Source organism: Euleptes europaea, chromosome 1 (assembly GCF_029931775.1).
Source record: "Euleptes europaea isolate rEulEur1 chromosome 1, rEulEur1.hap1, whole genome shotgun sequence".
Taxonomy (NCBI): domain Eukaryota; kingdom Metazoa; phylum Chordata; class Lepidosauria; order Squamata; family Sphaerodactylidae; genus Euleptes; species Euleptes europaea.
This window is the reverse complement of record NC_079312.1, coordinates 96,408,047-96,680,965: the sequence shown is the minus strand read 5'-3', so window position 1 is coordinate 96,680,965 and position 272,919 is coordinate 96,408,047. Positions and strand designations below refer to the sequence as shown.

General features: G+C 43.0%; 4 protein-coding genes across 9 annotated transcripts; 2 read left to right on the top strand and 2 right to left on the bottom strand.

Annotated features, from left to right (window-relative positions):
- The first annotated feature begins 37,224 nt into the window (after window positions 1-37,224).
- SEPTIN8 (septin 8) lies at window positions 37,225-205,111 on the top strand. 5 transcript variants are annotated; one of them, XM_056857168.1, is made up of 9 exons: window positions 37,225-37,339; window positions 44,375-44,570; window positions 46,733-46,919; window positions 54,031-54,192; window positions 62,912-63,008; window positions 64,387-64,555; window positions 64,837-64,969; window positions 66,588-66,778; window positions 84,712-84,985. In XM_056857168.1, exons 2-9 carry the CDS (start codon window positions 44,404-44,406, stop codon window positions 84,875-84,877), a joined length of 1,272 nt encoding a protein of 423 aa, XP_056713146.1. In that variant the 5' UTR covers window positions 37,225-37,339; window positions 44,375-44,403; the 3' UTR covers window positions 84,878-84,985. The 5 variants fall into 5 exon arrangements, with proteins under 5 accessions (XP_056713146.1, XP_056713116.1, XP_056713124.1 ...); XM_056857138.1 differs by lacking the exons at window positions 37,225-37,339; window positions 44,375-44,570 and having other exon boundaries at window positions 46,751-46,919; window positions 84,715-84,984; XM_056857146.1 differs by lacking the exons at window positions 37,225-37,339; window positions 44,375-44,570; window positions 84,712-84,985 and adding an exon at window positions 77,757-77,875 and having other exon boundaries at window positions 46,752-46,919.
- CCNI2 (cyclin I family member 2) lies at window positions 86,194-94,366 on the bottom strand. The gene is made up of 5 exons (XM_056865884.1): window positions 93,986-94,366; window positions 90,041-90,193; window positions 88,590-88,724; window positions 87,787-87,861; window positions 86,194-86,370 (listed from the first exon to the last, which is right to left on the bottom strand). Exons 1-5 carry the CDS (start codon window positions 94,364-94,366, stop codon window positions 86,194-86,196), a joined length of 921 nt encoding a protein of 306 aa, XP_056721862.1.
- KIF3A (kinesin family member 3A) lies at window positions 103,379-128,295 on the top strand. The gene is given in 16 exon segments (XM_056857127.1): window positions 103,379-103,667; window positions 108,510-108,654; window positions 109,034-109,118; window positions 110,159-110,264; window positions 111,265-111,404; window positions 112,429-112,626; window positions 112,930-113,104; window positions 113,910-114,011; window positions 120,222-120,378; window positions 122,879-123,059; window positions 123,429-123,539; window positions 124,690-124,815; window positions 125,571-125,624; window positions 126,347-126,415; window positions 126,535-126,659; window positions 128,101-128,295. Coding segments are annotated over 16 exon segments (2,112 nt in total). The 3' UTR covers window positions 128,150-128,295.
- RAD50 (RAD50 double strand break repair protein) lies at window positions 186,713-217,340 on the bottom strand. 2 transcript variants are annotated; one of them, XM_056857114.1, is made up of 25 exons: window positions 217,187-217,340; window positions 214,220-214,303; window positions 212,582-212,733; window positions 211,429-211,614; window positions 211,089-211,293; window positions 209,700-209,828; window positions 208,176-208,341; window positions 206,309-206,502; window positions 204,834-205,040; window positions 204,367-204,549; window positions 204,017-204,174; window positions 203,409-203,584; window positions 202,393-202,627; window positions 200,872-201,061; window positions 200,655-200,781; window positions 199,468-199,661; window positions 199,201-199,311; window positions 198,163-198,255; window positions 197,332-197,445; window positions 196,545-196,672; window positions 194,368-194,592; window positions 190,792-190,877; window positions 189,903-190,045; window positions 188,701-188,834; window positions 186,713-186,952 (listed from the first exon to the last, which is right to left on the bottom strand). In XM_056857114.1, exons 1-25 carry the CDS (start codon window positions 217,313-217,315, stop codon window positions 186,766-186,768), a joined length of 3,936 nt encoding a protein of 1,311 aa, XP_056713092.1. In that variant the 5' UTR covers window positions 217,316-217,340; the 3' UTR covers window positions 186,713-186,765. The 2 variants fall into 2 exon arrangements, 1 of the variants encoding a protein (XP_056713092.1); XR_008933692.1 differs by lacking the exon at window positions 189,903-190,045 and having other exon boundaries at window positions 186,812-186,952.
- Window positions 217,341-272,919: the final 55,579 nt, after the last annotated feature.

Genomic DNA, 272,919 nt, shown 5'->3' with positions numbered 1-272,919 from the left:
TTTCAGTGCTCTCCATTTGGAACAATAAGCAGGGCCGGTTATTGATGCTCCCAGAGTCTGTTGTGTGTCCACTACAAGGCAGAGCTGAGGACAGATAGGTGAGTTCACTTCTTTCCACTCGGGGGATATGATGACTCAGGCCAGATAGAGCTTTGGTCTGAGTTTATAAAAGTCCACAAAGCTAGGGTTGGATTATGATAAAATGAAATACTAAACTTTGACATATGATAAAAATAAAGGACAGTAAAATATAAATACAAAAGTGATGGTGGCGTGGTTGGTTTGAGCCTGGGAGGAGCTCTAGGTTGAAAAACTCCTGGAGATTTGGAGGTGGAGCCTGGGGAGGACAGGGATCTCAGTGGGGTGCAGTGCCATAGATAGGGTTGCCAGGTCCCTCTTCACCACCGGTGGGAGATTTTTGGGGTGGAGTCTGAGGAGGATGGGGTTTGGGGAGGGATGGGACTTCAGTGCCATAGAGTCAAATTGCCAAAGCGGCCATTTTCTCGCCTGTAGATCAGTTATAATAGCAGGAGAACTCCAGCTACTACCTGGAGGTTGGCTACCCTAGCCACGGAGCCCGCCCTCCACAGCAGGCATTTTCTCCAGAGGAACTGATCTCGGTTGTCTGGAGATGAGCTGTAATTCCGGGAGATCCCCAGGCCCCACCTGGAGACTGGCATCCCTACCAAGCATGGCTGGGGAGCCAGATACATTTTACATGGCCCTGGAGTCAGGATAGGGTTGCCAGGTCCCTCTTTGCCACCAGCAGGAGGTTTTTGGGTGGAGCCTGGGGAGGGTGGGGTTTGGGGAGGGGAAGGATCAATGCCATAGAGTCCAATTGCCGAAGCAGCCATTTTCTCCAGGTGAACTGATCTTTATCGGCTGGAGATCAGTTGTAATAGCAGGAGATCGCCAGGTGGTACCTGGAGGTTGGCAACCCTTTGTCAGGAGGCACCCATTGCCCTCATATGAGGCACTGATGTCATCATTTCAGAAATAAAAATCGAAAGTGTTCTTTCACTTCTTAGCAAGTCACTATCCCGTCTCAGCCATAGCGTCGCATCTGCAAGTTGGGGGTTGACTAGTAGAAGTAGGGAGAAAAGACCACCCTACCTTCCAGGGCTGTTGCAAGGTCGCCTGTGTTAAGTCCGCGTGGGAGGGATTCACGAGATCAGAGCCGGCGTTCAACAACACAGCTTTGTTTGATTCCAGCACAGAACTAACTTACACACGGAACGTGCCCTGCTTATCTGCCCCCCTGATCCGCGATAGGGGGGAATACCCTCTCGGTGACCAATGGGACGTGCTGGCTTAGGGCCAATAGGATCCGTTTGCTTGACCAATAGGGCGAGCTGGGTTTAGGATCCTTCGTGCAGAACTCAAGCTCCTGAGTCCCCCTCGATGACTCCCCAACTGGGTACAGACACAACACCCTGCAATAATGCAGGTGGTCTGCTTTGAACACTCCAACGCCTGCAGACCGCTAAGCAGCAGGCATCTGGGATGCGGTTCCTTTGGCCTCCGTCGCTTTCGTCCCCCAGACGCCCCTCACCCGCGCAGTGGTCCTCCTGAGCGTGGGACTACAGCTCCCAGCATCCCTCTGACGGAGCACCGGGCAGCTGCCGGCCGGCCAGCCAGCCCACCTTGCCCTCGCCGCTCCCTGCGGGGGATTCTCAGCCTCGCGGGGCTCCGCGGGGGCTCCCTGGGGCGGAGGGGCCCGCGCTCGCCGCGCGCTCGCCGCGCCGCCAAGCTCCGGGCCAGGGCGGCGCCCCGCGCTCCTCGGCCGCCTCCGAGGGGGAGTTTCCAGGAAGTGGCCATATTGGATTCATTCAGTTGCATCAACCCCGGGAGGAGAGCAGGTTCCCTCAAGGCGCCTCGAGGGCCCCAGACCGAGAGGAGGACCCCCCGCCCCACCCACCCACCCCTCGTCCTTGGCTCCCCGCATCTCTCCAGCCATGGCCGCGACTGACGTCGAGCGCTTTTCCGTGAGTCCCAAAGAGCCGGGCTGCCCTCTTGCAGGAGGGCGAGAGGTGGGGGGGGGGGGGGAGACGGCGCGCCGCACGCCCTCCCCAAGCAAGCGGGAGAGGCTGGGGCTTCGAAGGGGTGGGGGGCAGGGGAGGCAGGAAAGGGATGGCTTTCCTGGGGAAAGTTTGGGGACAGATCTCCATTTGTGCCCAAGCTGGCGGTTACATTCCTCTCTCTTAGCTCCTACCCTGCCAGAAAATATTTGTGTGAGTCTTGAAGGTGCTCCTGGACTCGTGCCCTTTTCGACTACTGCAGACAGACTAACGCGGCGACCCGCTGGGAATTCCTCTCTCTTGGGAGGGACTCGGTTCAGCGTCGGGGATCTTCTGTGCAAGGGAGTCGCCTTCTCTTGCAAAAGAGCCTGCCTGCATCTAGGCATACTCCCCCCCCCCCCAAAAAAGAAAAAAAAACCCTCAGGAATGCGATTGCCACTTCTGTGTTCCCAGCCAGGGATGGTTTGGGGGGAGAGGACACATCTTCTTTAGTGGTTCTCTCTCTGTGTCTGTGAAATCGTGATAGTTTTGGATGAGTTATGCCAGAGTCAAAGGGTGAGATCTTGTGCATGTACGGGGGGTGGGGGGGGGAGAGACACCTACCAGTCTCTTTTCTTGTCCAGATGTAGGACGTCTACACGTCCCCTTGGATTCCCCTCCTGCTTCCATGTTGCTTTGGGCTCTGCAGCAGGCATAACCAGCTGCTGAACTTCTACAGCGGTAACTATGGCTGCAATCTTAAGCCTGCCTATAGTACCGTTCCATGCACGGCTTACTCTTTAATCAATCACATTGAGTAGAAGGGAGCTTGCGCCAAAGACTCTCTTATCTCATATAGAAAAGGTCTCATCGAAAAGAATGACACAGTGTGTTAGTGTTGTGGAAGTAAACTTTCAGATTTAAAGAAACATTTGTAGCAGGGTGATCTGAATTTAAAAGGGACTCTTCTTGGTAGGGAAACCATGTGTTTAATGCTTCCTTGGTGGGTAGTGGGGAAGCCTGATTATCAGAAGAAATACAACAAAAATCCACTGGCACCTTCAAGACTAACAACATTTATTCCCTCATAGGCTTTTATGAGTCAGAGCTCATTTCATCAGATACAAAGAGTCCATAGGAGATTTATTTGTACTTTAAAGATGCACTAAACAGAAAGGTGGGAATGGGGAGATCACAAAGAGAGGCCAGTTTGAAACAATAACCAGTCAAAGGCTAATATGTCCATACCAGTGAGTGAGGACCACTCCTGACTAGAAGAGTTGGATAAAATCTAATCAAGGGAGGTGCATGATGAAGATGATACACAGACTTGATTAACATCTGTGGGTGGGACATACTGAGCCATTAACACCTATAGTGAATGAGGAAACCCAAGGGCGTTCATGCCTTGGGGAGAACATGGTATCTCTTGATGAATCCTACTTCAGCATTTTCATGTTGTGTTCTCCCTTTGAATTTTTTTATAGGAGAAAAGAAACTTATTTCTGAACCGAATATAATTTTGTTAGTGGTTAAGGTGCCACTGGATCTTTCTTTCTTTCTTTCTTTCTTTCTTTCTTTCTTTCTTTCTTTCTTTCTTTCTTTCTTTCTTTCTTTCTTTCTTTCTTTCTTTCTTTCTTTCTTTCTTTCTTTCTTTCTTATTGCTACTCCTCTGGAATTATTATCAGGAGAAATTTTTCTCACTGCTGATTGCAGAGATGTTGCTCTGCTTGTCATTATATATGCAAAATGTTCTTGGAAACTTGGCGAGCTTACATAGAGAGAGACAAAACAACTAGTAAGCTTTTCTATTCGATTATGGCATTTACTCTAATAATAATGGTTAGTTGTGATCGTGACCTTGATTCTGTCATTATGCTAAGGTTAATTTGTTTCCCCTTTGACACAAGTTAACAAGATCGTAGGAATAGCTTATTTTTCAACCAGTGTGGTATTGTGGCTAGAGAGTCAGACTAGGATCTGGGAGACCCACATTCAAATCGCACTCTGCCATTAAAGTTTTCTGGGTGATCTTGAACCAGTCGCACAGACCTAGCCTAACCTACCTCACAGGTTTGTTGTGAGGAAAAAATGGAGGAGAGAGGAACAACGTAAGCCACTTTGGGTCCCCACTGGGGAAAGAGGCAGGGTGTAAATTAAGTAAACCCATAAAAATTCCATTGAGGATATTTGTGGTGCTGATATTGCTGAATCAATCTCTATATCATATTGAATTAGGGCTGAGATAATATAAACAGGAAATATAACAGTAGCCTAAAACCTGAGTCTGCTGAAGTCTGTGTGGTTTTGTGCAAGATAAGGAAGTTTCAAGATGGATGTATAAAATTTCATGTCCACTCTGTATTTTAATAACTGATTCATAGTCTCTTTATGTCACACTTCATTTACCCTTCTGAAAGAATTGAATGTTTTTCCTTGCACAGAGCCCTTGGGAGACATGAGTTCTATATATATACACATACCATGAACTCTGTGTGGTGTTTACTAAAGCAAGCAATTATTTTTTTCTCTTTCAGAATATTTTTTAAAGCTGTTTGTCAAACTTCTGTGTGCACCATTCTCTTATCTTGAGCACAGCCAATGTTTTGTTTGAATTGCCAGATGTCTTTGGCCAATGCAAATCCTTAATTGTGTAAATGTTGGCATCTAAACAAGACAGAAGCAAGGGATGGCTTTCTGAGCCAACACTGTGGGTGTCTCTGAATGGTAAAGCCAATTAAAGGTTGATTTGTACATTCAAAAAGCACACACTAAACTGTGCTTTGCTGTGTGCTTGAAATGTCAGATGGAACATTTGGGAGAGTACTCTGTATCTTGATAGGTTGAGTCTGGAAGAGAGTTGATTATAATCCTGTTGAGAAAAGATGGAATATTGTAAACGGCTGTTTGCATATATGTTGTGTATAGCTGTGAACATTGAATGGTCTCATTAAACGCGGTGAAAGAAAAGCTGTTTTTGTCTTGTTCATTCCTCAGTCATACACTGATTATGTTTTCAACCAGGCACAAACATGTTCTCTTCCACTATAATTTTGCAGCCACCCTATGGAAACAGCCACATGGTGCTCAGGTTATGAAAAGACCAAACATGTATTATATTTATGACTGTTGTCCAAATATCAATATGGATTTCAAAGGATGTATTTTCAGTTGGGCTTTAGTATTCTATTAAGGAATGGGGGTAAGAAGAAGAACGTGCCATTGAGTCGCAATCAACTCATGGCAACCCCCATCCATGGGGCATTCCAGGCAAAGAGATGAGCAGAGGTGGTTTGCCATTATATTCCTCTGCGTAGCACTCCAGTCTTCCTTGATGGTCTCCCATCCAAGCATTAACTGTGGCTGACCCTGCTTAGCTCCCAAACTCTACTGAGCCTGGGCTAAGCTGGAATATTTGGGCAATTTAATGGGGTAAAGGTGGGGTAAAAAGTTTGAATCTATTTTCTTGGTTTCCGGGGTTGGCAGATCTCAAAGATGTTTGGTTACATGTTAGAACAGTTGATGCTTCTAGGTAGCTAGTTACATTGCCAAGTTTTCCATATTAACTATGCAAATTAGCACGGCTGTGTTTGTTATTTTAACTTGTTCACTTCCCAGGGAAATTGCTTCCACACTAGAGTAGAAGTGTTTCCATGCCCCTGTAAAGATTTGTCACTGTGAACTGAAAGAGCTACAATGTTCTGGGATTCCTCATACGAACAATAGATGTCATATTTCTGGAATCCTTGGAATTTGTGTGGATTTGAGGGAAAGTGATGTTTAGCAGAAGGCTCTTGAAGCTACCAGCAAGGGTTTCGGAGAAACGTTGGTGGTGCTGGTTCTAGTAGACTTCTTCAGTGGCAAAAGAGCTTGTCATTCAAAGTATCCATTGTATGCAAGCAGTTAATGGCATAAGTGCGTGTGTGTGTGTGTGGGGGGGTCACAAGGAGAGCATTGCAGTGAGTGCCTGGTATAAAATTTACTACTTGTGCGTGAACACCATTTCCATTGTATCCAAGACAAACGCCCCCAGTGAACAAGATGTGTATGTTTTCAATGCTTATGGTGAGCTACGTGTACTTTCCACAGTTTTGCCTTCTTGGTAATGATTTCCATGAAAGTGATGCCTGAACTGATCCATAGTGGAAAACAGAACAAGGAGATAATTAAAGAATGCTTATGCATAGCATAGGGGAACTGCTGGAGTATGATATAGAAACTGCTGGAGTATGATATAGAGCTTGTAAATAGTACTTGCCCACTTGCTTGAGGTGTAGAAGAATTAACATACACAAAAGTATGATAAAAGTGGGGGTTCGTTTGTTTTTTGCATTCAGGCCACAAATGAATTATACAGGTATGTGTGGGCAGAGAGGCTAGTAATTTTGTGGACATTTTTTGGGGGTGAGGGTTGATGTCTGTTCTATGTCTTTGTCACACTCTAACATGACCAATGGAACAATTGTCTGGAAAACTAGGTAGAAAAGGGTCTTGGGGCTGTGGCTCCTAGTGTGTTTGTGGGAGTGGGGGGAAGGGTTAAACTTGCTGAAATTTGAGATAGATTAGGGTGGGGAGGAGAGTTTGCCCTTCCGTTCCATAAATTTGGGTTGCTGGGTTAGGAGGCAGGTGCAGTCTCCATCACAATGGTATTCCTTTACATACTCTAATATGGAGAACATTGGCTGTTCACTCCTATGAATGACGGTTATGAGAATCTTGGGGAAATGATTACATTAGCACCAAGTGGTGGTGGTGGAGGGGAGCCAGCGTGCTGTAGTGGTTAAGAGCGGAGGTTTGGAGCGGTGGACTCTGATCTGGAGAACCGGGTCTGATTCCCCACTCCTCTACATGAGCAGCAGAGGCTAATCTGGTGAACCGGGTTGGTTTCCTCACTCCTACGAAGCCAGCTGGGTGACCTTGGGCTAGTCACACTCTCTCAGCCTCGCCTGCCTCATAAGGGTGTCTGTTTTGGGGAGGGAAGGGAAGGTGATTGTAAGCCAGTCTTATTCTTCCTTAAGTGGTAGAGAAAGTCGGCATATAAAAACCAACTCTTCTTGTAGCAGTCGGGGCAAATTTTGCCATTGTGTGGTTTGAACCACACTACCAGAAACACCACCGGAATAAGAGAGTGCCATGTGTGTCTGGACACAGAGCTGTATTGCGCCCACATGGCATCTGCAGTATATGGCCCCTCTCTCCACTTCTTAATCGTCATTGTGGCCTCTTAGAGTTCAAAGCATGAATATGGAAATGATCACAATTAAGGGGCGGGAGCTGCTTTTTGACATTCCCCAATCCATTGTGGGCCCTGACCTGGATGGCCCAGGCTAGCCTGATCTCATCAGATCTCAGAAGCTAAGCAGGGTCAGCCCTGGTTAGTATTTGGATGGGAGACCACCAAGGAAGACCAGGGGTGCTGTGCAGAGGAAGGCACTGGCAAACCACCTCTGTTAGTCTCTTGCCGTGAAAACCCCAAAAGGGGTCGCCATAAGTCGGCTGCGACTTGAAGGCACTTTACACACACACACACACACATCCATTGTGAGTGTTAAAACAACACCACAGCAACGATATATATAGAGGACAAAAATAAAACTGTGTTTAGGGAGCAGCAAGCACCAATCATTTGTATTCCAGTCACATGTCGATGTTTTGAAACGTTGCCAGAAGCTTGAGCTCAGTGGTTACTGTATTTCTATCAGGAACAATTAGCTCAGAGGGGAAATTGTTCCAGTATTAATGTTTGATGCACTGTGTGAAAAACAAAAACTAAGCAGGGCTTACATTTTAGCTTGTGTGGTATCACGGTGGGGGGGGGGGGAAGAGAATCCAAAACCTAATTTACAAGTGGAGAATTGAAGATATGATATACGCTGTGTAATTGCTACCAGAAGTTGAGCTGGATGGAATCGATGTAGGCTTAAACCTGTGGTATACTGTTCAAAGGCTTATGTTTTGTTGTAAGGCTTTTCTGCAGGAATGACAATAAGGAAAGGCTTGTCACCGTTCTGCATTGGGGAATAATGTAACTTTGTAAACCAAAGAAGTGACAGCAGCAGTAGTGTAGAGTTAATGCAGTCCTTTTTATTCTCTGTTTGGTCTGCCCCCAGTGTATCAGAAATCTGCTGTATCAGAAATGCTCAGTAACTAGAGCCTGATGATGCCTCTATAATTTGGAGAGAACCAGCAACCCGGTATTAGTCTCAGGTACTTCTGGCCCTCATAACCGATTTCTTGACCACCAGTGTCTTCCTCGCCACTCAGACCACTATCCTGCCACAGAGGAACCAGCTTCAAATAAATGTGGTGTGGCCCAATTCTCAAATGGAGATATACTCTTGAGGCAGTGAATGCCAGTTGATAAAGAGGCTTTATGCTTCTGTGTGTCACCCTGGAAGGGCCCTTAGTTAATGTGAGGAGCCTCTTGGCAAGCTAATGAAGAATAAAGTATGTCAAACAGATACTCTCAAGAAATTCATGGGGCAGGGGGTTCTTGGTTGCAGTAGTGCTTTGCTGCTGTGCCATTTACTTGGTCACCCACTCCCTGCTGGAGCTGCTCTTCCTGCCCCTCTTTGGTCCTCCTATCTAGACTGCCAGCCTCCAGCACCCCTGCCTCAGTGGTGGAGGGGGGGCAGCAGCGGTCCCATTCCTCCCCATCTTCTCCTTCCCTTCACTCGCCCATGTGCAGCTTCACTGCTTCGGTGACAACTGGGGGGAGGTGGCAGCAGGGGCTCCCATTGCACCCACCTCCTCATCCCCAACCCACTTGCAGCATCATAGCCTCATCAAGGAGTGGGCTGGGATCCATAACTTTGGCTCCTTTTCTCCTGCTTGCATGCTCCAGTGTTCACACCACAGTTGGCTGCACTAGCGCAAGTGATTGTTGTCCATTTTGAGTTTTTGTAAAAAAAAAAAAAACCACACTTTTTTGGAAGGTTTGGGATTTTCTTGCAAACCTGGGTGTCCCCACAGGTTTGTAGAGATATATCTCTTCTCTCTACATGGCCCCAATCCACAGATTTAAGTGTCTACAAATGGCACTGTGTTGAATAGGATATACTCATTAACCTGAATTTAAACTTGAACTTCATAATATTAGGAATTAGAGGGGGGAGTGTGGCAGATAGTAATTTGAAAGGGGATATGGTCAGTTTGTTCCTCCAAATAGGTATTAAGTAAGAATTTCTAGAACGCAGTCATCTATCACACGTGACCTCTGGTATAATGGATCAATGAGAATTAGAGATTTGGTTAAACTGGAACATCTCTGCATAACCATGAAGACTTCTGGAGAGCCTTGGACAGGTCACACTCTCTTGTTTGACCCTACCTTGTAGGTTGGTTAAAAACAACAACTCTGTGTACGAAAATGAGACAGAATGGATGTCTTTATTTTGAGACATTCCCCTGGCCCCAGAATGGTAACTAATAAGCAGCATTCGCTAAACAGATCAGTGCCCATAAGATGGAGAGGTGTAAAATGGAAGCTATCGCTGTAGTCTTGTGCATCCTTATGAGTAAAGTCTATTGTTTTCTTGTGGGAGTTGCCAGCAAGCAAATGTACATTTGGGTTGCATATTATATTGGTAGACTTTGATCTTCTTTGTTCAAGTGCCAAGAGGAATATAAGAGTGGTTTTACTCTGGGTGGATTTGCTGTTTTGGAAATGGACTTCGCAGGCCTGTTTTAAAAAATGGACTTTGCAGGCCTGTAGGTCAGTGACCTCCTGTTAATAAGAAGAGCTTCATCACAGGTAGGGCTATAGTGCAAGCAGCCTTTTCACAACTGCAACCTTACTCTGACTTATTGCGAAAATGTAACTATTTTCTCCTATGTTAATGCCTTCATTTTCACTATAATAGCTGGTGAAGAAAAATGACCATTGCTCATGGGAGCTGGAATGAAGTGCATCCACTTTTCCTAACACACCAGTTTTTATCTACTATTGTTATCTCTTTGCTGATGAGAAGCACAGTGAAACCAATAATGCATGTTTGGATTCTTTACCATGGGTGTGGACTGGGAATGAGGGAACCTCCCTGCATTAAAAGCTAGTATGTCAAGCTAATTTTCTGTTTGTAGGAAGGTTTCTCCCCCACACCCCTGGAGTGTTTAAACGTGCAGTTCCACATAGTTTGAATTAGTACACTCCAGCTGCTGGTAGCTGATTGTCTTGGGATATTATCTTAAGGTACATGATACAGCATCCTTGCTGAGCTAAGCTATCTAGGTTTGATCAGTACCTAGATGGGCAACTTTCTGGGAAACAAATGAACACTGCCTCAAGCTCCAGGATGGAAGAAAGGTTGGACAGAAATGAAATGAATAATTGTGGAGGTTGGTTCTTACTTTTAGCCATGGATCACATAATGTAATAAAGTGCTTTGGTGCTTTGTTTACAGTTAGTTCGGAGTGCTCTTTCTCTCTTGAAATAGCACTTAAGTGATTAGGGTTGCCAACCTCCAGGTGGGGGCTGGAGATCTCCCAGAATTTCAACTGATCTCTAGACTACATAGCTCACTTATTATTTATTTAAAGCATTTATTCCACTTCTCCTAGACAAAAGGGCAGCTTTGGAAGGTGGACTATATGGTGTTATATCCTACCGAGGTCCCTCTCCTCTAGGATTGCCAGGTCCCCCTGACCACCGGCGAGAGCTCTGTTGGGATGGGGCGGGGTGGTGGAGCAATCCGCATGTGTGCTGAGATAACATCATTTCTGGGTTTACCCAGGAAGTGTGGCATTGTGTGGGATGCTCTAGCACATTTGGCCAAAAACTCTGTGGAAACCATGATGATACTGGCATTTCGGGGGTAAACCTAGAAGTGACATCATCATCATGCTGCATGCACGCAGGTCCCCCCTTTCAGCTGGCCTGCTTCTGCCAGCCAGACAGCTGAAAGACAGCAGACAGCCCAATTATTGCCCGCCGTAAATGGGCATTTGGCAACCCCTCCCAGCCTCCACTCTCAAATTTCCAGGTTTTCCAAACCCTGAGTTGGTAACCCTATAAGTGATACTATGCACATAGTTTAGTGTTCAAGATTGAAATGTGTAGGGACACATGTCTTAAAATAGTTCTTCACGTTACTACCTGCCTTATCAGTTTTTCAGATCTATTATATATAAAAAAGCCTTGCTTTCTCTCTAAGCTACATGCACTGAATTTTGCAGTTACATTTGTTATCAGAAGCGTACACTGTATCTTCTAAAAAGGGAGGGAAGTTGTAGTGTCTGTCACTTTAGCCACCATTGAAGAGACAAAATGTTTCTCATGTCATGGCCTAAAAACATCTTACCCCCTCTTCTCCCTTCTTGTCCTGGTGAAAAGTTCCGGAGAACTCTAAAACTTGTGCACTGTCTTTTGCTGTTTGGGTTGGTCAAGTTATTATGTGGCTTTTGTTATGGGATTTTCCCGTGGGCTACCATAGCTAGCTGGAATTTCCATCTGAATTTACTGATATAGTTGGAAGAACATAAAATTTTTTGAATACTAGGCCTGTTAGAATCCTATGTAACCTTGAAAGCAATAACAAATAGTGTTCTAAAGAACACTAAAGAACTGACTTAAACAACGTCCCCTGAGTGGACTATTCGTTTTTGATGGTTTGGAGTAGAATGTATAAATTTCATCCACTGAAAATGATTGTATTAAGATGATATCTATCCATGAAATCTTTGTCTCAGTTGCTGTGTAACCAATATTGGTGCCTTTTCCCGTTAATTTTCTCTCCTTGAAATAACAGGAAGCCCAAACAGCTTTTTTGTTGGTAGATTCTTAAGATAGTCAAAGGTTAATTGAAGTCAAAATCCAACAAAGTCTGGATTGACTGGTGCACTAGTGGGAACAGAAGGTGTTGCTGACCTTGAAAGGGGTAAGCTATGGTCTTTGTTTTATACCAATTTGTCCGATAGCTGAAGCATGTTGCATTGAATGCTGACATAGAAAGTCCTCCGACATTAAGGATCAGCTTTACTGAGTCAGTGGTGGGAAAGCATCATTCCATAACTGGAACTCTTCATGGTTCTTAGGATCAAAGTATTTCCAGTTAGGGTTAAAACATGGAAAATGTAGACTCTCTACACATACTCAGAAGCGTTAGAACAGAAGAAGAGCCCTGCTGGATCAGCCCAGTGGTCTGTCTAATCTAGGGGATCCCAACCTTATTGAGCCTGTCAGCAGCTTTGGAATTCTGACATGATGTGTTGGGCACAGCCACAAAGTGGCTGCCAAGGGAGGTGGAGCAAGTCCCAAAATAGCTGCCACAGCTTACCTTGTGAAGATCCTTGTGCTGTGGTGGCAGCTGCTGCCAAAGCAATGTTTTTAAAAATCTGCACAGCCAGTCAGAAGCCTTCCTGGACAAAAGCCCCACCTGGCCCTGCCCACTTTCTAAAAACACTCGGTAGGCACCAGGAAAGGTGTCAACAGGTGCCATGGTGCTCACAGGTACCACTTTGGGGGACCCCTAATCGAATCCAACATTCTGTATCACACAGTGCAGCCACGAGTCAGCACCAGTAGCCCCGGAGGGCCAACTGCAGGGCAAGGAGGCTGAAGCCTTTCCCTGACGTTGCCTCCTGCCGCATGTATTCAGAGGTTTGCTGTATCTGTATGTAGAGGTTCCCTTTAGTCACTATGGTTAGTAGCCAATGATGGACTTCTCCTCCACAAATCTGTCTAGTCCCCTTTTAATGCCATCTGTGCCTTCTCTCTTTCTACATTGCACACAGTGCAGCATGGTTTCCATATGCGGAAAGCAGAGCAGTGAGTCTGACTTGTTTCCCCCTTCCCTTCTTCCAGCAGGATCCCATGTTGGGTTGTTTTGCATTTACAGTTATTTTGTACCTATCTTGTGCACCCAGTATCTGAAGAAGTGCGCTGTGGCTCACAAAAGCTCTTCCCCTGCCAGAAATTTTGTTAGTCTTTAAGGTGCTACTGGACTCTTGCTCTTTTCTACACAGTGTCCTTATTATGCGTAGAATATGATTGGAGGCTGTTGTTTGACATTCTGGTTTGGTTTGTTAACCATTGCCTTGTTAACCATTGATGAAGTGTAGCTCCTTGCCTAGGTTTGGATTATTTTTTGGGGGGTGGAAAGCTGCCACCACTTCTAAGGCTACATTTAAAACAAGTCGCAATGTGTGTCTCCCTTCTTCCCAACACACACACATTGCTAAACTTAAAATATGGCTGAGAGAACTGTTTATACGAAGCTGACAAATGATTTTGGTCACGCTGGAGATTTGGGCTTTTTTTTTTTTTTTATAAGACACCCCCCAAAAGTGCTAATGGATTTATGCTTAGTCCCTAACGGGCCAGGGTTGCTCTAAGACTTTAGATGACAGGGTGTTCTTGGCAAATGAAGGAGCTAGGGAAAACATTTGAAAAATGTTACCAATAACTGAGGCAGCAGTGTGAGAACAGGTCATGTGCTGCTCTGTTTGCATTTCATAACAGACCACAACTGTTAAGTCTTCCATAGAGCATTGCTGTGGGAAAGCTGATTGCTGCGATTTCCCTCTGGAACTGGTTTGTGATGTTTCATACCTAACCAAAGAGATAGGGCAAAGAATCTCTTCCCAAAAGGAGAACCCACACTGGGTGTGTTGAAGAAGCTTCATCATTGGAATTTTCCCATGATAATTTATTCTCTCTTCACCCCACCTTTGTAGCGTTTCTGTTGGAATGTAAGGTGCCACAAGCAGATTAACACAGTACCCTCTGGATATTGTTAAATGGCCTGCAGTATGTGATGGGTAATTGCTAGAAATATTAGTCACAAGGAGAATCCTACAGTGGATTCTGCTAGTTATGGTGCACTGATGCCACGGAGTTGTGAAAGAAAAGGTAGAAGAGGGTGGGTTTTTTTGTTTTTTTAAAAAAATATTTTTTATTGGTTTTTAGGATACAAAATTAAAAAGGGAGTAGGAAGGGAAAGGGAAAACAAAAAGGGATAATTTTACATTTTATGCATACCTTGTAACCCATCTCCATAATCATTCTAAATAAAACTTATCATTTGGATTAGATGTTTTCTTTTTATAGAAGAGGTTTTTCTTGTGTTCTGAAAAAGGCTACAGGGCTGCATCAGAAATGCCACTGGAAGCAGATGTTAAATTGAAATGAGCAGTGATACACAAAGCAGATGGGAATCCCGATCCAGTTCTAGCTACAAGTAAAACCCCAACCAAATTTCCAGATGAATTTGGAGACACCATTTTTTAATTCTATAGAAGAGGAAATAAATAATGGGGGGGGGGTCAGCAGGGTTAAAAAGGCCAGCTCTTGCCATATTTGAGTTTAAAATGTGCAGCTATATTTTGTTTAAACCTTACAGTAGCCAAAGGTGGTTGTCAATAATAACCACTATTTATTGCCTGAAACTCTGAAGGAGAAGACTCTTCTGGACAACCTTGACAGGTTTCTGCAGCCAGCCAAAATGGGTGGTTTCCAGGACCCTGCTACTCGCCTAACATATAGGAAGGCAAGGGCTTGTTTTTGATGCTGTAGTGAGATTTTGGAGGTGCCTGGAGAGGAGCGGGAGATATTCCTTGCTGTTGCATAATACCTCAGGTGCATAGTGAGGCTGCAGGGATAAACTCCCTACCCCTCTCTCCAATATAGGAGGTGGCCGGAGCTTCTGCCACTTGATTGAGGTGTGTGCACGAGGTTAGGTGGGGAACTTGCCTTGGCGATTGAATGTGTGGATCTTTGCTCCCTTTTTTTCCCTAATGGCAACACTTACTTGAGATGTGCTTTATCTGCATCATACTTTCATTGTTGGTTTTCCAAGTAAAATATGATTTAAAGCCTCGCAATGGAAGACAGGGGGTGGGCTGGCTGTTAAGGCCAACGAGAACAGCCCCAGTGGGCTGATAGCCTGTGGAGGGGTTTTCACTCAGAGTGGGCTGGAGCCACGACTGTGACAAGCTGACAGCCCACAGGACTGGGGTGGGAGCTGCGGGCGGCCCTAGGGTTGCTAACCTCCGGGTACTAGCTGGAGATCTCCTGCTATTACAACTGACCTCCGGCCGATAGAGATCAGTTCGCCTGGAGAAAATGCTCTATGGCATTGCAGTCCCTCCCCTCCCCAAACCCCGCCCTCCTCAGGCTCCGCCCCAAAAATCTCCAGGTATTTCCCAACCCGGAGCTGGCAGCCCCTCCTCATGGAAGCCGGTGGCCTCCGCCCTACATAAAGCAGGCTGGTGGAAGCTGTGGCGAGCCTGCGCCTTCCTTCCCCCCCTCCATAGGAGGTTGGGGTGGTTTTTGCCTCCCCCTCTGCCCCTTGATTGGAGACCATGTTTGGTTTAATTACAGCTGGGAATGATCCAGAGTTCCCAGGGCTAAAAGCATAGCATTTTTTCTTCGGCTCAGAATGGAGCATCCTGAGGATGTCAGCTGTCTCTGGGAAACCAGCTGTACTCCCTGTTTCAGCTTTTATAGCTGCAAAGATAGAGCTTGGAAAGTGTTTAAACACTGACTGTGATGTAGAAGAACAGGATTTTCAGGGCTCATATAGGCCCTGCATGGCTCCCTTCTCTCCTAGTTGAGAGATACATGTCAAATAAACTTTATTCAGAGCTCAGGAATTGTCTTTCGTTTGGTCAGAATGAACACTTCCCCCCCCCCCAGTGCAGCATAGCTGATCTGCAAGTGTGCAGAAATTGGATGGACAGACAAGTGACTTAGAATGTAATGGAAGTAGCCCTGTTTGCTCCAGTGTAATGTAGTGGCCAGAGTTTTGGGACTGTGTCTAGCCAGACCTGTGTTCAAATCCTTGCTCATCTCTTAGCTCACTGTAGGGTCATGGGATAGGGTTGACAACTCTGGGTTGGAAGGTTCCTGGAGGTTTGGAGATGGAGCCTGGAGAGGGTGGGGTGGCATCTCAGCAGGGTAAAATGCCATAGAGTCCAACCTCCAAAGCAGCCATTTTCTCCAGGAAAATTGATCTCTGTTATCTGGGAAGAAGAAGAAGAGTTGGTTTTTGTATGCCGACTTTATCTACCTTTTAAGAAGAATCAAATCGGCTTACAAGCTCCTTTCCTTCCTCTCCCCACAACAGACACCTTGTGAGGTAGGAGGGTCTGAGAGAATTCGGAGAGAACTGTGACTAGCCCAAGGTCACCCAGCTGGCTTCATATGTAGGAGTGGGGAAACCAGCCCAGATCACCAGATTAGAGTCCACCTCTCTTAACCACTACACCACGCTGGCTCTCAGTTGTAATTCTGGGGGATCCCCAGGTCCCACCTGGAGGTTGGCAACTCTACCATGGGCCAGTCACTATCTGCATAATGCATAATGAAGAAGAGGCAGGATACAGATGTGTAGAAAAATAGTAAAGAAGTCTGATACTTAAGTATGGTGTATTTACAGTGTTAAAGAGCCCTGAAATCAGTGGTGATCCATGGCAACTCTTCCAAAAGTTTACATGGTCATCAGAGGAGGCCATGACTTGAAAACATTGCTGGTTTAGGCTTTCTTTTTAAAACCAGACACTGTTTTCCTTTCTCAGAACTGTATTCATGTGAGGAATGGAATTCTTGTGCTTCTGAAATTGTGAACTTTCTCATCCCTTAAGGTCATTCTAGAGGAAATGTCTTTCATTTTTCTGTTTCATGACTTCCTTCTGTTTTAACTAAGTTCTCGAAGGCACAATTTGTCTCTGCAGAAGTGTTTAGGCTTGGTCCAAACATGTAGCAGAGTGGACTGTACCACTTCAGATAGCAGGTGAGGGATTACATTTTTTTAGTTCCTCCTTGATACATTTAATTTTAGGAGCTTTTGTATGGGGAAGCATTAAACACATGACCCCATACTCCACTAGCCCTGTTTATGTGTACTAATGAACACATTTACATGTGCATGTAAGAAACAATCAACACATGTTCACTTTGCAAATGAAACCGTGGTCGGGTTGCCAGCCTCCAGGTGGGGGCTGGAGATCTCCTGGAATTACAACTGAACTCCGGACGACATAAATTGCTTATTTATTTTAAAAAATTATTCTACTTCTCCTGGAGAAAATGGTTGCTTTGGAAGGTGGACTCCATGGCATTATACCCTACTGGAAGTTCCTCACCTTCCTTAATCGCGCACTCTCTTGCTCCGCCCTCAAGTCTCCGAATCCAAGTCTCTGAATCCAGAGTTAGCAGTCCCACACTGAAGATCAGTTCCTGGATAAAAGTGGGGTTTCATTCACACATTCTGCCATTACACGTGTTGAATGTAACATGAAAATTAATGGATGCGTCAAGTGTACACTGTGCACAGATTGTATGTGCATTCACTGTATCCTGTGAACAGGGCTACGGTCTGGCGTGGTACAACCACTCCACCTTTCTATCACCTCAGAACTCTACAACCTTATTGTGCTGCCTTACATAGGTATTGACATAGGCCCAGTTTGCATGATAGACCTGACTGGACTGTACCATTTCAGACTTCAGGTGGTAACTTCTCTATACCTCTCCCCCACCAAATCCTTGTATATAGAAAGCTGGGATGTTAGAGAGAAAGTTAGGCTAGAATCCTGCTCCCTCGCAGCTAGTATTCCATGTGGATGAATTTATTTATGAAGTCACTGTATACCGAGTCAGACCAAAGGAATGTTTGTGATATAATTGCTGCTGGTTGTTTTTATCCTGCTTAATTTTGGGTTTTAGTTTTGAGGAAGCCACTTTGTGAATCTGACAGGTTAAAAAGCATCATTGAACAAATCCAGCTGTACTATTTGCCAACTTGTAGTCTGAAATGATGCTGTTCAGACACAGGTTTACCATACTGGTGAGCTCTGGGGAAAATCCCATTTTCATTCACTTGGGAGTCTTTAAATATTGGACTACTTAGTCTAAGACCAGTGCAAAGACGATTCAGAAAAACAGCCCAGAATTTTGTATTTTTTCAATTTAAGAAGGGTTGGGGAGGCATCAATCCTAAAGCTTTTCCATCTATATAGGCATTTGGGAGGCTGTTTGTTTCTATGCACTCAGATTGACCAAAGTTAAAGTTTTGACTTAGTTTGGCACGTTTGTCTAGTTCCACGAGTTTGTGTGTGTCAGAGACTATCACAATTTTGATCTATAGATCTGGCTTTAAAAAAAAACTTAAATGCTTCTAGAAAACTTGCTTTCTAAGGGTTTTTCATGGGTTGATTGTAAATACTGCACAGTGAGATGTTCTTTTAATTGGTATACTTAAAAAAATGTGCTTGTGGTGAAAAAAGATATATAAATTTCTGTGATGCTGCAGTTCTGAAAACCTGATTTTTCATCGCATAGTCTTTCATCCAGAGGAAAACTCTTCAACGTGGAGGTTAGGGGTGTGCACCCCCGGTATTTTTTGGGTTCAGGTTTAATAGACCTGGAAATTTTCACAAACCCGGAAAAGCAAAATACAATGGATTTGGCTTTTCAGAAGAATTTGAAAATTTTCAGTTGAATAAATCTGAACCCGAAAATACAGGATGCAGATCTGAAGGCTGGGCTCAGAATGAGCCCAGCCCTCAGTTCTGCATCTCTCCCTCCCCCCAGCCGAACTCCACATGGAGTTTGGCTGGGCTGGGAACGAAAAACTGAAGCTGCACTCACTCTGAGCACAGCCTTAAGTTTAGCATTGCTGCCTACGCTGAAGTCCAGGACTTTGGAACCTGCAGTGATGACAGCCGGCAGCCGATAAGTGAGAGAGGGAGGTAGGTTGTTTTTTTTAAAGGGTGTTGGGCCAAAATGGCCCCGAATAGTGCTGAATAAATTCGGCATTATTCGGGGATCCACTTTTTGGCTCCATTTAATTGCTGCCATTTTGTTCGGTTAAACGCGCCTCTCCCCCGAAAATTACCAAAAAGGTATTTTTCATGGTTTTTTCAGTTCAGCATATTGATATGCACACCCCTAATGGGGGTTGCAGATTTCCCCGTGCCCTGCCCCAGGTTGCTTTGTATGACCCTCTGGAATGTGCTCTGGCTTTTAGGAGCAGCTTTCTGAAGGGCTGCACGGGAGGAGGGCTAGAAAAGCCCCACTGCATGAGTACAATACTGTGCACAACCATTTTAACCCCAGCCATAGCCCCTCCCCCTGAATTCTGAGACTTCTTTGCATTCTATCTTGTTTAGTCAAATGAGAATTATAATGTAAAATTCCACAGAAAACTAAATGTGTATTGTGGGTGTGGTGCTGGGTGGATGCGCATACAGTAGTGTCCTCTATATTCAGAGGCTACAGTTGTTGCAGTCACATTTATTATAGGCATTAGAAGTTAACTAAATGCAGATATGTGTATGTAATCAACCCTTCCTTTTATGATTGGGATGGGCAAGTGAAAGAGAATGTTTTGTTTGTAAAGCAGCTGTTTCTCTTACAGGTTCAATGGTTATCTTAATCATCACAGTAACCCTGAGAGATTATAACTAACCAAGGATCACCCAGTGAGCTCCATAGCTGAGAGGGAATTTGAATCCGGGTCTTGCTGGTCTAAGGTCCAGTAAGCCATACTGCCTATTTATTTATTTATTCAAATTTATAACCCGCCCTCATCCCCAGCAAGCCAGGCTCAGGGCGGATAACAATAATTAAAAACAGATTACATCTAGACTACATCTAAAACATCCTTAAAACCATAATAATTAAAACCATTAAAAACCCTGCTGAGATGGCCGTAACCACCCTAGGTGCCACAGCGACAAATATTAGCTGATCAGCCCCCCTTGCACCTAGCGCAAGGGTTAGCATCAAGAATAAACATTACACACATTTATTTTCTAGGGAGGTGTGCTTTTAATTACCTGTTCAAAAATCATTCATCTGCATTTGAGGAATGTGTGTAATTCTGTGGCCAGCAAAATGCTCTGACTTTTGGACTGTCCTATTTTAGTTTTTGAATTTGTTGTATTGGTTCTTTGTTTAATTACTTCATGACATTCATGCCATGTCAGTTCGGTTGCTGTGTGTAAGAGATACTTTGAACAATAGCCAGAGAGGGCCAAACTGCATTTTTTCCCCTTTCAATTTAAAAAAATAAATAAAGCAGGGATGGTGAGGGCTGCTTAAGCCTTCCCCCTTTCCACTGTTTATCCACTTAGGACTACTCCCATCCCAGCTACTTTCTCGCATCTGGTGGAAAAGATCAAGGGATCATGTTGGGAGGAAGAAACATGGAATAATCTGTTGTCCAGGTTGCACAGGGTTTTCTGACAATTTTTGACAGTTCACAAAAGAGATTAAAAAGGGAGAGGAGGAAGGATTGTTTTTTAAACCTGTAAATGTTTAAGTAGGGTGGGAAAGACCTCTGGACAAACTCAGAATTTTATTTTATTTTTCTTATCTTGAGTAATATGGTTACCTATGGTTTCTCTGTGTAACCATAAAGGTGTAATATTTAAATTTGGAGTATCATTGTGAAATGAGTTTATAGACTGAAAAGCTGTAAAATGTTATTAAGCCCAAGGGCATTTTATGAGAATATAACAGCGGGATTATTTTTAAAGCTAAGCAAGATAATATCTGGTGTTTCTGAATACTCTTTACCATACACAGTTCATTCTTCTTTCATGCACATAAATTACCTAATACTTCAATCAATTATTTATTTGTTTCACTTCATTTATACCTTGCCTTTCCCCCCAATGGAAATCCAAAGCAGCTTATTTTGTTCTCCTCTCCTCCATTTCATTCTCCCAACAACCCTGGGGGTAGGGGAGGCTGAGCATGTGTGACTGGCCCAAGGTCACCCAGTAAGCTCCTATGGCAGAGTGGAGATTTGAACGTAGGTCTCTCAGGTCCTAGTCTGACACCAACCACTAGACCACACCGGTGTTACTACTAGCCATGAACACTATACCGCTGTATGTATTAGAGTATTCCTATTCATCAGACAAATTATCAACCAATCCTTGATCCATTCAAACTAATCTGCCTGTTCAGAGAAAACAGCCTTCCTGGGACTGTCGATCTGCAGCTGGCGGACCTCTTTTATAGAAAACTAGCACTTCAAGGAATATAGTCCTACATTCCTTTAAAGCAGCACCTGGCTGCTTATTGTGTCCCAAAGATATGAGAACAGATATGAGTATGAGGAAACTAAATGGACTTTCCAAAATCATTGCAGTTATCTTGAAGCACATGAAAGATCTTCAGCTAAATGCATAATTATTACTTGCTGCAGAGGGGTCAGGGAGGGGTGGTGAAAACATACTCTTCCCACAATTACACTGGAGCGCAGCCACAAGCTAATGTGAACAATTAAATGATTAAGAACATGTAATTTTTTAAAAACACCTAACATTGTGGTAAGGTGCCGATTAAGACACATGTTTATAGTAAACTGAGGGGTACGTTAGAGTTAAGTTCCACAAAATTTTGAAAGCCCCTTTTGACAGTAAGGGTGCTTGAACAACAGAGGCTTTCAACACTGCAGATGAAGTTAATGAGCGGAGGGAGAAGTGGAGTTTGAGATGAGGGAGAGGGTGGCTGCTAGAGAAATGAATCCCAGCCAGTGGGTCTGACCAGCAGGTCCTAGTATTGTGGAGCCCAAATGTTATGATTTTGACCACTGGACAATATGAAATAAGTTGTTCTTGTTTTGCTTCTGGTTTCCATGTATGTTTCTATGCTAACTTAAAATGTTCGATGCAATAAGAACAGCTGTGGAAGGTTCATTTTACCAGTTCGAAGAAGCTTCTTGCCATGGCTTCATTTGGATTTTGTGGGGAGCCACAGTACAGTAATCCTGAACTAAATGCTATATGTTGGTGTGCTGTCTCCAAACTCATTGTCTTGTTGGGCTATATACTGGTGGGGAGGATAAATGCACATGCTGGAGCTATCTGCTTGCTGGCCCTGGCCTTTTTTTTTCACAGCAAGTTTCCGTGACTGCATCAGAACTGCATACTTGCCATTTTACTTGTAGGCATCCATTGGAAATGCAAGCCACACAGTTGGGCCATATTTTTTTGAGTTTGGAGATTCAGGATGAAAGTGGACAAGCTTGGCAGAGGGGACAGGAATTGTAAGGAGGGTGGCTGTATATGAAAGGGAGTCCAAATCTGTTTTGTAAATGTCCTTAGGGATTATGCTCCAAGGCCTTGCTTGAATCTGTGCCTTTGGATTTCCTTTCCTCCCCAACTTCCTCCTTTTTCCCCCGGCAATCCTTGGATCATCATAACATGTTTTATGTGCTGACCCCATTGACATCTATGTTGCTCTAATGTTTGTTCCCACTTTTTTGGTACGAGCCATAATGCGGTAAATTTCCTTCCATGTATATTATTGGGGGGAATTTTAGCCTGCAAGAAAGACCAGTTTTGAATTTGCATCGCTGTATTGTCAGCACCATAGAAATTATTCTCAAAGGTCAGAGGGAGGCATTGCTAATAATGGTCCTGGCTCTGCCAGACAGAAGCAACACTTTCTCAGTAGGCATTTGCAGTTGTAACTGTTCCAGCAGAATATGAAGTTCAATCAGTTTATCAGTTTATAAGCATATTTCTTAGTGATAAAGTGAACAGTTAAAGGCTTAGGAAGTGGGGATGGGTTTATTATCTTTCAAGTTTATGCAACATAAATGGCTGAGGGTACAAGAAGAGCTGGATACGACATAGGTTTCTCTTTGGACAGAGGAAGAAGCAGACTTTGGGAAGTCAATTAAAATCTCCAACTCACTTTCCCCATTCAGAAAACAAGTGTGTGTGGGGGAGGGAGGGGCTTAGAGTAGTTCTTGAAGCTATAACTACACAGAGTTTGACAAAACATTTTACTGCTGCACAATCCAGTTCTACAAAAGCAGCATCACAAATGTCATGAAAGATTCATCTCTTTTTGCTGATTTGCATTCTGGGAATGTGTTGCACTTTGCAAGTGAACAAAATTGCAAGACTGTAACCCTCAGTGTTCTTACCAATCTTTCACAATCTGCTCAAGTTGGCTGCTTTGTTGGTCAACACAAATGTTCTATAGAGCATCTGGATTTTTAATCTCTGAAAGCTTTTATTTCTTAATCAGGGATCAGCTCAATGAACACAATTGATGGTAGCTTCCTTCTTTCCTTCTTTCCTTCCTTCCTAATCACAAAAGGGAATTTTCTGCATGTGTTGATTAAATTTTAGTTCTTCTCTTACTAAAATAATAAACCTTTGTTTGGGCTGTATGAATTTGGATTCCAGGTGGTGTTCCTTAGATTAATTGCACAGACAATTCACTCTACTTAGTAATGAATATGTCAGGGAGATGGCTAGGCAAGAACCCTGCTCCCTGACATTTATGGCCTTTTTTTGGCATGGAGGAATTTTGAATTATAGGAATCTGCACAGTCTGAGGTCGTACATCTTAGACATAGATTAACATCCTCTGTGGGGCTGGAGACGGCAGTTTATATCTGGCACAGATGGCCTGGATGCTCCTACACCATACACAGTTCAATCCCATACAGAGTTATTCCAGTCTAATCCTGAAGAGAGTTATACTAGAGTTCTGTAAAGGATTGCACTGGAAAACACCTAATTTACCTAGCAAAGTTAATCTTGTACCAATTCTTACATCAAATGATATGTTGTTTACTGTACCCAAAAACTTATGATTCTGTACCTAACAAGGGGCTGCTGCCATGGAGTGATCCGATCACCTTTGAAAGTCTTCAAACACTGGTGCCTTTGCTGAGAGCACAGAATGCCTGCAATATTTGTTCAACTGGTGTTTACACTAGGTGGATAGGGAAGGAAAAAGGTTGGAGGAAGTGCAAATATCATTTGTTCAGGTAAACAAGGCGTGAGACAATATGCAGTAACATACCATGATGATCTGCTGTAGCTTAGAACTCTAGCAGGCTATGGAATGAATGTTGTAATAACTTCGGAGTAGCAGCTGGCAGCTTGCCAGTATGAAGGGTCACTTTGGCAATTCATTGTGAGCCAGAGGGCCAGTGCTAATTAGCATTTTTAGTTGAATGCGGTTGATATAACCGGAGACTGCTAGCATACAAAAATACCTCAGGAACTGCATGCAGCATTCACTCTAAACGTTTTTTTGGCTCTGTTCCTTCCTGTGAAAGAGTTCTCAATCCACTCTTCTCCTTCTCCAAGTGCTCTGTTCTCAGCGTGGATGATGATGGTTTATTGCTTAGAGGCTACCTTTGCCCAGTTCCTGAGCAACACGGCCCCAGTTTATTCCTGTTCGTTCTTGTACCTTCTTGTGTCCTGCAGGATCTGAGCTGGAGGAAGGTGGCATAACTTTGTCAAGATTTTAATGCCTCACTTAGGAGGCAAATTAAAATGCTAATAATCAGTGCTGTTGGCTCAGATGGAGATGGAAACTGGCTGAAAGGGTTTCTCTGTTAGCTTGCAGAAGTTCCAGCCTGGATGAATTCCTTAGCTTCCTGTGGAAGTAGGGCCTCTCAGGGCCTTAGCCCTGGGTCTGGAGATATGGCTGGAATGCTGTTCCATTAACAGGTCCAGGTTTTGCAGTCTATGGCTGCTTTGGCAATTGGATTCTACGGCATTGTAGTCCCTCCCCTCCCCAATCCCCACCCTCCTTAGGCCCCACCCCCAAAACATCTCACCAGTGGAGAAGAGGGACCTGGCAACCCTAGGTGATGCCCACATCATGGGAGCTATCAAGTCCCTATGAATGACGTCTAAAGAACACATTTGAGAAAAGAGCACATTAGAGTCACCTAAAAGTAATCATCTGGACCCCCAGTCCTCTATGAATGGAGCTATCCCCACTACTATGCCCCACCTGACAGATCTTGCATATCTGTGATGGAAGGTGCTTCTGGTTAGAGAGCTTATCCAAAGAAACATGAGAAAAGGAGGAGGAACTGGAATGCATTGTGTGCAGCAGGAGGCCTCTCTGTGAGCTGGTCCAGCAGGCCTCTTCCCTCACAGCTCCTGGAATATGCAGGCCTTACAAGCCCATGATTCTGGGTCAAAACCAAAGGATTCTCTCTCCACTATGGGGTACCCCTCCCCCACCTTGGCTTTGCCAGCATATTGATTAGGGTACAGCTTAGGGTTGCCAGGTCCCTCTTTACCACTGGCGGGAGGTTTTTGGGGTGGAGCCTGAGGAGGGCGGGGTTTGGGAAGGGAAGGGACGGGACTTCAAAGCCAAAGAGTCCAATTGCCAAAGCGGCCCTTTGCTCCAGGAGATCTGATCTCTATCGGCTGGCGATCAGTTGTAATAGCAGATCTCCAGCTAGTACCTGGAAGTTACAACAAAGTAAAGACCAGCATGCAGCTCAGTTAAGCAAAATCTCAAACAGTGTAATCAATACATATCACAAAGAAAGAACAAACAACAAGCAGGTGTGATAACAATTCATGAGGCAGAGAGTAGACTAATAATGTCTGAAGAAATAAAGTTCCAACAGACTTTGAACGATGTCTGAAAAGACTTCCACTGGGTTGCACGCAGAGGGGGGAGGGAGTTCTTCAGAAATTCTTCCTTTCTTCAGAATTTCTTCATTTCTTCAGAAATTTTGTTATTTCCACTTATTGTTAGTCTACTCTCTGCCTCATGTATTGTTATCACACCTGCTTTTTGTTTGTTCTTTCTTTGTGATATGTGTTGAGATTTTGAGATTTGTTTGAGATTTTGCTTAACTGAGCTGCGTTCTGGTCTTTACTTTGTTGTAACTTCAGAGCGCAGGTACTTTGTTGTGCTAAGTACCTGGAGGTTGGCAACCCTAGTACAGCTGCATGCCTGTACTTCTGTATGTAAATATGTAAGTGAGAGATCATGCCTTACTTGGGGAGCCAGTGTGCCTATTTCATTGCAGAGGCTTCTTGTGACAGAAAATATGCTGCTATGGGTTTTTTCTCTCTCCCTTTTGAACAATCCAAAAACATTTGCCAAAGCTTCAAGACTGTGGGTGAGAGAAGTCTATAGAACTGTAGCCGAGCTCTGTGTGTTACTGTACTCACTTTGTCAAACTCTTTTGACGCTACAGTGAACGGGCTGTCCCCCTGCCGTTGATTCATGCTGACATGCCAATGCTCTTAAGTATTCCATCCTGTGACTGTTCTATAATTAAGGACCCCAGCCAGGTGACATTAACTGGGTCAGAGCCTTTCTCCTGGGGGCTTATATTTAAAAGTAATCAATGGAGACTGCGCAGTGCCCTAAATCCTGAAGGGGCTTCTGGGTGCATTATATAGCGCATGAATTTACAAGTAATTATTTTCATTTTAAAAACCAGTTCCTTTTGGAAAACTGATTGTGCTTGAACATGCTTTTCTTTCCACCAGGAGTAGGGGGAAGAAATCCTTTGCGACTCATCTTCAGTTTGCACATTTCTTTTCTGTGCCACGTTGGGTAGAATTAGGGTTACACGGTGTGAATAATGTTGTCAGATCACCAGTTTTCACTTAAAGAGCATGGTCCTGCCCGATGAATAGTGGTAACATCTACTTTTGTATATGGGTCCTACTGTCCTGTCGCCCTGGAGCTTTTAAACACATATATAATTAAGGCAGACATAGAACACTATCTCATTTGTTGATTATCGCTTTTAAACTGATACGTCATATGAGGCACTTCAAGCTACTGAGGATGTTGAATAAGCATGAATGTCTTTGGGTACAGCTTGGCCAAGCGCAGCTGCTTTGCTGCTTCCTTCATTGCAACAGGACGTGATCTTGGCTTCGAAGTTTGCACCTGATGTCTTGAATCCAAAGGGATGTAGGGATGGTTTACAGCAACGTTGTAAAAGGTCAGGAGTATTTATTGGCTGGTGGGAAGAGTGTGTTCTTGGAATGACAAGTTGATAACTCCATTCTGAGAGCCATCTAGAGTGGAGAGATAAAGGAGGCAATGACTGACAGGAAAATGTGATCATGTAACTAATGATGACGTAGTGTCAGATCACTGGTTCAACTAGCTGTGGTACTGACTACTCTTGACTGTCAGCAGCTGTCCAGGATCCCAGGCGAAGGAAGGCAGTTGTATCTCAATACTACTAAGCTATAGTCTTTCCTATACAAGCTGCTGTATAAAGTTGAACCACTAGTCCATCTGTCTTGGCATTGTCTGCTCTGGCCAGCAGCTGTTCTCCAGGCTCTCACCCAGAGGAAGGCCTTTTTAGACCTGCTAACTGAGAACTTTAATTGGAGTTTATGGGAATCATACCTTGGGCACATCCTGCATGCAAAGTGTGTGCCTTACTACCGAGCCATGAATAAAAATGTTTGCCTTGTCACAAGTTCTTTCCTTCCTTTAAGACACCATTTGCATGGTGAAGCTGTTTTTCCTCAGGTCTCACTGAATGAGGGATCTGGGACAGGAAACAACTTAGGCCTCACCCAACCAAACCCTACTGGCTTATGGGATGCTGACATAGAGATCCAGCGTAGTGTAGTGGTTAGGAGCGGTGGTTTGGAGCGGTGGACTCTGATCTGGAGAACCGGGTTTGATTCCCCACTCCTCCATATGAACGGCTGAGGCTAATTTGGTGAACTGGATTTGCTTCCCCACTCCTACACAAGAAACCAGCTGGGTGACCTTGGGCTAGTCACAGCTCTCTTGGAGCTCTATCAGCCCCACCTACCTCACTGGGTATCTGTTGTGGGGAGGGGAAGGGAAGGTGATTGTAAGCTGGTTTGATTCTCTCTTAAGTGGGAGAGAAAGTCGGCATATAAAAACCAACTCTTCTTCTCCCACAGCACATTTTGGGTGGGTAGGCTGTGAGGCATCCCCCATGGTATGGGAAACGGTCTAAGCTCTGAGCCAGGGTGGAGTTGCCCAAGTGTGGAAGCAGACTGATCTCCTCTTGACAAAATACCAGATTTTTCAAATAACAAAAGAATTAAGGTAATATAAAATTTGGGACATTGTATGGTACAGTACTCAGAAGTGAGATATACTTTATTCACTTTGTTTTACTTCCAGGTAAGTGTGCATAGGATAGAAAACTTTGAGTCCTTTGACTACCCAGACATTTGGTTTCGGCAAGCTAAAATTTTATTACTGAACATTTATTCTGCCCTTCCTCCAAGCAGAGCAGGGCAGCTTACATGGTTTTCTTTGCAGCAGCCCTATGAGGTAGGTTAGTCTGAGAGTTAGGGTTGCCAGGAAGTTTTTGGGGCAGAGCCTGAGGAGGGTGGGGGTTGGGAAGGGACTTCAATGCCATAGAGTCCAGTGGCCGAAGCGGCCATTTTCTCCAGGCAAATTGATCTCTGTCGGCTGGAGATCAGTTGTAATAGCAGGAGATCTCCATCTACTACCTGGAGGTTGTGCAAAATCCCCAAGGAAAATAATTCTCAGTACACAGCCACTATGAACCTGAGTGTATTCAATATGTTAGATTCTACCACATAAACATCAACGTGTACAAGTCTTTACATACGGTACCAACTCTAAAAATTAAGTTCTTTAAACCTGACTGTTGGGTTTAGAACACATAATACAAGGTGACCCTGTAATACAGAAAACACCTCTGGTAACTAATAAAACCCCCAGGGAAAAATGTCCATACCGGCAGCAAAATCCTTTGTGCTGTAATGAAAAGATGCACTCGATGTTGTGGTCAGCTGGTTGGTGCTGCTTGAATCTCGCGACTGCTGAATTGACTGGCGAGCTTAAATTTCGCGGCTGCTGGATCAGCTAGCGTTGTTTTTGCTGGCTGCTAATGCTATGCGTTATAAGTTGTAATATTTGCACATAGAAATTACAAGATCCCGGTTGTTTTTTGTTTCGCATTGAAGTTCAGCTTGCTTCCTCAGACTGTGCAATTTATTCTGACTGCAGATTTGCAGTTCATAAGAATGACTCCTAGTCTACCTGGAGGTTGGAAACCCTACTGAGAGTGCATGGCCAAAGATCACCCAGTGAGCTTTATCGCTGAGTATGGATTTGAACCCAGCTGCTCCCCGAGTCAGTATAACACTCTCACTGTTATACTACACCGACTTCCCTTATTGTGTGATAAAAATTGCTTTTTTCAAATATATAGGGGAATTTGGCCTCTGAATTATCTTTAAGTTCCATCACAGGTGACATTAGTGTTGGCAATGAGCCCAAAGCATGCACCCCCCTATTTATATCTTCGGCTAGTAATAAAGCTTTTAGATCACTTCCTTACTCATTCTCTGGCACACAGTTGATGTCATTAAAGACCCTGGCATCAAATCCTGGGGGAAGTAAATGGGGGCGATACGCTTCCTGCATCAGTACAATACTGGTGATGAGTAAAAGGGCTGCAGAACCAAAAGCCAAATAAAAAAGGTGCTGTATGGCACAATCTGCAAGCTAATTAAGTCAGTGTGATCCTTCCAAAGCCTATCCTCTAAAGCAGCTTTGGGTAAAGAGTTAGGTCAGCTGATTTGTTGATTTATAGTCCAAGTAGAGGTTCAAATATCTGTTTTTTTTCCCTTTTGCGCTTTCCAAGAGACTGCATTTTGCTTCTAAGCACTCTTTTATTTATTCAAGATCTGCAATGTTTTGGTATGCATATAAGATTTTTTTCCTAGCAAAATTGTAGAAATCTTTCTGCTGGGGATCCTTTGTCACAGAGTCATTTTCCCTGCTTTTATTTTCAAATTTTGAGATATAAATTTAGTCAAAAAAGAAAAAGAAAAAACCACTTGGGTACACAAATGGCAGCATTCACTGCTAACTGTATTGGTTGGGACCACACATTACATCATAAAATTCTAACTATATTGGTTGGGACCCAGCCAATGTTAAGTTCTCTAAAGTCCCACTAAAATGAGTGGGAAAGATTACTTATTTTCTCATGCTGAAATCAGTTGGTCTCAAGTGCTTCTTTGGCTGGGATTGCCCATCATATGGGTTTAGTACTGAACAGCTATTTATGCTACACAGAGACTGGTGGTAATTTGGCATTGATAACACTGACTGGGGCTAATGTGAATCCTATCCACTACTCATATTGAACTAAATGGCCCTAATTGATTGTGAACGTAAGTTTTTGTAGAAGCCCACAGCTAAGTCTATAACCTTCTTGGGCAGACGGTATTCTGCTTTGTCTGTAAAATACCTGCACTCTCTGGACCATTATTCATCGTTCAGTGATTATTTTTATTTCTAGGTGGTGCTTGATCTGACAGTATCGCATTTTGCCTTTTAACACCCATAAGGCTATTAACTTGTCAAGAAAATGTTTATGCGGCTGCTGTCATCTCAGAATGCATTAATCTCTTGAGTGATGTCAGAGGGAACACCTGCGTTGTATCCATTTTCACAAGCTGGGAAATAGTTTTGTTTGGCTGGTTCATTCTTGAAGCTTTTTTGGGCGGGGGAAAGATCTGGAGAAGCAGCAATGTGCAAGGGGTGTTAAAATGACTGCTGACCTAGGTTTTGGTGTGTGTGTGTGTGTGTGTGTAGAGGGTGTTTTCTGGTTATAGAAATTGGAATTTTGTGTTTTAAGTAGCAGGATGGGTCAGTTTCATCTGTGTGTCTGCAGCAGGTTTGGAAGATTCCCAAAGCATAACTATTCGAGACACATCACAGCCACTTAAGGCTGTTTCTCCAGATGCTTCCAACAGATTAGTGATCTTGAGCAGTGACAATTTTTGTGAGGACTCTTCTGCATGAACTGTGTCGACGCAATTTTTTGAGCTCTTTTAGGCATCTGCAAAGGCTTCTGGCTTTTTTATTGCTGTTCTCCTCAGTGTGGTGTAGTGGTTAAGGGCGGTGGTTTGGAGCGGTGGAATCTGATCTGGAGAACTGGGTTTGATTTCCCACTCCTCCGCATGAGCGGTGGAGGCTAATCTGGTGAACTGGATTTGTTTCCCCACTCCCACACATGAAGCCAGCTGGGTGACCTTGGGCTAGTCACAGCTCTCTCAGCCCCACCCACCTCACAGGGTGTCTGTTGTGGGGAGGGGAAGGTGATTGTAAGCCGGTTTGAGTCTCCCTTAAGTGGTAGAGAAAGTCGGCATATAAAAACCAACTCTTCTTCTTCTTGATGATCCTTTGGGTTTCCGAAGCAGCTTGCTATTTTGCTATTGGATATAAAGGGTTGGATCCTACAATTCCATTCCGCGAAGGGTGGCTTATTTTGTAGGAGGAGGAATCCCTTGTGCTTGGTAGATCATGTTACCTTTATCTGAGTGGAGTGGTAGATGGAGCCCAGTAAATCAAAAGTCCTGACAAGTCTTCAGAATTATGGGTTCATTTAACACAATCTGAGTAGCTTGTGGAGTGCTATTTGTTGGACTATAACATTTCAAAGTCCAAGTGAAGTTCTCCTGCACAAGCAAAACTGTTGTAGCAGAATGAGGTTTCCTGTCTCTGTGAGGTATATATACTTAAAGGATTTTTAAGGATTTTTTTTTAAATATGGGAAAGTTTCCAAATGTGATTTTCTTCCACCTAAAACGGCAGGGCAAAGTCCACCAAAAGTTGACTCATGTGACATCTCTGCTTTAGTTTGTATCTTTTAACTGTAGGTCTGTGGTACTTTGGGACCTATAGAGATCACAGAAACCTAAATCCATCTGAGTGCTACAGTTCAGCATGGTGAGCCATTACTTCAGCTGGTGTGCATTCAATTAATAATAATAATAATAATAACAATAGGAAGAGAAGCCTCTTTCTTGTGGGCTGCCATCTCTGAACATATCTGGACAGTAAAGATTCCCAGAGATGCACCGCTTAATGCCTGCCTTAGCGTGGAACCCTTTGGCCTGGGTACTTGCCAAAGGCTGAGCCTAAACATTTTGGAAGCTTTATTTTGCTTCCCTTTTCATGGCCAGAGTTAAACTGGCAGGGTTTATTCATCTTTGATGGCTTTATTTTTGAAGCCAGTTATTATGCTTGTCTCTTTACAAAGATATGAACCAGGTAAATACTTTAAAATCAGTTATCTGTCCTGATCAGATTGATCAGGGTATATACTAAAACAAACCTTTTTTGAGGTTATAGCCAGAGTTATTTCAGAAACCTGTACCAATAAAGGTGATGGAGAATAGATCCAGAATGGACAAAAGCGAGTAATTGAATGGTTTAATTTGCTGCCAAAGGACATAGTGATGGTCATTACTAGACATGGTTTTGATAGGGGGATAGAAATATTCAGGGAGTACAGGTCCATAAAAGACTGCTAGCCAAGATGATGAAAGAGAACCTCCATATCCAGAGACAGTAGATCTCTGAATACTGGTCTTAGGACGCAACAACAGGAGGGCCTTGGCCTCTGTGCCTGTTGTTTGGCCCTCCAGGGCAACTGCGTGGTCATTGTATTAAGCAGGATGCTGGACTATTTGGACCATTGGTCTGATCTAGCAGGCAGCTTCACATAACAAGAATACATTATTGTTTCTCCAGTCCCTTTAAAATCTCCCCTTTCTCTTTAATACTTCCTACCTAGTAATAGTAGAATGTTTGGAAAAACTCTTTCTTGCCAGTCAGTATCTCCCCCCTCCCCCAGCTGGTGACATAAATTTATACATGTTCATTTGGTTTGACTTCTGTTGCAGGTTTATAGTATGCAATCTGTGTTTTGAAACACACACACAAGTACCGCTTCTGGCACCCATGCTACTGTAGCAGCCGTTTGGAGTAGACAAGGCACACTGACATACAAGCACAGCAGAAGTGAGTGTGTGTGCTGCTTTGAGCCTCCATCATCAAATGTGGCTGGTGGACCCGAAATGAGGATCTGCTTCTCCTATGTGAACCTCTTTCCACATGCTGATTGTGGAATTGAGGAGTAAGAACAAAAGAAAAGCAATGCTGAGGCAGGGAGTTCCACAATTTAACTATGCATAGTGTGAAGAAATACTTCCTTTTATCAGTTTTGAATCTGTCACCCTCCAGCTTCAGCAGATGCCCCGGTGTTCTAGTACTATGAGAGAGGGAGAAAAGCTTCTTCCTGTCCACTCTCTCCATACCACGCATCATTTTATAGACCTCTATCATGTCTCCCCTTAACTGCCTTCTTTCCAAGCTAAACAGTTCTAAGCATTTTAACCGCTCCTCAAAGGGCAGCTGCTCTAGCCTCCTGATCATTTTGGTTGCTCTTTTCTGCACCTTCTCAAGCTCTGCAATATCCTTTCTTAGGTGTGGTGACCAGAACTGTACACCGTATTCCAAGTGTGGTCTCGCCATAAATTTGTACAAGGGCAGTTCGACAGCAGCAGTTTTATTCTCAATTCCTCGTCTAATTATGGCCAGCATGGAATTTGCCTTTTTCCCAGCAGTCATACGCTGGGTTGACGTGTTCATCGAGCTGTCCACTGTGAGGTCCAGACTGCTGGTCTAGTTTTTATGTGACAGTCACAACAGATGCGGGATATGAATCTGCTGGAAAAACAACAATTTGACATCCTACTTTAATGGCAATGGGAAATTGGTCATGCATTGGCCACCAATTCATTAGCTTTTTATATTAATGTTTAAGAAATGGACGGCACACAGCCTCTTGCTCATCCTCAAAAGCAGTTTGAATGCATCAAGCAAACAAGTCCCATTGAATGTATTCTCATCTACATCTTCTGAGATTGTCTTAGTTTGTCTTGGCAATGGCAGAGCTTTCTTTTAAATTCATAATACTGATGTTGACTGTTGCCTAGGAACATCTCTCTTGTCTTCTGGGTCATTCATATTCTAATCATAGCTCTCTAGCAAGCCTTGTTTACTTCCTTTCCTGGCAGTGGAAATGATAAAGCCCTCACAGTTTTTTAAAACTTGTGTTCACGTTTTATATTTTATTTATGCTTTAACCAAATCAGGGGCTGGGTCTAAAACATTTTGCAAAAGCCAATCCTTCCTTTAATTTGGTTTCCGACATTGTTAGCAAAATCAGGTGTGTGTTAAAAAAAGACATTCTATTAGTTTCCTGTGATTAGGTAAGAATCCCTTCCCAGTGACCAGAAAGAAAATGTTTCTTTAAACTGTAAAAGCATTGCTGCTTTTTCATTTTCTGAGCCATACATGACAGACGCTGGTAAATGTGCAAGCGGGTTAGCAAAAAGAAAATTAGGCCAGTAGTCTTTGTGGATGTCATAGCAAAACTAAGCAACACTGTGCTAAAGCACAACCTTCTTTGATAGGGTTGAGGACAGTAGTAAAGGTAAAGGTCCCCTGTGCAAGCACCAGGTCATTCCTGACCCATTGGGTGACTTCACATCCCTACGTTTACTAGGCAGACTTTGTTTACGGGGTAGTTTGCCAGTGCCTTCCCCAGTCATCTTCTGAGGACAGTAGAGGCAGTGGGAAAGTAAACAGTAAGCATGCAGGGATGGCAGCAAGATTGGAACCCAAAAGAGAAGACCGAGATAGCTGTAGTTATTCACAAGTCTGCCTCCACATTGCCTGCCTTTGTAAACTAGTGTATTTTTGGTCTGTATTGGTCTGTCCATTTTCCCCCTTCTAGTCTGAACCTTGAAACATCTGTAAGTCACTTGATCAGCGAGAGATGTGGAAGCGGGGCAAGCACAGGTTTGTGATCTCTGCCCCAGTGACGAACATTACATCAGCCCCTTCTAGGCCTGATACTTCAGCCCATCTGTCGAGTGAGACTATTTGCTGGGATGTTGCATATTTAATTGTTTAGCGTTGCAGGTAACCCCCCTGCTGACTCCTGTGCTGATTCCCCCCTCTTCCAGTGCTCTGTTTATTAAAATGCCTTTCTTGCCGTCAATGGCAATTCCAAAAAGAGACCCCACCTTATGTATTGGCGGGTGGTCCAGTGTAACAGCTCACCAGTAGTGCCTTATTAATGGCTCTATATCCATAGATGGAAAATTGCCTTTAATATGCCATCCTGTATTCAGTACGATTTCGCTCACATTCTATAGGTAATATATATTCATGGGTCCAGGGCAGCTTTTGATTTAACAATCGGTGGTCAGTATGGTACTTACAATGACTTCATTACTGTTGGAATGGAAAACTGGCCAGTCCCAGTGGGACACTTTGGATAATAGCTTCTTCCTCTGTTGGTGAAAACAATTGATATTGATGGGTCAAAACAGAATTGATGACAACAGAGCAAACTGTTCTGGTCAGATTCTCTTCCTGCTTTGGCCATCCCCCTTGGGAGAGTACTGTGCCGTTGTTTCAAAAGATGAAGGAAAAACAAACATCTTATCAATATGCATAGCAAGTATGATGAAGTATCCATTTCAAAAAGAATTTGGGCCGCAGAGTTCCATCATAGCCAAGAAAGCCGTTCTTGTGGTGAGAGTCTTTTCTTTCCTCACAAAATAAGGGATTTCTTGTTTGAACTTTTTTTGGGGGGGGGTAGAAATGTTTAAATTTCACTGAACAAGTTAATGTTTCATTTAATCATGAAGAAAGTGGAGAAAGATGTCGTGTTACTCATGGGAATAACATAAAACATTGGCAGTTCGTTGAAGGTTTCATAAGCATTTTAACTAGGGTCGCCAGGTCCCTCTTTGCCACCGGTGGGAGGCTTTTGAGGCGGAGCCTGAGGGGGTGTGGTTAGGGAGGGGAGGGACTTCAATGCCATAGAGTCCAATTGCCAAAGCAGCCATTTTCTCCAGGTGAACTGATCTCTATTGGCTGGAGATCACCTGTAATAGCAGGAGAGCTACGAGTACCTGGAGGTTGGCAACCCTAATTTTAACTCCTGTGGCCAGTCCTTCCGTACAGGAACATCTGTGCAGAATTTATGAGCACAGAGAACTGAGCTGCTTGGTCCACAAGCACAGACTAATTTTCTACTCATCCACCAGGATTTGCTGAATGAATTAAAATTAACATCAACTAGAGCAGATACCCGGTCCTCTTTTTTTTCCGTCACAGAGACTGAAGCTTTAGCAGTGGAACAAATTCAATAAATGTAAAGTTTTTTGCAGCACTGTTGTGAGAGGAAAGGCTTCCCTGTTGCACTCTGTCTGTGTGGTTTAGCAGTTAGAGCATTGAACTAGGATCTGGTGGATCCAGGTTTGAATCCCCACTCTGCCTTGGAACTTCACTAGGTAATCACTCTCCTGGTCTAATCTACCTCACAGGGTTGTTTATGAGGATAGGCCTGTTTGGGAGAGGAAAGTGAGGTATAAATATCTAAACAAATATAATTGACGTTTACAGCATATATCCCTTGACTCCTCACTCCTGAACCAAAATGAAGAAGTCCTGTAGTATCTTAAAGGCCAGCAGACTGATTGAAGCATTAGCTTCTGTGGCTGCATGACATGAACCTTATTGCAGCTCTAGCAATAAGTAGCTTGTACTACAATAAGACCGCTTATCTTTAAGATTCCTTTTTTTGGTTGTGCTGTAATCAACAATCACAGCGATCCATTGCAATATGCATGTGCCAAATGGAGTTACCTGGCATGGCTGCTACCCACTTGCTGCTGCCAAGTACAGCTTTGTAAACTAGTGTATTTTGTTAACCAGCAACACCCATTCCCCAAAGATGCTGCTTAACAAAGTATCTGCGGCATTAGTTCAAACTTTCCGCTAAATACTTAGTTGCTGATTCAGTCCCAGTGGCCTCTGGACTGAATGGATCATCCTGCCTTTAGCACTAGGTGACCCACATTCCTTCCATTTCTGTGACTGGTGCATAGCGTTAATTCTGAAATATTTGACTCATTTAATAAGCAAAGCTTCTTGTAAAGGTTGTCACTCTTGTGGCCTTTGCTGAGGGAAAAGGAACAGATGGAAGTGCCTGGAGATGGGAAAGGGTGTGGGGTACAACAAGACGCCTGGGTAACAAGAAAACTGGTGCAGTCGCAGATGGTGAGGTGACGTGGTTCCTTCGTCTTCTAGAGTAACGTGCACCACCACCTGCGATCCTCTCCATAGTGCGATTGACTCTGCCATAAGCACCTTTGTTCAAAGGAAACAGATCAAGGGCTCTGAAAAAAAACTCGACTTGGCTAACATGATCGAGAAGCAGGAGCCCTTAGAAAATGAAAGGATTAGGAGTGATAAATAAAATATGGGGATTGTTTCCCCCCCTCCCATGAAAGTCCTTGAATCCTATTGTGTTGACTGTCCTTTCAAAGGATCCTCACAGTTTAGTTTCCTGTTTCTTTAAGATAATTTCCTGTTTGGATCAGGGAGGGTTTCTTTTCCTTCTGATGCTTGACTATAATTACCAGTATGTCTGGAATGTGGCATATAAAACATAATAAACCTCTGCGTGGGCAGCAGTAGTTTTGCCTCGGTGACTGGGGAGCCGGTTCTGCTTCAAGGAAAATGGTAATGTTGCTTGGGAGGCCTGTATTTTCACCCCAGTCTCTGGCTTCTGTTAACTTCCTTTCAGTTAAACCCCGCTAAGTGGTCTCAATTGTCTTTTAACAGAACGAGGAGAAACGGAATCTCTCTCTGGGGGGCCATGTTGGATTTGACAGTCTTCCTGACCAGCTTGTCAGCAAATCTGTGACACAAGGCTTCAGCTTCAACATCCTCTGTGTGGGTGAGTGGAGTGTTTATTGCCTAGGAGAAATGCTTGAGGATAATGACACGCAGAAACCAGCACGAGAGCTGCTCGCTGCAGCTGTCAAACCGTGGCGGATGCGCTGGGAAAGAACTTAAAGTGCAACTGTTTGTTCTCTTTGCAACAGAGCTCTAAAAAACCCAGGTTTTTCTTTTTTACAGACCAATGCTTTAAAGTAAAGTATCTATATCTTTCGACCATTCCCAGTAGAAAACAAGCACCTGAATAACCAACCTTAAATTATTGTTAAATTTTTGGTAAAAAAATTCTTTGTTGAGGTTCACTTCCATATTTTAAAGCTACTTTTTTGGCCTTCATCTGATGATACCAAGTTAAGCTTTATCTAACCTTTTACTGGGGGGAAATGTTCTAAAACATTTGCCCAAGTGATGTACTTGTTGTATAATCAGGTTCAAGGTGCTGGTTTTAACCTTTAAAACCTTGGCCTGGGGCTATTGTATCTGTGGGACCATCTCTCCTGGTACAGCCCCCTGAGAGCATTACACCTGCTAACAACAATTTGCTAGTGGTCCCCAGCCCAAAGGGTGTCCGGCTGACCTCGGCTAGGGCCAGGGCTTTTTCAGCCTTGGCTGGTGGAATTCCTTTTCTAATGAGATGAGGACCCTGCGGGATCGTAAAGAATTCCGCAGGGCCTGTAAAATGGAGATACTCCGCCAGGCCTACGAGTTTGTTTATTCATCAGAGCTGGCCTCTCTATCCCCTTTCTTTTATGCTATTACCAACTAAATGTGGGGGCCCTGTTCTTTTAAGCCAATGGTGGTCTCGATGCTCCAATGTTGAGCGCCATCTGTGTAATTTACAATTGACAAACTTATGGGGCTGGTTTAAATTGTTTATTTTTTTGATCTATGTATATTGTGGTTTTATTGTTTTGTATTGAGTACTGATGATGTTAGCTGCCCTGAGCTTGGCCTTTGGCCAGAGATTGAGGGCGGGATAAAAATTGCAAAATAAAAAATAAAATAACATTGTCCTATTTGCTGCAGGATGTTTGCTTGCCTTGGATCCACTGGAAGAGTTTGTGAAAGAAGGTGCTAGAGGAGGATCTTTCCTTTTCTTGAACAGCTGCTTGTTAGTCCTAAAATTTCTTTTTGTGGCTCAGGAGATTCTCGCAAGCGAGCTGAGCCCCTGGATGGGGGAAGGTGTGTGCACTGCCCAGTGGGAATCAACTAAAATCTCCTCTTTTTCTGCTTGTGTCTGCAGAAGAGCAAAAAAGAGGTGATTTACTGAACGCCCATCATTGCTGAAGCACTCTTCCCCCGCCCATCTCATGTCTCATTTAACTTGTCAAGGCTCTGGCTGTTCCTCAGAGAAGAGTTTCAGGACAGACAACAGGCTGCTAGAGGGCGAGGAGGGAAAAGATCCACTCCACCATCACCTTCTGTGAAGTCTTTGGGTGGATCTTTGGTATTGCTCCACATGGTGACTTGGTATGACCAAATGCAACATCATAATCCAGCTATGCTAAACTGTTACCGGTGTGTGTGTGTGTGTAAGTTGAATATATACGGACTACAAATGCTTTTTCTCTCTCTGCTCAAATCAAGAGCTCAAATCGAGATTCAAAAATTGCTCACTGCTCCTTGGAAAGTTCAGGACAGCTCAGGCTCTCAAAAGCTCCAGTTCGAGCCCTGTGGATGAGCCGGGAGTTCTAAATTGTCTGCATATGTTTGTTTCTCAGCTTCTAACAATGTGTGTGTTAAATGCCATCAAGTCACTTTTATGGGTGTTATTGAGATTTTATGGTGCCTTCTGTTGATGTTTTCTAGGGTTTTTAAAATATACATCCCAGCAGCAGAATCTTTATACATTTGAATTATATAGGAGGTGCTCTGAATTTGTTTTTGTTTTTATTTGTTTTATTGAAAACATTTATTAGCTGTCTTTCTTCCTTAGGGAGCTCAAAGCAGCTTACTCTAATAGTAACTCTTAATCATTTCAGGCAGAAGCGCTCTTTTAATCTGCACAGGGAAGCAGAAGTACCCCTAGGTAAAAGCCTCACCTAGCCCCACACACTTTTTAAAAGCACTTGATGGGTGCCAGGAAAGGTATCTGCGGGTGACATGGCACCAACGGGCATCATGTTGGGGACCCCTGATATAGATATAAAACATAAAACCCAAAATGTAGAATCGCAATTTAGGATTGCTAGTAACTTAATCAAATGTGTTCTTAAATAAAACCATTTTCAACTGCCTTCTAAAGATTGAAAGTGAGAGGGCCGAGCACACCTTCTTTGGGGAGGTTGTTGCATAATTGTTGTGCCGCCACTGAAAAGGCCTTCTCTCATAAACAACTTTGTTTGATTGTTGGGACAGTCAGGAGGGCCTCTCCCTGTAATCTAAATTCCCAGGCAGGAACATATGTTGACAAACAGCTTTGAATCTTTCATTCATATTCTCTCTATCTCTTTCTCTCTCTTTCCCTTTCCCCTCCCCGGAAGCCTCCCAAGGTCAACTTTTTATATTGACCTGTGTAGATCTTGCCATTCTCTTTGCTCACTATCACATCTTACAAAACTGATACGTCTATTGTCTACATATAGTACAAATCTGATATGGATTTGTGGAAGTCTAACAGGCAATCTTGATCACTTTCCCATAGCAAGAAGGTATCATCTAAATAATGCCACCATTGGGCTATATGGTTTATAAAAGGATTGATATAAGAATTTCTAAATTGGTCCTCAAAGTGACTCATATTTTATTTATTTATGTTATTTATAATCCGACTTTCTCACAGGTACTCAAGGTAGATTACGCATAGTGGGTCAGTACAATCAACAAAATGGGACATTCAATAACCAATGCATTAGGATTTCAGAAGTCTGGAACCACCAGAAAGAACTGGAGCATAGCATAAGTATTAACATGACACATTAAGCGGCTCAGAAATTAAATAAATAGGATCCTACTTACAATAAACTATACACAGCAGTAAAGACCACAGTCCCAAATCATTTATTCAGGCCAGTTTGTGACATCCTTTTGTACAGTGAAACCCTATTACCTGCACAGAAAAGCCCTCTTGAATAGGCAGACTGGCAGTCACTGTGCCCATAGTTGACCCTACGGCCATGCCTTTAAGTTGCCAATGGGATTTGTTAAAAGCAAAATTATTCTTTCTGAGAGCAGTTTCTGCTAGTGCCCGCAAGAACGAAGAGAGGGTGGGTGTCTGACATGTCTTTTATTGACAGTATTCTGAATCGCTGTTAGTGCCTCCATCTTGGGGGATGTTAGTGTATATGGAGACAACATCCATTATAACCAGGCAAATAACCTCATTCACATGTGATATTCCTCCCAGTTCTCAGTGTCTTTAATATAAGATGGTGTCAAAGGAACAAAAGGTCTAAGAAAAAACCCCCACTGTATATCTTGGGACTGGTTCCAGGACTGGATCGCATCCAGAGACAATAGGTCTCCTAGGGGAAGGAAAAAGCTTGTGAATTTTGGGTCAAACAAAAAAAGGGAGGGAATCTTAACAAATTAGCCTTTAAGAAAAAAAAATGATGAAAGCAGACACTTCTGTGTATGAAACAAACATGCTAACAGAGACAAGAGATAAGCTTAGTTAATTATTTATTCACTTATTAAAATATTTATACCCAGCCTTTCCTCTTGGCTCAACGAGGCTTACAGTAATAATTATAACATTACAGATTAAAGCCACAATAAAAATAGAAAAACCCCAAATACACGCCCCCTCCCAAATATTTCTGCTTTCCATACCCCATCAAAGGCCATGGCAGACAGGCAAACCTTGCAGCCTGAAGACTGTATTTGGCACACAAGAACATATAGGAGGAGACCATCCTTCAGTTATGTTGGTTCCCAGGCTGTGATGTGCTTTAAAGAGCCAGCGTGGTGTAGTGGTTAGGAGTGGAGGACGTTAATCTAGAGAACAGGGTTTGATTCCCCACTCCTCCACATGAGCGGCGTACTCTAATCTGGTGAACAGAGTTGGTTTCCCCTCTCTTCCATATGAAGCCTATTGGGCAACCTTGGGCTAGTCACAGTTCTCTCCTAAATCTCTCAGCCCCACCTACTTCACAAGGTGTCTGTTGTGGGGAGGGGAAGGGAAGGTGATTGTAAGCCGGTTTGATTCTCCTTTCAGTAGAGGAAATCAGGGTATAAATACCAACTTTTCTTCTTCTGCTAGTCATAACTGGCACTTTGAATTGAACTTGGAAGCAAACTGGTAGCAATACTTGTTTCTGGAAAATCCACATCACTGATTTCTATCAATGTTAGTTAAGAAGAAGAAGAGGAGTTGGTTTTTATATGCTGACTTTCTCTACCACTTAAGGAAGAATCAAACTGGCTTACAATCACCTTCCCTTCCACTCCCCACAACAGACACCCTGTGAGGAAGGTGGGGCTGAGAAAACTCCAAGAGAGCTGTGACTAGCCCAAGGTCACCCAGCTGGCTTCATGTGGAGGAGTGGGGAAACAAATCCATTCACCAGATTAGCCTCCGTCGCTCATGTGGAAGAGTGGGGAATCAAGCCCGGCTCTCCAGATCAGACTCCATCAGTCCAAACCATGGCTCATAACAACTACACCACTGGCTGAAGTTGCTTTCTATGCTGCGGCCTGTTTTGTAAAATTAGGCCTTCTCTTCTAGCTGCCAAATGAGCTGTACGTGTATACACGTGGGCAATCACATGCTTGCTTACCTGCTCAGCCCTATTTTGATAGTGTTTCCTCTGTTTTTCGTTGCTTTCAGAGGGACACGTTAATTTCAGGGGGGTGTAATTCTAATCAGGTTGGAACAATTCCATAGTAGCAATGATTAATTAAAGCTTTTTTTGTGTGGATGCGTCAGTGCATATAACCTTCATTTTAACAGCAGTGGGAGCAGGCTGAGATCTCTAGTGAGTTAACAGATCTACAAGACCAAATTCCTGTGTTTGATTTCCTTTTTCAGATTTAGAGTAAACAAATGTTTCATAAATGGCTTCTATTCTCATAAGTTAGCAGAGTCCAGTCTGAGGGATTCAGAAAAGACTTCACTTTAAAAGCTTTGAATTAATATAATTTTCTTACAGCCCATTCCTGAGGGGAGGGTTGAGCCGATGGCTGGAGGCAGCACAGCCACGCCTCCTCCAAAGGAGGATTCCCCCCCCACTGAAGCCAAAACCTTGCCCTTACCTGTGAGCCCCATGGAACTGCTCCATAGGGTTCCATGGGGATAGCCACCTAAAAAGGTGGTGTAACTCCAAGTAAGGGCAAAGGGGGTGTTCCCGGCCTGAAGGGGGGTTAGGAAGCAGCCAAAAGGCGGCTCTGCCCTGGGAACACCCCGTGGAATGACAGCACACGAGATGTGCCATCAGGACACCGGAGGGAGACTGAGCTGGCATCCCAGGGCTGCGCTGCCACGCAGGGAGGCTGGCATGAGCACCCCAACACCGGCATCCGTGCCACTCTTGGTGGTGCAAGCATCCCAGATGCTGGCGCAGGCTTTTGCACGCCTCCTGTGGACTTTCGCCCTCCCAGCTCAGGAATGGGGCTGTAAGTGTTTTTGGTGCTTATTTAAGTATCTGCGGGGAGAGGGGAGAGAATGCATTCCAGGTGTGTGTTGATAAATACCAACATTTACTATTAGAATTTTTAAAAAACTGGCTTTGAGTCGCCTCTAGTTTTGCACATTGCTTCTTTCTGCTTATCTAATTTAAACAAAGTAAGAATATAAGAATTGTTTTTAGGTTTTCTTCCTGCACTAAACCATATGGTGAGCAAATATTGCTCACTGTGACGGCACCACTATAGAGAGGGAGAATTATAGGACTGGACTATTCAGTCCAAAGAAGAGTAAGGCTTTCAGATTTCACTTCTGATTCTTTTCCAGCACTTGTTCTCCACCTCGAAGATGATTCTCCAATATGTTACATGCAAAAAAAAACAAAAAACTTTGCTGTTGAATTTGAGGTTCCAAAAGAAATCCAACCCTTTGTTCCTATTCTGTCTTCAACACAGATTAACATCACAAATAAATACAATAATTTCTTACGTAAATTTGGACAAGAAGTCTAAGCATAAAGATTGCTGATGCAGCATTGTGGGTGGGGTGAAGGGATTAAGGATAAAGGCCCTAAATCAAAAAGAAAGCATTATAGTCTCTCTATGGCTTGGAATGTCTTGAAAGAATCTTTGTTATTAATGGGCCTGGGCCAGCTTTGAAAGGTTTTGTTAACTCATGTTTCAAAATGTACCCACACCTCATTGCCTCTCTGACAAAGCGGCTCTGCTATTTCGCAAGGCCGAGTTTCTGCCAGCTGTGGCCCAGAGTGAATATTCCCCAATTTGGTTCCCACTTGCTCTTCCAACGCTGCCAGAGCTCTGTTTGCAACACATTCTTGTATCACAAACTACCAAAGCAGGAGTTTCTGGTACTCAGCCATCTGTCAAACAGGTCTGTGTGGATTGGGAATACATTGAAATGATTATTGTTATTGGCAAGCAGTTCCTGACCCTCAGTGGGAGTTTATGATGATCTCTCAATAATTATATTATTGCACATTTCCTCGCTGTTTAACTTTGTATTGATAAATATATCTGATACCATAAAGAGGATGGATGGAGTACATTTCCTTGCGTGATAAGTAATTATTGTATCCATTGGAATTGTGCTGATGTTTATCTAATGTCGTCTTGTCGCTTTCCTTCCAGTTTGAGCATTAGAAGAGAAATACAAACGTGTGGTTTCTTACGAGTGGGAATTATTGTTTTAAATATTATTATACAGGTTACAGCTGAAAAAGGATACTGTGATACTGTCCTAATTTTTTTTAAAGGTGATGGGATGGAAAGTGATTTCCCATTTGCATTTTTACAGAGATTGAGAGATTGTGCTTACAGAAAGTTTGGTTTAGTTCATTCAAAAATCCAAGATTTAAAAACATTCTTTGAGGGATACAGTACAGTTTTCCTGGCTAATTTGTTTTGAAACCATGTGCTGAAAAACTTATGACGTTGCTTTTAAATTCTGCAGGTGAAACTGGAATTGGGAAATCTACACTGATGAACACTCTTTTTAATACGACGTTTGAGACCGAGGAAGCCAGTCACTATGAGAACATGGTCCGCCTACGGCCACGGACGTACGACCTGCAGGAAAGCAACGTCCAGCTGAAGCTGACAATTGTGGATGCTGTGGGGTTTGGGGATCAGATAAATAAAGACGAGAGGCAAGTCACATTCTGATTTGGCGCAGAAGGAAGCAGGGCCTTGGCATGCAATTCTGCTTTGGAATACATTGGAGTGGCCAAGTATATCCCGATCACCTGCTTAAGCCATCCAGATTCAATAAGTGTTTTCATGTTCATTGAGCCTCGTAAAAAAATAAATAAAAATAAAGCATTCGTGCTGGCCCTGAAATTCTGAACTCGGGGCACACAGAGTAATGTTAATTCTTGGTTTCTCAGTTGCATTATGTTCCAACTGCTGTGTTGCACATAGGCTAGAAAGAGAGAAAACCAGAATATAAGATTTAAGATGCTGCTCTTCGAGCTGGTTTCTGCCCATTCGTGTTCTCTCTCTTTCCCCCGTCCAACAGCAGTAAGCTGCTACATGCCAGTTTTGCCCCCATTTCATTTGTAAGGTGGGGGCTATTGTTGCCTCTTCTCTTAGCTGAGGGAGTAGAAACTTGGGTGGAGGGAATTGTCGAACAGGAAAAACTATCCAGGGGTCCTTTACTGGGTTTTTTTGGCAGTGCTGTACCAGGAGCAGCCTGCAGATGAAGTGTTGATTAAGGAGCACTTGTTGTTCCGTGGAAGCCAACATCATGTCAAACTCTATGATGTCTCTCTGTGCCCATTTTAGGAGGACTATGGCTGTAACCACCCACTAATTTGCATTGGTTTTCACTGTCAATGTGAGCGTTCTGTAAAGACAAATTGCAAGGAAGATTGTGCCTGCAATACAGTCAGGTGGCCCCTGGTGAATGAAAAGTACCTGTTCAGATGACAGATTACCATAAATTCACTTAGATATATTCATTCGATGCCGGTTTGACATTGGCCAAAATAGCTGTCCCAGTACTGGAATAACAAAAATAAAGTTCAAAATAGTCAGATTGTAACCCTCTGTAGATCCAAAGATTATACGTACTGCTAACTGTGTACAGAGAACAGTAGTTTGGGGAAACAGTGTGGGAACAGTATTAGAAGATGTATAAGGGAAGAAGAAGAAACAAGGAAGATAGTGAAAACAACTCACAACATGTGTTACAGAACCTCACTGAATCTCCTGTTTGTTTGGTCATCTGAATGCAAATTAACTAATCTAATGTCATTAGCCTCTAATGCTTCCTGGGGATGGTGATTACCTTTCTTAGCCTGAGGACAGATTCTTCCAGTCCCATTGTCATGTGCAATAAATGTTTTAAAGAGTGGTTATAATTTCTTGAGACACAACGCCACTGCTTAGGCAAAGGCTTGTCTCCTAAACAGCATAAGCGAAATTGTGTTAGAGGAAAGGAACTTTGCCCCCTCTTCATTCATGGTCACTGCAGCCTTCTGTGCCTCCCTCAGTTGTGCTCCTGCAGGTCAGCGGGACCCCCAAGAATAGTACGGGGAACCAACTGGGAGTCTGCAAGCAGGAGGTGCCCAAATCTCCCTCCCCTCCTTTTTAGATGGAGACTTCGTTCTATCGAAGGAGATGCTGCTGGACCAACAGGACAGTTCATTTGGAGCAAAGCCGTTGCCACTGTTGCTCATGATCCCACACAACGTGGATCAGATCTTTGGGTTCAGCCACAACCAAGTACAATGAGTGAAGGGAAAACCCTCCCAAACTTTAATGTTGGTTATAGTTTTTGTTAAAGCAATCTTTGGCAGTGAAAAAATAGAATTGGTTTCCATCCATGAAGCATTTCGGTCTTAACAACTAAGTTTTGCCAAAGAATCAACTAACTGCCAAAGACCACCCAATGAAGTTTGTAAATGAGCCAACATTGGTTGAACTGTTAGGTAATACTCAATTGTAACTCCTCATAGTGCAGTTCAAGTTCAGTTCAGTGTGCCACATCTGCCCTATAGTGTCTCCAAGATCAGTACATGGCTGCATATCACAGGCCTGAAACTCATTTCCACAGTGTCTCCCATTTCATTGCTCCTTACACACACCATCTTTTGCCTAATCTTCGCTTACTTTCTGGTGGAGTATATTGTTAGCAGTACTGAAGTTTTTTTTTTTAAGGTGGCGTTGAGTCCCCTGAGCTCTGACAAAGCTTGATGGATGGGAAAGACCTTGTCACTCTTAGTACAGATGCTTTTGTTTTCAAACCATGTACTCGAAGTCAGAAAGTGTAAACTGCACCATTCAGGTTCCTAATTGGATTTGTTTTTAGTTACAGGCCAATAGTTGATTACATTGACACACAGTTTGAAAACTACTTACAAGAAGAGCTAAAAATACGGCGTTCTCTCTTCAATTATCACGATACGAGAATCCATGTCTGCCTTTACTTCATCACTCCAACTGGGCACTCACTTAAGTCCTTGGATTTGGTAACCATGAAAAAATTGGATAGTAAGGTATGTACTTGAGCATGTACCTCCCATGAACATTGATTTTCAGCTACGTATGTGTATATTAATACCTACAGGTAGCATCTTTCCTTCAACTGTCTGGGAGCACTTGAGATGCCAGGTAACTTGTCAGAATCCTCATGCTACCATAATTGCATTTCCCCTCCCTACTTAAAGAAGATACAAGCTATTATATTGAACGGCATTGTTTTCCCCCCATCCAGCTTTGTGATCATTCTGGCTAGGTTCTGCCTTTTCGAAACTATTATAACATGGACACTTTTCGGTTTTTAGGATTATTCTAATCATAAAATTTTCTAAATAACATTTTTTTGGCAGTCCAAAGTAATTTATGGTGGGGGCATATGCACAAAGAAGAACTCTGGTGGGGAAGGGAAATAATTACTGTACGTACAGATTGGCGATCACAGGTTTGCTTAAAGTAGGCTAAGCCTGACAGTTATGTTGATTGGAACAACAGTTAACAGATTAAGTGATAAAATGATGGTTAACACTACAAATCACTGTCCGACCAGATTATAGTCATTCTGTTTGAGTTGTCGCTGTTCTGATGCGGTAGGCTTTGAGGTATGCTGCTGTATTGGAGCGCATCTAAAGTAGCAATTATGTATGTCAACATGTAGTCAAACGTGTTATTTTAGGAATGCTGAAACAGTTTTTTTGATTATGGGGGACAGTAACCCATTCTTGCTAGTTAATAACTGGCAGTTTCTTAAATGTTACTCAAGGAAGAGGGAGCAACTCTTCTGAAATCCAGGCTGTGAGTGGAGTTTGGCGGCAGGCTGCAAAGGTTGTTGGTATCAAAAGAATCACATTAAATTCTTATTTGTGGTTTTTTAATCTTTAAGATTATTCAGGTAAGCCAACCAGTGCTGCTTATTGATATAAAACTTAATTGGAACATCTAGTCTGCTGGAAATAAAATGACTCCTCCTCTGTTTGTTATTGCTTTTGCCCACAGGCTGAATTGAATTGATATTTTGAGCTTTTGTGTGGGGGAGGGGAGATTGTTCTGGGTACTTGCAGCCACTGTTGAGATGAATGCAAACCTCATTCAACATGCATGGAGCTCTGTATTACATGGCAAGGCAGGGATATATATTAAATCAACCCCCTTTCCTGTTTGGCAAGGCGCATGCTATGTGTGCAGAGCCACATAGAAAAATCAGGTGAGAGAACATGAGCAGCCAAGTTGATTACTGCGGCTTGGCCACACTTGGCAAATGCAGCACCTAGGTGTGAGGTTCAAAGCCAGGAATATGGGTACAAAAACAACCAATACAAGATGTTTCCAGTGCTGAACGGTGTTCATATTTTGCCCTCGTTGACTACAGGTCAGCAAAGGTTCTGAAGTAGTGGTATACGACTACTTGGTAGAGTGATGATAAATAGAACTCTTCTGAAGGTCAGAGACTGTTATTCTAATTATACAGAAGTGTGTGCTGAGATAGAAAGAATGCAAAGGTTTAACGGTAGCAGGGATTGGTTTGGAAATTATCTTCTGGAGGACACATTCGCAACTTGAAGGTCTGTGGGATAGGTAGGAGGAAATCATGCTCTCATTTCCATCTCATTCTGGCTTCTTGTCAGATGTGGTTTTGATATGATGTCTGGCTTGAGATCAAACATCTGCTTCACAAAGATGTATTTTGGTGGTAGGCATTTGGATTAGTTGCATGCTGAAGGGAGGGCAGCTGTTCAACAGCTTTGCGATATCAGCAGAATGATGTCAGATGTGAAGTAGACTGTCTGGGTTTCCTGTGATGATGTTGAATCTCGTCCACCAGAGTGGCTTCACCAGGGTGGAGGATCTTTCCGCACAGTTTGCTCTTCCATCATGCAAGTATGTTCAACTGAGCTCATAGCCAGCTGTTGCCTACTGTATCTCATTACTCACAGACAGCCAAAAAACATCTTCAAGGCTGAATTCTTAAGTTAAATAATAGCTGGCAGGGACTGCAGTTAAACCAAGAGGGGCAGACTGGAACTGATCTATGTCTGGCTTTTTAAAGTGGGACTTAAAAAAAACAAATTTATAAAAAGCCACCTTATTAAGATGTTTGGTTCTGATTTTAGAAAAAAGCACCTGCATCTGAAAGCGCTTTCGTGATCTGCACATGCTTTATTGTATTGCTTCTATAATCACTGTGACTTGGATCTACTGGACCATTTGGGCTGCAGAAGGAGGGGAGAGGTGAAAAAGACACATTCCATGGTGGGGGGGAATCCATCCACAGAAATGCTCCAGTGGATCCAAGCCTATATTTCACAGCAAAAGGCCAGGCCCATGTGAATAGCCAAATCCACACAACAGTGCCAGTTGTTGTTATGATGTGAACCTGGGTTTTCTGTGCAGCTCAAGGCTTGCAGAAAAATCCGATTTTGGTTAAAAAAACACACACCAACCCACTAGTTTGGGGGTGAATCCTTGCAAAAAGCAAACCAGATGGTGAGGCAACAGCAGCTAGGTTGAGGAGGAAGCAAGCCAGAGCAGGGTGAGGAAGACTTGATTTGCAGCATAGAAATGCTTTGGGGCTCCTTGCCTATTACAATGTGGAATTTGCTGGCAGAGGATGTGGTGCTGGCCACCGGCACAGACCGTTCAAAAGGGGATTACATGGAAGAACGGTGTTATCACTGGCTACTAGACATGGTGACTAAAGGGGGAGCCTCCACGTTCAGAGGCAGTCAACCTCTGAATACCAGTGCCACCATGCAACATCAGAGGAAAACCTTGGCTTCTATGTTCTGTTGTTGACTGTCCAGAGTAATTGGTTGGCCCCTTCTTATGCCCACAGAACTCCTGTTGGGAACCAGATTTTAGGTAGGTACAGATTTCAGAGGACATTGGTTGTTCGTCAGAATTTTTAAGATATGAATTCTGCACAAATCAAGAGATCGCATATGGGCCAAGTACTCTCAATGCACCCAAAGGGAAGTGTGGAAATCTAATGGCTGGGATCCAGATATGTGCTCAGGGTTACACCAGGGTGTTGCACTAGGGAAACAGAATTCTTGATTCCTGTGTTGTATCACAAATTGCCTTTCAAATCTCTCCCCTGCCCAGTCTCAAAATCAGTTTGCCATGCAGCACGGGAGAGAGGGGAGGTGGTTGTTTTGGAAAAAGAAGTCTCCTTGGGCTCTGAGAGTTAGTTTTATGGTTCTTTGGGCAGGATCTAGTTTTAATTACTTTACCTCCATTTTATGGCTCAAAGAGAGAGCTCAAATGCACACTTGTGTAGGCTTTCATACAATAAACCATATTGCACCTGCCTGTTAGTATAAGAATGGTTGATTCATATCATAAACACTCACCTTTCATCCTTTTGCATGTGTGGGCAGCTGAGTAAAAACCATTGTCAATAAGGAACCTGATTGGGGGAACAGGTGCTCAATAGCACTTCAAGCTCAATATCAGTGAAGCTGGATATTCTTACAGTGCTGCTCCTTGGTAGCCTGCTGGTACATTTTCCACTGGCACTTAAATAACATTATTTTAAAAGCCCACACTTCTCTGTTAAAGGTAACTGCTAGAGTCAAATTAATTAATGATCTAGATGTTAGCTTGAAGAAGTAATAATATTTTACCAGCTGCTGGCTGCTATAAATTGTATCAGTTCACAAATCTAATCCTGTAGGGTATTATAGGAGAAGGCTAGATCCAAAACAGTGTGTGTGTGTGTGTATAGGGGGGTACTTTTCAATTTCCCCTCCCAAGGTGAGGCACCCTTCCAGAATGGTACTTATTTACTTCATTTATACTCTGCTTTTCTCCTCCAGTGGTAGGGATGCCACTGTAATAGCTGGAGATCTCCTGCTATTACAACGGATCTCCAGCTGATAGAGATCAGTTCACCTGAAAAAAATGGCCGCTTTGGCAATTGGACTCTATGGCATTGAAGTCCCTCCCCTCCCCAAACCCTGCCTTCCTCAGGCTCTGTCCCCCAAACCTCCAGGTATTTCCCAACCTGGAGCTGGCATAGGGTTGCCAAGTGCCAGGTGGTGGCAGGCAAACCCCCACCAATCCACCTGGCTGCCCGCTGACCAGCTGAGGGTCGGCGGGCAATCTGTGCAGGCAGGGACAGGTCACTTCCAGTTCACACCTGGAAGTGCTGCATTGCAAAGGGCCGGTTTCCACTCCCAGTTTGAGTGGTAAAGGCCTGTTGCGATGCCGCACTTCCTGGTGTAAAACGCATCACAAAGGGCTATTTGAGTGAAAAACGGCCCCCTGTGGTGCATTTTACACCCGGAAGTGCCGCATCGCAACAGGCCAGAGGAAACTAGCCCTTTGCAATGCAGCACTTCCGGGAGTGTGCGACCCCCCCCCCACTCCAAAAACCTCCTGCCGAAGAAGAAGAGGGACCTGGTAAGCCTGAGCTGGCAAGCCTATCCAGTGGGGACCCAAGGCAGCTTACATCATGCGCCTCTTCTCCACTTTATCTTCACAGCAACCCTGTGAGGCTGAGGAGGAGTGACTGGACCAAGGTAAACCCAGTAAGCTTCCATGGCAGAGTGGGGATTCAAACCTGGGTCTCCCAGATCCTAGTCTGACACTGTAACCACTATGCACACTGGCTCTATGGAAGGAACTACCACTTTCCCATATGTATACACAAGCATGTTTTCTGCTTGCATGAGGCAGGAGTTGAGGATTGAATCGCAACCAAAATGTTCACTTTTTACAAATGACTGGCTTTTCACAACAAATCAAGGGATGGAAACAACAAATTCTGGTCTTTATCCATTTACTGCAAAGTCTTAATGAAAATAGTTGCAGTGGAAAGTAATTTTTGGCACTGGTTAATTTAATGGATTGTGCCATTATGATCAAGCCGTCGTCCTCATTCCTAGCAGTTCTAATTTTTTCTAGCTGTACACTGATACCTTTAAGTGTGTTACCTTAATAACGCAATTAAGAATATAATTTACCATCGTGCTAGAAAGATGGGAGGATATGGCTGCTCAAGATGATAACATGTACTCATTTAGTGTTGAGGTTGAGACTCTAGTGGTCAAAATGCTAAGAATATTTTCCACTTGGTGCCCTGTGCAGTACTCCCCTTAAAGGCCAACAAGTTTGATATGGCCAGGGATGGACTGGCCGTTACAGCAACCAGGGAATTTTCCAGTAAGTCAATGGCCTCCCCCCTGCCCCCACTTGGCCTAGTCCAGTCCACGGTAGAAAAGAAGCTCCTGGTCTGGGGAGGATGTAGGGTTGCCAGGTCCCTCTTCTCCACTGGTGAGATGTTTTGGGGGTGGAGCATGAGGAGGGCGGGGTTTGGGGAGGGGAAGAGACTTCAATGCCATAGAATCCAATTGCCAAAGTGGCCGTTTTCTCTAGGTGAAGAGATCTCTGTCGGCTGGAAATCAGTTGTAATAGCAGGAGATCTCCAACTAGTACCTGGAGGTTGGCAACCATAGGAGGATTGCACCCAGATGAACCCAGTCGAAAAAGGCACCAATGTGTCTGGGCTTGGCAAAGCTGCCTAACTGAGGAAGGTGTGTCTCTGGCTGGCTCTTTCTCCTTCCCTTCTTCCCTCTGCATTTTTGGGGGCAGTTGGTGGGGCTGGGCCCTTGTCCATTTTCTGTCCCCTGGTTTTAGTGTAAACTTTGAAATTATAAACTTTCACGGGTTAGAGTCCACTGGCGTCTGAAGAATTGAAACCCAATCCAGAAAAGCCTTTATGCCATAATATGCTTCCCCACACAATATATGCTTAGTGTCCTGTTTTACTAATTACTTGCAAAGTATTAAATAAATAATTTATTGTCAGATATGCATTAAAATAGCTCATGAAAATACTTATAGTGATTCAATATAAAAAAACAGCTTAACGTTTTACATCATTCTGGTCAAAAATATTTCCGATGGGAAATTCTTATTCCAGTAACTTACAAAGCTGTTCCAGTTATCATAAGTTAGTTTATTTGACATTTCTGTTTCTTCATGGAATCTTACCAAATGTATGATTTTATTTTTACATTCCAAGTCTTTTTAAATCAGCCTAGACCACCAACCTCTGCCTATTTTCTAGTAAAGTCAGTTCTGGTTTTAATCAATAGGGTTGCCTGCTCTGGATTGGGAAATACCTGGAGATTTTTGGGGCAAGGCCTGAGGAGAGTTGGGTTTGGGGAGGGGAGAAATTTCAATGCCATAGAGTCCAATTGCCAAAGAGGCCATTTTCTTCAGGGGAACTGATCTCTATCAGCTGGAGATCAGTTGTAATAGCAGGAGATCATCAGATAGTACCTGGAGGTTGGCAACCCTATTAATCAAGTTACTGCCTATGGGCGGTCAATTGGCCTTCATCCTCATGCACTGCATCTACTAGCAAACCCCTGTGCAGGTTTACACAAGAAGTAAAACTGGGCTCCCCACAGACAAACAAGGGGGTCTAACTTGGCGGATTCTTCACATAGACAGGAAAAAATACCTGGAAACTAGTGAAAAGGGAACTTTTTTTTTTTAATGGCCAGATAAAGTCTTAAATATGTCCCAGAGAGAATGGAACCTTAAATGTCATCAGGAGTCTGCTGAATGACAGAGCAGAGATCAACCTGCTCAAGTACCTGTGAGCTTAGGGGATCCTGGAAGAAAAGATCTTTGGGAATTGTTATGTGTCCCCTGTGATTTCCATTTGCTTAATAGTGAAAGTGTGTGAGTGTGTGTGTGTGTGTGTGTGTGTGTGTGTGTGTGTGTGTGAACAAAAAAGGTATAAATCAAGAAAGGTATAAAGCAACCAAACTTTGAAACTCTTTAACGGTGCCTACATGCTGTGTCTAATACCAATCAAGAAACAACAAAATCAGTCCAGCCACAGATGTTATAAAGGGGCCTTTGTGTACTCCAGGGGGACTCCTCAGAAATGCAAAAAATATATATTAGAATTAGCTAAAAGAAAAATTAGCCAGATGAGGACTGAAAATACTCCTGGAAGTACTGAATGTTGATAGCAGCCAGGTGTCAGTTAAAGCAAGAAAAGGTGGTGTGTTGTATGAAATCTTCTTGCCACGTGTGGCAGGGGAATATCCAAATCATTTTTACATCCCCACCAGCTTGGTTTTAATTATTTTTTTGCTTGTCTTTTCTGTCCAGGTGAACATTATCCCTATAATTGCCAAAGCCGACACCATTTCAAAGAGTGAGTTGCACAAGTTTAAGATTAAGATAATGAGTGAGCTGGTCAGCAATGGAGTCCAGATCTATCAGTTCCCCACGGATGACGACGCTGTAGCTGAGATTAATTCTGTCATGAACGTGAGTAATGTACTTTACATTTGTATAACTTTGGGTGAAAACGCATGGTTGCTTTAGCCTCCTTTATTCCCTGTTTCAGCCAGGATTCAGCCAGGACCGAACGCACGTTCAGCGAAACGCATGCGTTTGATCCTGGCTGAATCCTGGCTGAAACGGAATAAAGGAGGCTAAAGCGACCATGCGTTTTCGCCCATCATGTAGCGGTAGCATTTCCAAAGCGAAGGTAATGGCTGGGAACCTCTGAGCCATGAGTGCAACAGAGCTCTAGGATATGGATCTATCCAGCCTCCTCCTCCCCGCCTCCTCCCTGAAATACAGTACTGGTGGCCGAGAGAGCCTCATGGACAAGATGCCGTGTCAGGGCTGCAGTGTCAAGTGAAATTGCCTTCACCTTCCTCTTCCATTGGCAGATCATGGAATCATAAAGTTGGAAGGGACCACCCGGGTCATCTAGTCCAACCCCCTGCACAATTCAGGAAATTCACAACTACCTCCCCCCCACACCCCCAGTGACCCCTACTCCATGCCCAGAAGATGACCAAGATGTAGCAAGTTTTTCATTTGAACAAGGGGATGGAGGGGCAATACTCCCCTCCTTTTTGGCAGCTTTGGATAGCATTTGGTGCAAGAGGCTCCCCCAACCCCCCTTCCCCCAGCATCAGTTTTCCAGGGGTCACAGGAGGCAGCTGGGGGACCTGGAGGCAGGAAACAGATGTGGCAATAAGAGCCTTCTTCTCATGGCACTTAGGATACAAGCCAATTTAAACTCCATTCACAAGTGTTCTTGAGGTGCTACTGTTCTTCTTTCTCACTGGAATGCTCTGAGTACATTCAAAAAGGTGTGAAATCCTGGGCAGGCCATTCAGTAGACTATCATTGTGTCTGCAAAGGTATCAGAGCCTCTCTGAATAATATCCAGGGATGTGTCAACAATAATTGTTAACCGGGGTGGGGGGCTGTCCCTGGTCATTCTTCTTGTCCTCCTGCCAAAAATGTTGCAGCAATATATGATGAAGCAACAGCAAGAGCAATTAGCTTTTTGGTGAACTATAGGCAAAATTAGATTAAATTAAAATGTCATACCTCAGCATTCTCCCCCATGGGGACCCAAAATGGCTTACACCATTCTCCTCTTCTCCATTTTATCCTCACAACAACATTGTGAGGTAGGTCTGGCTGACAGTGCTTGACTGACCCAAGATCACCCAGTTGGTGCAGTGGGAGAATTAATTTCAATTACCTCTGAGACCCCTACACATTTCATACACACTTCATCTGGGGATGTGTAAAAGACTAGTCTGAACATTTTCCAAGGCATTCTTCTATGTTGGATTAGGGATTTGAACCTGGGTCTCCTAAGTCCTAGTCTGATACTAAAGCACACTGGCTCTGACAGCTCAGGGAAGTTCTCCCCCTCCCCCAGTTTTGTACAGTAAGATAGATCACTTTTATTGTTACTACTGTATTTCAGAAGAATGCTCAGGCTAAGAGCCAGTGGCTTGCAAGGCCACCTTACATTTTACAAATGTAAGATTTAAGTACTCAAAGGTCAAGAAAAAATCAACATCCAAGGCCAAAGGTTATACAATATAAAGGTTATGTCAATACAAAATATGTATATATTTATTACAAGCTAAAATCAATCACATATATAAGGCCCTACAATAGCCTACCAAACCAGCATGCTCATGTTAACATACAACACAAATAGACATAAAATCACAAAATTAGACTTTGACCAGACCAAATGCGTTTCAGCCAAATGGCCTTCTTCAGTGGCCAAAACAATCACCGTTCCAGACTACAAATGTACATAACTCTACAAATCTTTATGACTGTAGGTAAGTTGTGTTTGCAGGATAACATTTAATATATATAACTATCAATCAGTAAATTCAATCAATCAATAAGTTTAATACGGTCCAAGACCAGCAAATATATATAACTACAACACTTTCTCATCTGTTTCCCATTGGTTTGGAAGCCTATACAAGATGAGAAGGTCTTGAACTTCCGGGTGGAGACTGAGCTTGCCAGACGCGAATTTTTTCGCGGCTTCCCAACCGCTTCCGTGGAGACCCCCCCCAGGCCTGGGGGGAGTGGGCCATATAGGAGAGACCCTCCATAAAGCCCCCCCGGCTCAACTCCGGGGGTCCAACTGCCAGCAAAACGCTTGATGCAGCGTCTGGTGAAGAAGGAAGCAGCTGGGGGTGAGTCCACTGAGACCATGGCGGCCGTCCGCCCAAATCTTCCCTTCCCCCCTACTTCCGTTTTTTTTAAAGAACTTTTAAGAACAATACAACAACAAAATAAGAAGCATAATAATTCTAGAATTCATCCTAATATTCAATCAAGTTTAAATATCTGTTGGAGGGGGTTGCATTGGAGCGAAGACAATTCGTAAAGTGAAGAGAGGAGGGGGGGATTTTTTCTGCGGTTGTACACTTCAATCTGGAAGCGGCCGAGACCTCCCCTGTGTGTCAGTGCCTTGGAAATCATTCTGGTCTCTGTGCGGCTGCCCTGATCCTGTTAGCCCACCCGGAGCGGGCGGGCGGACGGAGCCAGGGCGGGCTGTAGGAGACCGGGCTAAGAGGCGGCGGCGTAGCGGCGGCTCCGGCCAGATACTTCGGCTTCCTCCCTGCCTTCTCTCCGACCCCCCCTCCAGAACCACAACTTTCCTATGGGATTTAGCTCCGCGCCCCCGGTATTATTTTTCTTTGTTTTTTCCTCGCCTTCTTTTATTTTTACTTTTTTGTTGCAAGGCTCTTGATCTGGAACGGACTGGGAACGGTGCAAGAGGGGGAAAAAATGGAGTCGCTTTCTTAGAGTTAACTTTCGTTTCCCCTTCTAAAAGAATCAACGAACGCTTTGCTGCCCTCCTGTGGCTTCTGGATTAATTGCAGTTAATTTCCTCATTTTTCTCCATCCTTATATCAGACTGAGACTCTGTTTTTTCACTACCCCACAAAGACAAATTGACTTTTAAAATAACAATCATATACTGAACTTTTAAGCGAGACAAAAAATGAATTATTATTGATTTTTCCCATAAGCAACTTACTCAACCTTTTTTTTAAATATACTGATTAATTTTACTGTTGATATATATTCCAATTAATTCCATTTCTGAAACCTACAAGCTAAATATGTGATTTAACCTAGTATATTGAGTGTATAGTCAAGTAATTAATTGCCAGATTTAAAAATATTTATTTCTTATGTTTTGTGGGAGGGAGAGGGAAAAGAATAATTTGTGTGAAATCTGAATTGACATCCTTTCAGGTTCCTTTTAATTACTATGAGGAAGAGATTTACAAGCTTTGCACACCAACAATCTCAGAAGTTAAAAGGCAAACAACAAAAAAAATTTTTAGAAGAATTTGTAGTCTCAGAAGAAGAAGAGCAAGAGGTTAATGTTGCAAAATTCAAGCCTACATCAGAGACTCCACAAGACAAAAAGAATAAAAGTTCGGTCATGGCCAAAGAAACTCAGGATTTTTTTCTGCGTACACAGGAGATGATATTGGATATGAAAACTTCTCTACAGAAATCAATACAAGATTCAGAGCAGAAGGTGCTTCAAAGTATTTCCAAGGTTGAAGAGAAACTTGAACTTAACTCTCAAGAAATTGTTAAAATTAAACAGAAGCAAGACGAGATAGAGACTTCAGTAACACAACACACTACAGAGCTTCTGGAACAATCGAAAATAATTGAAGATCTTTCAACCAGAGCTGATGCACACGAAGTGAAGCTCAGGGATAAAAATATCAAATTTCGTGGGATTCCTGAACGTTTCGGAAAAGATAGTTTGGAATCAGAGATTAAGTCACTACTTCATGATAATTACGAATTTGACGAGGACGACACTCTTCTTGAATTTTGTTACAGAATAAATTCGTCTTATGCTACTAAGTATAACAAACCAAGGGATATACTGGTGAGATTTGTCCACAAAAGAACCAGAGACTTGTTGCTTAGGACACAAAGAGACGACCCACTGATCTGGGAAGGGAATTCAATACAGATTCTATCTGATCTTCCTGGAGGCGTTCTAACCAAAAGAAAAGAGTACAACGATTTGAAACAAGAATTGGTTAAGCAACAAATTAGGTTCCGTTGGCTTATCCCATATTCGCTAGAGATTTCACTTCCACAAGGGAAAAGAACAATCCATAACCAATTTCAAGCAAAAGACTTACTTGAAGAATTAAAAATATCGGAAGACTCTATTCCAAAAGATTCTGAAGACATCCCGGAAGCAGGTCCCAGTAGATCTCAACCGATTCAGAAAGAAAAAAAACATCCGCTTGAAAAGAGAGAACTCAAAAAACATAAGAAGACTTCTGAAGGAGACAAATTAGATCAAGCAGCTGCATTGTAGATTTGAACTTTAATCTCACCATGAACCATTTACAGATTACATCATTGAATATAAACGGTCTCAACTCCCCAAATAAAAGAGAGTCTTTCACAGCCTAAAAAAGCAAAAGAAAGATATTGTTTGTCTTCAAGAAACTCATAAAAAAAATCATGAAAAAATCTTACACATTAATCATCTTGGAACTCCTTATCTTGCATCGGCACAAGTGAAGAAGAGAGGTCTAGCTATCTATATCAATGAGAAAGTTCTGACAGTAAAGTCTCATCTAGCAGATCCAGACGGATGTTATCAGATTTCGACTCTACACGGATCAGATGGAATTTGTTTTACAATAGCACATATTTATGCTCCAAACGCGGCTAAAGAAACCTTCTATGAAACACTATTCAAGAATCTTGCAGAATGTTATCAGGGAGAAATTATAATTATAGGAGATTTCAATGCAGTTGTGAATCCCATGATTGACAAGACTCATAACAGCACATCTGGAAAGCTGCCGAAAAATGTTTTAAAACTAATGAAAGAATTTAATTTAATTGATATATGGAGAATGAAGAACCCTAGAACAAAAGACTTTACATTTTATTCAAATCGTCATGGATCACATTCAAGAATTGACATGTGCTGGACTTCCAGATCAATGATAACAAGTGTGGAGAAGATACAGATTGCACCTAGAATACTGTCAGATCATAATCCAATTGAATTGACTTTGTCAAGAGGCAAAATAGGGATAAGAAGATGGCGATTGAACGACCAAATATTGCGGAAAAAGGAAACACTTGAACAATGCAAATGTGATCTGAAAGAGTTTTTTATTTTAAATAAGACTCAAGACATGTCTAATTTTGTCATATGGGACGCCAGTAAAGCTTTCATCAGAGGGAAAATGATAGCATTAAATTCCAAAAATAAAAAAGATAAACAGAAGAAACTTAAAGATTTACAAGATCAATTAAGAAGACTGGAAAAGAAAGTTCAAATCAAGTTGGATAAAACCACCTTAAACGAGATTAAGATGACCAAACACCAAATAGAGTTGATAGAAACAGAAGAAATAAAAACACAAACTAGATATGCCAAGCAAAGGTTTTTTGAAAGAGCAAATAAACCAGGTCGCTTTCTAGCCAACCAACTTCGACAACAAGAGAAGAAAAGGAAGATAATCGGTGCCAAAGCCAACGGGATAACTTATAACAAACAAGAGGAAATCAAAAGAATATTTGTGGAGTATTATAAGCAACTTTATTCGAAGGATGATCTACAAGAACATGGATTGTTAACTTATTTAGCGGATGCACAATTACCCAAGTTATCTTTGGAAGAACAAGAGAGCCTTAACCAGAAGATAACAACTCAAGAAATCGTAGATGCCATCAACAACTTGAAACCAGACAAGGCACCCAGTCCGGATGGTATACACCACAATTTTACAAGTTGTTAGAACAACAATTAACTCCGGTTCTACTCTCTCTTTACAATGAGGTAATTGAAAATGGTAAGATTCCTTCGTCTTGGCAGGAGGCACATATCTCATTGATCCCAAAAGAAGCTACTGATCAATATCTTCCTCAAGCGTATAGACCAATATCATTACTAAATATTGATTATAAAATTTTTGTTTCTATAATCACCAAGAGACTTCAAAAAAATATTGGTAAATTGGTACACCCAGACCAAACCGGTTTTATTCCGAAGAGACTAATGAGAGATAATGTACGATTGGTTCTTAGTGCAATCAAATATGCAAAGTCAAAATCACTAAAAACTGCAATGATTTTTTTAGATGCAGAAAAAGCTTTTGACAATGTTTCCTGGCATTTTATCTCCAAAACATTACAACAAATGAACTGTGGAGATACTCTTCTTACAGTTTTTAACACGATATACTCGGTTCAGAGAGCTCGTCTTTTGATTAACGGCTCACTGTCAACAGAATTTAATATCACAAAAGGTACAAGACAAGGCTGCCCACTTTCTCCACTTCTTTTTGATTTATCAATGGAGGTTCTCTCAAATTATATAAGAAATGATCCAAAAATTAAAGGTTTTATAACAGGAAACGAAGAACACAAAATTAAAAGCTATGCAGACGATGTTGTTCTAATCTGCCAGAATCCCGGACAAACACTTTCACATGTTTATAATCATATTACTGAATATGCAAAATACTCTGGTTACAAACTCAACAAAGCAAAGACGAAAATTATGACTTTTAATGTAACACCAGATGAAGAAAAATACATTGAAGAAGTCACCGGGTGTCGAATCGTCAAAGAACCAGTGAAATATCTGGGCGTCAACATATCCTCACAAAATAAGACACTCTTAAGATCAAACCACTTGAAAATCTGGGGAGAAATAGAAAGGGACCTGAGTTCATGGTCCAAAATAAACATCTCATGGTTGGGAAGGATATCAACAATCAAGATGAACGTACTTCCTAGATTAAATTTCTTATTTCAATTTTTGCCGATTGACATTCCTGACCGAGTACTAGAAAACTGGCAAAAACAAATTAATCGATTTGTTTGGAATGGAAAAAAACCGAGAATCAGATTTAAAGTGCTTCAAGACGAAAAGAAAAGAGGAGGGCTGGCATTACCCAATCTTAAATTATACTACCATGCAGCCTGTTTAACCTGGATTACAGAATGGATAAAATATCCCAAAAACCGACATCTTACTCTAGAACGGGCCGATCTTGGACAAGGTTTTCATAAGGTTTTATGGGATTTATCTACAAAAATTCAAAAGGACAAATCACCAGAAGACTGTGATGTTAAAATAGTGTTATTGAAAGTGTGGAAAAAATACAAAAAGAGAATAAGTCCATCTCCGCCATCCATAATGTCGCCAATCGAAGCTTACCATGACAATGTCAAATTGAAACCGGATGTCTATCTCACTTATAACGAAATGATAAAGCCCACAGGAGAAATCAAGAGCCTGAATGAACTTCAAAAAAAATTTCAAAAACTGAATTGGCTGACTTATCTGCAACTGAGGCTCAACTTGCAAAAAGATTGTCTATACCCCCAGCCATTTCGTGAATTAACTGAATTTGAGCAGTTAATATCTAAAAATGATTCCCATGTACTAGGGGAAATTTACAAGCTCCTTCTGAAATATGAAACAGAAGAAGAACAAGTAAAAATCAATATGATAAAATGGATGCAAAACTTCGGAGAAATGATTACTATGGATTTATGGGAAAAACTTTGTACTTCTGAAATGAAATATACTCTCTCTCAAGAAGTGAGAGAAAATTGGTATAAAACCTTTTATAGATGGTATTTGACTCCTAATATGCTCTCACAGATGACTACACCCGGTAAAAAAGGCGCATGTTGGAAATGTCAAATTACAGACGGTTCCTACTTTCACGTTTGGTGGACATGTCCAAAACTACAAATATATTGGAAAAGAATCCATCGGGAACTTCAGTTGATGTTAGACATAAAGTATACATTTGATCCTAAATTTTATCTACTCAGTATAGTGCCGCCAAATTTGTCTTCAAAACACCATGATGTTTTCAAGTATGCAACAACAGCAGCCAGAACGGTCTTGGCAAGAACCTGGAAACAAACTATTACACCCGAAATAGAAGACTGGAAAGAAAAACTCTTGGAATACGCTACTATGGCTAAAATGACTTTTGAGTTAAATTTAACATTTAGTGAATCTACTGAGCAATTTAATGAGAAGTGGGCGCTTTTTTATATCTACATGAATTCTAGTTAATTTGAACATATTATAACATATATAACTAGTCATATATCATTTTTTATATTTCAACAATTGTTAACCTAAATTTTGAATATAAGATAACAGAATATTAGTTTGACATAAGTAAAACGAATGAATGCTATTTTGTAACCATGTTTTACATAGATAATATTTTACAATAATGTATTGTTCTTATAAATACAACACATATCCCCCCCTTCTTTTTCCTGTACCCTTCTAACTATATAAATAAAAACCTATTAAAAAAAAAAAAGATAAGAAGGTCTTGAAGATTTTTCTTGACCTTTGGGTACTTCTGTTTTTTTAAGGTTAAGTTTCCCCCCCTTTGTTGTTGGTCCCTCATGTTCCTAGCCACTATACTGTCTACCAAAAGTGGCAGCAAGGAATGTATCTGTTGAATGGCGATTGTATTTACTGGTACTCCTATATGCATTGAATCATGCTAGAATTTGCTGTATTGCACAAGTGTTCATCTGTTTCCAAATGTTTAAGTGAATCTGTGTGCGCACGCACACATAGATAGTTGTAGTAGAGGCTGTGACAAACAGCCAAGTGAATTAAACTCACAACTCTCATTTTTAGGCTCACCTGCCATTTGCTGTTGTGGGAAGTACAGAAGAGGTAAAAGTTGGAAACAAACTGGTGAGAGCGCGGCAGTACCCATGGGGTGTGGTACAAGGTAAGTCAAATGCTGTGTCTGTTTTACAAGTGGCATGTGTAACCTACCCCTAGGCTAACCTTTTCTAGGTTATTAAAAATAGATGAAACAAGGTCATGAAATAGCAGAGGTTGACATTCAGTCATCTTATCTTGGATTAGCATGAATTTCATCCTTATGTTGCAATAATAATCTTACATAAAAGCACATTCTGTTTCCTTGTTGATCACGTTCGCACTATAACAGTTTGGTTCTGAGACTTTCATTGATAGTTGAGAGGAGAACCTGGATACTAATTGATATTAAGCACCAAACAATGAAGTGGACTACCAAAAAAAATCGGATCAACGCCTTCCCTGTATATCAGAATGAAAACTGAGGGCAAATAGGGAAAATAAGAGCAGGGCAAGAACATTGTAGGGAAAACCAAGGAGAACCATCTTTAGCAGATTTTGAAGAGACATGCGGAAGGAAGCCATCTGTACACTGGCAGACAAGTTCCATTGATACAGGACAGCTGAAGTAAAGAGGTTGAAGAAGAAATTCTGGGTTTGGAAAGATTGCACAGCCATCCTGTCCTCCAGATATAGTACAGCAAACTTAAATTATGGGAAAGGGTTGAAAAGAATTAAAAGATGTAACTGTAAGTTTTGTGGGAAAACTGATCTTCCTAAATGCTATGATAGAAGTGTGCAAAGATGAATTGGCAATGACTTTAGAAGAAGTAGAGTTGGTTTTTTTATGTCAACTTTTTCTACCACTTAAGGAAGAATCATACTGGCCTACAGTCAGCTTCCCTTCCCCTCCCACAACAAACATCCTGTGAGGTAGGTGGGAGCTCTAAGAGAGCTGTGACTAGCCCAAGGTCACTCAGCTGGCTTCGTTTGTAGGAGTGGGGAAACCAACCCAGTTCACCAGATTAGCGTCCACTGCTCTTGTAGAGGAGTGGGGAATCAAACCTGGTTCTCCAGATTAGAGTCCACTGCTCCAAACCACTATACCACATTGGGTTGCCATCTCTGGGTTGGGACATACCTGGAGATTTTGGAGGGGGAGCCTGAGGAGAGTAGGGTTTGAGGAGGTGAGGGACTTCAATGGGGTATAAGGCCAAAGAGTCCACCTTCCAAAGTGGCCATTTTCTTAGGTGAACTGATCTCTGTTGCCTGGAGAGAAGTTGTAAACCTAGGAGATCCCCTGCCTGGAAGTTGGCAACCCCAGGTTAATCCTACAAGACAAAAAAACTGTGATCCTATTGCTAAAGGAAATTCTGCTTTAATTCCAGTTAGATGTGTTCTCTGACAAAAGAGATGCCTGGGTTCTTAGTCCAATTAGAGTATGTGTATGTGTTTGTAAAACATAGTTTTCATGTTGTCTACATTGCTCTTTTTTGTTTAACAAGTTGAGAATGAAAGCCATTGTGACTTTGTGAAACTGCGAGAAATGCTGATCCGTGTCAACATGGAAGATCTTCGAGAACAAACTCATACCCGCCACTATGAGCTGTACAGGCGGTGCAAACTGGAAGAAATGGGATTCAAAGATACTGATCCTGACAACCAGCCTTTCAGGTGTGAGAGAGCTTTCTTTTCCACCTTTGTGCCTGCTGCAATGTGTGAAAGCTGAAAATTGTCTTGAAGTCATTGGGGAATTTTAGAGGCAGGGATATCACAGGTTTCACACTGAGATGGCTTCTCATTGCTAGTATAGGCATTTATTCTCTAATCTATCTTTCTCTTATACACAATGCAAGTTGAAGACAAGCGTTTTATGGTTGCTGTTAACTTGTAAATATTTTGTATTTTTTTAATGTCTAATGATTGGGGGGTTGTTTTACTTTTATATTTGCTAGCCTTCAAGAAACATATGAGACGAAAAGAAAAGAGTTCCTTTGTGAACTGCAGAGAAAAGAAGAAGAAATGAGGCAGATGTTTGTCAGCAAGGTCAAGGAGACAGAGTCTGAACTGAAAGAAAAGGAAAGGGAAGTAAGTATGCCAGAGAATGAGCCCGGGCCCACAGATTTGTGTGTACTGCGTATAAAAATCCCTTTGATGGATGTGATATTTAGAGGAGTGAATTATACCATTAAGGAACTAACTGCCTTTCTTCTTTGTTAGACAAAGATTCTGTCTATTCTATGACAGCAGCCAGGGTACCTCCAAGCAGAATGTGCGCGAGATGTTTTGTCCCCTTCTTGTCCATAGCATCTTGTACTTGGTGGTATATTGCCATTTAGGTATTACAGCTAATAACCGTTGCTAGAAGATCTTCCCTTCATTTGACTAAGCTTTAAAAAGCTATCTAATCTCATGAGTCAGCTTGTGGTAGTAGATTCTGTATATTCTGTGAAGAAATTACTGCCAGTCAACTTCATTGGGTGATCCAGAATTAAAAGGAGAAAAAAAGGTCATTTTTTAGATTAATATATTTTATAATAAGTATCTGAAAATTGAAAGTAGTGTTTCTGTCTCTACAGTGTTGTTTTTTGTTCACATGAAACTCTTATTTGAAACCAAACTGCAGTGCCTCATTTTACAGCCCTAGTGCTGAAGCACGTTCTGGCTCCAAATTAGTCAAAGAGGGAGACAGAGCTGAATCATGTAGCCCTGAAAAACAACAAATCAAAATTTGAGTTTTTGTTTATCTGAAGTCTTAAAAATCCTACTTTTTCAGTCTAGAGCAAGATGCTTCTGCCGAGTTCTTCTGGCAATGTATTGGCAATCTGGTAAATTGAAAACGATGAATAACCTTGTTCAAGTGATTAGCTTGGTAGGCTGGGCCATGCTGATCTAAAACCTGAGTGATCGTCTTTGAATTTTTAAAACCTACTTGGAAGCTTTTTTGGGGGGGTGGGGGTCTTTTTTGAGGCTCCAAAACCCAGGAGAAAGAAGTACAGATTTGGATTGTGTCCAGACTGCCTTTTCCTCATGGAGCTGCTCTAACCCTGAGATGTTTCTCGTAGCTTTTATATATTAAATATAAAAGTCGTACTGTCCTGTGCCATGGAAGAAAAAGCTTTTGTTACACTGAAATTAAGGGCCAGCTTAATTTTTTATTATGAAATGGAATCGCTGCTGCTTTCCCTGCATCTGGCTCCCACATTCTTCCAGTAATGACTGTAAAGAGGAGCCATATGAGTCAGGAAAATGTTGCCTCCTTCCTGTGCCCCGGAGGGAAAGCACTGGTGTGCGAAGAAGAAAAATCACATAAGTTGCCCATCCCACGTAGTTGTTTTTTTACAGATGTTACCAGTTCCATCCAGTGTTGCTCATTAACATTTGAATCAGCCCAGTTCCTACAGGACCTGTGGGTGGCAAAGCCCCTCACTGTAGGTCAGGGCCAAAGGCAGTGTAGCCTGGAGATCTCCTGCTATTACAAGTGATCTCCAGCCGACAGAGATCAGTTCACCTGGAGAAAACGGCCTCTTTGGCCTTTGGACTCCATGGCATTGAAGTCCCTCCCCAAACCCCACCCTCCTCAGGCTCCGCCCCAGAAACCTCCGACCAGTGGCGAAGAGGGACCTGGCAACCCTAGCCAAAGGCCTCTTAGTAGGTAGAAATGTGACAGCAGTGTTCACTAACTGTGTTTTGTTTTTCTTGCTAGCTGCACGAGAAGTTTGAACATCTAAAAAGGATACATCAGGAAGAAAAGAGGAAGGTGGAGGAGAAGAGAAGAGAGCTGGAGGAGGAGATGAATGCCTTCAACAGGCGAAAGGTAGCAGTGGAAACTCTGCAGTGTCAGTCTTTGCAGGCCGCTTCCCAGCAGCCGCTGAAGAAGGACAAAGACAAGAAAAAGTAAGCAGCTCGACATGAGTTTTTTTTTTTTTTTACCAGACGGTGCATTCCCACCTACGAATTTTAACACATAGCATTAGCTTGGCTGCGTTAAAAAACCTGGAAGAAGCAATTTAGGTAAGTGCCTGAGTTATTTTTTTAAAAGCGCCACCCAGTTCCCATTCAAAGCTGCATCAAAATGAGTAGAGTAAAGCAAAGATACAATATACATTTTAGCAAGGCTTCATAACTGTTCCAAAAATTAGAGAGGTAGAAAATAAAGACTCCCCCTTCTGCAGATGATGCTTGTAATGTGCCCCTCAGGACAACATTGCTGATTGCCCCCTGGCATCTTTGGTTTCAAAGGAGTGGAAGGTCTGCTCCTTCCCAAGGAAGGAAGGCATCACCATTAGCTTCTGGGTTTTGGTATCTAGTTGGTTAATGATAATATTTTTGTACCAAACATCCAAAAAGGGCTTTAAAAATGTAAAGAATAGAGTTAATTGGGATGATATTCAGCATAGTTTCTTGTTTTTGACTATTGTTAGAATATGTTGTACTATGTAGCTTTATTTTACTTGAAAGTTTTTATGTTTAGGCTGAATAATATGCCCCACTAATATATGGATGTCCCTCATTGCAACTCAGACTAGCAGTGACTGTCAAAAGGTCTCAAACAGCGGTCTTCCCTAGCTCTGTCACCAGAGAACTGGAGAACTACTGGAGATGGTGGCGATTTAACTGCAGACCTTCTGAACGCAAACCATGTCCTCTACCACTGAGTTATGACTCCCTCCCTTGAAGTTAACGGCTCCTTACCAGAATGAGAATTTTCTCTTTTGAATTATTAGACCAAAGGTCTACCTAGACAAATACTTGCTGACCAAATTTCCCTGGAAAGCTGCCAAAGAGAAAGAGAGGACACCTTCTGATGTCTGTCTCTGTATCTTTAACTAAAGCACTGATTCCCAACCGGGGGTCCACGGACCCCCAGGGGTCCGCGAGAACTAAATTAAGGTCCGCGAAACAAAGTTATAAACCCATAATAAATTAATATTTTCAATTAAAAGTTCTCTATTATAAAAAAACACATATTCAACTATTATTCTAAGTTTAATGTTTAACTAACAGTTATGATTAAAGTTTATTTTCAAATTCTCGGAATTTTTATTTTGAACCTTGGGGTCCCTGCACCGAACAAAAAAGTCCTAGTGGTCCCTGGTCAAAAAAAGGTTGGGAACCACTGAACTAAAGAAACTGCCTCTGCAGATGGAGATTCTGGTCTTTTATGCGTGGCTGTTTCACTTGCCCTCACCCCTCTGATGACTTTGGGTCTTTGTGTTGATTGTGCATGTCATTTCCGAACATCAGAGGTCGCCTTGCTATCCCCCTGCATTTCCCCACATTTTGCCTGCGTTTTCAGAGACCTGTTTTATCTCAAATTTGAAAACGTGGGCAAAATGCAGGGGGAGAGCAAGGCAACCTCTGACGGTCGGAAACAGCATGCACAATCAGCACAAAGACCCAAAGTCGTCGGGGTGACAGCGAGGGAAACAGCCATGCATAAAAAACCTCTTTCAGCTCTCACAGCCTAATAGCACCCCCCCCCCCGCATGTGTCTGATCCCCTTTTAAAAGCCATCTTAAATCAGTGGCCATCATCACATCTTGGGTCAGGGAACGCCTTAAATTTAATTTTGTGATACATGAATGAATAAATTATGCAGGATACATTTCAGAGAGGAAGCATTTCTCCAATGAGCCCTGTTTTTAGGCTACTGTAAATGAGAGCCACTAACTCCAGTCATGTCAGCCCTAATATGCTAAGCAGCAGAAGTAACTTTAAAATCAGATTATTCCTTTGATACATTTAATATTTTCTATTTCTTGAATAAGTGTGTGAATACTGAAAACCCGCCAAACCTTATTGTGAGTATTCTTGATAATGGCCATCAAGAACAAGGCCAAGAGTTAGCAGTCGTATTTCAAGTTTATACTGAAATGCACAGCTTCATGGTTTTCTGCTAAGTTCTAAAACTTATGGCCTGATTTGGATATAATGGCCAATCCATGGTTCGGTTTTTGGGCCTGAGCTTGTATGATCCCTCCTCCCCTCATGTATTCTGATTTGCTTCCTAGTTTGGGCAAACCATAGTTTCTCATTGTGTCTGAATTAGCAAACTGGCTTGTGCTTATCTCCAAACCAGAATTGGAAAACACAGTTTGAAAGGGGTTCATAGGTTTCTGTTGCAGTATAGCAGGTAGTTCTGTATGGTCCAGGACAATGCTATCATAGGGACATGTGAGAATAAGAATTTAGGTTGGGCAGGTGATACGCTTTTTTCTCACACCAGCTTGACGGGATAAGCAGTTATCCCACTCTGCAGTCTGCATGGTGCAGTCTGTAGAGTCTTTATTTGAAGACTTCATGAAGCATGTTGAGGTCTGCCTCTGAACTGATCATGGCTGATCTGTGTACATCTCTAGGCAGATATCAGCCATGGAGGTTGGGCATGGGGAGAAATACCCTGTTGAAGATGACTTACTATATTGGTTGATTGTTTGGGCTGTATGTAGGGTTGCCAGGACCCTCTTCACCACCGGCGGGAGGTTTTTGGGGCGGAGCCTAAGGAGGGTGGGGTTTGGGGAGGGGAAGGACTTCAGTGCCATAGAGTTCAATTGGCAAAGTGGCCATTTTCTCCAGATGAACTGATCTCTATTGGCTGGAGATCAGTTGTAATAGCAGGAGATATCCAGCTAGTACCTGGAGGTTGGCAACCCTTGCTATATGGTCTAAGTGGATTGATGCCTTTGCAGCTGCAGCACAGAATTGCTTTAACAATATATAACTACTAGTAGTCTTTATATAATACCCTGGTAGAGTTTAGCATCATATCAAATTGGTAGAGGCCAGGTTGCTACAGGGTAAAGTTAAGAAACAAAACATTGAGGGGTGATAAGAGCTTTCACAGTCAGTAAATTCTTAGATGATTATTTAGACTTGGACAGGCTTTGGGCCAGCACATTTAAATGTAGCTAGCATGTATTTTATGTGCTAGCTGTTTTTTAATCTTTTGGAACATATGGAGTGTGAACTAAATAGGTTTGTGTGCAATGCTAAGGTATACAGCTACAAGTGAATTCCATCATTTGGCAACCTAGTGGAAGATCTGATTACTGCTGGCACAACTTTTAATTTACAAAAAAAGATTAAAAGGCAACGGCAGTAAAAGCCCATTTTTAAATAAAATGCGGATTAAGGTTTAAAAATCTGTTTTGTCTGAGTCAAATTTAATTGAGCTAATATGCTGCAATAATCTGGGTAGCAGTTAACTATACAAATTCACTAGAAATCAAAATGATCTTATTAAAGTTTGGTAGTGACATCTTCTGGATAATACAGAGGAGAAGATTTTGGAGCTGTTTCGTCATGTTAATGAGCGCAATGTGTCTTAGATTTTTAGCAAAGCTCCCATTGTAAGAGGATAATTCTGTAATTAGTGGGGCTGAGGTTTCTAATCAAATAATACCCCTGGCATTTGATACTGGAATTGGGATTCTTGTGTTCTTAAGGATCAGCTTGCATGATCAGCTTTACCCATTGCAATCACATTTCCCTTCATGGCGAGCTGCCGGCAATGGGAATCTATGAAGTGTGCAAGCTCCATCAGACTGTTGGCTGGATGTTGTATCGACTGAATGTTGGCTGGATGTTGTATCGACTGAACCCTTGGATCTGTGACTTCTACACATACAGTTGATGAGACTGAGCTTCAGAGAACATTTAAATTACAAGCTTGAGCCCTTTAGCAACACGCAGTAGCATCTACTTGGTCTTATGAGATGTACTGATTCTCTCCATCCTTGCATGGGTTGCAGTATTAGTATGTAAATATGATTGCCTATCAGAATAGAAGTGTTTGTGTGTGGTTGTATGTGTGTCTATAGGCAGTCTACCTAATTCATAGAACTTGTTCTAGGTAGCATTATCAGCATGGGCAGCAGTAATATTGTCCATCTCTTATGAAAAGTCTACATATGTGTTAATACCAAGAGAAATCAGAAAACTGGGATGCAAGATAGCTGTGGGGGGTACTGTCTTTATACCTACATGTAGATTCCTTGCTCTTCAGTTAGAGGCTAAATTTCATTCTTTATTGTCTTACAGGAATTATTAGCAGTTGTGACTGAGTTTGTATTTTGGTTCAACATACTCAGTCTCCTGCTACAAAGGTCACCAGTGAACATTTCTTTAAACATAACTTGTAATGTTAGGAGTACCCATTGCTATTTTTGATTCCAGTAGTTTTGGTTGACGGCCTGCTTACAGGCAGCATTTCAGTTGAACTGGCTGATACAGAATTGATAATCAAGCAATTGTGTAGTTTTCATTTGTGTGATGGGTGAGCTGTTCTGAAGAGATAGGAATGGATCCTACATGCTTTCTACTCATGGAAGGGAGAGCTGTGCAATTTCACCAGATGTCCCATCCAGTTAATTTTTAGTTATCAGTGTTTCCTAGCCCTCAGCAGAGGATTTTTAGGGTTCTTGAGGGGATTGCTGTAGGGAAAGCAAGGAAAGATTGCCTTCCATAAGCAGAAAGCCAACAAGATCCAAACCATAATTAGCTTCCTACTGGATCAGCCAACAGACTGTCTCGAATGGCACTGTCAACTTCTGCTAATCCATGGAGATGGATCCAGCAGGAGGGGCACAATTTTCACCCACTTCACATCCTCAGTTCATTTTTTCATGGTGTTCTGAAGGTTCCCTTTACCTCAGGAGCAGTCTTTCAGGGAGCTCAGCAGTCTGTGTTGGGGTGGGAGGCAGGAACGTTTCACTCTGCTGGTGGAATTGCTTCTCTTTAGTGGAAAACAACGTTTGGATCTAACCCAGGCGAAGGCCAGACCTGCTATGGTGAGATGCCAAGGATTAAACTGGAGACTCACATTTTTAAACTTTAGAGCTTAGCTGTAGTACGGTTGCTGATGGAAATATCGTCTAGTCCAGGGGTGTCAATTTCATTTGTTACGTGGGCTGGATAGGACAAAAATGTCACTTGGTGGGGGCTGAGCCATGCCTTGAGAGTTGAAAGGGTGGTTGCCTCAGCTGGTTCGTGGGTCGGATAAGAGCTCTCAAGGGGCCGGATCTAGCCCGCGGGCCTTATGCTTGACATCCCTGGTCTAGTCTGTGGCTTTTTGGAACAGGTATAGTTTTGCTCATGTTGTGAGTTCCAAGGACCAAGTCTTCTCTTTTATCATTGTGTGTGTGTATATATATTTATACATATTTCTTTACTCTTATGTTTTGATTATGTTTGGTTTCTATAATTTAATTCATGCTTTTTATGTTTTTGTTTCAGTTAATCTCATACACAGACTTAAATGCCAGGAGCGGACTTTGTACATTCATGTGTTTAGTTGCTTGCGCTTCCACCCTGTGATCCATTCTGCCCATACCATTATGCAAGTGAGCCAGCATGAAAGAGAAAATGACCACCTTCTGTGTTTCTCAGAGAAAGGACTGGGTCTGTGCAGGATGTAACTTTTTAAAAGTAATTATTATTAACCGTGTATTTGCAAATTCCCTTATATGCATTGCAATGCCTAGCTCTGAAACAGCAGGGGTTTGATTTATTTTAAGCCCTGTACATCTATTTATATACTGACCCTACCTATACCTAATAAATTAACCATTGCAACTTAACTAAGGCATTAAACATAAAAAATTACCTTTGGGAATCTCATTTGTTTTATCTTTTAAAATCAATTTGGTGTTAAAATCACCAAAATGTCTTGAACAAATCACCATTTGAATGTGTGGTGACACTTTGAATCTCTTGCCCGAAGAAAAGTGATCCAGCTTCGCGACTTCACTCTAGTGGTGTTATTTAAACAAAACCCCTAAATATCTTTGACGTTTGTAGTAGTAATAAAAGTGAAATTATAGCATTCATCTTTTCTGTGCAGCTGAAGTGCAGCACTATTAAATAGGAATTTTAAGAGGGCTTGCACTCATTGTAATTATGGACCTATGAATGAGGCATAACTCCATTTATTGCTCCAGTGTGTGCTGCTGTCTGGGTAACTGTTTCATCCTGAAATTCCATAATCAAAATTAGGATGTAGAAAACTGGAGTTTATAATTTTTTTCAGTCCCTTTCAGCATCAATGCCCACTCCTTCTAGAATGGGGTGTCTGGGTTTCTCCCCCCACCCTTCTGTTGCTAAAAAACCACATTGTAAAAACTTGTGTGTTCATTTTTCTGCAATGGCTGAAAAAAAGTACACAGGACCGGTATATTTAAGCAACAGTTGCTATCCTCTGTGATGGAACTAAGAAAATGGATGGATATGACTTTCAGAGCAAGATTTCCCTTGAATTCCCTTTCGAGTGGCGTTGACAATCGTAGAAGCACTTAGGTTGTGAACATTTCCTTAAAATCGCATCTTCGTGTGGTGACATGTTCTCAGACAAAAAACTCAACAAAAGTTTCCATGGCTAGGGGACCATCTGTCCTAATTGTGGAAGGATTCCCTAGCTGTTAAATAACTGGCAGACATTTGGGCTGCTTCAGTTTGCTAAGGTTGGGAATCCTTATGCAGCATGGTGGACACATTCATGAGCTAGAATTTGAAATGAAAATCAGCAAAGTTAAGGTTGATACCAGAAGATTTCCAGGTGGTGATCAAATTAGCTGTGGGACCTGATTAATTACATGAAGAAGAATTCAGGGCAGTTAAAATAGTTTGATCGCATTATACTCTAGCTTGCATTTAATGCTTTTAGGGCTGCAATCTATTTGTTTCACAAGAAGCGGCAGCCAAAATCGAAGGCTTGTATCCTGCCTAGACTTTCCGTGGGCACAACGGGGTGGGTAGTTTTCTCTGATTTCTTCCGCCCCTGGGAGACCTCATGGGAGATATCCCTGGGAGTCTCCCGGGAGCGGTATTGGGGGGCATTTGGGGCTGCCCTGGGAGAAGGAAATCAGTGAAAATCACCCTTCCTTGCATGTGCAGCAATACTAGGTGGGATCCTAGTTCAGAGCCATATTCATGGTTGTTAGGTCTGATTTATTCATTGCATAGAAGAGGGGATGAAAACCTGACAGAAGCACAAGTATCTCTCATTCATCCTTTGTGTGCAAAGTGAGCCACTTGTCATGCCCTCAACCAGACCCATCACCTCCAGAGGTTGTAGAAGTTGTTCCTCTATGTTCTTCCCACCTTGCTTTTGTGTAACGTTAACTGTTCTCAGTTCCCCTTTTCTCTGGAGATGGTTTAGCCCTCCCACTTAAAATCCTTTTTAATGCTGTATGATAGCCTGTATTTTACTTTTGAAATGGGGAGAGGCATTTCCTTGCCTGCCCAGAAGTAGCATTTAACCGGGCAGAGATTTCTCATGTTGCACATTTTCTGGCAGAGATTTCTCATGTTGCACATTTTTTTGCAAATGCCCATTGTAATTGCTCAAAATTTGAAATGTTGTCTTGGGGTTTTTTCCTCCACCATGGAAAAGGCAATTGTCTGTCATAGATTAAAAATCGTGTTACAGTATTACTTTATATTTGTGTAGGGGGGAAGAACTCATGATGAAATTATACAGGTACTTTAAATGGCAAGCCATCTAAGAAATGGTGGTATAGATATTTACACTTTTTAGGAGTTTGCAATAATTGATTTTTTAAAAAAAGGCTGTGCCTCTGTTAAGCTATATATATAAATATATTATTTCCTGATGGGTAGTCTACAAAATACTAGGAGAAGGGGAGTAACTGTCTAAATGGACAAATATGACGCATCATGTACAAGATGACAATCCTGGCGAAGTGAAGTTGGCTAAAGTTGAAAAATGAATCATGTTTTCCTTTGTCAGATGAAAGGTTTTGTAAAAGCCTGAAGACTAATTACACAAAGGAGACTGCAGAGCAGGTGAAACGTTTGATCAGATATGCAAACTAGTGCATCTGTTCTAACAAATGCTGTAACGAATAAGATTCTCTTTGCAAATATTTTCTTTCTGATTGGCTTGTAAGAGCTCAGTTTCTTTCTTCCTGCCTTTTTTTGGAAAAGGTGTGTGAAAATCCAGTAGCAATAATGAAAAGATTAAAAAATGGTTACGATGGCAATATTTTCCACATATTTCTGATGGAGACATTCAGAATGTATGTAACAATGTATTAATTGTGTGTGTGTGAAATATGTGTGCATATATACACACTCATACATTGTGTTGGCCATTTTGTCCTTTTTTTTTTTTAAATTACTGACCTCAACTTTGCCTCAATTTTGGTATTCTTTTGTAAAAGTTGTCCCCATTAGAAATCACACACTTTTTTCCTTGGCTGGGATCCTGTTTAGAAGTACTTAATGTCATATTTTTGTACGAGACCAAACTCAGCTGTTCATGCATATTATACTTCTATACATTTGTTTCTTATTTAACGAGTTCCTGGTGGTTATAATGTGACATTAATCTTGAATTAAAGTCACCTCTTGTTAGGTGAGGAAAACAGGAAAACGAAAACTAATTTTTTCCTGTCCTATAAATAATTGGACTAATGGAAAGATGCAGCTTTTCATGGAATCTTCACCACTAGATGTTTTCCTGTTTTTCAAAGCGTGTGCATTCGAGACAGCTGTTTATTTGTAAATGAGAGCCATGCAGAAGATTCCACCTGGAAGACCGACCACACAATGTTACAGAGACAGTGGGGGGGGGGGGGAAATAGTGGAACTATTTTCATGAAATGTTAACATGTCATTCTCATTTTTGTTTTACAAGTTTTTTAAAAACCTTTCAGTTTTTCTTTTCAGTTTCCTTTGTACTATTATTAAATGTTACATTTTACTTTGAGTTTTGTGGTGTTTTACTTTTGACGCATATTTCCTTCAGTGTTGAATATCTGTTCTCCATTATGTGAAAAAAGCTTTCACTTCCAATATTTATATCTACAGGTGTGCGCTGAATCCATTATCTCACTGATGTAAGCAAAATGGCTTAGATTAATTTATAAGAATACATGGAACTAGATTTGGCTGAGCTTAAAAATAGTTGGCTAGGTTTGTCACAGGCATAAAGCATTGAGGTTCCAAGGCTTTGTTGCAATGCTCAAGATTATGTAAGATGCAAAGACATGGAATAAGTTTCCTGAATCAAGTTAAAATATAATGTAGGCATGCAGTATCATAGAATCATAGAGTTTGAAGGGTCCTCCAGGGTCATCTAGTCCAACCCCCTGCACAATGCAGGAAATTCACAACTACCTCGCCCACACACCCCCAGAGACCCCTACTCCATGCCCAGAAAATGGCCAAGGTGCCCTCCCTCTCATCATCTGCCTAAGGTCATAGAATCAGCATTGCTGACCGATGGCCATCTAGCCTCTGCTTAAAAAGCTCCAGGGAAGAAGAGCTCACCACCTCTCAAGGAAGCCTGTTCCACTGAGGAACCACTCTGTTAGAAAATTCTTCCTAATGTCTAGATGGAAACTCTTCTGATTTAATTTTAATGCCCGTTGGTTCTGGTCCGACCTTCTGGGGCAACAGAAAACAACTCAGCACCCTCCTCTATATGACAGCCCTTCAAGTACTTGAAGATGTTATCGGTTTGCATGTTATTTGCATGTTATCGGTTGCTGTGACATAAATCACCCTTCTGATATACGATCTTTTGGATGCAGGGAGTTCGACAGTTCAGTGTCTGGGTTCAGTTCAAGTTCACTGCTTCTGAAATGTTGTACTCACAAGTCTACGGGTACTGATCAAGCTGTATAGAGATGTTGGGGTATGGGAGTGACTTGTACATAATCTGAACCCCCTTAAGAGGCAGGCAATTGATATGATGAAAGGGAAAAAAAATGCCAACCTGCAAATGGGCAAAACCAACAACTGCCCGTACAGGTGCCTTCCCTGTTGTGGTTCCCTACCTTGTGGAAGGTAGGTCAGGAAGGCTCCCGCTCTCCTGGCTTCCTGCAAACTGTACGAAACTGAATTATCCAAGAGGGCTTTTCTTCGCATGCAATAGGATAGCCGTATACAAAAGGCTTCACAAAGTTACTTGGATAAATCATTGGTACTGTGGTCTGTACGGCTGTGTATAGTTTTCTGTGGGTTGGGGCCCATTGTGTAATTTTGCATCATTTAATGTGTCATGTTAATGCCAATGCTTTGCTTCAATTTTTTTTCCCGATTTCTGTTTGTTCTACAACCCAAATCCTATTTCATTATGTATCGAATGTCCCATCCTGTTGATTGTATTGTCTGACTCTGTGTAATCCGCCTTGAATCCCAACAAAGGTGGAGTATAAAAAACACAAATAAATAAAAATACCAAAATGGATTAAAGAGCCCATCTGAAAACAGTCTTAGTTACAAAGTCTGAAAAGAGACTGCCCCTAAGGCCATAAACAATGTACATTTTCCTTCAATCTGTAAACATTTAAAAGCAAGCTTTGTGCAAAGTCTTTATATGCAGGCTTGCTTATTTCATAAAATTAGGCTTTAGAAATCATGTATGAACACATGAAGCGGCCTTATACTGAATCAGACCCTTGGTCCATCAAAGTCAGTAAGGGGTCTTTCACATCACCTACTTTCCTAGTCCCTTTAACTGGAGATGCTGGGGATTGAACCTGGGACCTTCTGCATGCCAAGAAGATGCTCTACCACTGAGCCACAGCCCCTCCCCATGATTATTAACAGTTGAGTGTGATGAAATGGAACTTCCTTGGTTTCCTTCTAGGTCCTGTTACACCATATTAATTTGTCTTCTGTAATAAAATAGTGGTGATCACATAGACCCCCACCCCAAAAAAGTTTTCAACTGCAAGTTTAAATAGAAAAAATAGAAGATGGGCTTTCACATTTCCATAAACTGAAATAAGTGGAAACTTTTGTGCGCTGTCCGTTTTTATAGAATGTGCTTTCATGCATTTTCGCTTGGCTGTCATTTGAGTTAAATTGCAAGCTAAATGTTGGTTCTCTCTTGTTCTTTCTGTAGCTTCTTTAGTCTTCCCAGCTCCATAACATCAGGAAGATATGTAAATTAGAAGATTTATTAAGGCCAAAACACTTCATGCAGAAGAAATTTAATTGGTGCTTCCACTTTTTTATGTTTTGCGTTGTATTGCACAGAAGAGATGATAAAGCAGCATCTGATTTTGGACACCTTTGCCTGACGAGGTTTCTGAATTAATTAAAACTCTGGTAGTTCAACTACCAAGCATTTTAATTCAGGCTAAATGCATGGCATGCACTAAAAGCAAAGTACTAATCTTAATTGATGGGGAAAGAACCCTAATAAAAGCTTCCCAATGGCAGATTGAATGCATTTGTGTTCAGTACAAAACTGATATTTCCAAACTTACTGCTTGACTCTGCCATTGTAAATGGAGGCTTGATTTGTCTTTTTTCCTGTACATTTTGACTTCAGATCTATTAACTCTTTATAACCTAAATGCCCTACCTAAACGAGTCCCACAATTTTTAATTATTATTATCTTGCTTTTGTGGGACTAATAACCATATAAAGGATTTGGGATTGGGGGTTTCAAGGAGCTTTAAATGTCCCTACCATCTCTGCAGAATTCTTACATCCTTTAGCACTAACTCCTATGTGAGGTTTTTCCAGTGTAAATTTTATAGCGGGAAATGTATGTAGAAGGAAAGTCACTCACTCAAGTTTCCTCATAATAAAATGGTGCCTAATTTGAACTGGGTTCTTATTTTGTTTTTGACACATTTTCTTTCTCTTATTTCTGTATCTCCATTTGTTTCTTGTTGCAAGTAATACCTGTATCGCCCCAAATGCTTTCCTCTTTGAAAACAATACACTGGACCTGATCATGAGACCATTTTTAAAGGACAACTAAATGCAGGGGGTGGGGAGAGGGAAGGCAGGAGGCATTTTTAGAGGGAGCCTCTTACATGTTGTTTCCTAAATCTAGGGAAATTGAATGAGAAATGTATTGCCTTCTCTCTTCAAAGAAACATATGCTGGGTTTGTGTAACCCAGATCCATAGATATTGCCCTTTTAAACTTCAGAAATAACATCTGAGAGAATGAAAACCAGAAATAGACACATTTAAGTAGCAGAGTAATTGTCCGCATTCAATTTGTTCACTTTAGCTTCTCATTGAAATCTGGAGGGGAGAAAGTGTTGATGTAGGAACGAAACTTGCAATGGAAGGGGAGCTTCTCTCTGTAGGGATGGTTATAAGGGTTTAAGCACTTTTTGTAATTAGGGTTCTTTTTGCAGACTAGTAAACTGTAAATAAAAACAATTATTAGCAGGACAAAATACGGGGAGACTTTGGGATCTCCAGTGTTCTAGACTAGGGGGATTTACTCTGTTCTAAGGATCCTTCTTCCAACTTGTCTCCTCCCCCTCCAAGCGAAGAAAGTCTCCTGAAGCTGGAGGGATGCTTTAGCCTTTGCTTAATGGAGTGCCAAGGATGCCGGCCAGTAACTGGCTGGAGGTTTGCCAAATCAGCAAGAGCGTAACAATGCTTTTTGATAAAACCGAAAGTCCACCTATTCCAGAAACTCATTTTCTAAAGAGGCCAACCAGATGCTTCTGTGAAGTCCACAAGCAGGATGTGAAAGGAGTACCCCCTCCCCTGCTGTTGCCCCCAAAAGAACTCAAGAGGTACCTTGTTGCATCAGACCAGTGGTCCATCTGGTTCAGCCTGAGAGCTCACACAGCCAACCAGCCTCTCTACGGAATCAACAAACATGGCCCTGTGGCCAAGCCTTTCCCCCGCATGCGGCCTCTCAACACTGGTATTCTGATGTTTGCTGCCTCTGAATGTGGAGGCTCTCTTTAGGCACCAGGGCTGGTAGCTATGGATGGCCCTGTCCGCCATGACTCTATCTAATCCTATTGTAAAGCTGCCTTTGTTAGTGGCCATCATTATGACTGTGAATTTCACAACTAAATCTATTTACCATCAATTTCATTGGGTGCCCTGAGTTCCACTTTTATGGGAGGAGGAAAAAGTCCTTTCTCTCCGCTTTTTCCATACCATGTCCCTTTTTACTTGTCTTTTCTCTAAACTGGAAAACCCCAGTCTCTAGCCTTTCCTTACAGGAAATGTGCTCCACCCTCTGATCTTGGATGGCCCCTTTTGCACTTGTTCCAGTTCTGCGATTTTTATTTTTATTTTTGAGACAGGGTGACTAGAACTGTATGCAATATTCCAAATGGGGCTACACCACAGGGGCATTACAATATTGGCGGTTCTGTTTTCCTAACAACTCCCATCAGAGTTTACCCTTTTCACAGAGTTTACCGAGTCGACATTTTCATCAAGCTGTCAACTACAACTCCTTCCCAGTCACCATCAGTTCAGACCCCATCAAGAAATACTGAAAGTGTATTTGCTTCTTTTATACCCTGCCTTTTTCCCCAGTGGGGAGCCAGAGTGGCTTACATTATTCTCTCCTCCATATTACCCTCACAACAACACTGTGAGGTAAGTTAGGCAGAGTGTGTGTGTCTGGCCCAAGGTCACCCAGCAAGCTTCCATGGCAGAGTGGGATAGAACCTGGGTCACCGAGCCTGACACACAAACCGTAACTATACCACACTGGTGGTGAAGTTTGGAGTTTTTGCTCCAGTGTGAATCACACTTACTTTGAACCCACTTGTCCGATTCGAAAAGATCCCCGTGGAGCTCTTCACTATTCCATCCCTTTCTAGAAACGATTAGGCCATAGCACATTACCTCTGAAAATGTTACATCCTTTTCACAAATATGGCAAATGGACCAGTGACAGACCTGTGCTCCATAGGTTTGTATAACCCACTTCTAAAAGCGGTTTAAGCCAGTGTGAATTTGATAAATCAGCCTGTTGAGAGAAATGCTTTTTCTCTGTCCCAAACGTGTGGTGATTGCCTTAAGGCATACCTTTAAAGAAGAAAGTCAGAAACATTTCAATGCAATTTTTATTTAACAATAATTAGAAAAACATAACAAAATACCCCCCTTTAGTAAAGAAAAAAACCCTCACCTGTATAAAAAGTACAGCCAACTCACATTTTGACAAGAAATTGTTGATGCTTTTGATCCTATAAACGAAAAGCTTCCTTTTGCTACATCAACAGCCAATATTGTTCCCTGTGTTCTCTTAAAAATTAGACTTTTAGGCTGCAAACCTGGGGGCGGAGGGGGGGGGCAAAGCTCCTTAGGAGCTGGCATGACCCCACGCTGGCGTAAGTGCCCATTTAACTAGGGGTAAGGAGCACTTACACTGTCACGGGTGGCATCCATGTGCACGCCGGGACATGACGCAGCAGCATGGGGCTTGGGTGCCTGTGCTGCCTCCTGCGCTGGTGTCCTGGGATGTGTTCCTGGGGCAAAACTACCATCATGCAGCTTCCTAATCCTTTTTGCCCCGGGAATGCCCCGTCACGCTGCGTCGTTGGTACACCACCATTTTAGGTGGCGCAGCCTCACTGTAATCAATGAGGGCATTTCCCCTTTTTTATCTTTCAGAGGGTTTAAATTTGTTTTCAATAGCTGGGAAGCCTCTGGGGAGGCGGCGTGGCTGTGCTGCTCCTGGCTGCCGCGGATCTACCCCCCTCCCACCAGGATAGTGCTGTTAGACATGTGGAAAGCATTACAAAAAGATTCTGTAGTCTAATATGTGGTGATTTTAAATTGCTGGCATTGTAGCTTATTTAGTATGTCAGCTGTTTCCCAACATGGCCATCGGTGTGTCTCGGTCTATTCATATAATCGGCAGGCACAGAAAAAGTGCTTCAGAATACTGTGCGCTGGGTCCTAGCAAGTGTTTAGCTGAGTAGGGCAAATACGTTTTTGAACCTCACAGCAAACTTTGCCTTTGGGAATTTACAGTAATGTATAAACACATAAGTTCTCTGTGGGTACCATGCACTCTTTGGATATGTTCACCATGATATATTTAGCACCATTTTGCACATTTTTTTAAAAAAATATGGTTTTCTATATACATTGCATTGTTAACTTAAGATGCTAAACAAGGTTGGCCATACCAGTGTGGTGTAGTGGTTAATAGCAGTGGACTCTAAGCTGGAGAACAGGGTTTGATTCCCCACTCCTCCACATGAGCGGCAGAGGCTAACCTGGTGTACTGGATTTGTTTCCCCACGCCTCCACACGAAGCCAGCGGGGTGACCTTGGGCTAATCATAGTTCTCTCCAAAACTCTCTCAGCTCCACCTACCTCACAGAGTGTGTCTTGTGGGGCAGGGGATGGAATGCAACTGTAAGCTGGTTTGATTCTCCTTAAAGATCGAGAAAATTGGCATATAAAAAACAACTCTTCTTCTTCTACCATTAAGTGGAAAGCAATGGCCTGCCTGGGTTCGCAAACAACCTTGAGGTGGAATGATGGTAGAGTCCGGGCTGATATAGCAGTTATAGCATCATAAACTCATTTTTGTCTGAATTGTCAGAATGAGTAGGAAAACAAAACTACCTGCCACACACTTAAGGGTGATGTAAATTGTTTTTGGTGAATAATATGAAAAAATGCCTTTTCAGTTTTTGTGAGCTTGAAAGCCTATGATTGCAGTTCTCAATTAGTATATAAATCGTTTTAAACTGCTGGAATTGTGTTTTTTGAAGTAACATTTGATTGACTTTTCCTCTAGACAGTCCTTAGTCCTTCTTTCAAAGAGTGACAGAAATGGTTGAACTGACCGTTCCAGTTTTATGTAGCTCATTGTGGAGAACACCCCGGAGATGATGTGTGAAGAAAAAGTGCTAATACTTTAGGGACAGTTCCAAAGGCTGTAGATTCCATCCTGAAGTTGCTGAACATTCCCACTGTCCTCAACGTTTGAGTCACCAGCCAGCAAAAATGTAACATTGTTCACAAAAGCTCGACTCTTTTTATGGCACAATTTTTACCAGCTCTAATGCCTGCTTCGTTCACTTTATCCAAGCGATCGTTCATTTGATCGTTTCCTGACTGATATACAAACTGGGCCTTAAATATCAGCCCTAGGATTCCCATGAAGCATACCTATGGGAACCTTGTCCTGTGTTACGAGCCCAACACTTTCTTTACAATTAATTTTTCAAACTCATCCACAGCTTACTGATAAAGAGTGACACATAACTTGGCTTCTGCAGGAGAGCAGAGCTAGAATCCAAATAAAGGCAAAGTCTGAAGTTGTGCACTTTGAAGGGAGAAAATTTAGAAAACTCTCCCTCACCCTATTTAGTTAGGCCCCATTCGTATTTCTAAGTTCAGAATATATAGTCCAAGCTGCTGATTGTTGATCCCTGAGATTTTATCTTTCAACTGCTCGTTGCATAGATTATTGTGTGAGTTTTATATTCTGACTACATCAATGCATCCCCCCCCCAAGGGTATAGTTTTGTAAGAAGCAATTAAAAAGGTGGGAGTCCAAAATGGGCAGTGCTTTCTATTTACAGCTTAATATCCTTTGATATACTAGAAATAGCGTTGGGTACTGGCTGGTCCCTTGGTACTATATAGCAACCCCCCATTAGTCAATCGCAGGGGCCGGCTCTAATGGGGGACAGAAACTGCTACTTTCTTCTTGTCTTAGGTGATCATTGCTGCTTTGCCCAGCTTCTGGGGTCCCATCTTCATTGTACAAGTACTTGAATCCATCATAGAACTCATCTGTCTCCATGTCATCTTCATAACTGCTGGCTTGGAGAGGAGTGAAAACCGCTGGGACTGCCCAGATCCCTCTGGCTTGTAGGTTAACTTGCCTTGCTTTCTTCACTGTGGAATAACAGCAGGGTGGCCTTTGGTCCAGGCGGGTCTGAATGCTTTGGCTTGCAGGGTTGAAAATATAGACGGCATTGCACGGATGGAAAGACAAGAGATGCTGGTCAACCAGCTCTTTACAGTGGATGAATTGCGTGCTGTCGATCTGCAATGTAACAGAGTACAGAGCCATTTTCCTCTAACGTCTGGAAGTATTTGCTACCATCAGTGTTCTTTAATTGATATACAAACATATGAAGGCATAGCCTTTTAATTGCTGTGGGTATACAGCCATATGAAACCAATTAAGTCAAAGTCTACTCCAGCAATATGCATAATGTTGCCACTACTTTATTGCATACTTATTACATGGGGAATCTCTGCACATTCTGTTATGCCCATGAATGATATTTAATGCAGGGCCCAGTGTTATGTGAGCTGTTACAGGAGTTACATAATAACTCCTGTCAAGTTGCTGAGTTCTTCCCTTACACAGAAAGACCCTTTAAGTGCTCCTGTAACAGGAGAAGAAAAAGTCACAGCAACCACAGAAGTTGGTATTATAGCACAGGTAAAGTAAGGAAAGCTGTTATTACAGTTCTGTGTTACCTTAATCTCTCTCACCCATATCTACATGGTGCTTCTGTGCCGACTTTCAGAATAGTTGGCGCAGCTGACCACCCCACTTTACGTATGCATTGACAGAGTACTGTATCTAATGATCCTTGACTTCCCTATGTCTTCATTTAGTGCTTGGCTTGGTGGACTGGAGGTAGCCACACAATGAGAGACACCAGGTGAGACTGACAGTAAAATGGTGTGACATTCTAAAGGCTGTGGTTTAACAAGTTCTCAACAGCCCGAATAGTGGTGAGTTCCAATTTAGGGGGAAAAAAGTACACGCTGGACTATCTTGAGAGTGTGACCTAACTCAGGTATGGTTTCATGACATGACATAACCCAGCGGTAGTCTTTGAATGACGCTCCTCCATCAAGGCATTAACTTCCATTAAAACTAACAGAATTTTGCATCCAGCGAAGGGGAAAAAATGCATTCTAACAAAGACATACAAGCACTCCTGAGAAGTACATTAAAAACGTGCAACGTTGGTTTATAAGTATTCATGAGGTTTTTCTTTTTTTAGAAAAATTAATAAATCTTTGTACTGGTCTCAGATTTGTGCCGCGGAGGCCATGCTGACTCCTACCTGTGCTTTTTTTAGCAGATCAGTTATCACAGGAAACCAGTCAGGAGTCAGCCTCTCCAACTCTAAGGTGATGATCGCCAAAGCCAATGTGGAGCCTTTAAACTGCAGCAGTTGGTGGCACGCCATACAGTGCTGCAGCTGTTTGGTCAAGAATGCAGCATGGCGGGAAGGATTCCTCTGAGGCAGCCCATGTAGTAGATGGGCCCACTTGGACATCACCATGGCATGGAACTGGAGAGAAGAGAAACATTAATAAATATATACAGATTAACACCTATATATATATAAATACACACATGTTCACAGATATTTAAAAAAGAGCAGAGGTCAACAGTGAACTTTGTACGTTTTCATATGTCATTGACCAGAAGTGCAAACTAACTCTTATTCATGGCAGGAAACCTCACTGACGTTGATGATTATTATTTTGTTCTACTGTTAACCGTTTTTTGTGTCGTAGTTGCCAAATATTGAAACGCTTAAGCTTATACTGAATGTAACTTAATTCTGAATTCATTGCATTGTCGCAATTGTCAATTCAGAGTTTGACGTCCCATTTGTATGATTAAAGATAGTGATGTTCAAGCCAGCAAATAGAGGTAACGGAGAAAAAAAAAGAAATAACTGATGATGCTTGAAGCTGATGTAACAATCGCTTCATCCTGGTTTTGGCAGGACATTTGCTCAAAACAATCCTCATGCCAGGATGGAACAAATATCCACCATTTGCCATAAAGAGAAGAGCTGGGACATTGTCATAGCACATGATTTTTGCCTTACTATAGCACACAGTAACTTCTTCAAGGGAAGCTTTCGTTCTTTCTATAAACGTTCAGCAAATAAGATGTGACTTAAGTGCCAGATCAGAATGATCTAATTTACCTAATGAGGGTCGAGTGTTTTTTGTGCAGGGAGAAGAAAAAGAAAGGCGATCTGAGATAATCTATTTGTGAAATGTAGCAAAAACTCTGAAAGCTTTTTATGTACAGTATTACAGAGTGCAGATAGTTAAGAAATATTTTTTCAGTGTGTATTTAAAGAGAAAAAATGGTCTATAGTGATATGGTATGAGAATCTTTTTCAAAGTCAATCTTTAGTTGTCCTTTCAAAATGGGAGTCTATATCATCTGTAAACCAGGCTTCAGGATTTGGAAAAGTGGGGGTGTTCAAAAGGAAGTTCAATATCTTCACAGTAATATTCTTCACAAGGCTTGCAGATATCCAAAAATGTGATGCCTGCAAGTATGGTTGCCAACTCCAGGTTCAGAAATACCTGGAGATTTGAGGGTGGAGCCTGGGAGAGTGGGGTTTAGGGAGGGGAGGGGGCTTGCTAGGGTATAATTCTGGGCAGCCCATCTTCCAAAGCAGCCATTTTCTCCAGGAGATTTCCAGCCCCCACGTGGAAGTTGGGCAACCCTACCTGCGAGGCTAACCAGAGGGGAGTGTACACCATGCACCACTGCTGTTTTCTGGTCTTATTTGGTACAAAATTAAATCTCATTTAATCTTGGGGGGGGAATGTTTTGTGCTTACGATGTTTAAAAAATCCATTGATGTTGCTGTGTAAAGATCCCAGTGAAGTTTATCAAGTACAGTTCTTTCCATCCTCAAAATCTCAGCTGGAGAACATTTGCAACCACTCTGCACCGCAAGCTTCTTTACTGATGGTATTATCTGTTTTAAAAACAAAAGGAAAAATAATAAAAGGAACCCAATTCCTACAAAATTCTCTGTGTTGTGTGTGTAATACTACTGGGTCAGTGTGAGTGAGCCTCACACTATTCATTATAGTGCAAGATTCTGGGAGACCGCAACTGATTTCTCTCTCTCTGTGTAATGAATTCCTTTATGTTCCTACTGAGGGAAAGCATGAAGGCATCCTTGGACTCAACAGTCTCATTTTGAGTTCTGAAACTACGACAAAAGCCTGCAGGTTGTAGGCAGAAACCTAAAACATAATTCTGATGAAATCTGCTTCAAACCTTTACATGGTAGACCTGTTGCTCAGCCATATCCTTGCTTTCACATTGAGATGGTATACAATCGGACCTGGATTTCTGGGCCATTAACAAGCCCCCTCCCATTTAGAGAACACTTTGGGCGCTGTCACACATGCCGGATAAATCACTTTCAATGCACATTCAATGTACTTTGCAGCCGGATTTTACTGTGTGAAAAAGCAAAACCCACTTGCAAATGATTGTTAAAATGCATTGAACGTGGATTGAAAGGACATTACTCAGGATGTGTGAAAGCGCCCCAAAAGAAAGGCAAGTAGTTATTATATTTTTCATCACAATAACAGAACTGAAAAAAATATGAGGTCACTGTTTCAAGATTATTCTGCGTTCTGCTGCTCAGGAAAAAACAAGTCACATTCTGGATTAAACACAAGTCTGTTGCAATAATGCAACTGTGCAGATGGCGGCATTGTGCTAGCACACTCTGCTGACCCGGAAGACGATGCCGGCATTGTAGCCTGAGTCAGTACTACTGCAACAGCAGCCGCCATCATTAATAAATACAACACTGGAAATCAGACAACCAGCTAAGAAAAGGAGAGCTTGACGGGATGGCACAGGCAGACTAAAGCAAGACTGCACATAACCACTACACTACGCTGGCTCTCGGTGAGTTAAGAGCGGTGGTTTAGAGAACAGTGGACTCTCATCTGGAGAACCGGGTTTGATTCCCCACTCCTCCACATGAGCAGCGGAGGCTAATCTGGTGAACTGGATTTGTTTCCCCACTCCTACACACGAAGCCAGCTGGGTGACCTTGGGCTAGTCACAGTTCTCTCAGCCCCACCTACCTCACAGAGTGTCTGTTGTGGGGAAGGGAAGGGAAGGTGATTGTAAGCCGGTTTGAGTCTCCCTTAAGTGGTAGAGAAAGTCAGCATATAAAAACCAACTCTTCTTCTTCATTCTAAGAGTTCTTTTGCCACCCAAGAGCCAATTTTTTTAGTGTAATGCCACCCGCCTAAAACATGTGTAAAACCTATGTTGACTAACACAGTGACTTGAGAAGTACATCTGTAAGGGTGGGATCCCCCCGCTTTGGGTCAATACATTGAAAGCCAAACATACATACCTCATCTTCTTCATTGATTTTTGCTGCAAGAACCAGGCAAGCGATCGCAATGCATTGGAGGTATTTTAACTGTGCCTGGGGGTGGGGTGGGGTGGAGAGAAAGAGACAGGAAGATGATGCCCAAGTGGGGAAAATAATTATTACAATCTATAGCTCAAACTTCTAAGTTGCCTGATTATAGCGCAGCATGTAGTAGAAATCATATAAGCAATCTCGGTAGAAATGCTCTTGAAGGGTACACAGTCACTGTGAGTGTTTGTAAAGGTAATACAGCCAAGATAAAAGTGCGTGGGGAAAATGTTTAACAATCACTGCTTTATGTATCATGAGATTCAGCGAGGGGATGGGATCAGTGCTGTTCTCGTAGACGCTGCAAGCAATATTTCCCTCTTATTTCCATCTAAAATTGAAGCACGGAGATCAGCAAACCTCCTTACACAAGTCAATGGAGATGCTGTGCTGTTGGTCTCAAAGGGAGTGCAACTGGTGTCAGTTCATGGTACATGAAGCTACCGTATAAAGGAGTCAGAACCTTGGGTCTATCAAGGTCAGTATTGATGAACAGCTGCTCTCCAGGGTCTCAGGAAGAGGTCTTTCACATCACTTACTGCCTGATTGAAGCTGGGACCTTCAACCTTCTGCACACAAAGCTGACAGTCTACTACTGACCCCTGCCCTATGATATTTTTATTTCAGATCTGGACTCTTCAACAGAATGTCTGTTTTATACTCCATGAGAACAGATACCGAGGAGACTTTTCATTGCTAGTTAAACCAGCCGAGGAGAGGCCAAAGCTCTTTACCTTCACCGATGCCAATAACCGGTTAAGAATGCTGGTAGCCAAGGCGAACGTTCCGGAGCAAAACTGAAACAGCGAGCTTAATTCTCCAATCCACAAAACGGCTTTCTCATAATAAATCGGTGGGATGTCTGTGCCCTAAAGTGAGAGGATCAAATTAAAATAAGGCAGAACAGAAAGATCATCTTTATAAGCAACTCTGTAGTGTCAGAATGTAGCATTCAAGGCACACATTAAAAAAAGGCATCTTTGATTCCCCCCCCCCCCCGCAGGATGGATTTTGATTGGGTTGACAATTGTGAGGGGCGATATCACTTTCCCCGTATATCCCTCCCCACATTATTTCCCCTTTCCCTCCTCCTGGCAACCCCCATATCCTATCCCCTTTCCCCGCCTCATTCTCTCCTCAGCTATTCAACAACCTGTCTTTTACCTGCCTCCCATCTTCAGCTACATTTATTATTTGCTTACTTCATTTATAAGCTGCCTTTCTCCACAGCAGGGACCAAAGCAGCTTATATTATTCTCCTTTCCTCCTTTTTATTTTCACAATAACCCTGTGAGATAGATTAGGCTGAAAGAACGTTACTGGTCCAAAATCCCCCAGTGAACTTCCAGAGCAAGATGAGGATTTGAACCTAGGTCTCCCAGACCCTACTTGAAATTGCTACACTACACTGTCTTTCATAGGGTGGCTGCTGTTGAACATTTGAAAGCAGCCCCGCCTAGTTAAGTCATGCATGTCGGGTGGTATCAAGTCACCTAGAGGTTGCTTCCAGACCTGGTGTTGCCAAACTCCAGGTGGGACCCGAAGATCTTCCAGAATTACAACTGAACTCCAGAGATCTGCCCCCTGGAGAAAATTGCTGCTTTGGAGGGTGGACTCTATGGCATTATATTTAGCTGAGGCCTCACCCCTCCCCAAACCTTGCCCTTCTGAGATTCCACCACAAAATCTCCACAAATTTCCCAACCTGAACCTGGCAATCCTAGCCAGGCCTGACCTCAGTGAGTCTTCCCTCAAAGGCCAAAATAGGCCTGGAAAGGGCCCTCCCCACTCAGGGAATCCATTGCTTAAAGCTACAGGCGCAGCTTTTATCATTTTGGGGTTTTTTAACCCCCCAATGTACTTTTAAAAAAAGATTCCACATTTTCCTGCAAACCTGGGACCCTTTTCAGGTTTGTAGAAAATCTGTCTTGCCCATGCACAGCTCCAATTTAAGTATCCTCAGATGATGATGATGATATATACGCAGTAAGTATATGTGTGTGTGTGTGCGCGCGCAAATGGCATGTAAAGAGTTTGTGGGTGCATGGTATGGGACTGATATCCATTACTGCAGCCAACCAGATTATAGTCTCCAGATAAAAACAAACAAACAAATTCAAGTCCACAAGCCTGGCAGGGGGTCATTCTCATATACTCCTTTCATAAGAGGCTTGAAAGAGAATACCTTTAGTCTGAAATCTTGGAAGATTGGCACCTTCCAAATCTTTGCCTCCCTGGCTAGAGCTTGGTCCAATACAAAGGCACATTTTTCACTCTCTGAAGACCCTGTGCACTTCATAGCAGCTACTGAGCAGGCCTGTTTCCTCGGCAGGAACCACTACCTGCAACCAAAAAGAATTATTTTCCCTCCAAACCAGTCTAGCTTGTGAAGAGTCTGTTTCCAGACAATATTTGATGGACACATGTCATCTCACAGAGGCACAATGTAAGTATGTGAGCTTAAGGGGCCGATGCCATTTTGCACGTACCTTACTGGACAGCGGAGAACACCAAACTATTGGAATTGGGGGCAAATCTTATCTCAGCAGCTCCCTATTTCCCCGAGTTGTGCTGCGCTGACCAGAAACCCTGGCTGGTTTTAATCCCTCATGACTGAGTGCTTTACATTCAGGACACATTTCTTGCCCCCTCTCTCTGGCTGTTGAAATTGGCACACCCAGTAGCACTCTGTTTTCAGTCTTCTCTTTAACCCTTTTGTCTATTCTGGGTGAGGGATGGTGCATATTTTAAAGCTACCACATTGAAGGGGCTCTGTGCTGCAGGGCAGCTATCTCCAAGCTGTTTGTATTCAGCAGCTTTCCTCTGAGGCCTGCACTGTTAGGCCTGGTTCATGCAAGCAGGGGAAGGAGAAGGTCGAATGTTAAAGTGATATAATGGACCACACCAGGGCAGACTGCAGGCGGTGGGTTGCAGTTTTGAATGCACTTTCATTAAAAAAAATCCATGCCCAAAGAAAATTAGCCAGTAGGGAGAAAGCTTGTACCCGCTTCTCTTGGTTTGCATACAGATTTTCTATTTGCAGGGAGTTAAAACACATTTCAAGCATGATAGTCTGACATGGCACAGGCCATTCTACCCCTTCATCATATTACACCCTCATCCTTTTGCATGCATAAATCAGGTCACTCAGGCCAGGCAAAGAGATGACAGAGACCTAAGGCCGTAGAATGGCCCACATAGCTTCCAGATAGCGTTGCCAACCTCCCGGCAGCACCTGGAAATCTCCCAGAATTACAACTGATCTCCGGACAACAGAGATCAGTTTCCCTGAAGGAAACGGACTCTGCAGCATTATATCCTGCTGAGAACCCTCCCCTATGAAACATGCTTTCCCTAGGCTCCACCCCCCAAATCTCCAGGAATTTCCCAACAGGGAGTTGGCAACCCTACTTCCAGACTATAGGTAAAGAACACATTACAGAATGCACCACTGTGTTAAAAACTCCTTGTCAACAGAAAACCAGCACACAAGAAAAGGGTAGGTTGGGGGATTCCAAAAACTATAAACACTTTGTTTTTGTTAATATGACTGCACCAAGCCCTCCAGCGTGGGAGGGGATGCATGAGGAAACATCCCATGTGTGTTGGGAGGGGCAATGCTTCTTTGTCTCTTCAAATCGCAATGGGACAGCACTGCAGTGTGGGAGCTCCTGATGTAGCCACTGCCCTGAATGTCTGAGAACTGGAAAACTTTGATAGGATATTCAACCATCTGGACATTTTGCTACTGTTGGGTTTTTCCTCTCCCGTCCTACAGTGTTGCTGTACATAATCAAGATTTCTAATGCTGTGTCCATCACAAAGCATGAATCGTGTTGCATCACAGAGGTCAGGATTGCCATCAAAACTACAGCTCTGCAACTCTTCCGACTGATGAAAACAAACGTGCAGCCAGTTATGACGTTACGCACAATGCCATGTATCACATATATAGTCCATCCAAAGTTAATATAATTACATCCTATTGGTTTTACACTGAAAGTTAATTATGTGTATTCATTTATTCTGCTGAAATCATCAGTGTGTTAACTTGTGCCCTGATTCTGCCAGCAGCAATCAATGTTTGGGTGAACTGTTTCGTCAGTGTCTAGAGCCAGCAGATACTAGAGCTCCCTCCATAAACGTGCACTTCTAATCTGGATGCTAACATGTGGAAGATATCAAAAATGCATGCAATGTTAGATAGTTTTACATCAGGTTTTAAGAGATGTCTGTAAAACAGAGTAGCAGTTCTTTTTAACCACTAAAGTAAGAACCCAAGAACGCTGCTTACATTTCTGCTTATGCATAAAACCTTTAAATAATCCAGTGGAAAGTATGCATGACTGGATCTTTTGCGAGACTTCTCAAATCAATTTCTCCAAAGCACACCCATGGATAATTTCCACAGCATAGCTCCCTAGTTATCTGAAAGGTCTGCAAAGGCCCAGCCCAACCCTGTCTAGGCAGGGGCCATGTGTCACTGAATATCCTTCAGTTTATAACGTTAAGTGCAAAACGCTAAAGGAAGCGAAGTATTGGATATGGTAGCCGGTGGGACTACAAGCCGAAGGCATGAGTTTCCCCTTCCCACTTGACATAGTCAGTGTACCAAATGCTGGTCGAACACTGACATCCACAGAGAACCACAGAATGTGTGAATGGGTTCACAGAGTCACTACCCTAGTAACAGAATCAGAGGCATCCAAGATATTCACCTCTGCCAATATAACTGTCCACAAACTTTTCACTAAAAATAAGTTTGCCTAAAGACTGTCTCAGTTTGGACCCCACTGGAGTCCAAAAGACCTGCAGAATGATAGGCTGACCATCTCCTGCTGATCTTCAAGGTGCCACGCAACTTTTATTTTATTGTCGAAGGCTTTCACGGTCAGAGTTTGTTGGTTCTTGCAGGTTATCCGGGCTGTGTGACCGTGGTCTTGGTATTTTCTTTCCTGACGGTTTCGCCCGCAGCTGTGGCCGGCATCTTCAGAGGAGCAACACTGAAGGACAGCGTCTCTCAGTGTCAAGTGTGTAGGAAGAGCAATATATAGTCAGAAGGGAGTTGGGTTTGAGCGGAATTTTTTGCAGGACAATGACTCAGCTCAAACCCAACCCCTTTCTGACTATATATTGCTCTTCCTACACACTTGACCCTGAGAGGCACTGTCCTTCAGTGTCGCTCCTCTGAAGATGCCTGCCACAGCTGCTGGCGAAACGTCAGGAAAGAAAACACCAAGACCACGGTCACACAGCCCGGATAACCCACAAGAACTAATGACTTTTATTTTATTCCTCATCTTACTACCTTTGGGAACAGAAACTGAAACGGAGCTCAGCCTCTTTCTAAGGAGGGGGAATAACGGGTGAAGCGAGCTTGGAGTGATCCTCAAAAGCGGTTTCACACAAAAAGGGAGAGGGCGTGTGTGTGTGTGTGGGGGGAAGCCGGGAAAGGCAGCAGCCCCAGCAGAGCCAGCCAAGCCACAGACCCCTTTCCGTTTCCATGCAAGACAAACAACAGGAAACTGGGCACGTGACGCCGATCACATGACTGGGTTGGCACTTTGAAAAGGAACAACCTCTGGGGAGAACATTCCTGAGCAGAGTGCCTAGAAAGTAGGATCATTCCCAGTGGGTCGCCGTGTTATTCACCTCTGCAGTACTAGAAAAGGGCAAGAGTGCAGGAGCACCTTCAAGACTCACCAAAATATTTTCTGGCAGAGCCTGCGGCTCCCGAAAGCTCCTACCCTGCCAGAAAATATTTTTGTGAGTCTTGAAGGTGCTCCTGCACTCTGGCCCTTTTCTACTAGAAAGTAGGGCCATTTATTCATGGAAGGTTTTGCCTTGGATTTGCCACTCTTTAGATGCACTTTCCCCCCCATCCATATTCTCAAAACTCAACAATAAGCCGCCATGCAGAGTTTTGAGAATTCAGATGGGGAAAATGGGCATCTAGAGAGTGACAAATCCAAGGCAAAACCTCCCATGAATAATTATCGTGGGAGAAACAAATCCGCAGCAAACGGACGCGTCTCCAAAAGCGCCCCCCCCCCCCAGGGGGTTATTGGGGTGCCCTGGCGCCTCCCCGGCGATTAACCCTTCCCTTCCCTCTTCCCGGATCGGAGCTTACCTCCCCGGGGGACGCGGGCAGGGCATCCGAAAACCCCGGCGGCCAAGGAGGGGCTCCCCCTTTCACGCCTCCGTTGCGGCTCCCCTGCTGCGCGGCGCCGCTTTCGCGGCCGGCGCTTCGCCCGAGGAGGAGGAGGAGGAGGAGGGGGCGCCTCCGCCCGTCATGGTCTTCGGCCAAGCGCCCGGCCCCTGCTCGAGAGAAGCGCGATCCCCGCTTCCTGCCAGGCCCCCGGGGCGATCCCGCACACCCGGCCGGGCCCCGATCGGCCTCTCTGGCTGCCTGCGAGCGCCCTGGGAGAGCCGGCCGCGGCAGGGACGGTCTTTGAAAGGGCGGGTTCAGACGGCACCCAGCTCCGCCTTTGCGCGCGGGGGTTGCTCGCATCGCCCTCCCCTGTTGAGTCTTGGGGGGTGCCTGATCCCGGCCAGGGCCCAGATGTCTGCTACGTGACGCTGTTCATGAACCTGCTTTTCTCCGCTCTTCGCCATCCGCTGCTTTCCCTTGGGGATCATTCCCAGCGGGTCGCCGCGTTAGTCTGTCTGCAGTAGTAGAAAAGGGCCAGAGTCCAGGAGCACCTTCAAGACTCACACAAATATTTTCTGGCAGGGTAGGAGCTTCCTGAGTATCTGAAGAAGTGAGCTGCGGCTCAAGAAAGCTCCTACCCTGCCAGAAAATATTTTTGTGAGTCTTGAAGGTGCTACTGCACTCTTGCCCTGTTCTACTACTTCGTATCTGAAGAAGTGAGCTGCGGCTCACGAAAGAGCCTACCCTGCCAGAAAATATTTTTGTGAGTCTTTAAAGTGCTACTGGACTCTTTCCCTTTCCCTTGGGGGTTTCACAACTCATTCTTCCCAAGGAGTGGATTATAAGGGTTTGTTGCGTAGGGGATTATTACCTACATAGTTTCTGCTCCGGGGCTACCCCAGCCTCCTAGGGGACCTTTAGTATACCCTGAGCTCTGCCCAGGACATCATTAGTGCACTGAGGGCTTCCCCCCTCCTTCCATGAAAACAAAACAACAGGTCCTTTGGGCTATTCTTAGAAACCAAACACCAGTAATCTATAGGGCGAAAATCGCATGGGAGGTTTTGTCTTGGATTTGCCGCTCTCTAGATGCACATTTTCCCCATCTGAATTCTCTAAACTCTGCATGGGGGATTATTTTTGAGTTTTGAGAATATGGCTGGGGAAAACGTGCATTTAGAGAGCGGCAAATCCAAGGCAAAACCTCCCATGCGATTTTGCCCAATATCGGCTCTGGCTGATGCCTGTAGAAAATGTGAACTGCTATATGCATATGTGGATGTCAACCACAGGTCATACCTGGATTCCGCCCCCCCAGAGACTCCCCCCACTTTTAAAATCAGAAAAAGTCTTACCCAGAATCTAGGCTTGCCAACCTCCAGACACTAGCTGAAGATGTCATGCTATTACAACAGATCTCCAGCCGATAGAGATCAGTTCACCAGGAGAAAATGTAGAAAATATGAACTGCAATATGCATATGTGGATGTATTAACCACAGGTCATACCTAGATTTTTCCCCCTAGAGACTCCCCCCACATTTAAAATCAGAAAAAGTCTTACCCAGAATCTAGGCTTGCCAACCTCCAGGTACTAGCTGAAGATGTCAAGCTATTACAACAGATCTCCAGCCGACAGAGATCAGTTCACCTGGAGAAAATGGCAATTGAACTCGATGGCATTGAAGTCCCTCGCCTCCCCAAACCTTGCCCTCCTCAGGCTCCGCCCCAAAAACCTCCTGCGGGTGGCAACCCTACCAGAATCCCCCACTACACTGAAAGCAATATCACTATGGCTCAGGGCATTGCCTTTCAATGGTGGCACCAACACTGTGAAATTTCCTTTCTAGGCCTAAACTTAACCTTGATACACCTCCAGGAAACCACTTAAGCCATTATGCTTTAGGAAAGCATTTGAGGACATTTTATAAGATGGATAATATGAGTAGGATATTTGTACCAGCACATGGCAGACAGACCTTTGACAGACCTTTTGTGAACCTTCTATACACTGTTTTATTAGAAGAGAGATGGGATACAAGTCTGCCTAGTAAACGTCGAGATATGACATCACCCCATGGGTCAGGAATGACCCGGTGCTTGCACAGGGGACCTTTACCTTTAATATATGTAATATCAATTGCTAAATCTCAATCACTAGAGTATTTCTGAGCATGTCTCTCCACACCCTTGTTGAACCTTGCATATGTGGAGCGTGGGTAAGAAAGCAAGATGGCAGAGATGAGAGTAAATGGGAGAGCCAGTGTGGTATAGTGGTTAGGAGTGGTGGTTTGGAGCAGTGGAATCTGATCTGGAGAACCGGGTTTGATTCCCCACTCCTTCACAGGAGCGGTGGACACTGACCTGGTGAACTGGATTGGTTTCCCCACTCCTACACATGAAGCCAGCTGGGTGACCTTGGGCTAGTCACACTCTCTCAACTCCACCTACCTCACAGGGTGTCTGTTGTGGGGAGGGGAAGGTAAGGTGATTGTAAGCCGGTTTTATCCTTCCTTAAGTGATAAAGTTGGCATATAAAAGCCAACTCTTCTTCTACATGGCACTCAGGCCTGCTGGGGCGGGACATGAGCGTTCTGTCAGGAGGCTCCAAGCCAGCACTGCCATCTGGCTCAGAGCAGTGGAGGCCTGTGTACCCTTTACTTCCCTCCCTGCCATCTTGCTTTCTCCTTGGCACAAGACGTACAACTCAGGTGACAATGAGATGGCCATGGCTACTCTGTCTCATGCCAGGGAGACAGTGAGAAGGTGGCAAGGAAAGTAAAGGAGTTCAGGCTTCCTACTGCTAAAGCCTGCCCTGAGCCAGCCGGCAGCATTGTGAAGCTTCTCTTTGCAGGAAGAAAGTTTGTGCCCCCTACTCCCTAGCATGAGGCATAGCAACTCCAATGAGAGAGCGAGGTTGCCAAGAGGAGAGCCAGCTGGCTATTGAGAAAGAAGATAAAACCACCACCGCCATCACCACCTCTCTGTGGCCACCTTGTTTTTTTTTCCTGGGGGTTCAGCTATGCCAGTAATATTACTCTCTCTTCTGTGCTGCCCACTTTATCTCTTCCTGGCAGCTGTCCAAGTGCTGAGATAAAAGCATGAAGACTGCAGAGAAAGGGGCTAGGGATTGCTGGAGAGGATGGGCTTTTACTTCCATCCCTGGCATGAGGCCTACAGCTCAGGGAGGATTGCAGCTGACCCATCTTCCAGTCCTCTTGGAGGCAGCAGTTTCAACAGGGGAACTTCTTAACAACCACAAGCCCACAAGGCAATAGGCTTGCCTACTTTCCTGAAACATTTGGCAGGTGCCAAATTGGGTAAGAGTGCTCGGAAGAGCTGCAGGTGCCATGAGAGCCAGTGTGGTGTAGTGGTTAGAGTCTCAGACTCTATTCTCCACATTCCCTTCTACTCTCCCAACACGCCTGCAGGCTTTAGAAGAACTAGAGCGGCAGAAAATGAAGGGTCTTGGGGTGTGAGCTTGTCCAAGTTAGAGCCCACTTTATCAGGTGAGTGAAGTAGAACAAGAATTATGGTGGAGGGCAGTTATTTAAAAATGATGCCAGTAGGACCAGAAGTTCAAGCGGTATGTATTATCAGGCAGAGCACAAAAATAAATAAATAAGTAAAAATAAAATGGCACACCCATTTCTTGAATTTCTGGGTCCCTCCTCCTTATCCTTGGGTTGTTTTTGTGCTCATGTATACATATTTCTACTACGTGAGGGTAACACTTCATGCATCTGAGGAAACAAATGCTGGTTCATGAAGTGTCTACTGCAATAAGTATTAATCAAAGGTGTCAATGGCTCTTTGTTGTTTTGGCTACCACAGACTACCCCTCTGGAATATGCCACTATGGTAAGAACCCGGGATGGAGCTGGCACCTAGGAGAAGGCTTTGTTTTTATGTGATTACTAAAGCAAACAATGGGTTTGGCAGATTTAAAATATATTTTTAAATTTTCTCTTCTCTTTATATGTTGCATTTTTGTCTTGCTGTTAAAGTGCACCATGTTTACTCAAAAGAAAGATGACCCTAAATGTAAGATGACACAAAACAAAAATTATTATAAACTGATTTCTATGCAAATGTAGGAGACCCCCTCTTTTTTGTGGCAAACCTGTGAAAAATACTAGTTTTACGTTTGAGTATGTATGGACTGGAATGTACAAAGGTCGCTTTAAATGTGCTTGTATGAGGTTTTTGAGTCAATTGATGGCCATGCAAAAATCACAATTCAACCCTCCACCAATTTTGATGTGGCTGCTATCCATTCCTAATGGGGTAAAGTAGAACACTGCATGGGCACATAAAGCACGCAGTGATAGGATCACAAGGGAGGGCGTTGTCCCTCTCTTTCTGAAGGCAGCAAAAGACAATGGCCTTTGTGAATGTTGGCAGAATGAGAAGTCCCTGTATAGTACACCCTTCCCACAGACCCTCAAAGTTAGCTTTTAGCTAGTCAAGGCCATGTTAATTTAAATCCCCTCTTCTCTGATGCCTAAGGTTCCTTAGTAGTGCAGAGTGTAAATACTGGTTCTCTTACCAGTGAATGAAGTCAGAAAGTCCAGCAATTGAAACTGTTCTCCAAGGTATTCCGAAGTAAAACACTTTAATAAAGTGGGCAGCATTACTAGAGCGAAAAGGTTATGAATGGCTTCTTTCATGACAAAGAATCATTGCCAACCACTTGATGCAGAGACCGAAATTTACATTTTTAACTCCCACTCCCTACTTTTGTTTTAGTCCTGTTCACAAGTTACAGTGCACAAACAATCTGTGCACAGTGTATAACTTCATTGCTCTTTACACAAATGCTGAATAGTTCTCACATTACCTTCAAAGCACGGGCAGCTGAATTATGTGATGGTTCGCCCACATTTATCCAAGTACTGGTGCGGTTCCATTTGTAAAGTAAGCACAGGTTGGCTCTTTCTTACAAACAGATGTACACACAAACATGCAGATTGTATGTGTATTCACTGTAACGTTTGCCCTCCTGTATTTCAGCTTCGAATCCATTCCGAGGAGGCTGGTGCATGATAGTGGTGGGAAAGATACGGAGGCAAGCAGCATGAGATTTCCCCCCAAAAGTTATGGTTTCCGGTCAGATCACTGTTCCTTGATCCATTGTCTGGAAAGCTGCGATGCCATTAAAAGTTCTGGCTTTCTAGTTGCTCTTGCCACCCACGCAGCCTTCCAACAGCGTCCAAACTTACCTATAGAAGTAGAAAAGGGCCAGAGTCCAGTAGCACCTTAAAGACTCACAAAAATGTTTTCTGGCAGGGGATGAGCTTTCGTGAGCCACAGCTCACTTCTTCAGATACCCTGAAAGCTCCTACCCTGCCAGAAAATATTTTTGTGAGTCTTGAAGGTGCTCCTGGACTCTGGCCCTTTTCTACTACTGCAGACAGACCAACACGGCGACCCACTGGGAATTATCTACACTACAGAGTAAATCTTGAGTACATCTACAAAAATAGCAAAACTGGGTTTCTTCCTTTCTCTCCCTTTCCCCTTCTTTTGCTTTTCATCATGCGGCGTTTGGGTCCCTCTACAACCAGCCCGCGAACCCGACCCCCGTCTTTCTCCAGCTCCTGTAACGACCCGCCGCTTCTGCCGCGCTCCCTTCCCTGACTGGCTACGGTTCGCGGCCAATAGCTACGGAGGGCCTGGAGGGCTCCTTTGCCCATTGGCCGAGAGGCCTCTGCATGACACCCGTGCGCGGGGGGGGGGGGGAGATGGGCTACCCGTGCAGTCACCCAGGCGGCGCAGGCGCGGTGCCGGTCTTCATTGTTGCCATTGAATCCAAGCGGACGGGTGTCTTGTTCCGTGGACGCCTTTTGGCTGCCTCCCTCCCTCCCTCCCTGTCCGCCCTTCGGGCCGGAGCTGCAGGCCGCCAGGATGCCGGTGAGCAAGCAGGCCCCAGCCCTCGGCCGCTCCCCCCCCCCCGCTGCCTGGCGGCGGGGCCCTGCCGTTCCTTCCTCTGCCCGGTTCCCTCGCGGGCGGCCGCTCCGTTGCTAGGGGCGGCGCTGCGCCGGAGAGCGGGCCGGGCCGGGCCGGGCCTTGGGCTGCCTGGAGGCAGGATGGCTAAGCGGGGGGCGCTGGTCACTGGCTGGGCCCGGTCGGTGGGGCTGAGAGTGCCGGAATGGGAGGCGTGCTTCCCCGGGCGCGTAGGGAGGCGCCTTCACCCAGCTGTAAGAGGCGGGGGGCATGGCTTCTTCTTTCGGTTGCCAACCCCCAGGTGGGGCCTGGAGAGCTCCCGGAATGATAACTGATCTCCGGACCCCAGAGATCAGCTCTCCTGGAGAAAATGGCTGCACTGGAGGGTGCCCCCCCCCCCGGTTGATCTCCCTGCCCTCCCCGGGGACCACCCTCCAGTCTCCAGCAATTTCCCCATCTGGAGCTGGCAAACCTTCCTCCTGTACCTCACTGAACGAGGGTTGCCAACAGGCCTGGAGGCAAATGTCCCTTTTAATAGAGGCCTAATGTGTAGAAACGGGCAGTTGAGGCTTTTTATGGCATGGAGGTAAGTAAATAGCATCCCTTTAAGCTGTCCTTCAGTGTTCCTCCTCTGAAGATGCCTGCTGCCACAGCTGCTGGCGAAACGTCAGGAAAGAAAATACCAAGACCAGGGTCACACAGCCCGGATAGCCTGCAAGAACCAATCCCTTTAAGCCTTTATTCAAGGGACAGGATGTCTTTCTCCGGGCCTGTTAGTAGCCACACACTGAACAGTTTTCAGAATAAAGTTCCATGTGTGAAATAGATGCGATCATAATCGGGGAGCTGTTGGGATATTTGAGTGCAAACAGGACCCAAGCAGGGTGTGTTTGTGTGTGTGTGTGGGGGGGGTTGTCAGCTATGCTTTTCTGGGGTCAGGTAGGTTGGGACTAGCTTAGGCTGCAAGCAGATTACCATGGTAGGGTCTGTTTATTTCTGAAATGACATAAACCAGACCTTTTTTTCTTCCATGACATAGTACACATGGGATGGGATTGGTGTGGGTCACAGGTTTGTACTAGGCCTGGAGAATAGTGCTTTGGGCACTTAGTGCTAATGTAATGCAAATTAACCATAGCATTTACCATGTGTGTTAAATGACTGTGTTGTATCTGGGAGTATAATTAAATCCAGGGTTCAGATTTTTACGGTAGGGATATCTGTGGAATGGATCTTTGCTAGGAAATGTGAAAGATGGAGATAGTGCCTCTGAGTGTGTGCACTCCTTTAGTGTCTAGATTCGAGTCCCATGCCAACAATATTTTCAGGGTATAAGCTTTTGGGAGTCACCACTCCCTTCATCAGATACAAGTAGGAATGGAGATCCTTGAGCCCTTATATCCCAGTCAAAAGGTGGGAGGGGTGTTGCGCAGAAGGGAGTCAGGATGCACGGTACAATGTAAAATGTAATCAGCTTGATTAGAGCTGGGGAGAAATGCTTAGGGGCAGAAATGCCTAAATACTTAGGGTAGTTGGCCTTTTTGATAGTTGCCATTGTTTAGTGGAATGGACTTCTGGATGAGTTAAGGAAAGTCTGTTTGGGCTGTAGTTTTAAGATGGTAGCGTTTATGTTTTTGATGACTGATCTGTTGAATTTAGTTCTAGTTTTGTTGCTCTTTGTAATGACAAGAGATTGGTTTATTCTTTTTACCCACCTTAGGTCCTGTTTACTAGGAGAAAGGCAGGCTTATAATCTTTCAAAAAATTATAGAAAGCCTTGGCTTCTTGGTCCTTTTTTTTTTTTTTTTTTAAAGAAATAATCGGTGTACCCATGTCTCAAAACTAGTTATTTTTAGATGACGAGCTAGTGATAGTCTAATGGCTACAAATTGGCTAATGGTTGATGTCAATTTACAGAAGGAGTCCTCCTGTAGAATCCTCTAGCCCTGGCAGTTGAATATGCCATTGAGGTTCTAGGCACTTCCATACAAGGGCGGGTGTCAGAAAGAGCTGGGGCGGGGGGTAGACGGCTGTAAAGATACCAACTGTCACGGAATTTCCGCTGATCACCTTAAATTGAGTTAAGATGAATATGTGTATGTTTTACAAATCCTGAGCTGTTAATTGTTCCCAAGACTTTCTGACTGCCTTCAATAAAATTTGGTAGAAAATAAATTTAAGTTGATTTACTAGTGTGTGTGTAAATAAATATAAAAGTAAACATATTAACTTTTGCCATTGCAGTTCCTTAAGATACATGAAAAGTTCAGTATATTTAAGACACTAATTAAAATCGCTACTTCCTATTCTTTATATGACAACATAGGCGGTTCAACTTATTTCTATCAGCAGATACCCTTTATGTCTTCTAGAAAGCTGTATGTCACTTGAGTTGCTTAAATTTATATGCTACTCTGAATGTGTGTGTGTGTGTGTGTGTGTAAAGTGCCATCAAGTCACAGCCAACTTAGGGCAACCCCATAGGGTTTCCAAGGCAAGAGATGTAGGTTCATAAGGTCAGGTAGGTTCATAAGAGAGTAGGCAGTCCTTCAGGCAGTCCTTTTTTCTTATTTTTCTGGGGGAGGTTGTTTGAAGTACAGCTGGAGGTTTCTTGGAGGACATCATATGAAAAGAAAACTCTGGAAAAATATCACATTCCAGGATGTCCCAGTCAGAATTGTTTCATGTATTGTGTGCTGCATAGAGCAGGTTGTTTCTTTCTTTCTTTCTTTTTTAAATAATTTTTATTAAATTTTTAACAAAACATACAATATGTAAAAAGAAAAAAATAAGAAAAAATACAGTAAAATTAAAAGAAAAAAAGAAAATTATAAAATTATAAAAGGGTATTTATATATCGTATTCAATACAATTCAGTGTTCAATACAAACATCATCAATCTAAGTATCCAGTAATACCCTTTCCCCCCACCCACTGGAAAAAAAAAGATGGGAGCAGGTTGTTTCTTGAGCAAGTATGTTTTAACAGTTGTGGGTTTCACTACGTTGACTGGCATGTTGTCTGTTATCAAATGTGTGTTTCATAGAAACAAGTCAGAAATTCAGAGCAGATTATTATTGTAGTAAAAAGGGGAAAAAGTGATGAAGATGGTCTTCAAAGTGTGCAAGTTAAAAGTTTTTTTTTGAGAAGATGGCTTTTCTAGTGTCAAAGGTGAATGTACTAATGTCCGTGCACACAACAGATATTTGCTACAGCTGAGTCACATACATTGCTCCTGTTCCCTGTTTGTTCTGATAGTTTTACCAGTCTTCTGTGGCAATTTAAACTTGGCGAAAAACTTATCAAACTATGATAATAGGTCTCTGTTCTGAAATAGATGAATGATGTCCAGCTGGCCTAAGAAAGAGGTGCTTTGTAAAAGGTTAACATCCTTCCTTTTTCTCATGGATTATAATTTGCTTTTTAAATGTAGATTAACAAATCGGAGAAGCTGGACAAGTCTGACAATTTTGACAATGTGAAGGTCGTTGTTCGCTGCCGGCCTTTCAATGAACGAGAGAAAGTAATGTGTTACAAGATGGCCGTTAATGTGGATGAGATGAGAGGCACCATTACTGTCCATAAAACAGACTCTTCCAATGAACCTCCCAAGACATTTACATTTGATACTGTTTTTGGGCCTGAGAGCAAGCAGCTTGATGTTTATAACTTAACTGCAAGACCAATTATAGACTCTGTTCTGGAAGGATATAATGGTAAGTACTTCTAGGTTGTATGAAGTGGCAGTAGTGGCGGCAGGATTGGGGGTGACATTTGAAGGAAAAGGTATTCTGTAACTTCCAGTGCAATCCTAAGCAGGTCCTATTCAGGTCTATTCAATGAGACTTAGAGGAAAGTTATTTTAGGATTGCACTGTTAACCTTGTTCATTATTACAAATGCATTGTGTCATTTATGTAGATGTTTGCACCTAGTATTGTATTTAACAATGGCACATCAACCATTTACTTCCTTTCAATATCCCTTGGTTTCTTTAATTAGCGATAGAAAAATTGTTTTGACTAATTGGCATCGAGATCGTGACTTTTTCATGCAACTTGCCCCCGTCAGCATGCTTTGGTATGTGAGATTCTCTCCTAACCAGAGCCAGGCCCTGTGGAACAACACAAAGATGGGGAAGGGATCTTCTTTGCTCCAAAGACATTTTCAGGAGAATTTTTTTAACTGTCTGCCCTTCTGCCATCCTAAATTTTGCTTGTGCAGAAAGCCAGGAAGAAAAAATGGCAAGATTATTTATTTTTAGTGGTATGAGATGTGTGCTGCAGATGGCAGAACTAAACAACTAAGGTTGCCAACCTCCAAGCGGAGCCTGGAGATCTCCCAGAATTACAACCGATCAGTTCCACTGGAGAAACTGGCTGCTTTGGAGGGTGGACTCTTACAGTGTTATACCCCTCTGAGCTCCCTCCCCTCCCTACACCCTGCCCTCCCCAAGCTGTACCCCCAAATCTCCAGGAATTTCCCAACCAAGAGTCAGCAACCCTAAAAACTACAGGCTCCTAAAGAAATGTCATTTAAGATATTAAAAATACTCAGGCAGTGCAAGGGAGTGTTCCCTGCATTTTTATTTGCTTTTCAGGGTTAGGTGAATGTTCCCACATTAGAAGTATTGCAGTAGAGACTTGAAAATACACCTTTACTTTAACATGTAATAACAAAATGATAAATACATGAAGAGAGGGCTCATGTTCTTTATCACTTGTGATGTCATGGATGCCTGTGATGGTTTTGCCATCACACAGGATCTGCTGTTAAAATCAGTGCTCAGGGCAGGAAAATTGCTTTTTGTGAACAATGATGTCTTGAGGTTTAAATGCTGTCAAACAAACATGGCAGAAGTAGAGTGTTCCTGAGGCAATACTGTCTTGGATTCCAACTAGTGATTGTGCAGACTCAAGGACTTCCACTCATGGACTGTAATATTGTCCTTATTTGCAGGAGCCCAAAGTGCCCCTTGAAATGCTGTTCCTGGGGGAGGAACAGAATGGGGGGGGGGCTTTTGCGCCCCCATGTGAGGGAGGCAGGAAAGTTGCATTCCATGAATGGAAGCCCCTGCAAAAACTCCAGTACTTTAACATACAGAGACATTTAAGATTTATGATGTTGTATTTATTTATTCACAAAACTTATACCCTGCTTTTCTGCCATCATCAGCACCACTGAGATGGCTAACAGATTAAAAACTTAGATAATAAAAACACATCTTAAAAGTCATTAAAACAAAAAAAACAATTCATTAAACAATCAAAATAAATCTAAAATACAATACAAAAACATAAAAGCAACCATCAAACTATAGGACGGAAAGGAGGGATCATTGAGAGAATGCTGCATGAAACAAAAAAGTCTTTACCTGCTGGCAGAAGATGGCAACAGAAAGGGACAGGTGAGTCTCTCTGGGGAAAGCTCCAGAGTGTCAGTCCTCTAGCACACCTGAGGCAAGAGATGGAAGTTACAGAAGATGGGACAATTATGTTACCACACTCCCACAAACACGTGAATATTTATTAACGTGGGAAATTAGCTTGCGCATGTGTGCAGGGTGCAGAAAACGGGTGACCTAAAGAGGTAACTAAGTAGGCTTTTGCAGGGAAAAAAATGACAGAGACCTGATTTGAAAGGAATGCAGAGTTTATTGATGGATTTGGTACACTAGTGGGAGGGGGGAACTTATCCTAAGCAAATACCAGTAGTAGTAAATCAAACCACAGACGCATTCCTTATCCTAATTAATATAGCAACAACCAAACATGCAGCAGAGCTACTCCCATTTGGAGCTGTAGTTACTCTTTGAGCTAAAGGTATAAATGTGGGGAAATGGGGATTAGGAGAAGTGAAATCAGTCTTCCGGACGTAAGGGCCTAAGGAGCAGAGAAAAGAATTGAATCGGAGGTTCCAGACTGTCACTTAGCGTTCAAATTAATGGTCAGTGATTGCATATCATGTAAAAGACGACACAGGAAAAGGCATCTTTGTCTTCTAGCCTGGTGTGGCTTAATTGCTGTTGCCCTGTTGGCGCTCCCTGACTTCTCCTGACTTCTCCTTAGAAGCGTTTGCTGTGGTCATTGGAGCAAGCTCCTCTTCCACCATTTTCACTGCTGCAAGATTCTCTGTGGGACACAAAACGTGGCAGTTGCTGCCCATGTTCTGTGTGTGCCTTGTGGGACTGTCTCACGGTATTACATGTGCAGTACATACATTCAGGCTGGGAGGGAGGGATGTGCCGATAAAAGTGGAAGGGGTCTGGAAACATTTAGAGATTTTTGGAACAGCTTATTAATGTTTTAGGACAGTATTTCTGTATCTGTATTCAGATTTGATTCTTTAAAAACTAGGCCCAACTTAGAAATTGGGTGTGCAGTTGCTGTGGTTGAATATCTATCTTGAAGCAAAATGTTTACTACTGTAGCCACCCCATAAAAACCCCCAACTGTAGTTGGATCTGAAGACTTGTTCTAAGGTGTAGGTTTGTTTCATATGCCAAAGCTCAGCCAAACTATGGGATTTATGTCATTTGTTGTTCTGATCCCTGTGTTTGGCACCTGCCTGGGGTGTCAGGTGGTATTGGCATGGAATAATGCCATGCCAGATTTCTAACTTGCAGGCATTCAGTTTATTCTTGTGGGACAAAGGGTATGCATAATAGAGTACCTCCAACTGTGAAGGGTATGCATACATGTACAACTGGACGTATTTTTTCACTTCATTTTATGTACAGCTAACCGCACTTTTATTTTGTACTTGGATATGTATATCTGAGAATACCCCAAAGTAAAAATTTACCCTGTGTTAGAAAGGCTGCTCTGGAGGTGCAATTGAATTCCCAAGTGTAGGTTTTCCATTATTTTAAAATACCTGCTGGCTTGCTGATATCGAAAAAATGGTTCACATGCCCAGTTTCAGGATATCTTCAGTCATTAAAAAAAAAAAAGATGATGTTTCTATCTTTATGTCACAGACAGTGTGTTTTTTGGTCAGCAATTTTTTTCCTTCCTGGACTTGTTTCAATGGCTGATTCGACACCTTGTTGGATATTACACTACTATTTCACTGTAGTAGTCATTTGCACCTGGACTATTGCTAGAATAAAATGATAGCTCAATAGTCAATTATGTGTGGATGAAGGGTGTGCTTAATCCTTTCCTGGCAGATTCCACCCCCTGAAACTCTCCCAGCTGTTTGTCTTCTCTTCCCCCCCCCCCCACTGGTGCGGTGTTCTAGACCCACATTATATCATAAATATTGACCTGAAAGACTGTTGATGTTTGGGCTGGGGGAGGGTGAGGGTTATGCACTTCTTTCTCCCAATGGTGCTTCACTATCAAGCAAGCGCTGCATGCAGCTGTAGTCCTACACACCTTGGCCTTAATTCTTCAGGTTTCAAAAGCACGCATGAACTTGTCTGGCTTGAATGTTACTGTCCTTGTATAAGCAGGTCCAGACATTCTAACCATTTGCTTTTCCGCTTAACACCGCTACCTTTTCCTGGGGAAAGGGTATGCAGTGTGTTTATCGCCATTCAGAGGTCCCTGAAGCGTGTGATACACACATACAATTTGTAAGGTCACAGAGATTAGTCAAAGCAACAGTATTCCACTCACCACGAATGGTGACATCTATACTGAAAGCCCCCCAAGACACATTTGAACTGCCTGTATTGTGAACATAATGACCATATGTGCAGACTGTCTTAGAAGGGCATGGATGGTTTCCAGACAGCCTTATTGTTTTGGTTTGGGCTCCCAACTTCATCAGATTATTTCAAAGCTCCTTTGCAGATTTATTGCATAGCCCCTGTTGTCCTGGTTTCCCCACACACACACACAGTTTCCCCGATGCTTCTTAAACCACCTTTGCTCCGATGTTTCTTGGAGGTGCACACTGGAATTGTGTTTTGTCCTTTAGAAAGGTCTGCTCTGCTTCAAAAGGAGCCGCCCACCTCTGCACCATTTTGGGAGGAACTGAAGGCAGCAGAATGGAGAGAAAACAAACATTTGCATATTATCGATAAATTGCTGTAATGACACATCAGGCAGACAGGCTGGTTCTTTTAAATCAATCACATACCTCGTGTATTTTCTTCATTTTAGAATGGCTTATTCCTAAAGCCAGTTCAAGCCACCTGGGCAAGCTTCCAATCAAGGGTTCCCATGGAAAAGTATCTACTGATCGTAGATAAGTGACACATGCCTGGATCTGAAAGGTGGTGGTGAGCATGTTTGGACAGTGTCACACGGATATCTTGCCAAACACAAGTGCACAAAAAAGCCCATGTTTTTTCTACTCTGTGTTTAATGTTACTTTTAGTAAAGTAGCATGGAGAAATCCTCCCGTTTGTAAGCCCCGTGGCCACTACATTTTCTCTGGGGCTGCAGCAGCAATGAGGAAGCTACATATAAGTGTTGTGGTCTGGAAAACAACCTTTGTCTTCCCCTTCCAAGCATGTATGTGTGCAACTTTCTGTTTGCGCTCTTTTGCCTTAATGGTTCTGGTGGTGCCAAAGAAGGGATTAAAGATCCCAGTGTTCTTGTCCTGCAGGTACCATTTTTGCTTATGGACAGACCGGAACAGGAAAAACTTTCACTATGGAAGGTGTCCGTGCCGTACCAGAACTCAGGGGGATCATTCCAAATTCCTTTGCTCATATATTTGGGCACATTGCAAAGGCGGAAGGAGATACAAGGTACGTCACCTCCTTGCCTTTTTGCACCGCCAACCCCATTACTTCTGTTCTGTGCTTGTACTTAACAAGAACCAAGGATGCCCTTGGGAAGACCAACAGCACGGCATGGAAGAAACAGTCCTTTATTTTTTTTTCTCCCCCTCCCCTCCCCCCTTTTTGTTCCCCATGTTTGGTATTCTGGGGTATATTATAATCCAAAAATATCTTAGCACTTTCCTTTAGGAAGTGTGCTCCAGCCCCCTTGCAGCTGGTGGGAGTGGTTGTCTTTTAAAAAAATAAAATATAATTCAACCAATCCAGTGTGTGTGTGTGCTGTTGTTCTTTCATAAGATTGAAGTAATTCTGATTATGCTCCTTTTGGCTGGCATTTTGAATTCAGGTTTTTGGTACGAGTCTCTTACTTGGAAATTTACAATGAGGAAGTGCGTGACCTGCTGGGGAAGGATCAGACACAGAGGCTGGAAGTAAGAATGAAGGATTCCTCAATCATTGCTTGCAAAGTGAAATGTGTTTAGAAGAATTTCTGTCCCCACCCCAACTCCTGAACTTTGAGACGTGTGTGTAACTTTTTAAAGCAGTATTTACATTTTACCCAAATGGGGCAAAATGATACAGCTCTTAACCTTTCTAGCTAAGGTTGTAAAGATATGGCTTAGTCAGTAGAGGCTATAAATCCATTCCTAGTATAGCTGGTTTTGTATTTGTAATGTACTCCTTGTCCTGTTTTCCTTTTTAGTCATTCATGCCTAGTGCCATTCTTGTCGCTTGAAATCAACTGATGTTAAAATCCCGCTGACCCTAATCCTGTAGTCTTTGACTGTTTTGCTTAGTGTCTACAAAAGAAAAGAGTAAGCTGATTATAGCTGGCAGTTGGTTGCAGACCTCATCAGCTTAGCTCATTCTGTACGCATTGGCCTGCTGCTCTGCATTCAGAAGCTCTCTGCTTGAATATCGGTTGGACATCTCGGGACTATGAGAACCAGCCCCTTTCTCTGTCTAGATAACCTCTGGGGCATTTGGTTCTAAGTTACTTTCACCAGAGCTTGCCATCTCCCCCTTTTACCTTCACAGAAAGTGGGGGTGGATGTGGTATCTAATCAAACTCTGTAACTCTGTAAGTTTCTGTAACTGGGTCCTTCTGCCACATTCTCGCCTCTTTAGAAATAAACAGCCTTCCTTTAGGGACTTCTTGCAGTGCTGTTCCTCCATTACTAAGGTGATGCCCTGTTGCAGAGCGTGTTGTCTGGTGAGAGGTACTTCCTGCCTGTTAGGAGATTAGCTTCCAATGAGCGGAAAGTACCTAGAGCAGAGGAATGTGCGCTGCAGTGGGGGACAGGTCTGTAGAAACAGAAGAAAGGGTCAGGATCCAAGCATTTAAAAAATATAGTATTGAAACAACTATTTTTTGTGACTTCAAATGTTACCGGGGTGCAGTATTTCTGAAATGTACGTTCTCAGCACCTCTTAAAAAAAAATTGCTTGACTTTTTGTTTTGGTCTTGCAGGTTAAAGAACGGCCTGATGTGGGTGTCTACATCAAAGATCTTTCAGCTTATGTTGTAAACAATGCTGATGATATGGATAGAATTATGACACTTGGGCACAAAAACCGTAAGTTTCGTGGGTCTATCTGGTGTTCTTGTGACCCTTTGTGGTCAATTATGATGTAGCTGAGCGAAGTGGCCTGGTTAATATTCTTAATCTTGTGTGTTACTTCTAACACAGTTTGCACCTAGAAGTTTTTTCATTTTTAGAACACAATTGCTTTGACGTAAAAGAAATAGCTTTAGTTTGATTTGATGATTTTGCAAGTTTGCATTTTTCCAAAGACCTCACAGTGATGTACAGCGGTTATTCCATTTTTATCTTGGTAGCAACTGTGCGTGGTAGGTTAGGCTGAGAGATGTTAACTTGTTCAGGGCCGCCCAGTGCACATCATCACTAACCATGTCTTCAAGCATGACTTTCTTTTTTGCATCTAGTACTGTGTGTGCTTTTAACCGGCCTGTATGAGAAAGAAAAGAAATTCAGGTGTTCATTAGCTCCGCCTTCAGGAAAGCATGTAAGGTGGTCTTATTGAAGAAGGCCATTGATTAACAATTACTGTTTTAGTTTTTATCATTGAATTTCTGTATGGATAATTCTGCAGACTTTTAACTGTTTACTATAGATTGATTTATTCTGTGGTCTGGGCTACCCTGGGCCCCTTTGTTGAGGTGGGAGGCAGATCTGAATAGAAATGTTTTTAAAATCACAAGTGTTGAAGGTTTTATTATTCTGTTCAGATAGGTTGTTAACCAGCTGTGAGGATATATACAGATTGAATTTCAGTCCAGTTCATGGTAGTTCACTCTGACAAGTTTCCCGTGTATATGAAGCTTGCGAGTTAGACACAGTTGGAGTAGATTTAATAAGGAGACAGTAATGATTATGTACAACTTTGATTTAAAAAAGGTCTAAAGGCAATAATGTGTTTAAAATATTGTATTTAACTATAAGCTGTGCAAAGTTTAGCATTTGCTCCAGTGAGATTTGGAGCAGTTCTTCTTCATTGGCCCAACCCATGTCATCGTTAAAGGTTAAAATTACTTTGGCTTCTCTGTGCAAATAGGGTCTGTTGGTGCCACTAATATGAATGAACACAGTTCCCGTTCCCACGCTATCTTTACAATCACAATTGAGTGCAGCGAGAAGGGCATCGATGGGAATATACATGTGCGCATGGGAAAGCTGCATCTAGTAGATCTTGCGGTAAGTTCTTTATTACTTTAATCTCGCGGTTAAATTCTTGTATACATTTCTAATTGCAGCTATCCTGGCCAGTGTCTTAGCATGGGAGATGAAATGCTGTGGCTGGCATCGTGGGGGAGCTTGGCAGAGAATAAAGATCAGGTGCATACAAAACTAGGCATGTTCACCCAAGACCATCTACAAGTAGTAAGGATTTAGCACCTATGTAAATTACTTTTAAGTGCTACACAGAACATATCTTTAAGGCATGAATCTGGAACACGGCTATGGATGAGTAGTCTCCTAAGCTTTGCAAGGCAGCAATTAAACGGCTTGTTCATATATACAAGCTACTGGAGAAGATGGTATAAGATTCTGTGATAGTCTGAGGAAAATGTGATTAGTCCCTCAGAGTAGCTGAGCCTTCCAGTTGCTTGTGGCAACCATTGGCTAAAAACTATATATTAGCGCCTTGAAGAAATGAGATTAAAAAACTTGGTAAAGCTTGACTGTGACTCTTAACTTGTTAGTCTCAAAAATACACTGGTGATGTGATCTGTCTGCTTATCTCTTAACAGTGAGGGTTGGAAGCTTTAAATAAAAATGGCTCTTCTGTCCTGTCTTCCTGTAGTTTTTCCTTTCTTTGCAGGGCTGGTCCAATCATACAAGCCGACCAAATGGCACCTTAATGGGGCAACTAGGTTTGGGGAAACTAATGAAGTAGTACAGAATCTGAGAGGAGCTCTCTCGGGTTCGTTGCAATGCTGTTCAGGTGCAGCTGCCAGCTAGTGCAACGCAGCCACTTGAGGTGGCAAAAAGTCTTTGGTGGTTCCTTTTGTGTCCACTTGTAAAAGATGCTGTAGGCCATATTGAGGATGTACTTTTTGATTAACCAAAGCTTTCCCCCTCCCCTTCTTTTATTCATTCAGACAACCGCCTTAGTTCCTTTTCCAAACGCTTTGCAGTTCATCTTCCATAACCTGTCCTATGCTGCTGTTTGTACAAAGTTTCCATCCCTTGTAAAGGAACTCTCTGTCTCTTGCAGGGATCAGAAAGGCAAGCAAAAACCGGAGCCACTGGGCAGCGACTAAAGGAAGCTACAAAAATTAATCTTTCTCTCTCCACCCTCGGGAATGTGATTTCTGCGTTGGTGGATGGAAAGAGCACTCATGTGCCTTACCGTAACTCTAAATTGACCCGACTGTTACAAGATTCCCTTGGGGGTAACTCCAAAACCATGATGGTAATAATGGGTTTCAGTAGCAATGGGGGGTTGGGGGAGAACTGAAAATAAGTATCTGAAACGCAGCTTACGACTGATTTGTCACAGATAATATTCAATATTTTGAAGAATTGCATAGAATTTTTTGTGTTAAATATTTATATGTACCTCAATTTCTGGTGATAATGGGCTAGCCACGTCCAGTCTAATGAGTGTAGAAAACAAAGCTCCTCGCACTACGAGTTTATCATCATCATCATCTCGTCTTCCTCCTGTCCTTGTTTCTGTAAACTGACATGTGTAACTTTCTTATGCATCTCTCAGTGTGCAAACATTGGCCCTGCGGACTACAATTATGATGAGACTATTAGCACTCTGCGATATGCCAACCGTGCCAAGAATATCAAGAATAAGGCCAGAATCAACGAAGACCCTAAAGATGCCTTGCTTCGCCAGTTTCAAAAAGAAATTGAGGAGCTTAAGAAAAAGTTGGAGGAAGGTAATCTCTGAGCCTTGTATGATTTTCCTGCTTCTCATCTGTCTTTTCTTTCTGTGGAGATTAGCAATGACTACTGGCGGCTGTTTTAAATGTTTTGAAATGCATTTAAAGTTTTCCATACACAGAAATTTTGATGGCTTACATATTTAACTTTTTTAATCCAAAAAGTCTTTAGATCTGTCCGCTAAATGATAGTTGAAGCTAACATTGAATTGTGTCACATCTTTTTATGCCTTTTATGCACAGGTTATTTCTGTGGCGATCACCCCCCCCCACTACTTCAGGCCTTCGTTTTCCTTATGCACGTCTTTCCTGACCTTCAGAAGTCACTTCACTCTCTCCCCACGTTTTCTGGCAGCATCCAGAAAACGCAGGGAGAGAGCAAAGTGACTTCTGAAGGTCAGGAAAGTCGTGCATAAGGAAAACGAAGCCCCAAAGTAGTTGGGGGTGATTGCCACGGAAACAACTCATGCATAAAAGGCCTTTGTTTTCTTGCCAGTTGCAATTAAGATGAAGAAAAGGTACGCTAAATTGAAGGTGATGTGGGTCACAATTATCTAGATCAGGGTTATGTTTATCCTTGTGATCTATGTCCAGGCACCAAAGCTTTCCCCTTTGATTTCCGCAGCAGAGTCTGCCTGGGTTCTTCGCATCTCCATTTTCTGGGCCCTTGGAATTGTTCAGGGAGATTTAAATCAGCCTCGCAAAATCAGTGGATCCAATGCATTAAAACTGTGCAAATGAATGTTTGCTGGAAGGCCTACGTTTCTTAAATAAATCTATAATAAACCTAATCCTACCACAGGGGAAGAGATCTCGGGCTCTGAGTCAAGTGGCTCTGAAGATGAAGATGAAGATGATGATGGGGAGATTGGAGAGGATGGAGAAAAGAGAAAGAAACGAAGGGGTAAGGTGGTTAAAAAAACATTTGTGATTTTTCACTTTTTAACTATCATATTTATAGTTGTAGTGCCTGCAGCAGTTATCCTGCACCTCTCAGAAAAAGACTCTGTTGGAGAGTTTTGATTTAGGTTGATTTGTTGCACTTAAAAGAAGAAAACAATGCAGATCTGCTTCCACTTGGGTAGCTTTCTGGTGATAATGTTTTTTCTTGAATAGAGTGAGTCCCATATGACAGCAAGGTCGCTCACAGTTCATGACTACATTGGTATTTGAGATGCTGATTTTTTTCAAATTACTTGGGAATGCATGGTTATGAATCCAGTAATGTCCCATTAATTGGACTAAATAGTAGCAACTGACATCAGTCTAGGCCTATATTGTCTGCCTATTTTTATATGCAGAAGGCTGCAGACTTGTCTTCGTATTTCAGCTCGCATGGAACAGATGGCTATACGTTTGAATACACGTCCATTGCTAGGGATGTTACTTGAAAGCAAATGGCACTGCAGTCAGTGGGACTTAATTCAATGAAGGAGTTCGGGTTTATTTTTGAAGCTGAACTAATCTTATTTTTGTAGCTGAACTAATCCCATAACTGACATTCGTACATGGTTTTCAAGTGAAGATTTGTTTTGCATCTTTCTTTTGGAAGAGAACATTGTAGTAAGTCTTTTCTCATGTTGCTTCTAAAGGAAAAAGCCATTCATTGACTTTCACTTAATTTTGTCAGATGGGGAAAATTACTGTAGTTTAGCCTAAATGTATGTAAGCCTTAAACTCACTTAAAGAGTGTGCCCTGATTTGGTATGGTATTTGAGTATTTCTTTGAATAATATCATTTGAAAAGATATGGTATGAAGGCATAGTTGTCCTGTTATGTGAATTTTAAAATAGTGACATGCATTTGGAATAAAGGAACTATTTTCTTTTGATAGGCCTCTATTTGTGATGAGGTCAGGAATGGGCTCTGGGGCTCTAGTATGTACTTGTTGTAGTTCTTGTCTGCATCCCTTACAAGTAGAAGGGAGGCTCAAACATGGAGAGTGTGCAGTTATTTGAACATGGGACCTACCTGTGTATTGGATATTGGACCTACTAGAGAACACAGCTTTAGTTTATTTTAATATTAAAGCTGAACCATATATATTGTATGTGTGATTAGGAGGCAATATGTGAGAACCTCTTAATGTCACAGTGGAGAAATTGATGCCTAAGTCCTATGTCGTCTGTTTAAATCAGAGCTATTATAGCAGGGGAGCCCACTTCTTGCTCTACTAGACTTTTTAATGGGAATTGTGGCTACTATTTAGGTTGGTGTATCATTGTGGTAGTCTGTAAGTCTCAGGGCTCATCTTTCCTATGTGGATTTTTTGGGGGACAGTGGTAGATAGAATCCCAAGAGTTGCCATGATCTGAATTAAGAGAAGCAGCTTTTGCCTCTCCAGTTTTGCTCCTGATTCAGAGCAAAGCACCAGTTGTTGAGTGGCCTGAAGAGCCTATTCTATACTGGGGGAACGAGGGGAAGAGTGTGGCATCCATTAGTTAACACTTTATTTTGGCTCCTTTTGTTATCAACTGTGAATGATGACTACCAATTATTGTCTGAGATGCTGGCTTAGAAGACCATAATTGATTTGGTCAGATTTTTATGAGACCTTATTCCATTCCCCATGCTACAATAAAAGGCATGTCAAGCCATTTGGAGGCCACCTCCTTCAACGAGTTGTATACCCATCCTCATCTTTGTTGTGAATAAGGGGTAGCAGGAGTCTACCTTAAAGCAAATTGACTGTTTGAGGGCTCGCATAAAGCTAATGACAACTCAGCAGGTATTCAGGATGAGAAGATACACTGAATTGCTGGGGGGGAGAGGGTTATTAGTAGGACTTGAAGTGTCAAAGGAGGACAGACCATGTTTATCAAAATGGATGTTTATCAAATGGACTTCATCCCTACCTTTATTGGTCATTGCCAGTTTCTCAGGTTTGCTTAAAAACTGCCAGCATATTTAGAGCAGAATATAAGAACATAAGAAAGGCCCTGCTGGATCAGACCAAGGCCCATCAAGTCCAGCAGTCTGTTCACACAGTGGCCAACCAGGTGCCTCTAGGAAGCCACAAACAAGACGACTGCAGCAGCACCACCATCCTGCCTGTGTTCCATTGCACCCAAAATAATAGGCATGCTCCTCTGATACTAGAGAGAATAGGTGTGCAGCATGACTAGTATCCATTCTAACTAATAGCCATGAATACCCCTCTCCTCCATGAATATGTCCATTCCCCTCTTAAAGCCCTCCAAGCTGGCAGCCATCACCACATCCTGGGGCAGGGAGTACCACAATTTAACTATGTGTTATGTGAAAAAATACTTCCTTTTATCTGTTTTGAATCTCTCGCCCTCCAGCTTTAGCAGATGACCCCGTGTTCTAGTATTATGGGAGAGGGAGAAAAACTTCTCCCTGTCCACTCTCTCCAAACCATGCATAATTTTATAGACCTCTATCATGTCTCCCCTTAGCCGCCTTCTTTCCAAGCTAAACAGCCCTAAGCGTCCTAACCACTCCCCATAGTACAGTTGCTCTAGTCCCCTAATCATTTTGGGGACCCTTTGCAACCGTTTTGCCTGCTGACCGCCTCCGGGCTGTCCATGATGCATTATGGTTCTGCCACTGCCGGCTGCTGCTAGGAATGTCCAAGGGTAGCATGGAGTTCTCCATGTGATATGAGGCAGGTGAGCTGGAGAGCACAGCAGGTTTGTTCCAACTGCTGCGAGGAGCGAACGCCACAGAGAAGCTGTTTCTGGTGGCCTCTGGGCTGTGGCTGTACCCTGGTCAGAGATCCCACTTGGAGAACAACATCTTGACTGTTTCCTTTGCTGGTCACGGTTAGAACAGTTTTGGTGTCCGGTCAGTTATTATTAAACCCTACATTATTTGAGAAAATAAGATACAACAGCTGCACATCTTTTGTTTTTTGACTGAGACCAAGACAATTGTGAGTTGTCTGCTGTGATTTCATGCTAAAAAAAACAGCTTGAACCAGTTATTAACCAGTCAGCATGCATGCTGTTCTATTTACCCAATATGGTGGCCGTACAGGCAAGAATGTTAAGGAAAGTATGAGAATGAGATTTATTTCAACTGGCTCTTTTTTTGCTTCGTGTCTTTTCAAACTGATGCTTGGCTGTGTGTTTCTTCATCTTGTTTCTTCTCTCCTGGGTTTTCCATGGGGCCCGCCTCTCTGTTTTCCAGGCAGTAGCAGCAGCAGTAGTTCAGACTCCACATGCTCTGTCATAGAGAAGCCTCTGGATAAATCCTTCACTAGTGAGTGGGAGTGCTTAAGTCATCCAGTGAAGCTTTGGCCTTTCCATAACCTGCACTCGTTGTTTTGATGCTGCATTTTGCTCCTTGCCCCCACATTAATTTTGTTCAGAGTGAAGTGTGGATTCCCCTCTCCTCTTTTTACTGAGTAAAGCATGCTTTCTCCTTTGCTGTTTCAAACTTTAAAGAAAAACCCTCCGTTTAAGTGGCTGACTGCTTAGCTAATTTCAGGACAACAGAAGGCACATGAGTGTGCTGCTTGTGTAGGGAGCCAGGGAAAAGAACAGAACTGGTTCCCGTTTTTGTAGATTGCTGATGAGCTAACCTGTTAGCATTATGCTTATTATATAATGTGATGAGCCAGCGTGGTGTAGTGGTTAAGAGCAGCAGACTCTAATCTGGAGATCCAGGTTCGATTCCAAACTCTTTCACATGAAGCCTTCTGGGTGACCTTGGGCCAGTCACAGTTCTCTCAGAACTCTCTCAGTTCACACGGAAGCAGGCAATGGCAGACCATATCTGAACGTCTCTTGCCTTGAAAACCCTATGGGGTCTCCTTAAGTCAGCTGTGACTTGACGGCACATTCCACCACCACCATCACTATTATGCAATGTGTAGTATAATAGGAAGTTCACAATCTTTTGGTTGCTGTAGATCTCGGAAAGGAGTTAGATTGAGTCTGCCTAATGCCTGTAATGAGAGAATTCTTGCTGGAATTCTTGTGGGTAAGCAATAAATGACTTCCGTGTCTTTTTCCGGGGCCCAGAGTCTAAGCAAGGGCTCTGGAGAGGCGCATTGACATTCCCAGCCTGCATTCTAGGCGTTTCTCTCTCATAGAAGTGCATGGGGGAGAGCCTTTGTGTCTGCGGGTTTCATTGGGCATATTGGAGCTGCTGGATTGCAGCATTTCATCTGTCACGTGAATGTCACCGATTTGTATTTCTGTCTTAGCAGCTTGATTAGGCACTTCCACGAATAGTTTGAAACAAATATTCTTTTGTAATTGCATTAAGATGGTTAGTGGGAATAGCATGTTGAGCAATGGAATTCTCCCAACTGCGGATCACTTGACTATCCTTTAAATTAAATCCAGCTTGAAATGAGTGCACCATGAATTGGGCCTTCAGATTGCAACAAAGATGTTTTTCCCCATGTGGCAACTTTTTTTTTGGCATGTTGCATGTTTCCATTGCATCCCCCACCTCCTTTTACAGCACCTATTAAAATTTGCTTCTCTGGAAGCATCAAAGTATTTTTTTTTTTTTAATGAATCTGTTAGCAAACTGACACTGATGGTTTGTGATGATCCTCTCCACTATAAATGAAGAAATAAATACCAATATATGTGATAGGTAGCATGAGATGCCAACAATTGGCCTGTCAGTTTAAATCAAACACCAAGCAAGCTTAATTGGACATTTGTGACAAATTGATCACTATGAATCGTCCAGTTTTATTCTAGGGCAATAGGTATTTTGTGGATGTTTCTTGGGGCATGATCTAGAGAGTAGAACTGGCATAACATTGTACAGGAGAACAATGTTAGCATGCAGGGATCTGAAGATCAAATGAATAGTATTCTTTAGCGTGCAATGCTTACCCTGGTAGAAACGAAACAGCAATGCTGACATTTAATCTTGCATTTTGGTGTTTTGATTTGCTAGTTTTCTTTTGCCTATGTTCATGAAAATTTAGATTAAAGTTTTTACTTTTGTTTCTTTAAAAAACAAACAAATCAGCAATAATATTTTTTTCTTTCTTCCCTCCCCATCCCCTTCCTCTTTGTGCGTGTGCTGCCTCTCTGCGATTTGTTTGCCTCTTAAAATGCAAGATCAAGCAGGTTGGTGTGTTTGATTTGCACTCCATCTAATACAGTATACATAATTTTGCCTTAGGGTTTGTTAAGAATGCTTAGCTTTTTTCCATATCGAGCTGCCTCAAAATTGAGATGTAGTATAAAATAACGTGATAGCCTTAAGATGATGAATCCGGTGCAGTCGGGAACTCAAAGTGGAATACGTTCTTAGTTTTACGATAAGCAGGTATAGCTGTGGGAGCCAGAGCAAGGATATTCTAAGGGGCTTCCCTGTAAAAAAAAAAAAAAGTCCACACATGATTTTTTTCATCTACAGATATCATCATTCTGTCTTTGGCCTAGAAGCATCAGAATGTAATAGGAGGGAAAGAGCAAAATGGGGGCAAACAAAAATGTCTATTTTCCCCTTTTATCCTATCTCCAGCTCTTCTTTCGGCTTTGCAAATTGCTTGATAGATTTTGCTCTTTATTTTCCTTTCCGCATTTAATGTATTCCTTCACACAGTAGTGTATTTTTCCAGTGCTATAGAACTTCTGTTTTTTTGTTTTTGTTTTACAGTGCTGTGTATGTATGTTTTGCCAGTTAATTCAGTTCAAGAAAATATTGTATGTGTCAGTCACTGTAGTATCAAATCAAATTGCCCTCAATGTATAATTTATTCTTTGTGTTCCATTGGGGTTTTTTGTTGTTGTACCAACACAGGTTGTTTGCATACTTCTTTAGTCTCACATATGTCTGTAAACAAATTAGAATTTTGCTGTAGGCCTGACGGGTAAAAAATTCTAATGTGTGTGCCTTACTAAGGGCATTGTTCAAATTTAGTACTGCTAGTAAACCACCAGAAACATTTGGCAGAGCTGAGATGCATCACAGGATTATATGATAAACTTTTTACATTCTTATGGCTGTTGAGTTACAGTAGTAACAGTGATCCCATTGATCCTCTCCCTCCCCCATGAAAGAAATACTCTCATTTGAGAATGCATCATTAGAATAATGTTGTGTTAGGTTGTGCTGTTATTCGTATACGCTTTGTTTTTAATTATTTAAACTGGTCCATAACTCCCCTGAAAGGAAAGAAGAAGGTTTCCCCTGACAAGATGATGGAGATGCAAGCAAAGATTGAGGAAGAAAGGAAAGCCCTTGAAACAAAGCTTGACATGGAAGAGGAAGAACGAAACAAAGCCAGGGCTGAACTTGAGAAGCGGGAGAAGGACCTGCTAAAAGCACAGTGAGTGTTCCTGAAACTGGAATTTTTTTGGTAGTAACACTAGCTAAGGCTTGTTCTGTCTACTAAAGCCTGCCTAGTGGCAGGTCCTTTTCCAGTCAGTTTTGGGCAAAATCTTTTTGGCATGCAGACTTCATGGCTTTTGAGTCAAGTAGTATGTTTTGAATTTCTAGTCTTGATGGATCTCATATTCCAGAGGCCTCAAAAGTCCTTCAAATGCTTCCAGAACACAAGTGCACACATCTCACAATATAGAAACATCCCCCTGCCCACACACACAAACTACATTGTTATTCCTGCCTAGCAAATATAAAAAGAAAGCCATCTCCCACATTCCATAGGTATTCAAAAACACGTTCCAGGCATGTGCTCCATGCCCACATACAACCTTTTGGGCATGCTTGATGAGGGAATACTGCTGGATAAGGGGAATGCTGTAGACACCCTTTATCTTTATTTCAGTAAGGCTTTCGATAAGGTTCCACATAATATTCTTGTTGACAAATTGTGAAGATGTGGTTTAGGTCCTATTACTGATAGGAGGATCTGTAACTGGTTGACAGATCGCACCCAAAGAGTGCTTGTTAATAGGTCCTCATCCACTTAGGGAAGAGTGACTAGTGGAGTGCCTCAGGTATCTGTCCTGGGCCCTGTGTTGTTCAACATCTTTATAAATTATTTGGATGAAGGAATAGAAGGAATAAATTTGGAGACAAAATTAAATTGGGAGGGGTGGCAAATAAAGTAGAAGACAGTGCCAGTATGCAGGATGATCTTGACAGGCTGGAGAACTGAGCTAAAACTAATAAAATGCATTTCAACAGAGATAAATGTAAAGTTCTACATTTAGGTAGGAAAAATTAAGAGAATAATTATAGGATGGGGGAGACTTTTCTGTCATATAGAGGATGGTGCAGAGTTGTTTTCCTGTTGCCCCAGAAGGATGGGCCAGAACCAGCCAGTTGAAATTAAATCAAAAGAGCTTTTGGCTAAACATTAGGAAGAACGTTCCAGCAGAGTGGTTCCTCAGTGGAACAGGCTTTCTCGGGAGGTGATGGGCTCTCCTTCTTTGGAGGTTTTTAAACAGAGGCTAGATGGCCATCTGTCAGCAGTGCTGATTCTATGACCTTAGGCAGATCATGAGAGGGAGGGCAGGAAGGTTTGCATCAGTGTTTGGCTCTCGTGGCCCTTTTTTGCATGCCCAGGGTAGTGCCGATCGACAGTTTTGGGCGAGGAAGCAATTTTTCTCCAGGTCAGATTGGCCAGGGATCCTGGAGGTTTTTGGGTTTTTCGCCATCCTCTGGGCATGGAGTAGGGGTCACTGGGGGTGTGGGGGGGGGGAAAGTAGTCGTGAATTTCCTGCATTGAGCAGGGCATTGGACTAGATGACCCTGGTGGTCCCTTCCAACTCTGTGATTCTGTGTACAGCATCCCAATGCCGGAGATGTATATTTGGATTGTTCAAATGTTATGTGAGAGGTAAGAATTGTCTGTAATGTGAGAGGTAAGAATTGATAATGAGTCTTTGTTATTTGAGATTTTGTTCAGTCTGACCAGGTTTTTTCTTTCTTTTTAAAGAAAATGCTGAGGATATAACGAGTGGGGCAGAATTCAGGACATTTAGACGGCCCCCTTTTTGCTGTTCTTTGCTGTCAAGCTTGATATAAACTAATAGGAGAGATTTTTTGAGAGCATGACTGACTCCTTGCCTTGAGTGATTCAGCGGATAGGATGAATTGCCAAAAAATAGGCCCTGCCCTGTGTGGCTGGAGTTAATAGAAAAGATAATGCATGAGCTCAAATCCTCCTTGTATTTCCTTCCAATTTAATGTCAGTGCAAAAATATCACTTGGGGACATTATGCAAGCATTGCATATGTCGCTTAAGTTAAGTACCGTATATACCCGTGTATAAGCCGACCCGCGTATAAGCCGAGGTGCCTAATTTCTCCCCAAAAATGAGGAAAAATTAGGCACCCGCGTATAAGCTGAGGGTCGGCTTATAACCCCTCCCCTCCCCCGCAGACTTACCTGACGGGCTCCCGGGAGCAAGCGGTGCGGCCCTGGTGGCGGCGGTGGTGCACCCGGCAGGGGCTGGGGCAGCCTCCCTGCAGTTGCAGGAGGCCGCCCCAGGCCCCAGGATGCAGAGGCGCGGCCGGGCGGGGGCCGGGGCAGCCTCTGCGCAGCCGCAGGAGGCCGCCCCAGGCCCCAGGAAGCGGCGGTGCGGCAGGGCGGGGGCCGGGGCAGCCTCCGCGCAGCTGCAGGAGGCCGCTCCCAGCGGCAGGAAACGACGCAGGCCCAGCGGCGGCGGTAAGTTCCCTCCTCCCTCCCTCCTCCTCCCTCCCCCCTCTACCGTATTGACCCGCGTATAAGCCGAGGCCGGCTTTTTCAGCCCTTTTTTTGGGCTGAAAAACTCGGCTTATACGCGAGTATATACGGTAGGAGTTTTTAGAATCCTGGTTCACAGGGAGTTCTGTTAATTTTCCTCTTAACTTTGTGCCCAGGCAAGAACATCAGTCTCTCCTGGAGAAGTTATCAGCCCTGGAGAAGAAAGTGATAGTGGGAGGTGTGGATTTGCTGGCAAAAGCAGAGGAACAGGAGAAGCTTCTAGAAGAATCCAACATGGAGCTTGAGGAACGAAGGAGAAGAGCAGAGCAGCTCCGTAAGGAGCTTGAGGAGAAAGAGGTCTGATTGAAACTATCCGCTTTACTTCTGATTGCTTCATTACTGAGATGCTGTTAATTGTGCATTTATTTTGTCTGCATGATGAGACTTATGGTCTCATGTGCAGGTAGGCCTTGTCCAAAATGAGAGACTCTGTCTACTCTTGTGAAGCATGACAATGCCTGAAAGATTAAATCTTTTTTTCTTCTAGCATAGGGCTTCTTTGCACACACTTCTACAACGATTACACTGAAAACAGCTTGTCTTATAAAAACAATCCATGCTGAAGGGTGAGCTTTTACTAGCAGATCCCTTGGACGCTTTAGTCCTTGTGTACCACAGTGAGCACAAAGATTTAACTCATGGCACTTTTCAATGATTTGCAAACAGCAAGAGCGTTTGGACATAGAGGAGAAGTACACCAGCCTTCAGGAGGAAGCACAAGGGAAAACCAAGAAGCTGAAGAAAGTCTGGACAATGCTGATGGCTGCAAAGTCAGAGGTCAGTCTCAAATGAAATTAAGCATGATTCTGTATGACAGGAACTGAGCAACCCTCTTTCCAAGCAATGTTGCAAGCAGACGGTTGTGGAAAGTTGCAGCTGACTTATGGTGACTCCTTATGGGGTTTTCAAGGCAGGAGACTAACGGAGCTGGCTTGCCATTGCCTACCTCTGTGTTGCAACCCTGGACTTCCTTGGTGGTCTCCCATCCAAATACTAACCAGGCCCGACCCTGCTTAGCTTCAAATATACGACGAGATCAGGCTGGCCTGGGCCATCCTGATCAGGGCTGCAAGCAGATATACAGGTGAAAATGGAGGCCTTCCGCTGCTGTATGGTTTATTATGCAGTTTCCTAGTAATGTGAAAGGGGTACTGCTACATGATAGAATCCTCGGTGATAGATGCGTGCATGCGCTGTATGGATGTACAGGGTAATGTAAGTTAGCACGAATACATATATGTTTACTGGATGTTGCCAACTATGCACTTCTTAATTGTTTACCTTTTTATATAGTATTTTATATAGTACTACTGGTATACATGGTGCTTTTGCAGAATAGGATGAGCATTTTAAAAAGAGAGAATCCCTACCCTGAAAAGGTTACAAATGAAACCTGATCCTGGGGGGAAATGAGCAGGAAAAAGATAGCAAGGGCATGTGCAAGTACAATTACACGGACTTTCTTATGGTTGGGGATGAAGAACCGTTGGTGCTTTTTGATACGTTCCACTTCACTTTATAGATACCAGTTAGTTTGTGTGTGTGTGCTATTCAGTATCTAATTTTTTGGGGACGCTCTATGTTAAGATACTCTAACATTTAGCAGATGGTGTAGAATTTAGATCAGCCAGTTCATAGGGGAAAAGCAGCATTCCTTTGCAGTTACATTTTTCCAGATCTGCTAAGTGGCTTTTCTGAAAGTGGCAGTAGAAAATGATTGGCTGCTGATGGAGAGTTAAGCAGACACAAGTCTGCAGAACTGGTTCTGAACATAACATGGAACATTCTGTATGTGAAACGGAAGGGATAATCTTGATTTATCTTTACCACAGATGTAACATGCAGGGGGAAAGAATCTTGATCATTCTAAGATTGTCATCCACAGATTCTAGCTGTAGATTGCTGAGGCTTGTTTCTGTATTCATAGATGGCAGATCTGCAACAGGAACATCAGAGAGAAATTGAAGGCTTACTGGAGAACATTCGACAGCTCAGCAGGGAGCTTCGTCTTCAAATGCTCATCATAGACAACTTTATACCTCAAGACTATCAGGTGCAAAAATCAAGGCAGCCCATTTTCATTTTGAAGGACTCCGTAATACTAAAATGTGCTTGTCCTTATCTTTATCTCTTGTAAGGGCCAGTAATTCAATTAAGCAGATGTATAGTTTCTTTAATCAGATCCCAGAGGTCCTGTGGAGTATCTGATAATGTGAGTATTTCTCACACAGTGTCCCGAGTTCAAACAATGTTTGATCAATATGGAATAGTACTGGGGCAGGTTGGGGGGCGGGGTTCAACCACCACATATCTCCTGTGACATAAAAACTGACCCAACCTCATCAGCAGTGGGAAGCAGAAGAGATGGCAGGGCACAACATACTTTTTACAGTTGGATTTAGTTAACCCATTAGAAGAAGAAGAGTTGGTTTTTATATGCCGACTTTCTCTACCACTTAAGGGAGAATCAAACCAGCTTACAATCACCTTCCCTTCTCCTCCCCACAACAGACACCCTGTGAGGTAGGTGGGACTGAGAGAGTGTGACTAGCCCAAGGACATCCAGCTGGCTTCATGTGGAGGAGTGGGGAAACCAACCTGGTTCACCAGATTCGCATCCGCCGCTCATGCGGAGGAATCAGATCTGGTTTTCCAGATCAGAGTCCACCACTCCAAACCACCACTCTTAAACACTACACCACGCTGGCTCTCTCTATTAGTCATGGGTTTATGTAGTTATAAAAGCTACCTGTTTCATAGTGAGGAGAGAGGATGTGAGTTAAGGGTTTTTTTCTCATTGCTTTCAAGGAAATGATCGAAAACTATGTTCACTGGAATGAAGACATTGGAGAATGGCAGTTGGTACGTAAGCACAACTCTGATTATGGAGCCAGGTGATATACAATGTCAGTGCTCCCTGAAGGTTCATCTTCCATACTAGCGCTTCCCAGGACGTATTGCAAGCAAGATACGATAGCAGCAGCTGCCAGTTGTGAAAATAATGCTTCTGTGAGGACATTGGGTTGGACCCTGTGCAGGACCAGTGGAAGACACGGGCAGGCAGATCTTTCAAGCTTCCCCTTCTCCTTAGCAGCTGATGATGAGCACCAAAAAAGCAGTGCCAAGGGTTGGGACTTCTGTGTGGATAAACAGCTATGTAAAATGAAAAGCTTGGTAAAACAGAAGAGGAGGAAGCAGTTGGTTTGAATGCACTCTTCCTACCTCTTAACACCAGTGCAGTCTGGGCTGCCAGCAGAAGTTTCCCTTGAACCAGCGGGAAGGAAACACAGGGGCCAGTCCATGGGGTGTTCGGCTTTTCGTTATCCCCATAAACTAGGTGTCATTTCTGTTAGGTGAAGTGTCTTCTGCTATTTCAGCCCAATGTTCAAACTAGCAAAGGAAGTGTTAGCATGGGTTCTGAAACAGTTCCTCCCTTTAAAATAAAACAACAAAAAAGGTGGGAAACTTTAACAGTTTTCCCGACCTTTCTTCCGGGTGTTTAACCATTGCCATCAGTCTCTCAAAATAAAGGCCTTTGCAGCAGTGCAGTGCTGAATTGACGTCCTGACTTTTTTCTCTTTAAGAAATGTGTGGCATACACCGGAAATAACATGAGGAAACAGACTCCCGTGCCAGATAAAAAAGAAAAAGACGTAAGTGTCCATTTTGCAAATGTATGACCAATTTTTGTCAGATTCCTTTTACTTTGGTTGTACTTTGGCTTAACATGTAAACAGCAACTCACGATGTCTGTGTTTTCTCCCCTGTTCAGCCCTTTGAGGTGGACCTTTCCCATGTGTATCTAGCTTACACCGAAGAAAGCTTGAGACAGTCTCTGATGAAGCTCGAGAGACCAAGAACTTCAAAAGGAAGATCGAGGCCCAAAACTGGCAGGAGGTTAGGAGTGAAATATCTTTTTACTCCCTGAGGGAGCCCTTGCAGGTCTCTGCGAAAGCAGAGCCTCATCCCCATTTTCTTCACTGCCAGCAAGAGTTCCATGTGTACCCCTTTTGCAAAGCTGCCAAGAGAAAGTTCCTGTTATGTGGATTCTGGTGTCAAAGGAATTGTATTTTACTTTGGGTTTCACTTTTATTCTGCTTGTGGAAGTTGGGAAAGCTTTTATATATGTGTAAAGAAATACAAGTTATCCCACCCTGGATGTGAAAACTGTATTGACCACCCTAATAGAAGAAATGATTACAAAATGGATTAAGGTGCTGATGAAGATGACATAACAAGTTGAATAATTCCCCCACACACACATATACACACATGAACAAATCTTACATGTTTTCATCCCTGAAGACTGTGTCTTGAGGCACTGCTGACCCATAGCATGCTGGATTACTCCTCCTGTGGATAATGACACTTTCCTAAAAACTAATTTGAGTGCGCTAAAACATGGAATGCTTCATATTTTCATTATTTGTGGCAGAAAAGTAGCCTTGGGATTTTAAAAAGAAATCAACTGTCTATCTATATTTAAAGGTAAATAGAACGTGTCAAATGTGTAACTGATAATACCAAGGGCCGGTCCAAAGTATTATGGGTAGCCTGGGTACAGCCAGGCAAGTGTTTTGCTCCCTTCACCTGAACCAATCTGTTTACCCTCTCCCCCCCCCCCCCACACACACAGTAGCTGCCTATTTCCAGTGATGGTGGTTGTGCCCCCCCCATTCCACTGGTTGCCTTTGCTATTCTTCTACCCACACCCTCATCCTCACCTAGTGTTGGTTTGGGCTTTATTCCAAATACAACACTCAAGCAGTTGGGCCAATAATTTTTATCAGTTCAGAGTGTGCAAGTCCTTTTTAATGCTGCATGATAATTACACACAACGTTTGAAGAGGCTTCTTTAGAAACTTCTCCTAGAATCACTAGAGCTTATAGTTTTTGCTCATATGTTTAGTTCATGCTTGATTTTAAAAGTACAAGTTGAAGATCCCTTATCCGGACATCCGATATCCGGACTGATCTAAAAACCGAACGTTTTGAGCTGGCATACAGGCATTACTCACAGGGCCTCAGCTACACCATTGATGGTTTAATGTACATAAAATTATTAAAAATATTGTTTAAAATTACATTCAGGCTATGTGTATAAAATATATATAAAACATAAGTGAATTTTGTGTTTAGACTTGGGTCCCATCCCCAAGACATCTCATTATGTATATGCAAAAATTCCAAAATATTTCAAAATACAGGAAGATCTGAAACACAGACCACTTCTGGTCCCAAGCAGTCTGGATAAGGGATACTCAACCTCTTTTAATTTCTTCCTCATACTAAACAGTTATATGATCTTAAGAGTTGTGTTTTCCTCTCTTTTCAACAGAAAACGTTCGGCAAAGCCAGGAGCTGTGATTGATTCATTGCTTCAGTAGAGATGGTGGGATTGCAATAAAGATCAGCATATGACTTAATACTTGGCCAAAATCTACAGATTCTTATCTCTGGAGATCGTTGAGGAGTTTCAGGCTGTGTTGACACAGAAGTATCTACGAAGGCCTGCATTTGTAACATGGGATACAACACACAACACATCTGCCCTTATGTCCTCTGTTATCCTAACATAATACATTAATTCTAAGCTGTATGGTAATTGTGAGCTTTTCATTGTGAATGATGCTACTCCAGTGTTGTGCAAGAGAATCTACTGGGAGATAATCTGTGTTCAAATGAAATATATAGGAAGAAGACATTTTGTGAGTGACGATTTTAATAGCCTTGTAAGTAGAAAAATGGCACCTCACATCCTGAGAGTCCTGTTTTGCTGTGTATATTGCCTCTTGCATTGTTCCATGTTGCACTGTTACAGACTTCACTGTTTTTTTTAAAGAGTGATAATTGCGGATTTGTGGAATTCTCTGAATTCCCTAAATATCTTCCACAAATACCTACATAAGTAACTTTCCATTCCTATGCATAGACTTTGGCTTAGATCTCTCAGAAGGTTTCTGTTGTTGGAAAGGATTTCTGTCTATGCCTTGTGACTTCTCTGCCTCCCCTCTCTTGCTGCAGCCCAAAATGCCCCCTGAAATGCTGTTCTTGAGGCACTGGGAATCCCCAGGAATAGCATGAGGTGGTACCCCTCACTTATACACGTGGAAATTTCTTGATGGACCCACGCCTTCATACTGTTTTACATGTAGGTGGCTCTGGGCTTGCCCATGTCCAGAGGGCAGGCACTTATTTGGATATAAATTGCAACATATGTTTTCCTTCAGAGGGACCCATGTTTGAATATGGGAACAAGCTACTCAACATTTCAGCTGTATAACTTCCATTCATTTAAATATGGTCGTAAAAGCTTCCGTTAAGGTTGTACAGGAGCGGTACGTTGTAGCTTGGATCCATTGTTCCCTTGCTCTGGTTAAATACATTTTATCTTCAGCAGACTACAAGTGTTCTTTTTGCAGGAGTGAGGAGGGAGTTTTTTTTAATTTTCAGCAGGCTTCTAAATTCCAAGCTGAAGGGCACCAAGAAGGAGCCCTGTTCAGTTTGCCTTGAGGCTTTGTTCATGTTACATAGAGGCAGCCAGAGAAACCATGTAAATGACTTCTGTTTCCTGAGAGTAATTTGGGGAATCCTGCTTACAGTGGGAACAGTGAGCCCCAAATGACATCTGAGTACTGTGAGCAACTATCACTCTTCTTCCCTTTGCCTATAGGTTGTTATTAATTAGCTTTCTGAGTTTGACGGGAAATTAATTTTTTTACTGTTGAACATGTCAGAATCCTGGTAACTGAAATAAGTTTCACCTGGCTTCCCATGAGAGCATCTGCTGTTGTGTGTGGCTGTGGCACATTATTCGGCACTTTAGGCTTGAAAATGAAATGCTGTCAGTTTGCAGGAAGCTCAAAAGAGTATATTTAAGGGTCAAGCCATTTTAGAACAAATGCTTGGTTCTTTTTACACTTAAAACACCACATCCTCTATTTGACTGGGAAAACTGAGCTTGGAAATGTTCTTAACAAGCCCACTGACATTTTCTTCTGTTGCATAGTTTTGGTGGTGAAATGACTTATCTGCACTTGCCTTATCTTCTGTGTCAGGACAATTTATAAAACAAGCAGTGGGATTTCACTAGTGAGGCAACTTGGTACGTTGGTGCTCTCTCATAATTAGTAGTATTTCCCTTTTCTGCTTCAGGGTGTTTCTTCGCTTCTTTCCTGCTTATTTTCCAAACCTAGCCTCTTATTGAGGATCTTAAACTGTCACACACAATATTTTACATGTGCTCTTTTTGTTACATGTACATGATGTGGTGATTAACATACACTCTGTAACAAAGATCTTTAATGTTAACATAAGATGACTGTGTGACTTGGAATTGTTTTTAAAAAAGGGTGATGTGACGTTAAGTGCTCCAAACAAAAGGGGGATGTGGTTACGCGACGGAAAAGATTGAATTAATTTGGTTGTGTCTTGGTCATTGTTGCTTTTATAAATACAATAACTTTAGCTAAGGAACACTTGAGAAGCATGTATGTGGTCAGATTAAATGTCATTTTGAGCATCAGAACTATAATTCAGGTTTGCTGCTGCCTTTTCTGTTGAGAGCTAGGATAAAGGCATGGGTAGCTTTGAAGTTCGCCATTGGGTCTGAACACCAAAAAATGTGCAGTACTGTGGGTTGAAGAGAAGTTTACAGCTTGTACACCTTGTGGTACCTGGTCATAAAACCATTAAACAATTAAATGTCTATTTTTAAAGAAATCGAATCCATGTTTACTCTAAATTAGGTGATAAAAACATTAACTTCATGGGACTTAAAATTCATCTTCCTATGATACTGCTTTTCAGTAACTCTTCAGAAGAATGAATCGATCTCAAAGCTGAAATTTACTCCATCATGGCAAAGTATAGTGCTATTTTCTAGCATGTAGTCTGAAATCAGTGAGAACCTGCAGTATTTTGAGGTAGATCACCGTCCAGAACAGTTGCTGTTGGATACAGAATACATTCCTAATCTACCCTGCTGGACTAGGAATACACGAGCTCTTCCTATTCCACCCAGTCTGCTTTTGTAATTGTCCTCAAAGGATAACATCTCCATTTAAAATGATAATCTGGCTATCTGGCAGCCCAGTGGTGGCTCCATGGTATGGAGACGCACATTCAGCATGCTGTCTGTGTGCTAGAATATTGATTTTATAATGTTGTTGAAGAAATGTGATACCAAACAGTGAAGCAACGGGATTGCTGACCACATGCATTTTCCGTTGATTCTGCTGGAATTATTAGCTTAGCATTTTATCTGATAAACATTGCTTTGGATATTAAATCTTTACTTGTCGAGAAATAGGAAATTTAAAATTGTTCTGTTTTGAAAGCATGAACTTAACAGGCAGGTTTTTCCCCCCATTTGGAATATTTACTGGTTTTATTTGGTTTCCAGTTTATTTCTGCCGGGGCCATTTATTTGGTCTTAAACACCCATCTATAACAACATGCCTGTTTTATTTTGTCTTTGGGGGAAAAATTATGCTTAGTCACAACCTTAAGAATTTTGAGAAGGGGAAGAAACATTACAGATTGGCCCCTGTCTGCCTGCTGTGTCTCCCATGTTGAGGCTCCATTGGCTGACTGCTGTGTATTGGTGGCTGAAGTGATAGGCGATGGCCAGTATGGCACCAAACCTAATACACGGTCTGCTTCTCATTACCCCTTACCCGCAGCTCCATGATCACCTGCCTACATGCCTTGCAGTCTAATTTTGCCTTTCACCCTATCTTGCCCTTCTGAGAGAGTCTGCCGTTGGCTCCTGCTGTGAAGCAGACGAGGGAGCAAAAGTTCGCAAAGTGGGGTCCAGTGAAAGAACATGGCAGTGCGGTTTTAGTGCTTTGCTACAGCTCATTTTCTACGCATATCCTAGTTCTCTCTCCCACTCCCTGCCCCTTCCAAGTGAATTCAGGAGATCTGGCCTGAAGATGGTGTTCCCTCTTTAAAATATTGTTACAGTGACCCACAAAAACCATTTATCTGGTTCTAGGTTTGCAAGAGACAGAGGGAAAATGTCTCCCCCAGTGCCTTTGCAACTGGTTACACGGTACTCTTACGCTTCCTAAACTAGAGCAGCTGGTCACAAGTCCTTGCCATCAATTCTGTATATAAGGGTAGAAAATGGCCAATGTACAATTTGCCCCTATTTATTGTTAGCTTTTTAGAGTTAACATTTTTGTTGTATGTTGTATACAAATTGTATTCCTTATGTTGTGTGTGTGTATATATAGTAGTACACTATCTCTTGTTAAGCTTATTGAAACCAATAAATGAAAACCTATGGATTCCCAATGTATTTTTACCCTCTGTATCCGTTGATAGTTATACTCTTGGGAGTTCTCTTTGAAAAGTATCCAACATGGAAAACACAGAAGTAACTTACTAAATTCAGGCAAGTGGTTAATGCACGACAATAATTTGCTTTATCTGCATCTTACAATGCCATCCTACACACAGTTGCACCCTTCTAAGTTTGTTGAAGTCAATGGGTTTGGAAGTTTGTAACTGTTTAGGATTATATGCACCACAATTATTCACATTGGGTATCTGATTAATAGTTACCATACTGTTAGTGTAAGGAATATATTATCTTGAGCAGTGGTGAGGGGGAGGAGAATCTCAGCAATTAGGAAACTTCTGTTTAGCCATAATGCGTACATTGAATCATGCTTATCTGATAACTTCCAGTTTGTATCTAACAGCGGTCTAGACAAAGTATGATTAAGGAATAAGGCAAATATTGTTAAACAAAGCTGCAAAAAACTAGTTAATCTGCTTTGTGTTCAGGTTGACTTGCTGTTGATACTACTGATGTATCTCAATGTAGATATTTTGAGATCTCTTCATTTTGCTCACTTCAAAAAATACATAGGTTGTGTAAGAAATCTCTTGAATTATGACATACATGCATTGCATGGATCCCAACTGGGGTTCCCAACATTGCCATGGCAAATGCTGGGAGATTTTTAGGGGTGGTGGTGGAGAGGATGGAGTTTGGGTAGGATGTGACACTTCTGGCTGCCTCCCTAGTCTCCATCATAGATACTAAGGGAAATTCTTAGAGGGTCACTATGTAGAGGCCTTTTTTCCTCCTGGTCCTTTGTTCCTCAGGGGCAGGAAATTGGGGCTGGTAATTCTGTTCCTAGGGTAGGTAAATGGGAATTCATTTGAGAGCTTCATGTTACGGACAGTATTGCTGTTGGCCCTTTAGAATGTTTAAAGTGTTCACCTAACTTTCTTAGGCTGTTATGATTGTTATGATACTATAAATTAGGGCGGGGGGGAGCAGCGGACATCTCATTTTCCTTTCTCCTACCATTTACTCTTGGCCTGGCCCCAATGAGTGCAGCCACTGGCGCAGCCCTCTCCCTCAGGAATGGGCTGTGTAAATAACAAATTTTAAACATCCCCCCTCTTTTGCAGCTGAAACCAGTGTTGTTAGGTTCTCTCTTTGATAGTTTGATGGTGCTTGAGTGCAAAGCAAATCAGGCAAATGGGCTGAGATTCTACTTGTTTTGGGGGGGCATGCAGATATCCCTAATCGTGGATTGTGCTTTGGTGTGGGTCATCCATTTTGTGCAGACTTTCCCACCGTTTCTGTTTAATGGTGGTACACAGCGCTAGAACACATGCACAACCTCCCCAAAAATTATGGGGAAGTGGGGTGGGGGAGCATCCAGCACCATCTTCCACAATGTCATGAATGACGTGACGCTCCCCACCAGCAAGCATCACTTTTAGGGGAAAGTGCAGACAAGATGAAACTGATCTAGGAAAACAATGTTGCAAAGGGTGGTGTGTGGACAAAAATTGTGGAATGCGATTCCAAGCCTCGCAGACTGACCATGTGGAAAATCCAGGGTAAGAGATGCATGTGGAAAAGGCCAAAATCCAGGAGGTAGCATAATACAGGTCTTTTCAGAACATGATAAAGAGGGACCGTTATAAGTGTTACAGACCAGCCGCCTGCCACATTTATCATCATATCGGAGCCTTATTCTATGCGTGGAAACCAGTTTCCATAGGAAGCTCATTCCGGTATTCTGCATGCACAAAAGCCTGGGGCCAAGAGGGAAGGCTATATCCTTAAAAAGTCATAGGTCGGATCCCAAAAACTGGGAGTGGAAGAGAGGGAACGGAATGCAGAAACACCCCCAGTGGAACAGAGAAGAGTGGCGCTGTCCAGTTTTCCCTCTTCACAGCACCTCTTGTGCTTTATTACATTTTGTTCATGGGATCCCCTATGACTCTCAGCTTTTGTGGAGCTCTCAAGAGATGATGCGATAAAGTGGGAAAGATCTGTTAAGGATCTCCCACATTGAGCTCAATGGTTTTCGTATTTTGCTTGGTCCAATAGTTTATATTATTTATTTTATTCATTTATACCCCACCTTTCTCCCCAGAGGGGACCCAAAAGCAGATTACATCATTCTCCTCCATTTTATCCTCACAACAATCCTGTGAGGTGGGTTAATCTGAGTGTGTGTGACTCCCAAGTGAGCTTCCATGGCATGAGTGGGGATTCAAGCTTGGGTGAACACATGAAGCTGCCTTTTACTGAATCAGACCCTTGGTCCATCAAAGTTGGTCTTGTCTACTCAGACAGGCAGTGGCTTTCCAGGGTCTCAGGCAGAGAGGTCTTTCACATCACCCTTTAACTAGAGATGCCAGGGATTGAACCTGGGACCTTCTGCATGCCAAGCAGATGCTCTACCACTGAACATGAAGCTCTCAAATGGGTCTCCCAGTTACTAGTCTGATACTCTTATCCACTATACTACACTGTCCATCACCTTGCTTTTTTTTTTACAAGTGTTACAGAAGTAAAAACTTTGAACATGATTCACAATAGCAATACAGCAATAAAAATATGAAGACTAGATTCACCTCTGACTTCAGGGCGCATGATATAATAACTCAACTGCTCCATATTTTCTGTGCATTGATTCTCCTCTGACGTTGGCACTGAAATGATGTCAACACAGTGGTGTGTAGATTCCTCATCCTACCTCCCACTCCCCTATCAAAAAGCCACATCTCTCTTTCAACATCCTTCTGATGTGACCAGGTCTAAAAACCCTAATGTCTTTTCAAAGTAAAATGAGTAACGATTACAATTTCGTTTGAAAGGGTGGGGGGAGCATTTCAAGCTTTCCAACAAACAGCCCTGCACTCCCCCCCTTTGCCAATCTGAAGCACCAGTTCCCAGACTTTCATGGCCTCCTGGAAAGCCTCAAAATTGGTCTTTGAATGTATTGCCCTGTGGGGATAAGTACTGGGTAGGATGGGTGCCAGGATCAGTTACCGTTACTGATAAGCAGCATGGTACTTTGTGCATAAATGCTCCTACTGCTTGTCTGTAACCTTGGTTCTTCTCAGTAAAATATCTCTGATCATTTCCATTTTTCTGTTTTCCTTTCTAAGTCTGCTTGGCAGCTCCATCACTTTTAATTTTGATCACAAACATCTGGGGACATCCCCTCCATTTAAGCCTAGACCTCAGTCCTGCTCACATGAACAAGGAGATTTTTGTGTGTCACCACAACCCCCATTGGAACCGAAGAAGACAAGGGACTCCTGTTTGCTCTGTATCAGCTGGCTGACGAGCAACGCGCTGAGCTTATCCTGGGCTGGGGGCGGGGGGCCACAACTGTGATGTGTGTTGTCAACTTAAGTACTAACTGTAGCCTTGGAAGCCTGTTCTTGTTGCTTCTTTAGCCAGCAAATTCTTGATGACTGAAGCTAAACACTGTCTCTTCCCCAAGGCAAAGAGCTTGTCTACCTCATTGATACAAGAGGTGCTTCTAGGGTTGCCAACCTCCAGGTGGTGGCTGGAGATCTCCGGCTGTTACAACTGATCTCTTGCCGATAGAGATCACCTGGAGAAAATGGCCACTTTGGCCATTGGACGCTATGGCATTGAAGTCCTTCCCCTCTCCAAACCCCACCCTCCTCAGGCTCCGCCCCCCAAATCTCCAGGTATTTCCTAACCTGGAGCTGGCAACCCTAGGTGCTTAAGAAGATTCCAGAAGGTATTGCTGGTGCAAGGAATGCCAAAAGCAGCTGGCCCCCAACTCTCTTAGAAAGGCAGTTCACTTAGAACGGTTTTTTCATCTTGATTGGTCCTGCCCCAATGGCACCCATTTGGTGATGGATCTCATTAAATTCCAAAAGTGACCATAGCTTCAAAAAGTTAGTAGAACTCTGTTATGATGATAAATGGAGCCATATTTCTCAGGCTGCTGGGATTGTTAGAGAGAGAACTCGGTGGCTCTTCAGACAGTAGGACTAAACTTGGTTAGACCTATGAGAGATTTGAGTGCTACCTTTTCGTCATCTGTCCAAACCAGGATTCAGAAATCGTTAGGCATCACAGTGGTTGCTATCTGGACTCAAAACTGAGTAGAAACATGACAACATTTAAAAAGTGGTTGTTTATCCTCCCAGCAACATACTATCTGATTACAGCGAGGAAATATGCCTTATCTTCTGACCAAACAGCTAAGTGGCTTTGGCGAAATCTGACACACCCACATATTTCAGAATGTGAATTAAAATAGCATCACATCTGTGGAAGTGATTTTAAAAAAACTTGCTAGAGGCCCTTAGGCAAGGTTTAGTCTAATCCTCCCCCTCCCACCCAGAAACATTCAAATTGGCTTGGACAGTAACTGCTCAGCCTATTGGGATGGCTATGTGGGAGCCATAATAGGTGCTTTCTGCCTTCCACACAAATTCATCTGCTGCATGCTGTTGACCTACCTGAGCTTCCTAGGAGCAACATTTATTTATTGGAGCAACACTTATTTATATTTATTTATTTATAGAATTTGTATCTTGCCTTTCTGCCTTATGGCATGATGTCACTTCCAGGAAAACCCAGATGTCACACCTCTCTAGGAATTGTTGGAAACCACAGCATTTTCAGCAATTCCTTGAGAGGACTGACATCAGTTCCTGGAGAGAAGTGCCAAAAGGCCTAGAGAAAAATTTCCTGGCCCTTTAATAGACGTTCAATGTTTAGAAATGGCAACTGAATCTTTCCAAGGCATTGAGGTAAATCACATCAGCAGATACATATAACATCACATAGAAAAGCTTTTTTAAAAGGAACAGGACATTTTTCTCCAGGCGGTTAACAAAACCTATTTAAGTTGGCCCTGCTGGCTGAATGTAACTTGCAGCCTATATTACTTTTTATAAATTGTGCTGAACTCAGAATTTTGAATTCTTTGTTAAATCACACTTCCAGAAAGTCTTGCTTAGCATTTTATTTTGTGCTTTGTAACTGGAACATTTTTAACATAGTTATCATTACCTTGGTATACAAAAAGAAGACACTCGTGTCAGCTTGAATATATTATCAATTCAGTGGTAATAAAAATATGTATTAAATTACAGATCAGTATTAAACCAGAGAAACTGAAAGAAACAACAATATGACAACAAGGTAGCAGTTAATACCAATTACATAGGTACATAATATAATTTAAATAATAAATAATGTCCACAATTCTTATGGTGGTAGAAAGCGCTATCAAGTTGCAACCGACTTATGATGACCTTATAGGGTTTTCCATATATGAGAGCCAGCGTGGTGTAGTGGTTAAAAGTGGTGGACTCCACATGAAGCCTGCTGGGTGACCTTGGGCTAGTCACAGTTCTCTCCAAAACTCTCTCAGCCCCACCTACCTCCCAAGGTGTCTGTTGTGGGGAGAGGAAGGGAAGGTGATTGTAAGCCAGGCTGAGACTCCTTAAAGGTAGAGAAAATTGGGGTATAAAAACCAACTCTTCTTTCCAGGGCAAGAGACTAACAGAGGTGGTTTTGCCATTGCCTGCCTCTGAGAAGCAAGGTTTGGACTTGTTTGGTGGTCTCCTATCCAAGTACTAACCACAGCCGACCCTGCTTAGCTTCTCAGGTTTGACGGGATCAGGCTAGCCTGGGCCAAAAATGTCCTGCCCTTTTAATAGAGGTCTATTAAATAGAGAGTGTGTTGTGTCAGACTAGGTCCTGGGAGACCCGTGCTCCAGTTCTCACACTGCCATGGGATTTTGCTGGATGACCTTGACCAGTCACACACTCTCAGCCTAACCTGCCTCACAAGGTCATTGAGAGCATAAAAAGACGAGTGATAGAATGTTGTAAGCCATTTTGGGTCCCATTGGGGAGAAAAGTGGGATATGGATGAAGCTGGTAAATAATGTATGGAAATAGGTGTTGAAGCTTTTCACAGCATGGAGATAAATAACATCTCCTAGTAAATAACATCACAACAACTCTCTATTAAAGGGACAGGATACTTTTTCTCCAGGCAGTTGGCGACACCGTATTCTTATGGGTACTGGTCTGAGAAAATCTCCCTCTTCAGGGAGGCTGCTAAACACATGCTTAAGTTAATTTTATTATTACACGGGCAGCCCATTCCTAAAGGGGGGGGGGTAGATCTGTGGCAGCCGAGAGCAGTGGCTCCTCTGAGGCTTCCTTGCCACTGAGGAGGGGGAAAAAGGGATTTAATTTTTTTTAAAGCAAAAATAGGGAGAAATGCCCCATCGAAAAAAGCGAGGCTGTGCTAGCAGTGGGGGGCGGTGGAGCTCCATTGCTCCTGGACGTTGGTGTCCAGCAACAAAATGTCATGGAAATATTAAAGGGCACCAAAACACGAATCGGCACCAGTCCTTTAACTCATCCTTTACTTTTTAGAGATGAATCCAGGCAACTGTTTTATCATACATCTGCACATGATGTATGGTAACATGTTCCTTGCTCCTTGGCAGGCAGTGCAGGTGGCTGATTTACAAAGCACGTACACACACACTGTAGTAAAATACCACTTGGTGAAAAGATCATCTTAACTAACATGGCAAATTTTGAAACAGAAAAGAGCTCAGTAAATACAATTGGATTTCTGTTTGTTACAAAAAGCATGGTGGAATAGAGAGCCAATGTTTCAAGGCACCTGAATAATGTGATACATGAAAACACCCTCATAGTGAAATGCCTGAAATCATTATATGCTACGGGAAATGCATTCTTTGATTTGAAATATATTCTTTGTATTCAATAAAGTATATCTGCACTTATAAACATGTCAGACTCAGCATATAAGAGTTGGCATCTATTATAAAGTCACACCAAGCACCTATAGATGTTAGCAGGCCTCAAACTTAAAGGGGCCACGTTTTACCCTCTAGTTAGAAGTTAATTAGAGAAGCTATAGACTATCTTAGTATGCCCTCATAAGCTGGTTTTCCACAGATAAGAACCAGCTAGGAACCTCCGTAGTTAGCCTTGGCAGAAATCAAGGTCCAAGATAAGAAGACAGTCACTTAGGATCAAACAGAGCAGCATCTGACACTGTAGGGTCTTCTTCCTCATTAGTGAGCATGAGATCATCACTTTCTCTGTAACCACCTTCAATTCTGTAATAGGGTATGCTAATTTGGGGCCCCCGAGTACTGGGCATTTGGGTCCTTACGTGTGTATTACGCCTCTGTAACCACCCATTATCGAAGTCTATATTCGTGCTTGCAATCCTTTGATGAGTGTGTGAATTGTCCTGCGCTTTGGGCAATTTTCACCAGGCGTTTTGTGTATTGGCCAATAAAACAAACTGCTTTGAATCTTATAGAGTTTGTGGGGTGAAGGGGTTTTTTGGCATACTGGTTAATGTTTGTTACACATTTCCTCACTGTTGAACTATGCTTCCTGCTTTGTCCATTCCTTGGCTGAAGGCTCTCACTAACACTGCCTAGGAAAGGACCACTGTTCCCCTTCTTGCTCTGTCACCCAAATTTGGGAAGGCCAGTTGCTTTGTGCTAATGGGATTTGTTCCTCTTTTGTGGTTTTATGTTTACTGTTCATCTTGCTTTGTCAATTCATTACCATAGGGGGAGCTGGTCATATCCAATGTGGTTCAATACTCTTTCGACTGGGTCTTGTTTTCATGTTAAAAGGAGCCAGTAGTAGATGAGCTGAAAGAGAGACCCTGGAGGGTTGGGGCTCATCAGAGGAAAGAATACTGACCTTTATATACCAATGGCTGACTTCAGTATGAATCAACTTAATGTGTTCACCTATCACTGGACTCTCTTGGCCTCACTTCATAGTAATGTCTACTACCACCATGAGAAAGAGTTAGAGATGTCAGGTTCCATTGTCTCCTTTCCAGTAACAACAGTGTTGGGTTTGTGACCTAATCTATACCTTTTTGCTCACAGCAAACGTTCTGTTGTAGATGGCTGTTGCTGGCTTAATTAAGGGTAGACCCAATTTAAAGTATACAACCAACAGTTGGTGTTCCAGAAAGATCGGATTTGTTTTGTCAGCAGCTAGCATAAAATAATTTTGTTAGTTAGTTATCGCATGGCTTCTTTGAACAGCACATTTTAAGCATAACAAAGATGAATGAGGGGTGATGGTGGGTTTTTTTCCCTATCAGGTACCATCTTTTCTTTGAGAAAATGCCTTTTCTAGTCTTCAGTTGCATGGAACAGTGACTAATGAATGTATATAAGTCTTTACGTTGCGCAAGAATGCCTTCGTAGAATGTGAGCCATTTTCCGGCAATTGGCAGGTAGCCTTTAAAAAAGAAGAAAAATTAGTCTGAAACATCATACCAATTTTAATTGTAAGATGAATCCTATGCTTTCAAAAATCCCACCATAGACTTTCACAGAACACATGTACAAGACCAGATTTCATAGGGAAACTATTGAGCATTTCTACTGTAAATGTGGTTGCATAAGCTGTCCAGGCAAAGCTATTTGTGTGCAGAAATAGATTTTTTTGGGCAGCTCAGTAGAACCAGGTGTACAAAAGAGAGCTGGAGGGTGGGTGACTGCATCCAAGCAACTTGTGGAGTTGCATGTACTTCTGTGCTCAGAAGTCTATGAGGGGACATTTCTTTCATGAACACAGGAAGATACTGTTGTTCCCACCATTTCCTTGACTGGGGCAACCAAATGAAATTAAAGATGACCGTTGGAAAGGATCTGTGGAAGTGTGTCCATTTCCAAACTAATATTTTTCTGCATGCCCGAAGAGCCCCCTGAGTCTGCATAAAACCTGGCCTTGTCTTTAAGAAGCCCATTCTTCTGCCTTCTTGATAGATGCTCAACTATGAATTTTGCTATTAGAAGGAGCGAGCTTGGGCGCACAAGGTACAACAGTCACTTTTCACCTCAGAATCAGCTGGCCAAAGAGGGAGAGAGGGAACATGCTGCGTCGGGACTATAAATTGAGCTGTGCTGCGTCACAGACTTCAGAGACAGCACCTTGTGCTTTCTCCCCATGAACTGCAGTCATGTATCCTGAATAAACTGCTTGCTATTAGCTGCCTTTGTTCGACTGATCTGTGATCCGTCCATAACAGAGTAGAACACCTAGAAGTGCACAATTAGGATTAACATTGCCTGGATGCTCCAAAAACCCACTCCAGTTTAGATGCCAAACCCAAGTAAACCTCCCAGTAGAAACAATTTAGGATTTTACTGCAAGTCACAGGAAATGCAACCATCTTTACTGATGACATCTATGTAAGCATTCTTGTGTAGAAAAATAGAAAACGAAAAAAACCTGAAAACTATCATTTGAGTCACATGCTAACCCCCCCCCCCAGCTGTTCTGCACACAATAGGTCTGTGATTTTTTTCTATTACGTTTTCAGATATAGGAAATATGTGTTTCCCAAGGACATACTCACATTCCCTTTCATGTTATCTAACACATTCTGAACTTCTTGCACCTTAGCACCACTGCACTTGCATTCATTCAGAGCTTCACGGATTTGGCAGAGCGTTTCTTGGATGGTTTCACACTGTATTAAAAAGGCAAGAGGTGAATACAATGTGTCCGATTCAAGATTCATGCTAATTTTGTCATTTGAAGAAATGTTTGATACTTTTTTTTTTTAAGTAAAGCTGAAGGACAAAGCTTCTGCCACAATAATGGTGTCAGTCTTTAAGGTTCCAAACCAAAGAGGTTGAGCTGAAAAATGCTAAAATTACAAATATATCAATTTTAATAAGGTGCACATTCAAGTTAAAAACATAGGCCTCTAGCATAGGCAAAACTTTCACATTCAATTGACCTACTACACTGCTTGATGTATACACATCCTTAAGAGCCCGACATGCAACAGAAGGTGAGACATGGAAGCCACGTTCAAGTATATAAGAAATAAATAAATATACAGGGAGCTTCAGTATACTAGAGGGGCTTTTATACATTTTTGCTGTTCTTTATGATATAATTATATTATCAGGATGTGTGCTAAATTATAACTATATTACTGACCACTGAGGAAGGCCTTCTTAGGCAGAAACGCGTCTGGTCCTTTTTTGGATCCTACTTTGCTCAATATAAGATTGTACATCGCAGGTGTTAATGTTTGTAAACATTGAATGTGAATGTTTTGCCTATGCTAGAGGCCTATGTTTTTAACTTGAATGTGCACCTTATTAAAATTGATATATTTGTAATTTTAGCATTTTTCAGCTCAACCTCTTTGGTTTGGAATCAGTACTCTGGTTGAGTTCCATTTGGTTTCCCTCCTCTTTTGTTGTTGTTTTGTCAGCCTTTAAGGTGCCACAAGACACTTTGCCATTTTGGGTGTAGTAGACTAACATGATTACCCCACTAGAATATATTCCTTAGCGTTCTTCTATAAACATAGTCTGCCTTACACAAAGAATCAGAATATCCATTAACTTTTATTATTGACCTCTTTTTTATGTTTGACATAGAACTATTTTAAGGATGTGCTCAACACGCTTTCCTCCAACATCCTTGAAGTATTAGAACACACTTTAGAAAAGTATATAGACCATCTAGCAGAATGTCATTTGAGATGTTAGCTGCTGAAGGCTTAACCTGGAACTTTAAAATACGCATGAAGCAGCTATTCTATTGAACAAATTGGTTCAGAATTCTTGGAAACATAAAATCCTATCCGTCTGCCAGGGATTGGTGCAGGAAACTAATGTATCACATCAATATTCTTCTGAACCACCTTCCAGCACTGGGACCAGGATGCACCATTTTATGGTAGTTCTGGTCCTCTCTAGAGGACAGATTTCAGGAGATGGTGCCGGGGGACTGCTGCTCAACCCCTTGGCCTTTGGTTTATGGGGCCTTTTAAGGCTCCATCTTGTCCCCCATGCTTTTCAACATAATGCTGCAACACTCAGAAGGGCCAAGGGAAGGAAGCGCAGAGCTTAGCTCTGCTATTTAGAAGACAGAGCTTAGGTACCCTCTTTCTGTAATAGCTGCCCCTATTTGCTTAATGTCAGCATTTCATGTGAAATAACTAATCTTTCTCACTTAATGTTTTTTGTATTTAGCCTGCTTTTCTCTGCTCATTTGTAGACTCATAGCAGGTTACAATATCACACACCCCTACACACACACAGCAGAAAACCAAGCTAGGGTTTTTATATGCCAACTTTCTCCACCACTTAAAGAAGAATCAAACCGGCTTACAACTACCTTCCCTTCCCCTCCCCACAACAGACACCCTGTGAGATAGGTGGGGCTAAGAGAGCTCTAAGAGAACTATGAGTAGCCCAAGGTCACCCAGCTGGCTTCATGTGTAGGAGTGGAGAAACCAACCAGGTTCACCAGATTAGAGTCTGCCACTCATATGGAAGAGTGGGGAATCAAACCCGGTTCTCCAGATTAGAGTCCACTGTTCCAAATCACTGCTCTTAATCACTACACCACACTGGCTCTCTGATCTAACAACTGATCTAACATCAACAAATTAAGGAACAGTGACAACAGCTATGGTTTCGAATTTTTTCCAATAACAAAAACTATTATATAAACATGAATAGACTTAGACTATGAACTTACCAGGTTGTTTGTGCCTGTGCGTATGAGGTTGATCTGTTGTACAAGTCTGCTGCTGCAAATCATCTGTTTGGAGTCAAAAAAAGAGAGCTCAGATAAGGAAGGAGCCTTCTGCTCCAGGGAGAGACCTGGCCAAATATTGTGTATTTTCATGGCTTGTACTTTGCATGCAATTATGAATCTTTAATTTTAAAAAAGTTCTGAAATAGCCTCCTCCATTCAAAGCATAGTGTTTGTTTCCGAGGAAAGCATCTCCCTGGGGATGACCTACCTGCAGATGGGGCAGCAAATTGCAGCCATGAGAAAAATGGTCCCAGTGCATGGGTGAGTTGAATGTAGACTATTGTCCATAGCGGACTTCTGGCCTTTTTTCTGGGACAGCACCTGTTGTCTGCCTGCCAATGATATTTTGGCAAGCCGAAGATAGCTCCTTTGACCCCTCTTGAATCTGCTGTTTCGACTGCTGATTCCACATGCTGGAATGTGTTTCTCTCCAAGCACGCACTGCTTTTTCTGTGCTGTGGCAGGAGGAGGGAGCCCTGCTAGGCAGCACGATGGCCAAGCGACTCTCACTCCTACGCACATTTCCTTTTCAGATGCAGAAAGCAGAAGTCGCTGGATGTGTGCTTTGAACATCTCAGGCCAATTCAAATGAAGAAAACTCTGTTGATTGCTATTACCCATAATAACCTAAAATTAAATCTCCATGTATGTCTCTGATTACCAAAAAAGGCAAACATAAGGAAATGGTTAGAATTTATTTAAAATTATTTTATTTATCTTTTTTTTAATAGTCTGCTTTTCTTACATGGGATCAAGGCGGATTACACATATTGAGTCAGTAGAATCAACAAAATTGGACATTCAATGTGCCTTGCAAAGGGGCTCATCTCTCAGCCCCCAGCCAATAACACAATAACTGATGTATTAAAGGTAAAGGTCCCCTGTGTGAGCACCAGGTCATTCCTGACCCATGGGGTGATGTCACATCCCGACGTTTACTAGGCAGACTTTGTTTACGGGGTGGTTTGCCAGTGCCTTCCCCATTCTAATACTAATGTATTAGGAATTAGAAATCTGGAACCACCAGAAAGAAACATGGCATCGTACTTCCAGGACCACCTCTCCCAATACACCCCCCTAAGAGCACTGAGCTCTGCTGGAACCAACTTACTGGTGGCCCCTGGCCCACAGTGTATCCGGCTGTCCTCAACCAGAGCCAGGGCTTTTTCTGTAGAATGAGACCCGGGCCCTGTGGGACTTGACTCAGTTGGCCTGTAAGACAGAGATGTTCCGCCAGGCTTACGGTTGAGGGTAGTGATGAAGGAAAGACAGACAATTCTGTATCTTTTCTCCTTGGAGAAATGCTCTCTCTCTCTGAGCATCCAAGGTTTTATTAAGGAATATTACAATGGATAACAAAGGTCAGCCAGTGATTACACAATGGAACTAAAACAAGGCATACCAAGATTAATGATTAATGAGATCAAAAGGAAAGAAAGACAATGACACATTCTATCTTGGAGTCAGCATCCTTAGAGCAAACACTGGCTGTCTGTTACATAGAATGATGAGATTACCCGAAGCTAATCCCTTTAAGGTTACTGAGGTAAGGAGGTCACTATACAGTCAGTGAACTTTGGCCAGGAGCATTCCATAGCATTCCATAACAAATTCCAGAATTTGTTATGACCAATATTTCAATATGGCAAGAATCAGGGTTCTGTGGAACCAATATTAACATGGCGAGGGTGTGCTCAGCCGCCAATTAATAATGTGGCTTCAAAAATCTCTACATAGTGACAGTTCTACATCTGCTGGTCTCCCCTGCTGGACCCTAGTGCTGTATCCCCTGCTGCTACTGGCTGTGTCCCTTGTGGGTTTTTGCTCACCCATAAAAGGAATTTAGACACCATCTTTTAAGTAATCTTAGATAGCTTTAACTACTCTGGATTTTAATTATTAATATATCCTGAAATATTGTGTTTGTGATTGATTTTAATGACTTATTTATATGGTTGTTAGCAGCCCTGAGCCTGACCTTGGTTGGGGAAGGGCGGCATAGAAATTTAACAAATAAAAAAATATTACCATGACCCATTAAGCTGTACAGAAACTACATAATAGGATCCTACTTACAATACGCTGTACACAGCAGTAAAACCACAAGTCCCAATCACTTATCTGAGTAAGTTTGTGAAACCATTTTCTACAATGCATCCTTGTTACCTGCACAGAAAAACCTTATTGAATAGTTTAGTTTTGCATAGTTTGTGGAAGGCCAGGAGAGTGGGAGCCACCCTGAGCCCAACTTTGGTTGGGAAAGGGTGAGGTAAAAATCGAATGAATGAATGAGTGAATTTAAGTTAAATGTTATGCCGATGATGTGGGATTGATAATTGATGTGGTATTGATAATCCACAAAATCCGATGAGTTATCTGATGGAGCAAATAGAACAATATGGCATTTTTTTCTGGATTCAAAGTTAACAAATTGAAGACCAAAATACTGGCAGTAAACATAACAAAAGAGGAAAAGGATGAAATCCAGCGCAAACCAGGTTGTGAAATCACAGAAGATCCAGTAAAATACCTGGGGATAAGACTTACAAGCAAAAATAAGACTTTGTTCAGAGACAATTACAAATCAGCATGGCAAAAAAATTGAAAGTGCTCTGAAGAGGTGGAGAAAATTGAAAATTTCTTGGATGGGGGGAATGAATGTGTTATCAAGACTAAATTTTGTGTTTCAAACATTACCGTTTGCTGTGGAAGACAAAACGTTGGAAAGATGGCAAAGTCAAATTAGCAAATTTATTTCGAATGGGAAGAAACCAAGGGTCAGATTCAAAGTATTACAAGATGAAAAAAATAGAAAAGGACTAGCGGTACCGGATCTGAAATTGTATTACTATGCAGCTGGTATAGTGTGGTTTACAGATTGGATTAAAAATCCTGATTCAAAATTAGCAAAACTGGAGAGAGATGGAGTGAAAGAAGGGTTTCATTTTTATCTTTGGAAACAGACACAACACCAGAACATTGGATGTCAACATGTAATAAGAGACAATTTATTCAAACTCTGGACAAGAATGAAAAAGAGATGAAGCCTATTTCCTCCACTAGTGAGGCCTCCAATGGATGCTTACTACTCTATTGCAGAAAGAAAAGTTATGGACTTAGTTATATACCAGGATATGATTTCTTCAAATGAGCAAATAAAGAAATGGGATGAATTTAAAACCAAGAAAAAAAGAATAGGCTGGTTAACTTTTTCTCAATTAGTGTCAAGGCTAAAGAAGGACTGTATGGAAGATGGCACTTTAAGGGACCCAACAGAGTTAGAACAATTGATCAATAAAGATAAACATCATCGTTTGGGAAGAATATATAAACTCCTATTGAAATGTGATATGGAAAGAGAACAGATCAAATTGTGTATGATAAAATTGATGCAAAATATGGGTCAATAAATCGACTTTAAAAACTGGGAATATCTTTGGTTGAAAGCAATCAAATTCACTGCTAGCCAGAGCCTCAGGAAAAATTGGTATAAGCTATTCTATGATTGGTACATTACACCTAAAGACATCAGTAAAACAAGTAAGAGTACGGATGGACTTTGCTGGAAATGTAAAGAGGTTGATGGTACCTTTTTCACTGCTGGTGGTCTTGTAAGAAAGTAAAGAATTTTTGAACTGAAATCCACCAGGAGATGCAAAAAATATTAAAAAGGACATTTCCTCTGGATCCAAAAATGTTCTTGCTAGGAATTCTACCATCAGACATTGAGGAAAATGTGTCAGAATTGTTTAGATATATGATTACAGCAGCAAGAATGGTCATTGCTTTCAATTGGAAACAAGAATACATCCCAACACTGAACAACTGGCTAGATAAATTAGCAGAATATGCAGTGATGGCCAAGCTGACAAATATCATGAATAAAAGACCCAGAGAAGACTTTTTAAAGAACTGGAAATTGTATTTTGAATATATTCAAAAGTTAATTAATATTTAACATGAAATTAATATTTAACATGAATTATTACAGAAGGGATGGCCCCAGTGTGGTAGTTATGTAATAAATATAAATAGGTATTATATAGAGGTCAATTGTGATACTTTATCACTTTAATATAATATCTATATTAATATCTTATACTGTTAGTATTGACCACAAGATCCAATAAATGGTTTTTGATCTATAATTAGAAATATATTAGGTTATTTTATTGTTTAGGATAGTTTAGAAATAAGTTTATATACTTCCAATTATATTTTTTTAAAATAGGCTGATTGTAGACCCACTTCAGACTTATGTAGATAAATATATATCTTGTCAAGGATGTATAAAACTGTTATTAAATAGGTATGTTGTGTGTCCTGTATGCTGTGTTTTATGTTGTTGAAAACTTAATAAAATTTTCTTTTAAAAAACAGAAAAAAGAAAAGCCCTCTTGAATAGTTTAGTTCTGCATAGTTTGCGGAAGGCCATGAGAGTGGGAGCAGCCCAACTTTGGTTGGGAAAGGGTGGGGTAAAAATAAAATGAATGAATGAACGAACAAATGAATGGGAGCGTTCCTGACCTCCTCAGGCAGGACATTCTACAAGACAGGAGCCACAACGGAGGGGGAGCACAAACAGGCCATTGTAGATTTTGGCCACTTGTTAGTTGACACCTGCAGAAGCTCCTGCTGACCTGAGCAAAGTTGTCATGGCAGAGCATAGGGAGAGAGGCAGTCCCATAAATAAGAGGGGCCAAGGCCATGAAGGGCTTCGTATGCGTTAGCCAATATCTTAAACTGAGCTCGGTAACAAATGGGCAACCGGTGGAGGGTCTGCAGAATGGGAGTAATATGCATGCTCCGTCTAATAGGAACTATTAGCTCCTGCTAATAGTTGAGCTGCAGCATTCTGGACCAGTTGGGCTTACTGAGTTGATTTTGAGAGGAGACCAATGTACAGTACATTGCAGCAGTCTAATATAGATGTAACTGTGGTATGGATCCAGGTGGCCAGGTTTGTTATTAACGTATGGGGCCATTTTGTGGGCTAAACGGAGTTGGAAAAAAGGCTTTTTTGCAGCTGCATTAATTTGCTTCTCTAGCAATAGCATTGGGTCCAGTATAACCCCAAGGCTTTTAACTGAGACAGTAAGAGTCAGTTGAGCTCCATCAAAAGTGGGGAGAATAATGTCCTCTGCCTTCCCAACTAGCATTACCTCTGTCTTTTCAGGATTTAGTTTCAATTTGTTCACTTTTAGCCAGTTAACCACTGTGGCCAGGCAGCGATTCAAGACCTCTACTGCATCACCAGGAGATTTGGATAAATGGAGCTGAGTATCATCAGCATATTGACGGCAACCAACCCCCAAACCATGAATGATTCATCCTAAGGGATTTGCATAGAGATTTAAAAACACGGGGAATAGAACTGCACCCTGTGAAACCCCACAATGACAACTGGTTTCCAATAGCAACCCATTCTGCTAGCCATAGAATGGTTTCACAGAGGTTCTAGTTATGTGGAGACAAATAGACCACATATCCCTGAAGTCAGCTCCAGTAAGTGAAATGACAATATAGCAGCCAGGGAAATCAGTTTCCACAGGCAGCTCATTCCAGTATTCTGCATGCTCAAAAGTCTACTGCTTGGGGACGAGGAGGGGAGGCTACATCCTTTCGAGGTGTCATAGGTTGGATCACTCAAACTGGGAGTGGAGGAGAAGGAACTGAATAACATTGCCCCTCCCTTCTCTGGCAGTGGCACAGTCTCTGTTGTTAGCAGAAACACCCCCTGTGGAACAGAGAAGAGGAGTGATGCTTCCTTATTGCATTTTATTCATGGGTCCCTTATGACTCTGAGCATCAGTTGGTCTTAGGGGATGCTGCAGGAAGAGAAAGTGGGAAAGATGTGTGTAGGATCTCCCCAATGTTGTAGCATCCATTCCGACGCATGTGTAATCCTGTGTAAGGATCTGTAGGTGGCCTGAGCATGTGTACTACATATTCTGTGGCCAGGGATGAAGCATCATACTGCTGCTCTGGACTGGACTTACCTGCAACTCTCAGCCACTTTATAAATTTCAGAGGGACTCAATTGACAAGTGGCTGTACAACAACACTGGAGAGCACGCCAGAGTTTTCTTTGAGAGGCGTTATTCTAAAAGCGTATTCTCTACTTTGAGAGGTTGATTTCTGCAGAGTCACCTCTATGACAATACTTGGTTGGACGCTTAACCTTCATGTACTGTTACTTAGATGGTAAAATTTCATGTACTAATAATGCCTGCAACCCTCCTGTGCCTTCTGTGGCAGAACCTGCATCCCTAAAAGGACAATGATCACCCATTCACTAAAAAAGGATCTTCTGATGCACCTTCCGCATTTTTAATGGAAGGATTTTGCTCCATAATTGGAATTTAACCACTTATGCTCTATGTCAAAGAAATATTGAAGGTATTCTTTTAGTATATTAGATTTATTTGTTTTGCACGGAAAAGGTAAAGGTCCCCTGTGCAAGCACCGGGTCATTCCTGACCCATGAGGTGACGTCACATCCCAACGTTTACGAGGCAGACTTTGTTTACGGGGTGGTTTGCCAGTGCCTTCCCCAGTCATCTTTCCTTTACCCCAAGCAAGCCGGGTCCTCATTTCACCAACCTCGGAAGGATGGAAGGCTGAGTCAACCTTGAGCCGGCTACCTGAAACCAACTTCCATTGGGATCGAACTCAGTCGTGAGCAGAGCTTGGACTGCAGTCCTGCAGCTTACCACTCTGCGCCACGGGGCTCTTTGTGTTTTGCATTGTACACAACATCATATACATTTGATGTAGACTTTTTAGGCAGACAATATTGTGAATTCCGAGATCACATATTAAATAAACAAAGACCAATTCTGTTGTATAAGATGCACAAACTGCTACACATTTAAGGATTTGGGGTTGTTCCCAGTGCAAAATTTTTGCTTTCCAAGACCTCTTAAGCAAGTGGAAATGCAAGAGAAAGACCTTAGCAGCTGCTTGTGCTAAGTCAGACTTATTGTATCCCCACTTGCGTTTCATCTTTTGAAAGCTCTTGTGCAACCAGTTTTTCAGCACTCTAATATACGTTTATGTTTCTGCTTGCGCATTGCTAGATCCAAGCCCATGACAACAATTCACAATAACAACACAACCATCCCCCCCACACACACACACACACAAAAACGAAGACTACATTTACCTGTGGTGGATCCCAGAGGTACTGTAGCTGAACGATGTTTTTTTCAGACTCACTCTTCCCCTTCGTTGGCATTGAAGTGATGAAGAGAACCAAACAACTGGACACCAAAAAGACTTTCAGAAACATGACTGTGCTCTACTGACTATTAAGAACTACGAATGGGATCCTGATTGTTAGTGGCTCATTGGAAAACCAGTAATTTATATCATGTACCAGAGGAAACAGGTAGGTGACGTCAAGACAGTGGTGTGTGGATTCCCCACCTCCCACCCCCTTGAAAACCAAAAAACCACATCTCTCTCTCTCTCTCTCTCTCTCTCTCTCTCTCTCTCTCTCTCTCTCTCTCTCTCTCTCAACATCCCCTGATGTGATAAGGTGTATACATTTCTAGTGTCCCCTCAATGCAAAATTAATAATGGCTACTATTAGATAGAACAAGGAAAATTTTAAGTGATTCTTTTGGTGGGCTTCTAAATGAAGACTATGATTGCCCCTCTTGGCCAAAGGCCTGGTTTAAACAGAACAACGGGAATTTGCCTGGGCAACAAGAACTTATCCATGAGGCATTGTGTCTGTCTAACGTCTTGGCTGAATTGGGCCTCACTTGCTATACATGCACTGTTACCTTGCCTGTGTGGCTCCCAGATGGGGTGTGGGTTCATGGTAGGGTTGCCAACCTCCAGGTGGAGACTGGTGTACTCTCAGAATTATGATTGATCTTCAGACTACAAAGCTCAGCTCCCACGGCAGCTTCAGAGAGCAGAGGCTATGCAGAGTTCTCTCTAGGGTTGCCAACCTCTAGGTGGTGGCTGGAGATCTCCCACTATTACAACTGGTCTCCAGTGACAGTAATCAGTTCACCTGGAGAAAATGGCCACTTTGACAGTTGTACTCTATGGCATTGAAGTCCCTCCCCTCTCCAAACCTCTCCTTCCTCAGGCTCCACTTCCAAAATCTCCGGGTATTTCCCAACCCTAAGAGTCGCTGAGGACCTGTTTTAAATGAAATAGTTTTGCTTTACTGATAGGGTTGCCAACCTCCAGGTACAAGCTGGTGATCTCCTGCTATTACAACTGATCTCCAGCCAATAGAGATCAGTTCACCTGGAGAAAATGGCTGCTTTGGCAATTGGACTCTATGGCATTGAAGTCCCTCCCCGCCCCAAACCCCACCCTCCTCAGGCTCCGCCCCCAAAACCTCCTGCTGATGGCGAAGAGGGACCTGGCATCTAGTAGGAGATCTCCTGCTACTACCTGGCAGTTGGCAACCCTACTGGTGTAATGCCCAGATATAAGGGCTGGTATAGAACACTATGTATTCATACGCACACACAGGGAAGCTTTGGGAACGTTGGCATCCACAACTATAAGAGGCCAACAGATTACATTGCTTGCCTGGTACGGTCTTTCACCAGTAGAGAGCTCTGAATTACCTCAAACCTCAGGAATGTGTTTTCTACTTCCTAGATCACAAGACCTAGCACTTGCTTAGAGACGCCTTCGGCGTCTATCTATATAGGCTATCTATATAGGCTATGCTAATTAATGTGAAGTAGACACCTAATGTGTATTGGTGCTTTTGTGTATCAATCTGCTTGTCAGCAGCTATGGGCCTGCCCCATCCGAATGCATAAATGATACTGAGCTTCCTTTGTTCTCTGGTGAATAACCCTGCATCTTATCTTTGGTTATTTCACCCCAGGTCTGTGTTTAGCTAAATAAAGAACTGTTGCTTTTAACCTCCTCCTTGTTGTCTATCATTGGACTATATAAGACAACCAGGCACTTCACTGGCATCCCTGTTTACTAAGTGTCACACTAAATTGGGCCTACGTTGACTGAACTTCTACATCCTCCATTCTGTTGCATGAGAGACTTGGCTTCCACACTGCTGGAATGTTGGTTACTACTACAAGGCTGACTTTGCATCCTATACTTCAAGAAAGGGGCAAAGTCCTCAACAGGTGCTGCTTCATTGTGTGTGGAATATGTACATGGAGGGTGGGAGTCGGGCAGAATGACTTGTCCATCTAGTTTGTCTCCTGTGGCTGGCAATGGTTTTCTGGTGTTTTAGGCACAGGCCTTTTCTATCGCCTCCTAGAGATTGAACCAGGGACCTTCTGCATGCAAAGCATGCAGTTGGCCACAGCCCCTCCCATTTAAGGTTCTTTTGATGGTTTAAATAGTTTTGCTATCTTGGTTTTTATTATTTATTGTCTTAATTGTGATTTTAAACTGCTTTGAGGACCTATGCAGTCAGAAATGAGGAATATAAAATGAAAACTAAACCAATAAACTTAAAACTATGATTCTTGGCATAGCATTTCTCATGCTGGTATAGATTAATACAATGAAAATGCAGTTGCTGTGGGGAATACATACTGCTGGTAGAGGCCTTAGCCCAAAAGAAACATGAGAAAGGAAACTTTCATGATTTTTTTCAAGTGATTTGATATGCATATAATCAAGAAAAGGATGGCACAGTTCTTAGAAAGCGGCATGTAACCTCAGGCATGCAAAAGATAAAAGATTTTTATCACAAAGTGATGCTAAAAAGCAGAGGAACTGGAAATAATTGTGATTGTTCATATGATTTGAGTGGAAGACAGATTATTCTCGGAGAGTACACCATAAGCCATAGTGGGAGTTTACAGGTGTATCTAAATCAAAATATCAGAACTTGGACTCACAACCTCAGTTGTAAGCCATGCGTGGAAAGCGGAAGCAAGATTTCGTTCATGTGAAAAAGCTGTGTTGACGTCATCAGTATCTGCTTCTGACGTTAGTGGAGTTTAGTTATTTTGAAAGTGATAACACCGACCTGTGATCATTCATATTGCAGATTTAAACATGTATCCAAAAGGGATCTGTTTATTTGGTGGGAAATCTGAGAGGTTTAGGTCCAGCTCAAGTTAGTCATGATCAAGGCCCCTTGAAACGGGGAAACTTGTTAGATGAAATAAACTAATTCTATCTGAGACTTAATCTTGGATTGCATGCTAGACAATGTTTTCTATACTACAAGAAGAGGACAAGAAGAGGGTAAACCAATGAAAGGAATCAAAGTACACTCCTTGTTTATAGTTGACAATAGAATTTGTATCTAGTAGGGAGCCGAGAATACTTTTAGTGCTTAACACAACTTGACCTCCCATAATTCCTAGTAAGGTGGTCAGCTAGTGAGAGATGCAGGCCCTAGGGAAGTGTAGCTGCATTTGATTACAAGAAATCTCAGCTGTACTAAGTCTCACTACCTTCTCTTCTCTAGCTATGGAAGTGGCCTGGTCATATCATAGAACAAACCGGAAGAGGTTTTTGTCTAATTAAGCAAGATTCCCCTAACCCCAATAGTCAGAAACACATAAAATGACAACGACTGATGTGAGACTGGTATCTGATCAATGTGAATAGATTTGACTTCCGGCCCAGAGTTACGGCCTTCGGCAAAGGGACTGGAACGGAGAGAAAGCTCAGCAGGGATATGATGAGTTCACTATCATAGTGTCCACCCTCCAAAACACCCTTCAGGGGAAAAGATCTTTGTAGTCTGGAGATCAGTTGTAATTCTGCAAGAACTGCAGTTCCCACCTAGAAGTTGGTAACTTTTTAATGACAATGGTATAATTGGGAGGTAATTGCTAGGAGATGACTCCCCAGTGGCTCTGGTGATTTATTCCTCAGATCATGGGGAAACTGACCCTCTCATAGTACTTTGGATCTCCCCTAGGATCTCTTTTGTCCCAGAGGATTTTGTGGGGCATAGTGGACCTCTTCCCTGTAGGAGTGCTTCTTAGGCTTCTCCAGTGCTCTACCTGTACACTTGCAAATAAAGCAAGTATTACAAAAATGCCTGAAGTCTGCAGTCCATTCGTTTTCTCTCTTTCTCTTTCCCAAAGGGAACCAATCCAGGAAATTCTCACTGTTCCAGAAAATGGAGAGCACATAACACTGCATATCCAGTGTACCAGATACCCACTGTATAACATAAGAACAAAGAAAGGCCATGCTCGATCAGACCAAGGCCCATCAAGTCTAGCTGTCTGTTCACACAGTGGCCAACTAGGTCCCTCTAGGAAGCCCACAAACAAGACAACTGCAGCAGCATTATCCTGCCTGTGTTCCAAAGCACTTAATATAATAGGCATGCTTCTCTGATCCTCGAGAGAATAGATATGCATCATGACTAGTATCCATTTTTTACTAGTAGCCATGAATTGAATAGCCATGATGGGAGGAGAGGGATGCAGGCACAATTTTCACATTCCTTCCACCAGCTTGGGGTGGGAAGTTGAGGAGGACTGGCCACGTCATCTTGCATGGATGAGGGTTAATATTGGGGTTAACTTGGGCATCAAAATCTAGGCCACCCAAAATGTTATACCTGGTGTATAATTTCATCCCAAGGTAGAATGACTCCATCTTTTATGTAAACTTAGTTAAACAAGACTCTATCCACTTGGGAAAGTATCTGTTCTTCTGGTACGGGTGAAATCCCAGTTGCCAATAAGAGGTATAATAGGAGAAATCAGGGATTCATCCATTTCTAAATTTGTCTCAAGTGTAAATCAATGCTGTTCTTATCTGATTAGATTCCTGATTAAAGTTTTTACACTTCCATTTCTCATACTACAGCCAGGAAGATGGTATTGGCAAGTCTAGTGGTTCAATCTGTCAAAGGTTTTCAGACTTGGTTTCTTTTGGCCACTAATCTGGAAGCATCATAGTAATTTTCAGTTCATGGTGTGGCCAATCGACTCTTGTTTTGTGGAGCCTAAATTATTTTATTATTGGTTCTTAAAAGGTAAGGTAAAGGTCCCCTGTGCAAGCACCGGGTCATTCCTGACCCATGGGGTGACATCATACCCCGATGTTTTCTAGGCAGGCTTTGTTTACAGGGTGGTTTGCCAGTGCCTTCCCCAGTCATCTTCCCTTTACCCCCAGCAAGCTGGGTACTCAATAGATATTGGTTCTTGCCCTTTTCTAATCCAAATAATTTGATTACACAGAGTAGAGGGATATCTAGAAAAAGAAGAAGTTAGGTAATATATTCATTTTTAGTACCACAATCTAGTCTAATGAAGATATATTAAATTTTGTTCAGTTTTTCAAATCAGTTAGTTTTCTGTAGCACTGGAACTATATTCTCCACTCTTTCTGAGAAATGCACTCCCAAATGCTTAACATTTTGGGTTTAACAGTCAGGATCCCGTAACACCAATAATTTATCTTTTTTCATCATATCCCACATTGAGCCCAAACAACCAAATGTAGGTCATTTATACATGGGAGTTTTACCTGAGGTTTGTTGCTCACTGGACCCACACTTTCCTGTTGGGAAACTATGCACCAGCAGTCTCCAAGCTCAAATCAAGGATCCCCGCCCCTTGAAATGCTGCTTTGTAATTGGCTGTAGTGCTTTCTGTGAGAGAAACCAAACGTCAGTGTCCTGTGCTTTGCCTTATGCATTGGGATTTCACCCGGGCTGAGCTCAGGGGAGATGGAAGAATCAGATTAATAAAGGAACAGGAAGTCCCGGGATTTGTGAGGGCTGGCAGCGAGGTCATCTCTAATGGACGGAAAACTCATGCATAACTCCAAGGAACAACTGAGACAGACCAGGGGCGAACTATGCATAAACAACCATAGTTGTATTGATAGAAACTTTTGGCTTCTGAACACTGAATATGATATTGTCTGCATAAAGTAAAAACTTTGTTTGTACCCCTCACAATTCTGCTCTGTTAATTTATTTCTGTGACCTAACTAATGGCCAGGAGTTCAGTACAGAGATAAAATATAAGAGGCCACATAGGGTGTCTTTGGTGTACCCCTCTTTACAAGTGAAAAGGTGATGATAGAAAACCATTGACTGAGATTCGCGCTTTAGATGTACTATAACCCCACTGTACCCGATCTCTGCTGAGGAGAGATTAACAAAGGTCATTCAGATTCAGATTAAAAAGTAGAGGTACCAAAAGGCATCCTTGTTTCACTCCTTTGTCCAGGTGGAAACTCCCACAATGCACTTGGGCCACACAAGAAGAATAAAGATTTTTTTAATCAACCAAAGGAGTCTTTTATCAATTGAAGTGTGCTCCAGTTTTCCCCACAATCTGTTCCTAGATATAGTGTCAAAAGCTCACTCCAGCTTTATAAATGCAACATATAGTTTACCTTTATGTAAAAGGGTATATTTTTCAACTAAATGGGCTAAAATCAAGCAATGGTCTTGAAGGGCGAAGCCTTTCCTAAAACCGATTTGTTCATGTCCTAAAATGTTTTTGGAGGTTATCCATTCCTCCAATTTAAGATATAAATATGAAGTATATAACTTCCCCACTGAAGAGAGGAGACTGATAGGACGGTAATTAGCTGGATCTGCCTTGGAGCCTTTCTTGAAGATTGGCACTATGATGGAATGTTTCCAGATTGTGGGGATCATTCCCATGTGATTAATCTCTGAGAAAACTGGGGCTAAAATCATGGCCCAGCGCATCAGGTTTATCTTAAATAAGTTGTTAGGTACCAAATATAAGCCTGGAGCCTTCCCTGGGCATAAACACTTGATCATACAGATAACATCTTGCTTAGTAACAGCAAGCCAATAGGGAGGTCAGTCGGAGTCAATATACATGGTGTATTGTCTCCAGATGAAAAAAAAAATCTTAAAAAATTGTGTCCATTCAGATGCGGAGATACAGTATGGAGAAAAGAGTCTGCTGTTTAGCTTTCTAGATGTCAATGACCAAAACAAACTGGAATTGTTATTATCAGTTGCAGAAATCAAGAGGCCCCAAATCCTATACACTTCCTCTCTTTTTTTCCTATTTAGTATAATTCTGTATCGACTTTTGAAGCTCAGCAAATCCCTAAGGACTCCCAGTGTATTGTTCCTTCTAAATCCATCTGCTATAAACTATTGTAAACTAAAGTTGTGGCTGATTTTGTTCCCATCTTGATTGTGTTGTGTGTTATTTCTGTTGTCATTTCCAGGGGAGAATCGCTTATGCCCCTAGGACTGCAACTGCCAGCTAATTCTATCCAATGCCTTTTCCGCATCGACAACAACAACATAAAAACCACAGAACTTTTTTTTCCTTTCCCAAATTCAAAAAGGGTTTGAGCCTCTGGTATGCCATGTTAACAGTCTTCTTTTTATGAATCCTGTATGGTGTTTATTAATATACTGACCTAAGAGGGAACTTAGCCTCCTGGCCAAAACAGTGTGAATATTTGGTAGTCATTATTCAAAAGTGATATGGGTCAATATGAAGCTACATTACTAAGGTATTTCCCTTCTTGCGTTATGAGTACAACGGTTTCCTCTGCCCAGTAGTTCCCATGCATTTCCCCTATCTGGAACAAGGCATACAACTTCCCCAGGTAAGGAGCAAATTCTTCTGCATTTATGAAAAAATTCACTGGTATAACCACCCACCACAGTTGCTTTATTCCTTTTCAAAGACGTAATAGTTGCGTTTGGACCTCTTCTTCGGAGATTGGTTTATCTAGGAATGTTCCTTCTTCCTCCTTTGGAGTCGTAGAAACAACCTTATATTAGAGTCAGAAATTGGGATGGAATTGGGATGCCGCCCTCTTTTCTCCCTGTTCAGAGAGGACCAATTGGATTTGAAAGGAATGCTGAAATGACAGAAAGCAATTTTAACTGTCAAAACCAACGGAGAGATAGAGCAGCTGGGTTTTGGAGGGAGAATGCCTAGTAAGTATCCTGGACTAGGCAGGGAGTCCAGTCGGGACTGTAGGGATTGATTTTGACAGGCAGGGTTTGGATGCTGTTCTCAGATAAAAATACTGAACTTGTTCAAACTGTCTAGTTACTGTATTTAAGGCAGAACTTTTAAGTATAACACACCTCCCTGCTCTGGTAACTGTGTCAGCTAGCAGGCTGGCATAGGAAGGAATTACAAGTCATGTTTTACAACTAAATAAACATTCTAAGCATCCAGCAATAAGATCTCCAATCAATTATTTTAAATTATTCCTTCTGTATTTTCTTGTCATTCGTGATTTTTAAAGTTTATAGTCATTGCTGATTGTTGAGCTCTTTAGCATTTTCTAGCAGTTCCTTAGTATGTTCTTTACAACCCCCCAAATCCTTCTCCTTTTCTATCCTATCCACTTTTTCTGTTAATTCTTCATTATGTTCTTCATTTCTTGTATAGCATCTCCTGTTGTACTTCATTTATTTTTAATTTCAGTAGTCTGTTTTCTAGCTTTTGGAATTTAGGATCCATCTTTCCCCCCACAACTTCAACTTTTGGGTGGTCTGTCTTTTTAAAAGTATTCATACCCTTAACAAAGAAAGTTCTTATATCATACCGATAACTCATCAATTATTTTACACATATTGTAATTAATATATAGCATAATACAGTTGGGAATCCCGAGATGCTGAACCTTTGCTAACTGACCAGTATTACACATTTCAGAAGTTCCACATTTTCATTGAGGATGCATAATTGATCACAAGGGATTTCTACAGGGGGAAAAGCCCCTGTGCATAGTGTTTTGAGAATTCGACTTCAAGGGGGGAAAAGGGAACTCCCGGTTGAGCCACCCCAGCTGATGGGCAAGCAAAGTGCTGAACTCATCCTGTGCAGGGGTGTCAAGCTGAGTGTGTGCCCTCAGCTTGGGTACCGATACAGACTTTCTTGTGATTCTGGCCTCAGAAATAAACCTTTGTTGCCACTTAGGCAGCAAAACCTTACCTTCTTTTGAACGAAACACCATTTAGCAATTGTAGCTTCAGCAAGGTTGGGGACTGTTGTTGTAATTCCTGAATGTAGGCATATTTCTCGAGTGGCTGTGAGCCAAACTAGATGTTCCATTCAGAGTTTAGTCTGAGTTTGCTGCACCCAACTTGGGTTCCCTGCATCCACACAGCAACTGCTGGAAATGGGTTTTAAAAGATAAAGGAGAGCCCAAATGGGCCTAGAACCGGCCTCTACCCCATCCATTTTCCATGCTGAAACAGTGTTGGGGTGTTGGTTCCCTCTTTTTTCATCCCCATGTGCATAGAATACTCAATGCAGAGCAGCAAAACCGAAGAAATTCTCCCCAGCATCTCCCTTTTAGTGTGAAAAATGGCTGGGGTGGAGAGATAGGAGCTGTTCTCCATGGCAGCTTTCCAAGGCCAAACAGGCTCGGTTTTATGTTTTATTTTTAATAGCCATTTCCCACAGCTGCCACGTGCCTGCAGGGAACCAGAGTTGGGTTCAAGGAATCCAGACCCTCATCTTTAAAAAAGTGAATGTCGGAATCTCCCTTGATGACCTATCCTTGGCAGAAGAAACTTATATATTCAAATCTATTAAGCAGAGATTCACAGATATTGAATTCCAAAGGTTTCTACCGGCTCAACCATATATCTGTTCGCCTGCAATGCTCAGTTTAATTAACCGTATAGGTAAAATGGCTAACTATCTTTCTTCTTTGGATGTTCCCACACAACGTAGAGCTTTTTTATTAGCTAGAGTAAACGCTTTCCCATCTAAGATGCTTTCCGGCAGATATTCCCAAATCCCAAGGCATGAACATTTATGCTCGTGTAATCTTGATTCAATTGATACTATTGATCACATAATTTTAGATTTTCCTTTTTAAGAATGTACGTGCGAAAAACTATTGTCTGCTTTATTAGCTACCAAAAGATCTTTGAACAACAAATTGAAATATCAATTTCTCTTGAATGACGCGATCCCTGAAATAATGGCGATAGCCCAATTTCTTGCTGAGGTGCTGAAGATTAAAACTGTTTTTAACTAGTATATTTTGTAAATCATAATTTATAGGGATTATTACTAATCCCTAATTTAAAGGGTGCTGTACTTATATCATGCTTCGATTATTGGCTAAAGTATTGTAATTATGTGTAAGTGAATGTCTGGATCTGCCCTGGCATTGTTTTAGAGAGTTCATTAAGGCTACAAACAGGAACACTTAACAGAGATTGACCTGTGAGAGATATGAGTACTACGTTTCCATCACTCATCAAAACCAGGGTAACAAGAATCATTATCCATCATAGTCATTGTTATCTGAATTCTAAACTGATTAGAAAAATATGACGTTTAAAAAGTGGTAGTTGACCTTCCTAGCAACATATTATCTGAATACTATGGGTGTGCATATAAGCCTGGTCTTCCAACCAAATCTTTAAGATATGTTGTATATGACTACAGTATGCATATCAATTATCATTATCTGTTACTGTGGTTTTTATATAAAAATTTCATTCTACCCATTTTACTAAAATCCTGCCTTATCAAAACATCTTACTTATCCCAAAAGGGAAATAATCATAGGAGGTTTTTCAGTGCTCCCCCAATTTTCCTAATTTTTCCACCTTGCCTCTCCATTCCTGTCACAACCCTGGTGCTTTTTGGAGGTTGCCCATCCAAATACTAACCAGGGCTGACCTTGCTTAGCTTCTGAGATCTTGTTGGCCGATGACAGTTTTTGAACCCACAGATTCATCCTTTGGTGTCCCTGCCCAATAAGCACACCAAAGAGGAAAAGGTGTAAAGATTTATTATTCAGCCTAATTGGCTCTGGTCCAAAGCAGAAGCAACCACTTTTAGTCCAGTATAAGATTATATACTTGCCAAGATGTCAATCATTACAAACATCATGTTCTCCTCCTCTTTACATCATTCTCTCCCCACCTTAGACATACAAAGTCATGTTAAGCCCACATCACGTCTTTCCATATGACCCATGATCAGAAAATGGAGGCGATTTTGCCTTTAGGCTGGGCAATTTACTATGTGAATGAAGCAATGCCTCTGGCCTTGGCCGAAGCAACTACCTCATCAGCAGGCTAATAGAACAATCGGTGCTTAGAGCAGGGCACGCAAGGCATGGGGGAGACTGGATACACTTCTTATCTCTTGTCGCCTACAACCGCATCAGAGGTCCGTGAATCGCTGCTCTCATTATTTTCATTAACCCTTAGCTCAGGCCCACAATCTGACAAGATCAGGCTAGCCTGGGACTATCCAGGTCAGGAGGCAGGCTTCTACCCCTTCCCAATAGGCACATGTATCCTTTTTCCAGGATGAAGAGCATCCCCCACCCACAAATGTTGATTTGCCAGCCACCCCTCACCCCCCATTGTGGGATTTGTGTCCTTTTTTGTACTTTGGCAGTTCCATCCACACAGGTTCAACAATGTAGACGCACAGACAATTCTTCACCAATATGAAAGCAAGTTCATTTTCATGTTCAAGACCCTCACCCCGGGGGGTCTGAACACTGAATTAGATTTTTCCTGTTTTCTTTACATTATTATTATTAAATTATTATTTTTCTAGTCCTGATCTTTAGGGTGTGCCAAAGTAAGCGTCCTTACACTTGCTTGTCCAATGATTTTTTCCCATATATTTTTGTACACAACAGTTAAAAACAATTTATAAAAAAATATTAAAAAGATTTCAAGTTTTGATGTATCTTGAATTAACAGCATTGTTTAAAATGTCTAAAAACATCCTTAATAAGTTTTTTAAAAATTTTGAGATTTAAATTTTAAAAAATGTTTTTGTTCTGGCATTTCTTGATAACAGTGAGGGTAGTGGAAAATAAATATTATATTCAATCTTAGTCTGCCACACTGACTTTTAGAGATCACAGATCCATGAAAACAACTGCCCCAGCTGTATGCAATTTAAGGCTTATGCCAAACACCTCTGCAGGTAAACACTTTTTAACTAAGGCTTTTGTGAGTAGTTTTCTACCATTAGCCAAGGAACCCACAGTGGTAGTTTTAAATTCTTTATAGGTAAGATGCTCCATGCTTTATAGTTCTTTAAGAATTTTGTAATTATAACTTATTAAGATAGATAATGAGGATTTGATAAGCAGTTGTTTATAATGAAGATGGCTTAGTATACTAATGCAAGTTGAGAAATAATATACAAACAAGTGGTAAAAGGTTTCCAAATGTGTTTGTAAGTGCACTGCACTTTATATTTTTAGTGAGTGAACATACTAGTTACGTTAAATTTGCTGTATTTTTAGGCTGAAAAAGCCTCAGGGTGAAACGTGGATTTAAATACCTGGGATACACGCACCGATTTATTGTTGTAATATCCCTAAACATAAAGCCAGAGGGATATAAACGAGAACACCTCAAAAGGATCAGCGGATATGCTACCACCGAGACCCTAGTTACACTAATTGCGTTTGCCACGCTACGCTCCGAGCCGGAGGCGGATCTACTGTGAAGCTAATGAAGCTTAAGCTTCAGGGCACCTAATCCCAGAGGGGTCCCCTGAAGCAACTTTTTTTAATGTGAATTTCTCAATCGATGGAGTTTTTTAGCGATAGAATCATAAGGTTGAAGTAATTAATACTGACTTTAGAATATGCTCTAATAACCATTTCATATGGCCTGAAAATGTCCCTGCAAGTGCAATTGGTCAAATTTCAAAATTTTGTCAGGGGCTTGCAGCACTCGAACCCCCAGCTGTAAGGGCTCACTGAGCTCACCAGAATCTATTCATAGCCTACATTTTGGCAGCTGGATCCTAGAATCCTTTGTTGATGCATGGCTTAATAGTTCTATAGTTTTATTCCATCACTGTATGGCCCATTTTCAAGGACTCCATCCCACCATTCTGTTCTCCACCATTTGGGCCTCAAGGTTCTTGCAAGGGCAGCAAGGCCCTTTGGACCTTGCTTGATGTTGCCCTGTTGTTGCTGGTTACGAAGGGGCCCCCATAACAGTTCAAGCTTCAGGATCCCAAAAATGTAGGTCCGCCACTGCTCCGAGTGGCAGAGGATGCACTTTTGAAACAGCTCCATTGAAAAGTCACGCCGTTTATGCAGTTGAAGTTACCGTTTTGCGGTTTGGAGCGATATTACAACCTGACTGCGGAAGCTTAGTCAAAGTTAACAGACCACTCCACAGGAACACCATTTCTAATATTGGAAGTCAACAGTTGGACTGTTTTTGTATATATTCTCTTTGACAAGTAGTTGTGTGTGTTCTCATAGACTTATTGTTGTACAGCACTGTGTTTGTTTGTTCTTTGTGTTCACTATTAGTTCACCATAAGTAAACATTTCTTGCATTGTGGGTTAAGCATTTTGTGAGCCTTGTGCCGTATTTTTTGTATTAAGTCACACTTATTGCAGCATAGGGGATTACTTTTGTTTGTTTCTAACTATCTGGAGGTTGGCAACCCTACTGTTAAGGTAGCAGAGTGCACAAAGGCTATTGTGCACAGAGAAGCCCATCCAAACCTCTCTGTGTGCCAGGAACAAAATTGCTAGGAGCCTTTTGTCTACTTAACTAATATACTGCATTTATTGTAGGAAATTCATTTCTGGATAGGATAGCGTAAAGCAGGGGTGGGGAACGTCAGGCCCAGGGGCCGTATAAGGCCCGCGAAATCATTTGGTCTGGCCCTTCGTGGGTCCTGGCAGATCTCTAGCTCAGAAGGATCTAAGACTGGCGATCTACCCCCTCTCGCGGCCAGGAATAGCCTCTATTCAAGGCAGATGTGAGTTTGTTTTCCCGAAAAAAGGAATCTTCTTTCCCCCTTGCAGAAGAGTCATTAGCTATGGAGCTGCTAGGACCACCCAGGAAACTATGTTAACCCTTTCCCACCTGGGCTGTGGAGAAACGTATTTCCTCCGTACTACAAGAGGGCTGGGGGCAGAAGGGGCGACAATGGAGGGGTTAAGGGGGGCAGGGCCAGAATGCGCGGCCCGCGAATTATGTTATAAATATCCAAATGGCCCTTGGCAGAAAAAAGGTTCCCCACCCCTGGCGTAAAGTATAGTTGCCTTTCTATTCTAACTAACTAGGATGGAAGACGTGCGCCCTTCCCTCATGGTGGCAAGATGGAGAAGAGGTGCTTGTGTGTTTGAGGAGGTGAGGAAGAAGAAAGGAAGGAAGACAGTTTCCCTTAGAGTAGCAATCTACATATCAAAGGGATAGTTCAGAGCAGTAGAGAAAGAATGCCCCAGGGTCTTGTCCTCTCTATCTCTCTGACTCGCTAGTCTTGTCCCTCTCTGGAGTCTGAGGTAAGAGGCAGCGTAAAGTCCTTCACTTCCAACGGAAACCTCTCCCCCACACCAATCATAAGGATTTAAATCTCTGAAACCTCTCCCTGGCATCCAGCTATCTCCCCCTACACACACATACAAAGGCAAACCACACCTTGTGATCCCTTTTCAAAGTACAAGGGTTCCCCCCTCTCCAATTGTTTCTTTCCTACAAGTACAGTGAATATACCCCATGCTGTTTGTAAATAAATCCCACAATGCTTTCCCTGGAAAGTGGAAAGGGTCCCCCACCCATTCACCTTTAAACTTTAAAATTCCCTCTTAAACAAACACACATCCCCACCCGAAACACCAATATTTCAAGCAAATGTACTTTGGTTCCCTTCTAAGAAATTTGCTATCTGGGTTTCATCTGCTTCTTCCTCATGATTACCGCTTTTTGGGTAGGGCTTTCTGCAAAAGAAAACTCGTTGTTATACTTCCCACCATCATAAGCAATCTGACCTTAAAAAGTAATAGGGACCAGCAATCATTGGGAGCTAGAAACCCACCAACACAACATAGGAATAACATTCATACTATGGAACAAATGGAAGAAGGTAGAATAAGAGCTAAAATAGGAGCCACATACATGCAATTTCAGAAGCGGACTCACATAATTCCCCATTGTTAATAACTCTCCATTGTTAATCAGATTGTGGGTGAAGAGTTCCTCAGATCCCGCCTGCGAATCCACGGGCACAGCTGCTAGTCCCACCAGCATTTGGAATGGCAAGCTGCGAACCATTCTTTTGGGTTTAATGCTGGCATCTCCATGCAGAATTCAATGCAACTCTAAGTAAAAAAGGGCAGGTTGCTGGACTCCAGATGCAATGTCTTTGCTTTTGTCCTGAATTCCTGGATGGTTCTGCTGTGGCCACAGGTGGCCATTTCCTCTGCAACGCACTAGAAGCAATCTGTGTTCCTATGGGAGGCATGGTCTTCTCCTCTCCCCAGGTTGCAAGCAAGTCTCCCATTCTCTCCAAGAAACCCCACATACTCCTGCAGTTTTGCTTGTATCCTTCAACTGCATGTTTTTCCAAAATACTAGCATGCACTGCACACTGCATTTAAAAATGGCGCCCAGGGACAGAGCTCAACTCTGCTCTACAGAGTGTACCAAGGAATGGTGACGCAATAATTAGTGCTGGTGTCAGACCTCCAAATTGGAGAAGAAAATGGTTTGAGAAAAATTGGAGAGAGAAAATGGTTTGAGAAAAAGCAGCAGGGAAAACTGAAGAAAAATTGGGACAACATGGGACTATTAACAAAGCTGTGTGGAAAGAAGAAAAACAACAACCCAGTAACATAGGGAAATGCAAATGGCTGTCTGGAAGACCCCTAACTTGCCTAGGGGGATATGAGATCAATGCCAAGATTGTTGTCAGAATGAACAAGATAAAGGATTGTCCTGGCAAATTATGATAGAACTCACTTTGCAAAATAATGAGAAACATAAGCTGTTTTACACAGCTCCTTTCCTTAAAAAGAAATGGCTTTCTGGCACATAGTAGGTTGTGATGGGTTTGTTGTAAAAATCTATTTAAGGAACAGGTTCCACTAGATGTCTTCTCCATGTGTGGTGCAAGAGAATCTACTGGGAAGCAACCTATGTTGAAATGAAATATATAGAAACCATGTGACTGTTTTTAACATATTAGGCTGGCTTTAGTTTGACTGGAAACGAAATGTGTAAATTCTTTCATGTGTGTTTTTAAAACTGTTGAACCTGTTAGAGATTCCTGATTGAATTCTTCTGCCTATCCATGAAAATATCTGCTCTTATGTGTGGCTGGTGGCACATCACATGCTCTTGAGACTTGAAAATGAAATGCTGTCACCTTGAAGGAAGCTCAAAAAGTGTATATGTAAAGGTAATGCCATTTTAGAACAAATGCTTGGTTCTTTTTATGTACAGAACCTTAAATCACCTCTTTGACTGGGAAAAATGAACTTGGAAACTTTTATCAGCAATCCCACCAGTGTTATTTGAGTCACTTGCATCATTTCTGAAAGTCTAGACCGCCCCCTAGTGGCTGAACTGCGGATATTTCATAAAACACTAGTGAAGCGGTTTGTTGCATGCCAATCCCCTTAGTCTTATTTCCCATTCCCACTTAAAGGTGCTTCATTACTCTCTGCCTGCTTGTTTTCTAAACCCAGCTACTTACTGATGAAGTTAAATTGTGCTGCCTCTCTCACACACAACATTATAACATTGTAATATTACAATTTTTCTTACATGTATATGATGTGGTGGTTGTCTGTTGAAGTGGCCAGTATCCTACCACTCCATTAGCAACCTATGAAACCTTTCTCCAGCCTAAGGAGCCTTCCTCCAAATAAAGTGGTTTTGGGGTCTGATTAGACAAGTTAGGGTTTCCAGGGAGGGGCCTGGAGATCTAGAATTACAACTGATCTCCAGATGACAGTGATCAGTTCTCCTGAAGAAAATGACTGCTGAGATCCCTTCCCTCCCCAAACCCCACCTTCCCCAGGCTCCACCCACCAAATCTCCAGGAATTTCCCCACCTAGAGTTGGCAACCCTAGATGAGATGTTAAACCCAAGCTGGGTTGGGGTTTCCCCCAACCCAACTTGCATGTAATGTGTGACCTGGCACTCACCTTAAAAATAGTTTGTGGGGCCAACTGATCTCCCCAGCACAGCCAGGAGGAAGGAGGGGCTTCATCATTCCCTCCTTTCCATCCCGTGTGCTTTTGCTAGGAGAAAAGGGCTGTGGGGCCAGGCTGCCAGGGTGGTGTACTGGTTAGGAATGGTGGACTCTAATCTGGAGAACCGGGCTCGTTTCCCCACTCCTACACATGAAGCCAGCTAGGTGACCTTGGGGTAGTAACAGCTCTCTCAGTACTCTCTCAGCCCCACCTACCTCACAGGGTGTCTGTTGTGGGGAGAGGAAGGGAAAGGTGATTGTAAGCCGGTTTGAGTCTCCCTTAAGCGGAAGAGAAAATCGGCATATAAAAACCAACTCCTCTTCCTCCTCCTCCTCCTGCTGGTTCCACATGTCTGCCCAGGAGACAAGAGGCACCAGCAGTAAGAAAAAACAGCCCACCCTCTAATGGCCTCTTTCTGCTAGTGAAAGTGTGCAGGGCGGAAGGGAGCCACTGTGCCACACTCAGCATAACTGGCCATCTCCTTTGATCTCCTTTGGATTCCTCTGATCTCCTCTGGATTGCTGTTTATCTTGCACGCTCACCTGATCATTTTGGTGATCTCCTTTGCTGAAGTTCTCCCACGGAGTTCACCACATCTTGCTGGACTTATTTCTTTCTTACCTTGTTGTGGGGTTGAGTTGTAGTTTTTGTGTGTATTTAGGTGATTTAATATAGGTGGTTGTATGTTGTAGAGTATTTGATGTTAGTCTCTTTATAAACTGTTTAAATTCTTTAGCCTGGTGTTGTTTTGTTCTAGTAAGTTGTACTCAGCCATAGGCCTGGCAGAAGATCTCCATCTTACAAGCCCTGCGGAACTGAGCTAGGTCCCACAGGGCTCCGGGCTCTCTAGACAGAGAGTTCCACCAGGCTGGGGCCAGAGCTGGAAAAGCCCTGGCCCTGGCTGAAGACAGCCAGATCACTCTGGGGCCAGGGACCAGCAGAAGGTGGTTTCCCTTAGAGAGTAACGGCCTCTGGGGGTTGTACCTGGAGAGGCTGGCAGAGGGAGGGAAGCAGGGAAAGCTGAAGGGGGGGCAGATAGAGGTATGTTTGCCGGTGGGTGGGAAGGAGAGAAGGAGACAGGAAAAGTGGGGGGGGGACGTTATAGGGGCTTTTAGGGAAGGGAAAGAAGAAATAGTGGTAGAAAAGAGCAAGAGTCCAGTAGCACCTTAAAGACTAACAAAAATATTTTCTGGCAGGGTATGAGCTTTCTTGCTCTTTTCTACTACTGCAGACAGACTAACACGGCTACCCACTAAGAAATACTGGGGGAGGGAAAAATAAGATACCCCCACAAGTCCTAGCAGGTATCTCGCTTGTAACAATATAATAGTGACAGTGTTGGGTATAGGAAGCGAGTTTCGCTTCTGTCAGATAGCAAAAGGTTAACTTTGTTGGTATTGATGTTTAGACAGACTCAGGGATATCATGTCATTTCATTGCGACCTTAAGTCAATGGTCAGTAAATCACCATTGACTGCATGCCCCAAGTCACTAGCTTAATTGCTCTTCTTTGTTAAGGACAGGAAGAGAAGCTGCCCCAGGACGGCAGACACACAGACAAACACCTGTTGGATTTTCACAGGAGCCGCATGGATCATCTCTGCTCTCTCAGGAGCAGAGAGGGCCATATTTAAGCTATAGATTCCTGCTAGAGAAATCTAGCAAGTTTGTAGGTAACTAACAATGTAGAGAAGGATTTCTTATTTTATGTATCCCAATTTATTTGATCCTATTAGTAAAGTTTTTGATTCTTTTAAAACAGAAAGTCTCAGTCTGTTTTGTTCTGTGCAATTTTATCTGACCCAGGCAAACTCAAACCAGAATCCATCGCCTCAATTCACAACAGACAGAGACAGTAGTTAATAACATTGATGATAGGGTTGCCAGGTCCCTCTTCACCACCAGTGGGAGGTTTTTGGGGTGGAGCCTGAGGAGGGCAGGGTTTGGGGAGGGGAGGGACTTCAATGCCATAGATTCCAATTGCCAAAACAGCCATTTTTCTCCAGGTGAACCTGGAGATCAGTTGTAATAGCTGGAGATCTCCAGTTAGTACCTGGCGGCTGGCAACTCTAACTGAGGATCACTTAAAGAAGAAAGCAACCTCTTCAAAATAGCTGAGCTTGGCAGCGGTGTGTGTGTGGGGGTTGTAAGCTGTTCTAGGCATGCCAGATGTATGAACATTTAGTCCCAAAAATGAAATACTGATGTGATTTCAGGTTAGGGTGCCAACAGGGCTGGAGAAAAATGTAATGTCTCTTTAATAGAAGGTTAACAAGCAGAAATGGGCAGCTAAGGCTTTTCATGGCATGGAGGGAAATCATATCACATTGTAAATAAAATCCCATTAAGTCTCTGTTAAATGGACTGGGTGTGTTTTTTTCTCCAGGCAATTGGCAAATGTATTTCAGGCAGACCTCCTAGCTCAGTGTAACTCCGGTCCCATAGAGGCTTCTTCTAAAAGTTTGTTGAATGCAGTATTCTGAAACATATGTAAAACAAACAACCAGAATGTCTTTTGCAGCATTTTATTTTGTGCTTCCTAACTGTAACAGTTTTAAACTTTCAGCATCAACTGAACATAGCAAAACAACAGCAACAAAAAGTCATCCATGTCAGCTTGAATATATTATTAAATCAGTGGTTATACAAATGTGTGTTATTAAATTACAGGTCAGTATTAAATCCAAAAAAGGTTTACAGACACAATAACAACAATATGACAATGAGGTAGCAGGAGAGTAAATACCAATATCATAAGCACAAAATATAACTTAAATATTAAATACTGGCCATAATTCTTATGGGTACTAGTTTTAGAAAATCTCCCTCAAGCACAGATTTGCTTTCTGATCTTGGCCACAAAACTTTATACAATATTAAATATCATTTATTTAAATAGAAGAAAAATAAATAAGTTCAAGCAACAAAATGTCATTGTGTTCCAAAAACACAAATAGGCATCAGGCATTTTTAGAGATGGGTGGAGAAAGCCATTTTACCACACATGCACATGATGTATGGTGACATTGATTTTCTTTACCCCTTGGCAGATGGCTGCTTTAACAAGCCCTTTATACACACACCGTGGTAAGTTACCACTAGGTGAAAAGGCCGTCTGCAACTATTCTATAATTCAAATTATCAGAGAGAAAACAAGAGAGAACAAAACTTAATGAATAAAACAGGATTTCCCTGTTTTATTCAAAGTGTGTTTGCCTGGGAGATCCAATGTTCTAAAGCATTTAAATAATATCATATGTGAAAGGACCCTTAAGTCTGTGAGCATCCAACATGCCCCACTAAATCTCTAAGTGGAAGGGTGCACTAATCTTGGTTGGAACCTCTTGCTGACACTGCCTACTAAAGGAACACTGTAACCCCGGTCTGATCTTGGGAAGGCTAATTGCTTTGTGCTAATGATAATTGTTTCATGTTCAATGTTTATGTTCACTGTTAATCTTGCTATGTCAATTCATTACCATGTGGTAGCGGGCCACACTCACTGTGTTTAGTTGCTTTGGTCCTTTGATCAGATCTTGTTTCCATATGTGCTTTAGCAATTAGTATAAAATTACTTTGATACAACCTGCTGATACTGAATTACATATATATTCTTTAAACAGCATAACAAAGCATAACAAAGATTAATGAGGGGGTGCTAGTTATTGTGTTGTTGTTTGTTGTTTGTTTTAAGTCAGGCACCATCTTCTCTTTGATAACATGCCTTTTCCAGTCTTCACTTTTTTAAACAGCAGTCTCTGAATGACTTTATATAATTCTGTAGATTTTTCAAGAATGTGTTCATCTTAATTCTTACGTCATTGGCCACCAATGTGCAGTTAGCCTTTAAAGAAATAAGAAAGCTATGTGAAATCTTGGTCCCAGTGTTAACTATAGGACAACCCATATGCTTTGAATCAAGGATAAACGTTGGAAGGAGTCTGAGAAAGAGGATCCATAACAATATTCGCAGTTTTGAAAATCCAGATTTTGCAATGATTGTAAAACCGCGACAGCAATGTTGCCTTACAAGTAGCTGGTATGCAAATGATTATAGGAGGCGGCGGGGGGGGGGAGATAAAATTATGTAGGCATTTTCTTCTCTCCAATGGAATTTTTTCTCTACAGGAGCTCCTACCTCTACAACTGACTCTCAATTGCTCTCAACGTTTTGAAGCAATAAACATGCTCATTATCAGGTTATTTGAGGTATTTTTGTCTTCATTTAAAAACAAATATTTTTCTGCATAACTAGGGAGTCCCTGGAGTCTACATAAACCTTGCCCTGTCAACAACCAGCCCCTTTTGCAGCCTTCTTGATAGACGCTCAATCATGAATTTTATTAATTTGTAAATTTAAAGTATTTATATATTGCCTATCTGCTCAGACTCAGGGTGACTAAGGCAGCAGCAAGTGTTGCCAGCCTTCAAGTACTAGCTGGAGAGCTCCTGCTATTACACCTGATCTTCAGCCGATAGAGATCCGTTCACCTGGAGAAAATGGCCTCTTTGGCCATTGGACTCTATGGCATTGAAGTCCCTCCCCGCCCCAAACCCCGCCCTCCTCAGACTCCGCCCCAAAAATCTCCCACCAGTGGCAAAGAGGGACCTGGCAACCCTAGGAGCAGCAAAAGCTGCCAAGGACACAAAAATATTATAAACATCCAGCAACAAGTTAAAAACAACCCAAAACATAAGCGCAAAATTAAAAGCAATCCACACAGCTAGAAGAGCAGGCAAATTCAGCCAAACCAGCTCCTTTTCCACAAAATGACCTCTGGAATAAAAACATCTTACATGCTTTCCTGGAAGCAGCAAGGAATTTACTCCTGACCCTAATTTATCTTTCCACAATCCTGTAAGAGGCTTTTGCATGACAGCTGACCATTCTCCCCCATTTTTAAACACTCCTTTTAACTGACTCTTAACTGATATCATCATCCCAGGGGACATATTCCTTCACAGTCCTAATTGGAAACCTTAGGAGAGGGGATAGCTTGGGAATATAGTGGGATCATGATGAATTTTGGCTGGGCTAGCAGGTGCTAGAAAATTTGTATTTTACTAATAGATTATTAGAATTGTTTAAAACTTGGGACTCTAATAATGCCACTAATAATCAGAGACTTAATTAGTATTGATATAATGCAAAGAAAAATTAAGTATTTCTTATTGAAAAAGAAACCATTTTACTAATACATGCAATTGCAGATATAATTCACAAACTTACAGTAAATAACTATGTACACTATTTACCAAATGATAGCCTAACTGCACAGTCCTGAAGGAAGGGTAGTTAGGGAGCGCCCGGGGACTGCATAGCCACGTCTCTTCCTGAGCAGCTTGCAGTGGCATAGAGGGAATTAAAAATTCCTCCATTGGGTTTCATGGGGCTATGCCATGAGTTTTGCAGGTTCAAGTTTGTGCCTGCAAAAGGGGGCATACTCGGGACAAAAGGGCTAGGGTTGCTAGGTCCCTCTTTGCCACTGGCGGAAGGTTTTTGGGGCAGAGCCTGAAGAGGGCAGGGTTTAGCGAGGGATTTCAATGCCATAGAGTCCAATTGCCAAAGCAGCCATTTTCTCCAGGGGAACTGATCTCTATCGGCTGAAGATCAGTTGCAATAGCAGGAGATCTCCAGCTACTACCTGGAGGTTGGCATCCCTAGAAAGGGCACCCCCGGGAATGCCCACTTCAGCACTGGCATGAGCCTTCACACCAGGAAAATGCTGCCGGGGAGGCTGCACCGGTGCCTGAGCCTCAAGCTGCCATGCTTCTCCCAGAGCTGGTATATGTTGCCCTGTGCTGGTGTTAGTGCCTACTTAGCCAGTGCAAGTGGCATTAAAACTGGTGCAGAGGTCACGCCGGCTCCTAACCACCTTCGGCTCTCCCCATAGGGTTGCCAACCTCCTGGTAGTAGCAGGAGATCTCCTGCTATTAGAACTGATCTCCAGCCGGAAGAGATCAGTTCACCTGGAGAAAATGGCCACTTTGGCAATTGGACTCTATAGCAATTGGACTTTAAGTCCCTCCCCTCTCCAAACCCTGCCCTCTTCAGGCTCCACCCCAAAACCTCCCGCGGGTAGCAAAGAGGGACCTGGCAACCCTGTCCCCCCATGAGGATTGCCTACCAGTCACAGGAAATGCAACTGAATTTACTAGTGAAATACATGTAAATATTCTTGTACAGAAATTCCCTCAAACTGTCAAAATAATCACATGCTGACCCCCACTCCCAACCTTTTCTGCACCCAGCAAGTCTCCTTTCTTTCGAAATGTATGCTTCCCCAGAATACTTACATTCCCTTGAATCTGATTTGAAAGTCTGTGAAAATCTCCCATGTGAGGTTCAGTGCAGCTGGAGTCATTCAGAGCTTTGTTGATTTTGCAAAATGTTTCTTGGGATGTTGTACACTGTATTAAAAAGTTTTGAATTTGAATACAAGAAGACCCGTTGACCCCAAGATTCATACCAATTTTGTCGTTTTGTTTTTGTATTTGATCACGGTTCGGGAAAGTAAGAAGAAAGGACAACGCTTCTGCTGCAATAAATGTTTCTGTCTTTAAGGTGCCATAAAACCTGATGTCATTTTGGCTGCAGCAAACTGTCATGGCTACCCCGTGGCTACAAAAGGAACCACAATAATTATCATGCCTTATTAATCTTATGTTGCATTTGTCTTATAGAAAGACTATTCTAGAGATATCCTCAACATTAATTTCCTCAAAGACTATTGTTGGATTACCACTATTCATTTGAGGAAGACCAAATCACGAATTCAAAATCTTCTCTTTACTGTAAAAAAAAGCTCATTTCCAGCTTTGCTCCCTCAGTCATGTCATACTTGGACCAAGATTGACAGATCTTAGTAGAATTGCTAGTTGCCTGCCCACAGTGGATAAACCCCACCCTTGGCCCCAATCCCCCACCCTTAAGAAACTGATGAGCAGGGGGGAAATGGATGGGAATGGCCTCTAAAGTGATGCTCCAGGAATTTTCCTTTATGATCTTTACCTTAGGGATTAGGGGTAATTCCTAGAGTGTTATCTAGTAGAGTGTCATCCTTCCCTCACCCCCTCTCCAGGAACTGCCCCCCAAATTTCCCAGCATTTGCCAAGACAATATTGTCAACCCTAGCTGAGCCAATTGCCCTCTAGGAAGAGTGGGATAGAGAGTACAGTATGATGCACTGGGTTGCTCCTGTAAAGCTCCCTGGAAGATTTCTTTCGGTCAGCCTCCACCTGTCACAGTGATTGAAATGTTGCTAGTGCAGTTGGTAATCAGTAGAGAAGGCAGAAACCAAGATGTACCCTTTGCAAAATAAATATAGTTTCTGCTTCAGCACAAGAATAAGAAAATGCACTCCTGATCATGGCAGCAGCAAGCAGCATGGGGGCAGGCAGAAATGGCATCCACACCCCATCCCGGTACCACCTGCCGCTGCCCCATCCTGCCACTGCACCACTCCTCCCCCTTTTCCTCTATCAAGTCTGCACAAATGCCCAGGTGCGGCAGAGCTCGCACTGTGCTCCCTGCACACCACAGCAACCAACCTTTCCCCTCCCTATCCCAGACGAGCCACACCGTAATGCTACCGCGTGGTTCAGCCGGGAAAGGCAAAAGAAAAAAAAAAGACCAAAGAGTCACAAAGTGGGAGAAAATGCTGAGCTCAGCTCTGTCCTCCCTCTTTAGTGGCTGCTCTACAGTTTCTCCTTTGAACCAAAGGAAAGGCTGTTTTTAGTTGATCTGGTTTAAAGGGGGAAAGCCCCAGGAGACCCATGTGTTGCGCTCAGAATGGGCACCACCTGGCTTGGATGCTCTCGTTTAAATGGATTCCCGTTCCTGCATTTCATGTGGGGGGAAATCCCTGTGTGGAAACAGCCAATCTACATTGGATATCTATTTTCTGTCATTTAATGTTATTTTTCACCTAACCATTTATTTATTAAGGGAACTTTGAGCTGACTTCTCTCTGTTCAACTGTGGACTCAGATATTACGTGTGTGTGTCCCACCTACCCCCACCCCACACACACAGAGAGAGCAGAAAACCAAAAATATTGAAACCCAAGTTTCAACACATTAATCAACACATTAATGAACACGGGGGAGATCTATGCTTTAGAATTGTTTCTGTTAACAAAAACTATCATATAAACATGAATAGTGGATTAAAGTATGAACTCACCAGGTTGTTTAGGCGTGTGAAGTTGACCGCCCGCACAAATTTGTTGCTGCAATTCATCTGTTTGTTGTAAAAAAATAGAGAGATCAGATTAGGAAGGAGACTTCGGCTCCAGGGAGAGCCATGACCTGGCCAAATACCGTGTACTTTCATGCCTTTTACTTTTCATGCAAAACTTCTGAAATATCCCCATCCATTCAAACTATCATGTTTGCTCTCAAGGTAAGCATCTACCTGGGGATGTGGCAGCAAATCACAGCCATCAGAAAAAATGCTTTCAGTGCGTGGGTGAGTCAAATGTAGACTATAGTCCAAAGTATGCTACTGGCTGCTTTCTGGGAGACCACCTCTTGCCCACCTGTCAATGGCATTTCTGTAAGCCATAGACAATCCCGTCTTCCCTTCTTGCACCTGTTCTTTCTACTGTAAATCCTGTGTGCTAGAATGCTGTTCTCTCCAAGCATGCACTGCTTCTCCAGTGCTGTGGGAGCCCTGGCTGGCTAGACAACACTATGGCCAAGTGGCTCTCACCCCTACCCCCATTCCCTTATTCTTAGGGTTGCCAACTGCCAGGTCGTAGCAGGAGATCTCCTGCTAATACAACTGATCTCCAGCCGATAGAGATCAGATCACCTGGAGGAAAATGGCCGCTTTGGCAATTGGACTCTATGGCATTGAAGTACCTCCCCTCCGAAACCCCACCCTCCTCAGGATTCGCCCCAAAAATCTCCCGCCGGTGGCAAAGAGGAACCTGGCAACCCTACTTATTCTCAATTTGGGCTCTGAAAGCTCCCAAAAAGTATCAGGCCAATGCAAATGAGGAAAGCTCTGTTTATTGCCATTGCCCATAGTAACCCCAAATTAAACATCCTTGTAAGTCTCTGATCACCAGACAGACAAACAATTAGGAGATGGTTATCGCCATCGTAGCTTGCCACATGCTTTGAGAAAGAATCCTACTGACTACTGAATGAGGATCAGAAAAAAAAGGCTATGCATGCCCAAAGTCAGCTCACTTTTCATTAAGTTTACTCTCATATAGCAGCCTAATATCACGTTTCTAATATCACAGCCTAATATCACAGCCTAATATCATGGGATGTGACATCACCCCATGGGTCAGGAATGACCCGGTGCTTGCACAGGAGACCTTTACCTTTACCTAGGCAGCTTGTTCAAGTACTCTGCATGCACCAGAGCCTGCTGACTGGGGGCAGATTGAGGAGGAGGCTATATCCTTTGTAGGTACAATGGGTCAGACCCCACAAACTGGGACTGTAACAGCAGTAGTTGAATTACTTTGCCCCTCTTTCTCTCTGGCACTGGCAGAGCTTCTCTGGGCAGAAACGCCCTCCAGTGGCACACAGAAGAGGAGTGGTGCTGTCCAGTTTCCCCTCTTCACAGCTCCTCTTGTGCTTTATTGCATTTGTTCATGGGGCCCCCTAGGACTCCGAGCATGGACTTTTGTGGAGCTCTCAAGAGAAGATGTGGGAAGAGTGGGAAAGATCTGTACAGGATCTTCCACAATGAGCTCAAAGGGCTGCATATTTTGCAAAAAAAAGTTGGTCCAATAATGAAGAGCCGTCCCCTTGCCTTCTTTACAAATATTACACAAGTAAAGACTTTGACTGCAATTCACAATAACAACACAACAATAAAAACATGAAGACTAGATTTACCTTCGGTATAATATCCCACAGCAGTATTTCTATTTCTGTTTTGCCCAGCTTCCCTTCTGATATTGGCACTGATGTTGGCGCTGAAGTGGCATAAAGAACCAAGCAGTTGAACACCAAAAAGGCTTTCAAGAACATGACTGTGCTCTACTGGCTGTTGAGAACTACAGATAGGATCCTGATTGTTTGTTGCTCATTTGCAAACCGATTATTTATATTGTGCACCAGAGGAAAAAACTAGGTGACGTCAAGACGGTGGTGTGTGTGGATTCCCCAACCCATCCCCCACCCCCCTGAAAATCAGAAAACCACATCTCTCTCTCAACATCCTCCTGATGTGATAAGGTTAAGAATCCTAGTGTCCTCTGAAGACAAAATGAGTAACGGTTGCTATTTGATGGAAAGGGGGAAATTTTAAGCTGTTCCTGACAGTGTTCTAAATGAAGGGTGCATTTTTTTCCTTTTGGTCTAAGGGCTGGTTTAAACATGACGCCAGGTGATCAACAACAGCTTACCCATAAGGCATTGTGTTTGCCTGGTGTCTCATTTGAATGGGCCTCAATTGCTATGCATGCGTTGTTACCTTGCCAGAAAACAAAGATTGGAAGGCTGAGCAATATTGTTAGTTAGACCTCTGTCTGTAGAGTTGCCAACCTCCAGGTAGTAGCAGGAGATCTTCTGCTATTACAACTGATCTCCAGCCGATAGAGATCAGTTCACCTGGAGAAAATGGCCACTTTGGCAATTGGACTCTATGGCCTTGAAGTCCCTTCCCTCCCCCAAACCCCGCTCTCCTCAGGCTCTGCCCCAAAAACCTCCCGCCGGTGGCGAAGAGGGACCTGGCAACCCTGTCTACCCAATAGATGGGGAACAATTATATATGTTACAACAGTATTTCAGTTCCTTTGGTAGTCATCAAAAGCCAATGTGGTGTGATGTTAAGAGTGTTGGACTAGGATGTGTGAAACTCAGGTTCAAGTTCTGCCAAAGAAGCTTGCTGATGGATTAAAAATTCAGGTATGGAGACTTGCTTAAAATCACACAGTGAATTTTGGCTGGCCTGAAAACTGATCTCCTGTTTGCTGTTTTGCCTGGATGCAAGAATTTATGCTGGCACAGCTTGACTTTCTCACTTCCACTTCAGCTAGGGTTGCCAACCTCCAGGTAGTCAAACCAAGTAACAGTAGTATTGGCTATGAAAATACAGAAAACTATAATGTGAACAGCATAGCTTTGTTGTCAATTGAATACTGTTCAAAAGTACATTCAAATACAATCATATGATACAATGTGCAGTTCTTACATGAACAGAACGGTTGTATTTTCAATATAAAGTAGAGAGAATTAAAGTCCAAGTTCATGCCCAGAACTCCTTGAGATGGAAAGGAACAATCAATCTTAGGACGAAAACGCATGGTCGTTTTATCCTCCTTTAATCCCTGTTTCAGCCAGGATTCATCCTGGATCGAATGCATGCGTTTAGCCTAATGTGCGTTCGATCTTGGCTAAAACAGGGATTAAAGGAGGATAAAGCGACCATGCGTTTTTGCCCCCAGTCTCCCTGGAGCAGTGTAGCGAGGTGTAGCGAGGTGCAGGACTTCAAAAGTGGACAATAATTGGTTCAAATGAACCCATCACAGGACAGGGATCCAGTATTCTTCCTGTTTTGGTAGGTTCTTCATCAGGGTTCAACACAGACTGCACAGTAGCAAGTTCACATGTTGATTGGAACACTAGGAGTTTGAGTGGTAACCAGCCCCTTGTGATGAGTTTTACACCCAGAAGTGCCGCCTCGCAACAGGCCTTTACCACTCAAACTGGGTCTTTGCAATTCAGCCCTTTGCAATTCTGTGTAGCACTTCCGGGCAGTGGCGTAGCGTGGGTTGTCAGCACCCGGGGCAAGGCAAGTAATTTGCGCCCCCTAACCCGTGGATTTTAGCACTCGAGTCTCTTCCACTAGATTAGTTAAAGAAACCCTTACCCCCTAAGCACATGTATTGTTTGTGCTGATGTAATTAAAGTAAAATGACTGAACCTGGGGCCTTCGGTATACCAAGCAGCTGTGGGACTTGCAAATACCTCTGTACTTAATAATTTGTGTTTAAGAGGTGTTTGGAAGATGCAATACAAACCTTATGCCTGCTTGTCTTTGGGCCATACTCCTCCTGTGTTGTTTAGGTGGAAAGCAGCCACTGGCTTCCTTTTGGGACTTCATGTACCCCCCCCCCATTCATTTTCATATGCCCAAAACATATATTTACTGTTTACTGATATGATGCTTGCTATACACCTCTGTGCACATCCTGGCCACAGGAGGCAAAGATGTATAGTAAATTGGCCCATGCTGCAAAACTAAATTAACTGTATACAATTCAAATTCACCAATTAGTAATAAGTGGAAGATGAGTTTGAAAAAGAAAAGTCCAGGAGGCAATTCTCACTAAGCATCAAATTCTAATCCACAAGTGGTTTCTCTAACAATGTGTGTGTGTGTGTGTAAAGTGCCGTCAAGTCGCAGCCGACTTATGGCAACCCAGAGGCCACTTACCGGCATCATCTTCGCCCCGAACCGCATTGAGGCGGGTGGCGCCGGCTCCCACCACCCGGGACCGAGGCGGAGACCAACGGCCGAGGCCTGGAGGAGTGCGGCGGCCTCGCGTGCCCAGGAACCTGTTGCAGGCGGCGCTCCCGGGCCGGTGGGACGGCCCTCGCGGGACCGGCGCCTCTCTCAGGGCCCAGCGCCGCCCCGCGCCCTTCAGCTTTGTCTCGCCTTCGCCCCCCACCCCTCCTTCCCCGCCGCCTCTGCTCGCCACAAACAAGACGGCCGCCGCCCTCCAGCCTCCTCTGAAACTCCCCCCCCCCTTCCGCTGGCCCGGCAGGGAGGAGCTGCTGAGTCCCACCCCCAAGGTGGGCTGGGCCGGGTGAGGCCGACGCTGTGGGCTCCGCCGTGCGGCCCTGCCTCAGCGGCGAGGGGGAGGGAGATTAATGCCTGAGGCGGCCCTGCCGTGAGTTGGGGAGCGGGGCCGCGGCTTTCCCGCCCCCTGGAGGCCTGCTGAGAGTTTGAAAATGTTATACAAAAAACACCGCTTTGAAAGGGTTTTTTGGATACCGCGGCTTATGAATGGTTGGAAGACGTCTTCACTGCAGTGAGAGAGAGTGAGTGAGTGAGCCAGGCAGGGGCAGAGAGCTGCGAGTGCGCCCCCCCAGATGTTGCGCCCGGTGCGGCCGGCCCCCCCTGCACCCCCCACGCTACGCCACTGCTTCCGGGTGCACACGACACCCCCCCCCCTCCACTCCAAAAACCTCCCACTGAAGGAGAAGGGGGACCTGGTAAGCCTAGTGTGCGTTGAAGAAAATATTAAGAAATATGTTCACTTTAAAAGGCATCCTGTTAAGTAGAACTTGTGCCTGAAATGCTGAAGTGTTATAATTAGTTATGCACAACCTAATTTCCTGATATTCTGTAGTTGGCCCTGCCTCCTGCAGCAGCCATTTTGGGGCTGGCTCCGCCTCCTGCAGCAGCCATTTTTGTTGGTTGCACCCACCATCCTGTGTCAGAATTCCAAAGTTGCCTGCAGGCTGAAAAGGGCTAGGGACCCCTGTCCTAGACCAACACCTTAATCTCTACACCATGAGATCCTGGCATAGATTAATAAAATGAAAATGACCATGCGGTGGGAAAAGATGAATAGTGATTGAAGAGGCTTTTGCCCAAAAGAAATTTGAAAAAGAAATTTTTCATTCACTTTTTAAAAGGTTAGATATTGGTGTTATCAAGAAAGAGATGGAACAGTTCTTAGAATAGTGAAACACGTCAGTTTAGGCATTGAGATAAAAGATTTTATCATGGAGTAATGCTAAAGGGAAATCAGTGGGGCCAAAACAGCTAAGTCAAAGGACTGGAAATAGTGTTGATAATTCATATCATATGAACAAGGGACAAATTATGGCGAACCAGTTGAGACCTTCTCTGAGAATGAACAATAAACCATAAGAATGAACCATAAACCATGTTTATGGCGACATCAAATTCAGAATGGCTAAAACTAGGCTTACCCCTATCAATCAGAATGCATAGTTGGAAAGCAGAAGCAAAATTTTATCTGTACAAAAGGCTATTTTCCTCAACTTCAGCTTCTAGACCCTAGTGTTTAGCTACTTTGAATGTGGTAACACTGACCTGTGATCAGAGATAATTTATGTGGCTGATTTAAATATATTTCTGTCTATTTGGGAGGAAATCATGAAGGCCCAGATCCAGCTCAAGTTAGTAATGACCAAGACCCATTGAAAGCAATGAGATTTGTTAGTTCCTCTTTATATTTCACCATGGTCTCAGTAACACGTGAGAACCTGTCCCTAACCGTATGGAAATGGTATGAAAAATCCGTGATTGGACCTGAGTCCCCATGGTGTGTATGCGCAGTTAAGAGACTAGTACAGCCTTGAGATGTGTTTATACATCATGGAAATTCGTGGGTATAGTCATGCCACCAGATAAGAGTTTTCCGTAAAAACACTAGGATCCAAGAGACCGGCTTCAAATCCCCACCCAGCCATGAAGTTCACCGGGTGACTTGGAGCCAACCGCTTTCACTTAGCCTGACGTACCTCACGTGGGATCAAAATGGAGAAGGGAAGAAATGCATACACTCCTCTGAGCTCTTTGGAGAAAGGGTGAAATAAAAAACGTGACGAGGAGAGTTGGTTTTTATATGCCAACTTTCTCTACCACGTGAGGAAGAATCAAACGGTCTTACAATTACCTTCCCTTCCCCTTTTCACAACAGACACCCTGTTTGGTAGGTGGGGCTGAAAGCTCTAAGAGAGCTGTGACTAGCCCAAGGTCACCCAGCAGGCTTCATGTGGAGGAGTGGGGAAACCAACCCAGTTCACCAGATTAGCCTCCGCTGCTCATGCGGAGGAGTGGGGAATCAAACCCGGTTCTCCAGATTAGAGTCCACTGCTCCAAACCATCACTCTTAACCACTACACCACGCTGGCAAAGCCTTATCTATGCATCTTACCCTGCTTAAAAGATGAATACACATTGATCACCATATGAACTCCAAGTGATGGCCGGTTGTATGCTTGTTGTCTCTGGTTGGTCTTGTTCCCATCCCAGGAAACAAAAAAAACCAGAGACTCCATGGATGAAGGCAGTGCTGTAGAAAGTGTTGAATGAAGGCAAGGGGAACTGAATTAACTTCTTAATCGTCGCTTTGAAAACCTTCAGTTATGCAAGGTGTGTGTGTGTGGGGGGGAATATTGGGGGAACCCAATATTCACACAAAGGAGACCTTATTTCCTCTACATATATTTGAGGCCTCAAGACGTGCATTCATACCTGTGGCTGTGACACATTGTATGTCATTGCTGAACCGTTCTTCAAGAGGGAACGTTTTTCATCATTACATGACCTCTCTCCTGCTAAAGCAATGTCCAGCACATCCTGGCCTTGCTGAAAGATGGGGGGTTAAATGTTGGAAGTGAATGCTAGCAAGTTGGGCAACTCAGACCCTCTGAATCCTTCCTCTTGTCTGTTCTGACTCGCTTTGTTTACCCAAAATGCTCATCTCTGGGATTTCCATCCAGCTGCCTCCCTTTTATTCCTGTCTTTGTGCTTTCTCCGACCTCCACAAAAGCCACAAGCGCTCTCAGAATCTCTCTCCGGCCATCCTATAGTTAAATAGCTAGAACCCCACCCTCTCCTCATTCCTATCAAAATTGGGATCTTTCCACAATACAGTGTATCCATTTATTTTCTAAAGCCCCTGTGTGGGCTTTATTCTAAAAGCAGCCTCTCCCTTCTACCAGTGCATACCCAACTCCTGCTGAAATTAAAAACTGGAGCGTTGGTGATAATTGAGAACATTAACTCCTGCAAACATGCAAAGAGTACTCCCGTTCATCTTCAAACCATAATGTTTTACAGGCAAGTACTCTTATTGCTTTCTTTGTTGTCAACAGATTTGCCTCCTAGAACCTAATTTTGTTACTGAAGTCTTTAACCAAGGCCCTATTTGAGCCTAGGCTAGCCTGATCTTGTCAGATCTCAGAAGCTAAGCAGGGTTGGCCCTGGCTTGTACTTGGATGGGAGACCACCAAGGAATACAGGGTCACTATGCAAAGGCAGGCAATGGCAAACCACCCCTGTATGTCTCTTGCCTTGAAACTGCTACTGGGTGACCATAAATTGGTGGCAACTTGATGGCACACACACACACACACACACACTGCTTGAGCCAGAGTAACTTTGCCCTCCATTACCTAGCCAGTAGTGGTTTAACGGTAGCAGTTTCAGATGAAACTGCGCTTTGATTGCTGTGAAGAGTGAATCAGAGGAAGAAAATTCAAAACAAAAAGATCGATCTGAGGAACTTCAAAGTATTGATTTACAACAGAAATCCCTCATTTATACTGTTTATTGTAAGCTGCTTTGAGTATCTATGAGAAAAGTGGAGTACAAATATCTTAAATGAAACAAATCTATGTTTTTTCCCCATAAGATGGGTAAGACCCTTATCCTGATCCAAGCTTTTAAGACCAAGGTGGTCACAAGTCATCAAGTGGCTGCCTGACGCTCACAAGGAGGGAATTAAGAATGTTTATCATCAGAGCAAGTCCTTTCAGAAGATTCCACCCTCTTTGTTAATTAGGTAGAGTCAACAAGTGTAAGAAAGCATTACATTTCTGTTTTGTGGAAGCCTAACTGCATTTATTGGGGCGGGGGGTGCTATCACTCCATGACGGATGCCACAGCATTATAGCCCCCTAGAGCCTCCTCCCATAATGAATCTACTTTATTCTTTCAGAGACCCTGTAAAATGTCTTTGTAAAACACACCTTAAGCAGCAAAGGCTGCCTTTGTGTTCTGGATTGCTGCTGATGGTTTTGAACTACTTAAGTTCTTTGGGACAGGCTCATGTATTCCCTCTAAGATTATCTGTGCTGTCCAAATTGCTCTTCCTTAAACAGTTATACTACTTTGGAAAGCTTTATACGTTCTGAAGTGGCAGAAAGGACAGCTGGCCTGGAAGAAATACCCTTATACTGGAGACTTGGAAGTATGCATTTCTGAACATGCTTGGAGAGAAAAATCTCAGGTGTGCAAAGCATATCTTACGCCTTACAGCTTCACAAGGGGAAAGGGAATATGGGAAGCAGAGACATTCCCTTCCCGTTATTCTATGCTGCTTTAGTGTGTGCTGTCAAGTCACAGCTGACGTATGGCAACCCCATAGGGTTTTCAAGGCAAGAGATGTTCAGAGGTGGTTTTGCCATTGCCTGCCTCCGCGCGGGATGAAAGAGTTCTGAGAGAACTGTGACTGGCCCAAGGTCACCCAGCAGGCTTCATTTGGAGGAGTGGGGAAACAAACCCAGTTCTCCAGACTGGAGTCTGCTGCTCTTAACTACTACACCAGTAGTTGCTTTTAAAATGCTAAAAGTGCTTAGTCCTTTTGTGAAAACATAGGATAACACTTATACTAAAAAAAAAAAAAAACCCTGCACCCAGATACAGATCACTAATTGTATCAAGTTTTATGTCAGCATTCATTATATCTTTTAATCAGTGGTTGCTTTTGTGAAGCCACTTATTTCAAGTCTTACTCTAGACATATCACAGGAAGTTTTAAAGTAAGCAAATCGTGTGGGCGTTCAAACTCACCTTATCATGAAGTATGCATTAAAAGGCAATGCAAATGAATGGTACAATACCACAAATATTTAAATTTCAACTGCCCGCCCAGGTAGTTGACTTTTTGATTGACTGAAAAAACAAGTATGAAATTGTTTGTCATACATAATACTGTAAAAAGCTATACATGTAGCTCCCAAAAATGTTCTTTAAAAAATAAGATACTGTACATGCCTTGCAGAATGCAGGCCATTCTGTGGCCTGGAGTTGTATGGTGGAAATGGCTGATCCTATATGGTAGCCTTTCTACATTTTGTGCTAATTGAAGCTACTGAGGTAGCCCAACTTAGAATATGGTACAGTAGCCCAATCTCAACCAGCTAGTAATGCAGATCACCAGTAATGTGGACCAGCATGGCTAGATCAGCAGAATCTGAATAAAGGGCTAGCTGACAAGAATACACTTCTAGCAATTACCCTGGCCTGTTTATCCACCAAGGTCAGGTCCAAGAGTACACCCGAGCTCTTTCCTTGATGCCTTATAAAAGCTTAGCTCCATCAAAGTGATGGAGCTGGTGAATGCCATATCAGCCAAATACTCTGCCCTGCTGCTTGAGGTGCAGTCAGTGCAACAGTAGTAGAAAAGAAAGCCTTCTTTGTTGCCATAATCTTCACCTCTTAGGCTCTGAAATGGATTCCATAGCACATTCGGATTCAGCACAGGTGTTTTGCAAACCATGCTCCAGGTAAACCAAGGAGCCAGAGCCTTCCTCACAGGGGAGAAAGGGCGCCAACAAGCAAGCCTGTCAATAGCTCTCCGGGTTAACCAACATTTCAGTTGCCATCCAGGCTTTCAAAATTCCCCACAGCAAACTGAAAACCAACTGATCTCCAGATCAATGTCAGACCAACTGTAAGGGTCTCTGCAAGCACACAGTACGCCTCTGACAAACATACCCAGCAGATCAAACCCAGTCTCCACCATCCCCGTTAGGAAGGGCTACTTATAGCCCAGTCATAGGCCAGTGCTGTTTCTGGTTTCAAAAGGCGAGCAGATTTCTGTCCACTGGCAGACCTTCCTCCCAATCACATCAGGTAGTCCCAAAGAGCTCACTTCACAAATGGGAAGATGGAGGACCAGACGGTAGGTAAATAGCTCAGTTCTCCTTCCCTTGTCAGATGTTTAGTGGTTTGACTGTGTATCCCTCTTGATTACTCCATCTGCACATCAGTGTTTTTTGTACTTGTTCTCCAGGTCAGCCCCTCTGGCAGCATGTAATCCCGGGAGTTGGACCTGCCTTGCTTGCCTATTGCTCTTCAAGCTGATGACTATTAAAGACGGGCAGTTGTTTGTGCTGATGGTTTGCAAAGTATGCTTTAATTCTTTCCACCATATGCTTCTTTCAATTTCAGAAGAAAGCAAGCAAAGAGCACAGTCCTGGCGAACATTCTCAACATACCAGTAAATACCGAACTTTTAGAATTATGTATTTCTGTGCTTCCATTTTTTTATTTAATTACAGAGAAAAATGACGGTCAACAGTGTATTTGTTTGATAATGTTCAACAAGCTATGTATTTAACAACACACAAAAAATTTTCCAGTACAAGAAAGTGGCAAAGAACATCTCCCCCCATAATATTAGTGAGCAGTTCTATAATAAAGTATTTTTCAAACTCTAATGAACACATGACCCTAAGGAAGTGACATTACATTTCACAATCTCTGAACACTGATCAAGGTTTTTCTTGATTCTGTAAAATTTCTCCACATACTCAGAACGACCCAAAAGTTCCACAAAATCTTCATCGTGTGTTATCACAAGAAGTTGAAAGTTATGCTGTTGGGATCTATTTTTAATTATCCTGTGAAAAATATTTTAAAAATGTAATAGTTAGAACATGTAAGTGAAACTTGCATCCTAGCTCTTGACAGCTACCACATGGGCAGCGTAAACAAAATCTAGTTATCTATTGTTAAATTATTTTTCCCCACGTTGTAAGAAACAAGCACTGCTTATTCACTTTACTGTAACTCTTGAAAGACAAAATTATACTACAGAGAAAAGCAAAGCATTATTGGTATATATTTAACAATTTAAATTTGGTGCACTTAAGCAGTGCCAATTTAGATTCATCATAGGTTGATGTACATACATCCAGAAGCATCGTTCATTTTGCATCAGATTGTGTGAGCAACTGCCCATGCGGCAAGACACAAAATTGAGGTTAAGAATTCACATCAAGCTACACAAAATATTAGATAAAAATATTTCATTAGGTTTATTTCCAGATGTGTTTCTATAATTTTGTTTATGACCACTGAGGAAGGCCTACTCAGGTCGAAATGCGTCTGGTTAAGCATCGGTCATTTACACTGTTATATCAATGCAATTATTTTGTTATATTGTTTAGTTTGTAGCTCAACCTTTTAAGCTTTGTCTACTCATTTGGTTGAGTCCCCCCACTTTTTGTTGTTCTATTGCACTTAAAGTAGAAACAGAATAAAGTATTATGGGACATTATTAATGAAATGGATGGAAAAACCATCCCTCCAAGAGGAGGGATCATGGCTCAGTGGTACAGTATTTGGTTAGCATGCCCCAGATTCAAACCCTGTCATCTCCAGTTAAAAGGATCATGTAGTAGGTGATGCGAAAGACCTCTGCCTGACACCCTGGAGAGCTGCTGACAGTCAGAGCAGACAACAGTGACCATGATAAACCAACAGTTTAACTCAGTCTGGCAGTTTCTTGTGTTGAAATTATTGCGGCAAGGTAACACTTGAAGGATCAGTGTGTCTTCATAAGACCAATATGCATATGCTTAAAGGTTTACTAGTACATTAGAGTACAAGATGTGTACAGCTTAAGTTATTTCAGTTTTTATTTCCCCAAACACCAAACAATCTTTATTGTTCTTGTGGATAAAAATAAGTTATATTCCCAAATATGGTGGTAAAGTTACAGAACTGGAAAGCTACTAAAAGCGTAAATATTCTGCTTCGAAGGAATCTGAGATCTGCAACTCATGGGTCAAAGTGTACGCCCCTCCTCTGCCAAGCTGTCATCAGGCTCCTATTTAAATCACAGACAAATGACGACCGCTGAAGAACAGGAGCTGCGATACTGAGATTTCCTGCAGGATTGGGCCTCGCATGCTTTACAATGATCTTCCAGCAATACTTATTGCCAATGTTAAGGCTAGGCGTTATCCTTAATTAATCAGGAATGGTACTAGAAAAGTCAGTGTGCTGGCTAGATCTATGGAATAGCTTTCCTGGGCAAATAGCTTTCACTGGGTACCATAGTTGTACACTTTCAGCAAGGTAGTCAAGACCTTTGTAAATAACAAGGACGGTTTAGTTTTTTTCACTGTTTTTATCATATGCATGTTCTTACTGGTGTTTTGCTGATTTTTAGAATGATTTTTAGGTTTTTTAAATAGGATGATTGTATATTATGGATGACTGAATTGTCCAAAGACTTCTAGTAAATCAAGTTATGGTGAAGGGCAGCACCACCCACCCCATGGGTCCTCTAATCCTCAAAATCACCAGAATCTTGGGATGGAGTTGCATCTTAGGCTTCTCAGTGGAACTCGAAGATACTTACTCCACCAAGGCATGTGCAAGAGATTCAATGTTCTCTCGGTCGAGGTTGGTGGTGGGCTCATCCAGTGCAAGAATTCCACAGTTAAGGCAAAAGGATTCCGCTAGAGCCAGACGAATAATGAGGGAAGCAAGAACCTAAAACCAAAACAGGGCCCCATCATTCAAGTTAATTCGTCAAAATACAAGCACTCCCAAAAGCAACCATCTGGGGGTTCATTATCATTGATATGGCAAACTGTGCAGCTTCAAATGGCAGGTGCAGACAAATAACTAAATGGACTCCTTTACCAAAAAATCCCCTCAATGTTAAAAAAAAAAGCCAGAGGGAAGCTTGCGCTCATGCTGGTTTTCCGCCTGGAGAGGATTCTTTGGTATAAATGAACAAATATTGTTCAAGCCCCCCAAATGCAGTGGGTCACCACCCAGACCCAGTGTTGCCATCTCAGTGAAAACTAGGCACACAAGTGCAGAGAAGCACAAACACATTACACTATTTTGTTTAAAATGTATGTAAAGCTTAAGTTTTAGAAGAGTCATTCTAAAATATAATAGTAAAAAGGTGCCGCAACTCAAGTCATCTTAAACCAGTCAGTCAGAAAATGCCATACTAAAATTATTCCTGTAACCTTAACTCTGTTTTATGTATCTTCTGGTGGCCTCTATATACTGGATCAAATCAATTTTGCATTCCAGTGTTGCGAAGTGATCATACCATATAATCACAGGGAAGGAACTGAGCACGTCTCTGCAACAGAATGTAATATTGGTCTCAAATAATCATTAAATCAATGAATGCGAGACATAGCAAAGACCAGCATTTACTCATATGTTTTTCTGGTCCCAAAAACGGCTGTGCAGTTTCCTTGCAATCCCTTTCTCCGCAATCAGGCAGGCATAGTTGTTGGCCCAGGCAGGCCCCTTGCCCACTTCTGATTACAGCTCCCTCGACTAGGGTGAAAGCATCTTCAGCAGCTATTCTTGGAAGAGTGCCCCTAGCTGATGTCTGCAAGGTGGCAACGCGGTCTTAGTCTTTCCTTCGCAGCTGGCCTGTACACGTGCAATCTCAGGTGGGACTGCACAGAAGTCAAGGAGATGAAGAAAAGGAAAGAGGCCGCCAGGGAAGGGAACTGGCACCAAAACCAACGTGCTACAACTACACTGAACACATAAAGAAATTAAAAAATCCAATATCCTGTTACATACCTTTTGGCCTGCACTGCATCTGCCCCTCATATCTAGAGCGGTGTCGCCTTTTATCATTACCACTCTGTAATTGTAACTCCTTCTCTTCACCGAAGCGGACACATTTTCATCTGCATCAGACCGAATTTCTATGTATTCAATATCTATAGCAGAAAGAAAATACACAATTGGAAGCCAAAGTAATACAAGTTCAGGCTTGGAAGCAACTTGATAACTATCCTTAGGTCACACGACCCACATAAATGCCCAAAAAGTCTTATATGATTAACTAATAATACAACCATGTTACAATCTCCAGACAGTATACAGCTAGAAAAGAAAGAATATTGCGTGTCAACAACAGATACATCATATAAAAAAATATTTTATTTTGTTTCCGCTAGCCATAAGGAACATTCTGCTTAGATTCCCCAGGTCTCCTCCATGAATTGCTGACACAATTGCTCCCCACCCACACCACAATCAAAGAAATCATTACGACCCTGGTCTTATGCCAGACAGAAAAGGAATAACCAACACACACTAAGACAGAGATGACAATAAGAAATGCACTTAAGCAGGAAAAACCAGGATGCCTCTAATGAGCAAGCCATACTGCTTATTAATAACAGCAGAAAAGAGCAAGAGTCCAGTAGCACCTTAAAGACTAACACAACTTCTGGCAGGGTATGAGCTTATTAATAAGAAGGCAACTTTTCCCAGGCTCCAATGTAACCTGCTTGTCTGTCTACCCTCCTAGATATTTAATTACAGGAGTGGTTATAGAATTGATTTAATTCTAAATATATTTCTTATTTCTACATATTTCAGTTTTCTTTGACCACCCAGAATCCTTAAGACAAGCCACTATATAAATCAAAACTAAGGAGACGAAAGTATTTTTCTTTACCTTGCCCCCTGTAGGTGCTTCGCCAAAGATCACGAATTATCTTGTTGATTTCTTCCATTTTCATGCTGTGAAATGTCATTATTGCACTAAAGAAAAAAGGAGAGAGCCACAGACATGCCTTATTTTTCTCAGCTCATTAAGCTCCTTGCATCACACATAATTCTCACTGTTTTTTAAGCATACCATGTTGGGCTAAAATATATTAGAAATACTAGCTAGTGACATCAAAAATCGAACCTAAAGACTTTTAAAACATGTTAACATTGTTTTACCTGTTCTGGTCAAAAGCTTACTAGGCTTATAAGATCCAGTCCCATTATTTTAATTTTGCAAGAAACCCTGGCCCACTATGGAAAATAACCGTGATATAGACAATGTTAAAACTGTGATATAAACACTTTACAAAGAGTCCTGTAGTACCTTAAAGGCTAAGAAATTTATGAGCCCACTTTTTTAGATGCACTCGGCTCTGGCATGTGAAAACTTAGGACACAATAAATTTCTTCTGAAATGGAGTACAATAAATCCCACCAGCCCTATGCTAACAATCAAGGTTGCTAAGAGCTTAAGTGTACCACCTCTGTACTTGACTGTGACCTAAGCATTCAGCATGGGCCACAACTAAGGGCATAACGCAAAAACATTTCAGCGTGTTTTCACAATTAATGTCCTGAAAACCCTTTTTAATGTCCTGCAGACCCTGAGCTTCACGCAAGGTCTTTTTGTTCCTTCAAAATAAGATGTTTGTGCAGTCATGATAATACACTTGCAATACAGGCCATCTAAAAGGTAATTCAAACCCAAAGTTTAAAAACGGGGGGCCTATCATGCCACTCCTAATAGGATAATGGATATGCAAGAAAATTTTCGTTGACTTCGACACACCCCAAAACAAAAATAATATGTTGTTGGCAAATCTGTTGATTCTAGTACTAGATGTTAAACCGCAGGTCTGTGTTCACATACAGGGGTTGTCTTTCCTGTGAATTTCAGCTCAGGGGCAAGCTGCGTACACATATGGATATTCTACATGCAGAGGTGCTCCCTAAAACGAAGTCTGTATGGAATCTCCTGCATCTGAGAGCTCCACTGTGCATTTAAACCGCTGGATCAGGCTTGGCATGAGAAATGTTTATGTTCTTCAGAAGGCATTGTGTGTGTGAGTGTGTGTGTGTGTGTGTGTGTGTGTGTGTGTGTGTAAAGTGCTGTTAAACTGCAGCTGACTTATGATGACCCCCAGTAAGGGACTTTCATGGCAAGTGAGAAGCAGAGGTGGTTTGCCTTCCAAGTATCAACCCTGCTTAGCTTCCGAGATCTGATGACATCAGGCTATGCCATAACGTCTTCCCTCCCTCAGATGACATTACACCTGGAAAATTTGCATGCTACTTCATTTGTTAACGACAGCATTAAGGATGGAAGAAGTATTAATGGAAAATGAAAACTCAGCATTGAACACCTTCAGTCTCCATTATACCCAGAAATATGGTTTTTGTTATTCCTGTTACCTATATTTAGTCATAACTTCCAGTTTAGTAAAGGCTTTCACAGCAGCTCTCCATTTGATAACATCAAGCATGTTTAATGTTGAGTCATGGTTATTTTTGCTGGTGAATCAAGTTGCATATTTGTGTTGCATCAGATAAGAATGCAGAAATAGAAGTAAATGCTACTTTCGTTCATGTTTGAAAAAAAGGAAAACACACACCTAGCAATTGAATAAGCTGCTTTTAAGAAGACGCAGTTCTTCTTTACAGTTCTTTCCCATAATAATGATTCCCCCCCAGTTTGGGCTACGTAAAACTTATCATTGCTAGAGTTTAAGAACATGGTTTTGACATTTTGGTAGATGTGTTATAGTTTCCTAGTGAAATTGAAATTGTTTTGCAATTGCAGATTACAGTAGCATTGTGAAAGTTGCACAAACACCTCTTTTTGGACATTTGTGGTGGCAAACTTCCCAGTTTGCTGCAGTTTCATATGGAACTATTTCAAGTGCCTCCACACTGATGCTCTAACCTTGAAACTGGAGTTGCTAGGGCTTACTTCCACAAATTACTGAGCTCCATGTTTTATGGAAATGTCTTGGGTAGAACTTCTGTTCCACAGTAAACTGATATAGGACAATTTTTAGCAGGTAGCAAACTACAACAAGTCCAGACATGAGAAATTATATGGAGTGGCAACAAACTCTGGAACTCTCTTCCCAGGGAAATTCATTTGTCCTCTTCTGTTGCTGTCTTCCCCCATTGGGTGAAAACTTCTTTGTTTTGTTCAGCATTCCCTCAATGATCCCTCCTTCCTAACCAATGTTCTAAGTTTTGTATGTATTTTAACTGTTTTTAAACTCTTTTTAAAAGTTGTTTTAATGAGGTATGTTTGGGAGGGGGCTACTTATAAGGGTTTTATAATGTTAGCTGCCTTGGTGCCTCTTGTAAGGCAGGATATAAATGTTCTAAATAAATAAATAAAATACAGCGATTAACCCTTGCAGCAAACCTCAGAACCCCCTCTGTTGTTATACCCACTGAAGCAGCACTACCACATTCCTAACATTAGCCATGCAACTGAAGGCTCATGCAGCAACACAACCTCTAATGTGATCTACATGTGCTAACAAGGACTTCATCCAAATTCACTGGCCAAGCTTCAGCGTTTCTACAGAAATCAGACATTAAAAACAAAATCATGGGTCCGCACTTACTTGCGGGCCCCCATTTGCTGGCCTGCAGTGGCACTTACCTGGCTGACAGCAGGCCTTGCAGGGGCAGCAAGTGGTGGGCTGGGTCAGTTGACCCTCCACCGCGTCATGGTGGCTAGCAGGGAAGCTTGTACTCAAGACAACTTCTCAGGCGGGAATTTTCCCACCCGGCTGCTCGCTCCTCCATGCTCGTCCCTGGGGTTCAAATGGGCCAATGGGGCCCGGGCTCATCAGGGAGCTGGGCCAGGCCAGCGGGATGCAAGCCAAGTTTTTCAGTCGGGTTCTCGGCCGGGAATAAAAAGAGCCTTCGCCCACTCTCATCTCACTTGCCTTCGGGCACTGAGGAGGAGTATTTCAACATCCCTGGATGTTCAGCAACAGACATAAAGGTTGCAGGACTTCACCATAACAGTGAGAAACCTGTGCATTGGAATCCATATGCAGATCTGATAATGATCAGCTTGGACTCAACAGGGACTTAGAACTGTTACCTCACTACAAAAATAAATAATAATTCACTGAGGCATAAGCCTTCGTGAGATACAGCTGACTTCATCAGATACTAAAGGATTTGTTTGTCCATATAAGCTTATGTACACTATTCAGATTCATCCTACTTTGCCAATTCATCCATGGTTCACACTCCCTCCCTCTCAGTAGACTGTTTACTCTCCTGTTTCTCATCTCTGCTCTACAATGTAATAGAACACAACTAGGTCTTCTGACCTCCCTCGGTAATATTTCCTCCCCTCCACCAGCCACTCTTCTGTGGTTTGGGCACTGCGTCTTTCTGCCAACTGAATGCAACACTTCATGCACCTGATGAAGTAAGCGCTATCTCATGAAAGCTCGTGCCAAAATACAGCATTACTCACTGATCCAGTGCTTTGTAGTAAATGTCAAGGTCTTTGTTTGCCAGCTCTGTAGTTCTCATAACAATCATCTTTTTCCTGTACTCCTCCTCTGCATCCTTAAACTGTGGATCTCTCAGTTCTTTCTTAAACCTAAGGATCTCTTCCTCAAATCCATGCTGTCGACCCAGTGCTAAGCTGTGGTTTCTTTTCAAATCTTCGATTTTCTCCTCTAAATGCTGCCGGTCCCTAAGAAGTAATCAGTTAATCATAAGCTAAAAAAAAAAAAAAAGGAAGCAAGGAGCGCTCCAATTCTTAGCACTGAAAATGAGAAGCTGACAGTTTGGGTTACATAAAAACAATGGGAAATTGAGACAAATGTAAAGTTAAAATTGAGATGGAGAAATAATTTAGGGACACTGAAGGAATTAAAAAACAGACATGTCCTGGAAAGACAAAGGCTCTTTTCAGACTAAGCATCAAACCATCATTAGCGCTAGTTATTGTTTGGAACCAAATCATGGATTGAACTTCTAACAAATCATGCAGTCCATAAAACATAAATGAGTGGTTTAGAGCACCTGTTTTCTACCAGTGAAACACTGCCTTTGACTGCAGTGGCCTTCTGAGTTGAAGCAACAGCAGTAATATGGTTTGTCATGGTAGATATCACGGCAAGTCTGTTAGCACAAACCCACTTTATACCACCATGTCTGATTTTAGATTGCTGGTCAACTGGAAAACAGTTTGCTAATTCAGACATTACTCAAACTACAGTTACGCTTCCTTAACCTTCACTTGGATTAATGTCTGAATTGAACCAAAGAATTTTTTTTTGGGGGGGGGGAGAGATGTGTCCTCAAAAAGAAAACATCGGTACTTCAGTCCTAAACATCGTCATTTAAACAATGTCACCTACCACCCCATTATGATGAACCTATTCTCTAAACAATGCCGCTGATGATTAAAATAGATGCAGTTATGCCACTTGTCTCACGTTACAGTGTATCCAGATAACTGTACTGTGGTACTACATATTGTGCAGCAACCCCCCCCCCCCTTAATTATTAACACTGCAGTCTTGAAGATATTTAGGAGGCAGTGCTTAAGGTAAGTTTCCAGGGAGATGCAATGTTTGCTCCTAATCTTACAACTGCCCTTATCTGTAAACAAGATGAAATGATGGCCACTGTAAAACGGGAACAGAGAAATTGTTGGAAAATAGAATCAGTGGCTATTAGTCAAGCTAGCTGGGGAATCTCACAGTTCTCAGAAGGCCTCTTGATTTCAGTTATCTAGACTAAACCTTATATGTGGCTTTGCTCCAAAGGTTAGTGAGCATCCAAGAGTCTGGCTACTTTACGAAACAAGATACTGGCTTTGATTGAACTTCTTGGATACAGTAATGAAAATCCCAGATGGGTTGCTATGTTAATCTAAAGCAGCAAAATGAGAGGAATCCAGTGGAACCTGAAAGACAAAATGCACCCCAGCATAAGCTTTCTTCACTCAGAGCTCCCTTCTTCAGGTGAAAAGGTTGCGTATATAATTCAGGTCTGATACATTTTTCAATGCAACTGAATAAGGGCACTCTGACTCATGAAAGATTATGATGGGATAAATGTTGTTAGTCTTTAAGATGCCTCTGGACTTATATTTTATTTTTCTGACAGCAAAGATTCTCACTTTCTTATGAAAGGGATATAAAAAAAATACAAAGCTAATGTACTTTGACCTTCACCCATATGAACAACAAAGCATTAGAAACAAGCTTGCAATTAACTGTAGTGTTCAATAAGCTGCCAAATGTAATGATAAAATCTTGATGACAGACAAATCTAGTTATAATAGATGATCAAATAGGGTAAATCTCAGGGGGGCAGCTGTGACCCTGCATAAATGGAGGCATCGAAGGCTGGCCTCCATTCACAATTACTCTCACCACCTGCTCTCCAAATGCATTGAACCCTACAGTATTTCAAAACACCTTTTTTCAGTACAGTCAAATGGCATATGCTATAACTGCCGCAAGGATAGCCACACATACAGAACTACAGTTAAGAGATTATCAGAGCAAAGGAAAATTGTCTGGTCTAATAGCAATGCCCCTATCAAGATGTGGTGAATAATATGCAAATAGTTGAGACTCGCTGTTTTGCAATTGAAATTAATTTTGTGTAAAAGGAAAGAGCAAAAAATACTTTTTCAGTTGTGGAACTTGCAATTCTCCTATCTCTTTCAAATACTGCTTTATGTTATCTTCAACTTCTTTTAGATCTTCATTTCTTTTTCTTAAAGTAAGATTATCTTCTAACCACCGCTCCTGGATCTAAATTAAAATAACATATATTAGTGGGGTTTTTTTACATACTTTTGTGCAGTTATTATCTGATAAACATAAGCAAGCACTGGTTCTAGTTAGAAGCTATGTATTTAACTATATAAAACCTAGGAAACTTTGCCAGCCATCTAAGTTTTAAATGGTACTTCTGGATAGCTAAACAATTTTACCTGAAATCTGAGATGAACAGCAGTACTGGCTGTTTGAAGCAGTTGCATGTTGGACAGCTCTACATAAGCAAGGCTGAGCTGTTCAACTAGGTTTCATTTATTTTCCAGATATGAAGTACTCTGTGGTTTTGTTTTTAAATGGCCATGACACAAGTACACTACAGGGTTAAACGGTCAGGCACACTTAAATTATTACCCTATATACCACCTAGAAAAGGCCATGTTACAATATACCAGGATGAACCTAAAGCTCAATAATGGTTCTTAACTAAAGTAGGTTGGCAGATCAAAAATTACTAAGGAAACTCCAAGGCATTTTATTCTTGCTATAAAACCCTCTGGGTAGGTTCCTCACCTATATATAGAGGTGACCCGTTCCTTAGATTTTGGCCTGCTGTCAATAATTTGGAAACATTCAAAAGGCTGCAGGTGTCAGTCAAATATTTGGGAATAATGTTTAAAACAAGACAAATATACCTTCTGAGTATCAATATCTTGCCTAATAGTTCCCATTTCTTTATTTATCTTCTCTTTCTTTTTCTCACATTCAGCTAGCTGATTTTTGACTTCATCAAGTTCAGATTCCTTTTGCTATACAAGAAAAAAAGTTAGTTAAAACCTTGTGTGATGGACAGGTTAGGTTTTGCCTCTCCCTAAGAGCGATCAATGGAAGCTGACAGAATGTTAGTGAGAAACAGTTGGAAAACAGCAGTTTAGAGTTGGCAGCTGAGTGAGAGATGGTAAAGAGTATGTCTGACTGAGTGAAGCGGAGGCAAAGAGCAGTATAAAGCTAAATGGAAAGAAAAACCAATCTGTAACACAAGATCCCAAATGCTGGAACAGGGAAACAGTTCGAATGTTCAAGGGAAAAGAAACTTGTAACCTGTACCTTACTTTCTTCAGTGTTATGTTCAAGCCATACATAATAGTTAACTGCTTGTTTGTTTAACCCTGTGGGCTCTGTCTCAGGGAAAGAAAAACACACACACACACACACACCAATAAAGATCTTGGTCTAAATATGTTTTAGGATATAAATAAATGTGAATGGAATGTGTGAATGGAACAGTGTTTGAGCCCCAGCCCCAATAACTCTGGGAAGTGTTTGAGTGAAGATCATTAAAGGGGGCTGGGTCATGGCTCTCTATAGATTTGAAGAGGCGAGAAGGGTAGCGACGTATGACGGCCTGACCTACTTGTAACCCTGAACCTGAGAGAGGGGTAGAGGGTGGTAGGCACTCTGTGTGGAGAAGGTGTGTCACATCTTGCTACTTTAAAACATAAATGTCATCTTGATTTAGCGATTACCTGTTTGTATTCTTCTTTCCCATCCTGAATGTAATTCTCAACTTCTTTTACGTAGTTATGAATATTGTTAACTTTTTCTTTAACATCATTTAGCTGTTGGAAAATATATAAAGAAACATTTCAAAAAAATGCATAGACGTTATTTATAGAAAACATAACGATAACGAAAGAACACCTAACATAATGCTTATTGTAACATCTTAACTGAATTAGACTAGAACTACTTGAAACAGTGACAAAAATTAGCCAAAACTACCACTGTTCTAAGAAAATGTGTGCCTATTGGAAACAGATCTTATCTTTAAAATAATAGCTAGACAGTATGCTGATTAATCTTTACACTGATCTTTACAGTGTCTTTTCTTAAAAACTGAATTCTAAGCCATTTTATTAAACTTTAACCAACCATATTCACTAGTTGATTTGGCAACTGATGGACAAGATAGTTCTGTGTAAATCTGATCTGTCTGCCGGCTCTCTTTGAATTTACAGCCCGGAACGTATTTCCCTTTGCTTCCCAATTTTATATCCGCAACGACCCAAGACAGGAATATTACCTTTTCCAGTTCTTCATACCCTTCCAATGGACCTGAAATAAACTTCTTTACTTTACTTTAATGGTGATACTGTTCATATGGCCAATTTAGCCTTGAACAGTGTCACACTAAGATCAAAATTAAGGAAAAAGAACTCTATATATAGAAACACATATCTAGATAACCAATAAGAAACTCGTGTTTTTAAATCTTAATTGACTGGGGGGAAAACTTGGCAACTGCACTGTAGAATTAAAATGTAGTATTAAAATCCACCCCTGCTAAAAGAACCCTCAAATTATCCAGTTCACAGACAGATTGCGTTGACACAGGATGCAATCCAATGCTTGGTGGCAGGGACAGCAAAGAAGGTAATAGATAGGAGGAGGGAGAGGCTGTGGGGGTTGCCTGGTGGAGGGAAGGAGGGTGTAAGGAGGTGGCTATGCAGGAAATGAGATACTCCCCACGAGTTCTCTTGGGTCCCCCAGCTGAAAATTCTAACCTTCTCCTGCGTTACTTTGTAACTGGTATTCTTTTTGTTCATTAATTCTTCTTTTTCTTCTTGTAATTTTTCTAAAGTTGCTCCCAAAGGTATTATCTGTTCCTTTGCTTCCTGAAAGATAAAACACCAAGATGTCTATTTTGCTTTAGAAGTCTTGTCTTCACCGACATCATGCCTAGAATCTTTATTATCCAGCATCATTTTGTAAAAACCGAAATATGAATTACAGAGAAGAATAAAACAACCGCCATTAGTCATTTCTCTTACTTTGATCTCCCTGTTCAAAGACTGAATCTCAGTGGTCAGTTCCACGGTCTGCTCCTCCAGCTGTTGTCGACGTTGCATGCAACTGGAAATCTGAAGCTTCTCGGCTTTAAGTTCATTCACTGCACTCTTTAGCTGTTGGAGCTGATTTTGTTGGTCTTGCTTAAGATTCTGCTTCAGTTCAATTTTGCCAATAACTGCAAGTATGTTTAAAAGTACAATTTAAATCTTTACAAAATAAATCTGATCTGAATTACTGTCAGTTTTGAAGGCTGACATTTTACCTAGGGCCATATTTAAAATGACAAAAGAAGGTATCTGCTGTAGTCAAGAAGAGATGGCTGTAAACCTTCCTGCAAACCAAAAATGGAAAAAAAGATGCAAGGTGCCAGCTTTATCGTCATGTATAGCTCCTACATTTTAAGCTTCATAAGGGGGATCAGAGTTCTTATTGCTGAACTCAGCAAGTGAGTTCTGTTGAAAGGTTCAGCAAAAAGAACTCTGATTCCCGATGCTTAAAAGCAAAATGCGTAGGGGCTGTACATGACAATAACGCTGTCACCTGTCACCTTGCATCTTTTTTCCTTTTTTGGTTTGCTGACACGTTGCTTGGTGTAGTCCTGTTTCTCTTCTCTTTTGCATAATCTTGCCCAGCAGACTTGTAAACCAACACTGGGAAAAGATGTTGTTCGTATTACTAAATGTACAATATCTTTTGAACCAGAGCCTGTTGCAGTACTATTACATTTGTCAAAGACTGGGACTGTGAACGTAAAGGTAAAGGCAGTCCCCTGTGCAAGCACCGGGTCATTCCTGACCCATGCGGTGACGTCACATCCCGACGTATCCTAGGCAGACTTTGTTTATGGGGTGGTTTGCTGTTGCCTTCCCCAGTCATCTACACTTTACCCCCAGCAAGCTGGGTACTCATTTTATCGACCTTAGAAAGATGGAAGGCTGAGTCAACCTTGAGCCGGCTACCTGAACCCGACTTCCGTCGGGATCGAACTCAGGTCATGAGCAGAGCTTTTGACTGCAGTACTGCAGCTTACCACTCTGCACCACAGGGCTCTACCGTGAACTTATAGGAGGAAAAGTTCTGGATGGTTTAACAGGGTTCAGAACAAGATGGACAAATTAATCTATTATATTTGACTCTGACAAACAAAGTGCTTTTTGTATGCAGTTACCTGTATCCAACTGATGCTTTTTCTCTTGCTTTTCCTGGCTTACTTGTAAAAGAGTCCGACCTAAATCCACTCCATGTAATTTAGTAGCTTGCTGAGCAATTCTTCGTTCAACATCCCTTAGATCAGTCTGAAAATAACAAAAATCCAAAGAAGCATATTATTTCTCTGAGATTTAATTTCAAAGATGTTTAGTCATTCCTTAATTTATTACCCTTACCTGGTACCTTTCCATAAGTGTAATATCTTGAAGACATGCTTTGGCACTTTCTTCCTCAGGCATATGAGTACCCAGGAGGGTTTCCTGTTCTTCTAGATCACCTTTAAGGTGCTGAATATCTCTGTTGAGAGTCTGCAGTCTGTTCCTTAAATCAGGTATATCCTTTTCTTTGAGATCTTCTATAGTTTGCCTTGGCAAGATATATAAATTCACAAGTGAGAACCTGCAAGGGCTTGCAGAAGGCTTCTCATCTCCCCCTCCCCCCCACTATTTCCTATTTCCCTTTCCTGAAAGCCCCCATAGCATCTCCCCTTTTCCTGCTTCCTTCTCTCCTTCTAGGGCTGCCAACATCCAGTTGGGGCTGGAGATTTCCTGGAATCACAACAGATCTCCCAGCAACAGAGATCAATTCCCCTTAGAGTTGTCACCTACAGGTTGGAAATTCCTGGACATTTGGAGGTTGAGCCTTGGGAAGGCAAGGTTTGGGAAGCAACCTCAGCAGGGTATAATGCCATACAGTCCACCCACCAAAGCAGCCATTTTATTCAGGGCAACTGATCTTGGTTGTCTGGAGATCAGCTGTAATTCCAAGTGATCTCCAGCCTCCACCTGAAGCTTGGCAACCCTACTTCCCCTGGAGAAAATGGCTGCTTTGGAGGGTAGAGTCTCTGGCATTATACCCCTCAGAGGTCCCTCCCCTCCTCAAACACCACCCAAGCCTGAAACACTGTGGTTGCCTAGCAACAGCCACTGAGGGAATCCATTGCTTAAAACTATAGGTGCTCCTTCTACCATTTTCGTATTTTTAAGTCTCCCAATGCATTTTTTTTTAGATTTCAGAGTTTTATGCAAACCTGGGCCCTTTCCAGGTTTGTAGAAAGATATGCCTTGCCTGTTCACAGCTCCAATAACCAGATTTAAGTATCTAAAGTTGTTGTGCTTGTATTCACAAGCTTACAAAATCATTTTACAGAAAGCATCTCAAATTGTCTTTTGATTTTAATGAACGTACAGAATCACATGACACACTTTGAAAAGAAAAATTGTCCTCAGAAGTATTTTTTAATCAATGCATAAATTTATCTTATTATACATTCTCAATACTGGGCAAAGTCTGGGACTAAAATAAAATAAAATTCTGCTGCAGCCATTCCTAGTTTGTCAAAAAATGCACATTCTGCCATATACTTAAATGCATATATGAAAATCTGATTTTGGAACTGATGTCTAAGAGAGCTCCAGTCAGGTTTGTTTTCTCAGAAATGGCATTAATGAATATCTACAGTGTCCACTCTTAAACAAGAGAGCACTTAGAAAAGAAATAGCAGGCAGCCAAGGCATTGCCCATACTGCTGCTGGTGCTGTTTGGGTCACGCCAAATCTCTTATGAACAAAACTTCTACCCAAGAAAAGCTTGTTCAATAAAAGAGTTCTAGTCTCTCAAAATTTTGTTCCTCTTTCCTAAAGAATATAATTCCTATAAGAGAAAGGAGGCAAGTTTTACTACCCTTTCTGCCTCACCTGACAGGCTTGAGCCCAATCATTTCGTCACGTTTCCTCTCTCTCCTCTTCAGCTCAGACTCTGTTGACTTCAATTTGTCTGGGGCGAGGCGCAGCTTGGACTGAAGGTCGCTTATCACGTCCTGCAGTTCAACCTCTGTCTGAAAGACCCTCTGACAGACCGGACAACACTGATTCTCATCCGTTAACTGTGTAATGAACTGCGAATAAACGGCTGTGGCTCCTGCAAGCATGGCTGTTTTGAAGAATAAATATTTATCATCCAAAGTGATACTGGGATTGGTAGAAATTTATCAGAGTTGCCTGATCCTATGAAGTCTGTGCTGATGACCCAGGTGGTGGCACAATTACCATTAAAGTGACTTAGGCCATTACACTTTATTCTATCTGTTTATTGACCTCATAACTGAAAACCATGAAGCATCACATTGTCCATTAACGTTTCTTGAAATAAGAGGATGGAACTATGAGGAAGAGATTGACATCTTTGACCCACTTGTCATATGTAGCATCTTGCTTTAGCCACAAGCCACGCTTTGTGTGTCATAGCAACTAAACCCTGCCTATCATTGGGCTATGATCTTCAAATCATTCATAGTGGAATGATCCAAAATACCTTCACAGATATAATTTCAGAACAAGTGACTGGTGGGCTGCAATCAATTTTAAGGGAAGTGGAAAATTTTGCAATACTTTTGTGAAAAACAAGGCAGCTTATTAAATTCTTGGCATCTGTCAGAATGGATAACTGTCAAGTAACAGAAGAATGAAATAAAGTAGCCAATAAATTCGGTGCTGGTTGTTTCAATGTAAACCAAAAATGCAACTAGAGAAAATCTGAATTGTTTAAAAGCAATCTGAATTGTTTAAAAATTGGGCCAGCAAGGACAGAGGCTCGATGAAGAATTCTCACTGGTTCTCGTGAACAAAACAGCAGAACACATCTATCATCATACAGGAGAGTATAAATCTGAAGTAAAGACTTGTATGAAACTTTTCATGCCATATAAACATACCTCGTTGCTTGGATGTTTTTTCAATTTCATCTTCAAGTTTGTGTAGATCGCTTTCAAAATCTTGGCTCCCGCAAACATCGAAGAGCTTTTCTTCATAGCTGGTCAACTGCTCCTCTTTTTTTCGTAGTTCAGCACTAATATGATTTTTGTTCTGCTCAGCTGAAACAAGTTCTTTGCTGAAACAGGGTGATTACAATCAGAACAGAGATGAAGTTACTCTTGCAGTTTCAAGTACTTTTTTTACTTTTCACCTGCCCGTTTTAATATGCTGTGTTTTTAAAAACAACAACAACATAATAATAAATAAAAGTCTAACTATAAGTTTGCCACTCTGGAGCAGGGAAAGGCTGCCAGCCCGATAACATCCTCCAACTAAAAATATCCTGTTCCCTTGCTACTAAGAGCCTTACCTGGGTGTGTGAAAGTATATTATTGATTCTGGAGTATAATCCACCATGCAGTCATTTAAATGAAACTCACTACAATAAGAAGCTTGTTCAGCAGCAGTACATTAATAGATCCCAATGTGAAAAAACAGAACTGAAAATGTCACCTGATACAAACACACACACATCAAATTTTGTGTACTTTTCACAATGTGTACTCACTTAAGGTTGGCAAGTTTGTCTCTTGTCTGATTAATCTCTTTCACTTTAGAGTGAAGCCAGTCTTCAAGCTGTCTTTTATTTGGAAAATATCCCAGTAAGGAAATTAACTCTTCACTGTGTCTTGATTTGATTTTTCTGATCTGTTCCTCCTTGTCAGCCTTTAAAAAAACACCAACAGATGACGTACCAATAAAGTTTTGCTTTGTTTAGCGGCTACAAAAGTAATTTCAAAACACTTGATAAGCAGTTAAATCAACTTTAATTCTGAAGATGCACTTTTAACAGAACATTCAATGTATGACAGCAGTACAACAAAGAGACTATTCAGAGAAGAAGAGAAAATATACTACTTTATCTTTCTTCAGCATGTCCATCTGGGTTATTATCGCAGTATTCAAGTTCAGCTGCTCCATCTCTTTATCCAGTTTCCGAAGAATGCTGTCTAAATTTGCCTTCTCTTTTTGTAACTCTTTTATTTCCATTTCCAGGCCTTCTACATTGCTATTCTTCTCAGCTTCTTCTAGTTCACGTTTCTAAACAGAGATATAAGATCCGGAATATATTTTATACATTTTTACTTAGTAGAAACTGTGATGTGTGAATATCTTTAAGGAGTTTGCTTCCCATCCGATGGGGATGTATTTAGCTCCTTAGAGTGTGGAGGGCGGGAGTCCTTCTTGGCAATTTAGATGGTATGTCTTCCTCCCCAGTCGTGTGTGAACGTCTATGTGAATAAAGCTGTTTGGATTAATAGCTGAGGGCTCCTGTGGACTACAAATGATATAAATAAACAAACACACAAAAATAAAAATCGTACTGTTTTGGCGAGTTCTTGATCCAGCTCCAGAAGCCGATCTGATGACCCTTCAAGCTGGCGCAGTTCATGTTTCAAGTTCTTCACTTCATCCTGCTTCTTAAGTTGAATGTCTGACTTGAGGTCAATAGTTCTTTCAAGCCCAGTTTTTTTATCCCTTATTTCATCTAACTGCTTTTGCTTCATCATTTCCTTCTCTCCAAATTCTCTCTGGAAAAAGTCAGAAGTCATTTAATGAAGAACAGGATCCTAAGCATATTTATTTGGAAGTTAATCTCACAGATAAGTAAACAAAAAAGGATTATTAACAGTTAAATTCAACTACAGTCTCAGGAAACTCCTACTCTACAAATTCAAATGCCTGTTTGCTCTACAAATACACAGAATCCTATGAAGAGGCATCTTCAGTATTCCAGATCTATAATATCTCTTAACTACATACCGGATTAGGGACACACACCTTTAAACCCCTAAGTAAAAATCCAGAAAAGTTTTACTCTACATGTCCTTCTATAAGAAATAAAGAGTTGGATCCTATCAGCTCTTCTGCTCAACATCACCCGATTCTCCTGCTCACTGCAGCCCTTCTCCTGCAAGGCTGCTGTCCACGCAAGTCCCACAGTCCCCATTATGGCTTTTTAGGTGGTCACTTGTGTCATTTGCCAAAGGAAAATGCTGGCAGGATCCAAGCCCATAATATTTAACTATGTTAAGCAAGGCCAGATTTTCTAACTAAAGATATATGAGACAGACATTTGAGAACCTGCAGATGTTGGTAAAACCGTGGTCTTCAACCCACAGGTTGGGCCCTCAAAGTGGTCACACAGCTGCACCTAGTGGGTTGCCACCAGTCCCTACAGAGAGACCCTTTCGCCCCTGATCTTCTAGCATTGTGCACAGAGAGCAAGGATGCCAATATTTCTCGTCCGTCTTCACACACATGCTGGGAAGGCGGCAAGAGGGCAAGGCAAGCCTGGGCACTCAATAGCGAAAACTCATTATTATTAGCTCAGAAAGATTCAGAAACCCCCACATTCTGCGAATGCCTTGCCCTCTCTCTCTTCTCCTCACCTGGCCACACCTGCCAGAGGGTCCTTTAGTACTCAATCCACACTTTTCCAGATTGGGGCCCCTTCTACTTGAGAATCCTATTATTTATTTTGGAGGTTTTTATGCTGCCTTCCCAAAGTCCAGCTCCCACTGATCTTTCAGGCAGGGTGTGTGTGTGCCAAGTGCAAGCACAGAGTATTAGATGATTGGCTTTGATGAGGAGAGGGAGAAGACAGAAAGAAGGCAGCCTTCCTTGCATTTACACTAATGTCTCAAAACTAAATTTACTTCCCACTTGTTTCAAAAGTAGTTTACTTCAAAGTCAGTGAACTTAAGTTTGCATCATAACATCGCTACTGATTTGGATCGCTTGTGCTGCTCTATATTAACCGAGCCTTTCTGGAACATGGTTAAATATATATATTTACCATCAGCTGATTAGCTGCTTCGGCGTCTTTGTCCTGTCTCTCCTTTACAAGCCTGTGAAAACTGTTAATTTGCCTTTCATTAAACGGTGCTCTTTCATATCCTTCCAATTCCAACTGAGTAGCCAAAGACTTAATTAACGAATCTCTCTTTCTAATGTGCTGCTGGTGACGATCTGCTTGCAGCTGAAGGCGACCTGCACAGTGCGACAATGAGGTTTAAATGCTTTTTCACCATTAAAAAATGACAAGAATTTACAGCTGTAATAAATCAGATGCTAAGAGCTACAAAAGATCCTAAGTAATCTAAAAAGAAATTTCCACTTTAAATATAAAAGCAAAACTCTCCTTTAGGCGCCTCTGTGCTGGGTAGGAGAGGCAGTTCTGCCTCTGCATGCCACAGGGGCGGCGGCTCTCATCCCTGCCCCCCCCCCCCAAGTTACGACCCAGCTTCATGAGCAGGGCATATGCAATTTTTTTTGGCAAAGAACTCCACTATCCTGAGGAGGTAGTCGACTCCCCTCACCCCGCACCCTCCCAGTTCATGGCTTGCTCTTTGTGTGGACAGACAAGCTTCCACAGCTCTCTTGCACTGTTAGGATAAAAAAGGAGGAAATGCTGAAACATCTGAAGAAATTAGCAGTGGCTCCCTCTACTTCCTGCTCACTAGCAGTGACAATGGGGACAATGAGGAAGAGGAAACTATCTCAGACGAAACACTTCATGGAGCAACTGGTGCCAAGTTGCTGCAAGAGGCCTCTTCACCCTCCAAAACCCCAGGACAAGTCCCCATGGCAAGAGAGCCGGCACCTCTTCTTCAGCTGCTACGCTCTTCCCTGGCAGGAGAGCAGAAGCACTGGCAGGGACGGGGAGCAGACAGCCGGCCCTCTCATGCTCCCAATGATGGCAGATGGCCCATCAGCGGAGCCACCCCCAGCTCATCCAAGCTGATGCCTCTCACTACACAACACCAGGAAGCCCCAGTAAGTATCGGTGCCCAAAGGGCAGTTCCCCCACCCAGCCTACCACTGGCTTCATCCGCAGGAAGGGATCCCCAAGGATGCAGAGGGAATAACAGAGGGAGGCTTATTTGCCTTGGGACGGTGTCTCTTCCTTTCCCTCCCTATCATCGATAGGGGCTTCACTCCACCTGGACCTCTGCAAGTATACTACTAAGAAGGCACTGAAGGACATTAAGCAGGACCTGCAGGCACATTCATGAAAAAAGGAGACATCACAGACAGAGGGACAAGAATGCCTCCTCCTCCCCTTCTCCCAACTCTTCGGGAGAAAAGAAAAAAAGGGATCCATAGGATATTTGTGCCATTCCTCTGAGGAACCTGGTTTTTATTCCCCAGATCCACTCCTCAGGGCCAACCATTGCAGCTCTTCTTATAGGGCCGACGGCACACAAGGCCAGCGCTCACCATCCTCAGCCCTCCTCTGATGGACCATCCGGTATTAGAGGAAGGTTCCAAACTCTGCTGAGAGGGACAGAAATGTAGAAATGCTACAAACATTTGTGCCTTGTTTCCAACAAAAAAGGGACACTATGCTAGACCTTTAAAAAAAAAAAACCCACACCCTGATTAAAATTTGGTGGAGCCAAACATGATTTTTGAGGACAGATCTAGCCCAAGGGCTACCAGTTGCCAACGTGTGCTGTTACGGTAAGTGGATGACAGAATGACAAACTTCATTAAGAACTACCAAGTACAGAACTGGTATAAAAGATCTACAAAATCACTGAGAAAACCCTAATGCAGGAACTGATCTGTATTATAGTAGCCAGGTAATATAAACACATTTCTTATATGCTTTGTTTTGTAAGAGAAATGCTGCTTGCTTTGTTTTAAACAGGCCTTAATACCTTGTTCAACCAACAGTTCTGATTTCTCTATGTTGAACCTTTGGTATTCCTTATTTGCCCTCTCCAGCTCTCTCTGACATTCTGTTAGTCTCTTCTCCTTTTCTCTGACAGTTTTCTGGTGGTTTTCATACATATCTCTAAGCCGTTCATCAGTTCCTTGAAAAACCTGAAGTTACATTATAGAGAGGGGAAAAACAGCTTTTAACATAACATTGTCATGTTTCAGCCTCTGTGCCTTTCTACGAAAGATTTAAATCAGTAAGATTCCAAGCACGCAAATTAATTAATAATGAATTTCGCACCTGCCTGATGAGCACAAGAAAGGAAAACTTGTAAGGAAAATTTGAGATTGAAACATGAGGTTAATTTAAATTGTTCACTGACCTAGGGATGCCTAATCTGGCGTTAACTATGCATATACTTGAAATAGGCCTTGAAATCTCTCAGGGCACTCTCCATGCTCACTTTGCTTCTGTGAAAACATGGCAAATACCTCAGTGAGTCTGACTTGGAGGGCAGGGCTGAAAGAAGCTCTTTTTTTTTTTTTTTGCAAAAGCATCCGCCCTCCTGGCAATTTTTCAACGACTGGCGCAAAAGGAATCAATAGTGTTCACCAACTCCAAATGTTAACACCTGCCTCCAAATTAACGTTCTTGACCTTCAGCATATGGTCAGGCAGCCACGTTTAACGATCTATGGAGTATCACAATGTCATGTTATTAACTACTGGACTCTGATTGGCTGGGACAGACCATGTGGCTATTTTCAAAAAGATGACAACCGACTATTTACAAGGAAAAAACTGGCACAGTAGATCTGAGAAACAAAAATAAACTGGATAGAACAAAAAGAGAACATTCATACAATTTAGGGTGATTTTTTTTCCTTCCAGGAAATATGTCTGCCCCACCGAAAGAATTATGATCAACCAGAAAAATCTAAACCGCGGGGCTTGCAAAATGGAACTATTCCGCTAGGCCTATAACTGAGGGCAGCTGCAAGTTTTACATCATTGCTGGCCTCCCCATCCTCCCCCCACCTCCTGTTGATTTGTAGGGGTTTAACTGCCCAACCAGTCTACAGTGGCTCTTATTACCCTGCTATGAGAACACCATCTTGATATTTCATAGTTGTTCTAGGATATTGTGGTTTTAGCTAATGTTTTATGGCTTTATGTTTTTAAATGTTGTTGCCTGCCCTGAGCCCAGACTGGCTGGGAATGAGGGTGGGCTATAAATTTAACAAAACAAACAAACAAATACTAGAAAACTCAGCACAGAACTAGTAATGAATACATTTACCCAAACCAACAGATTAGATGATGAGTGGAAGAATTTTAAAATAAAACATATAGGGAGGGAAGTAAATAACAAAAGTTAAGGCAATAATGGCTCAATAATCGATGAACATTAATGTAGGGGGGGGGAATCAATGTTTCCTGCCAAGTCAATGTAGATTTAACTCTGGAATGTTCCACCTGGGTCCATAACAGTAAGTCAAACAACAATATATTATCAAGCAAACCTTTTCCATCTTTTGTTGCAAATCTCGGTTGTCCTTTTCCATCTGTTTTTTCCGGCTTTCCAGAGCTTTAATTTCATTATCAAGTCTCATTACTTTTACAAGATAATGTTCTATTTCTGCGAGACGATTCTGAGAAAAAGAAAAAAGTAAATGATTTCAATTATAATTATGGGGCATATAAAACAAAAGTGCTGAACTGTACTAAGGCAATAAAGAATTATTTGGGATAGTACAGGGATAAGGAATTCTGAACTCTCACAAGGTAATATCTGACCACAGAGACTATTCGATATCCCTGAACCTCACCCTCTTTGTTTCAGCCCAACCTTCATCGTGGCGAAGGCATAGGTCAACAACTGCAAAGCAGGGCAAAGTTAGCTGGCTCTCTTCCATTCACTGTCAGTACCAGTTACAGCCTAAAACAGGTATACAGTTCTTAAAACAAACTCTCCAAAGCAGGCCACCTGATGTGCAATGCCTTTCTGAGTTTGTGCATCACAGATGAAAGCTACAGTCCTTTACCTGTAAAGCATGCTGAATTCAGCAGGACTGGCTTCTATGCCAAAACAGGACTCTACCTATGACACCTTCTTTGCAGTCTGTATACAGGGGCCCTACTTCGTCTCATTTGGGAGTGGGGAAAGCTATGGGAAAGCAGAAAGTTCACCCCTGTGCTTTCTACTACAGCTGAGAATAATTTACCCTCTTTTTCATCAAAAAAGAAACAAAAATGATGATAAAATTGGGGGAGGGGCTTTTGTGGAACCCCCTACACACATTCCATGGGCTAGTTCTATGCTGAAAATTTCCCTACTTACTTTCAAATAAGCACGAGCTGAATAAGGTATTATGTTAACACACATTTGAATCTGGAATTGTGTGAAAATAAAAAGACTACTTCTGCAATGTGCTGTATATCATTAATTCTGCTCGTGCAGTTTCCTTACAACAATCTTAATTATGCTCTAATATCATTGAAATATGGGGAAAATCCAAATAATGCAACCGAGAATCTATCTGAAAAACATTTTCATTCCTAGCTGAAAAAGGGGGCAAAACTTAGATTCATACACCACTCTGACAATTCTCTCAGCAGGTACAAAGTACTGTACGATCCAGTATAACACCATGTCTGTCTGCAGCTTGAATCTGCTATCATTACTTGAAGTGACAAAGAGGTATGGAAAGGGGAAATTCCCCAACAGACTAAGCTGATATTGCATTAATCAAATTGGCCACAAAAATCTTTGTATTAAGAAAGCAGACAGAGTCATTCATCATTCACGGGTCAAAAAGTTCCCCTTATAAAGTTTTTTCTGGCTCTTTATTGGTGCACCAATATTACTTCAAAATGTTTAGTTATATTACTTTTAGCGGTTACAGAATTACCTTTAATGGTTCAAGCTGGTTCTCAATAGATCTAACATTTTCCTTTGAAGCTGCCAGTTGAGTTTCCCTATTAGTAAGCTGACTGTGAATCTCTTGTGCCTTTTCTTTATTCTGTTTGAGAAACTTCAGTGTCTCCTGACACACTTTAACCTGTTGACCTTGCTTCAAACGAACTTGACGAAGAGTTTCCAGTGCTTTAATGTACCTTTTAAAAATAAAAACATTTGCATGTTTTAAATCCAAGCGACATTTATAATTTGCTGTATGGAATTTTATTATAGTAGGCTCAATGAGCATTTTTAAATGACATGATTTTGAAAAGCTCTGGATAAAAGTTAACCTTGTTGCTGAGAAGATTTCATCAAATTTTTGTTTCAGGGCCTTTCCTTCACTTAAGGGCCAGTTGGATTCTTCTTGATGGCAGAAGATGACATTATTAATCACAGACTTGGAAACGCCAAGGGCACTGATCATCTCACGGTCAATTTCTGCACATTTGGAGCTCAGACTGACCTTCTCTCCATGCCTGTATGAGCAAATAAGGAAAGTACATGCTTGACAACTCATAAAAAGGAAGACACACGGTCAGACCATAAGCTTACCCAAGCAATCCTGAAAGGGAAGGCTGGAGCCTCTCAGGAGCCGGCGTGACCCCAGCACTGGCGTAAGTGCCACTTGCGCTGTCCAAAGTGGCATGGACGCCGTCGCAAGAGCACTTACACTTGTGCAGGGGTGCCACACGGCAGCACAAGGCTCAGGCACTGGCGCTGCCTCCCCGGCTGTATTTTTCTGGTGCAAGTTCTCGCATCGGCCTCCTGAGAAGCTTGCAGTGGTGCAGTGGGGGGAGGGAAATCCATTTTTAATAGATTGCAGTGCCATCCCCGGGTGACGCATCACCAAGCCCCTCTTCAGGATTGCTCTTCCCACCTCTTTGAAAGGCTGATTCATAAAAGACTCTGTCTTTACACAGAAACCACTGCACACAGTTTAATGGTATATAAGGCTATAACATTTTCCATTCTTTTCCCATTCTTCCCCAAGGCTCCATGCACTCTAATTTGCCTTCAATGTAATAAGACAAAAAGTGAACACCTATTATCAAACACCTAATATACTACTATAAGGCTAAAATAACAATAAAGAAACAACTAGATGCACTAGCAGGAATATGATTTTAAACAAGGATTCCAAACACAAACGTTTGCAATGGACTGCAATATGAAGGCAAGACCTGATTACAACTCTTATTGCTACGCAGAAGTCAGATTGAGGATTTGTCACTGAACTAACTTCTACAGAACTGCACTGAAATCCAGTACGAGTTCAGGATCACAGCCACTTCCTATTAACAAATAATTCAACAGGAATCCCAAAACCTTTTTTTGATTTTAATTACCTCTGATTCACAGTACAAAGACAGAAAGAAAGAGCAGCTTCAGTGACTTTTCACATATGCAGACAACAAAACATGTTAATGTCAGATCATCACTTACTTTGTTCTTGTTATGACTCCTTCAAGAGTCTTAAATTCTGTTTTCTTTCCTTTCTGAGTGCATACCATGGATCGGTGGACAGCTACAAGCTCTCCATTAACATCACGAAACTGAAGTCGAATTTGAGCCCTCACATCTGTTTCATTGGCCACCTTTGGCAACAAAAAGGTCACGTTATTTTTTAAATTTACACATGCTAATGCCATTCCCTGTCCCCCAGGACACAGCCAGCCTGTGTCATTCATTTGAATAAAGGGAGCAGATCTGCACACAAGAGTTAAGGAACACTTTGAACTTACAGATCACCTTAAAAACCCAATGACGAGACAATCCACAATGAAAAAAGATATAGTGCTGGAAGATGGAACCCCCAGGTTGGATGGCACTCCATCAGCTACTGGGGAAGAGTGGAGGACAAGTACAAGAAGCGCTATTCTTAAAGATGCGACTGGACTAAAGCTGAAAGGACGTTCAGTTGTTAACATGAATGGATACAAAAGGAAAGCACAAAGCCGTTTGACGCATATAATAGGAACAGGGACCATGAGAAGCATAGAGGTTATAGAAGTCATAGAGTAGGAAGAGGCCAACCCCCTGCTCAACGCAGGATCAGCCTAAAGAATCCCTGACAAGTGTTTGCCCAGCTGCTGCTTGAAGACTGCCAGTGAGAGGGAGCTCACCACCTCCCTAGGCTGCCGATTCCACAGTTGAACGGCGGGAAAGCACAATTAGCATTCCCATGCCTTTTGAAAGTGCAAGGAACCAATGACCACAGCAAAAAAAAAAAAAAAAAGTATTCAGGGCAGAGAAAGAAAAAGGTACCAATTGCTGTAAGCACGCAGGAACAGCAATGATCGCTCCTGTGCCTTCTTATAGTAGTATAGAGATGTATCACTAACAAGCTATTTTAAAAAGGTTTTTAAAAGTTGCTGTTACAAGGGCTAAAAATTCCTTATCACTGAGGCAGGGGAAAGACAGCGGACGACAGGGTTGTCCCACAGTCATGGTCCAGTTGGCAGAAAGTGGATGGGAAGTGGAAGGAACCAACCAAAGTGCAGGAAGCATTACACAAGCAAACAAACGCGACTCAAATGCAATGGCTAGAACACAACTGAGTAAAAGTGGTCTCAAAATCAACAGAAAAAAACTGGGAGAAATGCAAGGCAGAAAGTAATGTCACACACACACACACAAACAACGCGTGGAAGACAGGGGGGATAAACTGAAGGAGTATGGGCCAGAACTGGCACAATAATGCCATGCAGGAAGCCCCCAAGACATCACGTCTGGGGTGATAAATTTACAGTGTTAACAGATCATAATACACATTAAAATGTCTACAGACCATATGTACTACAAGTACCAATTTCAACATGCATGCAATCAAGATAAATAGCACACATTTACACAGAATATTGTTTTTAACATGAATACAGACCATGAATACAGAACACAAACAGACCATTTCACATAGCCAACAACAACAGAATGTACTTTTATAACACAAAAGGTATCAGGGAACAAAGATTACTTTCCCCCAATACACATCCCTTCTTTAACGGTATCTGATCCAGTGTTTTTAACTCTGTGTGTGTCTTTAATCCCCTACCTATACTTTCCAGTATCCTCCTTTCTTACCTTAGGATCATGAACAAATGATTTTCCTTGGGTGCCAGGTGGGAAATCTCCAGTGCAAACATACTTGAGGCATTCTATGATAGTCTATAATGAAAACAGAAATAAGTGTCAGTAGTCTAATATAGCAGTAGCTGCTCTGTTCTCTTCTAGAAAATAAGATATAACCATAACCTGGAGGCAGTTCATACTTTAATTTCACTGATTTTATTATGCATTGAATAGTTCGTGTGTGTGGTTTACTTTCATGAATAGCATAAACATGTGTGAATTAGGTCCCACGTAGCTCTTCAGATCAGCTTGTGTTTCAGAGTTCACCGAAGTTACAGTTGCTAATCTGCAGTGGTCTTCAAGTCCCTCACACCAGCATAGCATTGCTTATTGGAGCTAAGTTCTCAAGTAAGCTGCTAAACATGCAGGAAACACAGGTGAAAACATTTATTTACCCATCCTTTTGATGGTAATAAATTTGTCTGTGGTCTGCTACTGTACTAATTTTGCCATAGCTAGTTTTTATTGTATATTGTATTGTTTTATGAGCGATGCTTCTCGTGCAATTTTTAGTAATGTAATCCATGCTGAGAACCCTATGGATTGTTAAATAGGATGTAAATATTTTAAATAAATAAAGAGAATTAAAAACTGTCGACTGGCTGTTGTAGCTTGTTAGTGACACTACTCACTGATTAAAGTTGCTTGCATCTTGTCTAACCTGGTCACCACCTTGGATGCAGGGTAAGTGCAAGATGTTCCTAGAGAACCACCCAATCACATCCATTTTACATTAATTCAATTACTACAGCCCAAAGATGTGGTCATATTGCTTGGAAAGGTACAGTCTACCACCAATCAGCTTGACTTTTTAAAAACTGATAATATCTAAAAAGGAGAGAATAACCAGTGGAACACAGAATACTTGTCATGGCCCAGCCAGGTCCAGGGGACACCAATGACTCCTCTAATGAAAAGCCAGCCAGCATCCCTGGCCTCTATACACAGACAGCAGCTGAGATGGTACAGGAAGAAGCAGCCCCTGCGGGGCCAGACCCAAACCCGCAGCCAGGAACCAGTGCAGCATCTCCTCAGCCCTCCAGCTCTGAGTCAGCTGCAGAAAGCCAGCTGCCTGTCTGCTCACCCTCCTCGTCACCAGAGCCTCAGGAACGGCAGAGGAGGCGAACACATAGGACCTTGCAGGACCAGAGGTGAAGTGCTCGGCTAGCAGCTTGGTACCAACCCAGCACTGACAGCAGGGATAAGTGTTTGCAGGAGCAGGTCTGAGGTGGCTGGCAGGTGCATGGCATTACGGGCTGCCTGAGTGGCATGCTGTTTATAAGCAGCTGGAAAGGGCATAGCTGTGTGGAAGTAACACACAAACTCTGGACCTTGCTGGGAAACTGTCTACTGTGCCTGGACCCTTGGACTTACCCGTGAGAGTTGTAACTGGTGTGTGTGTGCTGGGGGACCACAATAGTACTTGTAGATGGAGTCACTCCCTCTCATATTGAAGTAGCCCTTATAATTAGATGGAAGATGGCCTGTCTTGAGCCATTGAGAAGGTTGATCCCTGGTGTCCTCTCCAACACCCCGTAGGCCTCTGGCAGGGGAGTATGAAGAAGACAGAGAACCCTCCAGGCTTTAAGGCCACTTTATCTACCTGAGCTTTTAGTAGAGTATAAACTGCAGGTATCTTTTTTGGGGGGGAGTCCTTTGAAGTTTTGTCGTTTTTACACTGCAATGTTTTTAATAACCATTTGTAAGCTGCCTTGATCCATGAGGAAAGGCAGGATATAAATATTTAAACAAATAAATAAGACCCTGGATGAATCAGGCAGAACATGCTATCATGCCCATTTGCAGGCCTATGAGGTGGCAGAGATGGCAGCAGAATTCTTTCTCCTCCATCATCACACTTGCCGAACCTTGTCCAGCTCAATTATGTAAGATAGTTCTCGACTTGATAACATGTTAAGTCCAGCCTGGTCAATGATAGTCTGGCCACAGCTGTGATTTTTATGAGCTTCTTTGCTGCTAAAAAGCACTGTCCTCTTGTTCTGAATTGGAGACCAAGTTCAGAGAAAATCTGAGATCTAGGATGACAGAAACACCTGCTTTTTTAACAGATACAAGCCCATTTATCATCAGGGGCTGATGACAGTAGCGTCTCTTCCCTGTTTTAAAACTACTATATAGTCTGCCGGTTTGCTTCTTGCTGATCAAATCTCCAACAGTCAATCAGAAGTCTTGCTGGGCAAAAGCCCTACCTGGCCCCACCCACTTCCTAAAAACACCTGGTGGGTGCCAGAAAAGGTGTCAGCAGGCACCCTGCCTTATGGGGTTGCCATTAAGTTGACTGCAACTTGATGGCACTTTACACACACCCCAGTTCAAGATCTTCATCTTTTCCAAGGCTTTTTATTTCTGCTGCTTTATCTTTTTATTTGGTTTCTCATCTGAGTTGATAATTTGCTTGCATTAATTGGTAAAGAGTATCTTTTATCTGCCTCAACCTTGATTTTATTGTACACTACTTTGGAAACTTTTGGAAGTGTAAAAGTGGTCAAAACATTTTAAATAAATAAAATAAGAAGTAATGTTCAATCCCACATTGCCAAGGAAAGGTGGCTCAATATCTTCCATGGCTGCATTCCACTTCCATTTATTTACTAGCTCCTTTGACCAAAGGTCTTGAGCTTAACCATAACAATCCATGGCTGCATTCTATAATTTTAGCCACACCACTTTTCTCATAGGTATGCAAATACACTTTATGGGCTATTATAACTGAGCAAGCTATATAGGCTTATTAAGGAACTGATACTGGGCAGAAGAATAACTGTACTCATGCACAGACTGCTGCAGAATTGCAACCTTCCTGAAAACTAATTGTGGTTTGTAGTTAATCACGTGTCCATGCAACTCAGGGAATATGAAAATACAGCTTATCTAAATGAAATAAAACAAACTTCTTACCGTTTTTCCAGCACCGTTTGGCCCTACCAAGATTGTTAAAGGGTTCAAGAAAGTGATTACTTGCTTGTCTTTGTCCTCTACCCCAAAGCTTCTCACACCAAGGATGCTCATTTTATCAATCCTAGACATTTTTGCAGAATATTTCACCTTCTTCAAGCACAAATATTTTAATTATCCTACAAAACAACAGAATATGAAGGGATAAAAATCAAATGTATCACTTTATCTCTGGAAGAGGCAAATATTTTGAAATGCATAATTTATGAAAGGAGAACCAGGTTTTTATTACCTATGGTTATTGGTCTAGAGATTGTCAAAATGGTGGCTAGTGTTCTTGGTCTATATATCAGCACGCATCCAATCTTAGGCTGGAGGAAGTTTCTCCAGACTGTGGAACCTTTCTCTAATTTAAGTGATGTCAGGGTCCCCAAGTCTTGTTGAGCCTGTGTAAGTTTTTAGGATTTTGAGAACAGGAATGGGCGCCACAACAAAATGGCTGCCATGGGGTACTGGGGACTATCAGAAAACGTTGGGAAGTTGTAAGTCAAGCATTCTTGTTATAATCAATAATAAGTTGAATATTTCTAGTTTCACCTCCTCCAATTAGGTAGAAAACTCAAATTGGCTCCTTGGGGAAGAAGCAAACAGACATCAGGAAACCCACCAGCAGGTGCCACAGTGCCCACAGATGCCATGTTGGGGTAAGTGTGTTAAGAGGATGAACCACTTGGAGGAGGAAGGCTCCACTTTGCTCAGTGGGGGTGGGTGGGGGTAGAATCAGCAGATTTACAACTCATCCTGGGTACATAAATAGGGAGGAGATTACATGGCAGAGTACAAAATATTGTCGTACACTACTAGGTAAGATTTTGAACAGATGGCTCTAAATTACCCATTGCTAAGATTTTGTGCACAGGCCCCTGTGAATCATGACCACAGGATGCAAAGCATGAGAGGCACAGCTGAATGACATTATGATCTGAGACTGAGATACATTAAGAAGAACTAATAGATTTCAGAAGTCTTGCAAGCATATAGCAAACTGCCAAGCAGGGTGTACAGGTGTCACAAGTGGGTAGGCATTTGTCTTTCCCAGGTTAAATGAACAGCTATCTTCTGAACAAAGACGAGCCATGTGCACTCTTTGAAAAAAGGCTGTGAGTCACTGATACTTTCTCATTGTTGCAGGACTCTGGGTATTTCCACATGCCCTGAGTTCGACGCTCTTGGAAAGCATCTTTTTCTGCTTTCCTCCCAGTACATTCATGCAGCACCTGGGGTTCCCCCAGCTTTCCTCCAATGATTCCATTGCTGTGAAGTTGTGGGAAAGACCACAGCAAAGCCTGGATGGCTGCCTTGTGCATAGGGAAGATCTGGTTTTCTACTGTTCTAATGTTGCTCATCAATGTTTTAATTGAACTACTTCATAACTTTATTTTTAATTGCTTAAATGTCTTAATGTTTTCATGTCTGCTGCCTCGTGGACCCTGATTGGGTGGGAAGGTGGCAAAAAATGTTTTAAGCAAATTAATAAATGTGGAAGCACTGCTGCTGCGCTATACTGACAGCTGCAGTAGAAATGGGGAAACTACACAGGCCTTTTCCCCAGTGGAAACATCTCCCTATTTTTGTGTCCTTGTGTGTTAGAGGATGAACCACTTGTGTTCCTGCCTGTGACTTTTGCTGCTGCAACTCTAATCCTGTCATCTAACCAAAGGTTTCTTCTCTTGTTCTGAGTGATTCCTGCAATCCTCCCTTGGTGTCCTGTATGTGGTACCCACTCATTCTCCACTCAGTCCTATGTTTTCTATGAAGACTTTCCTTATTCCACGTCTGATCCCCTAAACAACATGAAGCTCAAGTACATGGAACTAAACTTGATCACGATATTAGCTTGCTAACTCTTCCCTATCCCAACCACAAATACTTCTATTTTGTTATTTTCCCTCTTCCACCCCTTTCCTCCTCTTTTTCCTGATAAACTGTAAGGTACTTGGGGTAGAGACAGAAGGGTTTTTTTATGCCTCTATAGGTTTTCTCCCGCCCCCTCTTAATTCTATAATACTTTAACTGCTGAGCTTTTGACTCGTTTTTGGCTTCAGAATGGACAGTTTTTTTGTGTATGTAATTCTTTATTTTATTTTTGAAAATCAAGAATCAGTAGACTGGCTCATAAGAATGTCTGCTGGCTCACAACTTTTGTGGACTCGCTCACAAAGCTTACCTTGATTTAGGTTTTAGAATTCCTTTACAGGGACCTTTAAAGGATGAACATCAGTATGGACAATACTCCTCATGTAGAGACTAAAACATCTGACTTATCTGAAAAGCAGACAGGAACTTTTGAGGGAAAGTCTAGTAGGCCACAGAATAAAAGACACAGAAAATGTTTTGTGATCTCTATTCACTAGGCATGTGATGACTGGAGAATATGCAGACCACAACTGGTAGTGGTAGAGAGCACCAAACGTAAATATAGGTAGCCTAATATTTTAAATAAAATTACTCAACATATATAATGTTAGCTAAAATATTTTTTAACAATATCAAAAATTCCTGTCAAGTGCTTGACTATCTTAGATTGCAAGTTCTATGGGCAGGGGCCTGTATTCTCATTGTAATGCTACAAACATCATAACAACATAAGAAAGGCCCTGCTGGATCAGACCAAGGCCCATCGAGTCCAGCAGTCTGTTCACACAGTGGCCATCCAGGTGCCTCTAGGAAGCCCACAAACAAGACCACTGCAGCAGCACCATCCTGCCTGTGTTTCAAAGCAGGCCAGCACGTTTATATTATATACACATGACAAATTTACTCTTTGGTGAGGAAGTGGGTAGAATACTGCCTGCTTTATCTCTGCATTTGTAGAAGAAATGAAGCCCTTCTCCTTTTCTCTCTCTCAATAAAACCTAGGCATGCGCTTACAACAGCACAACTCCCAGTCTTGTCTTATCGCTACAGTCTTGGAGAGGCAATTCCCAGTGGGTCGCCGCGTTAGTCTGTCTGCAGTAGTAGAAAAGGGCAAGAGTCCAGTAGCAGTTTAAGACTAACAAAAATATTTTCTAGTAGGGTATGAGCTTTTGTGAGCCATGTGTGTTAAGTGCCGTCAAGTCGCTTCCGACTCATGGCGACCCTATGAATGAAAGTCCTCCAGAATGTCCTATCTTTGAATGTCCTATCGTGAGCCATACCCTACCAGAAAAAATATTTTTGTGAGTCTTTAAGGTGCTACTGGACTCTTGCCCTTTTCTACTACTGCAGACAGACTAACACGGCGACCCACTGTGAAAAATATTTTCTGGCAGGGTGTGAGCTTTTGTGAGCCACAGCTCACTTCTTCAGATACAGCTAGAATGTGAATCCATCTGTCTTTAAGTGGAGGAGAGTGAATTCAGACAAGCAGATGGATTCACATTCTAGCTGCATCTGAAGAAGTGAGCTGCGGCTCACGAAAGCGCCTACCCTGCCAGAAAATATTGTTGTGAGTCTTGAAGGTGCTCCTGGACTCTGGCCCTTTTCGACTATTGGAGAGGCCAGACACTGAAGTCTACCAACAAAATTGTTGCCTTTGCAAATCTTTTCAATCGTCACGCAATATTCAAATATCACCGCCAGGGGCGCGTAAGAAACGGTGTGTCTCTATCACTCGGGGCGGGGGCGACCTTCAACCCCCCCCACCCCGCACCTACAAGTCAAAGGGTCGTTTCCGCCAGACAAGGGGGTCCCCCCCCCTCCCATGAGTCAGTCTGCACAAGACAGCCCACAAGCGGGGGGGGCGGGGGGTGGCTGCTTTGGGGAGATCGAGGCGCGGAATCTCCCACCCCGGCGCTCGGGTGGTCGAGATCCGACCGACGAGGAGGATGACGGGCGTGTTTGTCTAGGAAAGGGCGAGGGGAGGCCGCTTCTCGGGCTCCTCGAGCATTACCTGGGGGGGAGCCGGGAGGACCAGGCCGAGCGGAGGCGGCGTTGAGGGGCGGAGACTATGCGCGCGCCCCCCCCCCCGCCCGAGGTACAGTTCCCACCAGCGTCCGCAAAGCCCCAAACGGTACCAGGAAGGCGGGCGAGGCTTCCCCAGATCGACACGCCTCCCCCGGTCACGCGCACTCAGGCCGCAGGCGCTGCCCAGCTTTTCGCGCCTCGAGAAACCGTGGCGACGTCACAAGCCCTACGGACGCGAAAGGCCAATCAGGTCGTCTTTCCTCCCAAGGAGGCGGTGCCTCCCTGCCTCTCCTACGCGCCGATTGGCGAAGGGTGCGCGCAAAGGAAGGTTGCGATTCAGGGCGCCGCCCCGCGCAGTCGTTGCGTACGCTTGGAGCGGAAGCTCTGCGGGTCAGCGGTCTGACATGAGATTTCGAAAAGGGGGAGTTGTTGACCCCTTTGCGTTGAGACGGGGCCGCTTTGCGGTGACGTTAGATTAAGAACATAAGAAAGGCCCTGCTGGGTCAGACCCAGGCCCATCAAGTCCAGCAGTCTGCTCACACAGTGGCCAACCAGGGGCCTCTAGGATGCCCACAAGCAAGACTGCTGCAGCAGCACCATCCTGCCTGTGTCCCACAGCACCTAAGATAATAGGCATGCTCCTCTGATCCTGGAGATAATAGGTATGCATCATGACTAGTATCCATTTTTACTAGTAGCCATGGATACCCCTCTCCTCCGTGAATATGTCCACTCCCCTCTTAAAGCCTTCCAAGCTGGCAGCCATCACCACATCCTGGGGCAGGGAGTTCCACAATTTAACTATGCGTTGTGTGAAAAAATACTTCCTTTTATATGTTTTGAATCTCTCACCCTCCAGCTTTAGCAAATGACCCCGTGTTCTAGTATTATGGGAGAGGGAGAAATCTTCTCCCTGTCCATTCTCTCCAAACCATGCATAATTTTATAGACCTCTTATCATGTCTCCCCTCAGCCGCCTTCTTTCCAGGCTAAACAGCCCTAAGCGCCTTAACCGCGCCCCATAGGAGAGTTGCTCTAGTCCCCTACTTTTGCTTCTTATTGAGCTAAAAGCGTGATTTTCTTCATAGAGAGCAATCGAGAAATCCAGGAGTTTGCGCGGCCAGATCACAGCTACAGCAATGTCCTCACTTAGGCCCCTCCTACCACCAACACTAGACTATGAGTCAAAAGTGTAAAGCCTTCTGTGCTTAGAAATATTTTTTATTATCCGTTTTAGCTATTGATGCAAATACCGATCCACGTGAGTTATTATCCCTCTGTTGCAGAGGGGAGTTGCAAATGAGGGTATATAGTAGTCCTGCAATTGGTGTTGCCAAGCTCCAGGTGGTGCCTGGAAAACGCCCAGAGTCACGACTGATCAGTTCCTATGGAGGGTGGGGCTCTAATGGCATAACATCCCAGTTGAGCTCCCCAAAGTCTGCACTCCCCAGACACTGCTCCCAAATTTCCTGGAAGTTCCTGAGCAACCCTACCTGCACTTCCATTCAATGTATTAATGCTTGCTGACAGAACAATTGGTCATAAACAAACAGAGAAAGGGTTTCCAGGTCCCTCTTTGCCACCAGCAGGAGGTTTTTGGAGCGGAGCCTGAGGAGGGCGGGGTTTGGGGAGGGACTTCAATGCCATAGAGTCTCCAGGTGAACTGATCTCTGTCAGCTGGAAATTAGTTATAATAGCAGGATTTTCCATTAAATCTTTGGCTAAACTTTGATTGTTTGAATGATGGTCAATTTCAAAATAGCGTTTTAAATGCAATGTAAATAGAGAGCCCAGGTGCTGCTTATTTCTTTAGTAATCACTATTTACAGCACAGGTATTTAATTATCTCCAGTACCTGGAGGCTGGCAACCCTAGCTGCACCCTAAAAACCTCCTGTCGGTGGTGAAGAGGGACCTGACAACCCTCGCTCTGGGACAAGTATCCTTCCAGGAAACTGGCCTACCAGGGTTTGTCCCAGTAAAGTAATTCATTTTATTTACTCTATGCCCTGCCCTCTTCCTCATCCAAAGTGACTTACATCAATCTTCTGCCCTCCATTTTATTTTCGCAACAGCCTTGTGAGAAACCACTCCTGGAAGCACCAGCTTGTGTATCAGAGTTACCAGGCTGTGACGTTCTTGGGGTGCTATTAGAGCTTTGCACCAGGCCTGTGGTGCTTAGCACAGTTAGCTGGTTTGTCTTGTGATGTGCGATCTGAAACACATTTTGTGTAGCACAGTTTCCTTCAATTAGTATTGAAAGCAGTAGCAAGATTGCTGAGTGATGGGAAGGAAGTACAAACAACATATCTCAGCAATTTATGAGAATTACATTGGCTGTGCTGATTTCTGGATCAGTTCAAAGCACTGAAGCCCTAAGTAGTCTATGACTAAAGTACTAAAAGGGCAGCTTGCTCCCATATGAGCTTGCACATTAGCTAAAATCTTCATCAGAAGGCCTACTATGTTTGCTTCTATATGCTGAAGCAAGGTAGGTGGCCACTAGAGACAGTGCCTTCTCTGTGGTGGCACCTTGGCTGAGGAACTCACTTCCCCCCCTCCAGCGTGGTGTGGCGATTAAGAGTGGTGGTTTGGAGTGGTGGACGCTAATCTGAAGAACCAGGTTTGATTTCCCACTCCTCCACGTGAGTGGCGGACACTAATCTGGTGAACTGGGTTGGTTTCCCCACTCCTACACATGAAGCCATCTGGGTGACCTTGGGCTTGTCACAGTTCTCTCTGAACTCTCTCAGCCCCACCTGCCTCACAAGATGTCTGTTGTGAGGAGAGGAAGGGAAGGCGATTGTAAGCTGGTTTGTTTCTCCCTTAAGTGGTAGAGAAAGTCGGCATATAAAAACCAACTCTTTTTCTACTATTCAATCAGGCTTGGTATTAACTTATCCATGCCAAAATATACTTTTTAATTCATGCCTTTTCCTAAATAACTTGGTGCTATTACATTGAGTTCTGTTTTAACACTGCCTTGAATCTTTTGGGATGTCTTAAGTTATATCTTTTTTATAATGATTTGAGTTTATTGTGTATTGAAGATCACATTTATTGTTTATGATCTGGTTAGTTTAATAAGCTTCTAAATGTAAACCACACAGATTTATACAAAATAAAATGTGTAATATGCTTTAGCAAGTAAAAAGAACAGTTTACTTAATACAGTACACATTTTAAAAGCAGTTTTTAAGATTTTCACTTCCTTTTCTGTAAAATTAATCCATTCAGATTTATCTACAGGTTTATCTCCTAGCATTTTCCTAGGCAATAGAGGTCAACTAACATTTTGCATCCCTGTATCACTCGACTGTCATCTAACTCTGTATCTGATTTTACACGTATTGCCTAACATTTATTCATTATGAATGTGGTTCAGCATAATATGAGTAACAGCTATGGAGATTATCTGTGACTTTTGAATGATACGTGCACTTTATTCCAGTAATGAAGTTGCTTGATGGCTTCTTTGTAGAGGTGGGGGGATACCTTGATATAGGTCATTGTAGGTCATTAATCTAATCTAGTTAGGAAAAAATCACTTTCCTTCATACGCTAAAATGACAAATACACTAAAAACTCCTTACAATTGTTAAAACTCAGCAAATACTCATTTAAATAATTGACACAGAAAAGAACTAACATCCAACAAGCAGCAGTAACGTTTTACGAAGGGTTTAAGATTTAAAAGGGTGACCATTTTATTTTATTACCTGCAGTTCTATTGATTGAGAAAGATGTAGCACAAAAATTAACTCAAGGCCAAGTGCCAAGAGAGACATCTGCCAATCCAGGGTTGCCAGGTCTCTTTGCCACCGGCAGGAGGTTTTGGGGGCAAAGCCTCAGGAAGGTGGGGTTTGGGGAGGGGAGGGACTTCAATGCCATAGAGTCCAATTGCCAAAGCAGCCATTTTCTCCAGGTGAGCTGATCTCTATTGGCTGGAGATTAGTTGTAATAGCAGGAGATCTCCAGCTACTACCTGGAGGTTGGCAACCCTACCCCACTCTGTTTCAAGACGGGTGACCACCCTCTCTCTCAAGGAGGCATTTACCCAGGCTGCCAGTTCCCTCCCAGCAGATTTAAGTAACCAGGAGGGGAAAGGGTCATTCAGACAGGTAGTGGATCTTAGACTTCCAAGTATCCTGTCTACATCCATGGACTGATTAAGCTGAAAAGCATGCCATTCAACTGGACAAACGAACACCCCGGCACCATCCGATCCTATTGCTGCTAATGTAGAGTCCAAATCAATATGGATGAGATTTTTTTGCCTGCAAAGTATCTAACAAATGGGTTGCACCGGGCTGCCAAATAGTCCACGTTATCCCACAGGCCAGATCCCAGTAAGCTCCTGACCACCTGGAAGAGTTCTGCAGACCTATACTGTGCAGATGCAGTGGTGGCAGAGAAGTATGGTTTCTTCAGCACCATCACCACCACCAAATAGGCTTTTGAATTATGTGATAAGCACAATAGGTGAATGAGTTCGGCTCATGGGCCAGCGTACCATTTTGGCAGACAGGAGTTTTGTCAGACAGGAGTCCAGCAACTCATATTCAGAGATTTGTGAAACCTGTCCGTCTTGGTTTGGAGCAGGCTCAGTCTTTCTGAGCTGTTTGTAAAATTCTCAGCATTTCCCCAATAATTCTCCAAAGCCTAGATAGATGCAGCCCATGGAAGCGCCTCCATTATGGCCAACTCTCTTGTCTCTTAGTTTTCTTTCAATTCCCAGCACTTCTCCTCACTCAAAAGTTGTGGGAAGGTAGAAAGGGGAAAACAGCAGCTGAGAGGACTTACAAAAGCCAAGAGTTCTCTGTAAGTTGCTAATTTTCTGAAATGAAGACTTTGGAGGATACGCTTGAGCATTCTGTTGTCAACAAGAAGTCTGGGGGTTGTAGGTTTTTTTCAGGTAGCCGGCTCAAGGTTGACTCAGCCTTCCATCCTTCCGAGGTCGGTAAAATGAGTATCCAGCTTGCTGGGGGTAAAGAGTAAAAGACTAGGGCAAACCACCCCGTAAACATAATCTGCCTAGTAAACGTCAGGATGTGACGTCACCCCATGGGTCAGGAATGACCTGGTGCTTGCACGGGGGACTACCTTTACCTTAAATGTGTCAGGGAAAATATTTTTTTAAATTCATTTCCAGTTGTCAGCAATACAGGTGCTGAATATTTATTTATTTCCTCACATTTATATCCCACCCTCCTTTCTGGCAATACTCTTGGAAGTTGTCACATAGTATGCAACTACTTCAACTGCCTACAGCTTAAACAGAAAACTAGTTATTCTTCCTGTCCAATGAATCAGCAAGAGTAAAGAACCACGATTCTCAGAATTCCCACTGGTAGGAAAAGCTTAGAAGCAGCCACGGTCTTTATCTTTGCTGTTGTGTTCTTGTGTGTGGAAGGGGAGAGGAGCTAGGCATTTGCTAGCTGTAGAGTGTGTAAGCACCTTAGCTGGCTTGTATTTATTTATTTATTTCCTCATATTTATATCCCGCCCTCATTCCTGGCAAGCCGGGCTCAGAGCGGGTCACAACATTTAATATAAAAACATACATTAAAACATATTTGCAATCACACTTCCCAGCAATGAATAAAACAAGATGGCGATAGTAAAAAAATTTTTAAAAATAGAGCCGCTGAAAAAACCAGGCCAGGCAGTAACCCCCAACCTAAATTTGAGGGAGAGGAATGGGGAGGCCAGCAATGATGGTATTGGCTTGAAACTTTGCAAACTGTCCAAATCTTTGCAAATCTCACACAGATTATCTTAATCTCCTTTCTTTGTTTGCATAAGCAAAGCCCAGAACAAGGATGCTCAAGAAACCAAAGAAGGAAAATTGGTACTAGAGTGTCTAGATTTGTTCTCCCATGTTTTCCTCTGGATAGCTCATGACTGCTTCACAGACAACATTTTTGCGAAAAAAGTACCGGTACACATCCATGTGTAATTGTCACATGTAAAGACATCACAGTCATTTCCAGTGAACAAGCATGCACTGGGAAGTCGCAATTAGTACCATATCCCCAATCTACGTCCTGGACAATCTAAAGTTTGCCACTGTTTTGGCAGGAAATATGTGCAGGAAAGAAAAAGTCTGCAACCCCTTTTTTTAAGCCTTGAGCACATTTTGGGGGTGGGGGAAGGAGAGTAATTTCAGAGATGAAGCAGTCAAAAATTACCTTTCTCCCAGAACCGTTTCTCCCTCTGCTGGCCTTGAAAGAGAAAGGCTTTCTGTTATAATGGTCAGGGTATGCTATAGATGCATATTTATTCTTCTAGTGACAAAATATTCAATAAGTAAACCACTGGAGCAACCCTATGAACATTTTCCTGGAAGTAAACCTCATTAAATAGACCCAAATAGGATTCTGAATAAGCCTGCTTAGTATTGCTCTGCACATTTAGACGAGATGAAGGAGGGGAAGGCCACCTGTAAGCTGGCTCTTGGGTCTTCGTCTTCTTCTCTCCCTCTCTTTCCTAGGGTTGCCAACTTCCAGGTACTAGCTACAATCTCCTACTATTACAACTGATCTCCAGCCCCCCTCAGGCTCCGCCCAAAAAGCCTCCCTCCGGTGGCGAAGAGGGACCTGGCAACCCTACCCATTCCTGTGTTTTGTTGAGAGTTTAGAATGTTAACATTCTGCTTGCTTCTCTTCGAATGATAAATAGTTAACGCTATTGAACAATTTTGCTCTATGGAGTATCTCCAACAAGTCAAGTCTAGTGACAACGCAAGAGCCATTTCTTAAGAGCATTAGTGTGTTTTTTATATTAAAAAAACACACTGTTGTTGGTCAGACCAAAACTCCATTCTGTTTCCAATTTCATCTACAGTAATCAACAACATCCAGGTGTCACTGGGCATCCCACATGAAAAGACAGCTGTTCTCTGTCTTTATCTTTAGCACTGATACTCGGAGATATGCTGCTTCTATCCATGGAGCTTCCATTGAGCTATCAATGATGCATCCTTCATTTAATTTATAATTTCTCTAGCCCTTTTTAAAAGTTTGTAGCCATATCTACATCTTGTGAGTTCCATAATAAATAAAGTTCAACAGAAGATTTGTTTTCTTGATTACATTTTACCCCGCCCTTCATGTAAAGAGGTCAGGGTGCCTGACATGGCTCTGCCCTCCATTCTACAACAACACTGCGAGGTAGGTTAGGCTGAGAGAGACTAATTGGCCCAGCGAGTTTCTTGGCAAGCAGCAATTTGAACCTCATTCTCCCCAGGCGCAGGTAACGCTCTAATCACTACACCATGATAGATCTAGCAGCAACTTAAATATTATCAGTACCTTAAAAACAATAAAAGCTCACAATCAGAAGGTTGATCCAATAACAACATGGCTGCTGCAAGAAGACGACGACGAAGAAGAGTTGGTTTTTATATCCCGACCTTCGCTACCACTTAAGGGAGATTCAAACCAGCTTACAATCACCTTCTCTTTCCCTCCCAATAGACACCCTGTGAGGTGGGTGGGGCTGAGAGAGCTGTGACTGGCCCAAGGTCACGCAGCTGGCTTCGTGTGTAGGAGTGGGGAAACCAATCCAGTTCACCAGGTTAGTGTCCACCGCTCATGTGGAGGAGTGGGGAATCAAACCCAGTTCTCCAGATCAGACTCCACCATTCCAAACCACCACTCTTAACTGCTACACCACACTGGAAGAGGGGCCAACCACAAAATGTCAGGGAGCGAAGTTATATATAACTCTAATAGTACCTCTTCAACAGTTCAGGCAGCAACTGTTTAACAGGATGCCTTTTAATCTCCACAGCAGTCAGAAGCCCTGCTGGGCAAATGCCCCACCTAGCCTTGCCTGCTTTCTTAAAGCACTTGACAGGCACCAAAGAAGGTATCGGCAGGTACCATGGCACCCATGGGCTCCACGTTGGAGGCCCCTTCTGTAGACAGTGCACTAATTGTCATCTTAGCGCACTCCCATGCATTTACATGCATGCACACCAAGTCAAGATGCATCTGCCCCAGCTCAAGAGACCTGCGGTGTAATTCTACGCATGCTTACTCAGAAGTAAGCATCGCCAAGCTCAAAGGAGCTTAGTATGTGTGTTTAGAGTTACATCCTTAATTCCCAGATTCCCAGCTGAGGGGAGCTGAAATCTGAAGCATGAACATTGTAGTTGAGCTGCGTGCGCACATGCAATATTGTCAAATGGCATCCCTAAAATGTATCTAAGTCCCCCCCCCCTAAAATTTCCCCAAAACCGAAACAAAGATTTAAAAATAGGTTCACCAAAGACAGGGAACTTCATTTATACCCTGCCTTTCTCCCCAACAGAGACTCAAAGCAATTCCCCCTCCTCCATTTTATCCTCACATCAACCCTGTAAGGTAGGTTAGACTGAGTGTATGTGACTGGCCCAAGGTCATGCAGCGAGCTTCCTTGGCAGAGTGGGGATTTGAACCTGGGTCTCCCACATCCGAGGCCATCACTCTAACCACTACACCACACTGGCTGTTTCTGCAATTGGCTATTGCCTGTTCAGACATATCCCAGTGCACTTTCCCTCTGTGACTCCCACCCTCTCAGCACCCAAGACATGTTTATGAATGAAGGTGGGGGGGGGGTCCACATTTCAGCGAGTCGAGTAACCCATCTGCAGGGGAGGTAAAGGAACTCTTGACTTCTAACAGCACAAGAGCAGAAGGTGGAGCTATTCTCACTTTTACCTCATTAGCAGTTCTTTCTTCTACATTATTATTGAAAATACTTGAACCATACCCTATTTTGCAGATGGCCACCCTACTTCTAAGGCCATCATCTTATGCTGTACAGCACATAGAAGAAACTTTGTTTTTTAAAGGACAAAAGCCAGGAATTCAGAGGAGCTAGCTGACTGTGGCCATAGAGCATCAGAGCATTATTGTGCTGTAGCGATCTAGGGGGGTTACCGCACTTGTATACCCAGCGATGTATTAAAAGTTTGAAAATGTTATTAAAAATACTGTTAGCACTTTCTATGTATTCCCACCGATGTATTAAGAGTTTGAAAACGTTATAAAAAATACTGTTCGCACTTTGTTTTGCCCCTTTAGCTGTGAAGACGTCTTCCAACCATTTATAAGCCGTGGTATCCAAAAACCCTTTTAAAGCGATGTTTTTTATAACATTTTCAAACTCTTAATACATCGCTGGGAATACAAAGTGCGGTATACCCCTAACAGTCGCTGACTTTATAAAAGCCAGAAAAATCCCACCGTAGTAGCCCGGGGGCGGTGGGGGGGAGGCAAAGCCGGGAAAAATTGCTGAGTGGATGCTTCACTGTTGCTGCCAGTACTTGTGCCAATGCTGTGGCAACAAGAGCTAGACAGAGAATTGCCGCCATGTGAAGCAGTCCCAGTCTTCTTTTCTTTTGTACAAATAGACCAGCATGGTTGCAATAATATTAAACAACAGCAGAGGACAGTCATTCAAGATGCTGCTTATATTTTGAAACCAGCAGAGGGCAATCCTAGATTAAAAACCGTAAGATTCAAGTTCCGGAGCACCTTCGCGACTAACAAGATTTTCAGGGTACAATCTTTCAAGAATCAAAGGTCTTTTATGCATGGCTGTTTCCCTCGGTGTCACCCCTTCAACGACTTTGGGTCTTCGTTTGGATTATGCATGCTGTTTCCAACCGTCAGAGGCCCCCTTGCTCTTTCTCTGCAGGTTCCTGCATTTTCAGGGACCTGTTTTATCTTGAATTGGAAAACGCAGGCAAAACGCGGGAAAACGCAGGGGGAGGCAATCTCTGATGGTCAGAAACAGCACGCATAATCCAAACAAAGTCCCAAAGTCGTCGGAGAGGTGACCACGAGGGAAACAGCCCTACATAAAAGGCCAAAGCGCCCTTCGTCAGACATGAGTAGGAATGGGGATCTCCATACTTGTGTCTGACGGAGGGACCTTTGACTCTTGAAAGCTTATACCCTGAAACTCTTGCTGGTCTTTAAGATGCCACTGGACTGGAATCTCACAGTTCCACTGCAGATCAACCCAGCTACCCTCTGAAACTATATTAAAAACAGAATCAGTACAAGTGGAACCCCAGAAAATCCACAGCCATATTTTCATTTTGCAATGCCTTTAGCATGTCTTTTCCCCATTCACACAAACACACATGTGTAAAACAATGCCCTAAGCCCCTAAGCAAGCTGGTAGTCTGTGGACAGGTTAATCTCATCTAGCAGTTTTATCTGGTTCCTGGAGACCCAATCAAAGATATGGTGAAATGTTTGCAGACACCAGTAAAAAAAATAATAATGTTTTTTTCTAATTGTAAGAAATTCTTTAAATCTCTTTGGATTTTTTCGGTAATGTTCTTTGCCTGAACATCTACTTTCCTTACTGGTCCCTTACTGCTTGATGGCACCAGCAGAGGGGTATGGGGAGGGTGTTCTAAAACCAGGAAGACATAACCAAAAAGGTCTCACAACCCGGGTGGTAAACCCAGCAGGGCCTCCATGTGATCCGCATGCAGATTTAGGCTGTGTCCACACTTGGATGATTCCGTTTGGTCCTATGCTTTTCACTCACACCTGCCATTCCCCACCACCACCACCACACACAGGCTTGTTGCCAGGTTTTGTTTTATTGGCACTACGAATATTGCCTGAGCGTTATGATATGTTTTACTGCCCAAAGGGGAAAAGGCAAAAAGCCTGCCGGTGATGTGGGGAATGGTGGGCGCAAGGAGAAATGGTGCTGGATATGGGAGAGAAGGTGCAGAAAAAGAGACCAAAGCAGGTTTGGGAGTCCATACAGTGGAGCCTGGAAAAACATAGAAGGCAAGGAGACTGCATGTCCAAACAGTGCCAAAGCACCATTCAAACCTACTGCAATTTGGGGGCAGGGGAGGAATGTGAATTAATGAAAGCATGTGATTAAGTAATTAGCAGACACTCGACTAAAGAGCTTCACATTAATGAATGAATGTGATTAATTAATTAGCAGACATACAACTAAATGCTAATTAATTAGCAGTCACACAACTAAAATGGTAGTCCTAATGTTTGGCAGCCTGGGGAATGTTAGCAAAGGAAGAAATCGGCAGGGCGTTTGTTAGAAAAGGCATGAACAAAACACAGAGAGAGTTCTGGAAACCCCTAATTTAGGCGACACGTTTACATTTAAAACTGCTTTGTCAGAGCATAGTTTCGCCGATGACTCAGGAAGGCGGAGCCGCCGCCGCAGGAGCGACTCCCGTTCCCACGTTGCGCAATCGCTGGGGAATTCCCGGGAGATCTCCTCGAGGGCCCATCTGGAGGATGAAGACTTTTAAACTCAGACAAGCTCGCTCGAAGCTCACCGTATGCAGACGAGTAACAATGCTGACTCGCCAGATACATGATCCATTCTCACCAGCTTATGCCCGCGAAACAGCTTTCAGGGCGGGGGCGCCAAAAACAGCGGGCGGCGGATTCCTGAATGACGCTGCCTAGTGGAGCCCTAAGCACATGGCGTGTAGACTCCCGATGCTTCCTCCAGGGGGCGCGCCGTTGCAACCTTCCTGGCTCGACCGCGGCCACAGCTGGTCAGCTGCGTGGTGTGGTCAGCACGACTGTTTTAGATTACGCGGTATGCTCAAGGTGACGTTTCGTTGGTATTTGAAAGACGATCCCGCCAGCTATAGGTTGGCTGCCTTTAGAAGGGCGAGCGAGGAGCATGCGATGAAATTCAGGTGCTTTTGGGGAGGGTTTCCCCATGTCCGGCGGACTTTCCCAAGGCATGCTCTGGAAGTTCCAGCATCTTTCCCCACTGGATGCGTGCCCGCTGTTGACTCACCGCAAACATGAGCCGCCACCACAGTGCTGTTTGGACACATGACTGAAAGGGACTTTGGGGCATGGGGGCGGGGCTGGAACCGAAAAGATCGGGGAGGTTCGAGGACCAGCCGTTCGAAGACATACGAAAGAATGCCTCTGAGCGTGAACAGAGTTTTTTTTCTCTCACCGCTGAGAACGCACAGCTCGCCCTGGGACCAGCAGGCGAGGCGATAAGATTGGGGCTTTGAACCTCCCTATTGGGAATCATGAATATTTTGCACCTGGCCGGTCAAAGAGATGCAAATCCGATCTAAAGGGTCGCGACGGCTGTGCCGATGCAGACGTTTCGCGAGGCTCCCTCGATCCCGAACAGCGCGTGAGTGAGCCTCGCGGAACGTCTGCATCGGCACAACCATCGCGATCCTTTAGATCGGATCTGCTTAACCAGGAACATAAGCAATCTCTTCGACCGGCCAAGTCTGCGACTGCAGGCATGTCAAGCCGGGCTCACCGAACCTGGGAAGGGGTTCGAAACACCCTGCCCCGTCCCCTCGCAAAATGCGAAAAAGGTTACGGCATGCAGCGTTTCCTGCTCAAAACTTCAACAGCGCTCTCTCCTATACCCAGCCCCTCTGTCCCTTCTCGGACTCTCCCAGCCACCGCTGTCTGCAGTCGTTTTTGCAGCATCGTCTTTGTTTTTCGGCTCCGGCGCCCCCTACCGACCCCCTTTGGTATTATTCCCAGTTCCCGGAACGATCCTCGATTTCATTCAAAGCGCTCCCGTTGCAAGAAAGCGAAACCTAAGGCCCGCGGTTCGCAGGAGGCTTTGCCAGGAAAGGGAGGGAAGCGGGTGCTTCTTGCCTGCCTTTAACTGCAAGACGAGCCGCTGTTGCACAACAGCCTTGTAAATCCCCAGCCTTCCTGCCAAGAGCGCGGGGGCGGGAGATGGAAAGGGGGTCGAGGGCTTGGGGAGATAAGCGCCCAAGGAAGGGGGCCCAAGGTCCAAAGTGGAGGGCTGCGGCCAGGGCGGGCTTGCCGGCCCACTGTGGATTTCGGCTTGGAAAGGCGCCGTTTGGGGGAACTTTCTGGATGTTTGGGGATGGTTCAGGAATGCAAAGGAGGGTTCCGGAGAGGTGGAGGGTAGGAAATAGATGCTGCGGTCATCCGGAGAGGGTCGGAAGGCAGAAGGCAGACCCCGTTGCAAAGAGAACATAAACCAGGGCCTTGTGGCCTCTTAAAAGCTGGGGTCCCTTTCCTGCCAGCCATTTCATCCGCTTTGGCTTCTAATCTGAAGGCAAACACTTTTTGAAGGGTTCACACACCTTTAGGATAACCCCTGCTTTGGCTCCTGAAGGTTAAAATGCTGGACTCCCTCAGTTAATTAAACCTTAATCCAGGTTTTCCAAAACCTGCTTTGATTGACTTCTTGTTTTTGTGTGCTTTATCCTTAAAATGTGTGAAACCTAAAAAAGCCAAAGCAAGTTTAAAGAGCACATAAGAAAGGGGTCTAAGGCTGTTTTAGTGTGGGTGTTTTGCTCCTCCTTGGTCTCCTTCCTGCACCGTTTTCGGGAGCATCCACATGACGGCATCCACAATCTTTCCCAATAGTTTGATGTGATTGTATTGGGCTTTCTCTGTCCTGGCCCCTGCCTGATGGAATAGGGTTGCCAACCTCCAGGTACTAGCTGGAGATCTTCTGCTATTACAACTGATCTCCAGCTGATAGAGATCAGTTCACCTGGAGAAAATGGCCGCTTTGGCAGGTGGACTCTATGGTATTGAAGTCCCTCCCCTCTCCAAACCTCACCTTCCTCAGGCTCCGCCCCAAAAACCTCCTGCCGGTTGCAAACAGGGACCTGGCAACCCTATGATGGAATAACCTCCCAAATGAGATCAGGGCCCCGCAGAACCTCAAAGAGTTGCGCAGGGGCTGCAAGACGGAGCTATTCTGCCAGGGCCGATTCTGGGGCTAGATTTTATTGTTATATGATGATTTAATGCATTTCAATTGTTCGGTATGTTTCTGTTTCATTGTAAGCTGCTCTGAGCCTGACTTTGCCGGGGAGAGCAGGATATAAGAGTGAAAAACAAACAAATAAATAAAGATCACAGTCAAAGTGCCTTTGGTACCATGCATACAGGAAGGTGTACATTTTTGCAGGTCCCGCACACATTGGCACCATTTTCGTTTTCTCCAATCACACACCCAGAGAGCATTTTTGGGCTTAAAATATATTGGAGTTGCTAGATAGCTATAGCATTATGCTATTGCATTGTAATACCAAGCAAAGACCTATGAGACTTGCGGGGGGGTGGGAGGGGGGAGAATGCCATCCTAGCAGCAGGCAACCGGCAAGAGTCTGAGGGAGTGGGGACATAAGGGGTGCTGTTGGGCGATGGTGTGACATCACATATTGGGGAAACCCAGAAATGACATCACACCTAGAATGGACTCTTGTCAAGTGGTCACTTGACAAGTGATTTTTTTAACCTTATTTTTTCTCCCACAACTGCAGAAACAGTAGTAGGGAACTGGCAAGCCTGCATCTTTCCACACCGACACTCAGTGGCTCCTACTTAGGGTTGCCACCTCCGCTTGGGAAATACCTGGAGATTTCGGGGGTGGAGCCTGGGGAGAGTGGGGTTTGGGAGGGGAGGGACCTCACGAGGGTCCACTCTCCAAAGTATAATGCCATAGAGTCCACCCTCCGAAGCAGCCATTTTCTCCAGGGAAACTGATCTTGGTCGTCTGGAGATCAGTTGTAATTCCGGGTGATTGCCAGCCTCCACCTGGAGGTTGGCAACCCTACTCCTGCTTCTTCCACCTGCCCGTTTACAGTACCACTGCCTCCACTTGTCTGGTTCATGTGGCAGCGAGGGGGGGAGCAACTCCTCCCTGAAGAGCTGCCACCTTTGCCTGCCCACTTGCAGCACCGCTGCCTCCTCCGCCTACCTCATTCCTTGCCTGCTCCTCTGCCCTCCTGCAGCACCACCACCATGATTTGCCTGGCTCACGTGGCAGTGGAAGCCCCCGTTCTTCCTTCCCTGTCTGCCTCTCTCAAAATGGTTGTCGAGATCTTGTGGCGTAGTGTTGTGATTCTTCAGTGTTGTTTTTGTTAAAAGTTAAAAAAAAATTTTTGCTTTGTATTTTTCTGCAATTCTGGGGGATGCCTCAGGTCTATAGAGACATTCCCCCCATGTGTACCTGGATCTATTTACTTTTTTAAAAAATTCCCACAGGGGCTAGGTTCTGGATTAGATATATGACAAGTGGAGGACCCATAAGGACCTATGGGGCAGCATACCATTCCCCCATGTATCACCTCCCACATTATTTACTCCTTCCCTTCCTTGGCAGCCCGCATAGTTTCTCCTCCTTTCCTGCTTCCTTCCCACCAGTGACTTAAATGGCATTAGAGTAGAGGTAGCATCATGTCACCCTACCCTAACCTTCACCTGACAGACTGGTCCCAAGTGAATTTTATATGCCGTTATTACAGTACACATGAGGGAAATTACCTGAGCTTAGAGTGTTGCTGCCTGTTACAGTTATATGGCGTTTGCGTTCTTCTCTCTTGTCCTGCCTGGGTCATATTTTAGAAATGCTTTGCCCTCCCCCGGACTTCACAGGAGTCATGCAGGAAATGGGGGGGATAATAAGTTTTTATTGACTTCTTTGGATAGGGGAATAAGTATGTTCAGCAAAAGACTGGGAACTATCTACAGGTGTAAGACACAGCGTCTGCTGAGCTCATTTAGTTATAACATTACAGTTGTCAGTTCCTGAGTACAGTTGTGTGATGGCTGCTGCTGGTCCGGGCCCAGTGTGCAGTGGCCACTGCTAAACCCTATTGTGTGGGGGTTGCTGCCAAGCTGACGTAAGTGGCACGGTAGAGAAGGCCTAGTCGTGTGGGTAGTGAGTCTCCTGCAGTTGCCACCAGGCCTGTCCCCAGTGAGTCCTTCTTGATCAGAGGACATGATAGGGCAATGGGGGCTGTTTTGGCCTCCATAATTACAGAAACCAAGGCTTGGAAGGCTGGGAAACGTTTTGTTGTTGCCTAACAACCTCTAACATGGCCCCCGAGAGCTCAGTGGGCATTCTTTTCTTAAAACAACAGAAGTTGTTTCTATTATTTGGGGAAGCTGTAATCCCTCAGTGTTTTTTTTTTTTAAAGAATTCAGATTTTTCTGCCAACTTGGGACTGATTTCAGGTTTGCAAAGAAATCCACCACCACCTATCTCTTCTTAGCTTCATTTTGATCATATCCTGTATGGCATGGTTCAGACATAGATAGGGTTGCCAGGTACCTCTTCGCCACCTGTGGGAGGTTTTTGGAATGGAGCCTCAGGAGGGTGGGGTTTGGGGAGGGACTTCAATGCCATAGAGTCCAATTGCCAAAGCAGCTGTTTTCTCCAGGTGAACTGATCTCTATTGGCTGGAGATCAGTTGTAATAGCAGGAGATCTCCAGCTAGTACCTGGAGGTTGGCAACCCTAGACATAGATATATGATGATGATGAAATGTTGGCACAATCTACTAGTTTCTTTCTTCAGTGGAGGGTGGAATGGGTGGCTGCAGAGAGCTGAGGCAAGGAAAGTGCAGGAAAAACTGCTGTGGATGCCTCTGCCGTCACAGCAGCAATGAGAGCTACATGGAGTGTAAGCAGTCCAATCTAATAATGTTTTTATTGCAGCATAAGATAGGGTGGAGTAGAGCCCACATGCATCTGAGGAAGTGGGCTCTAGTCCATAAAAATCCTATGGTGGAATAAAAAAAAATAGAGCCCTGTCAAGCTCATTTTGTGCCCGAGACAAGAATATAAAACTGCGCTCCCCTATACTTTCATAGTAGTTATTTTGGTAAAAACGTAAACACATAAATAACAAAAGTGATAATATGGCATTTATTTTAGTCGTTACATACTTTTTTCTGCACACACACACATCCCAGCTTTGTGCACCCCTTGCATTTGTTGTGTGTGTTTGAAGTGCCATCAAGTCACAGCCATCTTATGGCAATCCAGTAGGATTTTCAAGGCAAAAGGCTTATTGAGGTGGTTTGCCATTGCCTTCCTCTACAGCTCTGTAAAAAAAAAAAAAAAAGTAGATAGTCACTAAGGCCATTTATGCTCGGGAGGTTTTGCTTTGGATTTGCTGCTCTTTAGATGCACATTCAGATTCTCAAAACTCAAAAATAAGGTCCCATGCAGAGTTTTGAGAATTCGGATGGGGAAAACATGCATCTAGAGAGCAGCAAATCCAAGGCAAAACATCCCATGCATAAATGGCCTAAGGTGTCATACGTCTGTTGTCTATTTTTGCTGCAGCAGACTAGCAGAGCAACTCCTCTGGAAGTCTAAAGGGGAAGTGGTTTCTCTACATAGCTTCAAATCACTAGAATGGCATTTTGTTTGATGAGTTTTTTAACCTACCGTGTTAACAATGCAGCCCTAAAAAGTTACATTCTTGTAAGTACATTGACTTCAAATGGACTTAAAAGGGTGTAATTCTGCTTAGGACTGCACTTGATCCCGTAACAATTCATCAATTGCTGGAAGTAATATTTCAGTATAGCAATAATAACAGGTTTCCAAGATCACATGGTTACTACCTTTGCTAGCATTTTCCCCATCCAAACTATGGTTTCCACCATTCCAATATTACTAGGGTGTAGGATCTAGCCTTTGAAAGGCACCATTGTCAGTGTGCTGGTGACCTGTGCACTTAGGCTTGCCAGGTCCCTCTTCGCCACCGACGGGAGATTTTGGGGCAGGGCATAAAGAGGGCAGGGTTTGGGGCGGGGAGGGACTTCAATGCCATAGAGTTTAATTGCCAAAGCGGCCATTTTTCTTCAGGTGATCTGATCTCTTTTTTTTTTAAGAATTTTTTTATTGTTTTCTCTATTATCTTAATCAAATATTTCAACAATTCAAAAGATTCCCTTAACATTCAAAAAAGCAAATATCATTGTTGATAATACATTCTAATCTTAATTCTAATAACAATTGACCTCCCCTCTCCCCCTTCCATCTAGTAATAAGCTTTTTACTCTTTTGCAAAAAAAATTCTAATCTCGAAACATACTATATGTTAAAATGTTATTATTACATAAAATCCTTATATTGTTTAGATAACATCAATACCCAACTTATTTATCTTATAGTTAACATCTATATCTTATAGTCATCATCTATACATATGGAAAAGAGATTAGTTCAACGTATATCCTTTAAACATCCCCATTTGAAATTCATTCTCACAGTATATTTTCCAAGCTCCCCATTCCTCCAAAAATTGTATGTTGTCTTCTTGATTTATTAAAGCTGTAAGTTTTGCCATTTCCATCAGTCCCATCATTTTTCTATCCAGTCTTTTATATCTGGTAATTCCGCCATTTTTCATTTAGCTGCATATATCAATCTTGCTGCTGTAGTGGCATATATTAAAAATGTCCTTTGGGTAAGTATGGTATCCGGTACCATGCTCAGTAGCATCATTTCAGGCGTTTTTGGAATGTTGTTATATAAAATCAATCTAAGTTCATTGTATATCATGTCCCAAATTTTTTTAGCTTTTTCACACATCCACCACATATGATGAAATGAACCTATTTCCGTGTTGCATTTCCAACATTTTGGCGACATTGTATTATAAGTCATTGCAAGTTTCTTCGAAGTTAAATACCAAAGATACATCATTTTGTAAATGTTCTCTCTTAATGGTTGACAGAGTACAGATTTCATATCTCGAGACCAAAGTCTTTCCCATTTATGCAACATTATATCGTGACCTAACATCTGTGCCCAACTGATCATAGTAGGTTTTATTTGGTCTTGCTCACAATAAATTTCCAGCAATAACTTATATATTTTAGATATTAAATGATCATTTGTATCCAAGATAAGTTTTTGAAAGGTCGATTTATTTTTTAAAAATCCAATTTTCTGGTCTTGGAGGAAAACAGATTGTATTTGGTAATATTGAAACCAGGTTAAAAGATCCTTGACCTCATCATATGGTTTAAGTGAGCATTTTGTACCTTGCCACTTTAAAATATCTTGATAGGTAATAAATTGGGCAGGTCTTAGTGGTCGCAATGTCAGCATTTCCTGTGATGAAATCCATAGTGGCGTCTTCATTTCCAATAGGTGTTTATATCTGGTCCATATTCTATATAAAGCTGATTTAACCAAATGTTGCTGAAAAGATGCATGAGTCTTAATTTTATCATACCATAGATATCCATGCCAACCACTTCTATTGTCAAAACCCTCCAAGTCCAATAAACGCATATTTGTCAGTTCCATCCAGTCTTTTAGCCATACTAAAGCAGCCACAAAACCACCTCTATCTTTTGAGTCCACCAGATATTTATAGGCAATTCTTGGTTTTTTCCCTTGCCAGATGAAATTCAATAAGTGGTTTTTCCAGGCATTAAAATATTTTACTTGGGTTATTATAGGAAGATTTTGAAACAAAAATAATATTCTCGGTAATATATTCATTTGTATTGTCGAAATACGTCCAAGCAAAGAAAGTTTTTTATTTGTCCATGTTAACATATCTTTCTTAATTGTTTCCCATAATTTAACATAATTATTTATAATCAAATCTTTATTCCTTGTTGAAATCCAAATTCCCAAGTATTTCACTTTGTTTTCTCCCACCCTGTCATTTCTGTGAAGTCATGTTGTTCTGCTGTAGAGAGATTTTTAAAAATTATTTGTGTTTTCTCTTTGTTAATTTTAAACCCTGAAACATCACTATAGGAATCCAATATTTCCTTTAAGTTGTTTGCAGAGTAGTTGGGGTCATCCAGAATCAACAAAAGGTCATCTGCAAACGCTCTCAACTTAAATTCATGTTTATTTATTTTCAAACCCTGAATATCTCCTGATTCACGTATTTTACAGCATAGTGTTTCCAAGACCAAAATAAAAAGTAAAGGGGAAAGTGGACATCCTTGTCTTGTCTCTTTTTGTATAGAGCAACTTTCTGACATTGATTCATTAACCAATATTTTGGCTTGTTGTTTTGTATATATTGCTTCAGTGCCTCTCCTAAATTTTTCACCAAAGTTCATTCTATCCAAGATTTTTTTCATAAAGTCCCAAGAGACCATATTGAAAGCTTTCTCAGCATCAAGGAAGATAAAGGCGGCCTTGTGTTGGATATTATCATAATACTCTAAAGCATCTAAAAGTATCCTAAAGTTATCCTTGATCTGTAGTCCTGGAACAAATCCTGCTTGATCCTCGTGAATCAAGTCTTTCACCAATAGTTTAATTCTGGTTCTTGTAGGTTATCCGGGCTGTGTAACCGTGGTCTTGGAATTTTCTTTCCTGACGTTTCGCCAGCAGCTGTGGCAGGCATCTTCAGAGTAGTAACACTGAAGGACAGTGTCTCTCAGTGTCAAGTGTGTAGGAAGAATCAGAGAGGGGTTGGGTTTGAGCTGAGTACTGTCCTGCAGAAGTAATGTGCTAATCATTATCCTGTAAGTATCAAGATAATGTACTAATGAGAGTGTGGTATGTTAATATGGAACCATTGTATCCTGAAGTGATCTGTTAATGTGTGAAATCCAAAGCTAATCTGCATGGCTATTGTTGACTGCAGCCTTTGTTAGTCTGGAGGTTTTTCAGGGCAGGAAGCCAAGCCTTATTCATTCTTAAACTCTCTTCTTTTCTGTTAAAGTTGTGCTGATGTTTATGAATTTCAATGGCTTCTCTGTGCAATCTGACAAAATAGTTGGTAGAATTGTCCAGTCTTTCAGTGTCTTGGAATAAGACCCTGTGTCCTGTTTGTGTCAGTCCATGTTCAGCCACTGCTGATTTCTCAGGTTGGCCAAGTCTGCAGTATCTTTCATGTTCTTTTATCCTTGTTTGTATGCTGCCTTTTGTGGTCCCGATGTAAACGTCTCCACAGCTGCAAGGTATACGATATACTCCTGCAGAGGTGAGGGGGTCTATAGTTGGTTACTTTTTCAGTATCTCTTCCAGTTTTGTGGATCAGTGAAATAAAAGCATGAGTCCATGTTTCAGGAAGTAAACCTGTGTCTAATATCTTATTACAAACCATCAATAGTGGATTCAGCAGACATGGTTTAAATGTTCAATAAAACAAAGCTGTTATCCCACCTGGACCAGGGGTTTTGTCAGTTTTTTGTTTGATCAAAGCCTCTTCTAGTTCTTCCAAAGAAAAAGGCACATCTAAAGATCCTTTTTGGGCTGTTGATAATTTTTTAAGATTAATAGAATGTAAGAACTTTTCCATCTTCTTGTGTGAAATATCATCTTTTTGATATAGTTTGGTATAAAAAGATACAAATTCTTTCTGTATATCCGTCGTAGTATAAATTGGACCTTTTTGAGTCTGTATTTTGGCTATGATTCTTTTTTGAAAAGAGTCTCTTAGTTAAGTTGCAAGGAATTTACCAGGTCAATTTGCATTCAAAAGGTGATCTGATCTCTATCGGCTGGAGATCAGTTCAATTAGCAGGAGATCTCCTGCTACTACCTGGCAGTTGGCAACCCTATGTGCGCTGGATCTTCCTAATAGAACATCTGACCATTGGATTGTCTGAACATTGAGATAGGAAGTCCCTTCCTGCTGTGACCTTTGCCTCTGCTGTGATCTCACTAGGTGGCCTTGGGAAAGCCTCTCTCTCAGCTCCAGCCCCTTCTCAACAAGACATTTACCCTCTTTACAGGGTCGCTGTGCTTACATGTATTTTGCACATATGGCACCACTTTTAAAGCAACTCTACTGGTTGCCTGTGTATTTCTGAGTGCAATTCAAAGTGCTGGCTTTAACCTATGAAGTCCTTCATTACTGCAAATATGTGGGACCCACATATTTGAAGGACTGTCTCTCCCAATATGTGGCCATACATCAGTTGAGGTCAGTGTGGTCTTATCTGCTGGTGATTCTTTTCAAAAGATACAGATGCCTTCTATGAGTGTATTCTATGCAGATGGGATGGTCTGCCAGAGGAGGCATGTTGAGTGCCTCCCATGGAAGATTTAAAAAATTGTGCAAGTTCACCCTGTTCCTGTAGGACTTTGGAACCTAAACCTATATTTGTATTTATGGGGGAGGGGCCGTGGCTTTCTGCTTGGCATGCAGAAAGTCCCAAGTTCAATCCCCGCCATCTCCAGTTAAAGGGACTAGGCAAGTAGGTGATGTGAAAGACCTCAGCCTGAGACCCTGGAGAGCTGCTGCCGGTCTGAGTAGACAATACTGACTTTGGTGGACCAAGGGTCTGATGCAGTAGAAGGCAGCTTCATGTGTTCATGTGTTAAAACTGGTTGAGGTTTGCAGGGCCAGAAGTCTGCGTTTATGGCTGCAATCCTGTGCACATTTACTCAGGAGTACATCCTATTGAACCAAGTTGTGCTTACTTTTGAGTAAATATACATAGGATTGCACTGGATTTAGATTTTCACGGCTGGAGATTAATGCCCACTACAGCTTTGGGATGAACGGCAGACACTGTGTAGGTTAAATTGGGCTGATTTATTGCCTTGGTCTTGGAGGTTGGTAAATATGGTACTATTACAGATTTTATGGCTTTTACGTTTGGTGGATAATTTGGGATTGTATTCGTTGGATGTATTTTAATGTTGTTAGCTGCTTTGTACCATGAAAGAGTGGGATAGAAATTCCAAAATAAATAAATATTAACATGTTTGTACGTGCTTTGATGGAATTTGTCACCAAGAAATGGCAGAGGGAGGGGAGTACTCATGCCTGTTACTTTCCCATTGCAACAACCTCTCTTAAACTAGGTTTCCTTCCATTTGGGACACAGGCCTTTTATGCAGTGACGTTTCCCCGCGGTCACCCCCGCCAACTGCTTTGGGGCTTCCTTCTGATGATGCATGCTTTTTCTGCCTGTCAGAGGTCACCTCACTCTCCCTGCGCATTTTGCCCATGTTTTCCAGATGCTGTTTTAGCCAGAATCAGGAAAATGTGGGCAAAACGCACGGGAAGAGCAAGGCGACGTCTGATGGTTGGAAAAGGCATGTGTAATCAAAAGGAAGCCCCGAAGCTCTTGACGGGGGTTACCACAGGGAAACGTCCCTGCATAAAAGGCCACAGACATGTTTGTTATGCCTCTGGGGAAAATGTCTGGGGTAGAGGATTTATGGGGGGGAGGGAATTACTAGGCATTTTTTTAAATTTACAGATCACACCCTTGCCCCACCTCTTTGCTCTATTTACTGTTGAGTTTTGACCAGAATAGTGGGAGTGGTACAGATGGTTTGTGTACAAAAGATTCTGGGCCCTCCTTCAGCTGCTGGGAATAGGCGGTTCTGTAGGAAAGCAAATTGCTTTCCCTCTCTTTCCTCTACTTCAGAGCCCTCAACCCCTCCTCCCTCTAGTTACAGTTGCTAGATTTGGCTGGCTCATACACCACAGAGTGAGTCTCTTGCCCTTTGGTTGGGCACAAGGAAATTGGAGGCAAAGATCTCTTTGTGTGGAATGAAGCCAGCTCGCAGTGCAATAGCAAAGGGGAGGGGGGAGCTGTCCCCATATGTTTGCATTCTAGCCCTAGCGCCAGATCTTACAGCCTGCTGGCACTGTACCCCAGAGAGGAGGATCAAGCTAGGTATATATCTTGCGCTTCAAAAACGTATATTAAAATATCCCAAGCAGTGGCCATCGTGGCAAAGAGGCCACAGGAGAGTCTAAGTCGGTGATGTTCAACTCATGGGACAGGACTGTTAAGGGAATAGTGGTGGTCAGCCACTTTTTTTTGCAAGGACCTGCTGCCAGTATGCATATGTAGAAAGCAGGGGTGCCATACTTTCTAGTTCTCTTTGCAAACATGCTGAAAGAAGAAGGAGGACAGTGAGGCGTGGTCACTCAGCAGTAAAGGCATGTTCAGAGACATCCCTTCTTGCAAAAACTCTCCTTTGTCTTTGGTCTCTTTCCCTACCCTACCAGTTGGTCCTCCAGTGCTGTACTGGCACTTGCAGTACAGAGACCCTTCTGCATCACTGGGGTCACAACCCTGGCCCTTCCATTGCCTCTACTGTCCCATGACTTTCTACCATATGGTTGCAGGTCAGTTGGTCCTATATTGCCACTTGGTCATTAAAGGTGAGTTCTAGATATAGAAGTGGCCTGAATAGCCCTGAATAGCTCAAACTTATCAGAGCACAGAAGCTAAGCAAGGTTGGCCAAGGTAAGTACTTGGTTGGGGGAAGACCAGGATTACTATGCAGAGGAAGGCAACGGCAACCCACCTCTACTCACTGAAGAGACCTAAATAGGACTCTGGGTATTCCTGCTTAGAATGGCACTGTGATTCTCAATCCAGCTCTCTTCATGTGCACATTTCACGGCATCTAAAACATGGTTCTTCATTATCACACACCAGATTTACCTTTTTGTTTTGTCCCTCCTCCATTCATTGCTTATATGATTCATCCCACAGAGATAGCTGAAAATGTCCCTCCCTTTTTTCCTCATAGCAAAACTATTGAACTTTTAAAGGCACAGAAACTCTTGTGTGTACATTTAGGGTTACTTTTAAAACCCATATTACTGTAACAGGAGGAAGAAGAGCTTTGAGAAACACCCAAATGCTATATGGGGGAAGAGCATCAACAGATAAATAAGAAAGAAAACAAAAACGATGTTTTAAGAAAGGCATCTCAGGGCTCTATGATGAACATTTGCTGAATGGCTGCCGACTTAAATCTCACCAAGGTTGCATGCTTGGTAGGCAGTAAGTCCCATTCAAATAACAGGGATTTATTTCTGGCTAAATCTATGTAGGAATAGGTTCTCTTGTTTCCCCTCAAGCTTGGTCTTGAATTAAGCTACAGTTCAGCCCCGGCAAACAGAGTGGTATTACTGGAAATTGGATTAAGCTCTCATCAGGAGCAGAAGTGAAAGATGAGGTCATAATTTAAAAGAGAAAAACATTGCTGACTCACCACCAAGCAGTCGAACTTCTTTTTGAAACAACCATTAACTGCCAACTGCCTGGAGAGAGAAAAAATTGCCCTGCCTCTTTAAGAGAGCACTATTGGGCTAGAATTTACCATGTATGTACTTCCATGTCATGAAAAGCTTCAGCTGTCTTTTCTGTTTCCACACATTGCACCTCTATTAAAGAGACAGGGCATTTTCCCCCCCTAGGCCTGTTGGCAACCCTACCATTATCCCCCTCCATTACTAATAGCCCATGGGGAGACACTTTGAACTAGAGATGGGTCAGTGTGAAGAAAAAAAGTGGATGCTTAAGCTTTCCCCTGTTGACTGCTTTCTCACTGAAACGTCTCCTAACGCTCCTTTCCTCCTCAAAGGGTTATGTAGCTGGTGCTGTCAAGGAAAACTCCGATCTAGGATCCTGGCGGGGGGCGGGGAGTAATATGGAGACTAGCAGCCGGCATGGGAAGGGTTAAGCTGCTCTTCGTTGTGTCTTCTCTGCTGCCAGCTGCCCCACTTGAGGGAATTTTGCAGGGGAGAAAGAGCTGTGGGACTAACCTTAAAAACGGCTGGAATATAACATTGCATTAAAGTCCATTATATGCCAGACAATCAATTTCTTTTTACAAAAAGCTTCTCTCTCTCTCTCTCTCTCTCTCTCTGTCTGTCTGTCTGTCTCGCTAGACAACATTTAAGATTATTTCCTGTTTCTCAAAATATGTTTTTGGTCTCCAAACAGGAGTGGATTCTATGGAACTATAAACAACTTTGATTTAGTAAGGCAGTAACCAAGGAGTAGTGGCATTCCCCCCCCCTGCTATGAGTACTTCCCTGAAAGTTTAGCCAAGGAATCCAAGAACCTTGATAATGGATCACATTATCTTTGGGATTCTTGGTTAAACCTGGTAGGTACTTTCTGGTAGGCAGGCAATTAAAACATGGCCATAAGTTTGTTCTTAATATGGAAGTTCTTTCTTAAGAACACTGATGTATACCACCCCCTTAAAGTTCTTCTTACACTCAGCATGGATCTAAGACAACATGGATCAAGACTTCAGTATGAAAATGTGGCTCAGATTTTTCACTGAACTTTCAGAATCCCCTTAAGAACTATATGAATTCTGGAGCAGCTGTCCACTGAACTTCATTATGTATTATCCACTGAACTTCATTATTCATTATTTTGTGCTAAAGTGCAATCAGGTAATTTCATTTTCAAAATGGACCCTTGATAACTGACTACAGTTCTTCGTCACCATGTGCCTGGAAGAAAACACCTCCTTCTTGTCTTTGGCTGCTTCCACGTGGACCTTTTACTCTGCCTTTGCTCCCAGATTGGAGCACTATTTTTTGGAGCGTCTACAGGACATTGTCCTCTGATCATCCACTTTCCAGGGCTGCCTCCACACCAAGGATTTCCCATGTCAGCCAACCAACTGGTGCAGGTTTTTTTTTAATGTTTCCACATGATGTTGTTCTGTATTTGTGCACAGCCTGATATTTACACACACACACACACACACACACACATCTTCTCTATTTTAAGCCTGTTTTTAAAAGGTATTTCCTGGGAAGGACGCTGCAGGAACAGTTTCTTGTGTATGAAGGGGAAACAGAACAATTGTAAGGAGGCTGAAGTTGGTTCCTTATTCCCAGTTTGTTCCCTATTCTCAGTTCCTTATTCACATTTCCTAGTTCCTGAATCATTTTGAGGACATTTCAAAAGCTCTGCACCCCAAGATATGGATTGGACCACCACATATCATACACCCCCACATTCAGGGAACTGTGCCCTTCGAGATGGCGCATGCTGGGTCCTGGTCCAAAGTCCGGTTCTTGTGCCAGCGGCTCCCAAGTAAGGTGATCCAGGACAGATGCCCATACAGACCCTGCACCCCAAAATAATCTTTGGACCACCCCTAATGACACATCCCCACACTCCAGAGACTGTCCCCTCCAAGAAGACAGTGTTACACCAGTTAGATGGGTCTCCTCTATACACACACCTGTTTGCAGAGTATGTAAGCACGCAGTGAAGGGTCAATTTACATATACAAAAACACATGGAAACAAGTTAACCAGGAACAGACAGAGAATTCTACTCACAGGCAGGATTCCCTAGGTGGAAACTCCCTTCCTTTTGAGGTTCACCAAGGTCCACCACACCTGAGCATCTTTCAGTGATGTAAGATTCTGAGGAAATATTTAACGGTTGGGGATAAACAGGAGTTCATTTTAGTAACACAGTACTTAAAAGGTATTAAATGATATATTTAATTACATTTTAATCCTATGATGGTTTAAAATATTTAGGTGAAGTCCAGCAAGTACTCATCATGGCCATGGCAGCAAATGCTTACACTGACTTAGGAGTAAGTCCTGTTGAATTCCCCAGGATTTAGTTCTGAATAAACATGCCTAAGATTTAATTGACTGGGACTTACAGCCCAATAAAACTTTGGTTCGTTGACTTGGATTGCTTCCATTATCCAGGTTTGTCCCCCTTTGCCCCTATTTTTTCCTCAAACTTGGTTTGATATGACCTAGTGGGGAAAAATCTCAAGGTGAGTTTGCCTTCCATGTGGATAATGAGGTGCACATTTTTTTCAGGCCCCATCCACACTGGCTGTTTTCTTTGCCACAGGAGCCATAATTTCCCTTTGCACCACCAGAGTTGGTGCCATGAGAGCTCCATGGATCATTGTACTGCAGCCTTACTTAGAAGTAGAGTTAACAACCTCCAGGTTGGGAGCTGGAGTGCTTCCAGAATTACAGCTGATTTCCAGACTACAGAGATCAGTTCCCCTGGAGGAAACGGCAGCTTCAGAGGGTGGGATCGGTGGCATGACATCATCACTGAGCTCCCTCCCCAAACCCTACTCTCCCCAGGCACTGCCCCCAGATCTCTATGAATTTCCCAAGTCAGAGTTGGCAACTGAGACAGCAGTGTAGACTTCCCCTGACTATGGAAGATCCACTGATTTAGCAATTTGCAATAATCTCTTTTCCTTTCTGTAAAATGTATTGAAATGTATTAGGGCAGCCAGGGAATAGCTTGTTGCTGGGCAGAATATCTCTGTATGTCTGTGTGCTAAGGAATTGGGGCAAGAGTCATGGAGGGTTACAGTAAACCATAACAATAACTGGGTGAAACTGTTATTCTACTGCCGCCTCGATGTCTGGAGTGCTATCAGCTTTACCCTGAATGTTGATGGGTTGTCATATCTTGAATTTGGATAAATATCCCTTCCTCAGTACAATCAGGGCTCAGAGATTTTTACTCGGTAGAGTGCTCTGGGTAGCAGCTGCTCCAAATAAATAACTGTTTTCTTGTAAACAACGGTTTTGAGTCTCCTTCTCCTCCACGAACCATTTTACCACATCATTACTTGGTGCCGTGACTCGCGAGGGGGGAAAAGAGACGGGGATTTTGAGCCCCTCCGGCTAACCCAGTTCGGGTTGCCGGGATTGGGGTGCCTCTGAGTCCTTTCTGGCGCCACGACCCTTTTCGGTCGAGAAAGTTACGCACGGACACCCTGGTCTTGGCTGCGAGCGGGCGCACGGAACCCAGCACGACCGCAAGAACCAGTTCCGCATCGCTGGAGGGAATCAGAGAAGCCAGGTGAGAGTCCGTTCAGTTTGAGTACCCTCTGCAATCAGAGGAGGAGGGATCTGATCTATCCCTATAGGATCTGCCTTAGTATCAGCATTTAGCCCCGCCCAGTCAAGAATATTTCGCATTCCGATGGTCCGGGGGGGTGATGGAGCAATCCACCCCCCATGGGCAAGAACGTCAACTAACTTGGTCAAGGCTCCCTCAAGGGTTCAAAAATTCCCCCACCCTGTTTGGAACTGCTTTGGCCACGGATCTGGACCCTTTCTTTGCACCTGAACACCCCTCAGAAAGTGTTTTGCTCCAATATGCAGATGATCTCCTGATTGCTGCAGACACCCGAGAGCAATGCTTGGCTGAAACCACCCGCCTGTTGCAATTGTTATATGAAGTTGGATACCGGGTGTCCCAACAGAAGGCTCAGGTTGCCCTGACTCAAGTAAAATATTTGGGGTTCCAGATTAGCAAGCAGCAAAGATCACTAGGGAGAGGGCGGAAGGAAGCTGTGTGTGCCATTCCCAGACCCACCTGCAGAAGAGAGGTACGAGAATTCTTAGGAACAGCTGGATTCTGTCGTATCTGGGTACCGAATTTTGCTCTCCTGGCGCAGCAGCTCTATGAAGCAACCCGGGGTGGAGAGAGGGCTCCTTTTGAGTGGACAGCAGAGAGGGACAAGAGTTTCTGACTATATATTACTCTTCCTACACACTTGACACTGAGAGACACTGTCCTTCAGTGTTACTCCTTTGAAGATGCCTGCCACAGCTGCTGGCGAAACATCAGGAAAGAAAATACCAAGACCACGGTCACACAGCCCGGATAGCCTACAAGAACCTTTGTGGGTATGGTGGTACATGAGTCACAGTAAGAGCAAAAAATCTGTGGCATCTGAAAGTCTAGTTAATGCATTATGCTCTGAGATGCTTCCAAAATTTAAATTTATTCTATGTGTCCAATCTTGAAAGTGCCACAGGTTTCTTACAGTTTTTGCTGCAACAAATTAAGGACAAACTCACACATGCATTGTCATGTGATTGTAAAACAACCGTCCAGCATGTCATCAAAGGACTGAGAAACCCACTACAAAGTTCATTTAGCATTGCTTTCTGTTTTTCACATATGTGCACCAGCAATGGGGAAAGAGCTGGAAAACACTTTCAGTGACATATGTTAATTCAGGCCATGCTTTTGGAATAAAAATAAAGAACGTGATCTAGACTGAGGGTTGCCACTTACCCAATGGGGATGTGGAAACTTCCACCCCACTGCCTATTGCCTGTCCCTGCTCCAGCAAGCAGGGCAAGGGGGATGTAGGGGCCCAAACAGCATCCCATAGCATTGCAACATCATTTCTAGCTGCATCACCAGAAGTCACTGCATCATGGGATGCTCTGGGATTCCCTGAAACTCTAAGGTTTTGCCATAGAATTTCAGGGAAATCATACAGCATCCCACAGTGCAGCGACATGATTTACAGTTATGTGGTCGGAAATTACACCACAGTGTTATAGGATACCACTCTGGCAAGTCTTCACCCCCAGCCTCCCAGGGGTGCCAGCAGGCATGTATTTTCTATGCCAAGGCTGTGATTTTAAAACAGACATCCCATTGCACAGGCCTTTACCATTATCTTGAAACTCTTTTGAAATATACCAAGGTGCCCCTTCCCCAGAATGTCAGCCTTAAGTTAGCAAAGCCAGCAATGCACCTTTTACGACGAACAGAAAGACTGTAATGAATCCAGTTCTCTGATACTGAGTTCCGTGTGCATTTGAACATTCTTGCACATGATCGACATGCAGTCATTTCCATTGCTCCTTGTTTGGAAGGTCCCGTTCATTTAAAACGGCAACAGCAGATCCACATGCACATTTCACACGTGTGTGCTAGTTCTTGCAGCAACTGAGGTACTGGGTGTGCCCAGAGGTGTGAGCTAAAGGGCTTTTAGCCTGAGGGTTATAATCTAGAACTGGGAGGAAGATCTGCTTGGAGTGATTGGGGAGAAGACTTTCTGTGTACTCAGAAGACTCTCTTCTCCCCTTTTTCGTATTTATTTCGATTGTATTTTGTTTTGTAAGCTGCTTTGGATTCCCATTGGGGTGAAAAGCAGAATACAAATATATAGATAAATGTGTGTTTTGTGCCTATTAATCTATCCTAGCCATTTTAAATGAATGGGATAGTTTGAATGAAGATCCATACTTGTGCCTGAGAAGTTTCATGCTTCTAAGGTCTACAGTGCATGGCTACAACTGTAGAAGATATGCACTGAAGCACTATTTGTTTTTGGTGCAATTTGACTGCAGGGACTAATCTTTACCACAGATGCAGCCTTGAAACTGTACTTACAAAATTTACTAACCCTCACCCATCCATACATCCCTATGACAGATTTGGCAGGACATATATCATAAGGCTGCTAACTGTGAGTTGGGAAATTCCTGGAGATTTTGGGGCAGATCCAGGGGAGGACAGAGTTTGGGGAGTGAGCTCACCAGGGTTGTGATACCAATACAGCCCACCCTCCAAAGCTGCTATTTTCTCAAGGGAAACTGATCTCTGCAGTCTGGAGATCAGCTGTAATTCTGGGAGAAATCCATCCCCCGCCTGGAGGTTGGCAACCCTAATGCATCAGCAGAACTAACTTGCCTTGGACAGGCTGGGAAATCCAACCCCATGTCTTCAAAGCCTAAAATCTACTATGAAAATTCTCTCTGATGATATTTACCGCAGAGCATTAGGCCACATAACAAGCACAAAGATCAGAAAAATTCACCTGCCTTTTCTATGCACTGGCATGGCAATTAAGCCAGGGTGTCCAGTGGCAGAATACATGTTCATGTTCCCCCTCCATTAAGTTCAAAACATTAGTTCCCCCCCCAAAAAAAAGAGTCTGTTCTCTTTTTAAATTCTCATTGAAATCACCATTAATACAACTCATTCTTTGTTGTGCTTTGGGGGATCAGTCCCTAGCTTAGATTCTGGGAAATCATAGCTGGCCCATCCCATGACATTATTTACTTCAGTCTGACTATCTCCCTCAGCCCACAGTACTATCTGGTGCCAGCTGGGCAGAACTTGTTCACAGAGGTTATTCCCAGGGCATGCTGCAGCCAAGCTCCTTCCTTATAGTTTATTTGCAGCGGCCTCATTTAGAAGAAACAGAAACAGCTGCAAGCTGACTCGGCTGAAGGTGCAGGGAGGGAGGAGCATAAAGGACTTCCCCCCTCTCCCCACAGCCTCTCATTGCTGGAGCCACGGCATACATTTCATGCTGTCATCTGTAGGCTGGCCTGCCGGACAGCTACGTATCTCCTGCCCTCTCGTATTTACAGGAAAGCAACTGGTATGCCAGGGAAGGAGAGGAGCCCTTGTTCACAGCGCTCTGCAGCCATTGCTGTGGGATCTCTTCCTCCTTCACCTGTATTTCTCTGTCTCAGACATCCTTTTAATACCTCTTTCTGAGAAATCCTGTTTTGCCTCAGGGCACCTATTACATCTATGTCCATCAGAGGTAGGGCTGCCAACCTCCAGGTACTAGCTGGAGATCTCCTGCTATTACAACGGCCCTCCAGCCGATAGAGATCAGTTCCCCTGGAGAAAATGGCCACTTTGGCAATTGGACTCTATGGCAGTGAAGCCCCTCCCCTCCCCAAACCCTGCCCCCTCAGGCTCCTGTCGGTGGCGAAGAGGGACCTGGCAACCCTAATTCACCTGGAGAAAATGTCCGCTTTGGCAGTTGGGTTCTATGGGATTGAAGTGCCTCCCCTCCCCAAACCCCACCCTCCTCAGGCTGCGCCCCCCAAACCTCCTGCCGATGGTGAAGAGGGACCTGGCAACCCTATATTTTGCCCATTGTATGCAGGCCCCAGGGCTAAATTTTTGGCAGGAATATTATCCAGTATCAATACACACTCGGATACAGAGACAATTATATTTCTGCTGTCTGGTTTTGATGCATATCCATCATATAGTGTTGCTTTGTTTGCTCTTGCAGCAAAGAAAATAAGGTCTATTGTGGGATTGGAAGGAGCAGCTACTTATCTTCTACATTGAAATGTTTTAGTATATTTCCATTATCTATTTAATATTTTACTTGTGAATCCATTGTATTTGTAGTATTATTTATTCATTTTAGTAAATTGTGGTGGCCAATGCTATATACATTAAAATTACATTCATTCAGTACAGAGAGTTCAGTAATGATAGGTGGGGTACTTGCACACACATGAAGTATTCAAAAGCAGGGAACACTGGAAACTAACATATACTGAATCAGACTATTGGCTGTCCAGGGCAGGACCGTCTTAATGCATGGGCATGCTGGGCAGTTGCCCAGGGCCCCCATGAGCATAGGGGCCCCATGTCATCTATATATGTTGTGACTTGCTGTCAATGAATAAATAAACACTATACTAAACTATAAATATCAAGTTATATTGTTCAAACGTTTGTGTTGATTAGTCTTTGCTGTACAGCATGTTTTCTAGAAAAGATTCTGAAGTATAAGGATGTGTCGCCGGCCACCAAGATTAAGTTAATTCATGCCATCATATTCCCTATTGACCAAACTGTTTCCAGACAGGCAGTCCTAAGAGAGGGCATTACAACGAGAAGGCTGTCTGATAAATTGAGTTGGCACATGGGAATATAAACCATGAGGTGCAGCTCAATAAATATGAGGTCCCTGGGCCATGAAAGGCTTACAGGTAATGATGAACACTTGGAATTGATCCTAGAAGTAAATAGGTAACCAGTGCAGTTGTAATGAAGTCGAGAAATCAGTTGTAATTCCTGGAGATTTCCAGGCCCCACCTACAGGCTGGTAACTGTAACCCTAGAAGGAACAAATGTTCTGTTCTGTTTGAGGGTATATCAGTATTACAATAAGAGTTCAAGAGCTGCTTCACTAGGCTGCAGCTGTTGCTACTACAAGAAGAAACATATGTTTCGGGGCGCAGCAGTGGTTTTTCAGAGCTAGAGCTTCTATTTAGGGTGGAACTGCATATTACCTTTGCAAACATCTGTTTCTATAACAACATTTGCCGAGGTAACATGAATGCAGAGGTTAAAGGGGGTGTTTATTCCCTCTTCCCCTGAAAATTCCCCTTCCCAGGATGTTTTTCTCCAGCCATGCTTAGTTCTGGTCAAGAATTTTCTTAAGGAAAATTTAGAGCAACGCAATGAAATGATCCCTATTTGTGTATATATGCACACCACCACAATACACCTGAGCATTTCCCTTGTGTCTGTATTAGAGTTACATTCCATTACTTCTAGGAGAAATAGTCTGCACTGAATGAAAAATATAACCAGAAGTAAGAATTTGACAGTACTAACGAAAGAAAATAAGTACCTTTTGCACTTGCCAGTGTGGTGCAGTGGTTAAGAGCAGTGGTTTAGAGCGGTGGAGTCTGGGACCTTAAGAAAAGAGTGATTCTTTGTTGCCAAAAAAACAGTAGGTAATGAAAATATAGCTGCAGATTTATCAGAATATATAATTCTCAATATGTTCCCATCTGTGAATACTTAAATCCGGAGACTGGGGCCATGAACAGACCAAACAATCTGGGGAAACCCCAGATTTGCAGATTAATTTAAAAAATGCACTGAGGCTGTGTGCTAAATATCCCCCGAATAACAGAAACAGCACTGGTAGCTTTAAGAAACAAATGCTCTCAGTGGCCATTGCCAGGCAACTACAAATATATTGCTAGCCATCAAGCATTAGTGTCCATCAGTAAAAGGCAGAGGCAGTGGTGGGGCCTTTCCAAGGCTGTTTTGGGCATTGAGGGCAGACTCACTGGAGCCAGGCCTGCTAGCAGCCACAAGGTGATCTGCTACCACACAACTTCCATGATTCACCCAGGACCAGCTGCTCACTACTGTTCAACAGCAGCCACCCCACAAAAACCAGTGTTATAGTGGTTAAAGATTCAGAGTAGGATCTGGGAGACCCAGATTCAAATCCCCACTATGCCATGGAAGCTCATTGGGTAATCATTGGCCAGTCCCATACACTCAGCTTAACTATCTCGTAGGGTTGCTGTGAAGATAAAATGGAGGACAGTGACATAAGCTCATTGTGGAAAAAGTGGGGTATAAATGAGGAAAATAAATAAAATTGCTGAAGTTGAGGAGTAGATAAAAGGTAGGTTAGTTGGTGGGTGGGAAGAAGAGAAGGAAGTAGGGAAATGGGAGATGATATTGGGACCATCAGGAGCAGGAACGAAGGAATAGAGTAGGGAGAGGGATACAAGGAAAAGTGAAGAGTACCTCCATAAGTCCTTGCAGGTACCCCACAGTGCAACTGGGCCTGGGCCTGGCAGCCAGCACCATGCAACTGGGCCAGAGTTTTCACAGATACTGGTGGGTAGGGGAGGGAAAGCTGAAGATGGGGGCGGGGGTGGATAAAGGTATGTTGGCCGGTGGATGAGAAAAAGAGAAGGAAGCAGGAAAAGCGGAAAGCCTATGGAGGCTTTTGGGTAAGAGAAAGAGGAAATAGTGGGGATGGGAAAAATGAGATTACCCCCGTTAAGTCATTGTGGGTCACCTGTTTATTTAAAATGCTTACCCTGCCTGCCTTCTGAACTATGACTGGGGACAGTTTACAAAATTAATACCATTTACAATACCATAGGCTGGGCTCCCCAACATGGCACCCACAGACACCTTTCCTGTTGGCCCACCTTGCTTTGGCAGCAGCTGCCACCACAACATAAAGATCTTTAGTCAACGTAAGTGTATGTGTATAAGAAAATATTTCAAAACAATATGTTCACTCAGAAAGGCATTCTGTTAAGCAGAGCTTTGGCCTAAAATGATGAAGAGTTATTATTAGAGTTGTGCACAACCTCCCTCCCTGACTTTTTAGGGTTGGCTGCACCGCCTGCTCTTTTAATGCTGCTCTGCTTTATGCTAATTTCAGAAGCATTTGGAACAAAGAGCACCATGCTTTCAACCTTAGCCACTTCCCCCAGCGATGCAGGGTGTGCCCTGTTGTATATAATTTGAGCAGTGAGCCTGCTAGGGAGTTGCATTCACTGCAATCAGGGGAAATCTGATCTTCTGATTTTCACTAACACCAGATTGTGCAGAGTGCTTATTGGCTGGGCCACAGCATGAAACATTTCCTTTCCAGGGGTTTTCATGAACTGTTGCAACATTCGTTGTGTTTATTTAAATGAGATGGAATGAGCGGAATTGAAAGATCCATACTACATTCTTTTTAAAATGATAGCTCATCTGATGGGCTGAGAAAGAAAGCAAGACCATTTATTCAGTGACTAGTATACCTACCTCTAGAATTCCACGTGAGGCGGGAACTGGGCTTACTTTATCTGGCGAATGTGCAGTGCATCTTCTGTATTTTTGGCCCATGTACATGTTTATATACATATAAATCCTCTGGACTGTGTTTCACTGTCTTTCCAGCTCATACTAATCTGGGGCCGTGTGCATAACAATTCATTGAAAATACTTAACTTTCTACATTTTTCCATATGATGTTCTATAAAAATTAAATATTTCGTAATGACCAAAGCACATTTTGCTGCTGGGGGTAGTATGGAGTGGGGTTAAGGTTGCCAGGTCCCCCCTGGCAGCGGATGGGGGGGGAAGGGTTGCCAGATCCAGTTTAGGAAACTCCTGGAGATTTGAGGATGGAGCCTGGGGACACAGGGATCTCATTGGGGTACAATGCCACCCACCAAGGCATCCATTTTCTCCAGGGGAACTGATTGGTGTAGTCTGGAGATGAGCTGTAAAGATGACCTCCAGGTGACAGAGATCAGTTTCCCTGGAGAAAATGGCTGCTTTAGCAATTGGACTCTATGGCAGTGAAGTCCCTCCCCTCTCCAAACGCAGCCCTCCTCAAGCTCCGTCCCCAAACTCTCTCAAGTATTTCCCAACCCAGAGCTGGCAACCCTACTGATTGATGTTCCACACCTCACTGTTCTTGATGCAGTGTCAGGAGCAGGCCAGGAGGATGGTATGCGGTAGTCCGATTGTGCTGCTTCCAGGTGCTGTTGTGCTTTTCTGTCCAAGGCCAGTCTATGCCCCGTGTTTAGTCTTCATAGATTCCCATACTGTGGGAATCGCCAAGTACTCCTTCCTGCCTCTGGGAGGGGGGTTGCCTGGGTTACCAGTTATCTCCTTTTGCTCTTCCATATATGCTATGTACCTTGCCTTTGCCCCCTTACTAGTGTCCTTTTGAATATGGCTTCTGAAACCTGTCGATTCTAACCAATAAAACTGCTTTCGTGGATTTGTTGTCTGCTGAAATCTGTTTATGGGTTTGCCACAGGGCTAGAGCTTACATTAGGACACTAGTCCTATCCTTACTTGCTGACCTTGGCTGGAGCCCTGGAGGGTTCGCCTAGACACTCGTCTCCTCAGTTTGGGGCGCAGGACGAGCTCCCCGAGGACCCCGACTTTCTGCGTGTCGTCTTGGAGGAGGTGCAGCGGACTTACGTGGAGTCCAACCGGCTGGTTGGGCTGGTGGTTGATCAGTGGCGTCGCCTGGAGGACTCAGGACGCTGATCTACGGGCCCACAATGACCTTTTGGGACTAGATACTTTGCTGGAGGAGGTCCGGTTGGCGCAAGAGGACTTTGCTCTCCTAACTCGGTTATTGGCTGAGCTTGTGCTCCGTGGGGCGCAACAGGAGTTGGCGGCCTCAATCCAGGGACCTGAATTCTGTTTCCCAATGGCTGGAGCTCAGGGAGGTGATGTTCCACAAACTGTTCCGGATCCCGCCCTATGCCGCCGGGAAGCACAGAACGCCACCGCCAGGACAGTCCTGGTTCTTGTGGATTTCACACTGACCATAGCTACGACGGCTGACATCGAAAAGATACTAACTCCTGAATTCAGTCCTGCCTCTGCGGACCTGGCTCAACAGGTCCAACCGCTGCTGGGCCAGCACAAGAAACTCCAAATGCTCTTGGAACAAGTAGCCGAACCAATTGTGACAGCTGCCGCCGCCAAACTTGAGGCGGACCAAGCGCTCGCTGACCGGAGGCGGGCGGAGGAGCAACTGTTGGCGGATGCGGCCACCGCTCGGGCACGGGTGACGGCAGGAACTGGAGCGCGGTCAAAAGTTAGCGGGGACTGGACTGGTCTTTCCCCTCATTTTCTTTGGGCTCCCCGGAAGCTGGCCTGCCCCGGGAAGTGGCACGCAGGCAACGGCTGACCTTTGCTCCTGATGTACAGGAATATTCGGATGAGAAGGACTTGTATGCAGAGGAGGGTGACTGGAATACGAACTACCGAGTCAGCCAAGCCCAACGGACTGGGGGAGGCTGAGGAGGAGATCCATGCCTTGAGGTTTCAAAACCGAGAACTGTTGGATCGTATGGCCCGTATGCAGGACCAAATGGACGTGTTGATGTGTGAGTACGGTCGCCTACAGCGAGCTCAAGTGGCGCCTGCACAGGCACTGGTCCCAGGCCAACAACCCCCCGGCCAGCAGCCTCCGATGCAGCCGGCTCCAGGGCAACCTCCGGCGCAACCGCCTCCGGGGCAATCGGCCCCGGCGCAACCACCTCTGGGGCAGCCGGCCCGGGCGCAACCACCTCCAGGGCAGCCGGCCCCAGTACAACTGGCTCCCGGGCAGCCAGCCCCTGGGCAACCACCGGCACCACCCCCTGTGGTCCTGGTCGTGCAGTGGAAGCAACCCCGTTTGCGAGTGACATTTGATAGCTCCGCGGATGCGTTGCCCTTTTTTCTACACCAAGTGGACAGTTACATGAGAGAACAGGGGCATACCTTTCCCACGGAAGACAGCTGAGTAAGGTTCGTTTCCTCACTTTTGGCTGGAAAGGCTGCAGAATGGATGGTCCTCCAGTTTGATACCCAGGCCTGGTCCATACAGTCGCTTAATGAATTCATGCGAGCGTTTGTGTATTGACTTTCGAAAACTCAATGCTGTTACTCAAACGAATGCTTATCTCATCCCCCTCATTTCTGATCTCTTGGGACAATTGAAGGAGGGACACATTTTCACCAAATTGGACTTATTACAGAGTCAGAATCCAGTTGCTTTTGGATGTTCGAATTTATGGTAATGCCTTTTGGATTAAAAGGGGCCCCGGGGGTCTTCATGCAATTCATTAATGAGATCCTCCATGATCTACTGTTCAAAGGAGTTGTAGTTTATTTAGATGATATTCTCATTTACTCTAAAACCATGGATGAGCATGTTGCCTTGGTTCGAGAGGTGTTGCAACGTCTCAGAGACAATCAGCTGTATGCTAAAGTGTCTAAATGCGAATTCCATAAGAAGCAATTGACTTTCCTAGGATATATTATCTCACACCAGGGACTGACTATGGATCCTGAAAAGTTGCAAGCGGTGCTCAGTTGGGAACCACCCTCTACTCATAAACAGGTCCAAAGATTTCTCGGGTTTGCAAATTTTTACAGGGCGTTCCTCCCACATTTCGCCCAGATTGCACTACCCAAATTCTGGAAGGCTTTTCTCAAATTAGTTGGAGTAGAACAAGGACTGTCTAGTGCCTTTCATCCCCAAACGGACGGTCAGACTGAACGGGTGAATGCGGTGTTGGAATGCTATTTACTCTGTTACCATCAAGATGATTGGGTAGACCTGTTGCCTTTTGATGAATATGCTTATAATAATGCGGTTCACCAATCCACGGGGTTCAGCCCTTTCCAGGTTGTCCATGGTAAAGAGTTTGGCCCCGCTGGTCATATTGATGTTTCTGAGGAGGAGGGGGGAGCTGATGTGGCCAGATGGATACATTCAATTCAAACAACTTGGCCATGGCTGGTTAAAAATCTAGAGCGGGCCAAATGGCATTACAAGGTTCAGGCTGACAAACATCGCTCCCTCAGTATAGAATGCAAAGTGGGGGATCTTGTCTATCTGTCCACCAAGAACCTACGATCCACCCACCCGTGTGATAAACTCAGTGCCAAGTATGTGGGTCCGTTCCCCATTTCCAGGATTATTAATCCAGTGGCAGTGGAACTCTCCTTGCCCAAGTCCCTACGAAGAATTCATCCTGTGTTCCATGTCAGTCTTTTAAAACCATATGTTCCTTCCCAAAAATGGCATCCTGAACCACAACCCGAAGTGCCTGAAATGATGGGGGGGGGGGAGCATTTTGAAGTGGCTAAAATACTGGATTCTCACATTCACTATGGTACCCTTCAGTACCTGGTCCGCTGGAAACATTTTAGTCCCGCCCAGGATGAATGGGTGCGCGCCTGTGATGTATCCGCCCCCCTTAGTACAAGAATTCCATGCCGCCTACCCTCACAAACCCACGGTGGGAGGGTGGGGGGGTCTTTAGGGGGGCAGAATGTCAGGAGCAGGCCATGAGGATGGTATGCGGTAGTGCGATTGTGCTGCTTCCAGGTGCTGTTGTGCTTTTCTGTCCAAGGCCAGTCTATGCCCCGTGTTTAGTCTTCATAGATTCCCATACTGTGGGAATCTCCAAGTACTCCTTCCTGCCTCTGGGAGGGGGGTTGCCTGGGTTACCAGTTATCACCTTTTGCTCTTCCATATATGCTATGTACCTTGCCTTTGCCCCCTTACTAGTGTCCTTTTGAATATGGCTTCTGAAACCTGTCGATTCTAACCAATAAATCTGCTTTCGTGGATTTGTCGTCTGCTGAAATCTGTTTATGGGTTTGCCGCAGAGCTAGAGCTTACATGCAGCCCACTGACCCTCCTAAAATATTATCCCAGCAGCCTATCTCCACTATTTAGAGATAAATAATTATAGAAGGGCCTTTACCCTGGCCAGATGTGCAGCCTTACCTTCTGCTATGCTAGAGGGGAAATTTAAGAAGACACCCTGGGAAGAGAGATTCTGCCCTTGCAAATCAGGGGACTTAAAAACTGTTGAGCATGCCCTCCTGAACTGCTATTTTTATACGTTACCCCGTTCGAAGTTTATTGAGCCCCTCTTATCGAGCATGGGACCTGACAGGGCAGGAGAAAGGATTGAGATGCTCCTACAAGGGGATAATCCTTCAATCACTCTTCAGGTTGTGAAATTTTGCATGGCAGCAATGAAAATTTGACGCCATAGAACAGCCTCTTACCGCAATTGACAGATGTGTCCCAGCTGTAATTTTCTTTTAAGTGTTATAAGACTCGGACTGTACTTCTTTGTTTGTAAGAATTTATTAGCCCATGTTTTCTGTTTTATCTTGTTTTATCTGGCTAAGGGCCGTAAATAAATTATCTATCTATCTATCTATCTATCTATCTATCTATCTATCTATCTATCTATCTATCTATCTATCTATCTATCTATCATCCCAGGTAAAGGGGACCATTGTGAGCAGTGTGGGATGCGATGTGGGGGGCTGAAGAGAAGTGATTGTGGACCCTCCTTGCCTTCTGTACATGGATTCGACTCCCTCTCTTGAATGAACTGATGAAAAACATTAGCATTGTATGTGGATGAGGAAGTCTTAAGGTAGTGCTGATGTCTAAAAATTACAGATCCCTCCATGCATGAGCAGAAAGCGCTTTGGCCCACCCAAAGGTGGGGTGGCAGTTAAATTGAACTTTTGGAGGAACTGATGAATTAGGCATTTTATGCATATTTCCACATTTCTAGAACCTGCTTGTGACCAATTGGCTGTTTCCGTTTTCACCACTCTGTGAAAAATGCTCATTTTTTCCCACGCATGTGGTTAAGTCTTCTCCACACCCACCCACACAAATGGCTCTTCCTGATTTTTTAATTTGTTTTCTTCTGCTGTTTTTTTGAACATTATTTTAAAATTATTTTCAAGCTGAACTTTCAGACTTTTTTGTGCCTGTGGTTGCTTTTGTTATTGCTGGTTTCTGTTTTTATGATTTAATGCCTCCAAAGCAGCCATTTTCTCCAGGGGAACTAATCTCTGAAATCTGGATATCAGTTGTAATTCTGGAAGATCGCCAGGCCCCACCAGGAGGTTGGCAACCTAAGGTGATCTGAGGGTACGTCCTCAAACTCAGTTTCCTAACTCTATGAAACATAAGGAATAAACTCTATCGCTACAACATATATGAATGGGAAGATTTAGGCTCAAATCAGATGTTTAAAAAAATTCTCTGCATAGACTGGACCAGCTACTCCAGGCAGCAGCATCTAACCCAGTGGTTCCCAAACGTTTCGGGCCACCACCACTCTTGGTTCCACAAACTCAACCCCAGTGCCCCCTACCCTATCCTATAAAAAGCATTATTCAAAATAGGGGTTTGCATGACTCACTACATAAGATAATAACAATATCATTTCAAAACGGTAACAATTAATTGCACATCTAGTCAAAATCAAATTAAAACATTTTAGTTGGAGTTTAATCAACAAAACTGATGAACTTGATCCACTGGTACCAGCTCTTCAAAGTCTGGGGGGAAATTCTGATAGTTTCCACCAAATTTTCCAGCATGGTGCCATAGCTTGATCTATTGTAAATTAGTGAACAACACAGTTGAAGGGGCCCACCTCTAGTGCCCCCCTGCTGCCCCCTTGCCTCTTAGTGCCCCCCTAGGTAATCCCACTGCCCCCCAAGGGGTGGTACTGCCCACTTTGGGAACCACTGATCTAATCCAGCATTTGCCCAGGTGGAGAAGCTATGCCCTAGCAGGGATTGGGGAACGTGCAACAACTTTGTCAGCTGATGAAAAAAAAGCCTTGCCAAACAGTAGCTGTTTCAAAATATACTGGTGTCACACCTTATGGATTTCTTGTGGCTGTGTCTCCAAAGCTTCAGAGATCACTTTGCACAGGCTAATTTCTAAATACTCAGTCCAATGTTACTAAGTGTGTGTGGGGGGAAAATCCCTGATGAAGTTTACAGCAAGCAGTAAAATCTGATGACAGTTTATAAATAATTTTTGGCATCTCCAACAATCTGTTTTTTAATTCCTCCGCTATTAAACCATACCAATAATTCAGAAATACACCTAATCTGTTTGGAGAAGAGGTCCTGATGGAATTTGCAAGCTTTGGACAATCACAGTGCTATTTCATGCAGACTTACATCCTTCTAAATCCTTTGAAGTCAGCCACGCTTAGCAAAGTGTAACAATGTTTACGACTGCACTGGCAAAGGAGAGGTAAAATCTGACCAGGCCAACTATCCCAATGGAATTTGAACAAGTTGTCCGCTACTCTTCTACTCGTGGAACTGATGCAAAATCTGAGAGGGCAATCTGACCTGGTAGAATATGCAACACGTGGCCCTTAATCCAGGTGATACAAAATGTTTTGGTATCTGAGATATAAAATGCAAAGGTGAACAAATATTAAAACCTCTTTTTAATTTTATTTATTTATTTATTTATTTTCTTTACATGCCACCCGCCTTTCTCACTGGAACTCAACATAGATTGCACAGGTGCAAAAACAGAATCAGACTACATCATAAACAATGCAGAAATGGAATTATGACAGTAGTAAGAATGCACTAAGAGCAAGATAATACATATAGTAAACAGTGGAACGGACTGTAGTCCTGTTCCCTTTATAAAAGCAGCCTCCATTCCACCGTACAACAGCTTTATTGCCTCTACAGAAATGCCCTTCTGAACAATTCTGCTGTACAGTTTGTGTCATGACAGAAGTGTGAGGACCTTCCTGGCCTCCCTTAGGCAGGCAGTTCCACAGAGTGGGAGCTACCACAGAGAAATCTTGCATACTGGCAGCTGTTGGTCTTACCCATTTGCAGGACAGCACATTCAGAAGGATTTGCTCCAGTGAGCAAAGCTCTCATAAGGAAGCATAGCAAGAGAGATGTTCCAGGTATGTGGGTCCAAGGCCATTAAAGGCTTTGTAGGTGATAATCGCCCTGACTTGGATGGCCCAGGCTAGCCTGATCTCAGATCTCAGAAGCTATGCAGGGTCGATCCTGGCAAGTATTTGGAAGGGAGACCTCCAAGGAATACCAGGGTTGTGACATGGAAGCAAGCAATGGCAAACCACCTCTAAACATCTCTTGCCTTGAAAACCCCACCAGGGGTCGCCGTAAGTCAAATGTGACTTAATGGCAAAAAAAGTGGTAATCAGTATTTTGAATTGAATTTAGGTAACTGATAGGTAGTCAATAGAGTAACCACAGAGGGATATAATATGCACAATTTGCTTAGGCACTGATCATGATGGACCTGCAGTATTCTGTAGCAACTGGAGTTTCTGAGTTAAAAGGGAGGGCATCTTGGTCATCTTCTGGGCAAAGAGTATGGGTCACTGGGAGTTTGGGGGGGAAGTAGTTGTGAATTTCCTGCATTGTGCAGGGGGTTGGACTAGATGACCCTGGTGGTCCTTTCCAACTCTATGATTCTATGATTGAACACATGAAGCTGCCCTCTACTGAATCAGACCCTTGGTCCATCAGCGTCAGTATTGTCTACTCAGACCAGCAGCGGCTCTCCAGGGTCTCAGGCAGGGGTCTTTCACATCACCTACTTGTCTAGTCCCTTTAACTGGATATGCCAGGGATCAAACCCGGGACCTTCTGCACGCCAAGCAGATGCTCCGCCACTGAGCCACAGTCCTACAATCACCTTCCCTTCCCCTCCCCACAACAGACACCCTGTGAGGTAGGTGAGGCTGAGAGAGCTCTAAGAGCTGTGACTAGCCCAAGGTCGCCCAGTTGGCTTCTTGTGGAGGAGTGGGGAAACCAACCCGGTTCACTAGATTAGCGTCCACCACTCCTGTGGAGGAGTGGGGAATCAAACCCTGTTCTCCAGATTAGAGTCCACTGCTCTTAACCACTACACCATGCTGACTCCAAGCAGGAAGACTGCATCCAGAAGGGAGGGCACGATCCCCTCCCCCTCCCCCTCCTCTTACAGGCAGGCAAGAGCTGACTGGCAAGGGCACAGTTAAGGGGGGAGGATCGCCAGTGCAACATGTGATCCAGCTGACAGGTCCGGGCAAAGCCCCAGAAGCATCCCGGATGTTGGGGGAACCCATATAGAGTGCATTGCAATAGCCTCAAGATCACTGTGGCATGGATCCATTTGCCAGATCAGCCAAGTCAGTCATCTTTGAAGTTAAATGAATATGGAAGGTTGGGAGTCTTTGAGGTTAAATGAACATTGAAAAAAGTATTTTATACTGCTGTATTAATAGGATTGTCAGTTGAGCACTTTTGACAACAAAATCGGCATTGCATCAAGACTGCGATGTCACTTTTGTGTTCTGTTGCAAACTTGGAAGTGATGTCACCGGATCAGGTGATGCTCGGGTATTCATCCTAAACTATATGATAAGGAAGTGATGTCATTGCATTAGGGAAACACTGTAGCACAGGTTCAGTATTCCTCCTCCAGACAGCTTGGGACCAGAAGTTGTCCGGATTTTGGATCTGTCTGGCTTTGGATCTGAAATTCGGCTGTGGTGGGGAGGGAAGCTAAACTGAAGTCTGGGCATGCTGTGAACGAGTCCAGACTTCAGTTTAGTGTCCCCACCGCAGCTGGAGTTAAACTGCAGCGGGGAAGTGAAAGTAAGATCCCCGCTGCTCGGCTTCTCTAGACTTAGGGAAGGCCTGATGGTGGGGATCTGCCAGCATGTCGGCTCCAAAGGTCTGGAATTTGGGTCCGTCCAGATTTTGGATGTCCAAATAAGAGTTTCAGGTGAATCCTAGTGTATCACCTTGATGTCGTGACATCACTTCCAGATTCACATTGAAAGTGATGTGGCGGCATCTGCACATGCTGGTTCCTTCCATTTTATCCCTGCTGCTCCACTGAGAAACAGTAGGAGTAGCTGGGTGCAGGGAAGGAGGAAGAGGAGACCACCCGATGCATTAGCTTGCTTTTGCAGTAATAATGCTGGGTCCATTATATACCCCTAGACCAGGGGTGGGGAACCTTTCTTCCGCCAAGGGCCATTTGGATATTTATAATATCATTCACGGGCCATACAAAATTATCAACTTAAAAATTAGCCTGTTGTATTTGGTCAAACATTTAGCCAAGAGGCACGACTGGAGACGACTCCGAGTGTCTGCCATGTAGAGCGACTCGCTTTTGAGCTCTGCTGTCCCCAGCTGGGCCCAAGAGATTCAGGCAGGGCAGCATACACAAGACGGAGTGAGTGACAAGCTGCTTGGGGCTTGTAGGTGAAGGAGTCCAGTCCAGTAACACCCTGATCCGGTACTTTCCCGCCCTATGCGTCTTTTGCAGGACTTAGAGGGGAAAGAACCAGAAGGGAGAGAGAGTACCGACCAAGCCCCAAGCAGGCAGCTGCCCAGATGACACCCCCCCCCCGGTGTGGGCAAGCAGGCAGGCATCCAGCCAGTGGCGCACTTGTCCACCTGGTGGTACAGGATGGTCTGTTGCACCAGCCAGGCGTAGCCATCCAGCCGCACGCCGGAGTTGCTCCTGCTCTGCATGGTCGGGGCAGGATCTACAACCAGCTCCTGCTACCTCCGCCTGCAGGGATGAAGTGAGGACACACTGGCTAAGAACTCGCCCCCAAGTATTCTGGCCCTGCCCCCTTTAACCCCTCCATTGTCGCCACTTCCGCCCCCAGCCCTCTTGTAGTATAGAGGGAATACGTTTCTCCAGCGCCCGGGTGGGAAAGGGTTAACACAGTTTCTTGGGTGGTCCCAGCAGCTCCATAGCTAATGACTCTTCTGCAAGGGGGAAAGAAGGTTCCTTTTCTTGGCAAAACAAACTCACATCTGCCCTGTCTGCGGGTGGGGGCTGATTGCCAGTCTTAGATCCTTCTGAGCGAGAGATCTGCCAGGACCTACAAAGGGCCAGAGCAAATTATTTAATGGGCCTTACATAGCCCCCGGGGCCTGACATTCCCCACCCCTGCCCTAGACTCTTAATTGAGTCAGTGAGGGTCAACTGAATGCCGTCAACTGTGGGAAGCAAAACACAGCTGAAGTCCCCAGGCAACGTAACAGAAGATTATACAGTTTGCTGAGCACTACCTACTGATATATAGATAAATGTAGAATACGGTTTATGGAAGTCTAGTTTGATATCCCTCAGAGTAAGACTTCCAAAATCTCAGTGAAATCTCAATGGGGACTCAAAACAATCATGGTGGAAAAGGCTAATATGCATACCTCTCTCCAAAACCATGAGTAAGCAGAAATAAGTAAGTGGAAATCCCTGCAGTCAGAGTACTGGAGGAGAAGTAGTGAGGCTGTGCAACTTGCTTCAACATAAGGGCAAAACTCAGAGCTTCCACATTAAGCGACTTTGGTGAAACTGCTTCCTAACCCAAATATAGAAATTTATTTTAAACCCATGGGTTAGATTTGCCAGGTCCTTCTTCGCTACCGGTGGAAGGTTTTGGGGGCGGAGTCTGAGGAGGGCAGGATTGGGGAGGGACTTCAATGCCATAAAGGCCAATTGCCAAAGCTGCTATTTTCTCCAGGTGAACTGTTCTCTATCGGCTGGAGATCAGTTGTAATAGCAGGAGATCTCCAGCTAGTACCTGGAGGTTGGCAACCCTACCATGGGTTCATACACATTGATTGGATGGCTGTTGTTTTAACTAGCATACCAATGGGGATACTGGCTGTGTTCACACAAAGAACACTGGGCATGTTCAGTGAGAATATACTTGGTTGATTGAGTGACATGAAGCCTTTTGACACTGCTGGTACAAGAAGAGCCACGTCTCAAGTTCTCCCAAAGAGAACCACCTTGCAGCCAACAGAAGGTCTCTGATAGGTGACAGGAAGGAAGCAAAGCAAAGCAAGGAAACGACACATTTCCTGTCAACTACAAACAAATGTCAGTATCCAGTTAGTGAAATGATCTGAACTAAGCTGCCTATGACCCTACCCTGTTTGCTTTTGAAGAGGGCTGTATTATTCCCTCAACATTATTTCATTTCCTCTAAGCCACCGGCCTATGTAACCTGACCGTTCAGCTCCACTTGCCTCCATGTATAGCATCTTCAGTTGTGCGTTTGGAACTGGATGTCCCAAAAAATTCTACTCTGATCTGGAAGCCATAATCAGTTTTAAATTAAGGCTACTTAATGCTGAGACTCTTGCAGTGCTTACTTGACTGGCACTCAAGAGCTCTGCTGGTCTTGGTGGCATCAAACTGTACATTTCAGAATTGCACAACTGGTTCCTTTGAGGGGTTTTTTACCTCTTCGGAAGAGAAGGAAGGAGTGTTAATTATTAAGAAGCTTTTAAAACAAGATTGGAATGTATTACGTCAAGATGCCAGATGGAGATCTTCCCCGCTCTATTTGGGAATCAAACATTTAATCGAATTTGAATTTCCATCCTATCTTTGTATGATGATGATACCTGATTTAAGAGGGTCATATATGCTTGGACACCATAATGTGCTACCCACAGCACAGATGAAGGAGCGTTTTTCTGGGATTCCCTCAGAACGGTTCTGTGATTGTGCCTTGTCAGTGGTTGATTTGTTACTGCGTGTTGTCTTTGATTGCTGTAAACATACTGGATGCTAGAGATAAATTTCTCACAAAATGAGAAAATGAGAAATGAGAGACACTGTCCTTCAGTGTTACTCCTCTGAAGATGCCTGCCACAGCTGCTGGCGAAACGTCAGGAAAGAAATTACCAAGACCACGGTCACACAGCCCGGATAACCTACAAGAACCAATGGTTGTGAAAATATTCAGCCACTTCTGATACTCATAAATTAAGAGTGCTGATGAGTGGATTTTGCAGAGCTTGCGTGGTTAATGTGGCTCAGTTTTTCTTGGCTGTTGTTTCAACTCTCAGATGTCTCTTTTGGTGCAATGGCTTATGGGCTGTTAAACCTGAAGAAAGTAAAGTAAGGGCTTCTCAATATGTACACTGAAATGGTTGTAAAATGGGTATGATTGCCCTGCCTTCTTTCTGTAGAAGCTTTGCCCATATTTGTATATTGAACAAAGTCATTAAATCGTGTTAGCTGTTGTAGGAGTAGCCAAAACTACCCCCCACACACACACTTTTAGCTAGAATAGCAGCTGAAGAACTGTCTGGATGGTGGTAATCTGGCAACTGCCTTCCATGTCTTGGGTAATGTCAAGGACTAATTAATGCAATGTAATCTTCATGGAGCTAGCCTTGAAGAATGGACTGAGTCTTACTTCAAGCAGTTCTTTGGATCATCCTCATAGACATGGGTGCGATCAGTCAATGTTAGGCACTTTTCAGCCCCACTGATTTAATCTAGAATGATAAGAATATACTTCACTGAATAAGTAATCAGTGAAACTTAGGCAAGATCCTGCCTTTGCAAGTTCAAGAGTGAAAGGCATAATTCACATGATCTTGTGCCTGATGGACTTCAACAAAGCCTGGTTTCCCTCTCCTCCCATCCAACTGTACGTGTGCAGGTAGTGTGATGGCAATTTAGGAATGGAAGGCCTGAGCACACCCTGAGACCCCAGCCAGCTTTCCATCCCATGCCGTGCAAATAACTCTCATTTGTCAGAAAGGGAAGGATGCATGAGAATAAGGGGGGGGGGGTTATGCACAGACCTCCCATTTCCACTACATTGTTGTCAAACTGCCTGTACATACGCCCATGCACACACGTAAGTGTGTGTGGGGGTGGCAGGGTATTGGAGTCCTCTGTATATAGGCACTGAGCCTACAACTTAAGTGGTTCCTGGCCATAGTTCTTAGCTATAGGTTCATTCTTTCATATGAAGACCTTACTGGGCCTGGGATAACACTGCTTTCCCTTCCTTACTCGAAACGCTTGGCCAAATATATTTTAGAACTGCACTTCCTTCCCGTGCAATCACAAATCCACTCAGTCGGAATTTATGTTCTCAAGCTTCCTTTTGGCAGGTTTCAGCAGAGGTGCGGGGGGGAGGGGAAGCGTGATGAAAGTGTTCACCCATAATGATCTCAGTCACAGGAATCTGTGTGCAATCTAAAGGCTTGTTTGCTTTCACCCACATATTTTAACTACATGGGCCTGGACAAGAACACTGCTGTAGAGGTGAGGTTAATGTGTGATCATCCCTCTCTATATCTTGGGAGATGCTTGATGTAGAAGGGCTAGTGAATTGTGGTAGTTTGTGTCTGTGAGTCTTGCACAGGGACATACCAAGCACAGAAGTGCATCTTGAGCTATGCCCAGGCCTAGCTAACACTACATCATATTTTTCTTCTTTCAGCACTTAGTTATTTGTTTGTTTTATTTATTAACAACATGTATACTCTGCCTTTCTCCTCAACAGGGACCCAAAGCAGCTTGCATTATTCTCCTCTCCTCCATTTTATCCTCACGACAACTCTGTGAGGTATAGGATTGCCAACTTCCAGGTGGTAATCAAGAAAGACTACAAGTGCTTAAACAGTGAGGTTGAATTCAAAGAACACAGCACAAGAACAAAAGGCCAGCATACGGCACATAAATTCCAACGCTAGAATATGCTATTAGAAAATATATTTTACAAGTCAAACAACAAGTGAACAACCGCAGTTGACAAAAAGACATGTGCATGACCAACAGGTCAATTATTACAAAATGCATAAAACGCGAAGCGTTTAACAATTAAAAAAGCAACAGAGCAATAAAGATGCAATGGGCTTCCGGTAAATTCCCATTTCATAATGATTTTTTCAAGCTTCCAATTCTTCTGTGTGCTTGAGGGTTCATTTATGAAGCAAAGGAGTGTACCTTCCTTGTAACCTGTTGGTCATGCACATGTCTTTTTGTCAACTGTGGTTGTTCACTTGTTGTTTGACTTGTAAAATATATTTTCTAATAGCATATTCTACCGTTGGAATTTATGTGCCATATGCTGGCCTTTTGTTCTTGTGCTGTGTTCTTTGAATTCAACTTTCAGGTGTAGCTGGAGATCTCCTGCTATTAGAACTGATCTCCAGCTGATAGAGATCAGTTCACCTGGAGTAAATGGTCGCTTTGGCAATTGTACTCTATGGCATTGAAGTCCCTCCCCTCCCTAAACCCCACCCTCCTCAGGCTCCGCCCCAAAAACCTCCCGCTGTGGCAAAGAGGGATCTGGCAACCCTAGTGACGTAGGTTAGGCTGAGGGTATGTGACTAGCCCAAGGTCACCCAGCAAGCTTTCATGCCAAAGGGGGGATTTGAACCTGGGATTCCCAGATTCTTGCCTGAAATTCTAATCACTGTGCCACACTGGGTCCCATCCCCCCCGCAATATCTTATGTTTATTTTTTTATTACATTTCAATCTGTCCTTTGCACCCAATGCTCTGGTACTGTCTTTTGAAATACCAGTTATTGATTGGTTTTATTTATATCTGCTGTAACCTGTGGGCTCAGAGTAGCTTACAGAAGCATTTCCCAGTGCAAACACTGCCCGGGAGCCTCACCATCCAAGAACAGCAATTGAATGGTTTGGACAATGGCGAGGCCGGTTAAAGTTACTTCTTACCAAGTACTTGTGGTGGAGATGAAATATTGGAAGTTTAGGGATATATCACTTTACATTCTTAGCTTCAACCACTCCCTGAATCCCATGGACCAGAAAGGCAGATTGGAGCAACCAGATTCATACCACCAGAAGCTGGTTCCACTTCCCACAGTCACGGCCTCTTAGGAAAGAGATGGCGTTGGAGGCTGTGGCATGAAAGTTCGTGCCCATTTTGCAATGTATGAAGCTAATTCTTGTGCCATTTGGCAATGGATCCCCACACAGTCTCAGAGTTTCTCTCCAGGGAACACAGTTCCGCTGAGCACCCATGCAATGCTTCCTCCATTTCTCTGAGTGGTGAGAAGATCCATGGTCTAGCGCTTACTCGGGTTGGTTCTCTTGAAAGACAGAGTGTGGAAGACTTATGGCAAGTCATATCCATTGATTGGATGGCTGTTGCTTTAACTAGCATGCCAATGGGGCTGTGTTCACAATCAAAGAACACTGGAAATGTTTAGTGAGAATATACTTGGTTGATTGTGTGACATGAACTGAGTGGTGAGAAGATCTGTGGTCTAGCACTTAGTCAGGTTGGTTCTCTTGAAAGACAATGTGTGGAAAACCTATGGCAATTTTGTAGCATTTCCTTTATAGAAAAAAATATACAAGTGGTGCAGAGGTGGAGGCCAAGAATCACTCCTAGAACAACAAATCTGCCACCCCACATCAGATTCCCAAAGAGAGAAAGATCCAGCATCAGCCACATGCTTCAGGACACTACTCAGAAAAGGCTTCTCTCTCTCTCTCTCTCTGGCCTTTTATGCATGGCTGTTTCCCCTCCGACGACTTTGAGTCTTTTGTTTTGATTATGCATGCCATTTCAGACCATTAGAGGTCGGCTCGCTCTCCTCCTGCGTTCCCCGGTGTTTTGCCCCTGTTTTCAGAGACCTGTTTTATCTCAAATTTAAAAACAAGGGCAAAATGCAGGGAAACGCAAGGGGAAGGCGAGGTGATCTCTGACAGTCGGAAACGGCGTGCATAATCAAAACAAAGACCCGAAGTCGTTGGAGGGGTAACCACGAGGAAAACAGTGCATAAAAGGTCTTCGTCTCTCCTTTTCA

What these genes read in the sequence shown, in the direction of transcription:
- SEPTIN8 (XM_056857168.1), top strand. Translation starts at nt 44,404, where the DNA reads ATGAACACTCTTTTTAATACGACGTTTGAGACCGAGGAAGCCAGTCAC. An exon ending in TGAAAAAATTGGATAGTAAG is followed by an intron (nt 46,920 to 54,030) that starts GTATGTACTTGA and finishes TTTTCTGTCCAG; the next exon opens with GTGAACATTATCCCTATAAT. An exon ending in CCTGACAACCAGCCTTTCAG is followed by an intron (nt 64,556 to 64,836) that starts GTGTGAGAGAGC and finishes TATATTTGCTAG; the next exon opens with CCTTCAAGAAACATATGAGA.
- RAD50 (XM_056857114.1), bottom strand. Translation starts at nt 217,315, where the DNA reads ATGTCTAGGATTGATAAAATGAGCATCCTTGGTGTGAGAAGCTTTGGG. An exon ending in ACCAGCTTGAACCATTAAAG is followed by an intron (nt 209,829 to 211,088) that starts GTAATTCTGTAA and finishes TCTTTTTCTCAG; the next exon opens with AATCGTCTCGCAGAAATAGA. An exon ending in CTTGCACATGCCTTGGTGGA is followed by an intron (nt 186,953 to 188,700) that starts GTAAGTATCTTC and finishes TATTTTTCACAG; the next exon opens with GATAATTAAAAATAGATCCC.
- CCNI2 (XM_056865884.1), bottom strand. Translation starts at nt 94,366, where the DNA reads ATGCGAGCAACCCCCGCGCGCAAAGGCGGAGCTGGGTGCCGTCTGAAC. An exon ending in TCCAAGATTTCAGACTAAAG is followed by an intron (nt 88,725 to 90,040) that starts GTATTCTCTTTC and finishes CTCTCACTTTAG; the next exon opens with GGCACAGACATCCCACCGAT. An exon ending in GGTTATTGGCATCGGTGAAG is followed by an intron (nt 87,862 to 88,589) that starts GTAAAGAGCTTT and finishes CCCCACCCCCAG; the next exon opens with GCACAGTTAAAATACCTCCA.